This window comes from Centruroides vittatus, unplaced genomic scaffold (genome assembly GCF_030686945.1).
Source record: "Centruroides vittatus isolate TY-2023 unplaced genomic scaffold, ASM3068694v2 contig_1208, whole genome shotgun sequence".
In the NCBI taxonomy this organism is placed as follows: domain Eukaryota; kingdom Metazoa; phylum Arthropoda; class Arachnida; order Scorpiones; family Buthidae; genus Centruroides; species Centruroides vittatus.
The window spans coordinates 100-288,457 of record NW_027120772.1 but is presented as its reverse complement, the minus strand read 5'-3'; the positions used below and the strand labels follow the sequence as shown (position 1 = coordinate 288,457).

Here is a 288,358-nt window from a genome sequence, read left to right as displayed (position 1 = left end):
TCTTCAAATCAAATAAACTAGCAAATTGGGCTCTGGTTATGGGATTTTCTTTCACCCGAGATATCCTATCTTGTTTCGCCTTTTCCTTTGATTCTTCTTCCTCTTGAAAGTATGTGCCTACTTTACTTCCTCGTTTTAGCTTTAGGGGCTGCGTGCTTACATTCACTATCCTTATGGGAATAGTTTCGTATTTGGGGTCCTTCACTAACACGTTAGCGACTATCAGATCCTTCCTTTCAAGTGGACATGGCTCAACTACACCTATCTGTCTATTAACGTGCTTGCCACATACTCTTCCTTCTATAACGACTTCTGACCGAGGGGGAATGATGGAGTCATTCTTTGCCACCACCACCCTCTGGTCATTTCCCTTTTGATTTCTCTTTTCTACGTCTCTTCGCTCTAATTTTTTTTGTTTTCTTTTCGATTTTTTTCTTTTACTCACTTTGCTACCCTCTCTAAAATCGTTTGTTCGGGTTAAATCCCTCAAATCTCCTTGACATAGACTATACCCGTTCTTTTGTCTTTCTACCTTTGCAAACTCGCTGTCATTCCTACTCATGTTACGTGGGTTATTAACATTATTATGAAGGTTCGCTAATCCCCAGAATGTAACTTCGTTACCGGTAGGGAAAATAAGCTTCGCGTTTTTTATCGAAATCGTAAGGTCGTATTTCTCAATCACGTCTCTACCTAGGATCCCGTCATTAGGTTCTGTTATTTTGGGGTCCACTACATAACAATCGTGTCTAAAGTTCAATTGCCCGATTCTAAACGCTAAATCGAATTTTCCGAGCGTCTCTATTGTGTGTCCTGTGACACTAAGTAACTCTACCTCTCCGGTTTCAGCTTTCTTTAACTCGCGTAAGTTCGAAAAGAAATCTTTTGATATCAAAGAAACTGCCGCGCCTGTGTCTATCGTTAATTTCGTTCTTTTATTCTCGATTTCACAAAGTAAAGTGCAAGGGGGTAAATCTTCGTTTATTAGTTTAGATTCTCCAACACCCGATAAACGAGTAGCTTCGCGCGGACAATCTACTATTTGCTCTAAATCTCGACGCTGTTCTTTCGCTTTCACCGAAGTTATTCTACTTCCGTCTCGATTAAACCTTACACTATCCTTGTTTAACTCTTGTGATACATTATTTGTTTGACTACGGCTTTCCTCGGGACTAGGCAATGCTAAATATTTAGGAAAGGTCGCGTTATCTGAGGCCCGCTGGGCATTAGGGTCGTTTACGAACCAGCCTTGCGCGTAACGCGTCGGGTTAAAAGGCAAATATTCAGAGTTCTGATCATTCCTAGGTCCTATCTGTCTATACTGTTCTCGATAGACGGGCATTTGTTCCCGATATCGCGACGAAAAGGGATTAGTTGTAACAGGAACCTGCCATTCTGGAGCGTTAGGGTTTCCTCTCCACTCCCCTCGATTGGGTAAAGAGAAGGTATTTCCTCCATACCAATCGGGTAGTGAGGGCGACGCATAAATTCTACTGTCTAACCAATTTGGAGTAAACCGCCGATAATTTGTTGGTCTCCATTCGAAATTCGACCTAAAAGGAAATGAATTATATCCCGAGTATCGTCTAGAAGGGATCTGGACAGAATAACTCAATGACGATCGGTTATTTGTAGGAAAACGCGGTTGTTGTAAGCGCTGCGGCTGCGCGAAACAGGCTGGGGTTTCCTACTTCCTGTCTCTCTCGTAACGGGGGTGGTGGCATTGGTCTATTTTGATTGGATTCTCCTGCTCGCGTACTAGTTGTTTGCGCTGTCGAAGACCGATTGTCTAATCTCTTCCCTAACGTTTCTATCTGTTTAGCGATTTGACTTATTTTCGCTTCTAATGCATCTTCCTTATGGGGTTTTGTCTCGTCCGCTTTCGTTGGGGAATTCTCTGCCGACTTCGCTACATTTCCTATATAATTCCGCTGTTTGTTAGTCAATTGCTCAATTGTTTCCTCTCTTATCGCTACTTTTAAAGCTTCCGAAAATGTAGCTGGGTCATGGGTCATTACGTTACGTTTCATTTTTTCATTTAAGCCGTGCAAAAATTGAATGCGGAGCTTCTCGTCCAATTCCTGTTGCTGACACCGCTTGATAATGGCATTCTCTTGCTCGTTTGTCCCGGTTCGATCTACAGTTATCGCGCTAACTAACGTTTGTAACCTAACGGCGAATTCTTGAACTCTTTCGTCTTTGCGTTGCGTACACGCGTAAAATTTCTGTACCATAATAGAATATGGTTTTCGGTCAAATCTACTTATCATTAAGCGTTTAAAGCTTGCGTACTCCGTTACTTCCTTCATTTGGAGGTCGCGCCACGCAAAATCTCTCGCTATCCCTGTCAGTTTACACTTAGCAATGCTTAAACATTGTCTAGGGGTCCAACCTGCTAGTCCTGCGACTGCAAATGAATGCCAAGAGGACACAAGGTGCAGCCACTGTACAAAGGCTCACAAACATACAGAGTGCCAGAATAAAAACAGCACACCCTGTTGCATAAATTGTTGCAAATACAACAGAAACCAACCTCCAAATCGTAAAATCCCAACAAATCACAATGCATTTCATAAAAGTTGTAAAATATTACAGAGATTTAAAGCAAGGAAAGTACAGTTAACAAACTATGGGGAGTAATTTAAATAATAATAGTACTCAGTCAAATACAAATACACAGGGTAAAATTAAAGTGATACAAATTAACACTCAACATAGCAAGGCTGCCACCTCTGAAGCACTGTTCGTCGCAAACAAGTATCAAGCGGATATATTAGCTCTTCAAGAGCCATATTGCTACGACAAGAGAATAGCAATGTACGGGAAACTACAGGTGATAAACAACATTGATCCAAGCGAAAACCCAAAATCTGGCTTTGTTATTCTAAATAAAAATCTCAATGCTCAAAAATTGAGTAATCACACTAATAGGAATTTTACCACCATCATGATAAATCACCAAAATATATCGATAATTATGATTTCATTCTACTGTTCCCCATCTGAAGAAATCTCAGATTCACTAGAAGAACTCAACAAAACTGTACAACATCTGAAAAACTTTCCAATATTGATAACAGGGGATTTTAATGCCAAGTCCTCGATTTGGCACAGTCCAAAAGAAGATCCAAGAGGAACTAAATTGGTAGAACTAATGAATAGCCTCAACATGGTGTCATTAAACACAAGTACACTCCCAACCTTTACGTCAACTACAGGAGAGAGTTGGATAGATGTATGTCTAGCCAATAGCCATCTTAATAGTTTCAACATTCAGTGCAACACACTGGATGATCACACGGCAAGTGATCATAACTATATAGACATTAATATTATGGTAACTGGGATACAAAAGAGCTATACAATTAAACAAAACACCAATTGGGATAAATACAAAAATCACATTAAGAGAAACTGGAACTGTGAGAACATAGTCAACATACGAAATACTGCGGAACTAGACAACAAAGTGGAAGAATTACATAAAATCATATATTCAGCTTACCATCATGCCACAACGGTTAGGACAGTAAAACATACTACTCCATGGTGGACGGCAGATCTTACGGCACAGCGGAGAACACTCAGGAAAACGAGAAATAAATTTAGAAGAGAAGTTAACACAAACAGGAAAGAAACCCTTAGGCAGGAGTACCTGAAACAATTCAGGGAATATAAAACAAATATTAACAAGACAAGAACTGAGTCCTGGAGGAGGTTTTGCACAAGCCTAGGAAAAGATCAAATATGGTCAATTCCATACTATATTGCAAGGAAAAAGACAAAACAAGCTAGGATTCCGGATAACTTACTACCAAAATTAACAACAATGAAAACTCAATACAAAAAACGTACGAAATCATTACTAGTGAACTCTTCCCAGAAGATGATCCATTATTAGACGAAAGTACACACCAAGAAATTAGACAAAATAACAACACTGAGAACCTCTCTGCAGACGACACCCTTTCACCGGACAAGAAATTTACAAAGAATTTAAAAATCTTAAACTGAACAAGGCACCCGGTCCTGATTGTATTACACCAATTATGGCAAAAATGGCATACGAGGCTATACCAGTCACATTTACAATCATTTTTAATAAATGTTTGGAATTCGGATTGGAATTCCCCACCATTTGGAAGAGAGCCAATATCAAATTCATCCCAAAGACTGCAAATCCAACTAAACCATCGGACTATAGACCTATATCCTTATTATCAGTTATAGGAAAAATACTGGATGGCTTAATGGTGAATAGATTACAATACCATTGCGAGAGTAACAATTACATAGATAAAAATCAGTTTGGATTCCGCAAAGGGAAAAATACAATAAGTGCTCTAGACTCACTGGTCACATACATCAAAACAGCTAAGAAAAAAGGGGAGCATACTCTATTAATTACTATTGACTTCAAAGGGGCGTTCGACCACGCATGGTAGCCCGCCATCCTGGAAGCAATTAAACATACAAAATGTCCTAAAAATATTTTTAAGATGATCGAGAACTATTTAAAGAAAAGAGAAATTTTCATAATCAATAATGGTAAAACTTATCTTAACAAGGAAATAAAAAGGGGCTGCCCCCAGGGGTCCAGATCTGGTCCCTTCCTATGGAATCTCATATATAACAGTCTACTGAAAATTGAAGGTACAATACCAAAGGAGTTTAACTGTAAACTCCAGGGTTATGCAGATGACACGCTATTAGCAATTACACATAGTAACCAAAAAGTTCTTCAGAACAGGGCGAACGAAATTCTTGAGAAAATCTCGCAGTGGAGTAAAATGATGAAACTGAAAATTAACTACGGGAAATGTCAGTGCATAGTATTCCCAAAATCCACTCCGCTTAAGAAAGCACTAATAATTAAAATGGATGATCAACGAATCAGGAACAGCACAGAGATTAAATATTTAGGTATCGTACTAGACAACAAGATGACTTGGAAGAACCATGTATATTACATATACGATAAGACTGTCAATACTATACACTCTCTAGCATCGATTGCAAGGAACAAATGGGGCTACGATAGTAAGGCATGCAGGTTACTCTACACGGCGGTAATTGAACCAATGATCACCTATGGATGTGAGATCTGGGGGGAAGCGGTTACAAAAACACGCATTAAAAGAAAACTTCTTTCAGCACAAAGGAAGTCTGCAATTTCGATTACAAAATCTTACAGGACAGCCCCTACTGACTCCACCCTTGTCATTGCAAACCTCCCACCAATTGACCTCATCATCATAGAAAAGGTCTGGCAATTTCTACAACTAAAACTATCATCGGGACGCATCAATAGGGAAACATACAATAGAGAAACAGAAAAATAGGGGTCAAAGAAGAAGCAAAAAATACAGCTGACCACATACAGAAGTACAAACTGGATAAGGAACCGCAGGACTACGCATACCATCCTAGCTTCACGATCGACGAACACATCAATTTGAACGAAAGCGCTATAGCAAACGGATTATGTATCTTTACAGACGGATCAAAGTCAGGAGCGGGAGTGGGAAGTTCCATAGTCGTGAAAAACAAAGACAAAAACATCTACCAGGCTAGATATAAACTTCAGAACCACTGCACAGCAAATCAAGCAGAATCATATGCAATCTACAGGGCTCTCAATTGGATAAATGAAAACAGACAACACCACAAATTCAATCGGGTAACGATCTACAGCGATAGCAGAGTGGCATTGCGTCAGATTAAAAACATGAACATCAAGCTGATTGCGGTTAGAAAAAGCATTAACATACTTAAACACCTAAGAAGTAAAATTAGAATTAATCTAAATTGGATAAAAGGGCACGCGGGTACTCAAGGTAACGAGAGGGCAAATCTTTTGGCTCGCTCGGCTCCGAATTGGACAAATGACTACAATTATAGTTACACTCCCATAACTTGGTTAAAAAAGAATATCAAGGAATTCATCTGGCAAAGGTGGCAGAAGAGATGGGATGAGGGCACAACTGGAAGAATAACACACGAATACATTCCAGACGTCAAGCAACGTAATAAATTCGAACATTTAATACCCAACTTCAACATAACCCAACTGTTGACAAGACATGGGAACTTTCGGAATTACCTCAGGAGGTTTATCAAAAAGACAGATGGTATGTGCCAATGCCCTCTGCAAGAAGCAGACACGCCACAACATATCATTTATCTCTGTCCAAACTTTACGAACCAACGGAAAATTCTAAGAAAAAAGGTAAATGATAAAAATGAACTTTGGCCATGCGAACTTAAGAAGTTCATTAATAACAAGAAAATATATGCAGCCTTTAAAGAGTTCGCAAAAACTATTAACATTATAAACTGAATTCTCCTACTTAGTAGTAATAACAATATAGTCAGTCGTTATACGTTGAGCTTACAAAATTTGGTATTAACTACGTTAATAGCCTTTCGTTGTACATATGTAATAGTCACGCCTTGTTAACTCCACGCGCTTAAATTTGTATTTCAACAATTTTTATGTTCCTCGTTCTATTGTTATGTAGTATTACCTAGCACTGTAAATACGATGTAAACGCCATGGGACTCCATGGACCACAACTATCTTTCATTCTTTCCTATCCCACTATCCCTTCACCTTCAACTTAACTCTTCAAACTTTCCCCCTTTTTTCCTCTTCTTATTTCTGGGCTATACCTATGATTGAGGCCCATTAATAAAATTCTGGACGTTAAAATTCTGGACTTCCCCTAACGTATCGAAAAAATCTGTTACGCGCCCCGCGTCTCCCGAGTAGGTAGGTACCATCCCACTAAAGGCTGAAAGGGCGCTAATCGAGCCGCCTCCTAAGTCGCGAGTTGGCGCTGGAGAGCCTGTCTCTGTTTCCGTGGTTCCTTCTCACTACTTCTCTCGGCTGCCTCAACAATTATTGTGGGACTGAAATTGTTTGCAATTATTGCAAAAACAATCAGAAAAATCCCGCTTCCCGACACCAGTGTGAGGTTTGCCGACCGACTGCGTTAGTCAGAATATCGCGCGGTCACGATCAACGTATGGGAGTGAAAGAAACTCTCAGAGACAGACTTTCATTCGTAACCCGTTTATATAATAAAAGGTGCTTACAACTACGATACACTTTTATCAGCGGCGGCGTTCGAGTCTTCTGGGCCCCTTCTCGAAATCGAATGTCCACAAGAAAAGTTTTCCGATGTTTTCGCAGGAATATGATAACCCCGGGGCGCACTGTTCAGTTTCTCGAGGGAAAGTTCCGGAAGCAGGGACGATTCGGATTACAGGTGACAAATCCAGGGGAGCGGGTGACCTCCCAATAGAGATGTAATCCAACCGCCGAAGATCACGGAAACACCCAGTCGTAAGATCGCGAGACAAAACTCCAAGAGCCAAGAACCGAGAGCGTCACATCCTTTATTTTTACGGTTTTTATAACTTTCTTTTGAGTCCCAGATCGGACATTCCGATAGGTCGATGCCGACTTGCCTCCGCTCTCCAATTGGTCCCCCCCTTCGTTACGAATTGTAACGAGATCGGAACCCAGGTCGTTGGATGACAATTCGATTCCTACCGGAGATGTTCGATCTAAGTACTCAAATTCATCTATTGTTTCAACCCGAGAAGTGCGACTTTCTCGGAAATTTCTACAGACGTGTAATATTCATTTTTCGTTTTCACTATTTTTTTCTTGTTTGATGGTTTCTTTTTACAACATTAATTTATAATAATAATTCTTATTATTATTTTCTTCTACACAAAAATTAGAAAAAATTTTCTTATTTGCACAAATAGTAGGCCCACTTCCGAAACTTCACATAAATATAAATAAAAATTGTCTCTAGAAATAGGGTAATTACTTTTTATTATAAATAAAATTACGATTTATGAAGTTTCCTCGAATTTAAGCTCGAATATTAAGTTTATTTTTAAATTTAGTAGTGATTATAAAGGATCATATATTCTTTGAACAATTATTTGAAAACAACGCATAGTCCTTGAAATTGTCGTGACCAATGAAATGGCAATTTACTTAATAAAATGTTCAGAAAATAAACTATTCTAGGCATTTATCAGCCATGTTTTGGTTGACACTAGTGGCGGGTAGTCCCGACCCGACGACGGCTCCAGGACTCTCACCTTTGCTTAACCAAGGTATTTATCAACTCGCGAATCGTTTGTAAACTCTCTCTCTCCGCGTATCTAAAAATACGTCCGTATTAGCTATGCGTCTTGCTGTAATTTTGTTATACGCCCTTATTAAAATTATCCTTGTTACTTAGCCGGTGTCTCGAGTGATCACTTCCTCGGTTCTCCTACCTCCACCTCCACCGCTCGCGTGACGCAAGAACTCTGCGTGGCGATTTCCGAGTCTCGATCGACTCGGCGGTGTCACATCCCGACCAGGGGTCAAAGAGACTCCGACTAGTCTACTTTTTCTTTCTTATTTGGTTAATAAAATATTTGTTTCGTAAGAAACAAAATAACTATATACGCGATTTACCGCAATTCGGGATTCATCCTATCATCCAAAATTTCTATTTGTCAGTTAACGATACAAATGTCGGTAAGTTGATTTTACTTTCCTGGATTTAACTTAAAAATTATGTTTTAAAAATAAATATTTATTCGAAAACTTTTAAAGCTTTTTTCGAGAATACAAATTGAATTATTCTCTACTTCACAACAGGGTGCATAGGTAGACACTGTTGTGAAGTAAAAAATAATTAACAGAAGACACAGTAAGTCACAAATTTAATTATTAACAATTTACTAAGTATATTTCAATATAAAGGGCGCGCCCAAAAACCAGTTAATTATTATTTAAAAAACAATAATCTCTAAAAAATTGTAAAATTTCTTAAAAATAAACGAGTTTCAAAAATTAACTCTTTTTTATCCGATTTCGAAAGAGCTAAGAACTGAGATGGACACCGTGAAAATTAATAAATATTCCTTACTTTATTATTCATTATCCATACGTTATTATTCAAATTATCCAAATGCATTTCACAAATTCTTTTGCCTCTTCAGTGGATATTACACCTTTACAACAGTGTTACATTTATATTCTATCAAGTTTTCCCAGCATGCATCTACAGATAACCCGGTATTCAGATTGATGACATTTGCATAATTTTTGATACAGTAATGTTCCGCGATGCGTCTTGTTACAATATTTTCAATTTTATACAATATTTTGATATTATTTCTATTTATGATACAATTATTATTTTTACAATGTTGATACCATGGAGATTCACTTCGTTTTAGACGAATTGCCGCCTCATGCTCTTTAACACGTTGTTCAAGCTGTCTTCCGGTTTCGCCAACATAGATCTTACTTTCTGGACATGTACATATTAGTTTGTAGACGACTCCTGCTATTTTCAAAGGGTCATGTGAATGTCCTACTATTCCTCTGTTCACCACATAAATACTTTTGCTTAATCTATTTTTCTGTTCACCCACTAAGTTGACAGAACAATTATTAAAGTTATTTTTATATTTTTCATAAAACTTTTTAATATATGGTATTTTAATGTATAGATTATTACTTTTTTCTTCCTTTACATTATATCTACTTATTGTATAACAATTATACCACTTACGTATTACTTGTTGAGGGTAATCGTTAAGCAAATATTTTTTAAACAGATTTTCAGTTTCGAGTTCTATATGCTTCTGCAATGTCGTTCTGTTAAAAATTTTTCTTAGTTCCATTATAAAAACGTTTCTCTTTATACCTGAAGGACAGTATGATTTATAGTTGATTACTTTATTATTATTACAGATCTTTGTATACTTACGAAATAGTAGTGTTTTTTCGTTTCGTGTGATTGTAACATCTAAATAGTTAATTTCGTTATTTTTCTCTTCTTCGTAGGTGAATCTAATATCATTGTTTAAACTGTTTGCATAAGTTTCGATGTTTTGGGCTGTGGTAATATTGGAATCATACAGGATACAATAACCGATCCCATTGCTTGATATTTGTTTAACAAGTTTAATAACAGAATGATGGGAATAGAGGAGCTGAAGCTGAAGATGGAAAGATTGAAGATCGACAGAAATTACTTTAAATGTTTTTTACGTGAACAGCATACGCCAGCAACATTACAACTACCAAAGTCTATCAAAACCAGCGTTCGATATGGCGACATAGTCAAGATAGAAAGATCAATCATAAAGTCTGTCATAAAGAAAAAAGGTAAACAGATGTATTTATTATCTAAAAAAATTAAATTAATGAAGAAAACTGATAACAGTAAAAATGACAATAACAAAAATAGTGATAATAAGAATACTAATGATCAGTATAAAGTAAAAAAGAGTATTAAACTAACACAAAAATTTGATTACCCCTCAACAGCAGATAAGGAAGAATGGCTAAATAAATTAATTATAAATTTGACAAACGTTGATGTTCCGAATGATTACTTACGACTATTGTCGTATGGAGATAATATGAACTTCCCCATTTTTTCAAAGTCAATTGAAGTTGTAGCAGAAATTGAGAGTGCTATTCGGCGAATCTCGGGAAAATCAAAAGAAAAAGAACAGTTGAGAATACACTTAAGTAAAGATCTTCAAAAGTTCAAAGGTAAAGGTGCGTATAACCAATATATAGTAGACAAAAAAGCAATTAATATAACTAATAAGATGAATAGATTAACGAAATACTTTAAACATAAACAATTATCTATCATAAAAGCAGATAAATCTCATGCACTCATAATTATTACGAATTCAGATCTACAATCGAAGAAAAAAGAAATAGTATCTACTGATGAATATGAACAACTGCATAATAATCCAACCGAAGATATCAAAAAAGGATTAATGAAATTGATGAAGAAATATAAAAAAGAATTTGCAAATCAAGAATATAAAAAGATAATAGATTTTAACAAGATACGTATACCGCAACTTAATATCAGACTTAAAACCCATAAAATAGGAAATGTTTATAGACCTCTTGTGGATTTTAAATATTCTATATTGTATAATTTAGAACATTATATAAAAAATTATTTACAATGTATACCAGATTCTAGCTACAGTATAAAAAATACAGACCAACTAATTTCGCATTTGTTATATGGTCAAAATAAGGAATCCTTTAGACTTATGAGTCTGGATGTAAAATCAATGTACCCATCAATTAAGTGGAACTTTATTTTAGAATGTTTAAGTAATTATAGTTTACCTAATTACATTTTAGAATTTATACAATTTGCTTTTAAAAACAACTATTTTTCGGTTTCTACAGACTTTTATCGACAAAAAGATGGGATAGCAATGGGGTCCGTTATAGGCCCGAAGATTGCAGATATATGCATGACATCATTAGATCAAAAGATTTTCCAGTTCCAAGGTATTTCCTTCTACGCCAGGTATGTAGACGACATATTAATCCTGTATGATTCCAATATTACCACAGCCCAAAACATCGAAACTTATGCGAACAGTTTAAACAATGATATTAGATTCACCTACGAAGAAGAGAAAAATAATGAAATTAACTATTTAGATGTTACAATCACACGAAACGAAAAAACACTACTGTTTCGTAAGTATACAAAGATCTGTAATAATAATAAAGTAATCAACTATAAATCATACTGTCCTTTAGGTATAAAGAGAAACGTTTTTATAATGGAACTAAGAAAAATTCTCAACAGAACGACATTGCAGAAGCATATAGAACTTGAAACTGAAAATCTGTTTAAAAAATATCTGCTTAACGATTACCCTCAACAAGTAATACGTAAGTGGTATAATTGTTATACAATAAGTAGATATAATGTAAAGGAAGAAAAAAGTAAAAATCTATACATTAAAATACCATATATTAAAAAGTTTTATGAAAAATATAAAAATAACTTTAATAATTGTTCTGTCAACTTAGTGGGCGAACAGAAAAATAGATTAAGCAAAAGTATTTATGTGGTGAACAGAGGAATAGTAGGACATTCACATGACCCTTTGAAAATAGCAGGAGTCGTCTACAAACTAATATGTACATGTCCAGAAAGTAAGATCTATGTTGGCGAAACCGGAAGACAGCTTGAACAACGTGTTAAAGAGCATGAGGCGGCAATTCGTCTAAAACGAAGTGAATCTCCATGGTATCAACATTGTAAAAATAATAATTGTATCATAAATAGAAATAATATCAAAATATTGTATAAAATTGAAAATATTGTAACAAGACGCATCGCGGAACATTACTGTATCAAAAATTATGCAAATGTCATCAATCTGAATACCGGGTTATCTGTAGATGCATGCTGGGAAAATTTGATAGAATATAAATGTAACACTGTTGTAAAGGTGTAATATCCACTGAAGAGGCAAAAGAATTTGTGAAATGCATTTGGATAATTTGAATAATAACGTATGGATAATGAATAATAAAGTAAGGAATATTTATTAATTTTCACGGTGTCCATCTCAGTTCTTAGCTCTTTCGAAATCGGATAAAAAAGAGTTAATTTTTGAAACTCGTTTATTTTTAAGAAATTTTACAATTTTTTAGAGATTATTGTTTTTTAAATATACAATAACCGATCCCATTGCTCGATATTTGTTTAACCAGTTAATTATTTTTAAAGAAAATTAGTTTTATTGCAATTTATGAGTGAAAACTTTTTTTAAAAAAGACCATCGAAAATAAGGTTATCTATGGTAAATTAAACGTATGGAAAATGTGCATTTCGACCATTTTCATGATCGTCGAGAGAAGGAAGGTAGGGCTTTTTCCCTGGGAATAAAGGAAACTTAAGTGTTCGTAGCGTTTCCAGCACTTATAAAATGAACGTTATGTTAACTAATAGAAAATGAAATCTTTGAGACGGCTTTTTATTAATAAAGAAACATTTTAAGTATTTTATTTCTTAAAGGAAAACAAAAAACAAAATGGCAAAAAGAGGTCTGCACTGCTAAGGGACCCCATACCAGCTCTGACCGTTTCACTATCTTATAATAATCATAAATATTTTTGGACAAGTATATTTTACACTTTGTTATATACTTTAATAAAATGTAAATTTGTCCGTAAACCAGTTAACCACATATATATAGATTCAAATTGAAAAAATATGTGATTTTGTGGGTTAATTTTTAAAACGAAATTTTAAAACCGTAGAAAATTTGTAGAAAACGAATAAGTTGGATTTTCCGAGTCGTGTTGATAGAATAATTAAATACTATCGTAACACGTAGAACCTGTTTGTTTCCATCCGCTGCCGCTTCGAGAATTTTTAAGGCCATCTGCTGGAGATGGCGTGTATAATCGAAGAGATTACAATCAACCTTACGAGGCTTTCCTTAGAATTATTGAATTGATTTTTTATAACGACTCGGCAAAATCGCTTCCATTTCTTGCTTCGTCCACTTAAATTTTACTGAAATTTTTCGCTTGTTTTGAAAATTGTGATATCATCAGAACTTTTTCTGCACTCTTGGAACTTAGTGCCTATGCGTGAATGCGGTGAGAGGTGAAGCCGGACCTATTTGGGATAGACTACCAGAAAAAATCTTCCTGCCGATCCTTCAGCGCGGTATAGTAAGGTTTTAAACGCCTCAATTATCCAAGCAGCTGGATGGCATAGATTTATCTATCGAGCAATCGTCAGAAAGATTAAATAGTACTATCGTAACTGTAAGCAATGGTTTTCGTTATCGCGACAACAGAAAACTAAGTCCGGCAATTCTAGCAGCAATTCCATTATTTCAAATTACGCTGATGGCATTTATCAGTCCATTTATGCAACCACGAATGTAATAGAAGCTCTGTTGAAATCGAAATCTGATGGACGTACAGTTGGCATAATATCGTAAGAAAAAAAATCATTTAAGTCATCTGTTGCAATTCTACAACATGCCTAAAAATTGAGAAGAATGCAGACAAATTTATACTGTATTAAAGGGGCCGTCCATAAATTACGTAAAGGCGATTTTGGTCTTCTACATCTCCACCTACCCCTGTGTAAGAAACCGTAATATTGTCTTTGATACCCCCTCTCCTTCCCTATCTTACGTAATATTCAGGCGTGATTTTATGGAAAGATTTTTATAAAACCCTAAAAATCTTAGGTCCAAAATATATAATTATTAATTAGTTAATTAATAGGTACTATTATTTATAACAGACTATGTGAACAAATTTAAAAATATAAAAATTTAATGAATTAGTACGAACAATTTATTTTAAGAAGTTTATTTTTTAATTATTAACAATCGTTTTATCATTAGTCAACATTATAATATTCATTTTTATAATAACTTTAATTTTCACAAAAAGACACAAAAAACTTTGACAGATCGACTAGCTCACACATGGCCAACATACGGCCGGCGATTCATTTTTCAATACAGTATTACCTACTTAAACTTGCAATAATTGGTCGAATGGATTCGCGATGCTTCTTTATTTAAAAAAATTCTAATAGTGCCAGAATAAAATATTAATATTTATCACAAAATAATGTATGTTAGACAGTATTCAAGATATACAGGTGATATTCAATTTAACTTAGTAATTCGTATGCTAATATATTTAAACATTTATTTATTTAAATGAATCGTTTTTGCATTTAACATTTTTAATTTTAATATTTCGTTCGGCCCGAAAAAATAGTTTTTCTTCCAATTCGGCTCGGGGGGCAAAAACTGTTGGCCTCGTCTGGACTAGCTAGTGCGCGTGTAAACGGAAACCTCATACAAACTAAAACCACATTCCGTTGCCATATTAATTACATCTTGGCTAAGGCCAAGAAAATGAACTACATGATGCTAAAATGTGCTAGGTTCACCCGGGGACTAAATCATAAAGCTCATAAAACTCTATATAATGGGGCAATATAACCAATGCTACTTTACGCGGCCTCTAGCTGGGCTCGAGTAACTAGTAAAAATTCAGTAGCGAGTAAATTACTCTCTCTTCAAAGACAGATTGTCATCAGAATTTCAAAGTGCTGCGGAACTGTTTCTACTAATGCCTCTCTGATACTAGTAGAGCTCCTTCCTTTGCCACTATGTATTGAAGAAAAGGTTGTAAACTGCTACACCAGAACTACAAACATCAAGGCTCAATAATGGTCTCTACTCCTATCTACGGCTGTTCATATGCTACCACATTGCAGTTACCTTACTATCTCTGATCATCACCCTGTAAACAAGGTTATCCCCAGTGTACATTTGGTGTCATCTGCTTCCTCCATGGATAACCATGCAGACATTAATATCTACGCAGATGGGTCTAAAAGTCCTTTTCGTGTCGGTTCGTGTCTGTATCTTCCTCCAAACTGAATATTTTGCCAAAAATATGTTAGAAGGTACAGATACCTTTCACATACCTCCAAGCTAAAGAAGATGCTGACTACCAAGCTGTTCAGTGGGTCACTTCACTACCAAACAAAACTCTGTTTTTCAACCCAATTGTACTATTAAGTAGCACACGGAAAAATAATTCTCCTATCCTCTCTGACTTCTGGAGGCTAAAAAAAATTCAAGTCACTAATCCATTTACTCAAAACGGACGTGGACTGGTATAAAAAAGCAAAAGGACAAACAGGTTAACGTCGAAGGAGAAAAAGATAGCTTTTTATTATTTTACACCATATTTAACGTTAAATGCATTTCGCCTTTAATATAATGAATAACTACTTTTTTTCTCTCAACGTTAACCTGTTTGTCCTTTTGCTTTTTTATACCAGTCCACGTCCGTTTTGAGTAAAGTGACTTGGAACTTTTTAGCCTCCAGAAGTCAGAGAGGATAGGAGAATTATTTTTCCGTGTGCTACTTAATAGTACAATTGGTAAAGACTGATTATCTGACTCCGTTGGTTTTTTTATAAATATTTTATTAATCTGTCTTTCAACCTTTACAGTGATACTGTCTGTCCTAAAAGCTCTATTTTAAAATCACATATATCCAGCACCATATTAAAAATCTTGTAAATAAGATAATTTTTAGATTTGTTCCTGGCCATACTGGCATACTTGAAAATGAAAAAGCTGACTTTGAGGCTAAGTCAGCTGCAAAGGACACTGACTTGGACTACACTCACATCCTTCTCCCAGGTAGCAAGCCTTAAAAATTATATTCGTGACAATGCTGTGCAAAAGTGGAATCGACAATGGTTGAGCATTAAAACTGGTAGAATAACAAGACTTTATTTTTCTAGTGTCGAATGCAGGTTCTCATCACCACTTAGAGATTTAACGTTTGCTACTGCTCAGCTACTTACTGAGCACGATCATTTTAGAAGCTACCTGGCGATGTATAACCGGCAGTAGCGTAGCGTAGTGGGGGCGGCAGGGGCGGCCCTCTCCGGGCGGCACTTTAAGGGAGCGGCAAAATTTCACGATAAATAATAATAATACCTAAATAAGGGGGCGGCTGACACCCAGGCTACGCCACTGATTCAAATAGTTACAAAAAACTACATACAATATCGGAATATCAAATCACAAGTCAATGGCACAAACGAAATACAAATAATATTACGGTAAAGATGTAGTTATTCAATCGGTGTAACTTCTTAAGTGTTTGGCGCTTGCGCTTCTTTGTAATGCTCTTAGCAACGAAACTATCAGTTTTAAGTTACAGTAATTGATCGAAACATGTTTGTGGATAAACGACTGCGGAGTCGTCGAAAACCCGGCGACTCCCTCTCCTTTTCGCTTTCCCAACTTGCCGGTATATAAAAAATGGAAAAGCCAAGTTCTAAATAAATTTGAATCGGGTCACATTTGACCCTGCGAGTCTACACATTCGCAGAGCCGTCGAATAAAGGGGAAAACTCCAGCGTTGGCATCTAATTTGTTTCATTTCTTTATTCTAATCCGAAATATTAAACTAAATCTCAGAACCAGTCGTGTTTAAGAAACGAAATTTGGCGCGGTAGCGTGTGTATAAAGGGGCATTAATGCTATTAAATTTTGCTTCTTAAATAAAGGTAAACGGGCTGGAGACAGAAGGGGTCGTGTGGTCGATCGAACTTAATGAATATTTTACTCGTTATTAGCATTCACAATCCTATAATATAATCGAGATGGGTCGATAATAATAATAATGAGCTCAAAGCTCAAACGGTTAGGAGTCGAAAGTTGAAATACCGTACACGGTTAGGTTACGTCGTAAGAATGTACACTAAGAAAGGATTTTTCGAAATCTCTCCTTTACTAAGGAGAGGGTTAAAGATTACCCCGAAGAACTCGGCTTCTACCGTACTATTTTAGATGCGGTATTTTGCGTTTTTGTGGAAAATCGAATATATTTTTAGATTCTCTAATTAGTCTGGGAAAAGGGGAGAACCTAATTCTCGCACCCGGTGAAAACGGGAAAGATCGGCTATAATCCAATAATCTTAATCTTCGTTAGCGTTACTTTTTGTCTCGCAACATCCGGCTCGTCCGCTAGTTTTTTTTTTATTATTATAAAACTCGTCTCTACCCTCAAATTAAGCTCGAGTTCTAATAAAAGTACAGACAGAATTTAAAAATAATTTTTAATACGACCTGGAAAAATAAATGAAATCGACCCCTCTTCGAGTGTGGACGTTAAAACGGCGATACCGCACTAGCCAGACATTAGGCGAGATACGGCATTGCCACCAACCGGGTTTCGGTACAGCGTTTATTTTCCGCTCTTAAAGTTATTTAATACGATTTAAGAGCTTTCGTGAGTGCTGACTTAATAGAAGCCATTCTTTTTGTAAGGGTAATTCAGTTTATAACAGAGGTGAAAAACAATAAATGAATCAACCTTTTTCTTTACCAGTCTAAATATTGTATTCCTTGTTCTTGACTTACTTGGATGTACCTGTACACTTATATCGGCCTATTCTATTACCCAACGTACTCGAATATTATGTACAATATTTTTATTAAACTAATTTGTTTGTGTACGAGTGTATTTTCTATTTTTATTCGTACACGCTGGCCAAATACCATTGTCGTCATAAAACCAGTCGATAAATGTCAATTTATATATTTGGTACATCTGTCACATTTTAATGTTTTATTTATTTTTTAAAATCGTTTTATTTTGTATTTTGTATTTTTTTTTTTTTTTTGAAAAGTTACCAGAATCGTTGTCATTATTACTTTCCCAACTGTTATACAGTATAGGGCCTATACTATAGGCCCGTAAGAAAGGAAAAGACCGACGATCGGTGATAAAATGACTTGGCCAGATTTTTAGTCTTTTGGACTGGTGAGGTCTCGAAACGTAGAGAAGTGCAAAAACATTCGGTGTTTTCTGTACGCACGGATGTTAGAACGTGTATCAAACGATTTAGTTAAACTACAGTATTTTCGAGCTTAATAACTCCTGTGTTGAACATTCGACTCCGACTGAAAATCGTGCCCCCACACGCGGTCTAACATCCGTACATACAGAAAAAACCCGAATCTTTTGCATATTTCGACATTTCCGGGTGTCTGGAGTCCAAAAATGTAAAAATTTGGGAGGGGTCGTTTTTTGACCGATGGCTACACTTTTCCACAGTTATATATGACAGCCGGAAAAGTAAAAATTATCGAATACACATTTATATATTGACTATACCATTACTTACAGGCATATTTTAGCTTTGGAATAAAAAGTTTCTACGTTCTATCTTTATTACGACTATATTTACTGAGGCTTATATTCTGAGGCCACGCGATGACGTCAGAATTTTCGGGACTATTTTGTTAACAAGTCTGCCGCTGGTCGGAGTCAAAGCGGAGTCGTGTAAAAATCTACCGACTCCACGGCTCTGCTGTCGAGTTATGTACGCTGCATTCTGAATTTATATAAACGGAATTGTCTTTTAGTAATTCAGTTTATGTAAGTGTATATATATATATCAGTTAAATGACAAACAATGCCTCGCTGATTGCTGTGCCTCAGAAATTTTATTTCGAGTTGTGCCTAAAGTAACTTTTCGACAGCAATATAATTAAATATGACAATATTCAGTACTCGGGTCGAGGATAGAAAAGGCCACCTCGGTCAAAACTCTTTATCCACTTATTTGAATGTTTTTAGACAAATCAGTGGTTATTTCCTTAAGACGTTGCAGTTTTTTTAATAATATTATGACTTATATTATGATAAAAGTAATCTGCCGTGTAAGTTAAAATAGGTATATCATCATTAATGCTAACATAATCGTTTTCGTCGATAATTGCTGTCGTTTTTTCCGAAAAAGCTTTAGCGGATCCTTCGATGGTCACACCATCCTCCGAAAGTTGATCTTTTACGTGGGGATTAACAGAAATATTACCATACTTATTTGATTTAATTAATTTTGGAATAATACTTTGTAATTGTAACATTCATTCCTTTTCATAAAGTTTTCTAATACATATGTTATGTACCGAGCCCGATAACTGCCTGTATTTGCCAAATGTGCATTCTAGATTGTCAGTCTGCACCTTACCAGGTAGAAAATAATTCAATTTCAATTCCACAATACAGTATAGAGCCATTTCGATTAAGCCATAAGTGCTGTGACGTTTCTTTTGTCAACGTGCCAGTATTCGGACCGAGAGATCTCCGTTTTTCTAACCAATCGAGCACTTAAGTCATCGTTTCCAACTGTAAATGGTTCGTGATACTTATCTAATTTATGCTGAGCTTTATAAATTGTCTTTATACTAACAATAGACCACCGAGTGTAGATGATTTTAAGAAAAGCAGAGGTTCCTAGACAAAAAAGTAAATCGTTTTCGTGTTCAATAGTTAATAAGGTTAATAAGCTCTCGGCAATCTTAGCATCTTACATTTGTAATGCTAGTTTGACATTTTGTCGTTCTAGCGTTGTTGAATATAAAACTTTAAGGGGTGAACCATATCCACATTTCACCAATTTAACCGACTCTATTTTATGCAAATTCTCTAGCGTGGCAAAACAAGCAGTTTAAATTGGCAATAAGTTGTCAAAATTAAGATAATACAAACACCGATCTGTATTTCTTTGATTTCTAATGGATTTTAAAGTATGCACGGGATCAATAATAAAGAAGAGAAAACGGCCGTCCTCAGCACATTGTTATTAACGATACTACTTTTAGGTGGCCTCGCAAACATGGACATAGCTTTTTTATTGATTGCGTTATTGTCAGAGATAACTGCAACTATTCCGAAACCAATAGTTTCTAATTGATAATAATTTTCTTCGGAACATAATGTAACTCATCTGCACTGATGGTTTTAACGGGCAAAATATCTGCTACATCTCGTACGAAGGTAACAAGCTACGAATCGTTAAAACACGAGCACTCGTAGCAGCTTGCTCCTTGTCGAAAGCCGTACCACGAAAGTCACCACCTTTATAACCAAAACATGGCACTGGCTCGGGTGGAAAACCTAAATTTAATATAGAAAAGTAAACTAATCGCTTACTCGCATCGATAACAGAATTTTCAAACTCGCGACATAATTTAATAAGAGTTTAAATAAAATTAAACTCGGTAGATACTGCTGTAAAATTCAATAAAGAAACACAAAGTGAACACAAGAATTCCAGCGAAACTCAAAGTACTTACCGTGGAATGTTCGCTAGGTCGAAAGCCGTCTTTTTGCTTCAAACTATGCAGTTCGAAGCGAAACGACGGCTTTCCATTTCTGTTATAGACCAGGATCTTTTGGAAAGCCGAACACGGAATCTTTTGGACCATGTTTGTAGTTATCCCCACAAGTTGCAACACAACCTTGTCCGGCATGACACAGCCAAATAAGGTTTTATACTTCTTAAATTAAAAACGGACTTCCGAACCTTTCCTAGACTTTCGTGCAACTATTCTCCTACGGGAGAAAGATCCTAGAAACCTTTAAGATGGCTGCTATCTTCGAACTCTCCAACACCTGGTTTCGCTGAGCGTAGGCAAGAAGGACGACTACCAGTGACTGTAAAACGCGGGTTGTCTTACCTCGTTTTTTCCGGGTTTTGTTGTTTATTAATGCATAGATTACGTTTTATCAGAAAATGGTAAAGATATATCACGGCTTTTGAAAGTTTATCAGTATCATTTTTTATTAAGCAATGAAGTTACGGTTTTCTCCTTGTAAAAGTTACAATGTTCTCTTTATTTCAACGGAGGGAAAAGAAAAATCACGAGGTTTTCGGTGGGTGTATCTGGTGGTACACGAAATGCCACGAAACAGAGAGGGAAAAATTTTCAAATTTCCTAACACATTCGGTGTCAGGAAATGATGTCTGTCGCGTCTTCTTGTATCTAGCGATAAAAATCGGCATACGAGATACCTCGGTGTACTTATAAATTCTAATTTGTTTAAATAAAATAATTTTACCGAGGTCTTGCAAACATTGCAAATTACAAAAAATAACGAAACAAAGAGTGTAAAATTCCTTTGACACGCGTCGATGCCAGTGACGTAACTATTTTTCAAAAAATTGGTCATTTTTAATATGTACACAGGTACGTGTATATGCGAAGAAGAACGAAGAAGAAAAGCGGAATTAAAAGAGACCTTCTGAACTTTAGACTTGTGTTGCGCATCGAGGAGCCAATCGGTTCCCTAAACTTAATTATTGCAAATCGTCCTATCACCGAGGGAATACGAGCATACATTCGTAACTCCGTAACAACAGTGTAAAAGCCAAGTGCCATATAAAAGACTCTTCCACGGTGTCGTTTTTAACAACGTGGTCGCATACATTTACCGGCAAATAAAAGCTTTGCAGCCATAATCTGTAGGAATCTGTGGAGATACGTAAAAATGTGATTTGCTAATTATATTTGTAAACTTAAACTGTGCTCTAGATTAACTGTAGTGTGATATGTTTGGAAAAGAATGTTCTTTTAGATTAAAAATGACTCGATACGAATCTGTTGACGTTCACAGCTAAAGTTTATCTACGCCAATTGACAGAACATCCGGAAACGTGTCTGGGGTAATAGGAGCGTGCTCTTATCGCCTCCGCTCGCGTCACTCTTCAGCATTGAAAATGAATGTTTATAGGCTACTGCCAAGAATTATTTTCAAGAACAGCAGGAAAATGAGCTAAATGAGTGGGCGAATACTTTTCCAACTCAAACACTTTACAAATTATAAGTACTGTATATAATAACTACTCGTTAGACTAATCTTGCGATATAGGCCAGGGATGTGCAACCGCGGCCCACTTAATATTTTTATGCGGCCGGCTGCACCCTTAATTATTTTAGGTACATTTTCGTTTATTTCGGTACAGTGTGTCGCAAAACTTATTCTCGTTTCACTGGATACACTTTGATGTCGTAATGACGTAATTCGTTAAATTTTGATAAAAACTGTTTTATCTAGAGCAGCGATCTCCAAACTTTTTTCATCGCGTACCCCTAAGACGAAAACAATTATAAGTTGTATCCCCTATCATATAACATATATGTGTATATAGTCAAAACTCAAATTATTTGTTATTTATTTATTTTAAACAATATACATACGTTTAAATTAAATTACAAATTTACATTTTGAATTAGAATTACAGTATTTTGACTGTATAGGACAAGGGGTGGCCAACTTTTGTGCACATAAGATCTACTTTTTATCGTAAAAATGTGTCGCGATCGACTTGTTGTCATAGGATAATCTAAGTGAGGAGGGGGAAGTGTGAAATACATACTATGTTTATACACTGTTTCAGTACCAAGTGCACTCATTGCTTATGAGTCGAGTCATAACAGCATGCATACAGTTGCGTTCGGTTACAAATATAATATATTAAGTCAAGACATCGCTAGCGATCGACCGGTCGATCGCGAATCGACTTGTTGGCCACCCCTGGTATAGGACATATACGGTATTTTGAAGGGAAATTTGGCGCACCCACTTTGGAGACCATTGATCTAGAGCAGTGGTTCTTAACCTTTTTATACTCGCGGCCCACCAAATATTTCACGATTTTTTGTCACCCCCATTTTTCTAATAATAATTTATATTTGTTAAATTATCTATAATAAATTGATTTTTTATTATTGCTTATTCTTTTTCATATCGCGTGTTTTAGGCATCCATTATTATAATCGGGATACCTCTCGTCGTAGATACACGAATACTTTCGGATGTTTTCGATAAATCTTTCCAGATCTTCTAGAGTAGCCACGAGAGAACGTACACAAAAGCTCGTTTTCCGCCATTTTCGCACCGTGTCACGATGACCTAGATTTAACTGACTTCCGATTGGTGGATGGTACCGGTTTACGGTCGTATTCACTTCGAAAGTCGAACACTGCTCGACTCGCTTTTACGTTGGTTTTACGACCTGCTCGGGCGTAAAATATCATGGTCACGTGATTAAAAGCTTTTACGGCGAGGGGTTTTACGGCCCTTTTACGGCTAGTGGAGTCGCGGCCTAACTGTCGATAGTGCTGGAGTTTTTATATGATTTATGTCTTTAATATACGGTTAAGTTTCGCGAAATTTAGTTGTGTGATTATGAAAAATTGCTGTAATTAATATAGCTCATAAAAATAAAATTTGTAATATATCAGAAATCTTTATTATTTTTATTATTTGAATTATTTTCCATGATATTCGTACATTGAACATAAACGTACTCGGCAAAAATAAATAATCCGGCAACTAACAAGGTGTTAGTTACTGGATATTTATACATAAGTACTTTTATCGTTATAATAAATTGAATACAGCCAGCACAATACTGAAATTACAGGAAAATATTGAAAGTAATTTAAATTTCCTTTTTAAAATAATCGACAGAAATTTAACTATTGCAATTGTACAATTCACTTGTTTTCCGTAATGTTACACATGAATTTCTACAGTAATGGCACGCATTATAGAAAATTATCCTCCCGTAGCTATTTCTCTTCAGCGATATCCGGTTTTAAAGGAATTTATTATAGAATATACCTGTGTACAGAACATATTTATGCACTTTTAGCTTTGTCAGTAACCCTTATTCCACGAATATAGCAAAATTTTCACGGAATTTGAGAAAAAAATGGTAAAATGTAACCGAGATTCATCTCGTTGTATAAATACAAATGTATAACCTAAAAATTGAAAACAAATTCAGAAAATTACATTACGCATTGCTAAAATTAAAGAAAACCTTTTGCAAGATTATCAATTTGCTTTCTCGTATGGTACAAGATATTTTATATACGAATTATAAAAATGGCGTACAAATAAAACCAAATAAGTAAAATACATAAAGAACGTGCATGCCAACGTATCCGGTGAAGAATCGCATCGATATCCATTAATAATTAACCAATATCCGTAAGACGAAAGCAGCACCCCGAACATCATTTGTAATATTTGTATAGAAGTGATAAAAATAGCAACGTTGATGGAAATATTTATGTTCATGGATTTAAGAGTAAAATACGTGTACATAAGAGAATGAACACTGGCATTGATGTAAAAAAACAGCACGCCTACACTCTGTTGTTTGTATATAATATACCACATAATAACTAAGGTAGTAGCGTGATGATACCAATGCAAAAACATTAACCTACGTTTTCTCAATACAATGAGCAAAGTATCGCCGAGTTCCCAAACTTTGGAGAACAAAAATAAAATGATCCAAAATAGTATTTGAGGACTGTTTAAGGAAAACGATAAATCACAAGCCACTTGGTAGAAAGAATAATTCGATACTCGGTAATAAAGAATTGGAAATAATCTTATCGTTGTACAGGCAGAATATGTGGCTAATAGAGAATTCCAAACGACGGCGATTCTTCTGAGGTTAAAGGGTTTTCTGGCTTTCATGTACATACGGAGGAAGAAGACGGTCACCAAGTAGGTCAGAGCTATGTGCACGGAGTAATACCAGTAACGACCTAAGAACCTTCCGAGAAATTCGTTTTCGAAGAGTAATTCGAACTGGTAAGGCAGTGGTTTGTCGCCGGATCTCATTTCCTATCGAATACGTCTGAAAAATACGCACGCTTCGTTTAATTTTTATATCATTTGCATTCAAAGATTTATTTCTATTACCTTTTTTCCACGTGTATTAAAACAATTCTTATTTCGTCAAACATAAAATATAACAGCAACGGCCACAAACACGCGGTTAAGTGTCGTAGGACGACTCGTGCGTGCAACGCGCATTGTCGTTAAATAACGAATTATTCTTGAATTATTAATTTCATTTGTCGTATGATATTTAACTAACGTGAGATAATTACCGCGCTAAAAGCTTTCTTCGATGAGGCGTAGTTTTTGTAGAAGAATTCAAATAGGCGTTCCCAACGGGGTCAGTGCAACTTTCGAAGCCACTGGGGTCGATCGCTCGGGAAATTCATTAACTGATTTAATAGTTTATTCGATGTACAACGCAAAATCTTGGAAAATAGCGTACAAATTGTAAAGGTTCGGTCGAAAAGAACGGGAGGTTGGCAACTCGAATTAAAATAATAAACGAAATGCTTGTGCATATTTACATTTTATATACAAAATATCGTATAAATATTAAAAATATGAAGAAAGCCGAACGTTTTAGACTTGTAATGATAACATTTTATAAATAAAATCAATTATTTTACATTATACAAATTATACCGTATATGCCACGTACAGTGATGCGATGGAACTCACCTTTTGTGCTTTCAAACTGTAAGGAGAATTACAAGATGACTAAGAATTGCTTATATTCAATTTCAATATATAAATATGTAATTTGGAAAATTGTCCGAAAATCCAGTTGTAGAATACACGACACGAGCAATTTTAATACTTAAAAAATCAGAAACCTGATTTGCTGTTTAAGTAATATTATCAAATACCAAAGAAATTGTTTCGACATAAGGAAAACTTCAAACACTTTTTACTGATAATTCTTATACAGAAAATTATCCGTACTTACCTTGAATTTAATCTTCCATCGATGCAAAATTAAAAAAATATATTAAATTCGACTTTATTGTAAAGTTTTCTCTACGCGCAAATAATAACGAATATAAAATAAATTTAAAATAATAAGGAGCCGAGTAAAATGAATGAAAACACGCGAAAATAATTTCTATATCGTGCGTAATTTTTCTAAAGAATCAATTATCACTGGTCAATTATTTGATTTCGATAACACGAGACAGAGTGAATTCTACGTGTTCCAAGGCGCACGAACGTCATTTTCTTTAAGACGCTTCGTTTTACCGAGTGGTTTAGTTCCAGTCCACTGTTCGTGTAGTATATCGTATATATAGTGATTCGGGGTAAGATGGCTAATTTTTGTTATTTTCAAACGGTGACGTCAGATACTGTCACGTGTTTGTACCATGGGCCGTTGGGCCAATATTGGGTGCGGAAAGCTGTAGTTGGCTACCGTTACCACATTTTCTATATCCGAGAACAATAAAAGCCAGATAAGAACCAAGCTTTTGTTGCGAAATGTTTTTAGAGTCATTTTAAAACTAAAAGTTAAAATACAATTTATTAAAAATTGCGAAAAACAATTAATGTGTCGTGTAGTTAAGGTTCTAACGTTTCTATTGTCAGATAGAACACGTGACTCCACTAGGCATCTTACCCCGACAAATGGGAAAGATGCCACATCTTTCTTGGGATAACGTGCCTATTTTGAATCAATTTTTCTTTTTTTGTTTTATTACAGGATATGCATAGAAATTATATAAGGACTTCTCGGAAAGGTTTTTGGACTGAAAAAGCTTTCGGCTAGCTATACAGCGCGTTAGAACGGACGGGAACTTAACAATACTCATACTGCGCTGTTACACTTACTATAAAGAAATTTGCACTACATATGCAATTAATTAAATTTGGTTAAGATATTCGAAAATTAATTTTATGCAATTATATTTGTTATCTCACCCGGATACTCGGGGTGAGATGCCTAAAATGCCAGACAGTGAAAATGTCGTCGTTGCAAACACAATACATAATTATTTCTGATATTTGAAAAACATACTCAAGAATATGAAATTTTCGGTAGAGGCCCCAAAACCCAAATTATCGCAATAATTTCCTTCACAAGCAAAATGTTAGGCATCTTCCCCCGATCCACTCTATTTGAATCAGATTGGTCCCTTCGGTATGAAAACTAACTACTGGGAATAATAAATTTTCAATATACTAAAAAATGAAAGATAATTTGTAAACAGTCTTAATGAGATGGATCTGATTTAGGGTCATTTAGATGAACAGATCGGAGGTATTTCTGGTCGAGACCTGCAGTAAGGATCGCTGCGATGACAGCCGTAGTAACTACGTTGCAACAACGGTTCTTTCTTTTCTACCGTCTTTCGTCTTTATCGACGTTTCACTTGATGTAAATTTCTTGTTTTAATATGCTGATTGATAAAATATACATGTATTGTTACACGAGATAGAAATGGAATGTATCAGTGATCGTTTCATTGACTTTACGGCTTGACCCCTTCCCCTCTTCGGACGTCCATCCTCTTAAAACCTTCGTTACTTTATAAACGATAGAAACATCTGGTGATTTCTTATAACCGTGAACGAATCAAAAAAGGGCGAGACGAAAGTAACAAGAACATTTATTAACTCACATACATCCAACTTGGATCTTACACAAAAGGACGCCTCCTATCGTGAACAATTGACAAAACGAAAGTGTACATTTATCATACAATAGACAATAGACAAAAGACTTAGCTTGTAAATAATTTACCTTTTGTATATATATAACTGACAAGGTCAAGTTTCAAATTATGAAGCTCGATCCCGAGCGGTCCCTTGACGGTCGGACACAAAAATGAACGGATAGCGCCTAACTAAAGCGCGGTTTAAAATGACGAATATGATTAACCTTAACAAAACATAAGTAGAAACTGTAATATATGTTAATAAATTAAATTTAATGTATACGCGCGGTAGGTGGCGGGAAAAGGAGACCGCCATGTTTGGAGCTGCGGGGAGCCAGTGCGTTCAGTTGTCCGTGTTACCCGATCGGTATTACCGTATTACCGAATCTTTTATAATACAGAAATTTTGAAATACAACAAAATGCATAAACTGTTTAAAATTTAATGAAACAAACGGACGTCCACCCTTTCCCCTCCCCATTGTCCAAATTTGTCTTTGTGGTGAAACCAATCTGCCTATTTATTTCATAAAACAAAGACCTTCCCTTCTTAATGATTATTGCTCGAGTTACAGGAATTCAGATTAAAATAAAGAAAAAAAAAGATCGAGTTTAAATGATTTTTTTAATACACCGGTTTGTCCTATCATATTTGTAAAGTGTTAAAGTGAAGCGGGTGTGACGAAGAAACAACCAAGAAACTGTACGTCACGAGGCGTTACAGCAGTGTTTCTCAACCTCTAACGAATCGTCGCCCCCTTCGATAAAATCGTTACGTAGTATCGCCCCCTTCACTTCGAAAAAACTTTTGTCAATCGGCTAATCAGGACCCCCGAATATTATAATTCCTGCCACGTGACAGAAAAGGGTTAAAAGTGGAAGGAAGAAAAATTATAGGAATGCAATTTGTTTAATAATGTACGATATAATGAATAAAATATCTAATTATTCTTAATATAATGTTTTACTATATCGCCCCCAGAAAATTGTTTTTCGCCCTCAAAATATAAATTGTTACTAATCGCCCCCCAACATGGAAAAATCGCCCACCTTGGGGTGATATCGCCCCCGTTGAGAAACACTGCGTTACAGCGTGAGTCAAGGTCTATATAAGAAGGTCGGGACACGTGTACTGGAGCCGCCATTTTGGGACTTTTCGAGTCGCATGTTTAAAACAAAGTTGTACAAGCAGTCAGTTTTATACGACATTAATTTAACTAAAATTGCTTAAATTAGTTTAATTAATGTTGTATAAAACTGACTTCTTCTTCTTCTTCAATTTAATATGGAGATTATAGCCTTTGCGGCTCTTTCTCCGACCGACGTTGCCAGTTGCTAAGCGAAACGACTAGTGAGGCTAACGTAGCGCTCCAGCGCCGCCACGTGTTGACTAGGAGTGATGGAAGCCGGCGGCCAGTAGATAGGTGTCAGCGTGCGCACCAGAGACACGTTTAGGGTCATCGTGTTGCCTAGGTCCTTGCAGGCTATAGTGTATTTGGGGCAATGTAGCAAGTAATGAAGTGTAGTTTCCACTGCGCCACAATGGGGGCACCCCAGAGAGTCGTGTAGGTGCCGTGAGTAAATGAGAGCGTATAACGGGGCCGTCTCGGTCCAGAGCCGGGCCAAGAGCGTCTCCGCGTGGCGAGACGACGCGCGACTGTACCTCCAGCGGGCGAACGGGTGTAGGTGATCCCGGCCTTTGTTGCTGACTGCTCGTACAAGTTTGTTTTAAACATGCGACTCGAAAAGTCCCAAAATGGCGGCTCCAGTACGCGTGTCCTGACCTTATTATGTTCTTGTTCTTGTACGTGGGTTTATGTTGGAAAGTGTGACTGTTGTTGGCTTTTCTTCCGATGCGCCGCCTGGTGGCTAGGTGAAGCGGCCGGTCTTATATATGTACCGCTCAAGGGCTGAGATGTGGTGGCGCGGGTCTAAGCCCGCGTGAGGCCAGTAAAGTTGGCTGAGGTGACGAGTCTGGTGTAGATCCAAAGAGAGGGCTTGGCCCAACTCCCGACGGGCCTCATTGTACGCCGGACAAACCAGCCAAAAGTGATCGGGGGATTCCTCCTGCCCACAGTGCTGGCAGTCCGGTGAGCGGCTAAGGCGACGAGAAAAAAGGAAAGATTGAAGAGGTGCCGTATTTGTACGTAGCCTCGCCAAAAGCGATTCCGCACGGCGCGAGGAGGCCAGATAGTAGGGCCAAGGGGAGAACGGCCGGAGGTGCTCCCTCCCCTTGTGCCGGAGAGCTGCCGACCAATTGTCGGTGAGGGCGAGCACGGTCTTGTCCCTGTTGAGCCGTCGTAGGTCTCTCGGGGTCAGGGAGCGGCGCCAGGAGCCAGTAAGATCGGCGTGACTGGCTGCCCTATCGGCCGCTTCGTTAATCTGAATGCCCGAATGTCCTGGGATCCAAACGAGGTCCAGGGGGGCAGGGAATCTGCTGACCATAGATGCAATGTCTGAGATAATGGCCGTTGAAGAGAAAGAGACGTTTGCGATTGCCTGCAGAACAGAGCGGCTGTCTGAAAAAATTACAGTCGGACGATTATATTGGGAGGCGATCGTCAGCACTCGCTGAATCCCGATAGCTTCTGCCGTAAAAACGCTGCAGGCGTCATGGAGGCGCCAAGTCTCCCGGATACCATCGTTCGGAATGACGATGCCGATCTGAGTCCTGAGAGTGGTTTTCGAAGCATCGGTACCGATGCAGTACCTGTCGTACCATAGTTTAGCGTGGAGCTCAGAGTAAAGGCTTATCAAGCCCTCGGCGTGGTCCGCACCCATTGCGGACCACTCATTGAGGTGGATCTTGGGCCGGACCTGATCTGCACACGGGGGGTGGAAATACTGGCGGTAAAGGCTGGCGACCGGGAGACTCTCATTATCGAAGTGGGTGAAAACCCGGGCAACATAAGGAGACTGAAAACAGCGCCAATGGTGAGAGGCCAGACTGGGAGCCGCCTGGAAAAGGTGAAACAGAGGGCTAGATGGACCCCGAGATAAGTGGGTTACCGCATGCGCTATTGCTCTATGACGAAGGCGAAGCTGAAGCGGGATATACCCGGTTTCCGTGTAGAGGGAGATCAGGGGGGTCGATTTGGGGACCCCCAGCGCGGTACGAAGGGCCTCGTGTAATGGGCGCTCCATACGGCTAATGCTGGAGGGCGGAGCTCCCTCCAGGAGCGGAGCGCCAAATTCCGCCATTGGGCGAAGCACCGAGTAGACAAGGCGCAAGAGGTCGGAGGTCCGAGCTCCATTCCGGCGGGAAGCAAAGTATTTTAAATAGGAGCAGGACCGCGTAAGTTTGGTCCGGAGGAATTGGGCATGGTTGTCCCACGTGAAAGTTTGAGAGAGTTGGAGGCCCAAGACCCGGACTACCCTTTGTTGGGGGATGGATCCCGAACTGAGGGTGAAAGATAAAGGTGAGCGATTGGTTTTGGCCGAAAAGTCGATTGACGCGCTCTTGGTAGCAGAAAAGGACATGCTCCACCCCGACGCCCAATGTTCCAAGTGGTCTAGAGCTTGTTGGGCGCGGGCGTGGGCCTTGGTAGGGCTCGAGCTAGCTGAGAGAAGAAAGATGTCATCGGCATATACTATCACCGAAACATCCGGTGGAATAGCCCTCCAGAGATCGGCCATATATAAGGTAAACAGGAGGGGGGCCAGTACACTCCCCTGAGGGATACCTTGCCGGAACGGGTGGGGATGGGAGAGGATTCCACGCCAGCGAACCTGGAATTGGCGGTCTAGCAGAAACGATCTAAGCCAAGAAAGAAACCTGCCCCCAATGCCATAAGACCGGATCTTGGCCAGGAGGCCCTGCTGGTTGACCGAGTCGTAGGCCCCCTCCAAGTCGAGAGCCAACATAAAGACCCACTTCCGTTGGGCCCGAGCCACTGCGACCTGATGGTGAAGGAGGAGCAAAGCTTCCTCGGCGCCCCGATAGGGCAGGAACCCAAAGTGGTGTGGGTGGAAGAAGGTGGAATTAGCCGCAGAAATATGGAAACGGTGCAGAACCATTCGTTCGAATAGTTTGGCCATGTGGGAAGTGAGAGAAATTGGCCGGTAGGAGGCGCAATTAGTCGCCGGGCGACCCGGTTTGCGAATAGGAATTATATGGGCTAACTTCCACTCCTGGGGGCATGTCCCCGCCAACCATGCTCTGTTCAAGGCTGCCAGGAGGGCTGCAAGGCCCGACGGAGGGAGTGCACGAATGGCCTGGGCCTGGATGCGGTCCGGGCCCGGAGTGGTTGGGCGAAGGCCCCGAAGGGCCCGAAGCAACTCCGCTGGACGGAACGGGCCGTCCTCTAGGGTTAGCTGATCGTTGTGGTTCGCTGTGATTGGGGCGAACGCGCCCGAAGGGCGGTTCCGACCAAAGTAGGCGGCCAGCGCCTCGGCTTGCTGGGCTGGCGAAGTGATATCTTCCGTCGTACGCAGAATGAGGTGAGACGTTGGCGCGTCCGCGGGCGTGCGGAGGCGGCGAAAAATCCTATAGATCGTGGACGGAGAAGGAGGGGAGGAGCAGAGTCGGCCCCACCACTCCCGACGCGCTTGTCGGGATTGCCGGCGGAGAAGGGCGCTGAGTCGTTTGTAGCGAGTCCAAAGGGCCAAGGAGGCAGATTGGCGGGCTTTACGAAAGGCCCTTCGTTTCTTAGCCCGAAGGAGGCTACAAGCCGGAGTCCACCAAGGTGGGGACCCAGGGGGAGGAGGGGCGCGCCACACTGAACAGTCCTCTACCGCCTCCCGAAGCAGGCCGGCGAACTGGGAGTACGAAGGGGGGCGGTGGGCCAGTGAAGAGATGGAGTTCTCGAACCAGGTGGGGAAGCCGGACCAGTCAGTACTACAGCGAAAACGTACCCGAGGCCCCTGCCGGGGTGCTAGAGCGGTAATGGAAAGGGAGACTGGGGCATGATCGCTTGATAGAGTGTCTGAGAGGACGTCCCAAGTAGTCGAGCCGAGCAAGTCAGGAGAGCAAAATGATAAGTCGAGGGCTGAGGCGCTAGAGGCACTGAATCGGGTTGGAACCCTCGCGTTCAGGCAACTAAGGTCTGCTGTGGAAAACCAATCGAAGAGTGCGCGTCCCGCCGTGTCGGGGTGGGTGCAGCCATCATCCCAGTAAGGATGATGCGCGTTCCAATCGCCGCAGATGATCCGAGGGCGAAAACCGTCCCGAAGCAAAGCGTCAAGATCCATGTCCGGCTGAACACCTTGAGGGGCGTAGACGTTCACGAGGGAAAAAGGGCCCCTCGGGAGAAAGATCCTGAGCTCCTGGGTCTCCAGGCCCGCGATTCCCGGGGCGGCCGGAAGGAGGCGCGCGGGAATGGCCGTAGCCACCGCCGCTAAAAGACCGCCGCCGCGGGAATTGGGACGGTCACACCGGAAAATGGTGAACCCAGGGAGGGAGAAGGAGGCTGACGGGACAAGCCACGTCTCCTGGATTAAAAGGACGTCTACCCCGCGGAGCCATGGTTCCGCCAAAAGAAGGTCCTTTTTTAGCGCGTAGGCCTTGGGCGTTCCAGTGAACAATGCGAAGGGCCGAATTGAATTGGGCCGGACTAGGCATTATGTGCCGATTTCGCTGACTGACGGTGACGAAGTTTTACCTTTTCCGCCGGGTTGGCAGAGCCAAAGTCTTCCAACGATACTGTCCGGGTTGGGCCAGGCGGGAAGGAAAGGTCCATGTCCGATGCTGGCCCGTCTGAGTCGGAAGTAGCCTTTGGGGCCGCCTTCCTCTGTTTATTTCCTTTTTTCTTTCTAGGCGGGCCAGAGAGCGTAGGGCGTTCCTCCCGCTGCGGCGGACGTTTTTGAGCCTGGGAGGTAGGTAATTGTTGGGGTTGCGACGAGACGTTTTCGGGGAGAAGGAGTTCCGATTCCCTAGTGGGAGGGGTAGACCGAAATTCGATCTAAGTCGGAGTTCTGCCCGTAGCGAGTCAATAGCCGCTTCCAGCCGGGCGATTCGCCGGGTCAAGGATTGGTGGTCCGGGCCCCGTGCTGAGTCGGCCTGATGGGTAGACTCTACCCTACCGCTGGGACCACTCTTGGCCTCCGGAACCTGGAGAGGTTTAGGCTTTGCCGCCACCTGGGCATAGGATGATTGCTCCGCAGGCCGGAGACGCTTAGCCTCCGCATGCGAACAGCGGTGGATAACACTCAATTTGAGTAGCCGCGCTTCCGAGAGGTATGCCGGGCAGTTGGGCGAGTCCGCTCGGTGAGGGCCCCCGCAGCGAACGCACTTCTCCGCCGGGCGCGAGCACCCCGTGGGGTCGTGGTCCTCCCCGCAGTTTAGGCAACGACGGCGCCCACGGCAAGAAGCCGGAGCGTGGCCGAAAGTAAGGCAGCGCCCACAGAATCTGGGCTTAGGATAGAAACGCTCGCAGCGAAACCGTTGATAGTACAGTTTCACCGACTCGATCGGGTCCGCACTGGCAATGGAGAAGTAAACCGTCGTACTAGGGGTCACCTCTGCCCGGTCGATGACTTTCCGCGTGAAGCGGCGCACCTCGACAACAGGCAACATGGCCTCCGTGAGCATTTCGTAAATCTCGGACGCGGTTAGCGAGACATCCACTCCTCTCAAGAGATACGCCGTTTGGGAGCATTCCGGGGCCAACCTGCCCCACACCGACAAATCCCCAAGAGACGTCAGGGCGAGAGCCGTTTGGGCGGTGGAGAAGTCCCTTGTTTTCAACAGAAGAAGCCCACTTCTGGAATAACGAACGTCCTCGATGAGCTCCGGGCGTGGGAATCGCGTCCGGAGTGCGGCGTGTAGCTCGGCCGGACGTAAACGACGAAGGGGGCCCTGGCCCTCCAGGAAGATCGTGAACAAGAAGTCCGATGGGAGGGACGGCCGAATAGAGCGGAGTTTATCCGCCTCCGCAAAAGGAGCCAAATACCGCAGTCCCGAGGGATCGGGGCCCCCCGGGCCCGACTCCGGGGACCGGAGGCGAATGCGCGGGGGCGAGGACGCCTCCGAAGCCATGGAGCAGTCCACACCGGATAGGCCCGTGAATCGCGCTCCTACCTGGGAGAAAGCTGGGAAATACTTTAATTCCGGAAATCCTTTTCCGATGCTGAAGTAGCCACTCGGGGCACCAGCCACCAGGAAGTAATCTCTGCCTGGGAATGAGCAAAAACCGAACAGTCGAAAGGCCACCAAAAAACTTTACACTCCCAAAAAACAAAATATGAGAGAAACCAAAAAGCACAAGTCTAGCACTCGAATCTTCTGACAATTCGAATGTCGCGCCAAAACCTGTACGCCATCTTGGATCTGATTATCTGACCTTATTATACAGACCTTGGCGTGAGTGGCTGCGACTGTGCGACATCTGGTGGTGGAACTTGGAAGTTCCTCGAGATGGCTGCGGTCTACAATCCCCGTATCAGATGAGTGTCTGATCAGTTGTTTTTTTTTTTTGTCGCAAGATTATATTTAACGATTCTGTCCGAGTATCTTCAGAAAGTATATGTAAAAGAACAAACACGTGGAGTGTCGAAATCTGTGAAAGAATCCTGTAAAGAAAATGAACGGATAAAGAAAGAACATAGGTATACGTTATATGCTTATCCTCTTGTTGAATTACACTCACCACGTGCGTATCGTACACAATACACATTTCTTACGTATAAAGATTTTAATTTAAAAAATATTTAAATATATAAAACATATACAATGATAATTTCTCATTCTTCCTATTTCACCAAAATAACAATAAAAAGGAGGTTGATGACTGCATGAAAATTTACATACTAAATTATCATTTAACAGATTTGTTTTTTCCCAACTTTTGGTGCTGGAGTTTATTTGCTTAACTGTTGTGTTTTGTAACACTGGCGCCAAAATAATATCAAACTTTTTTAAGAAAAATGTTATTAGATTTGTGAAGCCCGAGCGATACTCGAGCTCATGTGTTAAAAATATCATTAAAATGTCAAATCAAGGGATCGAGTTTTGACTCTAACGCTCGTAGAAATTGGAAGAAAACTTAAATAAAATCGGGAAATATTAAAATTATTAATCGAGAGACAAATGTTTTTTAACCTTAAGAGGAGATGCAGCGCTGATATTATGTATCAGACTTATAAGAATTCGAAACAATTAAATACGAGCAAGAGTTTCGAGGTGCGATTAATTTCCCTCGACCGGATTAAAACACAGTGTCGAATTTAAACCTTTAGTAGCTCGAAACGGTCGGTCGTCTGCCTAGATACAGGAAACCGACCAATCGGGAGCTGAAGATCCAGGGAAGAGAAATCTTATAAAAACCTGGATCTCAAGGGCAAAGCAGACTTTTCCTCTGCCTCCCCTTGCGAAGACTTCTCCAAGAATTCTAGACTTCTTCCAGCTTCGAACCGAAGATTAACATCTGGACTTTCTGCTGGATCCCTGCTGTTATCAACCTGTTCCGGACATCGGGCTACTTTCATTTCGTCCAGGGACTTCCGACCATCCTAGAAACTCCAACCGACCGCCCCGGGGCCAACGCTTCACCGTCCAGCAGTGCCATCGGAACAAGACACACTAGACTGTAAGATATAGTGTAAATAAACGTGTTGGTTTGTCACTGTAGCTATTTGCCTCGCTTGCCTTCACCCCACATACGGTAAGTCCTGACATTTGGATATCTCGAACTGGCAATCTGACAGATTGAAGAACAGGAGGGGTAGTGTGTTAGAATTTTTAAGAGTAAAAGGAAACAAATACTTTTTACGCAAATATCCTTATGAATAAAAATTCAAATATAAAAAGCATATACGAAGACAAGTGATCATTCAAACAAAGATTTTTTATGCCATATGTATGATCCCCATGAATAGTATCGAGTTGAGCCTTAATATAAGACGTTTCTAACTCAGTTGGCTTAGTTAAACTTGTGTGGGTGCGCCGGGAGGTGGACGGAGTCGCACCTCCTTTTTCTCGGCTAACGGGTCAGTGAGACCCGCCCACGTCAAGATGGCGACTCGGTTTTGTTACGCGTCACGCGTTACGAGAGTGAGAATGCGGAAGAGGATGGGTCCGACGGTAGAGCGGCGGCGATACTCGAATAAAGGACATTAACAACGTATAATAACAACAACAACAATTTATTAAGATTATTCCTACACCCCTAGTACCATAAAAAAGAATACATATATTATGGACTTAAAGAAAATATACACTAGGACGAGTCAACATAACGTACGCCAAACTATGGTCGAAAAGTTAAATCATAAATATATACTTAATAACTACCCCAAGCACTTATTAAATATCTGGCAAACACAATATTACAAACACAGGTTTAATATAAAAAACAAGAAGGAAACCAACCATAAACCGTTCCCTTATATATCTAAACATATTTATGAAAAATGCTCTAAATCCCTAAAAAATGACAATATTGTTTTAGCCCCTTTGTTAACAAACAAAATATCGCAACAAATCTGTAATGTTAAAAAACCAAATAATAATAATATATGGAAAAAAACAGGAGTCGTTTATAAAATCAGCTGCAATTGTCAACACCCACAATATTACATAGGTGAAACTGGACGTAAATTGGAATCAAGGATCAATGAACATATGGCTGCCATCAGGTTGAAACATAACACCTCCCCTTGGTTTAACCACATAATAAACAATAGTTGCCAAATAGAAAAAAATAACACCAAAATTTTACATTCCGAGAAAAATATATATAAACGTAAGTTTAAAGAACACATAGAAATAAAAAAACATAGCAATAATAGTAACTTAGTAAATCTGTCAAATGGAATGCAAATCGACCAACAGTGGTATTATGTAATAGATGGCGCAACAGACTAATAGTTTTATGTGTGGCACCCTACTGCAAAAACGTTCTAGTATTGTAAAAAGCGCAATGCTTTTCGAACAACCTTAAGTGTATATTTATAGGACCAAAATTTGCTGTAAAATGTTTGAAATACATCCGAAAAAATAGTAAGTACGTATTTAATTTTAGAAAACTCTATATTAGTTACACAGATTTTTGTAAAAGATTTCATATAAGAAAACTTTATAATTATAGTACTACTGTAAATACACGGGAAAATAGGAATTAAAAAACGAATATGAAAACAGATACCAGTAAGCAATGTATTGTTAATAAAGAGTATACAAAAAAGGTATAAAAAATGTATTCAGTTAAAATGTTTTTAAAAAATTTTTGTAAATCTTATTATGTACAGTACGTACTCGCGTCACCCATGTTAATAAATAACCTTTGATTTCCTGTAGCACTGATGAGGAACCAGGACTCATAAAACTGGTCCGAAATGCATTTGATGAAGAACCAATAAAAAGTTTTAAGCCTGTTCAGCTGTAAGTTAGTCTACCGAATGTTTTCGGATTAAAGAGACAACCACCTATTAAAGCTACAGTTACAATAAGGGCGAGCTACTGTCGCCTAAGTTCGGATAAGCGGAGGGAGAGTTTACACGACTTTGGGGAAGTCATACCTCGTGGTCCGAGTCGGTCTTTCCACCAGTTCAAAGTCTCCTCAGCAAGGTATTCCTTCGTTCGACGTCGGGTTCCCTCGGGACTCGGGACGCGCACACACTGTCTAATCGACACTACGTAACCGACCTGGAGTCGATCGGACGGACACTATGTAACCGACCCCCTTTTCCTCTCGTCGCCCTTTTATCGTCTCGGTCATGTTTCTCGTTTTCACCAACCAGCATTATTCGAATGTTGTTCCTCATGATTCATGTTTTCTCCGTGGGAACCAAACAATAAAATATTTTATTTTATTTTTTTTCGAAGTTAAGACAATGAAGAAAATATACACATTTATAGAAAGGCTCCATAGAAAGGCTGACGTTGATATTGTTTTAACTATGTGAATTTTCTACTTACTGTTTGTCTTTTCGTGAAGTTTTACTTCGTGTGTTTTTAGCTGTTACTTCTGTGGTTGGTGAAAATGGATAAAACATAGACTTGAAAATGTGTATATTTTATTCATTGCCTTAACTTAGAAATAGAAGATATCCAGAGTTATGTAACAAAAATATTCTATTATTAGCGTTTGGTTCCGGCGGGTTCGAATTTTCACACTCGAAACTGATTTTCTTTTACGTCTGGTTGACTTAAACCGCACCTGTTGAGTAACATTTTTGTTTCGGGTATCTGCACAAAGTCTTTGCCACCATCACTGCTGTTAATTAAACTTAGTATACTATCTATACCTCTCTCAACTTTTATAGCAATATCTTCATCTAAATTTACACCTGTTAAATAATATTTTACTAAATCCCATTTTCTAAGCAGCCTCTCCTTTGTATGTTTTTGCATCCGAATTGCTGCGGTGGATGTAGCAGCAGTAAATGTAAATAATTCACTCTCCTGCTGGCTAACAGGATCATCAGGCACCTGATACAGCACGAATATGTTTGCAAATCGTATAGTTTATATGATAATTAGGGCAATTGCAACTGTAACTATGGATACATATATTACACTTTACACACCCGAGATGGCACTTTTCTGCCGGACAGTTGTCATCTGTTTCTTTGCAAACACTGTATTTTACACTTGCCTCTTGTGATGGAACATGCCACATTGCACAGTTGACCCGAACTTTTGGTAAACTTTCTATCGCATAAATCACAAACGTCTAACAACGGTTCCGCCGGTGGAAATATGTAATTAGAAACTGTAATTATGGAAACTAAAACGAAGCGTAATCGCATTCCCCACCAGAGCTCGCACAGTCGCAGCCACTCGCGCTGTAAGGGGCCGTCCATAAATTGCGTAAGGGCGATTTCGGCCATTCTAGACCCCCACCCACCCCTGTGTAAGAAACCGTAATATTTTCTTTGATCCCCTCCCCTTCCCTATCTTACGTAATATTTAGGCATGATTTTATAGAAAGATTTTAACCAAAAAAATTTTTTTATGAAACCCTAAAAACTTTAGGTACAAAATATATAATCACTAGCAGATAGGCCCGGCGTTGCTCGGGCAAAAGTAACGATAGAGAAGATTAAGATTATTACGTTATAGTCACAGAAGAAAAAGAGTAATTTCATCGCCAAACTAAATATTTCTAAAGAAAGGTCGAATTTGAAAATCGAATATGTTCAAACGTATTACTGTTTTTCGTTTTTTTCCTCCAGCGCCCGTAAATCTTGCACGTTGCTTTCTCTCGTTTTCCATTGTTACTTAACACTTCCATTGTTGATGGAAGTGTTAAGCCTTAATCCTGTCCCTCTCCGCGTGGGGAGGAATTTCGAAAAATCCCTTCTTAGTGTGCGTTTTCGTGACGTACCATAACTATGTACCAAATTTCAACTTTCAACTCTTAACCGTTCGGGCTCTGCGCTGATTATTATTATTATTATCATCATTATCATCATCATCATCATCATCATCATCAACTCGTCTCGATTATATATATAGATTAATTAGTTAATTAATACGTACTATTATTTATAAAAGACTGTGTTAACAAATTTAAAAATATAAAAATTTAATGAATTCGAATAAACAATTTATTTTAAGAACTTTATTTTTTAATTATTAACAATCTTTTTATTTTCTTCTGTGACTGCACTTACAAGGGAACTGTCGGAGTGTCATCTAATAGATTTTAATAAAATTTAGTTAATAATTACGTTAAAAGTATACAAACTCTATGACAAATTTCTAGTATTCACTAAACGTGTTAGTCAGAGTTATTAGCAATCAAATGTCGTACTATTTTATAGTACATAAACACAAATATGCAAATTTTTAGAAGCGAAAGGGTCGCGGAGGAAGACGGCGATATTACATTTAGAATAAATTCTGGAATTTTCGAAAATGGGAGAAGAATTAATAAAATTTAGTTTAATTACGTTAAAAGTATACAAACTCTATATTAAATTTGTAATGTTTACTAAAAGTGTTAACACAAATATGCAAATTTTTAGTAGTGAAGAGGTCGCGGAGGAAGACAGCGCTATTACATTTATGAATGAATTCTAGTTTTCGAAAATGGGAGAATTAAATGTAAATATTCAAAACATTATAGCAGAATTTAAACGTTTATATGATAATGTTTGGCCTACAGAAAATATTTGTAGGCCTAATATTTCAGACGTTGATAAACAGGTAGCCAAACTGCTTTTTAATGCATTTAGCGATATTTTAAGTAGTTATGTAAGTAGAGATGACGAAGAGTTTTGTCAGATGGAAAATAATAATTTGATTATAGATGGGCCTATTTCAGATAATAAAATAACACGTCTGCTTCTAGAGAAAGAAATTGATAACGCAGACACTGACTGCGAATCAGGATATTCAGATGATGAAAAATTCGATAAGAATATAATATCAACAAAACGAAAAGAAGAAATTCTTAACTTGCATAAGAAACACCCAAAATGGAAATTACACACATTACAGCGGAAAGGAGCTAAAGAATTAAAACGTTTTAGTGATTTATATAAATGGGAAAAACAATTTAAATCTCGAAAGCATAGAATTGAAACGTTAAAAATCATTAAAGAACATACTAAACAAATGTTTGACGAAGCTCGAGGCAGCTATAAAATTGTTAATGGAAATCAATTAAAAATGTGGGCATTACAGAAATTTCTTCAACTGAATAGTTCAATTAAGTTTACCGCTAGTGATTCTTGGGTTGAAAAATTTAAAAAAGAATATAGATTAGTATCTCGAAAGATTACAAAACTTGTAAATAAAACAGAAATAGTGAACGAAAAGGATATATTAGTAAAAGCTGCGCAATTTCAAACAACAGTAAAAAATTTATTGCCGTCTTATTCACGTAACTTCATATTCAATACGGATCAGTGTGGTTTTTCATACGAAATGATTTCACCAAGAACACTTTCATATAAAGGAGAAAAAAACACTATTGGATTTGCACATTCTCCAAGTAATAAAGTAACGCATTCCTACACTGTTCAATATTTAATTAATGCTAACGGACAAGTTGTAGGTAATGTATTTATTTGCTTACAAGAGGGTCATGAAACCTTTGGACGTAGAGTTCAAGCGTCGCTGTTCAATGCCCCAAACATAACTGTTACAGCTAGCTCATCTGGCATATTATCTACAGCAATTATTACAAACTATGTAAAAGACGTATTATCTCCAAATATAACAGAAAACTCTATTAATAATAGACACGTGGAGTGGACAAACAAATATTAATATTTATAATACAGTATTTCAAACAACTACAAATCAAAATTCATGCGAAATATTAATTATTCCACGAAAGTGTTGTCTATATGCCAACCTTTAGATGTCGGATTTCATAGACAATTAAAACTTTTAGCTAAAGAAATTTTAAATGCTATACAATTATTCTGTAATGATTCTTCGACGAAATTGTTTTGGACAACTAGAAATGGCATTATAAAATTACATTCGATTCTTCATCATCAATTATCTGCGCCAATATTTAATAATTTGATTAAACATGCATGGTTCGCTTCTGGACTCGTAAATGAAAAGTGTCAATTCTTAAATGTAAAACAAGTTTGTTTTTCTTTTTTAAACACCGACAGTTTAAATTGTGTCGAGAGTAATTGCGAAAATCTTCGATTTGTTAAATGTGCACGATGCCAACAGATTCTTTGTTTATTTTGCTTTGTTGAAAAATATCATGTAAATAGTTGTCCATCTAATAATTTGTGAATATAATAACTTTTAAATATATCTATTAAAATGTATTTATTTATTACGTTTCGATTGTTTTCTTTATATTTATTCTATCAATACTTTTATATTAAATTTCATTGTTAAACTAGTATATATATCTAATCTTTTATAATATTTATTTGAGTTATTTCTTCTTCTACTCTGTAAATGTAATACAGTAATACCTCTGTTTTCGTAGTGTTTAATACTAAAAAAATTAAGAAATTAATATAAAATGAGTATAAAAAACTAATACAATGGTCTCCGAAACAGAATCACCATCTAATTGTTTTTGATTGATCGAAATTAATAATAACTGTTCGGCCTCTTCAATTGTTTGCGGTCTCTGTTTCATTAGCACATTAACGCCTTTCGCTACATTAGCCTCCTTTTTGCTTCCTTTTTCGCCACAACGAAACTTATCGTGGATGATGACTTCCCGAAAAGTACAGTACATGCGACCGATTTCAGCAATTTTAATGCCCGTCACGTATTTTTTAATGATTTCCTTCAACTCGATCGTGTTCCTGGCTTTGTTCGAAGGGCTACTGGCTCTGAAAACTTTCTTTGGTCCCACGATGGAACTAAAAAGAATGGAAGCAATGGAATTGTTTGGCTAGACGCGCGGAGTAATGCTCGTACAGCAAAAAACACCGCCACGAGGACTTGTGAGCAGAAAAATGCGTGGGTCGCTCTTTGTTTTCGCAAAATTAGCAACGAGATCATGTGGCACGCCGACGAAATCCGAGGCAAATTTTTTGCAAAAAATCGACGAAAACCAACGAAAATCGAGGTATTACTGTATCTTCCTGCGCGACCCTTTCACTACTAAAAATTTTCATATTTGTGTTAAACTACTATAAAATAGTACGACATTTGATTGCTATTAATCCTGATTAACACTTTTAGTAAACATTACAAATTTAATATAGAGTTTGTATACTTTTAACGTAATTAAACTAAATTTTATTAATTCTTCTCCCATTTTCGAAAATTCCAGAATTTATTCTAAATATAATATCGCCGTCTTCCTCCGCGACCCTTTCACTTCTAAAAATTTGCATATTTGTGTTTAAGTACTATAAAATAGTACGACATTTGATTGCTAATAACTCTGATTAACACTTTTAGTGAATACTAGAAATTTGTCATAGAGTTTGTATACTTTCAACGTAATTATTAACTAAATTTTATTAAAATCTATTAGATGACACTCCGACAGTTCCCTTGTTAGTTACTATTCCAGTATCGGCACAAAAACCTTTCAAAATAGCCGAAAAAGTTAGAAATTTGAATTAAAGAGCTGCATTGTAAAGGTTTTTGTGTCGATACTTGAATCTTTCTATTATCGTCATCATTAATCAACTTCATAATATTCATTTTTATATTAATTTTAATTTTCACAAAAGGACGCAGAAACTTTGCACGTGCACTAGCTAGTCGATCCGTCGAACAGAAACGTCATACAAAATAAAACAAGAGCGAATAGAGAAAACCACATTCCGTTGCCATATTGATTACCTCGTAGCTAAGGCCAAGAAAATAAACTACTGTACATGCTGCTAAAATGTACTAGGCGCACCTGGGGACTAAATCATAAAACTTGTAAAACTCTATATAATGGGGCAATACTACCGATGCCATTTTACGTGGCCTCTAGCTGGGATCGTGTAACTAGTAAAAATTCAGTAGCGAGTAAATTACTCTCTCTTCAAAGACAGTTTGCCATCAGAATTTCAAAGTGCTGCAGAACTGTTTGTACTAATGCCCCTCTGATACTAGCCTCCTTCCTTTCTGACGATACTCCTTCCTTTGCCACTATGTATTATAGAAAAGGTTCTAAACTACTACATCAGAACTACAAACATCAAAGGCTCGACAACGGGCTCTACTCCTATATCTACGGCTGTTCAAATGCTACCAAATTGCAATTACCCTACTATCTCTGCTCATCACCCTGTAAACAAGGTTATCCCCAGGGTACGTTTGGTGTCATCCGCTTCCTCCACGGATAACCATGCAGACATTAATATCTGCACAGATGGGTCTTCGTGTCGGCTCAAGTATCTGTATCTTCCTCCGAACTGACATATTTTGCCCAAAATATGTCAGTTCGGAGGAAGATACAGATACTTTCATCTATAGAAGGTACAGATACCTCCATCTATCAAGCCGAAGAAGATGCTATCTACCAAGCTGTTCAGTGGGCCACTTAACTACCAAACAAAACTCTGTCTATCAACCAGTGGCGTGCCGTGACATTTGATGACAGGAAAGCCGTGTTTCTGTAAGAAGCCGACTTCCAGGGGCAATTGGTTAATTGCGCGTCAGTGATGGTCTAGGGTCCATTCGTATTCATTTGTTCGATAAGCCAGTAAAAACTGTAGACTTCTCTAAATGTATTTTTAATATCACAATTACATCCCGAATCGCTGGTCACGATATAAGGGCTAAAATTAAAAATAAATTATAAAAACTTACTCGGTGAAGTAAATGTGCGGTGGATATACATACCCGGTACAATATATTGTTCGATTGTATTAATATACTTTTAAAGAAAATTATAATTAAATGCAGCTTTGTAAAGAAACGTACATAAAATTAACATAAAATATTCTTTACTTTTTAAATTTTAAAACAATCCACTTAGTCAAATAGCTCGATACGAGTGGCTAATGATGGAATCGGAGACGATCCGGGTAGGTGTGCGGTGCGTGCGTGCCAAATCCCGAGGGTGCCGATACCGGTCGATGTCAAATGCCTCTTTTGTCGCATCAGTCGTATACCTGAAAGGACGCGACGGGGCTGTTGTAGATTTTAAACGTTTCTCACCACAGCTGTAAAAATCTAAATATGTTAAACTTAATACTAAGTAGATTGTCCGTCATTTGTTTTCTAACTAATTCGTTTTAGGACCAGTGTCTACGGAAATTTCCAAAATTTACAACTTTTCGGTCACTCTCACTGAACTGGAAAAATTTCTGTCTTTATTACGTCTTGTCTAATATTACAAAGAAATCTGCCTTCGCTGTACGTGGCTAGAGATTGGTTGGGTTAAGCTTTTGTTTAAGTAAAATTCCGGCTCTTTCGGCGGGGTTTTATTTATGGATATATAAATCGTAAATTTTAAGAAAATAAATTCTACAGCTTTTTTTTTTGTATCTTGTACGTCTCATTCATTAAATTTGGTTGTAAACGATGCTGCCAAAGTAACAGTTCATTTTTTAACATTGTACAAGAATTATACACGTTTTTTTCTGCACCCCCTTACAGATGGGACACACTAAATCGTAATATCACCGGTTTAACATTGAAATCCGTAAGTAATATAAGATGGGAGAGCGGAATAAACGCAGAATAAATATATCAAATGGATTTTTTTAAACTCCTGTCAACTATACAGAACTATCATAAAAACATACCAGTAAATTCCTATCGGTGGGTTAAGTTATAAATCTAGTCTACTTGTGATTCGCATAATCGGGCGAGGGTGGCCAAATATCTAGCAGGCGGCTAACAGCCCACAACCAGTCCGGGATACGAACGTCGGAAGCGTTGTATGTGTGTAGCTTCTACCAGCTAAACCGTGTGAGGTTGGTGCTCTGTAAAGCGCTTGCGCCAATGCCTATAATCTGGCTGCTTGGAAGCTGACCCGGTTTCGACATTCCTTCCGCCACTGATATTCGAATATACAATAGCAATCTTATCGTTTTTTTCACACGTAGTATAGAAATTTGTAATAAGATACACAATGCGGTTATAATAAAATATTAATTTTAATTAATTCAAAGTACGTTAAAATATGAAAATTTATATTTTAGAAAATATAAGGCAAGGTCATTGGAAGCGGTGGAAGCGGCGCTTCCACCGCTTCCAATGACGGCACGCCACCGAGTTGATAGATTTACAGTGATTCTCAGTCTGTCCTAAAAGCTCTGTTAAATCCCAATTGCAATAACAATAAAATCAAATATATCCAGCACCATATTAAAAATCTTGTTAATAAGATAACTTTTATATTCGTTTCTGGCCATACTTGCATACTAGGAAATGAAAAAGGCGACTTTGAGGCTGTCAGCTGCAAAGGAAACTGACTGGGACTATACTCACATCCCTCTTTCACGTAGCAGCCTTAAAAATTATATTTGTGACAACGTTATGGAAAAGTGGAATCAACAATGGTCGAGTAGTAAAACTGGTAGAATAACGAGACTATTTTCCTAGTGTCGAATGCGGGTTCTCGTCACCACTTAGAGATTTAACGTTTGCTACTGCTCAATTACTTACCGAGCGTGGTAATTTTAGAAGCTACCCGGCATTGCATAACCGGGCAGAAACTGCCTCTCGCTTTTGCTCTACAGAAAACCTAGACACCGACGACCGTACGATCTATCATTGTCCAATTTACGATCGAGATAGACTTATTCCGAAATTAGAAGTCTTTACACTCGGTTTCGGGTGGCCACGTCCACTCGACACGCTCGTTCGGAAGCCACTGTTTGATGCTTTTTACAATTATGATCAAAAAATATGGAAGAAAAGACTATTTATAATTTTTAATATCTAGTTTTACATTTTAGTTTTCACTAAAAGCCGAATACTAATTTTATGTTTACTTTGTATCGTGTATTTTGGTTTATGTATTCTTAGTGTTATACACCCGTAAGAGTGGTGCACTTATTCTAATAAAAAAAAAGCGAGAAACCACCACACGGCCTTTCTACCATGGTAGAGCGTGAGTCTGCTACCATTATTATTCTAACACGTTGTACTAACGTCCACGTGATGGCGTTAGTACGACGAGCGTTCTTAATAGAAACTTAAATGATTGTGAGGCTCTGGATAGGTCCGAACCTCACTGAAATTCGCGTTAAAATCATTTATTTTTAGGAAAAAATTCTTTTTTTTTTAGAGGAAAAAAAATAGAAGTTAGAAATAGTTTTTCTTAAAGAAAACGACGCGAACTTTTAAACAATATAACAATGGGGAAACGTAGATCGTCTATCTCCGAGTGGGAATCGAATTAAACTACGATTTTGACCTCTCCCGCGCCCCCGAAAGGTTTCAAATTGTCACCAGGTGACGAGAAGAGACCAATCGGAAAGCGGAATCGGAGGAAAACAGATAAAACCTGAGAATTCAAGGACGCGAGGGCTTCTTCTCCCGAAAGTTCCAAGTGACGGATCTATTGTTGTGTGTGTGTCTAGTGCCCATCTTCGTCTCCGTCTCCCGACCTCGGATCGACATCTTTCCATCAACGGAAGTCGACCGCATCGTCCTGGAGTCGCGGAGTCGTCGAGGGAACTGGCCATTCGCGACCTAGGGACACTCCTTCAAAATGAGACTATATTCGAAAGGAGAGGAAGACCCAGAGACTGCTGCCGACCTAGAACTTCCAAGATCGCGGAAATCTTGTAAGCTTCTTTCGTGTCAAATAAACGGTTTCTTGTAACCGTAGAGTCTGTCTCAGTGCCGATCGCCCACATACGACCCTTCGGGACCGCTCGACCCTCTTGACATAGTCAGCCCCCAGTCGGAAACATCACATGATAACGGTCCAGGCACCGCCATCGATCTAACTCTTACCACTACCGATATCGCACCCCAAGTGAAATGGGATCCTTATTTGCAAAATTATGGTAGCAAGCACTGTATGATAACTATTGATCTTCCTCTCATTCGCCCTCACCACCCTAATCAATCTCGTAACAACAATAACCCAAACTTCCACGCCCCCAATCCCGCCAAGACCAAGAGCTGTCAACAGACTGACAGGAATGGTAACACGAATGACGTAAATGCCATGAATACCTTTATCACCTGGGCAGCACATAACGAATGGACCTACGATGACCTCGTTCAACAATATGATAACTTGTTCGCCATGCGGAAGAATCGCAGAGTGAGCAGTCGACCACCTAAACCCCCGTGGTGGAACTCCGATTGCCAACGAGCACTTGCCTCCAAGCGTAAGGCTTATCATCGATATCAAAGACACATCAATCGTGACAATTGGATCCAAGCAAAAAAAGCAACAGCGGAATTACAACGCTGCATCATCACCCAGAAGCGTGCTTTTTGGGAATGCATGGCGTCCTCTCCCCATTACAAGAATAACATATGGAGCATTCTCCGCCGCCTTCGCAACAATAACAACTCCCCAACAAGCCACTTCATCCTACGGCATGACAACTGCACACTAATAACTCCGAAAGATCACAAACAGCCAAATTCCTCAACTTCTTCATCCCTGAACTACGAGATCAGCAGCCAATCATCAGTCGTCCTAAAAATACAACATATCAGCAAGATCCCTACAACCTCCCCTTCACTAACAGAGAACTGGATATATCAATTAAAAAAGGACGCAACACGACTCCCGGGGCCGATGGCATCATGACAAACATGCTAAAGGGTTTTGATTACCAGGCCAGAAGTCACCTTTTGGCGGTCTACAACACCATATGGTCGACGGGCAACATACCTCCGAAAATGAAAAACACCATAATCCTCCCCATCCACAAACATGGTAAAGATCCGACTATGATCGAGAACTATAGGCCAATAGCGCTCACTTCCACGATCATGAAAACAATGGAACGGATGATACTAAACAGATGGCAGCGCATAGCCACTCACAATAATTGGTTTAATTATAAGCACTTTGGAGGCCTACCCGGCAAAGGCACTCGGGACTTACTTACGCACCTCATGTTACAAATATATACCATCCGGAATAAAGGCTATTACATCAACATTACTACTCTCGATATTTGTAGTGCTTATGATAAAGTCAATCACTCTCTAATTATACGGAAGACACTAGAAAAAGGTCTAAAAGGCAACTCAATTCTCTGGCTTCAAGACTTCTTGTCCAACAGGCAGACACAAATCAAATGGAGAGGCTACCTCTCCCATAGTAGTACCCAATGCTTAGGAATTCCTCAGGGTAGTGTGATATCCCCCTTCCTGTTTGCCATCTTCATGAATGACATCTTTCATCTTGAAAATAAAAACACTAAAATCTATGTATACGCAGACGATGTTACAGCTGTCACGCATGGTACTGACCCGACTCATTTACACTATAACACGGTCCAATTTCTCAACAATTTTGGCAGATGGGCTCAGAAAAACTCTGTACAGTGCCAGCCACGGAAGTGCGCAATTATGCGCATACCCATCAATATACGTGGCAACCAAGTTTTCATTCTCAATAATCAACCAATCCCAGAGGTCTCCAAAATTAAACTTCTTGGTGTCTACATTACTGCACGTTTAACCTGGAACGCCCACATACAATACATTCGGGACAAGAGCAGAAAGTTACTAAACATCTTTAAAATTTATTGCAACAAAAAACACGGTGGCCAACCAAAGGATCTTTTGTGCATCGCCAACAGCACCATCGGCAGCCTTCTCATGTACGTCATCCCCAGCATCGCAACCATAACAAAAACCCAAATGGCAATCCTAGAATCCTTACAGATACAATTTATTAAACTCAGTTACGGTCTCCCTATGACCGCAAACAACATCCTTACCCGCAGAGCGACCAACACCACTACCATAGAATGCCGCTACAGAAAGTATCTTATAAAACATTATAGTTCCTATCTCCAAAAGGCACCGAGGGACAACTTTTCCCGGAAAATTATACATCTGATCCACAGCAACGAAGGCGCCACCCTTGTGAAAAGTCTCCCATTACCCATTACATCCGGAACTGGACTAACATGCATAACATCCCTATCAATAAGCACCCGGCTCAAAACTCTACACTCCCGGATGCCACCGTTTTCGACATACATATCGGCGATCTTCCATTCCAGGACTCCTCCCTGCCAAACCCTGTTATCCGATCCACTTTCCACGAGTGGGCAATGGCACAAGACCTCTCTACTTTCCTAGCCACCGACGGTTCCAAAACCGACACGAATGTCACGTCAGCGTTCACCGACTACTCCAATAGCATCAAAGCCCACTACACCCTGCACCCCGAGGCCACCATCTTCACGGCGGAGGGTTTCGCTATCCTATGTGCGTTGCAACACGCTACTGAGAATAACAGCAACATTACTGTGTGCACGGACTCCCAAGCTATCCTTACCGCTATCAACGCTTATCAGGATAAGTCTTCATCCATCATTTACACCATCATAAATCACATCAACAGTCGCAATAAAGATAATCTACGGACACGTCTCGTATGGACCCCAGCACACAAAGGAATAACTATAAATGAACAAGCGGACAAACTTGCTAAGAGCCTTCCTAATGACACCAAGAAAACCCGTTATATCACACCGGAGGATTACATCAGCATCATAAACACCGATATCAAAAAGCAAATGGACACTGATTGGCATAATTTTCCTAGCCACTCAGACTATCACTGGTTCACCATCGGCCGCCACATCCCGGTCATGGATTACACGGACCGATACACAACCATCCTAATACATCGGGCCAGAACCAATTCTCTTATCACTAATTCCTTTCTTCACAAACGTAACCTGATGAATACTGATCGTTGCAGATTCTGCCCGACAGAACAAGACACTACGAGACATCGGTTGGATAAATGTTACCATTTTGACCCCGTCCGAAAAAAATTCTTAACAACAATAATATCAGACGTTACAATATCTTCAAGATAAGCGATTGTCTAAATTTTACACCCATTGAGATTTGTATACAAAGCATGATCACTTTTTTCACCGTTTATAAGCAGACTTATAAATACCGAGGAAAATAATACTGTAGTATCGCCATCTTTCACCACCACGGGGCGCAATAGTCCGAGTAACTGACGCCCAACGTCAACCTTAAGACCTAATAGAAACCGCCGAATCGAAGCCAAATTGAAAACTTCACCACTCAACGAGATCAAAAAATAAAAATAAGAATATTACGTAAGACGAGATCTATTACCCCCCTACCCCCGAGTAAAAAATCGTAAGAAAGCCTTGGCCCCCCACCCACCCCAAAATACCTTACGTAATTTATGGACGGCCCCTAACGCCTCGTCGGTACAGTACGTCACACACAAGCGAAATACGAAATTGACCCGAGATACTGGTATATCATTATCAATTTTCCGAATTTATTTAAAGAAAAGAAAAGGATTTTTCGTATCTTAATGTTAATCTAAGAAGCTAATATAATAACTTATAACAAAAGTTAATGAATAATTACCTAAAGAAACGAACTAATCGCGGGTTTAATAAATGACGTCACAGCGTGTCGAGGCTTAACGTTTCCAACGGTCCCGTGGTAGAGAGGTAAGTTTCGATTTAATTTGAATCATCCGCGATTGTTTTGTGTACAAACTAACCGAAATATTTGATTATCATTTCAAGAATGAACCGGACGACTTGTCTATTATAAGTTGTCTGCGGGGCGTTAGTGCCAGCTCGATGTACGCGTTACTACACTTACCTGCCGGTAGTGACCGGAGGCCTACATATAAAAACAAGGGCAGTTGCCGAATTACGAAAGAAATGAAACGAAGGCAGAACTTTTAGAAGGAGACACAAGCTCAAAGTAATAAGTATAAAGTGAGGTATTACGGTTACGGTATTGGCTTTCGTTTTACGTCTTGTAATGGAATAATCAATTTGTAATGTCGCTGTACTTTTGAAACGTTAGGTGCCGGTACGTAATATTAAAGACAAAACAATGCTAAAAATCATTGTCATTAATGTTCGACGATAATTAAAATCTTTTTAAGCCTAACATAATTATAAGAACACCATATTTTTGGCAAAATTCGTATCATTTAATATTTAGTTGGCCTTTCGTTTGAATAACATCAAACATTCTATCGGGCGTAGTTTGAATCGATTTTGCAATTGTTTTACTTCAATATTTTCTCCGGCGTCCTTAGTTGGTCATTTTAACCGGTTTACTCGATAATAATGCTTGTTTTGACCATAAACTATTTTTATTACGCTGTATAAATTTCACGTTGGACTAAGATCTGGACTGGTAGAAAGCCGGTCTAACACTTTTTTAATGTTTTCGTTAATAAACCGGGTCTTAGTGTTTTGGTGCATCGAATGCGGCATTGTTTCGTCGAAATATCTAATTACTTCCGCCAAATAAAGGTCCAAATGCAACTAAGTTCTTTTTTAACATATCCTGGTATTTTGAAGAATCGATTTTTTCGTCAACGACAATATCGGTTTTCCCGTCGAATCCAAAAGCATCCCAAACCGTTACACCGCCACCTCCCGACTGCTTTCTCTTTTCGCATCGTGCCAAGAATATCCACAACCGTCCGGTCCATCTAAATTCTACTTTTTTTCGTCGGAAAACAACTTTATCCCACTCCTCGGTCCGGCCGGTGACAGATTTAGCCTGTCCGAGTCTTTGTCGATAGTCAACGGGTATCGCTTTCATTTTTCAGTATTTTATGTTGTTATTATCACAAACACGTCACCGCCTGGTCCGATGGGACACAGATTACGGTGAATTAGCAGCTACCTGTCTAGTAGATAGCTGCTAATTGCTGTTGTGTAAGGAAGAAAACCTTTCGTTTATCTCCGTCCACTCGTCTCCAGTTTCCGTACTTTTTCTTGTTTTGTTTATACATTGGCCACTGCAGTTTTAGAACGATTAATGAATTATTGTAGCTTTTTCTCCGAAACTTCCCGGCTACCCGTAATTCACATATATTTCGAATTTCAACCTCTGAAAGTTTACTATTTTTGGCATTGCGTTATTAGCGTTTAAAACATAAATTGTTAAGATTTCAAAAGTTTAAAATGATTGGCTGCGATGTAATAAGCTTCCATTCAATTCTCTTCTCGTTTGTACTATTTAATAATACACGGAAAATTAATTTCCCAATCTTTTCTGACGTACGGAGGCCGAGAACTCACAAAACTCTAATCTATTTACTTTAAAACTGAACTAGAGCTAGGACTAAAAAATAAAGACGGACGGGTTGACTTTGAGGGAGAAGTTTTTTCTTATTTAGTTTACGTTACCCCAAATGCATTTCGCCGTTGTCGGCCTCCTCGGAGGGATTTTCACAAAAGGATCTCGGTACAAATTAGTCGTTAGTGGTAGGAACATCGCGTTTACAGTTGTTATTTCCGATCGAGCTATCCCGGCATTCCGCTGGTATTACACCGGTATTCAAATTCATTACACTAGTTTGCATAATGTTCTTTAAATTTTAGTTTAACTACATTTTTCTCCCGATGTAATATTTTTATATTATTAATATCGACATAACAATGTAAGAACACTGGAGAAGTATTAACCTTAAGACGTATCGAAGCCAGGTGTTCCGACAGTTTTACTTGTAGTTTCCTTTTCGTTTCACCAGCGTAAAAATTCGGCGTTCGACATGTACACTGAATTATAATACCAACACACCCGAATTTAATTTTCCGACTTTTTTCTCTTTATTCCAAACGTTTTCGGCCTATTTTGATAGGCCATCGTCAGGCTATCTATTTTGATAGCCTATCAAAATAGGCCGAAAACGTTTGGAATAAAGAGAAAAAGTCGGAAAATTAAATTCGGGTGTGTTGGTATTATAATTAACTAATATTGCTGGGAAGGAGATAGATATGTACTGTACATTGAAGTCGATAAACCACTCCTTCTTCTTCCAATAATTCTTTTTTCACATAAGATCTTGTCAAAGTCCGGATAACCTATTTTTTTGAATCCGAGCTAATTTAGTTAAATTATTACAGAAAGATTTTTGATATTTTTCAAAAAGACCTTTAATGTATGGGAAAAAATGTAGTTAAACGAAAATTTAAAGAACATTATGCAAACTAGTGTAATGAATTTGAATACCAGCGGAATGCCGGGATAGCTCGATCGGAAATAACAACTGTAAACGCGATGTTCCTACCACTAACGACTAATTTGTACCGAGATCCTTTTGTGAAAATCCCTCCGAGGAGGCCGACAACGGCGAAATGCATTTGGGGTAACGTAAACTAAATAAGAAAAAACTTCTCCCTCAAAGTCAACCCGTCCGTCTTTATTTTTTAGTCCTAGCTCTAGTTCAGTTTTAAAGTAAATAGATTAGAGTTTTGTGAGTTCTCGGCCTCCGTACGTCAGAAAAGATTGGGAAATTAATTTTCCGTGTATTATTAAATAGTACAAACGAGAAAAGACTGATTATCTGACTCCATCGGTTTTAAGATAAGAGTTTTTTACGAAATAATTTTTATTAATACTCTAAACTATTCAAAATTAACTGCCATTCGAGCGTATCGACTGATTTTTCTTTCCAGTTTTTATCTTTACTTCCCATTCTTTTTTCTTATTGGATCGTCCGAAAATTATAAAATCTTTCGTCATCGGCAATGGGGCGAACGACAATTAACCGGCATTTCAAAAATGCCTAAATAACTAAAAAAGCAATTATTAAGCGCCGTATACGCGGCACGATAGACGATACTAGCGAAAAGTGGTAAATCTCGGCACGTGGCAATGGCATATAATTACATTAAATAGTCGTTTAAAAAGTTACGATTAATTATGCGAAGATAAAGGTGCATCCCCATTAACGATTTTTAAACGCTGTGTATTTTTTCATGTAATGAATGCTCAAAAATGATCCCCTCAGTACCTTCCTTCAAAGTACTGAAGATTGCACTGAAAATGTTAAAAATTCCAGGAAAAAAAAACTTTTTACAAAAGAAACACAGCAAAATGCATGGGGTGCACCTGCACCCCGCGCGCCTAACGGCGGAAGTTTTTTTAGCGCGACCATTGGAGGGGGTGGACCCGAGTTAGTGTACTGAAAAAACGATCATTGCTTGATATCGAATCAGTCATAATACAAATGACGAATAAGACCATAGAAGGCGTGTAAATAAGATTTTTAAGGCCAATAAACGGAAAAAAGTGTCCCATAGACTTAGCATTGAAAGTTTGAAAAATGGCGTTTTTGGAAATATTTATTGCTAAATGGTCCTGAAAACAAGTTTATTTGTCTGAATAATGCCAGAAAATTTCTCGTAACCAAATTAGAAGTAAAAAAAACGATTAAAACAAGCGATTTTATAGCGACTGTTTACATAAGTCAAAGTGGTAGTCTGCGGGGGCGTGGCATTTCGCGGGAATTTTACCGACAATTGTTTTTACTGGTGGATGTAATAACAGACAAAGAAAGTGACCAATTACAGTGTAAAAGAAGTTAACTATCGATGTTATCTGGCAATAATTCGCCTTTTTATCTCTAGTCGCTGTAGAGTTTCAGGGGGTGTACTTTTGAAAATACTGAAATATTTTTGGCCCGGGGTTTGTGACAAAGCATTTAATGTTTGGAACAGTTAAAAAACACATACGGGAATACGATTCAACGATTAGATAGCAACAGACTTGTTTACAGTTTGAAAAATAGACTTTTGAAGTTGACGATTTTTTTCCTGAAAAATTCGCGAAACGTAATACTTTTTCGTTTTCGTTATAAATAAATAAAACAGATATATTTTAAGTAGTATTGTTGATTAATACATCAGAAACACAATCCCACTAACGTCAAAAACGAAAAAATCGCGAAAAAAAATTTGATTTTTTCAGTAACACCTTAGTCACGCGGGGTGCACGTACACCCCGCGCGCCCCTCCGTGTAACACTTCCCTGGCAATGGCATATAATTACATTAAATAGTCGTTTAAAAAGTTACGATTAATTATGGAAGATAAATGTTATTTATATTAAAGATTTTAAATAAAAATTACAACTTTGAATTTATTTGTTTCTTTTTGAACATCAAACGGAAACAAATGAATTTAGTATGGAAGAGATATTCGTTATTATAGCGTAAATATAAATTCGATAATTATGAAAATCTTACATCGAGTTGGAACGTAGCCGCGTAAAACAAATGGCTGTTTGACTTTTATGCCGGGAAATATAAATATTTGATTTTTTCTTTCTGCGTTGTTTACTCGGACCTCGTTTATTCCTAGGACTCGCGCTGGTGTAGTTTCTGGCAAAGGAGCTAATCGAAAAGAAGACGTCTGTGACGTAAATTCCGGCAATTCGTTCTAAGGCAGGATCGAGAAAAGGCGATTTTAGGAACTCTCGTCGCTGCCAATTGCGAGCAAATGTTTCGAGATAAATTCGCAATAGACGACAGCGGTTTCCAACAAAATATCGTCTCGAACAGCGTCGGAGAATTCATTGGGAAGAAATGAAATATCTATTTTTAAAATCAGCCGAAAACAATAAGCGTGGAAATTCGAGATGGTCGACGGAAGAAACCTGTCATATTTGCAAAAGGAGATTCAAGATTAGCAGCCAGTCCCGCTTGGAAATAACTCCGTATCTGTGTGTAAAATGCAGAATCGCGTTTTGTGAAAAATGCCAACCCGCCAATCGTCGGCGACGCGACCGATACCGTGTTTGTAATTTATGTCGTAAACAATTTACGAATAAAAGAGAGTTGAAAATGCATTATCTAGTCCATATAGGAGAACAGACTTTCGTCTGTTTCATCTGCGACAAAAAGTATTTGTCTTACGAGAAATTTCAAAATCATCAGAAAATTCATCCGCCCGCGCGGCCATTTTATTGTAACCTGTGTGAACTAGGATTCGAATGTCGGGATGACGTAACTTCTCACAAAGGAAATAGGCATTTCGAGGAATGTACATCGAATTAGTTAACCGTTGCACTTTTATAATTTTATCATTTTCCAGAGAAATTCAAATTTGTAATTTAAACGTTGCTACGTTCGAGCATCGTCGTCTTTCGTATTTTTGTTTCGCAGTTCCTCTCGATTACGGTGAAAAGTCTATATTATTTAACTCTGGATTTTTTCTTTGATTTTTTAAAGTAAAGATATAAAACGTTGTATGTCTTTGTTCGCCGTGTGACAATTTTTATTTGTATTATTAATTTAATTTCGTATATAATATATTTAATGCTTAATACAAAATAACCATTCGACAATATCCGGTTTCGTTTGTTTGTTTACGGCAACGCCAGACTCGGGCCATCTGCCGAGGGGATTACTCCCGCCAATGCTGCGAAATTATTGGTATCGCGGTATAGATTAAACCAAGATAAATTTTTCTCCGATACCAGTTCATTTTCATCTTCCGATGGACTTGTCGAATTTTCGTTGTCACGTGATTCCGAATCGACATTCGAGAGCAATGACGATTAACGATATCCTTCGTTTTGTCATTCTGCGATAACATTTTAAAAATGCGCTAACCGCCCGGAATAACCGGCTATAACCGACGACGTCGGTCGCCCCTACCGCGGTGTTACCGGATAGAATTTCCAAACGCACCCTAGGTGTTACGAATGCGAAGAAAACCCGGAAATCCTTACGTACCCGGCGCGTTGGCCAGGCGTAAACCCACGACCGACTACCGGTCTTCGGTGGTTCTACCCACTCGGCCATTGACGGACTCGGACGACGTGCGAATAAAATAGTTTCAAAGTATTAATTACGAATCTTGATTTTAAATACGAATGTAAAAAGAATAATAATTTAATTATTTTCGGTGTTTTAGGTAGTATATCCAGGCAACGGCATACCCGGGAACCACGTAAAAAGGCCGTTTTAGTGTCCGCAGAGCGGAAAGATGGAGGGGGAAAAACAACTATTACTACGATACGGTAATTTTGGTATTTGAATTTAGATCCCTCTAGATCGGGGGTCACCAAACTTTTTTCACGGCGGGCCACATAACTGGGAGAATGAAGAACCATTCTGTTATAACCACTGGTCGAGTAACTATTTTGTTCGAAACAGTATACCGAATACACAAAAAATAAAGACAACCGACATATTTATTTAGCAATACGCAAACGCGATGGCTGGTGTTAAAAACTTTACCGCAGCCACCTAGCCTATAGAAAAAGCGCTCCGAGCCGATATCCAAAGTCACAAAAAGTCGCCGATTTTCTTAAAAATTATATTATTGTCGGATGCAAAAATCATATTGGACGATTTCGCCACTTTACTTACACCGATTTGAATTTTTTCTACAAAGCGAGTTCGTCTGCAATCTACGACATTTCCGTATAAATAATTACATTTTAGCTCGTTTGTGGCGCGGCGCGGCGCGGCGGCGGGCCGTAGTTTGGTGACCGACGTTCTAGGACGACGCCTTAACGCAGTGATTCTTAATTTTTCTGCCTTAAAATGCACACCGCGAAGGACCGCGGATCACCGTTTGAGAAACGTGGCCTTAAAGTACAGTCGCTTCGCTTTAATCGAGAAGATTTCCTGTATCATATTTCTCATATTAAAACCGATTGTAACCTCCGGTTACGCACGCTGTCTCCAGCAGTTGGCATTAAAACTTCAACGCCTTTTCCAGAAATCTCGAAAACGAAAGTAAATGGAATCAAACAGTTTTTTGTAATAGAATCCTATTTAATTCTATTAACATACCGTTCAGAATTTCCAACAAAACAAAGAATTATTTTAAACTAGCAGGTAGGCCCGGCGTTGCTCGGGCAAAAGTAACGATAGCGAAGATTAAGATTATTACGTTATAGTCAACCTTACCCGTTTTCCCAGAATGCAAGAATTGGGTCCTCCCTGTTTCCAGGTTAATTACAGAATTTGTAGATAGGTCTAAAAATATGTTCGATTTCCCGCAAAAACGAAAAAACTGCATCTGCGTCTCGCACGTCGCTTTCTCTTAACACTTCCATCGTTGATGGAAGTGTTAAGACTTAATCCTGTCCCTCTCTCCCGTGGGGAGGAATTTCGAAAAATGCCTTTTAGCGTGCGTTCTCGTGACGTATCCTAACTGTGTACCAAATTTCAAATTTCAACACCTGACCGTTTGGGCTGTGCACCGATTATTATTATTATCAACTCGTCTCGATTATATATATAGATTAATGGCTTTGGTTGAATCGGATGTTTAGATTTTAAATTAATAGACAATTTGGCATAAGAGGTAGACGTTAGGCGCTACATACATTCTTTACATACATTCTTTATTTAGGTACAAAAGTACATTTCTCGGCCCCGCGTATGCATTACCGAGAGGTTTGTAAAATATTAAATAGAATAACAATGGGTACATTGAGTAAATATATATATACATTAATACAATTAAGTAAGTACAGAATAAGTAGGATAAGTACATAAGTATATGTAAGAACAATATAGTATTTGTAATAAAATTCATAGTGTTTAAATGAATAAATTAAACAAGCAAAAAAAAAGAGCAGCTGAATTGCCACGAGTGGCAATTCAGCTGCTTTTGGCTCTTGGAAGCAGCATAACGTATGTGTGAAGGTTTCAAATAGCTGTATAACTTAGCCCAGGTAATTATAGTTGCTGAAAACTGTAGGAACATCCGTGGCAGTCATAGTTTTATTCAGCAATTAAAATGTCAAAATGTTTGCCTGTAGGAAAAAAGCAGAGATCCAAAGTGGAGAATGCCTGATGAGTGGTCTACGGGTGATCCAGTATGTCTATAGTTTAAGACACTTTGCCTTTGACAAGGCGCAACTCTCAGACGATGTAGAGTTCACGCACTAAGGGACGACCTAAACGCAGCACCTCTCAATGCACAACTGAAGCATACATAAACACATTGGTTTCCACGAAAAACTGAAATTTCGTACTACAGTTAGAAACACGTCGAATACATCAAGGCACGTTGATTACTTGAAACACGCTGAACACTAAGATATCGAGGCACACAGAGAAAACCCATTGCACAGATTTAGGAGCTTGCCGAAACATATTCGAAGCACACTCGACCCATTGAAAACACCACAATGATATGTTGAGACACACTCAAGCACATTGAACTGATGTAAACATTGAAACACACTAAGCCCTAAGCCTATTAGGCACACTAATGCACACGAAGCACATTAAAACACTTACGAACATACTGAAGACACGTTGGAGGACGTTGAGGCACTTAAGTGGTAAATTAAGAAAACTAAAACTCTAGGCACCACTGTAAAAAAAAAAAAAAGGTCGGTTTGTTCCCTGACGAGACCGTCGAAGATTACAGTAGATCACCACACCTATAAGTTCAATATCAAAGGAGCACTTCTCCATCGAAACGGTTTATTAATAACGTAGATTGTTCGTTAAGCATCATTTAAAAGTACATTTCTAGCCGGTGAGTATTACACTTCTTAGAGTGTGCTTTATCAGTACACAGATTGCCGTTCTTAGTGTATGCTCTGTTAGTACACAGATTAATAAAATAGGCTGCGGTACAAGCTGGTAATTAGAACTCGCCAGTACAAATGTATTCTGTCAGTACATATAATTAATACGTAGGGCAATCACTAAGATAGTTAATGTTCAGTTGATTGGGAGAAAGCACCTGGTCATCGCTCCACTCAAACACTTTTATTAGAGAAAAATTGAGCATAGAATATCCGTAACGAATGTAGTATGTAAATGGAATCGAATATAAGCAATGATACACCAAGTTATTTTATACTAAGGATATACTAATTATATATGAGTTGATTTGCAATTTTAACAGTTTGTTTGGCAAGTTTTATAAAAGCATTGTAAACATTTTTGTTTATCCAAATATCTGATAAGTTGCGTGGCCATCTCACACCAAGCTCCTCCATCAGTACCCTTAGTTCTTGTCTTTCTCTCTCAGTCATTACACAGTCATAGAAGTAGTGTTTCGAGCCATCTATGGATATGGCAAGTAGGGCATTCATTCGATGTCCTATTAGTGAATCTGGCCAGATAGCTGGCGAACTTCCCATGGCCAGTAAAGACGCTAGGCGCTATCTCTTCGTAAATTTAATAATAATAATAATATAGAATTACCGGAAGAAAAGAATCGGCCCGAAGCGGGACGCAATCCGCGCAGACACGTTACCAGTTGCGCTAGCCGGACCTTCGGCCCGATCTCCCCTTCCGGCATATATAAGCTATAACCATCGATTACATTCGGCTTTGGTCGGTGGATAGCTTACGTGTATCGGGTGTAGTAAAGATGTTTGATTATTTATTTATATCACACACGTACGTGTATGATATAAAAATGTTTAATTAAAACAATTGCTTTAAAAAATTAAGAAAGTAAATTTTGTGGCGGATGCGCCGCCATTATTACGGTCCGGAATAGAAATCATTTCGTTTCAAACAACTATAAAAACAGGGAAGTATTTAGTAAATACCTAACCACTGTGGTAATATATGCGCGACACAATCTCTTAAATCAAAAATTGTAGATTATATTTTCTGAAAGAGAAAGAGATAATGTCGGAACTTCCGGTTTGCTGGAGCGCCAATTTAGACTCCAACGATTGGCGGAATATAGATCACGCGCCATAGACGAAACGTCGGTGGCGATAGGCCGTGTTTGACATTTTCTTTACGCGTTCTCGCGTATATCGCGTACGGATACCGACGAGAATACAGTTTTCAAAAGACTTAGGCCGCCTGGCCGCGGAACTGCCGCACCGAGTTTAATCGGTAAACTCGAACGCTTTGAAAGTTAGAAGCGGAAGTCGAAATGACTCAAAAAGTGATCGATTCGCTTTCGCTAATCAGTCACGTCCGGATTCCATTTTCTTCGATATTTATTTGTCGTGGCTAGTGCCATTCGTCGACGATTTTACAATTAAGTAAACGTTGTTCTTACATTCGCGGCCGTCGGGTATTTTTCCTCGGACGCCTGGTGATTCCTACCCCTGTAATTAATATAAAGGGTAAAGGGCCCGTACGAGCTCCCGAGGGACTGGTAATTACGGTAAAGGTATATGGACAGAAAACGAGTAAACTGATATAAAATAAAACGGTTTCTTAATTACGGAAATTATTAATATAATCGCCGTTAGAAAGGTTTGTAATTAGATTAGAAACCTTTCTAACGGCGATTATATTAATAATTTCCGTAATTAAGAAACCGTTTTATTTTATATCAGTTTACTCGTTTTCTGTCCATTTGTTGTCTTCGGAAAACAAAAATTAGTTATCGCGAAATAAACAAACGGCCGATCGCTTACGTATTTGCTTCTCGTGTCGCGTTCTCTTCTCCGTCGTCCGTCCGTCTGTCTTTCCTCGATCTCGAGAACGGAGTTGGATAGAGGAACGTCGAGACCAGATGCGGGAAGATGGCGATGGTGTGGTGCCGGTCTCGGACGGGAAAAGCGCGACACTGCCGATTTGAGACGGAGAGCATTTATCTTAAATAAATGTGATTAAAAATTGCCGCCCGGCATTCAATAAATAATTGCTCGTTTCTTTTACATCGGCGAATAATGTAATTAATCATTTCATTTATTTGACTTCCTTTAGAACGAATTATTGGTTAAAAAGTAAACTTATTTTGTAGCATCTTCGAGAAACATTGGGTTACGCAGAAACGAGATAATATTTCGACTTATCCCTATTTACGAGATTCTTTCCAATAAATAATATATTAAGAAAACGCTTTAATATTATTTTATTCTTTAAAATTCTCACATCTTGGCAAATTTTTCGAAAATCGATGGAAACGTTGTCACCAATAACGAGCGGAACTGCGCGTAAGTCGGAAAGTGTTCTTATCTACCGTCGAAGTGTAAAGCGACCGCGTGACCACCAATCGTGATTTTCCGCAAAAACGTACAACTCGGCATGGCCGATGTCCTGGCCAAGACGAAATTTTGAACTTGGTCCGTGGACGCCATTAAAGCTGTGTCGATCGAGTCACGATTGCTATAATTAATTGATCCCTACAATTCTTTTTAATTTTAGATTTAGATCGGTTTTAAATCCTTTCTAATCACGGTTTGAGAGTTCTACACCGCCGAGTTCGGTTTCGGTTTTCTTAGAACGTCGCGTTACCGAATGATATCGCGAATAATTAAATTCGTGTTCGTGACAATATTTTAATCGTTTTTTGAACGAATCCGTGGCAAAATGGGGGAGAGATCGCTGGAATAAGGTAGAGTGGATCGGTTTTTATGGTTTCGCGGCTTGCCAACAAATAGTCACGCGCTTGAATTGTTTGTGTGCCGGAAAAAGCGGAAGTGACCGATCTTTGACGCGTGTTGTAATTTCTCGAAACGAAAAAAAGAAACGACTCACTCTTTTTCGCGCAAGTGATTTCTAAGGAAAAGTAAAACTGTAAACGTACTTAAAATTGCTGTAATTAAAAATCTTGTTAATATACGATGTAGCTACGGTTCCAAAGTTTCCGTTGTCGGCAACGCCGTGTCGGTTCACGTGACTCCGCTCGACGTCTTACCTCGATTGTCACGGTAACGTGCCTAATTTGCACGTAATAAAAAACTCCATTGTTATAAAACAGCGCTTAATCCGTTGTTGTTCCGGGCCAAAACGTACTTTCGGGATCCCTTCCAGAATTTGATATTCGTATCCGAAGTACACAAACGAATAAACTGCGTCTGACATTGCCATGCGAAGGAATCTTCCCCCGATTCCCTATATAGGCCTCTTCCACGCAATATTGCAGTTTGAATCTTATTCAGATTCGTGTAATTTATCACGAATCGAGCCGTCGTTCTGTAGAATGTCGAAATATATCTTGTTTAGGATCGTGTAACGTTAACCGCCTTAAGCAAATCGAGTTACGGATCTAAAATTAAGAAAATTATCAAAATATTTAGGGTTCGGGTGCGAAGTTCATAATTCAAAAATTGTCGATATTGCTTACTTTTTATCGCAGTAAAACAATTCGTACGACTATTAGAAAACAAAAGTGTGAGAAGTAGTCACGTGTTGTACAATAATCGTGTGAATTGCCTTGTTTAGTCACACGTGTTACTGTGTAATGACCAGTATGAATCAGCCTAAACAAACAAGCGCCGTACAGTAGAAGAGTATAAATTAGTAACGTCGGCACGCATTTAGACATTAGAAACAAGAAAGCGAGAAGAGATTTTCGTAAATCGATTTCGAGAGGAGCGTGGTAAGCAATTTACTTGTATTAATATATTGTATTTAATGTACCATTAAGGAAATAGGTCAATTGCCGAATTCCGTCGATCTTAGGCTATAATATTTTTCGAGGACGGTAAAATATGAATAATTCGTTACTGGTCTTTTAATCTTTTGCTTAAATATCATTTTCAAAATGTTTGTATAGAACATATGGTAAGGTATATCCGGACGAGAAATCCTTAGACCCGGAAAAAAACTTGCGGTCAATGCTATTTTACTAATAAAATACCTTCTTTAAGACTGCTTTTTATTAATAAAGAAACGTCTACATATTTCATTTGTTAAAAGAAATGTGAAAAAAGGGCCCGCTCTACCCCTCCGTCCCGTACGAACGGTGGGTGGCCCCGGGTATATTTTTCGTAAGCTGAAATTATTTTATAGAATCTACGAACATAATAATAGAATTTTTCTTAAAATTCGTGGAGTAACTGATAAAAAAAATAAAATTTATGGGGCAAAAAACGGATCCGTATTACTTTTCCGGCTGTTATAATATGTAGTAGGGAAAGTACGGTAGTCGGTCAAATTTTAACCCTTCGGTCTTTCGCATTTCTCGACTTTCGACTGTCCGGGAACCCAAAAATATATAAGAACACCTAATAGAATTCCGTGTATGTTTACGTGTCGGTGTCTATTTTGAGTTATATCTTAGGGCTAGACGAGCAAAAAATTTCCAAACTCGGCAAGCTTATTTCTATATATAGGGAATCGACGCTATTAAATGTTGGGGGTTGAAGGTCGGGGAATGGGGAGCTCGACCGTCAGACTAAATGACAGTTTTGCTCGTTATTAGCATTTACAATTTCTTTAAAATTTCACTCCTGTCCAAAATTGAGGCTTGCCATTTTGTAATAATTAATAACATAAGAATTACGTGTAATAAAATTTCTCAGCAGACGGCACTGTACATAAAATTCGTCGACTTTTTTCTTTTGGCCGTACGATAACACGGCTCGTCCTTAATATTTCTTTTTAATACTTATTAAAGTAATACGTCCGGTAAATTCTGCTTAAAATTTTTGGCATTTTTTACTTTTACATTACGGTAGTTTTAATGTAATGTCGGAAAAGTTTTAAAAGTGTTTCCCAAAATACAACTTTGTTTATTAGAAAACAGCGAGGAATTGTATAATTATTATTGCTTTACTTATTATATATTTTGTCGACGTGGAAATTATACCGGTTTTAAGCTTTAACGCAAGAATTGAGGAAAAAGTTCTTAAAGAAAACAGACTTTCTTTAAGCTACCCGTACGCGTACGTCGATTCGCATCTGCGTGTCGGGCTATCGTGCCCCTCGTCGGCGGGTTTACGATGGTGATAGCGTTTAACCGTAAAATAGCAGGTAGATAATTAAAAATTAAACCTAATAATGGTTACAATAAATTTATAAAACTTACGATATACGAGCATCCGATTCCCGACAATAATTGGTTTTTGTATTGAATTCTAACTTGTATTAAAAATAGGAATATCGAGCAATTTAAATTCAATACAAAAACCAATTATTAGGTTTAATTTTTAATTATCTACCTGCTATTTTACGGTTAAACGCTATCACCATCGTAAACCCGCCGACGAGGGGCACGATAGCCCGACACACAGATGCGAATCGACGTACGTGTACGGGTAGCTTAAAGAAAGTCTGTTTTCTTTAAGAACTTTTTCCTCAATTCTTGCGTTAAAGCTCAAAACCGGTATAATTTCCACGTCGACAAAATATATAATAAGCAAGGAATTGTATTTAGTGAGTTTAAAACGTCATTTCGAGTTTTAATGAGAAATTTACTAACATAAGAAATACAGTCAAACCTGTTTTTATGCGGTCAATAGGGACCGCATAAAAAAGTCTCGCATAGAAAATAACTCAAAACCGTACGAAATAGAATTTATTGACAACAGATGTCAGCACTTGACTGCATCGTCTCGTCTATCGTCTGTTTTACATATTTTTGTCCAGGTGGTGTTTTGTTGACTTAAAAAATAAATTATTTCATTTTTAGCATATTCGTGCAATAATATTACTATAATAAGTTCATTTATGCTATAATAAGTTTATTTAGCTATAATAAGTCAACGTGAGACATGACGAATCGCACGAAACTAGTCGCCAACTATACCGCACAAAAAAAATCGCATAAAAATCGCACAAAAAAGACCGCACAAAAACAGGTTTGACTGTAATTTTTTCATAGATAAGTTAGTAAACTTACTTATAATCTATAAACTACAGTACACTACGGGAGATACTACTATAGTTTATATCTATTTGCTGCTAAGTACAGTAGAAGAGTAGATATAAACTACAGTAATATACTATCAAACGTGAAAACATACTTTTCATAAGCATTCGTTATTCGTTATTAAAAAAAGAACTTTAGATTTGATCTAATAGAATGATTCGAGTTTTACATCATCAGAACCGAAATTGTTTTTTAGTTATCCGGCAAACTTTTAACATTCATTTCAGACGACTCCTACCCGCTTTGATTTTTTAAATGTATTTTTACAGATGAATGTATTTGCGTTAATTTTTCTTTCCGTCGTAGTCACTAGTCAATCGAAAGTTTTTAATCCTCGACTCGATCAGCATTGGGAAACTTTTAAGGTATGAATGTATTATATTTAAATGACAATTAAAAAATGAAATAATAATCGTGTACTGTACTTGGTTCGATCTACTTAACAGAAAAGGTTTAACAAATACTACCGAGGAAACGAAGAAATTGCCAGGAGATTTATCTGGGAAGAAAATGTCGATTACATTATCAAGCATAACCTAAATCACTACTTGGGACTGCATTCTTATACGCTTGGACTGAACGAATATAGCGATAGGGTATGACGATATTTATTCTCTCTTAACGTCCTCCGTAGGTTATCCGGACGACGTCCACTGACCAGTTTCTCTATTAATCTTTTATTACGTATATATAATTCAAATTAAAAGCTCGTGTTTTTAATCGGCCGAATAGTCAAAAATTAAATACGGTATAAGTAGTTGGTAATTAATTTATAGAAGGAAATATTATTTTATCGAGCGTTTAAATTGTTATTAACTGTTTCGATTTTGATTATTATTTAAATAATAATGGAAAATATTTTGTTCTCGCTACGTACAGTACTTTCCCATAAAGCATCACTAGGCCTTACGTTTATTTTTCAATTTTTATAATCTACGTAAGCGACTAAAATGTACGTTAAGTTTGGCAAGTCCGTATACCCTTATCGCAAACCTTTACCGTGTCCTTGGCAATGTCTATATTCTTATAAACCTTTAATGCTTAGAGGGGAGAGGATGAACGCGTAACTTGCCACGCGCGTGGACCCTTGGCAGCGGCGTCCGCAGACTACGGAAGGTAGACAAAGGGAGAGCGCGAGCCGTAAGCTATAAATTATATATTGTATTTATACACCCACACACACACACGTATACAGGTATCCCTCGATTAACGCAGTTAGTTAAGCGGCCGGATGGCCGAGCGGTCAAGGTTAGCAGCCTGCCGCCCTGGGGGACCCGGGATCGAATCCGGACTGGTCGAAAAATCCCCAGGAATTTTTCGGGGGGTGGTCCGTCCGGATATGTCGGTCCCCGTCCCTCACCACCCGGCCGCCCCATTGTGGGCCTGGCCGAACCCATAATGGGCTTGCTATAAGAGGCCCTCTTAGTGCCCACTGGGCGGAAAGAGTTACAAAAAAAAAAAAAAAAACGCAGTTAGTTAATCCCTCGATGCTATCGAGTATATCGAGATGGCGTTAATCAAATACCGCGGTACCTCGGTACTCGACCGAAAAGTCACCGTCCGCTAGAACAAATTTTCGGTTAATAACGAATGTTTTCTTTTTTTGTCATCGGTAAAAAGTTTTCTGGGATTAAAATGAGAAACTAATTTACGAATAAAAGGAAACCTTAGAGCTGCATTGGGGATTAACAAAAGGGCAACCCGACGATTAAGAGAGCGAGTGCCCTCTTAGTCGCCCCGGTGACGGGCGCTCTGACCCTTAGAGTTAAAATGGTAGACGAGAGTTCTTTTTCTCCCGAGGAATGCTCTTACAAAATGCCACAGAGGACTTACAGGCGCATAAATTTGTGACGAAGCACGTGAGCCCTTGGAAACTAGCCCAGTGAGTTTACTGTTAAAGGGGTTTAAACGAGACGTGGGCATGCACGGGAAATTTTCCAGCGGGAGCTCGGAAACAAATAATTACATAAATAAATTTTTAATTTTGGGTTTTTTCACAAGTAGATTATAGAATACGGTATTACATCGAAGCCTTCCGTAGCTTTCGAGGGTGTCTCGATCGCTTCTACGATTATAATTTGTGGAATTCTTAAGCGCTCCCTTTGCCCCCCTCTGCGGACGCCCACGTACTGGGGCATGCGGACTTCCCGGACGTACTGTGGTTAATCTAATCTTTGAGACGTGGAATATTTTTCTTGTAAAGTCACGCGAAGAATTCGTAAGAAGAATGAACGGAGTGAAAAAAAACTCTAGCAAAAATGTCAGACCCGCTTATAATTACCTGAATTTGTCGAATGTAATTCTACCGGACGAGGTCGATTGGAGAGAAGAAGGACTCGTTACCGAAGTTAAAAATCAAGTAAGAAAGGCGAGATTATTCATTAATTTTATTAAAATTTATTAAATATTTTATAAAATTCCATTTACGTCAGAAACAATGCGGTTCCTGCTGGGCTTTCTCGACCACGGGCGCTTTGGAAGGACAACATAAAAAGAAGACCGGCCAACTGGTTTCTCTAAGTGAACAGAATCTGATAGACTGTACTTTAAACGAAGGTGAGAAATTTTATTATTTATATTTAAATAGTAGAAAGCTTTGACAATCATTTTCTTCTGTATGAACTGTCAGGCAATTACGGATGCTCTGGTGGTTTCTACGATTACGCATTCGAGTATGTGAAAAATAATGGAGGCATTGACACCGAACGTTCTTATCCATACGAAGCAAAAGTAAGATTTAATATAATTTGAGAAATTAATTAAAGCCTATTTAAAACTTGCCTTTCGTTATTTAATGTAGGAAGATAAATGCAGATTTAAACGCCAAAATATTGGTGCCACTTGTATGGGTTTTGTCAGTCTTCCGCACGGCGATGAAGAAATTTTGAAACAAGCGGTGGCAACCATTGGTCCAATCTCGGTCGAAATCGATGGCAGTACATGGAGTTTCCAATTATACAAGTACTTAAATATATATTTATCGTATTCTCTATCTTATGATTATTTATATACACTCGTTGACAAAAAACTCACGCACCAAAGAGACGTTGGTATCGAATAAACATTTTATTGTAATCGTAAATTTGTCCTCGTTACGTTTACATTAATATTATTGCAAAGGGACAATAATTCTGCCAACAACGGTACCATTTTTAGCAACCTTTAGTATCTTGTAGGACTTCTTTATGCCTGCGGTAATACGGCCGGGCACGGAGGCATATAGGCATCGTATGCTATTCTGACACAGATTTTCCCATAGATGTTGCAACTGCCGCTCCGTATTCCTCACATTCGTAGATGGTCGAAGCTGGCGGATCTGTCTTCGAAGCTCTCGCCGGTGGACCTCTTTCCACACTAACACAGTTGTCGTCAGTTTCCAAACAGAACACGGACTTTTTCAATTTTGCACGTACTGCAACTGCGCCTCTAGCATACGTCTGTTAGTCGCCTGCCAATGGTACGGCAAGAGATCGGGTTCGGTAGTCAGGCTTCCATTTGTCTATGGATGGTACACAAAGACGCCTTTGCAGTTATTCGGGTTTGTTTTACCATTTGAGTATCTCCTGGGCGTCCAGACCACGTTCGTCACGTACGAGTTCTCTCAAGTATCCACCATTTTCGATACAGTCTCAGTCAGATCAGAACGGTCCAGATGGCAGACAATTCGGTGAAACTGCCCGCTTCCCTCGGCCCGATGACGAGGCCTTTCTCAGTCAGCCGTTCGTAATATCTTTGTGACATAGAGACGTGTCTAACGTTCGGAGACCTCCAAACAGGTACACTAAATTTGAAGGCAGCGAGCCTCTTTATAGAATACTGCAATAGCAATTCTGAAACACCTCGGTTGCGTTACCGGCGTGCAATCGTACTACAGTTGTAATCATTTACGTACGTGTCCGACACATCTGTATGCCAACTTTTGCAGTAATCGGACAAATTCTAACCGAATACCTAACGTTTTTGTCAACGAGTGTCAGTTATATTTAATTTCTTACGGAGAAGTTCCCTACAAGCTTTATTTTAGATGCCCCCGTCCAAACTGGACAATGGGAATGATGATTTATTATTTATTAGGGTAAATATATTAATATTAATATTAATAAAGACGTTTCTGTTTGTTATTATAAATAGGGAAGGAATCTATGACGATGACAATTGCAGCGACGAACACATAGATCACGCAGTTTTAGTAGTCGGATACGGAACCGAAAACGGCAAGGATTATTGGTTGGTTAAAAACAGGTCTGTGACTTTGTGTTAATAATTAGTTTTAGAAACAATAGCAATATACCTGTTTTTATTATAACTTTTTTAAATTTCAGTTGGGGAACCAGTTGGGGTATGCAAGGTTATATTAAAATGGCCAGAAATAAAAACCAATGCGGTATCGCCACTCATCCTAGTTATCCACTAGTATAAAGATGTAAATTTTCATCTTGGACTTTAGTTCTGTTTACTATGGCAATTTCCAATTCATGGATTACTTTATCTAGTTCATTAGTAAATCATTTTTTAAAAATATCATTGAATTGTTCTTTATATATATATAACTTGGTTCAAATATCTCAAATTCTATCATAATATATGTAACTCTTAGGGATTTATTTAAAAATAAACACGACAAAAATATTAAGTTTCAATATTACATTATTACTTCAATTTATATTTGCAAGAAAATAGTGAAAACGAAGATCGTTTGAATTCTTGACGAAAATAGGAGTAACTCGGCCAACTGCGCGATACTACAAATGACCTATTTTGCCCGTCATTTCAAAGATCGATTTGAAATTAATAGTAAACTTATTCCAAATCGAAATAAAGGGGAACTGGTGAGATACGGTGTAAGTAAATATTAAAACAGAATAAAACAAATTCGACAATTACCGATGGCAAGCAGTTCCTTTTCTGCAACGAATAAAAGAAAGGCCGGCGATAAGATCTTCGATAAAACGAAAAATTAAAATCCCACAGGCATCGGCGAGCCCGAATAAACTCGATCGATCCTCTTACTTTCCGCCACGACGATGAACCATTTTCAACGTCGCCAACGTACGACGTGACACAAAGGCATTTGCAATCGGCGCGAATAGAACTGTTTCTAGACGCGGTCGCAGTCGCCTGCGCGGCTGGAAACCGCACAGCGTGACTACGGCTAGTGTTACGAGCGTGAATAAACTCGGAAAACTTCACGCGGCCAGTCAGTCGGCCGGGCGCCAACCCACGTCCGACCACCAGTTCGGTGGTTTTATTCATTCGGACACCGGTGGACTGTGTATTTATATATATACAATAATCATTTTGCAAAACTGTTTGAGGTTAATTTTTAGATCCCTCTTAACGAAACGCTGCTAGAGTCGTTCTGTCTAGGATTTACAGTTTTTTTAAACATCTTATACCGCTATACTTACAGTTGAAAGTATTAATTCAAAAGAGAAGATCTGCAGAATATTCTTTGCATTAGTCTCGCGGTATCAATTTCAAATGGAAAACGCGATGGAAAGTTCCCCGATAATTTAGTGTAAATTAAATTAGTTTTGTTAGCTTTATATTTTCGTCGCAGTTAACCCCGGGGCTTCCGGCAAGCTGTCGCATGCCGGTATAAAAGTGAATAACTTTTTTTCTAAATTTAAATTACCGTATTTTACTCGCGTACAGGACGAGGTTTTTATATCATAGCTTCAAATTCCCGGGTCGTCCGGAGAAACTCGTAAATCTATTCGACAAAAAAGGTTCCCCGTCGACTTTTCCTTAAACTTTAAAATGCCAGTAATTTTTGCGGGACAAGGTGTGCATTTACTTGGTGATTAAACGAAATAAAATTAAATTGCATCAACAAATCCAATTTTCTTTATTTTGATCTTTTAAAGCCACACCTCGTCCTATATTCGAGTAAACGCGGTATATTTTGTCGAGTAAGTTATTCGATTAAATTCCTATTACTGAATAAAATATTTATTAGGCATACTTTTTCAAAAATTACGCGGTGTTTTGAATATTAAATTTACGATTCGTAAAACTTTCTTGAAATTGAGTTTATTTTTCAAAAAGTAGTCTCGATAAAATATAACAAAAAAGAAACAGTTCGGAATAAATACTAAATGTACAAATACAATTCGAATTCATTCGAAAGAAATGTCTCGACTCGCGCATTTACACTCAAATTACACAATATTTAGAAATACAGAATAAAAATAAATCACTTCCATTTATAAAAAACAAACTAGAAATAAATAAGTGAAGTTCTAATCCAACAGTTGCAAACACGAAAATATTTAACAGCGTGCCATAAAACATTTTTAAAAGTATTAATGAAAAAATGCACGTTAGCCATTAAGAATTAATGACGATATAATTGACACTTAAGCGTGTCGAAATTCTCTCTAGAATTAATATTTATATCAAACTTTATTGCTCGAATCAATTAAGGGATACCGGAAACATCAGATTTTGTAAAGAAAGATTATTAGTCAACAAATCCGAATCGAATGTTTTAGGATCTACTAAATATCAAACGGAATAATATTCAAATTGTTCTATAGTTTTATCGGACCATACTGTATAGTTTATTAATAAACAACGCGAATAGTTTACATAAAACTTGCCGAAGAATTAACCTAATATTAAAATATTCCCTAACTGTTTAGAGTGGGTTTATGGTCAATCAATCGATTCAGAAATTGCATTAATCGGACTGTCTTCTCAAATAATAATTTAACATTTTAATTTACATATAAATCCAGCAAAGTTTTAGTTACATCACAAATACACAATATTTTCATCAATTGTCAAAATGCGCGGGTAATTTTTTCATACACTGAGATTCAATTCTAACATTCAAATTTTATTTGGCATCAAACATTTTACTGAGCATTTAATACTGTTTTGCTTTAGCGTACATTTGCAAATCATATAGTAAAACTAACAAATGCCGTATAAAATACTAAACTAAACATTTTCGTAATGAATTCTAATTCGACAATATTTCATACAAACCAAAGAAATTAAAAATGATTTTTAAATTTAACACTAAAAGTACACAAAAATATGCGCGTGCAAATTTCCACGACTGGTAAAAATGTCGTACGGTGTAAAGCTAGGTTGGCCTTGGCATACAAACCGCCACCGAGTAGATACGGTACAGTGGTACGATGCGAACATATTTTGTTTCATTCGTTTGTAATGGTTCCTTCGACAGTGTAAACAAAGCTTTATACCGTAGTTCGGCATATAAAAACAACACAATTTTTTTAATAAGAAATTCTGAAGGAAACGTCTTTAGCGCGGGATAAAGCAAAATATTTCTATTACAATTTATTTTCGTCCAAGCAAACAATTCACACTCGATGGAAATTATAATACATTATTTACATACTATACTCACTCGAATACACGCAAGAAGCACTCGCATTTAGAAGAGTAAACGACAATGTCTGATAAATTCAAATATCACAGTTTACTGTTTAATATACCAGTTTAATTATGAAAGTGAATTTCTAATATGAAAAATTTTCTAAATATGATTAAAATATTCAAACGATACACGAAAATATACGAGCTTATCAACCTAGTCCAACGTTGGCCTAACTTGCCCCAAATGTTTATAAACAATATATTCGGGACAATTATTCTTATATCAGTCTTGACTTTTATAACATACTTTAACGTACATCGTTGGCAAGAGAATTTTATGCATTTTATTCGTCGAACAGCGTAATGCACGAATCAAAGTATTCGAGTAAATATAGTGAAAATTAATGAGAAAATAATATAATTAAACAAATTCAACAATAATTCAAAATAGTCAAAATCATATTAAAATAGTGTACAGTAATACCTAATACATCAAAAGACCGTGTTCGTTTACTTAAAATATTGATTAGGATATAAGATCTACATTTCACAGATTTTAATAATTACATAATTATAGTTATATATACAGGGATGTATAAAGATTGTCCGCACTTTTAATTATTAATAGTTTTGGAATGACACGTGGTAAAATTAATCTGTAAAAATAGTTTATAATCCCAAGGCGTCTGCTTTTTTCTCGTTACTTCAAAAATTGATTATTATTGTTATTTTAAAACTTGAAAAATGACTGTTTTCTTTCAAGAATTGTTATTGACCCGTGACTTCTCTAGGAGAAAAAGTCGATTCTGTAAAGAAAGCAGTCATTCCCAAGTTTTAAAAAAATACATAAATAAGGAGTAAGAGTAATAATAATAAAGTTTTGAAATATTCGGGAAACAACCTACACGTGTCGGGTTATAATGCTTTTTTACGGATTAATTCTATCGTGTTTAGTTCCAAAACTCTTAATATAAAAAAGTGCACGCGGACTCTTTATGGACACAGTGTTTTAAATATATAACTTGAAAAAATTGTGCAGTTTTATTATTTTATATAGAATTCACAATAATAATCAGTCTAATTATAGCGAGAATAGTATAAGAATATAGAAAAATAAAAACTAGACAAATGATTTTATCAATCATTCTATAGCTAAGTAGTCTGAAGTTTGTTCACATTTCACTTTTTACAGCCATAGTTTTAACAACTATTAGAAGGCTTTATTGAAAAATATAATCTTTGTCAGAAAAATACAATGTATGGATTAACAGAAGTTAGCCTATGCCAAACACTATAATGGACGTCAATTATTTCAACTAGTAACTAGTCTCGTGATTTCGAAAACAACAAGAACGAGTAACGTAAAAACAGTGATGTAATAAGTGTAATTACTAATATCACATAAATGTGGTCGTTTAAAAAAAGCTGTAAGTGCACTAAACATCAAAAGACCGTGTTCGTTTACTTAAATTCGACTGCTTATTTAACAAACGGGTTTATCGCAGTTCAGAATATATTTAACGGTATAAAAATTAACTTTTCTTCTAAATATTTTTCTATACATTTTCAATATAAGGATAAGAATCGAACTAATTAAATGAATGTAAAGTATTCACGCAGAATATAACCTGTTTTCCTCAGATTTGTTCCTCTTGCTTTAAACATAAAATTTTATAATCAATAAATATCAGATTTATTTTAAATTTTCATGTACAGTTAAAAATAAATTCTTCAATAAATTGCTTTGTTAATATTGTTTCTGACGAGTTACTATATTTCCTAACTATAAGACACTACGCTTTTCTGCTGTAATTTCCTCTGAAATATCGAAACATTTGGTGTCCTCTTGCGAGCAATGTTCAAACAAACAACATTATTCTATAAATTTTATGGGTTTCTTGTTTTTAAGGTCGCATTACAATATATCTATATATAATATTTTTTGAGAAAAACATGATTAGAAGAGCACACATTCTTCGAAATTTAGTATTTGTGGTCATAAATTGTAATTCATCCAATGATTTTAACCTAATTTGATAAATAATTATTTATCTGATAAGCATTGCTTTAAAAATGCTTTGTTATAATTTTAAGTTTTATAAGCAGAAAATTTTTTGCAATAAACAAACTATAAAAATAACTTCACAAATTCTTCACACACGTAAACTTAATAATAATTACTGTAATTAGTTTGCATTAATTAAGTTCAAAATGGCTACTTAAATACGTCATATCAATCTATAGGAACTTTTGTCTTTATAATGGAATAATTATATTTGAGGGTTGCCCACGCACTTATCCGATTAACTAAATTAAAGGAATTTTTTATGATCAAAGTCTAATTATTCAACTACAGTTCGTTCAAAAATAAATGTTTATTAAATGTTACTTTTATATTAAACACATGATGTGACAAAAAGTGCATTACCTCATCTTTATTTTGTTAAAAACCTACAGCACTTAAGTGTAAATAAAAATTCTCACTTATCATAGGAAATTCCCTTAATTGCGTTGTATACTTTAGTAATTTTAATTGTGATTTTTATTAAATAGAAGATTATATTTATCTTAGAAGGAGAAAGAAATTAATTGAAGTAATTAAGCTTTTTAAAATTAGAAAATGATTATAGCAGATTTTTCTAATGTTAAATTGAAATCAAGACTTTTCAATTTATACTTAAAACCTATTCTAATATTTCCAAATTAATTTTCAATATTTACGTATAATTATATATTTTAAACATTTCTTCGTGTTTTTAGTCATTTTAAGAACATTTAAAAATAAAAGTTCTATCTCAAATTTTAATATTTTAACGGCTAAAAAAACTAATATTTTCTTCGGCTAATACCGTATTTTAAAATACTACGGTCTCGTTTTCTTTAAATACATTTCCATTCCTTGTATTCGAGTGTTTGAGCTTTTTTCAAATTATGAAAATTAAAAATATATAACTTTCTATTAAAATAGCATTAATAGTAGTTTACTGACATTAATCCATCATATGTGATACTTTAATATATTAATTCGACTGTCTTATAAACATTAAATTATTATTTCAAACAGGTATTTTTTAGGATATTTATTCTTTTAAAAACTAAATATTTTGAATTTTTTTAAACTCGGCTACATAAATTCTATTTCGTTTAGAAAAAAGAACCTCACTCATTTGGACTAACGGGGTTCCACCGTTAGTTCGGCCTGGTCCGAATTAGCCAAGGTTTTATTGTATTACCAAATTATCTTATACGAAATTATTAATATATTATTAATATACAGTAAACACTTCAATTTATGATCTTAGTTTTTCAATTATTAATAAATCACTTAAAGCTAAACAAACACAAAATCGAGTTGGTTTAAAATAACGAGCGATAATTTTAAAGGACGGATGGCTCGAATATCCCGTTTTTAAATTCCAAATAATTAGAGAATTATTATTTTACGTATGTGGAATCTAATGCAAACCGTTCCGACGTATAATAAAAATATACGCTACTAAAATAAACCGATGCATTTTTAACGAATCCAAATCCGGCAAGTTCCGTAATTTAATTAAAATACAAAGTAAACTCGGCATTGGAACTTCTTTTCAAACTTAATGAAGTTTGAATTTTTTAATGATCGGTTTAGAAAAATAAAGGAAAACGCTTGTCTACTTTTAATACTGAGCTTATTAATGAGCAACGAGATATTTTGATTTAAAAATGTAATAATCATTTAATGACTAGATACTAAACAATATGATGAGTCAATGGAAAATAAAAGTTTTAAACAAGTTTAACAATTATAAAATGACACAAATCTGACTTTCTATAGATTTTTCGTCCGATTTTGTTACTTGGTTTCCACGTTTATGAACGATAATGGCAGAATTTCCGTAACAGCTATACGCGTACGATTTCCTACTCTCGCCGTAACTGAGAAAGCTTAAGGGTCTTGGCTTGTTAAATCGTTCACGAAACAGAACCAAGGCAGTATCTTCGTATCGTTGCTTAATTTCGTACAAACTTTCGGCAATTGCTGGAGAACCTCTTGGTTTGTTCATGTCTATATAATAAAAGATATTAAAATTAATTTAAATAAAAATTTCATTCAATCCTATTATATAAAACAATTAGAATATTTATTACAGAAATTATTGAAGCCAGTAAGAAAAAGAATTACGTAAGTCAGTCCACATTCTGGGATCTAAGTTTATGGCTGTTCTTTGCTAATGTAGTGATTCGTAACCGACCAGCTAGAATATACTACGTAGTGGCCGTGACCGCTCTTGCCGGCAACGACGGGTACTATCGACTCGGGGCCGTGCGGTAGATTTTCGAAATGCCACCCCTTAAATGCTGCCTCCTTACGGTGCTGCCCGATGCAGCCACCTCTCTGTATCGTAGCATGGTACGGCCCTGTATCGACCACACATTTTACTTTGTCAAAACATTGAAGTCTATACCACGTGTTGGGCAGAATTGTCACTTAGAATCTATTTTTCTCATCTAAATTTAGATTGTTTTGTTTTCCCTTATATTTGAAATTTAGGCAATTAGATAAGTGATAAAAATCTAGATTGTTTCATCTTGAATTTTGCTATTGTATCTAAATATGATCCAGGTCTTGTAGGACTTTATTCTCAGACATGTAATTAGTTTATTAGTTTAGTGTACTCGGGTCAGTGTGCTGATCCATACCATACTCAGTATGGTTGTTGATTTTTTCAGACAGTGTTCATTCTTTTGCAGAGTGTAAGTAGTATTCTCATGTTTTTATCACAGTTATAGTTTGTTTATGAAAATTTTGGTTTCAACTTGTAAAAATATTTACAATGAAAAACTACAGTTTGACCTATGTCATGTTATGAACCACATTGTTGAAGTTAAAATCCTTTAAGAGTTAATAAAGAGCTAATAGTTGTGGGAAATGGAAGTGTTGCATTTTCTCCATCAAAAATAGACAAAGAAAACATGCCAGTAAGTGCAAGAGACTGATATATAGAAACTGTGCTATTAGGATGTGTACAAATTATGCACTATATGCATCACTCTGGATAACAAAAGTATATTAACATAAACTAACGTTTTGTTTGGTACGTTGTAAATAACAACCTTAGATACTGAAGACACGAGCCTGAAGAAAGATTGAAAAATTACCAATCTGAAATGCATTGTTAAATAGGCAAAATAAAGTGAACGGTTTTAATCTCGGTCTCTGTTAATTGCAGATGATTAATAAAGACGTGATAAATACCACTAGTCTTACTATTGGAAAAAGAAACCTTTACTTATAAGTTTTTATATTTTTAATTAGTATTGAATGAGTTTTGTAAAAAAATTGTAAATGTTAATAATGAATAATATCTTCATTAAGACAAAATAACACATCAAAAGCACACCGCAATAAATAAGACTTACGTCCACAACAAACTAAAAGCGGTGAGTTATACAGCTTTCGCTAACATTTTCGAACCGACGGTTCTTCGGGTGAATAAATGGACAAAAGAAATGAAATTCGATGGAACGGTTCATTTTTGAAAGAGTTTTGAAAAGGAATTTGGAGAAAACCCGTGCAAGCGTCGTCGTCGTTTGGGCATGTGCCTTCGTCAGAAGTATAAAATTCTGTCTCGTCATCCGTCATATATAAGAATTTGCCATGCTACTGATAAAGACAACTCATCCTTACTGTTAATACACTTCTATCTTGAGGAAACCGTGTTTTGTATTTTCGTTTCTTTTCTTTTCTTTCGAAGACACAATGTAGTGACGTAAACTTAAACACTGGGCGAATTTTTCATCCTTTTTATTCGGTTGGAACGCTTTTTTATTACATAACGCGTTTCGGGCCGATGCCCCTCTTCAGCCAACTAAACATTAAAAAGTGAGAGATGACTATATACAAATATTTAAAATAAATATCGTGACAGTATACATAATTAGTTTTTTAGAGGTTGTTACCTTCTAAATCCTGGTAAGAGCTTGTATACCGTTAAAAGCTGGTCCGTACCTCATTCGGTAGTTTAGACGGATGTAATAGTCCAAGGGTACGAATCTTGATAAAAATTCCATAAAAAGGGAAGGTTTAGTATCAGTCTGTAGAGGTATACGGGGTTATTCTTTCACAAATCATATTCGTGAAACCATACCTGAGATTCGTCTTCCGGTGTGTTGTCTAACACTGAGCTCGTACTCCTCCACCTCAACTGCGGAGCACGATCTATTTTTAATTTGCATATGTCTGGTCGAGCATTAGCAGGGGAATGTTCCTTTTTTTTTTAATAGGTTTCTTTTCCGATAAAATTATTCGGGGGGTTTAGCGGTGATTTTTTTAGAACATAGCACGTGGCCATTGCTATTTTTTCCCGCTTTTAGTATTTTTAATATTTGTCGCTATGCAAATGACGTAACAGATCGTAAAACAGTTTTTTATTTTATAGTATATTTTATAGTAATTTAATCCAGTTTTCATTGATTTTTATGCTTAGATTAGTATTTATGCAGGTCTTATTTTTATTTTTAATGATTTCTACACTTTCTTTGAATTTTCTGTTGTATGTCTTCTTTTCTCTATGTAAAATGCTTGTTTTAGTATCATCGATTTTACAGTTATTTAACACACAATGGTCATGGAATACTGAGTTTAGTCTGTTGTACTTTAAATCGGCTATATGTTCTTTCACTCTTATTTTGAGTTTTCGTTTTGTTTCTCCTATATAGAAGTTGGTATTTTTGCAAGTGCATGGTATCTTGTAAACTATGTTTTTCATATCTTCTTTTTTTATCGTCTGTTTCTTTTTTCTTTGTTTCGCTTTAAGTCTAGATAACAGGTTTACGTATTTTGGGGCAAGTTTTATATTATTTTTCCTCATATCTATGTCGATTTCTTCATAAAGGTTCCTAATGTATGGGAAGCTGGTATATTTTGGTTTCGATTCGGTTTTTTTATCTTTTATTTTTGTTTGGTTATTAGTAATTTTATTTTCCCATTTATGAATCAGTCTGGTTGGGTACCCGTCTAGGGCAAACTTTTTCTTCAATTCGATGATGTGTTTGGGTTTATTAGTTTCTTTACTAGTTCTATTCTGTATTTTTCGGTATTCCATGTTAAAGATGTTTTGTTTTATATACAATGGTATATTTGAAGTATATTTTATTGTGGTGTTGATTGAACATGGTTTTTTAAAAGGTTCAAAATCTAATTCGTTTTCGTTTCTTGTTATCATGACGTCTAAGTATCGTATACTATTATCGGCCACATTTTCTTCCTCTATTTTAAATTGGATATCCTTATCTATATTGTTTATTATATGTTTTATCATGTTAGGCTTTACTTCTGCATCATTATATATAATTAGGACATCATCTACGTATCTTTTATAATATTTTATACCTGTTATATTATTAATTTCTTTGTCAACGTCGATCATTATTATTTCAGCTAGTTTCGGGCCTATGACGGACCCCATACTAATACCATTATTCTGTGTGTAGTATTCTTCATCTATCTCGAAATAATTACTCATATATGCAAATTCTATTAATTCTATGATATGTGATTCTACTTCTAATTTTTTAAGTTTATCTTCGATTAATTCCCATTTTATCGACGGGTACATATCAATCACATCCAGACTAGCCATTTTTGATGTTTTTTTCTATTTTAACGTTTTTTAGACTGTCCAAAAGTTCCTCTGTATTTTTGATAGAGTGCTTCGAATTTTGATATTTCTTAAGTTTTTGTTTAAGGAATTTTTCCAGATTATATAAGGTAGCGAATTTAAAATCGACTATGGGTCTTACTTTTTCTCCCATTTTGTGGGTTTTAAGTTTCACATTCAGTTTAGGTGTTCTATCATTATCTTGATTAAGGATGAACTCTCGTTCTGCTCTTGTAATTTTGTTAAGTTTTTGCAGTTTTATAACTCTCTTTTTTAGTTCTTCATATAGGGTTTCTTTCGGATTGATTGGTAGTTTTCGGAACTTTTTGCCTTCCACTATTTCTAGCTGTTTTGACTTAACCCATTTTTGGGTTACTATAATAATTTGTTTACTTTTATCGGCTCTAATGAGGTCTAGCTGATTATCACTTAAGAATTTTTGCAATGTTTCTATCTCGTCTTTGTATTTATAGTAATTTTTATCTGTTATAGTTGTTTTATTATGTTTTTTTACAGTATATTTTTTTAATTTTATTACTTAAGGTCGTTTTCAGAATTCTTGATTCTGTATCTTCGAGTTCATTGCACATACGATCCAAATTAGGTATTATATCCAATACTTCCCAAGTGTTAGGGCCGTTAAAGTCTAGTCCTTTTCTTATTGTTTCTAGAATATGTTCGGGGATCGTGATTTGTGTTTTATTTAATACCAAGGATGTTTTCCATTCTATTATTTCTTCCATAGTTGGGTGGCCAAATCGTTTAGCTAGCTTTTTTTTGTTTATTTGTCTGATATCTATTTATATTATCTCTTGGTAAGTTGTTAGTGGTTTCTTCTTTATTTTTTGGATCTGCTCTTCTTTCCTTTTTATTGTATTTTTGTAAATCTCGTTTTAGTCTTCTAATTTTAATGTGTTTAAATTTTATCGCTGATCTTAGTATTTTGAGGTTGATGTATTTTTTGTCTCTTGTTGGGATATTTTCTGTGATGGACCGTGGAAGAGAGAGTGTTCTTAAAGGTGTATTCTCTTTAAGGTAGGTTTTGAGGTAACGTAGGTCTGTCAATATCTTATCTATCTCACCTTTTATCCTTTGTTGGTATTTGTTGTCTTGGTATTGGGCCATGTTCTTCTCTTAGGTGATGATATTTGCCGTTTCAATAATAATATTTTAGTTCTATCTTGAGGAAACCGTGTTTTGTATTTTCGTTTCTTTTCTTTTCTTTCGAAGACACAATGTAGTGACGTAAACTTAAACACTGGGCGAATTTTTCATCCTTTTTATTCGGTTGGAACGCTTTTTTATTACATAACGCGTTTCGGGCCGATGCCCCTCTTCAGCCAACTAAACATTAAAAAGTGAGAGATGACTATATACAAATATTTAAAATAAATATCGTGACAGTATACATAATTAGTTTTTTAGAGGTTGTTACCTTCTAAATCCTGGTAAGAGCTTGTATACCGTTAAAAGCTGGTCCGTACCTCATTCGGTAGTTTAGACGGATGTAATAGTCCAAGGGTACGAATCTTGATAAAAATTCCATAAAAAGGGAGGTTTAGTATCAGTCTGTAGAGGTATACGGGGTTATTCTTTCACAAATCATATTCGTGAAACCATACCAGCGTTCCAACCGAATAAAAAGGATGAAAAATTCGCCCAGTGTTTAAGTTTACGTCACTACATTGTGTCTTCGAAAGAAAAGAAAAGAAATGTTAATACACTTATTACCCTGGGCTGTTTTGTGTATATAAATCGCTTCCATCCAGCACAAATGGTGTGGATGATCTTGGCCTCCTTAAATAATGGCTGTATACCTGGATCTGTGGCGTAACGTGCCAAAGCGGATTGTAAATTTCTTATGGAGGATGTCTGCTTTATGCTCTTTAAGCCTCACTCCCAAAGATCGTTTTGTGGAGCCAACATATATTAAATCTTCATCACACCTATGATCTCTAATAGGAATGGTATATACCCCACATAGCATGTCTTGTTGGGGAGTATCTTTCGCATTACAGAGTAGCTGAAAAACACTAGGACATCTTCTAAATGCGATGGTGACTTGTCTCTTCTTCGTGATTTTGGCATAGTTTCTCTAAATTTGGATTATAGGTGATAGGAATCCTGTCCTTATGTACCGTATTTTCTTGATCCTGCGCATCAGGTTGCGCTGCTCGTTGGGAATGACGTATTTTCTTGGATAACGTAGTTATCAGATTACCATAACCATGGCATTTGGCAATACAAGTTACCGTGTTAATCTCGGTTTCGAGAGCGTGCGATGTCGACGAGTGGATGTAAGCTTTTTTGACAGAGGTGTTAAATGCTGCTATTTTATAATGCATTGGGTCACAGGACCCTACCAGAATGTACAATTGCTCTGAAAGAGGTTTTCTGTATACTTCCACGATAATCGTCGTTCCTTTAACCACGATATTGACGTTAAGAAAATGAACTTGGGTGTCGCTCGCCTGTTCCGGGCCCAGAGTTAAGCTGTAACAGTTGTTATTAAACAAGTCAATAAATGCCGACACGTCAGGCTTACACATCCACAAGATGAGTATATCGTCCATGTACTGTACAGTACCTCTTATACAAAAGTATATTGTGGAGGTGGTCAGGAAGGACTTTATCCTCTAGGAGTCTAATCACCAGTTCGCATAAATCGCCTGAGACCGGGCTCCCCATTGGTACACCTCTTCTTTGTTTATAAACTGTGCCTTTGAAATGAAAGAAAGAGTTATAGCACAATATATGCACCAACTCTAAAATTTGATGGTGGTGGTTAGCATCATCCACTATTTTGAACAATAGATCTCTTATGGCACAAAATGCTAATGGCAGAACAACCGACGGGTACAAGGATTTAAAATCGAGTACAGTGAGGTACTGCGGGGAGAGGGGAGGTGATAACCTGCTTGAGGAGTGCTATGAGGTCTGCACTGCTGGATGTAGTCAACTGGTACTCTTCCAAGTGCAGAGCAATTAAAGGGCGCATGAGTGAGTCAAATTTGTGTGTTGAAATGGAATTCAGGTTTCCTCCGAATTCCATTTCAAAACTCTTTCAAAAATGAACTATTCCATCGAATTTTATTTCTTTTGTCCATTTTTCACCTGAAGAAGAACCATTGGTTCGAAAACATTAATGAAAGCTGTATAGTTGAGTTATGCACTGTTTTTGGTTTGTTGTGGACGTAAGTCTTATCTTCATTAAGTCCGATCTCTCTCGATATATAACACAAGAAACCTCTATCTTCCACCCTTTAACCTTTAACCACTAAAATTTAATAGCATCTATGCTACTTATACACAAGCTATTATGCCAAATTTTGTTTCTTATAGACACCAACACACACATACACAGAATATTTTTCCATTATTTTTTTGGGGGGGAAAACTTTTTTGGGTTCAGGTGGTCTCAAAACATAGCAATTTGCAAAACACTCTGAGGGTCAAATTTGAAACTATTCCCCAATGCTTTCCCTTATTATGTATACATAATAGCCAGGAAAGTAAAATTAAGAATGTTTAGAAATGCATTTAACTTATTGCTACAGAATATTTTGTCTTGTTTAGAAACATTAAGGGTTAAAGAAAGAAATGTATTGTTATTTACTTTTAAAATGAAAAAAAAAACTAAGCAGGGTCATTTTGACTCACACAATCTCAGTTAAGAGTTTAAACTCTTCCTTTCCTTTGCATACTTTTACACAAGTTAGAATATTCTATTCATTGCCTTTACAAAACACAAATGGCCCACCCCCTTGACTAAAAGAAAGGTTAATGTTACCTTAGGTTCCGAGATGGCGGCGGTGGGAATTTTTCCCTATCTTGTCGACTGCGGCGGGAAAAAATTTTTTCCCTAGAGTCGTGACGTCGACGCCGTTGAGAATTTTTCCCCGTTCGGTTTCAACCCTGAGATCGACGTTGCCGAGTATCCTGTAACCTCGAAACGGCGACGGTCGTGTGTAAATTTGCGACGGTAGAGGGAGCCTTTTCGTGACGTCGTGCGAGAGTAATATCGGCGGGAAATTCGTAGTTGTGTTACGAACGAATATGCAAATGCTCGATCTGTGACGTGATTTCTGTTCATTTCAATGCAATTTTATGCAAATCGACTAGTTTCCAGTTGGAATCGTTTACTGCAGTGTTGCGACGAATTGCGTATTGGAATATTTGCTGTTTATTTTTCTGGTTACGATATTTCATTTTTTTTCCTCACCACCTCCCCGCGTTTAGTTTATTGCCAATTATTCGATAATGAGTAGTTTTGCCGATTTGAGTTTCAACGACGAATTTCGGTCGAGTTGCACCACACGTGATTTCTACAAGTTAATGGAAGACGACTTTTTGGAGCTAGGTTTGCCTCCCCGTATCGATAACGCATTGAGATTTCCGAAATTTGCAGTAAAATTAGGCATACAGCCGACCGAGTCCGTTTGCATTCCGTGCGATTCTAAATGCAAATTATGTCATCGGAGTAATAGAGAAAGCTGTTTCTTGCGAAGTAGTAAGTGCGGAACGAAGACTTCTGCCTTTGAAGGAACATTTAAAAGTAAATTTGGTCACATTTCTTGGGGTTGCATTCTGTCGTTTATATGGCCAAGTAGTAATAAATCGAACGGAGGGAAACGCCAATCGACCAATAAAAGAGCAACCGAATCGAAAAGAACAGGGAAGAAAAGAGCCGCACCAAGAGAAAAGGAAAGTATCCAAGCTGGCAAAACCGAAAAAAGAATGGATCGGAAAGGAAAAAAAAGTAGGAAGAAGTAGGCAACCACCATCGAAAAGTGAGTAAATTTATTTATTTATTATTATTATTTTTTTTTTTTTTGGTTATTTCGGTTAACATCCGCGGAGTCTGCAGAGAAATTCAAGATGGCGGCTGGAAACGCGGCCATCTTGAATCGAGGGAAAAATTTTTTCCCCGTCGCAGTCTCCAACGTAGGGAAAAATTTCCCCCGTCGCCATCTCGGAACCTAAGGTAACATTAACCAAAAGAAAAATGGCAGACATGTATTCAATTTTCTTTAAACACTGTAGCTACAGCCACTATGTAGTATATTCTAGCTCGTTGTTCAGAAGACAAAAATTAGGTTTATTTGTTTACGGCAATGCAACACATAGGCAATCTGTCTAGGGGGTAGGCCTCCCGAGAGGCTTTTTATGGGAAACTGGCCCCTATTTAGGTGTTACTAATGTAAAGAAAACCCAGAAAACTTCACATGGCCAGCCCACTGCCCACTACAACAAACTATCAGTGTTCAGTGGTATTATCCACTCAGCCATTGGTGGGCTATTATGCATCTCAAAATTTTCCCCAGAAAGGTTTTGAATTATTCCACAAACTTCTTAGAATTTTAAGAAGAAAAAAATTGCACATTAAAATCTTGCACAACCTTATGTGATAAAATAAAGTCTTCATTGATAGTCAAAAAACAAATCATAAAATGTGTTTGATCCTAAAAAAAATTCTTTCAAATAAACTCACGTAAAACAATTTGTGAATGCTTTGGATAAAAACAGACTGTTTCAAGTGCAATTAAAGTTTCCTAAGCTTTCAAAAGCAAATTTGAAAGAAAATACATACATTGGTCTGATTAAAAAAAAACAAAATAAATAAGTAAGCTACTAGCAGAAAGTTTTCAAGTCAATGGCAGTAAAAAAAATAAGCAGAAATGAACATTCAGAAATGCATCTAATTTTCTTGAAGAAACAGGATCCTGGTTTAAAAATTATTATATACCGCAAAAGGTGTACAATAATTTGTATAATAAGGTGTATAATAATTACGTATAATTATTATACCACTATAAAATTCAAGAATTTAGCATGAAGACTAGCCAAAATCATCATTTCTTGCATTCCATTTACAATACTTTCTTGATAACTTAAGCGCAATGAGTTAAGAGCAAAATGAAAGATTTTATCAAAATACAAAAGAAATGAAACAAGGATACAAAGGATACTGAAATGTAAATATGATGACTAACCATTGTTCACCTATTAAAGAAAGAATAGATACCTAAAGTGAAAATGTACAGAATAATCTTTCAAACACTGGAGGGCAATATTTATCAAGAAAGATCGGCAAAGTTAACATTAAAATTTAAATGTAGTTATCTTGTATTTTTAATGTTTTTCTTATTTTTGTTGAACCTTCTGACATCCAGAAGTGAACATTTGCTAGTTTATTTTTTTTTAAAACTTTAATTATAAAAAAATTTGACAATAGGGAAAATGGAAATAAAGAAAACATTTCTAAAATTTTCTGTAAAGTAAAATTCTGAAAAATTCCATGATTGGTTTGTAAATACAGTATTTGTTATTGATAAAATTATAATTATGCTATAATCTAATTCTTACTCCTTGCTTTTCCCAATCATAATTTTATAATTCAATAATACCCCAAGTTACGTAATATGTGACTTATCTGAATTTGCAGTAATGTAAAATGTAAATCTCATGTTGCCAAATGGAGCAGAATTCCATTAAATTAACAAATTTGTTTAACATATAGCAGCATAGCTATGATGCTAGTCTAAATAGCAGAATTTTTCTAAAGGCATTGTGTGTGCAAACTCACATACATATTAATTTTAAAAAGTATTAGCAACTCAGTGGCTACTTTTAAGTTAGTGACATTTGCATTGCAGCATTTTGCAACACCACCTTGGATAAAGACTTCTATTCTTTGTTAAAATAAAACTTCTCTAGAAACTGGGCTATACTATATTGTACATTCACTACCTTCATATTCTTTGTTAACATGTGGAATCGCTATTATCAAGTGTCACCAGTGAAAAATAACTTAATTGAACCTAGGAATAAGTTATAGATGTAAAAATTAGATTACATATACAGTGACCTTTCAGTTATACATAGGGTTGCCATAACTGCTAAGCATTGATACAGGACATTTATTTAAGTGCTAAATAAATAAAACACAAAAAAGTGGGTGTAATGGTTATTTTTTACTCTGATGATAAACTTTATTGATTTTTTTTAAGCAATCTACTAAAATGAACATACAGAATAATAAAAACGATGCAAAGCTAATCCTTTTTATCCCAGTCATATTTTAAAGTTAATTTTCATTTCTTAATTATATCATTTTCTTCTTTCATATAATTATAAAATTGGGCACAAGTCATTTTAAAATTATAATGACAAATCAAAATTGCTTCAATTGTCTCCACTGACAACTTGTTTCTTTCGTCCGACCACTGAGTTGACATTAGGGAAAATATTCTTTCCACATAGCTTTATTAGACATGACTTCTGATCAATATGCTTTGTATCTGCAAAAAACTTCAGCCATTTCTCTTCCATACTCAATTTCATAGTTGCTTTGCAGTTTTGGTTGGTATTATTTTTAGAAAGGTTGCAGCCAAAGTTTTCATCTCTAAGGGTGCATTTACTTTTGAGCTAATAGTGCTACTTCTGAACACCAGAAGTGACGTCATTAGCATGTGTATTCGTGGTTACATGTCCAGTTCGAAAGTAAACGCGAATGCTAACAAGAAATATCGAGATTTCCTGCAAATAATATTGTCAAAGCTGCTATTTTAAATGTTGCGGTACAGATAGAGCTACTTGATTCTGAATCAGACGAGGATGATCTTATTGTGGATATAATTGTAGAAAAAATGAAAGAAAAAAGAAAAGTAAGGTCAAATAAAAAAGATAGAAACTTTTATTGGAGAGACTGTATCTTTTTATAGTCCAACCGATTTTAAACAGCAATTAGACTTACAAGAGAATCTTTTGAAAGTCTCCTTTATACGAACTTTAGTTTTGGATTATTAATAATGCTGTTCATTTCTTTATGATTTATTTAATGCTCTGAACATAATATTTCTGAAAATTCCAAACGCATATAAGGTAAACTTCACTTTTAATCATAAACAATGAGTAAAACTTAATTTTTTTCACATCTGTTTATGAAAAAGTCGTCTAAAGCTATTGAACCTTACACAATAAAAAAAGATCGTTGTAAACATTTTATACAACAAATAATTGAAATTTACCAATAAAAATACTTTCTGCCATTTATTTTTCCAAAAATAATTCCATTTTCATTACTTTGTACAGAAAGTAATTTTTTCGTGGGAGCAGGCATATTGAATTAGCGCAAACCTCCACAAGGAACTAGCTAGCACTCCGAGCTTACCAATTTCGCTAAACATGACGTCACATAGCTATAAAGTATACGCCAACGAGCGTGGCGCTTGGACGAAAGTATACAGGCCGAGCGTGCCGACAGTAAAATTAGCTCAGAAGTAAACGCGCCCTAAAATGTGAACGTCGCTTACAAGATAGCAGTGCTTGACGTTCATGTTTTAGAGATGAAACCTTTGGCCACAACCTTGCTTTTCTCTAAATAATCTTTTAGATACACAAACTAATTGAATAGAATCTCAGTGTTGCAAATATCAAAGTTTCTTACTTGTAAATATGTAATAGTATGTTCTATTTCTTCCCATTCAGGAACTTGGTTGAGAGTCATCCAGTCAAATGCATTGAATTTTTGAAATGATTGTGACCATTTCTCGATATATTCCACAGCAGTATTAAAGAAATCAATAGCTTGTTTTTCAAAAGTTTCCACTTTGGTGCTGCTTCCAGAATCAAGCTTTAAGCAATTCAACATTTGTTTTGTCACAATTCCAATAAAATTGGATTTTTTTCTTTCAATCATATTTTGTTTTGTCTCTTGTAATACAGACTTTACTTCCAGCACTGTGATGTTTGATTTTTCTATTTTTTTAAATCTGACAAGGGGAGAGCACAACCTGGGAAATTCACTTCGGGATGAGACTTGGTATATAGGTAGTACTCCTTTAGGATGTTCAATCCTCAAAACAAGAAAGTGCAATGGCCAGCCAATTTTAAGAAAAAGGCCTTTAAAAATTCAAATTCAGCTTATGTACTAATAAGTTTTGCTAGGTCGGCAGCTGCCGAGCAGCTCGGTCGACATCGTTCTTGGCTACCGCCAAGTCGTTCGGGGTTCAAATCTCGGTCTCAATTAGTATTTTTTTTTTTTTCTTTCTAAAAATTTTTTAAAATAAGTATTTTGAATATATATAAATATTAAAATTTTATTATAATAAATAATTTCATTTAAAAAAATGTTTAACACATATTACATGTCATTTTAATTATAATAATACAAAATAATAAATAATAATAGTTATAAATAATTAGTTATGAAACAACAGTTTTCATTTATTATTCTAATGTATCAAATTTTTCAAAAGTTACTACTCTTATTAATTCTCACCACTTAAAAATAAAAAGTATAAAACATGTCTTTTATATTCATCCTTTACTTCTATTTTAACAAAAATAAACAACTAAAATGTTTCCAATTCCAACAGTATTATATAAATGAGATCCAATTTAACACTTCAGTGTGAAAAGTATCACATTAGACTGACATTTTCAACAGCAAAACAAGATTTTTCTCAAGGTCATAAAAATGTGCATGGACTTATGGACTGACCTGATATTTGGAGTGTCAGTTTACTTTTTGATTTGGAAGAGATCATAGTGTTCCTTAATACATCACACCATAATACAAATAGTTTCAATATTTTACAGTAAAATGTCTGTGAATGAAGATACTATCAGTTTACCAATAGTTGTTGATGATGATGATTATTAATACACTTATTAATTATTTTGTATTATTATAATTAAAATGACATGTAATATGTGTTAAACATTTTTTTAAATGAAATTATTTATTATAATAAAATTTTAATATTTATATATATTCAAAATACTTATTTAAAAAAATTTTTAGAAAGAAAAAAAAAAAATACTAATCGAGACCGAGATTTGAACCCCGAACGACTTGGTGGTAGCCAAGAACGATGTCGACCGAGCTGCTCGGCAGCTGCCGACCTAGTGAAACTTCTTAGTACATAAGCTGAGCTCAAATTTTTAAAGGCCTTTTTCTTAAAATTGGCTGGCCATTGCATTTTCTTGTTTTGAGGATTGAACATCCTAAAGGAGTACTACCTATATACCAAGTCTCATCCCAAAGTGAATTTCCCAGGTCATGAATTTCCCCTTGTGACTTTCAAACATATTGAGCTGCGAATGCAAGAAGAAAAAATAAGCTTCACTCATTGGATCATCAAAATAAATCTTTAATAGCTTTTGGTGGTCTTATTTGTTAGTGAATTCTGTATTTAAAGATTTTTTTGCTAACTTCAGCACCGGAGTAAAATCCACACTTACATGCTGGTAACAGGTTTAAGGAACATGTATAAGATATATAGCGAATGACAAACATTTTCAAATTATCTCGCAAGTTCTTCCTCAGGTCAAGTAGCTTAAGAATGCTTCTAAATGGAGCGTATGAAGTTCAACAGGATGAAATGTCATTTCGACAAAGTCAGTCTCGCCTGACGTGCGGTTGTGTGCTGATGGAGGTAGCTACGGGTCGGCATCTAATAGGGACTGCCAGGCCAGCGACTGACTCGGCTCCTCCTTTCGGTTGACACACGTTGCTACCTGGCCGGCTTTATAGATAGCTATGATTTTTAGCCACTTAAGATGGTCCTGGTGGGGTGTGTTGACAATGACTACAGCTTTATCAAACTGCGCCTTGACATCCGGATTGGACGTATATGTAGTAACTACGGCTCACTACTGTCCTTGCTACATGTGCGTCTGATCCAAATGTCAAGGTGCAGTTTGATAAAGCTGCAGTCATTGTCAACACACTCCACCAGGACTGTCTAGAGGCAAGTGGCTAGAAATCATAGCTATCTATAAAGCCGGCCAGGTAGCAACGTGTGTCAACCAAAAGGAGGAGCTGAGTCTGTCACTGGCCTAGCAGTCCAGTCCCTATTAGATGCCGACCCGTAGCTACCTCCACGCGTCAGGTGAGACTGACTTCGTCGAAATGACATTCCATCCCATTGAATTCCGTACGCTCCATTCAGAAGCATTCCTAAGCTACTTGACCTGAGGAAGAACTGCGATATACAGCAAATGACAAACATTTTTGAACTATTTTATACACGTTATGTGCCGGTAATAAGTTTAAGGAAGGGTAAAAAAATCTTTTAATAGCTGCCACAGTTTTAATATTCTTTCAACTGCAGGTAAAAGTGATAAACACCTGGTCCCAATGTAGGATAATAAGTTTTTGTGGGCAACATCTACCTACATATTCACAAAACTCTAAGTTTTTTAGTCCTCACAGTGTAAATGCTACAATACTTTAATATCTTGACAACTATTGATTCAACATCGACCGTCAAAATATCAGCGGCTACTGATAGTGTGTTGTGCAAAACATGTACTGGATATCCTATGCCTTCAATATATCTTTCCAATTCAGAATTCAGTCTAAAAAACACATTATTTCTTCCAGCTTGGTTTAGGCCTCTGAAGTTAGTATTTGTATTATCTCCACAAAAAGCAATATGCTTATTAATGGGAATATTTAGATTTCTGAGAGATATTTTGCAATACTCTGCAATTGTTTCAGAACATTCATTACATAAAAAAGCTAATTTTAATAATTTGGATTGCTGTCAGTCATTTTCATTGAAGAATTGGATTATTAAGGGAAACAGCTTTTCAGCATTATGGTTACTGGCATCTGTAGCTATTCCAAAAAACAATGCCTCATTTAAATCTTTAACGCATTGTTGCACACTGTAAGGGGCGAGTATATTTTTCACGATTGCCGTGGCCTGTTCTGGCAGTAGTTTGTTTAGTGACTACTTTTGAGTCAGCATGCATCAATGCATTCAGTTTGTACAAGTTAAATGATTATGTACTACTAATCTAATGAGTTAAATGATTGGTGGTGACTTACTACTTTGTACCCCATAGTCAGCTCATCAGTCACAATTAAAATTTCTTCTTTTGAATCTTTCTTTATCATAAATATCCTTAGAAGTTGAAGCAGTCTTAATATTTGATTTACAAAGGTTTGTAGCAACATGTTGTTGGATGTCTGATTTTCCACCATGGTTAATGGCAATATGAGAATTACAAATTGATCACAGTGCTTCAAATTCAGTTCAACCTTTCTTTATAAATGACCAATTTTTGGTATATTCCTCTTTAAAATGACACTTCCTCTTTGGCATCTTTTATTACAGGTATAAAAATGGTTTTATCTAAAAAAGACTCAATGTGCAAGAGCAAGCAATTATTTATTTTATTACGCATTATTACGTGAAAAAAATTAGCATTCACCAAGCTCTAACAGTTGAGACAGACCGAGAGATCCGGAGTGCCGCCACACGCCAGCTGCTTCATGCAGAGTTTAGGATGATGATGAGACAAATAGTAATATGAGACCAAGTAGTGAAATACAGTGACAGTCTCGTATATATGGGACGTATGGCAATTCTGCTTATACACCTCATTTAAGCAACTCTCAGTTATGAGATGTTTTTCACTGGTCCTGGCTGAAGCCTATGGGAGATAATGTCTAAAATCTCTCATTTGAACGACACACTCAGTTCTACACCCATGCAAATGTTTCAGACTAATATATTTTTCCTCTACTGTCGTGATTGTCAATCACAAGAACAGAGTGGGGTCTTTTTCCATAGATCAAACAGTTGCCCAGGAAGATAAAGTAGAAAGGATTATCATACTGGACATATTTGTTTTTAGAAAGAGAATGGCTATATGTTTAGATAAAACAAATGGTAATGTTATAAAAATAACCTGAAGAACTCAGCTTCTACTATACTATTTTAAATGTGTTTTTTGCATTTTTGACTGCATTTTAGTAGGGTATGCCATGAAATGCACATTAATAAGAGATTTTTGGAAATTCAACTCTCCAAGGGAAAAGGAAAAGAAAGTTAGTTTTTTAGTCAGTATTTCAATAAAAATTGAACTATCACATGGGCAAAGAATAAATTATGTATAAATATCATCCATTTCATTACTGATTCTATATTTTCACTGATGGCTTTTTCATTAAGTGTAAATCAGCATTTCTCAAAGTGGGCAATAACACCCCCTTGTGGGCAGTGAGTAAATCTAGGGAGGCGCTGGAGGCAGGGTACTAAACAGTGACCAAAGGCAAAAGTTGGGGTCACTGACAGCTGTTTCCTTTCCTCTGTTAAACAGATAAGAGGAAACATTGCGTTTAATGGTTCCAGATGTTGAGAACAATGTACGGTAGGGGCACAAAGTGAGAGATTCATAGAAAAGTTTTCCTAAGAATATTTCCAATCCTTTCTCACACAAGAGAAAATGAGTTAGAGGGCATTGGGTATAACTTTATGGAACAAAGGGGGTGGTGAATCGAAAAAGTTTGAGAATCACTGGTGTAAATAATAAAGAAGGAAAGTAAATAGTGGCACATGTACATAGTGTGCCAAATAAGTAATGAGACAACTAGCATTACATCCAAACTAAGAACTTTATTTCATTTTTGCAGTTACATGGATTCAAAATAATCCCCTTGCACCTCCACACAATGTTTACATCGATCATACAAGTTATTGAAAGAATGCTGGAAGTCCTGATTGTGTACCTCCTTCAGTCTGTTGGTCACAGTATGTTTGATGTCCTCAATGTCACTGAAACATTCCCCTTTTAAAGCACATTTAATTTTTGGAAATAGAAAAAAGTCTGCAGGTGCCAAATCAGGTAAATAGGGTGGGTGTTCGAGCACACAGATCTGTTTTGATGCTAAAAATTGTTTCACGGGTAGTGCACAGCGAGCCGGTGCATTGTCATGCAGAAAAACCCAACTGTTGCTTTGGAACAGATGCATTCTGACACGACGCATGCGAGCAAAGAGACATTGTATGACTCCTAAGTAGTACTGTCTGGTCACTGTCAGTACTGATGTACACTGTGTTGTCCTTATATATTGTCGGCCTATATTATTGTCTTATAAAAATAAATTGTTTTCTTTTGATTTCTTTAATGTTGTTGTTGTAAATTATCATCTCCTTTAATGTACGCGTGGTTTTATTTGTAATTGATAATTGTTAAATATATACATATATATATATTTTTTTATTTATTTTTGTTTACTTTTGGGCAGTTTTTGCATGGCCACACTGTGTTGGTGGCGGGGTTGATATATATGGTGTGCGGGACTGGCAACGGATTCATTCTGGTTCCGGATGTTCGGCTGGTAGGAGTGTGTCGTCCTTTGGGAGCTGTATATGTAACCGGTGAATTTTTCTTTGTTCGTTGTGGTGGAGATTGGTGATCTTGAAATCTGTTTCCATCGATAAAAGAAATAGTGAAACACGGGATAGAATTTGTATACGTGAGATAGTTGCCCGCTTTGCAATATCACTGAGTGGACATTTTTTCGTTTGTTGGATTTTTTTTTTTTCAATTATTCTTCGCCAAAGAACTCTTTGTGAACCACCACGTGCAGTGTATCCTAGTGTATATTGGATAATGTGTATATATGTATATATAATTTTGTACATAAAGATTAGTTTTAAGTGACTATCTTGCTTCTTTCTCCTTGTGGTAATCCGAATCACTCACTACCTGCGATTTTCAACACCACGGATCTTCGCAGATCCCCACAACACACAATAACACGACTTGACAGTACTAAGCAGTACTGATAAAGTCGTATTGTTCATCTTCTAAGGATTCTCTTCAGTTCTTAAATGCTGAAAACCAGTGGAACACTTGCGCATGACTAAGACAATCATCCCCATAAACAAGTAGCATGTCTTTGTAAAGTTCAAACTTTACATAATGCAGTCATGGAAGAATTTATAGAAGTGTGAGTGTATTGAATTTCATGGAAGAGTGTATTGTCCAGAAATGCCATGCCTATGCTGTTCTCCAGATGGCATCATCAGAGACAGTGACAGACATTATTGCTTATTGGAAATAAAACAGCCATCAAAACTTAGGAATGCTTTTATAATTAATGAAGATAGACAAATAAAAGTAAAGCCTTCATACAGCATTAATCTATGCCTTTCTTCTATTTTTTCATTTGGAAAAAATTAAACTACTACCCTTGATATTACTGTAAGAGGTATTACATCCTAGTACACTACAAATATGTTGTTTCCTTATTCCAGAGGAAAAATTTATCAAATTTGTCATGATAGCTCAGTCGATAGTTCTGTTGTTTGTAACTACAAAGCTCACTATTTTACCACAAGAGGTCTCCATCGGTAGCATGAGACACATAGGCAGGGAGCCTATATGTCTCATGGAGATTTTAACAAAGAAAAATACAGTACTGTACTTCAGCCCCAAAGACCCACTTTTGCAGCAAAACTTAGATATGCACATTAATTTTTCTATGACATAGGTAACAACATTGCCAGATTTAACTTTGTATTTTGAACTAGCTGACCTGGCCACGCATTGTTGTGGCTCAAAATGTATCTATTATAAATGTATAACACTTCCCCCATGGGGGGAATTTCAAAAAATCCCTTCTTAGTGTACATTCTCTTGATGTACCCTATTAAAACGCAATCAAAAACGCAAAAAACCGCATCTAAAATAGTATAAATAGAAGCCAAGTTCTTCACGGTAAGCCTTAATCCTGTCCATCTCCCCCAGTGGGGGAATTTCGACATGTATATTATATAAAAACACGTGCGTATTCGAATGCAACGTTGTGTCAAAAATTCAAAGGAATCGGTAGGAACAAACGAACGTTATATTTTATTTCTATAGATAGATAGAAAATGATCTGCTTTAGTCCATTCTCACAGAAAAGCAAACTTAGGTCGTCAGAGTTAGCGCCATCTGTTGGACATAAAAGCCTTAATCCATATATAAAGATATTTTTGGAAGGGGGGAAATGGTAGTCTTCACATATGCCACAAACCTTCACGGGAGTGTATTAAACAACTTCCCAAAGTTTCATGGCAATCGGATAAATGGTGTAGTAATGCATGAAGGACAAACAGACAGCCATACGTTTGTTTTTATATACAGTAGAGCGTCGATAAGTGGAACCAATTGGGGACTGGGGTCCTTCCAGTTAATGATTTGTTCCAGTTTCTGACTTTGTACGAAAAAATACATTAATCCGTCCTATGTTCAAATTTTTCTCCGTCGCATGTCGCTTCGTGTTGAATTTTCGTCGATTTTAAGCCTAACGAAAATTTTTATAATAATCATCGAGGCTATCGTATCGTTAAAAATTATTTCTGCATTTTGTACAAACAAAATAAATATATTAAAGAATATAAAAAACATGAAAATTATACTTTAGAAGTAAATTTAGTATCAAAAACATTCGATTCGGCACAACACAGTCCGACTGAAAATCGTTCCACTTTCCGGCCATTCCACTTATCGACGCTCTACTGTATATAGATTTTAAAAAAATAATGCTTTTAACTGTGGTAATCAATACTGGAAAGGATAGTTATATTTTTAACATTTTAATTCAAGTTGGTCAATCTCTCTTTTGTATAACTCTCACACTACTATGACTTTATCATTGGTTCCTTTAGAGTCAATAACTGAGAAGTCACTATTTTGTTTTTGAACAAACGTTTTATGGAATGTAGAGTTTCCAGGACTCTTCTATACTGGTGGTTGCTCAGTAAATACACTATATGTTCAGTCATAATATATATATATATATATATATATATATATATATATATAACATATTTTAAATTTTGTATATATTTTTGTATATTTTTATGTAATTTACTTTGTTAATCTCGTCCCTTTTGGAATGAGGTTAACAACACCAATAAAGAATAAAGGAGAGTTCGAGTGAGGACCTGAAAGTGAACGGACATGTTTTTATGGTCTCCAATTTTCTTTTGTCTTGCTAACCCTACACTCGACCCCACGACTATGACTGCAAAATAATACGACAATTTATAAGAGTCGACAGGATTACCTTATCCAGCAATGAGTAAATCTAGAGACAAATCCATCCCAGAAACAGGTAGTTCTACCTCTCCTCCTAAACTAAATCTTATTCCGTTTAACCCACGTGGAAAGCAAAGTCTAACTTCGTGGATGAGACTGTTTGAGAAGCAAGCAGCGAGACAAAGGATTGACAAACAAGAGCTCCACTTTTACATACCAGAGTATTTACAGCATGAAGCTTTCGACTATTTTTGTGAAAATTTAGTAGAGGAAACGGATTGGAACAAAATTAAACAAAAATTACTCGAGTACTTTCCACAGGAAGAAGAGATTACTTCACCGATTTTGTAAATCGACAACACCAGCGAGATGAAGACGTCTTAACTTACTATAGGGACAAAACCTCCTTGGCGGAAAAAGCTAAGTTAAACATGCAACAGACCATTACAGGTCTCAATGCCGGCATAAATGCAGGAATTAGAAAATATATGATAGCCGCACCGCCAGCCACCGCTGTCGAATGGCTTCAGAAGGCTACTAAATTAATAAAAATTCAAGAAGAAGCAGATCATCCGCCGAAGACCCAGAAAGAAAATCATCCGGCAACTAAACCGAATCAAGAAAATTACACAGGATCCCAACACTTTGCCAAAAACCAGATACTGTCATGGCTGCACACAAAGAAAATGACGCCATCTTGGATTCCACCACGGGGTCAACCCCAGTACAGAAATTTGGTACATCACATGAGCATACTGCCATCCCCTTGCCGTTTTTGCTATCAGCAGGGATTACCAGCACAGCAGTGGAGAAGAGACTGTCCCCAAAGATATTCAGCTCCTACTCACAGAGACGTCCACAAGGTATCTGAAGCAAATGAGGCAGAACCAACTTCACCATCTGACTACTACTAACTGTTTCAATGGAGAACAAGACGATGCCTGCGCTCATTGATACAGGAAGTTCCATCAGCCTTATATCCCAAAAACTATTAGATACTTTATCCAAATACTTTCAATACCAATCGGATGTGAAGATTATCACTACAGCTGCAGGATCTACCACAAGCATGGCTAATGTATCAATCCCTCTTAAGATTGGAAACCTGACAAAAAACAACATTACATGTAGTATCCAGGTATTTCCCTTATTTAATTTTATCTTATCCAGACATTAGAAAATTTAGTCTTGTCATAGATTCTAGTCTTAATCAGATCTCCCAAAATCAGACTATCCTAGCATTAGATCCTAATACTTTTGAAGTACGTTCAAATCACTCTAGTTCCACAAATAGTTACTATAGTAGAGACATTAATCATTTTTGTAATAGAATAAGTAAAAATAGTAATAGCTTATATAAGATAGATCAGAAGGAGACCCCTCAGGCTCCTAACCTTGTCTTCCCACCTCCTTTGGCTCAGAATGCAGCAGGAACTTGTAGGGGTAGGAATAGTTCTACTTCCTTAAAGGAATCTCTGCTAAATATTTTTAACATTAGGGATGTTGTTAACCCTAATCTGAAGGATGAACAGAAGCAGAAGCTAAAGAGCATTATTTTAGGATTTCGGAAAGTTTTTTCTGCTGAGAAGTTTTCAGTGCCAGCCCTAAAAATAGCTTCCCCTAGAATATTACTTAAGGACGAAAGACCCATAACTTTAAAACCTTACAGAGCATCTTACCGTGATAGGGAAGAGATTGATAGACAGGTGGAACTATTGCTAAAGTCGGGATTGATTGAACCATCGTCGTCCCCTTACGCTGCCCCAGTCACATTAGCCAAGAAAAGAGATGAGGGAAAAACTAGATTATGTATGGACTATAGGAAGTTAAACGAGAGGATTAAAGTTAACAACGAACCTATTCCCAGAATAGATGAGCTACTGGATAGACTTATAGGTGCGAAAATATTTTCTACGGTAGATATTCTGTCAGCCTATTGGCAGGTTCCTCTCCATTCTGAAGACAAAGAACTAACTGCCTTTGTAACGAATTCTGGTCATTTCCAGTGGAATCGTTTACCATTTGGCCTAAAGACTTCACCCCAGATTTTTCAGCTAGTTCTAAAAAATATCCTAAATAAATATAGATTTCCTTTTCTCATCAACTATTTTGATGACTTGTTAATTTTTAGTCAGAACGTGGACGAACACCTAAAACACTTAACACAAGTATTTGAATTATGTTCAAGGGAGGGTCTCTACTTAAATCTTAAAAAATGTCAGTTTGTTAGATCTGAAATTAATTATCTTGGGTTCAACATCAAACCAGAAAGTTACTCCCCCTCATTACCAAATATAGAAACAATACAAAAGTTAAAATGTCCAACTAATATCAAACAATTACAGGGCTTTTTAGGGTCCATAAACCATTACCATCGATTTATTCCAAATTATGCAAATTTAAGAGCTCCTCTAAATAAGCTTCTAAAGAAAAATCAAAACTGGGTTTGGACGACTAAATGTCAAGAATCTTTTGAGAAATTAAAACGAGCACTTATCTCCAGACCCATCTTAAACATGTATAACCCTTTGCTTCCTACACATCTTTATACAGATGCTAGCGGAGATGGTATAGGGAGTATCTTGAAACAGGAACACCCTGTTAAAGGATTACTTCCTATTGCCTATTTCTCCAGGTCCTTACGTGAATATGAAAAAAGCTACACCATTAGTGAGAGAGAATGCCTTGCAATTGTAGCATCTATTGAAAAGTTTCACTTTTATCTTCATGATATCTATTTCACCATACACACTGATCATCAGGCTTTACAGTGGCTGAAAGGTATAAAAAACCCATCTGAAAGGTTATTTAGATGGTCTTTGAAACTAAGCATGTATCAGTATGACATTAAACATCAGAAGGGAAGCCAGAATGTAGAAGCTGATTATTTATCCAGAGCCCCCGTGAGCCATTTTGTTACCACTGAGGAAGTCCTTTCCAACCAGGATACCTCATTACTCACCTCACCCAAATTCTTCCGAGATCGTGAAGATGTAATCTGTATCAGAAAGAAGGGATTTACAAAGAAAGTCATACCTCCATCGCTTCAATACAAGGTGCTATCCAGGGCACATGCACACTATGGTCACCCAGGTATAACACAGATGCTGAAACTAATTAGTCCACGTTACTATTGGCCGAATGTCATCAACGATGTTGTAGAGTTTGTTAAACATTGTGATGCTTGTCAGAAAGCAAAGACATACAACCATAAAAGGTTTGGCTTGTTAGGTGATTTACCTTCATCAAAAGCTCCATTTGACATGTTATCTATGGACACTGTCTCTGGAATGCAAAGATACGGATCTACTAAAGGCTACCTTCATGTTGCCATCGATCACTTTTCTAGGTTTGCTTGGTGTTTTCCATCCAAATCTACTTCTATAAACGCCTACATAGATTGTCTAGGCAAAATATTACAGACAGGCAGCCCGAAACGTCTACTAACAGATAGAGCACCTTCATTTACCTCCTCTAGATTCAGAAGATATTTAGAAAAGAATGGAATCAAACAACATCTAACAAGTACTCAGCGACCTCAGCACAACGGGATAGTTGAGAGACTAAACGCCACACTTGTCTCTAGACTAAGAATAAAATATTCAGAAAATCCAAAACGATCCTGGACTCAAATGTTACGTGACGTTGTGAAAGAATACAATCAAACGCCTCATACTATAACAGGATTCCCTCCAATGTTTTTAATGTATAGAGAAATCACCAATTCACCTGACAACTTGAATTATCCTTCTCTCAGCGAAGCACGTAAGATTGCCACCGAAAGAACTGAAATAGCTCATGAAAGAAACAGAGAAAATATAATAGTCAACACCAAACTCCAAAAGTAGGAGACCAAATACTACTACAAACCTTTTTCCATCCCGACCAAGGAAAACTTGCTCCAAAGTATCATGGACCTTTCACCATATTAAAGATAGTATCTCCTTGTAACGTAGAAATAGACAGACCTGTCCAATCATTAAATAAATTAACTGATATTGTAAATGTAGATAAAATTATACCGTATTATAATCCAACCAACTTTAGAGTTCAAGCCGATAAATTGTATAACACCCAGCCCAACCTCCCTGAGGCTCCATGATGTCGCCTTTTCAGGAGGGGGGCATTTAACATAGTTTAAATTTTGTATATATTTTTGTATATTTTTCTGTAATTTACTTTGTTAATCTCGTCCCTTTTGGAATGAGGTTAACAACACCAATAAAGAATAAAGGAGAGTTCGAGTGAGGACCTGAAAGTGAACGGACGTGTTTTTATAGTCTCCAATTTTCTTTCGTCTTGCTAACCCTACACTCTACCCTACGACTACGACTGCAAAATAATACGACATGTATACAGGGTGGGCCAGCGAAAACGAAACGACAGAGTGTTCGTGTTAGTCCAAGCAAAGCGCTCGGACAGGTCGATTTTACTGTCGAGGGGACATCTTTTGCAATAAAGTTTTTGCGATTCTGAATATTAACTAAACAAACATTTTTTTCGAAATAAATGTTTGTTTAGTTAATACAAAATAAATGAGTTTTTAAAATTTTTTGTTGTCTGTTGTATTCAGAATCGCAAAAACTTTATTGCAAAAGATGTCCCCTCGAGAGTAAAATCGACCTGTCCGAGCGCTTTGCTTGGACGAACACAAACACTCTGCCGTTTCGTTTTCGCTGGCCCACCCTGCATATATATATATACACACCGTATATGGCATATATATATTACGACCAAACATATAATAACTAATCTTCTTATATGCCAAGATATATGGTGCGTATATATACAGGGTGGGCCAGCAAAAACGAAACGGCAGAGTGTTCGTGTTCGTCCAAGCAAAGCGCTCGGACAGGTCGATTTTACTCTCGAGGGGACATCTTTTGCAATAAAGTTTTTGTGATTCTGAATATTAACTAAACAAACAGTTTTTTTCGAAATAAATGTTTGTTTAGTTAATACAAAATAAATGAGTTTTTAAAATTTTTTGTTGTCTGTTGTATTCAGAATCGCAAAAACTTTATTGCAAAAGATGTCCCCTCGAGCAAAAGATCGACCTGTCCGAGCACTTTGCTTGGACGAACACGAACACTCTGCAGTTTCGTTTTCGCTGGCCCACCCTGTATATATATATACATACCTTACATCTTGGCAGATAAGACAATAGTCAAATCATAAAAAAAGGCCCCCAAATCTGGGGTTGTCTTATAGGACGAATAGAAAAAAAATTAGATAGTTTTAATTTATATAAATTTCGATTATAAAAAAAAAATGAACAAACTGTAATAATTTACTAGTAGAGAGTAGGGTATGTGCACAAAATAGAATAGCCTGTAGGATGTTTTTGTAAATAGTCAAGGTCATTACCCGAATGCCCGAATTAGGGCAAATGTTTGCAAAAATCGCCAGATGCGAGAAAATAAAATTTGTTCATTCGAAAAATTATAAATAGGACATAATACGCTATACAGTATTATTATTCAGATAATGATTGCCGATCTAAACTAAATTCATAGACTGCCGATAGTTTGGGGGTCATCTTATAGGACAGATATATGCTAAAACTATAAAACTTCGATGAAAATTTATACCTTGTCTTATCCGAAGGTCGTCTTATCTGCTGAGATATACAATGTGTGTATGTGTATATATATATATACATATATATACACACATCGTATATCTTGGCAGATGCAGATATATACAGGCAGTCCTCTACTTACGAACATTTGACTTACGAACTTTTGTAGTTACGAACAAAGCCGACAGATGGCGAGTTCACATGAGCATGAGAGGTAGGTGAGAGGCTCTTAGTTGAGTTTGGACTGTAGTCATGTGTCAATCGTGTGTGGTGTCATTTGTTTATACTATTAAAGTGCAGTTGGTTATTTTTTGTGTACAGTCAAGTTTATTTTTGAAGTTTTATGTTAAAAACATTTACAGTACATACATATGTACTGTACATTTGTAGTTGTTTTAAATGAGTAATTTTAATAAATAATGTACATGCGATTGATTTGAATTTATACTTCCCTTTAACAATCTTAATTCAACATTATTCAAGTAGCCTAAACATTACATAATTGTAAAAACAACGTTGTATTTGAGTTTTTGCACCAAACATCGTCTTTTTGAGTTACGAACTTTTCGACTTGCGAACGGATTAAGTTCGTAAGTAGAGGACTTATTATATATAATTATATATATATATATGGTGTTTATTTCTAAAAGTGTAATATATATTACACTTTAGAAATATAGCATTGCTGGTTTGTGTTTTGTGTTATTTTTTTCAACAGCTGCCTGCTCTGGATATACAGAATAAACAGTGAGGAATTATGGTAAAAATTTTTGTTCTAGCAATTTCATGTGTGTATATGCTGCTACAGGCTAACCAATGTAATAGTGGTACTTTCAAGTATTGGTTTGAAATTTCTAATCAATACAATTTTATCTGCTTTTTCCCTGTTTTTGTTTATTTTATTTAATGACATTTTATGATTATTTTCTTTGAATAAATACTGTTCCTAGTCAGGTTAATCAAAATTTTAATATGATTTATCATAATTTCTATTATTAGTAGTCTTGTAAGTTTTGTGGTGCAAATTCTAGTTTATTATAATTACATAGTATATTATAATTAAGGTTATTTTTGTTGAGGCTATTTTATAAGTCAAGTTTTGTATTGTGTTTAATTGTAAGACTAAATGACAGAAGTACAAGTCTCTTAAATTAATTAAATCAGGCTACGAGGAGTGTTTTTGTTACCGCTAAAGCTCGAAAGCCGTTAACGTGTACTTTACCTAGCTAATTTCCGGATTAACTAGGGTGATCCGTTAACTTGCGGAATCAAGAGTTTTCCGCATTTTACCTAGGTAATCTGCACATTAACGGCTTCCGTATCGTTAAAGTACAAAAGTTTGTTTCTCTCATTTCTTTTCCCTACTACTTCCCAAAGAAGACAGAGCAAAAACCGATGCACCCTCAATTTTAGCTGTGGTTATTAGTAAAACAGAAGACGGCTTTTATAAACTCTGTACTAAAACGGGTATTTTAAACCAATTGTACGCAAAATCCGAATTCGGCATTTGTAAAGAGATTTTTAACGAACGACGACGTCCCTGCCGTAGAAATATCTTTACGTCAAACAGCAATAAAACAATACCTCGGTACCGGGCAGATTTCAAAAAATGTGACTGCAAATCTAAATGTACCACAAATAGGTGTGCTTGTCGGAAAAACCAATTGCTATGTAACTCAAAGTGTCACCAATCTTTCGATTGCACTAATAAGTAAGCACAATTTTATGTTTTGCAAATTCATTTCCCTAATTGTAATATTATTTTAAACAGTTTGATTTTTTGTATTACAGTTTTTTAATTAATTGATGATTGATTCTATCAACTAATTTGTTGATTGTTTGATTGTTTTAACTTGATTCTTTAAATATCAAAAATTAAATAAACAACATTGCTGCTGTTCCAGCAAAGATCTTATTTTCACTTTACCGAGTGCCTGGTAGGTAATGTGCAGACTACCTAGATCATCTGCACATTACCTAGGTAATTTGAGAAATGGAAGAATTTTTGAAACTTTAACGGATTACCCTAGTTAATCTGGAGATTAGCTAGGTAACATACACATTAACGACTTTCAAGCTTTAGCGGTAGCATATATATATACAGGTAGGCCTCCTACAACGTGGTACCTTTACAACGCATTTTTGCTCCAACGCCGTTGGAAAAACGTGGAAATTTTCTGACAACGCGGTTTAGAGTATTTAGAAACGAATTATCTTTCACATAACAGAAAAATCGCAACGGATCACATAAATGCAGTGGAACTTGATGAAACAAGCTCAGATTTTGAAATAAGGCCAGTCAAACATTCTCGAACAACTATAATAAGTGACGACGAGGACTGAATTTGTGAGCATAACATTACGTTTCTTTTTGATTTTGACTTTAAATCATAATCTTTTTAGTTTTTATATGATGTTGAATTTTATTTAAGCTTTTTATGTACATAAATTTAAAAAATGATGAAAATGTTACACCATAAAAGGCAGTTTCTCTCTTTTTAGAACCGAATCCCAGTTTTTGTATTAAGTTGGTGTCTCCTATAATGCGATTTCCCACAATGCGATATTTTCAAGAAACGTATCTACTGCATTGTAGGAGGCCTACCTGTGTGTGTATATATATATATATATATGTTATGGACAAAGTAATTAATCAGGCATTATGAATAATGACCAAAAAGGGCAGGCAGTGTAATAAATATTGATTAATTTATCAAATTGACTGGTCATTATGAATACTGCTGTCACCTAGTTAGGCAAAGTAATAAGAAGTTGAGGAATGATCATCCAACATACACTAGCACTCGTCGGCACTCAGTTGCACGTGCGTATCGTGTTTAGTACCGAATTTAAAATTTGATTAAAAAAACCTCCACTTATTTCATTTAGAAATATTTATTTTTTGTGAATAATTTCAAAGTATTTTAAAAAGAACACGTAATCTTTTAAAACTAAGTACTATTAACTATATTAATTAAATGGCAAAATTTTACCTACGTGCACCATCTCGGCGGTGGTCGCGACCGTTTGTGCTCTCGACGAATTTCTCCCGGAGGGGAGCCGCCGGCAGGACGCCGATTGTTTAACGTTACTAGATATCGATACATACTAGTTATCGATACGTGTGTTCAAGAACTACCGCGAATAAAAAACTTGTGACGTTAAACAATCGGCGACCTGCCGGCAGCTCCCCTCCGGGAGGAATCCTTCCAGAGCACAAACAGTCGCGACTGCCGCCAAATTCGGTACTAAACGCAATACGCACGCGCAACCGAGTGCCGACTGGCTAGCATACGTCGTACGATCACTCCTCAACTTATCATCACCACTTTGCCCGACTAGGCGACGGCAGTATTCGTAACGACCGGTCAATTTGATAAATTATCGAAATTTATTACAATGCCCAATTTTGTCGGTCATTATTCATAATGCCCGTATTAATCACTTCGTCCATAACATATACACTCTTCAGAGCCCGATTTAATTAACAAAATTCAAATGCTAAATTACCAAGCTATTTTTTAGGCTAAGTTAGTTTAAAAATAGCCTGATAATTCAGCAGATCATCAACATTTAATCTCTTAGATAAATCTATAACTATCATTAGCACAAATTTTAAAAAAAGTTTTTCTTTCTTTCTAGTTTTTTCTTTCGTTTTATTTTGTCCGAGTTTAACGTGGAGATAGTCGAGGAAATTACCAGTTTTGGGAACGACCGTTTTGTATTCTTTAACAATTACAGTAATTTTTTTTTTTTACAGTCGTATTTCGACAACCAAACGACCCAAACGAACGTATTTATAACAACCGATTAAGACGGTTAAAAACGTCAGTTTAGGACAAACTCGTCTTTATTTCGTTCTTTCTCCGTAATTCGACCTTTTGCCGACGACGGTCGCTTAACGTCACAAACAAAAATTGGACATAAAATATTTCGATTCCAGGATACGATTTGATAATCAATAAACAGAATATAAATTCTGAAATTTTATATTAATCTTATTAAAAATAAGAGTTCAATAGGTAATTTAACCCTGCAAAAATAATAATACAGTATAAGCAAAATCAAATTCAAAAATAGTTTTGGAAGAATACAAATACGAACCGACGTCGATTTCCGTAAACGCTAGTCGAGCGACAATAAAGAAATATTAGTTAACAAACGCAACGAACAAATTTTTATATATTTAACTCGTTTCGTCACTACTTACGCATAACTTAAGAAGAATAAAAAGCGAAGTTTGCGATCGTTAAAGACTTTCGATAGCAAAACGATCCGATTTATTATTATATTATTAAAGAACGGAGTCGTTTTTCGTCACTCTCGATAATGCTACAAAAATAAAAACAAATTATATTGGTTTTTACTTATCTTTTAGAAAATCATCTCCATTAAATATTTATTCTTTCAACATATGTATTTAGTACGTTGCAATGACAATAATGATAATTTTTATACGATAACTGCCTAGAAAGCAAATTAACAAATAAGACACACGACCTCGTTAAGCAGAAAGCAGCTTAAAAAGGCTGAAAATGTCTCAGTTAATATAATTATTCATAAATGACAAGAGATGGCAATTAACACGCGATTCTACCGTCGTAGATGGCGAGTAAGTCATTTGCAATAGTCTAATATTTAAGCTTCTCACAACGCTTTTGTTATGCACTTCTCCTCATTAATCATTTCAGATAATTACTTTTAAAAGTATTTTGATATTTGTTTCAGGAATTGTAAATGAATATTCACTTTAACAAACTTAATAAGTTTAAATACCGTATTAATAAAGAGAAATTTCTTAATATTTACCAAATATTTGAGCTTTTGAATTTCACTTAAATTAAGCCAATCGTCGGTTATTCTGGATAAATACAAATACATTTTGGTTCTTTCATCTTATAACTTCTATAAGAAACGAATTCCCTTTCAAAAGCTCGGTTAAAATAAAATCTCTCATCCGACAAAGCCCGAGCATGCCACTCCATTTAAAGCGATAATGGCACCACGTCACGTCCAGCGCGGCAAAAAATATAAAAAGTAATAATTAAATAGGCACGTTCTAATCTTCCATATAAAATTTATTGATCTTTGCATTTTTAAAATACGTTTCTTATCTCTTCTAAATTTTAACAGACTTTTCAAAAATTATTTCCGCCTCGAGGGTCTTTATTCTAACAAGCCCATTGCGAGTTCGACCGGGCTGACGACAGGACCCGCTGTACCCGGATGAATTACCCCGGAAAATTCCTGCAGTTTCTGATTCGTCTACGTTCCATACCGGGGTTCCCACAGCCATAACCTTAGCCGCTCGGCCATCCGACAGTTCATTTCAACAGATGGCTCGTAATTTACTCTACTTAGTTTTAACCAAGCAAATTAAATAAAATTGTTTATTTTAAAAAGTAACAAATTCGAAAATTTCAGTCAACATTATGTATTATCTAATTACAGTAGAGAGTCGTTAATCGGAACGCCGGTAATCGGAACGATTTTCAGTCGGACTGTGTCGTGCCGAATCGAAGGTTTTGATACTAGATTTACTTCTAAAGTATAATTTTCATGTTTTTATATTCTTCAATATATTTATTTTGTTTGTACAAAATAAAGAAATAATTTTTAACGATACAATAGCCTCGATTATTATTATAAAAATTTTCGTTAGGCTTAAAATCGACGAAAATTCAACGCGAAGCGACACGCAACGGAGAAAAATTTGAACATCGGACAGGTTAATGTATTTTTTCGTACATAATGGGTAATCGGAACAAATGACTAATCGGAACAACCCCAGTCCCCAATTGATTCCGATTAGCGACTCTCTACTGTAATTAATTCGAACAAAACACCTGAGATATAAAAAATTATGACGATTTATATGAGATTCAAATGTTTTTTCCTACGAGTTACCTGTGCTGTTGTTTTCTACAAATCGAGCTCAATTTGTAAAAATCTTCTGGATACCGCTTCAAAGCGCTAAGCATATCTTTATCAAAGATGGCCGGATGACCGAGCGGTTAAGGTGACAGCCAACCGCTTTGGGGGACCCGGGATCTAACCCGAATGGGGTCGAAAAATCCCCAGGAATTTTTCGGGGGGTAGTCCGTCCGGATATTTCGGGCCCCGTCCCTCGCCACCCGGTTCCCCCGCTGTGGGTCTGGCCGAACCCATAATGGGCTGGCTAAAAGAGGCTCTCTTAGTGCTCACAGGGTGAAAAGAGTTTTTTTTTTTTTTTAAGTAGTAGTAATTAGTCAGTGTGGGCTACACTGATCATCTCTATCCCCACCTTAAAAATAATACCTTCCTCTCAAATTTCGCACAAAGACGACGTTAATCGATGTAATCTAAGATAATTTATGGCGAGTTTCTTAAATTTAATGTTTATTTTTGCGTTTTTTAATCAAATAACGATAAAATACACGTAAAGAAGCATTTTCGGAATTCCGAGAGTATTTTACGTCGTTAGAAAAAAGACAAAATAAAGAGATTAAACGTATAATCGTAGTTCTTGATGTAATGCTCACGGTTTTGAAATAAAAACCCGTTTGTTTTTTTAATGCGCCTTCTAGAGAGAAATGTATCACCTGGCTTAAACCAGCGTGTCAGCATTCCCCGGAATAAACATCGGGTTTTTACCATACGGAAGTATCTGATTTCCTAGTCTTCCCCGGATAGACCGTCATGCCGGTCATTCCGCGAAATAATATCTGTATGTATATGTGTGAGTCTATTTCGTTTAACATCTCAGGATTGGTAGTTTATATATGAGGCACTCGTGCCATTAAATTTTGGTGGTTAAAGATCAAGAGGGTGGAGAGATAAAGGGGATCGCGTATCATATCTCGAGTAGACTCGGAATTTATAAAGATTTCACCTCGTTATTAACTTTTTTTTTTATTTATAAAACTCGTCTCTATCCTTAACGTTAAGCGGTTTGCCATTTTATTAACAATAATACGAAGTTTCTTACGATAAAATCTTATAATAGACGGCGGCGCACACAATTTACTTATTAGTGATAGTACGATTAATAATATAAAAGTTATTTTTAAATTAAATCTCTTAACAGCCGGGAAAGTTACGCAACTCGTCGATGAAATTTTTTTACTCGAAGCGGAGTCACTGCCGCGACTCTCGATAACTTACTTTAAAGTTTAAATATTAAAAATAATTATATAAAGCTTTTAGAAATTTATTAATAGTATTTTGTAAATTTTTTGTGTATACTTTCGTATCAATAGATATTATATCGAAATCGTTATAAAAATAAAAAAAAAACTATTTCTAAACAATAATTATTACGGAAGAACCTCCGTTTTATATGCAATGTCATACACTCGTAGCTGTATTTCGGTATTATTTAAATATATACTATTTTAAATACACAAATTCAGAATTATGATATTACATTTTGTTAAAACATACGATTATTTCTACGCATCTACAGTTTCGATAAAATTACTTTTAATAAAATATACCATATAGTTTATTTATTTATTTTCATAATGTTTACACGCTGTCGATTACGCATAAATTTCGGTCCAAAATGGCCGCTTTTCCTTCTCGTCCAATCACTCGGCACGCGTACCGAAGAGAATCGTAATGTTAATACTTTCGATGTCTGGAGTTTTATGTCATTTAACTAAAACTATTTAAGAACGAAAATATATCTAAATAAAGTCGACGGAAATAAAATGACTAATAATATTTTGCAATTCAAGAAACGCGCGTCTAAAATTTAATACCGTGGCGAATGATTATTAAATTTAAAAATATCGAAGAAAGTCTCGACAGTTATAAGTATTTGAAATGCGTAACTTTTAATTACGCACCCGAATTTCCAATAACGGTCCCCGTAAAGGGCGCTCATTTTTTCGGAAAAAATAACCCGTAAACAACGACCATTTTTGTGTTTACGGGTTCGATCGCATTACCTGTAAAAATATTTGAAATAATTCGGTTTTAGTTGGCAGAAAGTCATAAAGGTCTAGCAATTTCATTTTATTTGGCGACTTTCTACTTAATCTCGTAAGAACGATCTCCGATATAATACGGAACACGTTAATTTCTCAATAAAACACAAATTTTTCTCGCCATTTTAAAGCGATCGACGATTGGATGCGAGAAAAAAATTAGAAAGAATAAGTAAAAAGCGAAGCGAAATAAACCGGTAATTAGCGTCAAATAAATCATCGACGGCGCCCAAACAAACGAATAGTTTCGAAACTAAGCAGAGAAAATATATAAAGAAGCGATAAAAATAGATTACGGAAGAATTTTTGTTGCCCGAAAATTATTTATCGCCGTTTAAACCGGGCCGTACTCTTTCGACGTTTTCTCGAGTATTACTTTTATTTTTCGAACGAACGTTATTAATTTATTCTCGCAGCGGTTTGGCTAAATAAATTAGCTTTTCGTTAACAGTAGTCTAGCGTCTGTCTAAATGTTATTCGTAGAATCGCAAACTAACAAGCAATTCTTGCAAAGCGACATTTTAATCGGAACGAAAGTGTTTTACTTTCTTGGCCGTGACGTATACGTTACGGTCAAAACCCGTTTTTAGTCAGAACGCGTTTTAACTCAAATTCATTTTTGACTAGCAGTAAATTCTAGTTTTAACTAGACAAAACGGGTTTTAACAAAGACATCCAGTATCAACTAGTTTCGACCAGTTAAAACGCGTTCTAACTGAAAACGTGTTTTGACCGTAACGTATATAACAAAACGAACAATCGTAATCGTGTCGATCTCCCGCAGGCAAAAAATGTCGGTGTCTATTTCGTATATCGCAGTGGCGTGCCGTGACATTTGATGACAGGGTAGCTGTGTTTCTGTAAGAAGCCGACTTCCAGGGGCAATCAGTTAATTGCGCGTCAGTGATGGTCTAGGGCAGTGGTTTTTAACCTTTTTATACTCGCCGCCCACCAAATATTTCATAATTTTTTTGTGACCCCCATTTTTTAATAATAATTTATATTTGATAATTTATCTATAATAAATTGATTTTTTTATTATTGCTTTATTTTTTATATAATAAATGTAAATCATAACTTTATTATTTCATTATCTATTTAAATAACATTCAAACTTCACAATTAAACACGAAAACTCATTAATTTTTAACAGAAAATAAAATAAGAAACATGTCGATAAATCGATCCAATGTCGATGCTAAAACTAAACTAAAACTAAAACGCCCACTTGTGGTAAGGATTTTGCATATCTTTTGCAAAAATATTTAAATTTTCAAAGCCTACTATTTTTCCTAATTATTTTTAAAATTCCAAGCATTAATAGTTTCTTAAAATTGCTTTGGAATAAAAGAAGTAAATACTGCGGTGTAAGTAGCATATTTACATTTATTTCTTCTGTACTAACAAAGTTGTATGTAGGAAGAAATACAAAATAAATAAATAAAAACTAAATAGGAAAACTTTATCTTTCTTATTTCACTTTTCAATACGATATTCGGATTATACATCAATTTTCTTTTTATTATATTCCGAAGGAAATTTTGCATAATTTGGCGGCCCCCGGCAAACTTCTTACGGACCCCCAGGGGCCGCGGCCCCCTGTTAAGAATCACTGGTCTAGGGTCCATTCGTATTCATTTGTTCGATAAGCCAGTAAAAACTGTAGACTTCTCTAAATGTATTTTTAATATCACAATTACATTCCGAATCGCTAGCCACGATATAAGGGCTAAAATTAAAAATAAATTATAAAAACTTACTCGGTGAAATAAAATGTGCGGTGGATATACATACCTGGTACAATGTATTGTTCGATTGTATTAATATACTTTTAAAGAAAATTATAATTAAAATATAGCTTTGTAAAGAAACGTACATAAAAATAACATAAAATAGTCTTTACTTTTTAAATCTTAAAACAATCCACTTAGTCAAATATCTCGATACGAGTAGCTAATGGATGGAACTAGTGACGGTCCGGGTAGGTGTGTAGTGAGTGTGTGCGTGCCAAATCCCGAGGGTGCCGATACCGGTCGATGTCAAATGCCTCTTTTGTCGCGTCACTAGTATATCTCAAAGGACGCCACGGGGCTGTTGTAAATTTTAAACGTTTCTCACCGTAGCTGTAAAAATCTAACTATGTTAAACTTAATAGTCATTCGTTTTCTAACTAATTCGTTTTAATACCGGGTGTACACGGAAATCAGTTTCCCACTGTACCGAGCGAGTGATTGGTTCTGTTAAGCTTTTGTTGAAGTAAAATTCTGGCTCTTTCAACAGGGTTTTATTTATGTCCCCATTCCCTAATCTCTTAATTATTTAGTCACTTCTTAAGTAGAAATAAGTCGAAACCAGTTACTTTGTACCCGAATATCTGTAGTCTTGGGAAAACAGTGGAAAGACAAATTTTTATGACAACGGATATATAAATCGTAAATTTAAGGAAAATAAATTCTAGAGCTTTTTTTTTGTACCATTGTATGTACTGTACGTCTCATTCATTAAATTTGGTTGTAAATGATGCTGCCAAAGTAACAGTTAATTTTTAACACTGTACTAGAATTGTACACGTTTTTTCTGCATCCCCTTACAGATGGGACGTACTAAATCGTAATATCACCGGTTTAACATCGAAATCCGTAAGTAATATAAGATGGGAGAGCGGAATAAACGCAGAATAAATATATCAAATATTTTAATGGATTTTTTTTAAACTCCCGTCAACTATACAGAACTATCATAAAAACGTGCCAGTAAATTCCTATCGGTTGGGTTAAGTTATAAATCTAGTCTAGGGTGGGCAACCCTTTTTATAACACGGGCCAGAATAAATTTTACGTTTTTTTTCCGCGCCGTAGTAGTTAATTGACGCCTTCTTGTGACTCGTAATTTTTTTAGTCTGCAAATACGAAATAAATAAATAAAAAGTTAATTACTACATTTATTTCTCTTATCGTTTTCGAAAATTACAAAGAATTGGAAAAATAACTATTAATTAGTTATTTTTCCAATTTAATAATCTTTTAAAGATCTCGCGGGCCGGATAGAAACTTTTCGCCAGCCGTAGCTGGCCCGCGGGTTGCCCGCCGTTGATCTAGTCTGCTCGTGATTCGCATAATCGGGCGAGGGTGGCCGAATATCTAGCGGGCGGCTAACGGCCCACAACCGCTCCGGGATATAAAGTCGCGTACTCTTTACGCGTGTGTCGCTTCTACCAGCTAAACCGTGACGTTTGTGCTACGTAAAGCGCATGCGCCAATGCCTATAATCTGGCTGCTTGGAAGTTGACGGGCAGGCGGATAACAGCCCACAACCGCTCCGGGATATAAAGCTGTACTCTTTACGAGTGTGTCGCTTCTACCAGCTAAACCGGGTGAGGTTGGTGCACTGTAAACCGCATGCGCTAATGCCTATATAATCTGGCCGATTGGAGACCGACCCGGTTTCGACATTCCTTCCGCCACCGAATTATTCGAATATACAATAGCAATCTTATCGTTTTTTTTTTCACATGTAGTATAGAAATTTGTAAAAGATACATAATGCAGTTATAATAAAATATTAATTTTAATTAATTCAAAGTACGTTAAAATATGAAAATTTATATTTTATAAAATTCAAGGGAAGGTCGTTGGAAGGTGGAATCGGCGCTTCCATCGCTTCCAATGACGGCACGCCACTGGTATATCGTCTCGGGCGGGATAGATTAAGGAAAGAAACTCGTACGTAAGGGACGTTAATGCCGCGGTTAACGGTCGAGAGCGGGTCGTGCGTCGCGTCTCCGGTGGAGTCGGACTTAATGAAAATTCTACTCGTTATTGGTTATTGGTTATTTATACCGTTAATATTTTTAAAAGCGCGCGTTTATCACGAAAACGAAGCCGTTTCGGGCCTTTTTATAAATTCTATCGAAAAATGTTCGATCCCGACGACGGCTACGCGTCGGACGAGTAAAAAATAATTGCCGGAATAGGTTTTTTATCTAGCACTTTTTATAATAATTAATAATATAAATGTTATTTTTTAATAACATCTCGTAACAGACGAGGCCACGCGCAGTTTTAACTTTGCGCTTCTTAAGCATAAAATTCCAGTAACCGGGGTTAGTGGATTGTTACGCTTAGGAAACACTTAACGAGATAAACGATAAACAGTTTTCGAATTTTTTGCATTATTTACGGCGGCGAGATTAAAAATAGGGAAAGAAATCCCGAGCACCAAATTATGCCACGGGCTAATCACCGCGGACTCGGCTACCACGCCGGCGAGACGGCGAGACGTTTTTTCTTAGATTTAAGAAGCGATTCCAATTTTTTAAGGCTCAAGTAAAATAAAGAAATTTTCGTATCTTATTTGAAACGAAATAGAATTTATTTCAAAACGAAAAGAAGCCGAATGTAATGTTTGTAACGGCGTATAAAATCGAATCGACTACTCTTAACCGTTAGAAAATGGCTGTGGAAAAAGCCACCGGGTTGCTAGACTAAAAATCTAGCACTTCCGTTGTCCGCTATTCCGAAGAAGGCGCGAGTTTACGGACGACTCGGAGATCTTAACTCCTTTCTACGCTCGGATCTCTCTCGCTTCTCGCTCTTGCCCTTCTTACTCCTAGATCCGCTCATCCTATCGACCTTCTTTCTCGTCTTCTTTTAGACTTAACGTACCGCGTTTTCCGGGTCTCGGGCCTAGTGTCCGTCCTCTTCGGTTTCCGGTCGACGGGACTCGTCTTCGTTACTTTCGTACCATCCCGACTCGGCTTTCTTTTTTCGTTAACCGAAGACACCTTCTTCGAAACGAATAGAAGCGGAAGAACGGAATTCGATGTTCCGACGATATTTGAAAACAAGGCTCGAAATTTAATTCGAAACATAATTTTCTTCGAGTTACGGTTTGAATATTAAACGATCGTACATTTTTAGAATTAAAAAATATTTAACTTCTTATTAAAGAACTTCGTTTTACACCGAAATAAATATTTTATAATAATTTTTTAAAACATTTCTATTTAAAGAGGTGGATTTATTAAAATATTTTGTAGAAATTAATGTAGGACGAATAATATTTCTTTTTAATTTACGTTCTTCTCGTGTTTTCGTACATTACTTAACTAGACGATTAAACGATGTTACGTAGCCCGAGTACAATTACACCGGCATTTGAATGAATGTGCGATGCTCGAATAGAACGTACGAGTATTGTAAATGCTTAAGCAAATATAAATTTTACAGTTAAACGGCGCGGCAAAATTAAAACGTAACCGACTGTAAAAACTTTTCACCGTATCGCGCAATCTTACGAATTTATTCTTTACGGTTCGATATTTCGTTCGTTCTGTTTTACGCAGTAATATTTTGATACAGAGCTTATTATTTAAAAATTCCAGCGACCAGTCGCTCGACTTTCCCGGACACGTTTGGTGGTGCATCTGTTATCGTATTTTAATTTTTTTTACTTATATACACAAAAATGATATCGTATTTATTTTTAAAAAATTTTTTAGGCTTTTAACTATTATAAAATGGCAAAAAGCTTAATTTTAAAGGTAGGGACGAGTTTTATAAAGTCCAACCCTACTAGAATTACGCAGACAAAATTTCAAAAAATTTCGACAAAAAGCGCGGGAGTTACTTAGCTTCGGAGTGGATAAACAAAATCGTTTGTTTACCCACACACTAACATCTATACGTACGAAAAGAAACAACCCGAATTTTTTGCATTTCTTCACGTTTGAAGATCTCGAGTCCAAAATGTAAAATTCTTCGGGGTCGTTTTTTGACCGATTGCCATACTTTTTCTCTGTTACGCGTAACAACCGGGAGAGTAAAAAATCATTTTTCATTTAGTCGCCGAGCGTAGCAAAAAATTCACTTCCACCGAATAAGTGTCAGATGCGAGTCTTCGCGAGACGAAGAAAACGGCACGTACAGTACGACATATTGCCGCTTTGCGTAAAATATGACTTCCGGACAAAAGCGCACTCGGGACTTAATCGTGGGAAGAGTCGAGTTAAACGGATAAAAAAATGAATGCAAATTCGAAAAAATTCCCATCTTACGTGACCGCTAATTCGTAAGTCATATTGAAGTAGAAGACACGACGCGATATAAATTAAAAAATAAATTTTAATAATTAGGAAAAGATTTTCTAATGTTTTTTTTATTTTCTTTGGAGGGTGCCGAGGTCCCTAGCCCTCTCTCGGTGCGCCACCGCTTCCAGATACGAAGCGTATTACCTGTAAAAATCTCTAAGTACGACCGGGGTCGTCGAGAGCTTGTATGGGGATTGGGGATGGAACGGGCCCCTTTCGTCTTTTTTGCTTTTTTTCTTTCGACAAATAAAATACATAGAATGGTTCTTTATTGATGAAAAGGAGTTTTAAAGGTTTTATTTTCTGCTTGTAAAAATAACATTAATTTTAAGGACCACTATGGGGGCCTCGGTTTTCTCCGAACCGGGAGAAAAATCCCCGGATCCGGTCCCGATAGAAATATATTTTATACCGCGCTTTCGGTTTGCCACCCGCTCATTTTCTATAGGAGAATATACGTGATTTTAATCCGAGTTATCGGACATTCCTACTTCTATCGGATTGAATAAGTTTTAATTCGGTAAAATCATTATTGATTAAAATATAGAAAATTGAACTTGTATTTTAAACGCTGGTAAGTTTCTAACGGTTCATCCTCTCTACGTAACGACTCTCTAGATTAGGGGTTTCAAACTTTTTCTCTTAAGTGTACCAGTTGTCGAAAACAGAAAACCTGGCGTAGCGTTAACTGCGCGACATTCGCCCGTTCGATAAAATAATAACGACAGTGGCTCTAATGTTTCGGCAAACGCGCGAGTAAAACGTTTCGGCCGAAACGACTTTCTCCCTAGCCAATTTTAGTGGGAAACGTGTTTCTGTTTTATCGACGTTAAGGTCCGTATTCTTGGTGAAAGAGTGCTCGCAGAGACACGATTAAATCTGGTTCGAGACGAAGGCAGCTCCTGGATTTAGCCTGCGTCTTAACCACGGTGGGAAAATGCTTTCTCACACAAGCACGATGATACAAATGGATGAAGAGGTGTAATTGCTTTGTTTGAAACCGAAGGATACTTTTTTTAGCTTCGCTTCAAAATCGTATTAGTGATTTTTGTTGGAAAAGTTCGTGCATATCGCGATCCGATGCCAGGTCGATCGGCGCGTCTTGCTTCCGGAAGAAAGTTTGAATTGCACCACATTGTCCATCGCAAATGGCAGCATAACCCAGAGATTCTCGGTGTCACTCCCCTTACGCAAGAACGAGAAATAGGCGAAAACCTCAGCCCGCAATCTCTGCAAATGTTCCACAAAAACAGCTCGTATTTCCTGTCTATAATTGGCAGTAATTGAGTTCAGTTTAAGAAATTCGGACAAAATACGAAATGCCGAAACTTTTTCTTCCGTCGTAAAAATGTCACGTTCGTATCCTCGCAGAGACAGATCGAGTTCGTTTAGTTTCCCGATTATGTCCGCGAGGTATGCGAGGCGAGAAACCCAAGATACGTTTCGAACTTTTCTGCGAGAGGTGTTTTGTCTGGGAGGAAAAAATACGCTTCATCCGGAAGTTCAAAAAGTCTTGTCCAGACATTTCTCTGGACAATCAATTTCGTCAGTTAAAGTTGTCTTCTGGAAAATGTCGGATTAGGACATAATCCGATTTAATTAGAATAAATGTTAAAAAAGCTGATTGAAAAACACAGACGATAAATCCAAGTCGTACGATGCCGGACGATTTCTCCTTGCTTGCCACTTTGGGCACGCCACGGGTTGGCGTGCAAGCGTTTCCGGAAAACGAGACGGTAATTTAAAAGTACAAAAATAGCGTGGCATAATTGACGAACGAACAAAACGGAACTATATGTTTCGAAGCTTTTCACTTAGTCTCTTATAATCGGGAAATATCTTCGTCTTCAATTGGTCGAGTGTACATTTTTTGAGGAATATTTCCAATAAACCGTCACGGCTCGCGTCAACCAGCCGTTGCGACAATGACTACATTTTAAAAAGTTGCGGTGTTTACGTAAGCGATGCCGCAAACCCCGAGGTCTACGGACCACCAAACGAGAAGGACCGATCCGTCGTATCGAGATAAGATATACACGTAACAAGAATAAGCCGAAACAGTAATATTAATTTTAATGCGGCGTATAAAAAAGTACAGAAATCAATATATTACTATATTTTATACGAGAATTGTTGCGTAACAAAGAGAATTAAACCGGTTGTATTGTTTTCGGATAAAAATACAAAGTTTCGTAATTTTGTCCGTGTCGTAAGGTTCGATTTCGAGAAGTCGAACGATAGCGATAATTCAAAGTATAAACGAAAACGTGAAAATAAAGAAATTACTTACAGTTAGTTAGGTTACACGTAATTCCGCGCATCGCTGTTTTGCGCAGCAAAAATGACCAAACCGATAAATCGATATTGCCAGTTATTTCCTCCTAAAATCACTTTATCTTCAAATTTTATGCGTAGTACTTTAGTAATGTACCGTACTTATTTGAGATATTGCGACGTTAAATTTAAAACTCGATATTCTAACAAAAAACATTTCGTCCATTCAGTCAATCATAGATTTGAAATGGTCGGTTTTATCGAGTTAAACGTTAAAGATAAAAATAATACACGGTAGCCTATATAATATTTGTAACACAGACCTACTGTACGTAAGGCCGGATGGCCGAGCGGTCAAGGTTAGCAACCTGCCGCCCTGGGGGACCCGGGATCGAATCCGGACGGGTCGAAAAATCCCCAGGAATTTTTCGGGGGGTGGTCCGTCAGGATATGTCGGTCCCCGTCCCTCACCACCCGGCCGCCCCATTGTGGGCCTGGCCGAACCCATAATGGGCTTGCTATAAGAGGCCCTCTTAGTGCCCACTGGGCGGAAAGAGTTACAAAAAAAAAAAAAAAAAAAAAGACCTACTGTACGTAGTGTACGGTATTTTAAACTCTCTCCGAATATTCTATAACATTTCATACATATTACCGATACTCGATTTTCATATTTTAATTCTTCGTAACTGGAATTGCTATAAAATAACAACCGTAATTACGATACGCTGTAATAATGCGTGTATTTGGCGTAAAAAATAAACTACGGCAATTCGGCCAGATTACATTATAAACCGTTTATTTTGCAGGCTAATAAGTGAGCTCGATAGTTAATTTTACCAAACAAAAATATTAGCGGCAAATAATAATTTAAATCCAGAGAATTTATTTCATAAGTATTATATAACTTATTGTTTAGATAAATTTTTAATTCAAATTGTTGCCACACACCACAATTGTTTTTTAACAAGTTGTTCTCCTCTTTAACTTGTTATAACGTATATTATTTATTGTAAGCCTAGATAAAGTTTTTATGATAAAATGCATAAATAAACGAAAACAGAATTGTAACGAACATCGATACTAATTATAATTAAGTGTTGAATATTGGCGCAAAGTTACCGTATAATTAAATATGGTATTAGAAGACTCTTACGCGGGAGGCTATTATAAATTTTTACAAACAATATTTATTTGGCTATTTGTTACAGTTTACTCGACATTTACATTACGTAATCGATTTATCGATTTCTAATGATGTGTGAAGCGTAGGCGTAAACATATTAATATTCGTTAAACGGTGCTGGGAAACTGTGGCCCACGAGATTTCTCGTAAAAGGTCTGCCAGCGAGATAAACAATAATGGACGTTTTTGATATCCGATTAAATGACAATTGAAAATGGAGGCGAGCCAAAAGCCAGAATTTCTGTCGACTTATCCGTTTTCCGTCTTTATCTCGGATTCTAGTTTTGACGCTGGAATTAGGTCACGTAAATTAGAATTGGTCGATAAAAATCTTTTATGTCCGTATTGTAAGAAATATTTATCGTCCACGAGATTTGTTTTCTCGACGGAAATCGAATAAAAAACGAAAAAGATCGAGCAATGTGTATTTCTTTCGCACTTTTTAAGCTTAAACAATCAATTTATTTAATCCCGCACGCGGGATTCTACGTTTAAGACCGGATTAGTTTTTAATTTATATTACGTAACAGAAAGGAGCCCGGTTGTATTTGTATTTGGGAAATTCGATTTTATTCCACTGCAGCAGCCGAGATTCATTTATTTAAGTCACTTTCGGTAACCTAGATCGGTTTCGAATTTTTTCGTTGCCAGCATTGGATGGTCGGAACACGTGACTTGTGATGTCAGTCCCGTGTTGGTCAAGAAAATATGAAAATGGCGGACACTCTTTGGCGAGAGTGTGCAAATTGGCTAATACGATGTCAAGTATTACCTTCCGATCACCGCGTTACTTGGCAAAATGCTCAGGTGATCGATCTAGCCAATACTTTAAGAGACGGTGTCCTTTTATGTCAATTATTAAATAAATTAGTACCTGGATGTATTGATCTCAAAGAAATCAGCCTTCGTCCACAAATGTCTCAGGTGGGAATCTTTTTCGTACATTATTAATTACGTAAAGTCCGAGCTGCTTTACTGCCCAATCCGTAGAATAGAAATCGAGTAATGAACGTGAAAAGTCTCTGCTACGGACCTATTACGGCCTTTCGGGCCATTGTTTACTTTTCGAATACTGCCTCGTTGGTTTCGTCGTATTTTCCTATATTTAATTAACATTTGTCATCAACAGTGCAATTACAGGCCTTGTATTTTAAGTTGATTATAACCTTGTAAAGTATTAATGCACAAATTTAATTATATAAGTTTATTAACTAGATAAAAAAAAACATCAATCGTCAATTTTACCAAGGAAATAATACAATGTTTTCATTTCGGAAACTGCTAGTCTGTTCCTAGTTTTTCTTCGTCGTCGTCTTTGTAAACGTTTTAAAATGAGTGGAACGAACATTATTAATCGAATAACACGAAAATCTTAGCTATTTCCTACAGATGTAGCAAATATGTAACGTTCGACCTAAGTAAATTACGTTCTGTCGGGTCTTATGGCCAAACTTATTTACTTTATTTTTAGTTTTGGATCGTTCGAACCCGTGACGAGACATTAAAAACAAAATAATTTGCTTATTTATATTATATAATTAATAATACACGTATTTCTTTTTGTTAAAAATATTCGATTATTTTTTCTTTTCTGTGTATTTAGAATTTGAACCCACGAACGATTTGCTTATTGCGTATTAAAATGGATGAGGGAAGAAGCGAAAGGCTTTTGTTGTTAATTTCGATGGCGTTTAGTAATTGGGTTTGTTGCCCGTTCTCGGTTACCGGTCGTCGGGTCGCGTTTGGGGTCGACGCGACGGTAAAATGTCCGTTCTTAAAATTGCGTGGTCGGACGCGTTCGGTTTTCTTTTCGAAAATACCGACCCGGTCGTACGTTTGTATTTGTTGGCGATTTGTAGTTTGGCGTCGGCGTTTGGAAAAACGTCGAGAATGCGAGCGACGCGATATTTTTGATGATGTTTAAAATATTTCGCAATTCCAAAAATTATAAAAAGTGTATTCTAAGTAAAACCGAACGTATTCTGACGGAAAATTATCTTCTGTCGACGTGTTCTTTAATAATGTTTACTTTTTATTATTCGTAAAATTCTTATCGAAATATTGCGTAGCTGTTGCCGAATCATTTATAATTGTGATATTTATGCTTAAAACTATTCTATTTATATTTTAATTTATATATCTGTTGTTATATATTTTATGCCCTCTAAATTGTGCGTACGTGTATATAAACGACTATACGTGAATCGCAAACGTATTTTATTATTATTTTTTGTTAACGCGGTGTCGTGTGCGACGGAGAACCGACCGACGTTTTCGGCCTCCGCCGAGGCCTTCTCGTATACGACGCCGCGAAAGGCTTTTAGACCGTGTGTCTGTTGTGTTACGCACTACGGTGTTATTAGAAGTCGTTATTGTGTTGTTAACATTTATTTAAAGATATCGTTATTAAATAGTTTTTGTTTCAAAACAATCGATATTTAAAGTTGATTACAAATTTCTTAATAATTTATTTATGTGAAATTAATAACGTGTAACGAAATACATCTAGTTGATGCCCTATATAGTAATTTATCGTTAGATGCCTTTTTGAACTTATATAAAAAAAAGTGTCGTCGACATTTTTAACCGTCGGTGTTAGAGCGGGCCCGGCCGCGTGCGGCTCGTTGCGTTAAATCGTGTGGCCCGCTAAGCGATATTATATATCTATTAAAACTTCTGTTTCCGTTATGCGTCTACCAAAACAATTAAATAAATGAAAATTTGCATGCGTCGTCGTTATAATGCGCAAGTGCGAGTACGAACTCTCGGTATAACGATAAAATCTTATTTGTTTTGTATTTGTTTTAATTTTTTAAAAGCGTGTTTGCCTAAATTGTGGCTCGCCGTAATGTTACGCGTGATCAAAGTGGTCCGCAAAACAATTTGGGTTGGCCGGGCCTGTGTTAGAGTATAAATTTAGCATTATTTCTTCATTATACTTAAGAATACCTGTTGCATGTATTCCACCAATATAAATTTATAACATGTTTTAATTAACTATACTTTTCTTTTATATTTAGAATGTTTTTGAAAATATTTATTGTGAGTTGTTTTTGTAAATACGGTCGAGTCTGCGCGAATCGTCGTAGGTATAACTCGACGCCGTCGGTTAAGTAGACGGTTTTCTGTGGTTCTTCTCGACTTACGTGGGCATCGACGTTAAAAAACCGGAGTTTTTTAACATTAATGGTTCCGGTTTACTCCACGGCGTTTAACTTGTCGCCGCCGGATAAATCGACGTATTTTTGCCATTCCGCACTCGTTTAGACGTCCGACGAGTCGACTCCCCTCCTGAAAAAAATTGTGTTTGCACTGCACGATGCGGTGCGAACACGATTTTTTTCGGGAGGGGAGTCGACTTACTAATTAATATATACATATTAATAAAAAGGCTTTAACATTTTATGCATTTTCATATATAAAATAATAACAGATAAACAAAAAGAAAATATATGTTAGTTTCAAAGACTGAAATCGCTTGTTGAGTGAAAAAAATGACCACAATGCATTGTGGCTAATTCAAAATGACCACAAAGTGAAATTTGCGTCGTGGCTTTCGTGATATTTGACCACGATGCGTTGTGGTGATTAAGAAAAGCCATAATGCATTCTGAACATTAGCCGATGCAACCGCGATAGAGGATCGTAAGACGCGCAGTGGTTTGTAACTTTAAAATATAAATTCTAGCCTCGAAACATTTTTATTTACAATTTTTAATGCCAAACAACATTAGTTGTATAAGTTTTCCTAGAAATTTAATTTTCATACTTAAAAAAGTTTCAAAATAGTAAAATATATGGAGGAAAATACACATTTGTTTCTTTTGTTTTGCTAAAAAGTGCTAAAGGTCTAACTACTTGTAGGTGCTTGATATACTATACACGATGAAATAAAAATCAACTGCTAAAGTTAAAAACCAATGTGCCACAGATTTATTATGGTTAAAAGCCACCACACGTTCTGGATGTTAACTAATAATGAGGTGATGATAAGAAAATAAAACTTTCTTTTTCATTATGATTTATTTACCTTCAATCATCTTATATAAGTAGGTAACAAAATTATTCATCACATACAGAATTGTAACTTTGTTACTTCTCAACATTTAATCATTCGGGAAAATCTGTTGAGATGCTCAAGATGTCAACATTTTCTAACAACTAATTTACTAAAAATAATTACTTTGTCGGGAACTTTTATTAATAAATTCGTAGTTTTTACGAGAATCGAGAATGTTGCGGAGTTATTTTCGCCGATTGTTTTCGAACGGATTAGCGACGAAAACCGAGGTATCACCGTACTGTGTACACCCACGTATCTAGCATCGAGCTGCATTATTTCTATAGCTTCTGTTGTCCTATCCTAAAACCCTCCGTTATAGGGAAAAAACAGAATTGTTTTAGGCTAAAACTTTTTCCAGCAAAACTTGTGGCACAATGAGTAATAAGACCACAGAACACAGGGTAGTTTTATCCTAGATTAACTCTAAATATAAGAGTATCCAAAACATTACTCTGAGAGGTTGAAATTACTCTAGAAAAGGGTAATTACCCTAGAAACGGCAGCACTTGTCGGGAATGAACACAATACAAACTCCGCAAGTGTTTGCAATGTGCCTGTTGACAAGTTACAAACCTATCCTTCGTATCGTGGTTGCTTCAGTTAACATTCGGAATGTGTTATGGCTTTTCTTAATCACCACAATGCATCATGGTCAAATATCACGAAAGACACAACGCAAATTTTGCTTTGTGGCCATTTTGAATTAGCCACAACACGTTGTGATTGTTTTTTTCGCTCAACGAGCGATTTCGGTCTTTGAGTCTAACACATATGATCTATATCAATGTCACAGCAGAATCCGATTTTGCATTTTCTGACGTCATGCATTATTTGTAGCACATGTTTCACATTTCTGTTAGAAATGAGAAACATGTGCTACAAAACAAAAAGCTAACAACGCTTACACTGAAGGAAAAATACAAACTTGTGTCTGAATTTGAATGTCAGAAAACTTCGCAAGCCAAATTTGCTGAAAAAAAAACCTTCCAAGAACAACATTGGTGGGGAAGATAAAAGAGGAAATTAAGAAACTTTTTCTTGGATTTTCGTCGCGGCTATCTCGAAAATGCCAGAGAAAGTTGCCGTACAAAGACGTCGAAGATGCTCTGGTACGTTGGCTAAAGCAAATTCGTTCGTCGAATCTTCCTGTTTCGGGGCAGATACTGCAACAAAAGGCAATGGAAATTGCTGGGGTACTTGGAGTGGAAACCAACTTTAGTGCCAGTGATGGATGGTCAAAGAGGTACATTGCATTAATATATTATTTTCCTAATTGTAGTTTTTTGGTTTTTTTTCAACTTTGCTGTAGTCGTCATATCGGATAACTCGACACATTTCCACTTTGCCTTGGGGTGTCGACTTATGCGAACTCGACTGTACTATTATAATTTCACAAGTTTTGTTAGCTTTCACTTCATGCAAAAATATATAATCAAATCATTGAATTCTTTATTTAATTTTTTTATACTTTCAATAGAAAATAGCATCTGTTTGTAAATTGAATAATGAACAATTTACTTTTATTTTAAATGTGTTGAATATTTTATGATGTTAATGCTTAATAAACTGCAAAAACTGACTTGTTTACTATGGCTTGCTGATTACTGTTATAAGATTTCATATTGGTATTTTACTTAGGTTGTTAAGAAAATACGAAATATCGGTCTTATTGTAAAATTTTACATCCGTATTGTTTATATCAAATATTTTTGAATTTATATATTATAATGCTAGTATTAAGGATAAATTTTTAAATTAATTATAGAACAGTGGTTTCCAACCAGTGTTCTGTGAAGTCACTGGTTGGAAACCATTATGCATCTAAACGTGCAAATGTAGAACATTAGCTATTATGGAATCAAGAAGCTATTATAGAAAAAGTAATTTGTAGAGACAAAACTTGTGTTCTGTGCATGATTTTAACATAAATCTGAAGAGTTCTGATTACAAAATTGATTTCCTATGACTTCCTTTTAATTGTCAATTTGTTTTAAAATTTTTTTTCACAGTTCCTGGGTCTGTCTAACATTAAAACATAGAAGGAAATAGTTAACCTTTTTTTCCTTATCATAGTATAAAGACATTGATTTTTTTACCAGGTGATTAGAAACAGCTTAGGTATTTTTAAGCATGCAGTTGTAAATTAAAAAGTGCCAGAGTGCCAGTTATCACCAGGTTTGAATTGTCACTCTCTATGGAAGTGCCACTGTATATGGGTTTTGTAGGAGTAAAGTACAACTTTGTGGCACAATTTGACCTATACATTTGTGAATCAGTGCAAAAAACTGTGCAAGACAATTTTCTCATTTTTGGCAAGATACATAGTTTAATGTCCAACTTAGATGTTCACAAAGTATGAGATCTGTTCAAAAGTTTCTGAACTTTTTGAATAGTGTGCCTCCAGTTGGTTATTTTTTAATCTGCTTGGAGGCGTTGTGTCTGTGGAAACCTCCCACGTAACCTACTTCAATTCGTTTGTTGATATCTTGTTTTGGTGATTAGTTATGGCCGTTTATGTGAAGGGGTGTTTGTGGGGTTCGGCGTCATGCATCAGATTTGTGGAAATGAGCTCTTTGAAGGAGCAGCGATGCTCTGTGAAATTTTAGGGGTTACGAAACGCCTAAGAGACAGAATCAGGTGAAAATGGCCCGAACTTTGGAGGAGTGGCAAGTGGTTTTTCACCACGACAATGCACCGGCTCGTTCGTCCCTCAGAACTCACCAAAAACAAGACTGCCGTGATTCCCCATCCACCCTACTTGCCTGACCTGGCCCCATGCAACTTTTTCCTGTTCCTCAAACTAAAAAACTGTCTCAAAGGAAAAAGATTTGTCACCATTCCAGAGATAGAGAAAAATTTGCCGGAGGAGCTTATGAGCATTCCAGAAGAAGCATTCCAGGACTGTTTCAAAAAGTGGAAACACCATTGGGATAAGTGTATATGTTGGGGAGGAGACTACTTTGAAAGGGACCCGACCAATAAATTGTAAGTGAAGTATTTTTTTGTAATAAATAAAGTTTGGAAACTTTTTGAACAGACCTCGTATAAGGGCTTTGCCCTGCTTAAAAAAGTACCAGGGCATTGGCATGACTGCAGCTCTGGGTATTTTGTATAGGAATGCAAAGTAGGCTTGTGTTACTAGTATCAAAAGTTTCCATAATTTTGAAAGAATATATTGCAATTGTCATACTCTGAGTAATTAAATATTAATATTTTAATGGTGATAATTGCTACAAAATAAACAAACAGGAAAAGATAACTTACATGAGTTGCTTGTGTGGTGGGAAATTCTCACCTAAATAAAAACATTGAAAAAACATTCAAGCATTTCAAAAAATAAAGCATACCACAGAATCTCTTTCTAATTAACATTTTCTAGTTTACATTTTTGTTTGGTTTTTAATACCAAATACTTCATGGAATTATCTTCAAAACAATGTCTTTTTATGTAGGAAAACTTTGTTTAGGCTTTTTCCACAAATCATTTCATTAGAGTTACATTCCAAATACAGTATGTCAGAATTGTGCATAGAGATATAAACTTAATGTTTCTAGCATGGCATGCATGTTATATATATCACTGTATACAAAACAAGTATTTGTTAACAGTGATATTAATGATACTGTTTGGTGATCAGAAAGCACTGTTTCAAACATTTGACATCCTAACATAGTAGTTTGGTACTTGACACAAAAGATTCACTTCAATCCTTGTGACTCTTAAGACAGGACTGCTCTTCTCTGATACTGGTAAAGAAACGAGTGACACATTTTCAAGTGGCTATTTTGAGGTAATTGATGAGCCATGACATAGAAAGCCCATTTCAGCAATGACAGATGAAAATGTTGATCCTTAAAGATCATCATTTTGCTTTGAAATACAAAGAATCTCATTCAATTTTCAAATGGCTTAATAACCTGAAGCAGGTTCTAAAAGTAGTTGGAAATGTTTGTTTCTTCAATTAAAATGTGTTGGAATACATACATAGAATGTCAACCAAATGATTAGTCCTGCAATGTAGATGGGTTGAATTTCTTAAATATTTGTCAGATAAACATACTTCTTTTAAAACCATTTTAAAAATTGTTGAATTTTGCTTATGCTTTCCTGGATCTAAAGACTCTACTGAACAAGTATTTTCATTAGTGAACAATACTTGGACCAGTGAGAAAATCCAATTAAAAATTGAAACATTGAAAACAAGTATTTATACCAAATGTAACTTTGATATGAATTGTATACAGCTTTATGAATTTTTAAAACATAAATTTGATTTATTAAAAAAAGTTCATTCTTGTGTAAAGTATCAAAATTAAAATAATATGATTGTTTAAAATACTATGTATATGCTTATATTTTATAATGTTATAAAGCTTTTTAGTTTTAGTGAAACAAATAAAGGTAACCTGCTTTTTTTATATTATAAAACAATTTCTGATTTATCCTTTATTTTTTTTAAAAGATACGGTCACCATATGTACCATGTGGATAATTTTGATAGTTAAAATAACTATGTAACTAATACTACTCAGACACCTTATACCTCTGAGAAATTATTAATTTAAGTTAATAATTTCTCAGAGGTATAAGGTGTCTGAGTAGTAATATTTTAAAACTCTGAGCATTTATTCAAGTATGTAACTAATATTTTACATTCAAAGTCCCGTTTGGACTTTGAAATATTATATTTTCCTTCAAAATCTAAAACAACAATTAGAAATTATCATAAGCATGACAAATCTGTATTTTGGATGAATAAAAATGGGTACAAAAAGTGTCTTAAAATTGAGAAAACATGATATATATTCTTTCAGAAGTTGTTGTTGTTTATATCTGTATTGCAAATGATAGTATATAATATTTGACATAAACATTCTTACTCCATTGACATGATGAGACTCCATACAAATATAGTTTGGCCTAAACAAGTGCAAAACACTATCATAGAAGAAAGATTCCTGAAAAAGGATGAATTTTTATTTAGAAATGGAAATATTAAATTCATGAAAGAGGGAAAGGTCTACAAATATTTAGGATTTGAATTGGCCAAGTTTGTACACTCTACACAAATAAACCAAATCAGAGACTAACAAAGTAATATAACAGATTAATCTCAATACTAACAACAAAATTCAGTGCAAAACACTCAGTAGTCCCAATATTCACACATTCATTTAGAGCATTGATTTTCAACTGGTGTGTCGTGAGCAGATCATGCCATGAAAATTTCTGAAGGTTATTAAATACCATATGTACTCGCATATAGGACAAGGTGTGATTTTTAAAGATCAAAATAAAGAAAGTTAGATTTATTAATATAATTCTAATTTTATTTCGTTTAATAAAAGAAACCCTTCTAACCTTTTTTAACCGGTGAGGTTCTATTTTTAGAATCGCTTCGTTCTATTTACAGATTAGCAATCTGTAAATAGAACGAAGCGATTCTAAAAATAGAACCTCACCGGTTAAAAAAGGTTAGAAGGGTTTCTTTTATTATTACAAGTTCCGGTGAATAGAGAGATTATATATTTCGTTTAATCGCAAATAAAATATCAAATGCACGTAAATTCACACATTGTCCGCAAAAATTACTGGCATTTTAAATTTCAAGGAAAAATCTTGTAAAATCGACAATGTAATTGGTTCGCGTAAAGCCGGACGATGGGGAACCTTTTTTGCCAATTCTTAACAGTCTAATTCACTCTTCGTCGATTACACTTACGGGTTTATTCGAATTCTGATTTCCGAATAATTATCGGTTTTCACGCGGGAATGGATTAAAACTTATATCGGGCTCCCGTGTGATTTTGGAATTTCAATCCGGAATTCAATTCAAAAGCTTTGTTTTTCCTATTGCTATTCATCTTTACTCCTGACAATATACAAAAATGATTGAAATGACCCATATAAAATACTTTTGTTTTTAAACACCGGAAGGTGAGAATCTGGTAAAAAATGCGAATACGCAGTTCGCAAAAATTATTGCAAGAACGCAAAGAATCCTTTGCTCGCACGTATAGGACGACCTAGGTTTTCGAAGCAGTGAAAAATGATTAAAAAGCTCGTCTTATATGCGAGTAAATACGGTAAATTATTTTTGAAACAAGTCCAAAGAACAATAAGTATACATATCAATGTTAAAACCTCTAAATTTATTATGAGTTTTTCATTGTTATAATAAATAAGCATATAATACTCGTAATGTAGTAAAAAATATATATTTGTAATCAAAATTATATATACATAACACTGGGTTATTTCATTTAAAATCAAATTTTCTTTAAAGCAAAAATGTATCTGTAATTGTTCCTATTTAGTTCAGATTATTTTAACTTAGAAATAGCAGGACATTGGCAGGTTTCTAAAGGCAATTATCATGCCACTTTTAAATGCAAATCAAGACTTAATGTTAATTGCTTCTCTTATGTAAATGAAAAGTTTTAATTTAAATAACTACTGTTGTAACTTGTTGTTATTTTAAGGAATAACAATACTGTTTTATTTAATTCACAAAAAATATAGACAAAAAGAATTAGGTTAAATAATAAGTAATATGGTGATAGAATACACTACACTGAACACCAGGATGTGTAAAATACTGCACTTTTAGAACCTATAACCGGTGTGATATAAAAACAAAGGAAGCTTATCACCACAAACGTTTTCGAACTGCTGGGAGTTTATGAAAGTTTTAAACTTTAAATTACGTGATTTTTTTTCTGCATAAATTTGTGCCATGGAAATTTATTTGTTTGTGTGTGCCACGAGATAAAAAAGGTTGAAAACCACTTATTTTTTAAAATTATATTTTGGACACACAGAACTAGATTGATTTCAAAGAAAAATACAAACTATAACATCTTAAATCTTATAGAAAGTATGACTTTTCCTTATAATGGAGGAGGGCAAGGCCTCACAGCTATAATAAATCTTTTCAATAAACAAATAGAGACACTGAGAGTATTTCTACAAAAAGCAAGAAACGTTAGTGAGGTCGAGGCCGAAGTTTTAAATGCAAAAACGTGTACGTCGGACGTTCGGTGTCGCTTTCCCGTAAGCCTAGAAGTTTGACAATGGCGTTTGGAATGTCGAGCAGGATTCCACTGACTTTCCAAACACCATTGTCAAACTTCTAGGCTTACGGGAAAGTGGCGCCAAACATCCAACTCTCACGTTTTTTGCGTTTAAAATTTCGGCCTTAACTTTGCTATTATAACTCAAAGCTTTGATTCTGGATGACCAAAACAATATGTCATTAAAGCTATGCAAAACTGATCTTGACATAACACAACACATAAAAGACAGAAAGTTTGTGCATCAGTATTTTCTGTCATGCTTATAGGTTTATAAAGTGTTAAATGTTTTAGATGGTGTTTGTGTGCAAGCTTGTTATACTTATAGTATTACATTTTGAAAACAAGTCTATTGCAAAACAACAGCCATAACATTACGAGCAATGAAATGAAACAAAACTGTTGACTAACAAGTAAAAAATATTGCAATAATCAAATATAAATGCCATCCAAGCTATGAAAATCTTTGATCCAGAAGGATTAGCAAATTATTTAGTATATAAATCATCAGTTGTTTATAATTTGGCTACACAGTCATGAGATCATAGATTTTTGTATCCCATTTGGTATGGTCATTTTAGACCAGGGGTGTCAAACTCAAACAACTTAAGTGCCAATTTTTTGTCTGGAGTATGGCAACAGGCCAGATAGCTTTTGTAGCCAAAAATTTTCTAAAAAGTAGCCCAAAAGTAGCCGACTCGAAAAACTCTTTTTTAATAACCCGAGATTTGACGATAAATTAAAAAAACACCGTTTGTACTTTTCCAGCGATAACTTTAATAACAGAACAAACATTTTTGGCAAATTTACAGGCCTGAAGCAGGTCTGTAAACTGATCCAAAAATAAGGATTGCAAAACAAAAAGTACAAGGATAAATTGTAATTTACTAATATTTCAAAAACACTCATTTTATATGCAAAATAATGCAAATTATTTAATAAATGATCTTGCGAAAGGGAATTTTAATTTGAAATGCAAAAGATGAAATAGAGAAAACATAATGTAAACAAAAAATTAAACATAAAAATAAATCAAATAAAATAAATAACTCTAAGTAATATGAATAAATAAAAATAAAAACAATAATAATACTAATAATTATTGAGTTCAACAATTTTGTTTATTAAGTGTTATTTAAGTACAAAATATCACATTTCTTTGGTATCGAGACGATAAAATATAAACAAATAGCATTATGGAATTTACGTCGCGTGCCCGTTCTAGACCATTTCCATTGCCTCGACAAAAGTCGTATTTCTTAAATTTTCTTTATGATCTAGTATATACTCTTTTAATTAACAGTCATAGACTGAAAATTATGAATATGTATCAGCTCAAGAACTATTTCAAAAGCTAGAATTTTTTTATTCAATAACATGCAACAAACAAACCTTAAACACTGAATTCATTTGTGACAAGAAAAGACACAAACTAGATCCTGAACATTTTTGAATTCTTGTTTTCTTAAATAAAAATCTGTAGTAGATGAGAATGAGAACAATTATTTGTTAATCTAATGTAGTTGAGATAAGAGTACTTACAAAAGCTGCTTTAAAGTTCAGTCAAAATTAAAATTTAAAGCTTCATTTCTTAAAATTTAGTAATGTTTTTTACCTTTTGTTTCACTTTTACTTATTTTAATATATTAATAAATTAATAGCAAATAAATTATTTAAGGTAATTAAGTTTACTAAGTATTTGAGGTATTCCAGAACTAATTTATATTTGTATTCAAGAAAAAGTGATATTTACACATCTTTACTTTTAACATATACAGACTATTAATATTAACATAACCAAATAGCAAATAATATATGAAAAGCTTGCATACAAACAGACATCTATCATATTATAAATACACATCATAAATAGTCTTAGAAAACAACACATATAAAATATGCTATGATTGAGCCATAATCATAGACAGCACAATTCATTGATTTAAAATCAAAATAAAATCAAAAATGTCACGAACATAGCTGTTCCAAATTACCTAACATACAAATTTACAGTGAGAATATTAGTAGTTTATTTATTTACTTAAAAATTACTAGGCATTAATATCAATTGAGTAGGATACAATCTACCAATAACACACAATAAAAAGTATATAAACAGTATTTACGTGTTGAAATGGAGTCAAATGATTTTAATTTAATTTCATTTTTTTTTATTAAACTACATATATTTTCTGTTACATTATATTGTATTTAAAGAAATGATCTGTGATAATCTCATTATCTTCAGTATTAATTGCTATTTCTTTAGCAATATTAGGATAATCACTGGAGAAATTCACCTAGGAAAATTTCTTAAGATTTGTTAGATTTTTATATTTAATTTTCTTGAACTTTCACCTTTACTATTTGGGTGCTTTCACTTAGAGCTAGTATCAATTTTTAAGCTGGTAAGACAATGTTTATAGAAACTCCAAAGAGTTGGTAAACCAGTGTACACATAGATGCATGAAACTTTTGTTAGGGATATGCTGTTGCTGCAAATTTTACAACAATCAGCATTTTAATAAATACTTCCTTTTCCATTTAGTTGACCAACAGTAAAAAGATGAAAGATAAATGAAATTTTAAAAAGAATTTATTCAAAATTCTGAAAAATATTTAATATTTCTGTGACACACTTGAGACACCCAACCCCTGTGCTGTGATTCACAAGTATGTTGTGGCACACAGGTTGGGAAACACTGATATAAGCTATGGATAAATTTTTATCAGACGTTATAGAAAAAATCAATTTCAGCAGTTCATTTGTAATGCACAGTATGCTTTTATAGTATTTTTTTTTAATATTTGAATCTTTTTCTTCAACATTTCTGTGTTTTATGCTGTTTTATTTCATATAAATCTTTTCAATTTCTGTTTTCTTCTCAAATACTTCAGATTGTTTTTTACATTGTTAACAATCATTCGTGTATATATTTAGTTATAGTTGTATTACCGAAATGGAAAATTACACAGAATGGAACTGATAATCTTTTAATGTTTTAATGTATATTTCAGAAAATTAATCTAATAATGTGAAAAAAATATATGTAACTTATCTCACACATAGGGTAGATGTACCAGTTTTGGCCAGTATACCAGTTCTGGCCAGAAAACAAATTTAACTTAAAAATATAATCACCACATATTCAAATCTGTCCAACAAAACAAACTTTTATTGTTAACTATTCACACAGTTAACAATAAAAGTTTGTTTCATTTGTGATTATATTTTTAAGTTAAATTTGTGTTTTGGCCAGAACTGGTACTACACTGGCCAAAACTGGTACATCTACCCTACAGAATTGGTTGTTTTAATTACAGTACTTTTTGCAGTAAGTTCTTCCTATTTTGAAGGGCATGAAATAGAAACATAGATGGATTAAATATTATTTAGTTTTTATGCTATTCACGAATACTTTTAGTGTAATTTTACGTCGAATGCGATGTAAAATTTCTTGTGATCCTACAGAATATAAGGACTCCTCTTCTTGTTTATTTCATTTGGAGAGCAATATATTTATGTTCAGATTTGACTAAATTAGCATCTGAACTAAGTTAAATTTTTTGATACTGTAAAATTTTAACTGAAATTAATTTAAATAATGTCTTAAACCCATTTGCTGGAAAAGTTTTGATTTTATAAGTTATCAGTTCCAGCTTTTATTTTGGATTTTAATTTAAATAAAGTATAATTGAACTCCATAATATGATTAACTCACATTACCTTACTGCTTGAACTGGAATTTGTAAAAAACAAAACCATCAAACTAAGTGCTTTTGGACCTTCTTGCCCTTCCTTGTAGTGACTATTACTCAAAAAATGATCTTTTCAAACTTCCATTTGAACACATCTTCCTATTTTAGAATGTTAGAACTAGAAAGAAAAGGCATTGCATCTAAATGAAATGTCTTTTCATTATAGATTTATCTTTTATTATATAACTTAATATATGACTTCATGTGCATGTAACACCTTGCCTTCAAATTTCACTGTAACAGCTAATAATAAAAGATTTTATATTTTAAAATAGTTTGGAAACACAATTAAATCTTTTTAATTCAAATACTGAAGGAAATCCAAAAAGTGTGAATTATTCAGTTTTGAAAATTAAACCAATTTTCTGCTAGTTTCTAGTGTTTGTCAATATTCTATATTCTTTGGCAAAATCACATTTTCTTGCTACTTTCTTTTAAATTTTTTAATTTAACTTTTTAAGGTAAAGATGAGCTTATGTATATTTTATGTTCAGATATAGATTTTATGTTCAGTTAAATACCATTAAATACTTTTATCTGAACATATTTTATGTTCAGATAAAACACTAGTTGTATCCATAAAAATATTTCTTGTAAAAAATTGTTGTTAACATAAATAGATGGTGAAAATAAAGCAGCAAATAAATTTATTTACATAAATAGAACAGAACAGAATATTTTTATTAAGTTCACCATTCCATAGGAGAGTATAACACTACATACACTTATAACACAATATAGCATAAAACAAGTATAAAATACAAAAAGTACATACAAGCAAAAAGTTAGTATATAAATATAATATTACTTATTAACATTTGCTCTTTGTATTTAGCCAAAGTAGAATTAAGAAGGGAATATTAATTAATTTTAATTCTTTTTACAAAATCAGAAAAACACCTGTAGTATGGCTTTTGAATTAGGATAAAAAGTGGACTTGGCCACTCAAGCCCAAGAGACTATAATTTCATTCTTAACATCTATCTATGACTAACATAACAAGGACATTCATATACGAGATGAATTACAGTTTCCTGTTTACCTGAATCACAAGAGCAAAAGAAAGCTTCTGCCAAGTTAAATGCTGCCAGATAAGCTTTAAAATTGCCATGACCTGACAGTGATTGTGCTAATTTAAAACTGTATTAAGTGATGGGAGAACTCAGTGAAAGAGAAACATCCAGAACAAAAAGCTTAGTTGTGAGACCTTTTTGCATTCTTTCCAGTTCTCATTCAAAGCTGAGTAAAGTATGCTGTCACCATTTGCTTCAGGTACTGCCTAGAAACAGGTAGGCTAGTTACCTTCATGTTGTTGTCAGCTGCAGCTTTCTTTGCTTCCAGATCAGCTGCTTCATTTCCTTGTATACCAGTATGTGCTGGTATATACTGAAGTTTTATTCTATCTGCATGAAGAGATAATAGAGCTTGAATTCCTTTAATCTCTGTTCATTTGTAATTTTGCTGTTAAGAACTGCAATAAGAACTGATTTGGAGTCACTATATTTGTTTACTTGCTTTTCCTTATCCTGTAGTTTGCATGCCCAGTCTACTGCTTGATATATTGCCTCTCGTTCAGCCTGGAAGATTGAGGTGTGAGATGGAAATTTGTAATTTAGGATAAAGGTTGGGTGAGCAATTAAATACTGTTATAGCAAGAAAATATACAAACACTGGCCCCAACACCTCTACTGAATTGAATCCATCTGTGAATATATAAATCTCTCCCTCCTTGTCAAAAAGAATACTCTTTTCTTAACCAACAATTGGCTGCTTCATTTCAGCAAGATGTAGAATATTCTCCATCATGAACTTCTGTGTATTCAATCAATCAATCTTTATTTGATATAATGAGTGTTAAAGGGGGTTTTAAAAAAATTTGTTATTTTCAGTTTTATACATGAACAAAGAAATTGTATAATTTATACAGAGTTAGCATGGCAAAACTATTACCGAATAAAATTTGATATAAAAATCAGATGATGGTGTTGCAACTCGAACATCCAAAAGAATGTTGCAAGATTCAAGATGATGTTTTCTCATATCCATTGTTGTTGTTCCACAAAAAGAACATTCGGAGTCACACGAGACATTAATTGTTTTACCATTTAGGTTTATCGAAAACCTATTTAATCTAAATTGTGCAGCAAATGACTTTATTTTAGAACTCAAATTAGACAGTAAATAAGGTGCTGGACTCCACATTCCATTAAGAAAAATTTCCCTGTTCCAACCTCTTTCACTCAAATAACGAACATCTTTTAGCCAATATAAGTTTCTTAGTTGAAAACAAACTTCACCCGTGACTACCGGTATCCACGATGGTAGACATGGTTTTATTTCCTGCATTGATATTTTGCGACGTTACGTTAGTAGGCTCAGGTCTATTATATCAATCTTATGTTTTGCATCGTCATCGCACGCTGGAGATGTTCGATTTTTTGAACTTCAAAAGAGTTCTATTCTCATGACATTCCATTAACGAACCTGAAGAAGATCTCGATGGAGATTCGAAAACGTTAGTTTTTTCTGTTAATTTTCGTCGTTTGTACCGGAAATTTAAAGGTTGAAGTTGCTCAAGTTTCTTAGTTGTTGATCACAATCTAAAAAGAACAAACTTTCACTTAAATACATATAACTAGAGGATAATCCAATATTTTTTAGTAATCCTTTAGCAATAGCAGGCCATGGCTTCAAAAAGGAATTACCATTTATTTTTGAAAGTCTTGTATATGTCAATTTTCGGTAGGTCAATAAGTTTCCTCCAAAATCTAAACAATTTTATCGACAATCCAATAGCGAGGGGAGGTTTTTCCAATTCCATTCTCACTGTAGGTCCTGAGACAGATCTATTAATATGGAACACCTGCTTAAAATAGAATAATTGTATTGGTTCAAATTTGTCTACTAAAAGACCACCCCAAACTGGAAAAGCATAAAACATACTTGGTCCAATCAAATAATCTAAAATAATTATTTAATGAAGATGCTTTAATTTTAATAAGTAACTTGATGAGATTGGAGATTGTAGATCTTGCAACAAGTAAACCTTTATTTAAATGATAGGAGAATGTGCCATGTGAAGAAAAATAAATACCTAGATATTTAAAATTTGACACAATTTCCAGTTTATGATTTTCTAAACTGAAATTATCTGTTTTTTTAAGTTTTCCACCTCTACGAAAAATCATAAGCTTTGTCTTTTCCGAATTAATTGTCAATCGATTATCTTCACAAGATCTCCAAGTAAGATTAAGTCTTTCTCTAAGCAAAGAAGCAGAATTAGCCAAGAGAAGGATATCATCAGCATAAAGAAGACAGCTAATTTTGACATGAGAAGACAATGCTATCATAGAACTTTGACCTCTCAGAAGGTTAAGCAGATCGTTCAAAAACAAAATAAAAAGGATAGGACTGACTCAGTGGTTCTCCTTGAGGTAGCCCTCTATTGGACTTAACATAATCAATACAAAATGAAAAAGTTTCTATAAGATATCTAATATGAGAAAACAGACTCTTAAGTAAGTTGACAAACAATGCAGAAAGACCAATGCTCCTAAGCTTACTTCTCTATATTAAACATATGTAAATCAGTTGCCCAAAGATGTTCATGTACTGGTAACATGGATCCACACACCTAACATAATATTCCAGAATCTTTTTTGAATAGAGGCCATGGCATTAAATAACCCAAAGACTGCCTCAGTAGAGACTGTTTTACAGCAGCTTGTTATTCTTAAATCAGACTGCCTCTGTACCCTTATAAATTTATGAGTTGTACTTTTAACAAAACTCACATGCCCCCAATTGGAAGCTGCATAAGAAACTACAGGCTTTATTGTACCAGTGAAAATGGTGAAGCAAGAATTGGTATTTAGGCCTCAATTGCATTGTGCACACATGAGCAACTGATGACAAACCTGCTTTGCCTTACCAAGAATGCAGTCAATGTGAGAATTAAAAATTAAGTTTGGAATCAAGTATTACATTTTAAGGTTACCAGACCAGTTAATAAGTGAGCTGGACAATTTAAGACAAGGATATTCTACTTTGTAGTGTTTAGTAAATAACACTGTAGTAGATTTTTCAGTATTAAATTTGAGTTTATTATTGTAGCCCCATTATGATGCTTTAGATAAGGTAGAATTGAAGATTTCCTCTATCTCTATGACATTTACTCTGCTATGCACGTACAATATCATCTGCATAGGCTACAACCTTAAGATTTGGTTGTGATAATTTAATTAAGAAAGAATTCATCACCAGATTCCATAAAAAGAGGGATAAGACTCCTTTAAAGGTGATAATTTTCATATTAAGTCTAATTTCCAGTAATTTAAAGTTGGTTTCTTCATTATTAGTATTCAGTCTCACTTTCCTATTTTGGAAATGACCTAATGAGCAATTATTTATTGTGACATTGTCACAATGCTGGGCTGCAATTTTTAATCATATTTTTAATATATTTCATCTAAAATATATGCTATCCACCTCAAATTATTAGTAGTGGCTTGCCCCTGTGCATCATACTTTTCCTTTAACAATAGATGACTGGCACGACTGTATTAACTACTTTCAGGGGAAAGTTTTGAATTGAAATAACATAACTTCTGGTTTGTATCAGAAGTTCTTATATAGTTAATTGGAGCCTCCTACCCTTAAGGTTTCCATACCTAGTCTCAGATTTTATCTAACTCCATTCCCAACATTAAGGAAAAACAGACAGACGAATGATAGTGGGAATTTATAGGTCTACAATTTTTTCAAATTGCAGCCCAATGATTTTAATTAAATAAAATGGACAATTCAGTTGTAACAAAGAATTTATTATGTTTGGGTGCCATGTGTTATCAAAGGCTCCTTGGATGGCTAGAAACTGCTCCAGTATTTTTTTTTTTTGCTTGAAACCACTGTTAATATAGCTGACAAGACTGAAAATAGTATTATCTGTGCTTTCACCTGCTTTAAATCCATACTGCTGTTCTAAAAACCATGAACTATTATTTGCCTTCCAGTTAAGCTTGATAATTATTAATTACTCAAAAATTTTACCGAACACTGGAAGTAAACTGGTAAACCTGTAGGCTTTAGGACTATACAGGGTGTTTCAAAACTATATGTCAGAAATGTAAATGCAGGTAGAGGGGACCTAAATAAGCAGATTTCGTATAGGAATGTTGGTGCACAAATGCAGTGTGAAAGTGCTAGCATGTAAGGCAATATTAACAACAGGTAAGTGAAAAGACAAGTAAAGACAAAGGAAAGCAATAATTTACTTATTGAGCAGTTTACAATAGCTACTCAAAAGAGCAACCACCATCAGCGATACAAGATTCACAGCAGCGGCACATGGATTGGTGTACATTAGTAAAAACGTCGGGCATGTCACGCACATTTCCCAACGCACGTCCAATAGCTCTCGAGCTTGTCATAGGACTATCCTCTACTGTGGGTAATACTGCTTCTTCCACTGCAGGCAATCTGTGATATCTTCCAGTGCCCATATCACGCCTGGAACCATAAACTGATCCACTCGTGCACAACTCCGAATGAAGATGTTTGAAGGTTCGGCAATCTGGTGGCAGATTCCTACCTGGAAATCACTCCATGTATATCCTTTGAGCAGCTGCTCTATTTCCTTGCGCAGCCCCATGCATGAAATGCATGTCGGCAAGCTCCGCATTGGTGTAACGATGCACGTTGCTCAAAATCCATGTGGAGAATGACGATTCAAGCCAGCAAAGCGCTTTCATCTGCCGAACTCAACAACACCCTCTTATGGCATTTCCATACCCACATTTCTATATATGAAATCTGCCTTTACATTTCTGACATATAGTTTTGAAACACCCTGTATTGATCTGTACAGTTTTGGTTTTTACCAGGCAAATTTTTGCCTGATAAAAAGCAGTCTGGAATGTAGGAAATTTCAATACACTGATTGTAAAGATTTAACAGAATAGGTTTGACGTATAACAATTTTTATCGTAATAGCAAATATACCATCCACACCTGGATACTTTTCCCCTTTTAGGGAGAAGACTGCCTGTTCTAATTCAAATTCTGTAAAGGCAACAAAATCTTCACAAATCAAGTTTAATGCACTATTACTACTTCCTCCCATTTCAGTATGACAAGAATTGTCTATTTCTAATTTAGATATAGGCAAGCATGTATTAACTATTGCTTCTAGTGTTTCTTTAACAGACATGGTTGGATTACTATTGGTGATTATTGAATTTAAATAGTTATTAGCAGCAGTTCTACCAAGAATTTATATACACTTTTCCATGAATTAATGTTAGCACCTGTAGTGCAATATTTTTTCCAAGAATTTATTTCAGATTTTTGTAATTCATTCATATAAATTCTCCTTTGATACCTGTATTCTGTTTCACAAACAGTGTGCAAATTAGGGTCTTTAACTCTTTGAAATTTACTCCATAATGAATTTACTTGCTTCCTTAACACTGTCAACTCCTTTGTCCACCAAGGAATTGCTTTTTGCTTGGAATTCTTTTTGGAATGAACTCATCAGCTGCTTTAATATTACTAAGGATTTAGCATGCATTATCAATCTCTATTTGACTGACTGATATCTATTATCCACCTTTTTCTCAGCAACTGCAACTAATTATATCAACACACCTGAATTTTTTGCTGAGCATAAATTATTTTATTTCTCAAACGTTTTCAACCTACTTATTATAGGCCATCTTAAGGCTTACAATTACCATTCCAAAATGGAACACAACGTTTTTTGAATAGGTTTCATTTTAAATTTAAAAAGATTTACAATAATTGTGTATATTAAATAAATGAAAAATAAATAAATAACAGTAAAAATAAAATAAAACAGCATAAATAAATAAACACAGTAAACAAGGATAAGTATAACTACTACTAGCTTAAAGCTAGTAGTAGTTATACTTATAGATGTTGGGTGCTCTTTTATATACCATTGTGTTTTTATAAGTGTTCAATTCATTCATCACTCCTCCTATATGCTTATTGTATGTGAAAGATACTAAAGTAGATACAATTAATAAATTCACATACAATAAGCATATAGGAGTGATGAATGAATTGAGCACTTATAAAAACACAAGAATGGTATATAAAAGAGCACCCAACATCTATAGCTTACTAAGGAACAATAAAGACAGTATAAAAACACAAGAGAAAGCTGGAGTTTACAAAATACCATTTGAAAATCAACAATTAGGAGTAGCAAAGGATTATGTGGGTGTAACCAGAAGAAACTTGGCAATATGTCTGCGAGAACACAAATAAAACGTTAATAAAGGGCACAACAACACCATATTAGCAATCATGGCACAGACAGAAAGAGCGAATGTAAAATGGGATGAGGCAAAAATCATTAAAATGGTCCACTCGTCATCCATTGCATTAGAAATGGAAATATATAAAAGTAAAACGAAAAACCGTTGCCTAAGTGCCAAGGATGCTAATGTGCTTCCAACAGCATGGAAGTACATGATAGAAAAAAGCACGGGGATTAAAAACCCTTAAAGCTAGTAATAGTTATACTTATCCTTGTTTACTGTGTTTATTTATTTATGCTGTTTTATTTTATTTTTACTGTTGTTTATTTATTTTTCATTTATTTAATATACACAATTATTGTAAATCTTTTTAAATTTAAAATGAAACCTATTCAAAAAACATGTTCCATTTTGGAATGGTAATTGTAAGCCTTAAGATGGCCTATAATAAGTAGGTTGAAAGCGTTTGAGAAATAAAATAATTTATGCTCAGTAAAAAATTCAGGTGTGTTGATATAATTAGATATTTATTATGTTTATTGTGTTCTTAATTTTTTCTTGAAATTTGCACCAATTGGCCTTTTTAAAATTAAATGAACTGTTAATAGTTGAACAGTTCTTCTTGCTAGATCTAATTTAAAATAAATAGCTCTGTGATCTGAACATCTCTCATAATCTAGTAATTGCCATTCTTTGATAGTATTAGATTAGGCCAGGCCAAACCAAATTGTTTCGTGGGTCACTTTGATCACGAGTAATATTACAGTGGGCCACAATTTAGGCAAACATGCTTTTAAAAAAGTAAAACAGATACAAAATGAATAAGATTTTATTGTTTTACCAAGAGTTTGTACTTGCACTTGCGCATTATAACAATGACACGTGTAAATTTTCATTTATTTAATTGTTTTGGTATACACATAACGGGAAACAAAAGTTTTAATAGATATATAATATCACTTAGCGGGCCACACAATTTAACGTGACTGGCTGCGGGTTGGCCATGCCTGTATTAGATATTGATTTACTAGATAGAGTTAAATCAAATCCAACTTTTTTCCAATGTATACTTATAAGTTGGTTCAGATCTTTCGTTATGAATAATAAGGTCTAATTCTTTAATAAAGTGTTCCATATGTTTTCGTCTTTCATATTCCTTCACATATTCTACCATCTTGAAAAATCGTACAATGATCAATTCTTATACCACTTTCTCTAGGCTGAAGAGTAGACATTAGATTATTTTTAATCACAGTAGATTTGGGATTGCCATTTCAACATTCATTTGGTTACAATACCAGTACTTCATTTTCCTGACAAGACATGATTTGTAATTGCTTTTGTGTCATGTTCTTTCCTAAATTCTTTTGTTGTGTCTAAATACGAAGGTTTAGACTGGTTTTCTTTCTCTTTTTTGATGGCAGCTAGCAATGTGTCCAATTACTATAATAATAATAATAATAATAATAATAATAATAATAACTCTCCCGTGGTCACCACCTGGTCGTGGTGGGAGAGCCCAGTAATTTTACTGATCCATAGGGCAATGCAGGCTGGAGCATAAGCTCCTGGTAGGGACACCCATGCCAGTAAGGTCTATGGGGAGAAATGAAGCTAAGAGTGACCACACCCACATTCTGTGGAGATATTCATCATGGTAATAACTAGATCAAAGTGTGATACCGGCTCGGACGTCGCCCGGGTTAACAAGGTCCGCGTTCGTGGGTTAGGCAGAGGCTTACGTTCGAAAAATAGGCCACAGTCTCCCTTGGTTACCGGTGGCGAAAGCAGCACCGGCCCAAGCATGGCTACTGCAATGCCCTCAACAGATGTGAGGAACCAACCCAGCCTTGGTGTTTCTGTGGCAATGCATCCACAGACCACAAAGGCTGGAAAACCACGCCAACGGATGAAATGGACAGTAGAAATGAACGAGTTTATCATCCGTACTTATTACACCATCACAAAACTCGAAACAAACATGACAGCATACAGACAACAACTACACCATAGATTCACACAACAGTATCCTCATCTCACTGTCACCGAACAAAGGGTTGTTGATCAAAAAAGAACAATTATACACAACAACCTTATTCCACAAACAACACTTGAACTTATCAAACAACAGGTTGCTGATCAAATACATCAACAGACAGAAACATCTAACATTAATGAAGATCATGTAACCTGTCAGGATAATCCAGCAACAAGCATTGATAATAACACACACACAACAATTACCACTAATGATACTACAGACACTTCCTCGTCCATCACTGATAACATAGACATGGATTTAGTTAATACGCTCTCACTTATATTTCAGGAAACACTCACTAAATATACAGGCACAGATCCCACACAAAGACCACGAATACCAAAAATCAACACGTCGAAGGAAGTAGGAAAAACACTAAATTATGTAAACACTCACTTACTACCACACTACATTCATTCAATTTCTACACTCGCAGACATTCATACATTAGTTTATGCTGGGGCAGTCACAGTAGTGACACACCATGGACTGAAAATACAATCACAGACAAATACACAGAAAACACAATTCTATCACAAGCCTGCCTGGCAGAAAAGAATAGAAACACAAATAAATGACATTAGACAGCAATTAGGCAGGCTAACACAATACACTAAAAACAACATAACACCCAAATTAAGGAAACAGCTCAAAAACATTTTTAAGAAAATAAAAACGCATACAAAACATGAACATCACAACACACACATTACAGAATACATTGATACACTAAAACAAAAACTTGCTGCCAAAGCACGTAGACTCAAACGATACAAAACATGTACACTACGAAAACAACAAAATAAATTATTTACAAACAATGAAAAACTCTTTTACAGACAAATTAATAACAAAGCAAACACTGATACACAGCACAGTGGCACACCAACAGAAGAAGAACTCACAACATATTGGTCTTCTCTTTGGTCCAGTGCTGTCACGCACAATGCTGAAGCAGGCTGGATTGAGGAGGAGAACAAAAACTTACACAACATACCAACTATGCCCTGTGTTGAAATAAGCATACATGATTTCCAATACACTGTTAACAGAACACACAACTGGAAGACACCTGGTGTAGACAACATTCACAATTTCTGGTACAAAAAGTTTACATCACTGCACCAGGAGCTAGCTAAACACCTAACACACATCATCATCAATCCACAAGACATGCCAAATTTTCTTACTCAGGGCATCACCTACATGAAACCTAAAAACAACAATACCACAGACCCCACACAATACAGACCAATTACATGTCTCCCAACACTCTACAAATTATTGACATCCTGTATCGCAAACAAAATATACAAACATGTTGAAGAACACGACATTCTAACAGAACAACAAAAAGGTTGCCGTAGAAATCACAAGGGATGCAAAGAACAGTTACTCATAGATTCAGTCATTCTACGGCAAGCACACAAACAACACAGAAACATACACATGGCATATATAGACTACAGAAAAGCATTCGATAGTGTTCCACACAGTTGGCTGCTACATATTCTACACATGTACAAAATACATCCATCACTCATTACATTCTTCCAAAACACTATGCAGCACTGGAGAACAACACTACATCTCAGGGTTAGTAACACTTCCATACAAACAAACCAAATCTTTATTAGGCGAGGAATTTTTCAAGGAGATTCCTTGAGTCCTCTCTGGTTCTGCCTAGCCTTGAATCCATTATCCAACATGTTAAACAACACACAATATGGCTACAATATCAGGCATGAAAAAACAACACAGTATACACTGTCACATCTCATGTACATGGATGACATAAAACTTTATGCATCCACACAAAAACAACTTCATCAACTCCTACAAATCACACATTCATACACCAAGGACATACAAATGGAATTTGGCCTAGATAAATGCAAAACAGTTCACATAGAAAAAGGAATCCTGAAGAAAGAAGATTTTGCACTTGGAAATGGAGACATTATTGAATCCATGGAAGAGGGCGAGTTCTACAAGTATTTAGGATTCCAACAGGCCAAACTAACAGAACATACACAAATAAAGCAAAGATTAATTAAAGAATACCAAAGTAGGTTAAATGCTATTCTCAGAACACAATTAAATGCAAAACACACAGTTAAAGCAATAAACACATATGTCATTCCAGTACTCACATATTCTTTTGGAGTTATACATTGGACTCACACTGATCTTGAGCAACTCCAAAGGAAAACAAGAACAACACTTACTAAGCATAAACAACATCATCCTAAATCCGCCACAGAAAGATTAACCCTTCCACATAAAGATGGCGGACGTGGCCTGATCGACATAGTTAACCTTCACTACAAACAAATACAGTCACTGCGAGAGTTTTTCTACAAAAAACAAGAAACATCACAATTACATAAAGCAGTAACTCTAGCAGACTCGAATAACACACCATTAAACTTACACTCACATCATATGGACACAACACAACATATAAAAAGCATAGACACCATTAAGCAATCGTGGGCTCGAAAGGCACTCCATGGCAGGCATCCTTACGATCTGGCCCAGGATTTTGTTGACAAAACTGCGTCAAACAGCTGGTTAGCTCGGGGATGCCTCTTTGGGGAGACGGAAGGATTCATGATTGCCATACAGGATCAGGTCATAAATACTAAAAACTACAGAAAACACATACTCAAAGATGCAACACTCACAAATGACACATGCAGAAAATGTCACATCATGCCAGAAACTATACAACACATCACCTCTGGTTGCAAGCTCTTGGCACAGACAGATTATTTACACAGACATAATCAAGTAGCAAATATAATACACCAAGAGCTTGCAAAGAAACACAAATTAGTAGACATCCACGAACCATACTACAAATACATTCCACAGACAGTATTGGAAAACAACACGCACAAAATGTACTACGACAGAGCCATAATCACAGATAAAACAATTTACCACAACAGACCAGACATCACACTCATTGACAAACACAATAAAATCACATACATTATAGACATATCCATTCCAAACACTCACAATATACAAAACGCATGCACTGAAAAAATTAGCAAGTACACAGAACTCGCCCAGGAAATAAGGCATCTGTGGAGGATGGATAGGGTGCTTATTGTACCTGTTGTTCTCTCCTCTACAGGTGTCATATCACACACACTACACAAAAGCCTGGGCACATTAGAATTGAATAGAAACACATACATCACACTACAGAAGGCCACTATATTGAATACATGTCATATTGTGAGAAAATTCCTGAATACAGACACACACACTGATACACTTTAATTTCTGTTTTGGTTACTATGCCTTGACTTTGGTCCGGCATAGTACACAGCCACTGGTGTTAACCGAGTATATCTCACTTAACCCAACATAATAATAACAAACAAACCAAATTTTTATTAGGCGAGGAATTTTTCAAGGAGATTCCTTGAGTCCTCTCTGGTTCTGCCTAGCCTTGAATCCATTATCCAACATGTTAAACAACACGCAATATGGTTACAATATCAGGCATGAAAAAACAACACAGTATACACTGTCACATCTCATGTACATGGATGACATAAAACTTTATGCATCCACACAAAAACAACTTCATCAACTCCTACAAATCACACATTCATACACCAAGGACATACAAATGAAATTTGGCCTAGATAAATGCAAAACACTTCACATAGAAAAAGGAATCCTGAAGAAAGAAGATTTTGCACTTGGAAATGGAGACATTATTGAATCCATGGAAGAGGGTGAGCTCTACAAGTATTTAGGATTCCAACAGGCCAAACTAACAGAACATGCACAAATAAAGCAAAGATTGATTAAAGAATACCAAAGTAGGTTAAATGCTATTCTCAGAACACAGTTAAATGCAAAACACACAGTTAAAGCAATAAACACATATGTCATCCCAGTACTCACATATTCTTTTGGAGTTATACATTGGACTCACACAGATCTCGAGCAACTCCAAAGGAAAACAAGAACTACACTTACTAAGCATAAACAACATCATCCTAAATCTGCCACAGAAAGATTAACCCTTCCACGTAAAGATGGCGGACGTGGCCTGATTGACATAGTTAACCTTCACTACAAACAAGTACAGTCACTGCGAGAGTTTTTCTACAAAAAACAAGAAACATCACAATTACATAAAGCAGTAACTCTAGCAGACTCAAATAACACACCATTAAACTTACACTCACATCATATGGACACAACGCAACATATAAAAAGCATAGACACCATTAAGCAATCGTGGGCTCGAAAGGCACTCCATGGCAGGCATCCTTACGATCTGGCCCAGGATTTTGTTGACAAAACTGCGTCAAACAGCTGGTTAGCTCGGGGATGCCTCTTTGGGGAGACGGAAGGATTCATGATTGCCATACAGGATCAGGTCATACATACTAAAAACTACAGAAAACACATACTCAAAGATGCAACACTCACAAATGACACATGCAGAAAATGTCACATCATGTCAGAAACTATACAACACATCACCTCTGGTTGCAAGCTCTTGGCACAGACAGATTATTTACACAGACATAACCAAGTAGCAAATATAATACACCAAGAGCTTGCAAAGAAACACAAATTAGCAGACATCCACGAACCATACTACAAATACATTCCACAGACAGTATTGGAAAACAACACGCACAAAATGTACTACGACAGAGCCATAATCACAGATAAAACAATTTACCACAACAGACCAGACATCACACTCATTGACAAACACAATAAAATCACATACATTATAGACATATCCATTCCAAACACTCACAATATACAAAACGCATGCACTGAAAAAATTAGCAAGTACACAGAACTCGCCCAGGAAATAAGGCATCTGTGGAGGATGGATAGGGTGCTTATTGTACCTGTTGTTCTCTCCTCTACAGGTGTCATACCACACACACTACACAAAAGCCTGGGCACATTAGAATTGAATAGAAACACATACATCACACTACAGAAGGCCACTATATTGAATACATGTCATATTGTGAGCAAATTCCTGAATACAGACACACACACTGATACACTTCTTTAATTTCTGTTTTGGTTACTATGCCTTGACTTTGGTCCGGCATAGTACTTAGCCACCGGTGTTAACCGAGTATATCTCACTTAACCCAACATAATAATAATAATAACGGAGAAGCTTGGGAACAACGCTGCTAAAAATATCAAAATAAAAGTAAAGAAAATGTAGAAGAATTTTGGACATCAGTGCTATCTAATCCTAAACAATACAATACGGAGGCTAAATGGGTTAAAGAAATAGAAAAAGCTTCAAGTGAAATTAATGAAGTAGAAGTAGAAGAGATTACAGAAGATCAAGTAAAATTTGCTGTACGAAAATTAATGAACTGGAAATCGCCGGGAATAGACAAAATTCAAAATTACTACATTAAGTATTTGACTAGCGTTCACAAATACTTTGCCGTATTATTTACAAATATAATCTCAGGAAAAGAGATGTTAGAAGATTGGTTCACTACAGGTAAAGTCATACTAATACCCAAAAATGAAAACTCCGAAGATCCAGAAAACTGGAGACCTATAGCGTGCCTGCCAAGTATGTACAAATTACTTACCGCCATACTAGCTGATGTACTTTATGGCTGCTGCCATGAAAATGGCATAATAGCAGAGGAACAAAGAGGGTGTCGCCGTAGAACCAGGGGTTGTAAAGATCACTTAATGGTCAATAAAGCAATATTGGAGGATGCACACCAATCTCAAAAAAATCTGAGTATGGCGTGGATAGACTACCAAAAAGCCTACGATAGTGTATCGCACGAATGGCTCCTTAAAATTCTTGATATCTATAAATGCCCATCTGTTGTTAAAAGATTCCTCCAAATGACTATGCCTACATGGAGAGTGATCATGACTGCACGTGGCTCCCAAGATTCAATCACTACTCAACCGATCTACATAAGACGAGGGATATTCCAGGGTGATTCTCTCTCTCCACTGTTGTTCTGCTTGGCTATAAACCCGCTTTCATTCATACTAAATAAGTATGAAAGGAAAGGCTATAAACTGAAAGATAGTATCTGGGTTAATCATCTTTTATATATGGATGACCTTAAGGTTTATGCAAATAGTAGAAATAACCTAAAAGTATTATTGGAAAGCGTCGAGATTTTTACAAGTGATATAGGGATGGCGTTTGGACTGAATAAATGCAAAGTAATACATATAACTGCAGGACGCAGAAGCAGTGCAGTAGGAGAAGGACATATACTACTGAATGGAGAAACTTTCGACCAACTTGCAATAGGTGATAGATACAAATATTTAGGAGTGCACGAATCAGGAAAAATAGAACATAGTATTATTAGGGAACAGATAACAAAAGAATATTTTAGAAGGATTAAAAAACTTTTAAAGACACACCTTAACTCACGTTATCTAATAAAGGGTATAAATACGTATGCTATCCCGGTCTTACTTTACTCATTCGGTATAATCAACTATAAAAATAGTGACCTAAAGAAAATAGATGTTAAAACACGAAAGCTACTAGCAGTAAAAAAAGCACATCAGCAAAAACCAGAAGTAGAAAGGTTATATTTGCCAGTAAATCAGGGAGGAAGAGGACTATTGAATATAGAATACATGTATAAAGCGCAAATAGTTAAATACAACCAATACCTAAAAGAGGAAAGAGATCATCTGATTAAAGTAATAGTAAAGCATGATATAGGCAGGAATAAATACTCAATAATAAAAGAAGCCCAAGAGATAGAAGATGAATTACATCTACCACGAGGAAATACACATACAGATGAAGAAATTAAAAAATCAATAATAAAACGGCATAATGATGTATGGAGAAGCAAACAATTACATGGTCAATTTCCAAAAAGGATATTGGATCAGGGCAATATAGACAGAGAGCTTGCATTTGAATGGATTAAAAAGCAACAAATAGCCCCAAGAGTTGAATCATTAATATTTGCTATTCAGGACCAAGCTGTAATGACACGACAATATCAACGTGACATATTAAAGGAGCCACTGGATGGAAAATGTCGCCTTTGTACAACCAAAGACGAGACCACGCAGCACATTATATCAGGATGCGAAAAATTGGCGGGGACCTGTTATGTAAAACGTCATAATAATCTTGTCCAGTACGTCTACTGGTGCCTGGCCCGAAAACATAAAATAGAAGTTCCTAACCAATGGTGGAAGGAAACATTAATCCAGCCACAAGTTAAAGAAAATTGTACGGCCAAGATCTTATGGGAAATGCCTGTACAAACTGATGTCACTGTATCTCACAATAGACCGGATTTAATTTATGTTGATAAAAATCGCAATAAAACATTCTTAATAGATATAACTGTACCATCAGATTACAACATTGGTGCTAAAGAAATTGAAAAATTAAGTAAATATCATCTTTTGAAATCTGAAGTTAGCCGTCTATGGAATACACAGACAACTGTCATCCCAATAGTAATAGGAGCAACAGGAATAGTAGCAGAAAACCATAAAGAAATACATAGATCAATTAGAATCCAACATTGACATCAGCATTCTTCAGAAACAGGCAGCCATACACACATCCCTCATACTCAGTAGAGTGCTTGATAATACTATCTTTGTGGTCAACACACCAGATCCAGTCAAGAATAATATGCAGCAATCTCAAGACATACAGCAATCTTCAGACACGCAGCAATTATCAGATAGACATCATTCATCAGTTAATCCAGAGTTACCCAATACGACTGTTGAGACTAGTACACAATGCTCATCTGGAAACCTTTTAAGAAGAGGAAAAGGGGGGAGAAGAGGAACTACTTACACTTAAAGTGCATCTAATACAATAAAAGGATGGAAACAGATACCTTCTTTTCTGTGGGTTACGGGACGAGGTATTTTTTACTCCGATGTAAATCGTGCAGAAATAAAAATAATAATAATAATAATAAGAGCAGAGTCCAAACAGTTAGGAGTTGAAAGTTGGAATTTGGTACACAGTTAGGGTATGTCATAAGATTCACACTAAAGATAAATTTTTGGAAATTTCTCCCATGAGGGAGAGGGAGAGGGTTATGGATTACCCTGAAGAACTCTGCTTCTACTGTACTATTTTAAATGCAGTTTTTTGCATTTTTGCAGGAAATCAAACATATTTTTAGACCCATCTAAAAATTCTCTTAATTAGTCTCAGGAGAGGAGGGACCTAATTCTTGCACCTGATGGAAATGGGTAAGATTGGCTATATAACTATAAAGGTTATCTTATGTAAGAGTTTATCACACCGAATGACCAATCTAACACATTTTAAAAAATTCTTTATTTCTCTACTGTACACAACTGAAAGAATTTTTAAAATGTGTTCGATTAGACACTGTGTGTGATAAACTCTTACATAAGATAATCTTTGTAAATATAAATCAAATACTATAATATAGTCTCTTGATAATTAGCACTGAGTTCGGCGTTAATACAGTTTTTCTGATCTCGCAAGCAATAAGAAAAACTGTGTTAACGCCAAACTCGGTGCTAATTATCAAGAGACTATGTAACTTTGGTGTGAGTTTTTCATTTATCTATTTCTATAAATAATGGAAACTGCAAAAAACTATAATATAATATAATAGAAGGATTAGAAGTATGAAATAATCTATTTATTTGTTTTCTGAAATAATCATTTTTCACGAAATAATCGAATAATCTTAATTTTTGTCGTCGTTATTTTTTGCCCGAGCAATGCCGGGCTCATATGCTGGTATATAGATAAGATAGACAGAAGATAGATATATTGCTAAATAACTCATTTGTCTAAATGTGAATGCCACTAAAACTAAAACACATGTCCAACAGTTTTGCCCATGTCCTACAGTAAAACCTGTAAGACATGAAATATCTCTTAGATGAAAAATTGCATTTATTTTGGCATTATCATCAAATGTTTCCTACAAAATATTCTGTCTGAAACAGTATCTGTGAGAATATGAATGGAAAGCTACATTTTATGCATCTTTTATTAATTCACATTAGTTAGAACCTGCCAAAAAACAGCAACTTAAACAAGTATGAAATTGAAAAGTCTGACCTAAAATATTAGGAGTGAAATCAGATCTTTCAGTATTTATTAAAATGGATTTTAGAGAATAGTTTAGTTAAATAACAACATAAGTGATACTGATTTCATAAATTGTTTAAAAGACATAAAATATATGATTGAGGCCTAATTATAATACACACAAGAATTACAAGTAATATAATTGACAATAACTTACTATTGAACAACGAAGTTAAATATGGTAAACTTAAATAAGTAATCTTGACTATGCACATTAAGTAATACACCAAATTTAGATTTAAACATCTTTTAGTTCCAGCTTGTGCAGAAGTATGTACCAAGTTATAACTAGAGTGAATGTTTTTGTGAGTCTTCTCCTATTGGCTTTACTCCAATATAAAATTTTTAGTGTCTAAAAAGAACACACTTCTCTATTTGATTTTATGTTTGATAAGGATTTCAGTCTTCATTTATGCTATATTTCACACATTTGTATTTTTAGCCCAAGTCCATTTCAGTTTTAAATCAGCAGAAAAATTATGTTTTTTTGGTGTATTGACATGTTAAAAAATATATATATATATATATATATATATATATATATACACACACACACACACATAGGAAATACCGTATTTTACGGACTATAAGACGCACCTTAATTTTTAAGCAATTTTTTTAAAAAAATACCTATAAGACGCTACGGACTATAAGACGCACCTGAATTTTGGAGGCAATTTTTCGAAGTAAAAAGTGCGTCTTATAGTCCGTAAAATACGATATATATTACTAAAAATGTTGACTACCACATCATTAATTATGACTAAGATAATTGCAAAGAGAGTTTGAAAGTATTGAATTCAATGAAGTAAATCACCAAGATGGCATCTAAAAGTCTATTTTCAGTTGAAAAAAAACCACAGTGAACCACTTAGAACATTTATGCTTTTTTTTGTTGATTCAAAATGTATGTGTGTATGTGTATATATATACATATATACACACACACACACATATACTTTTCACCTTAAGCAGGTTTTCTGTCTTAGGTAGGCTGGAACAAAAGAATGCTCAGTTTCAAGATGTAAACATATTTGTTATTTTTTTTAAATGAAGTTTTAATCTACATGTAGTATTTCTTTACATTCATTGAAATAAACTCAAAATAAAAGAAAAAGGGTAAAGAAAAATAAGATATATATATCTTATTTTTCAACAAATATGTTTACATCTTGAAACTGAGCATTCTTTTATTCCAGCCTACCTAAGACAGAAAACCTGCTTAAGGTGAAAAGTTTATAAAGGCACATGCAATTACAGTATAGAGTCATTTATCCGAACACCGGTTATCCGAACGTTTTCCAGTCGGACTGTGTCGTGTCGAATCGAACTTTTTTGATACTAGATTTACTTCTAAAGTATAATTTTTGTTTTTATATTTTTCAATATATTTATTTCATTTGTATAAAATAAAGAAATAATTTTTAACGATACAATAGCCTCGATTATTATTATAAAAATTTTCGGTTAGGCTTAAAATCGACGAAAATTCAACACGAAGCGACACGCAATGGAGAAAAATTTCATCGTCGGACAGGTTAATATATTTTTTCGTACATAATCAGTTATCCGAACAACCCCAGTCCCCAGTTGATTCGGATAAACAACTCTCTACTGTATAGGTTTTACAAATTTTACTGTAGGATTTCATATTACAAGGACAATCCAGAAAGTAACTTACATTTTAGAATAAAATAAACCCCAAGTGAAATGAAACATTTTTTAAAAATGAATAACGAACCTACTGGAACTGGTATAATAAAGAGAAAACAACACCTTTCTTAAATTCCAGCAAAAGTTTAACTATATAAAAACGTTTTCAACTGATTTCATTAGTCTTCTTCAGTTACTCGAACAAAAAAACAAAAAGAACGAACCAAATTCAAATTTACAAAATCACGAGAATGGAAAGAATTCTCGTGATTGCGCAGACTATGCAAAAACGATGTACCGATAAACGGTAAAAAATGCAAATTCTTGACAAAAAAATGCAGATTCTTGACAAACTATATATAATATCACAATCTTACGTTATCCAATGAATATTACATTATCCAATGAAAATCCTCTACCGAGAAGACCAAGAGATCCTAGAAGAAGTCAACAATAGAGTTATCACATTGACTACGAGCATAGAAAGAAATTTAAAACGGCGATATATAAAGAAACTTAAATGGTTATTCAAATGCCATTACATTAAACCACGTACGAAATTAAAAAGCTCCATTACCGCATGGGATGACATCACACCACCACAGTGTCTTATTAGAGCACTAGAATATGGTCCTATGTATGCTCCCAACCCAAAAATAAGTCCGGATACCATCATACCTAATATTGAGCTACTTATCTCTAATTTGGGTCACACTAACCAGGATTACGTACGTTGGCAAACAAGGTTTTTGGCTGAAAGAGAGAAACGGGCTAGGACGGGCTCCGGACAGTTTCAGAATTATATCAAGCAAACGAGAGAATGGCTGCGGAGGAATGAAGTGATTCTTATAAAAGCCGATAAGACTAAGGATATTGTACTTGTTAAACGGGATACATATGCTCAGAAATTGCAGGAGTATATTACTAACACAGAATGAGTTATTGCTCCGGACAAGCTGTTAGAAAAATTACACAATAGAGTTAAGAGGTTTGCCAAGTCTCCGTTAGCACGCCTTTTGCGTTTGGACAATATCATTATGAAGGCACCAAGACCACCAAAGATCTTTGCATTTGACAAGACGCACAAACCAGGCTATCAGATAAGACCCGTCGTGGAAAAATGTAATGCACCCACGTTCGCACTAGAAAAGCAGCTTGTCAGATTTATTCGGGATAAGATCCAGGATTACCCTTATTGCATCAAAGACTCCTTGCAACTCGTACATAGAATGAATGAAATTATGCTTAAGGACAGGGAACACATGACGGTTATGGACTTTAAGGCCTTGTATCCCTCGATAAAACTCCCTCCGTGCTTCTGCGCCTTAAGGGACTTCTTGTTTAACAACATCGTGAATTCATTCAAATACAAAAGGCAAATTTTGGAATTAGCTGATCTCATCTGTCATTCTTCTTTCTTTGAATTTCAAGGGAAAACATACATGCAAGGAAGGGGAGTCCCGATGGGTAGTCCCATATCAGCGATGCTCTGTGAATTGGTCCTACGAAACCTAGAATGCAATATATTACCTTCATTCCAAGAAGACATAGTTTTCTATACCAGATATGTTGATGACATATTCATCATATGGCATAATGATCGCAATACCCGTCGCTTTCTTGATGCAATCAACAGCAACCCCTACGGACTCACATTGGAGTTGGACCAAGAGAGTGACTTTAGGGTTAACTTCTTGGACTTGACGATCACATGTAGGGATGGGGAGATACAGACGGATATCTTCAGGAAACCGGTATATCAACCTAGCATCATACCCAGAAACTCCGTGGATCCTGAACAGTTTAAGTTAGCGGCTTTACGAGCATGGATACAACGAGCTTACACACATTGCTCAAGTATTTGCGACACGTACAAGGAGTTGGAGTACGTAAGAAGCGTAGCAACACAGTTTGGTTATCAGAGAAGGGTAGTGAACCGTCTAATTACGGATATACAGAGACGTAAACATCAACAACACAGAACTGAACAGAAAAAAACAGTGGTCATGGACTATATTCCGTTTATTAAAAGTATTGTTAAGAAGGTATCCAAAGAAAGGAACTTACGCATAATATATAGGCGCAACCCGACAGTATACCGTCTGTTAAGGAATGATAAGAGGAAAGAGAAACCAAATGAGCTAACAGGAGTGTACTCAATTCCAATCAGGGACCAACGTTTTAAATCCGATCCAGTGTACATTGGGGCCACCTTGCGTGGTTTACAGCAAAGAATAAAAGAGCATAAGCAATCAGTTAAGAGGACAGTTGACAGCACAGTCCTAGCAGCATTTGCTAAGCAACAGGAGATCACGGTACACTGGGATAGTGCTTCCATCATAAAAGCCACTAGATCTAAACAGGCCGTTAGACATTTGGAGAAATTAGAAATATATAGGGCACAATTAACATCCCATTGCATCAACCACAGGGACGCAGATGGGCTATCGTCTGCTTGGAAATCATTCATTGGATAACGTAAGATTGTGATATTATATATAGTTTGTCAAGAATCTGCATTTTTTTGTCAAGAATTTGCATTTTTTACCGTTTATCGGTACATCGTTTTTGCATAGTCTGCGCAATCACGAGAATTCTTTCCATTCTCGTGATTTTGTAAATTTGAATTTGGTTCGTTCTTTTTGTTTTTTTGTTCGAGTAACTGAAGAAGACTGATGAAATCAGTTGAAAACGTTTTTATATAGTTAAACTTTTGCTGGAATTTAAGAAAGGTGTTGTTTTCTCTTTATGAAACATTTTTTATTATATACATTTGAAAGCCACATTCTTAAACTATTTTTCAACATAGTGACCATTCAAATTGAGGCACTTATCATAACAGTGCACCAGCTTATTAATTCTATTGTCATAGAATTTTGCCACCTGAGACTTTAACCACTCATTTATGCCTGTCCTCAGTTCCACGTTGTCATCGAAGTGCTGCGTAGTGAGCTACAACTTTGTGCATGGAAACAAATGGTAGTTGCTTGATGCAAGATTTGGACTGTATGGTGGATGATCAACGATCTCCCATCCAAAACCATCCAAGAGCTGTTGAGTATGATTGGCTGCGCGCAGGTGGGCATTTACATGAAAAAACAAAATCTTGGAACTTAATTTTCCTCGATGCTTGTTTCAAATCACTCTTCTTAAACTTTTTTAATGTTTCACAATATCTCTCAGAGTTTATCGTTGAACAACGTTTGAGGAAATCCACCAGAAATGTTTTGGGACAGGAAATTCCTTCTTGTTTCAAAAAACGATCACCATGATCTTTCTTACTGACAATGTTTGCAAACATTTCCTTGGTTTTGTGGGAGAACTTGTGTTCCCCACTCCATAGACTGGTTTTTTGTCTCACAATTCACATGTTTTATCCAAGTCGCATCTTCAGTTATGACACGATCGAGAAAAGAGTCACCATCTCTGTGTAGGCTTCCAGAAATGTCAACAATGCTGCCATGCACTGTTTTTTTGTGGTCATCTGACAAGATTTTCAGTATCCATCTGGCACAAAACTTAGGATAGACTAGCTTGTGCATTATAACTTCATGTAACAAACTCCGTGAAATTTGTAAAATTCAAACAATGTTTGTTAATTGTGAAATGGCGGTTTCACAAATCTTTCCATTGATTTTTGTCACCAGTTCATCAGTCAAAATCCTCGGTCAGCCACTTTGCTTTTCGTTGTGAATATTAGTGTGACCATTTTTAAACATAATGTACCGTGCCCTTGCTTCGTCTTCACTCGTTGCATTGTTTCTGTACACCTCACAAAGTTGCTGATAAATTTCAATTGGTTTGTTGTTTTTGCCAACTAAAACTTAATCACTGATCACACTTCACAACTAGTAGGATTTTCAGTTACAGCAGACATTTTAAAAATTTACAGTAGACAAAGCAAAACAACACAAACCACATGCTAACACAGCTGAATGCGTAATGAGTAAGGTTGTACCGATTAATCGGTAAGTAATCAGTAATTGGCCATTTCATTGATTAATCAATTTGAATAATCGGCCAATTTTGCATTTTAATATTTTTGTCGGAATGTCACGTATGAGGCTAGTAATAAAAAATAATAAATTTCTGTTATATATTTATTATATATCACACGACAAACTGAATATTAAAAAAAATTTAACCTATTCAAAGCTATATCTTTTATTTAAAGCTTAAACTTTAAATATAAAAACCAATAAAAATTTAATATTCAAACTTTAAAACCCTTAAATTGTGATGCAAAAACATGAAAATTTCATCATTTTCAGGGCATAGCCTATTTCTTGCCAGCTCATAAACCTCCAGTGCCGAAAATTCTTTCACTTTCGATGAAAGATGCCGGGGCACTTAGATATTTCATAGATATTTTGATAAAATTAGGAAAAAGTTCTTTTGAACTTCACAAAAATGGGTCACTATGTGTTTGTATAAGAGGTAAATGTAAATATGTTTTTAATTCTTGATCGAAACGTTTGTTCGTTAGTTTCATTTTTCTTCATTTTTAAAAATATGCTCTTATTTATTTTTTTCATTTACCAGAAGCTAATTCATCAAATAAATTAGAAAAACTTAGAGATTCTCCTCCATCTTGATCATCTCCAGAAATGGAAGCTTCAGGATTCAATTCTTCTTGAGATTTTGAATTATCAACATCATCTAACTTGTAAGCTATCGATTGCCCATATTTTTATTTCCTCTACCATATTTTTTTGTTTTTTTTTTTGAAATTTTATTTTGAATCTTGAATCTAATAAAGATGACAAGCATAAAGACTTCTATATATGCTGAAAATCTTTTTTTTTATTGAATTATCTAGTCCTATTGTGGTATTAATGTCACTAAAGGAACTACTGCCCTTTACTTTTGATAATAAGAATAATTTCAGTCTGTATTGTGTGAATTATTGAAGATGAGGTGGTTTCTCGGTTGCTGGCTTCCACAGTAATTTCTTCAAATGGTTTTAAAAGTAGAACAATTTTTCGACAAGAGACCACTAATATGTGCTCAACGTGGAAATTTTATTATCTATATCATACGTGACAAGGACTTTTTGCTGTTCCAAGTTTTTTGGCAACATGTAGTATGTAGAATTCCAGCGAGTAGAAACATCTTGAATTAATTTGTGTTTCTGCAAACCTAATTTGTCTTGCAAATCTTCCAATTTGTTTATAGCTACAGCAGAACGATTAAAATGTGTGACAATATTTCTATTAACTGTGATTATAGTTTTCACATCTTATTGAGAAAATTTGTATTAGTTTAGTGTCAGCTGCAGTGTATGTGTAAAGCATGATAATGCCTCTAAGTTGCAATTCCCGATTCCAGCTACCATATTTGCTCCAGAATCTCTCAGTACTAAGAATATCTTTTCACTTTTTAACTTATACTGTTCAAGAATAATGTTTATCTGTTCACTGATTCGTGTAGCTTGTGTGTGAACCTTTAAAGATAATAATTCCCAAAACAGCTCTTTCTTGCTGAAAATCATCCTTCAACCAGTGGGGCTGTTACATTTAAAAACAGAGAATTATTTGTAGTTGCTGTCCAAATATCAGTGGTGAAAGAAATATATTTTGCGTCATCAATAGCTTTCTAAATTTTTGACTGAACTTTTTGAAATATATCAAGGGTGATATTTTCAGAAACATGTTTTTTGTTGGGAATATTGTAATTAGGAACGATTTTTTTTAGTAATCTTTGAAATTCTAAATCAGACACAACAGAGTATGACTGTATTTCTACACTTATCATTTCTCCAATCAAGTAATGAACCTCTTTGGATCGTTGATCGTTTATATCCCACAATTTTTTCTTCTCCATTAATTGAGTTAAAGTAGCTCGTCTTTGGATACGACTTTCCGTTGTTATTGAAAAACATCCACTTTCTTTCGTTTCGGAACTTTCTCTTTTCATCTTTTAAGTTTATTTTAAAAAGTTTTCACGATGACATTTTTTTCAGATGATTTATTATGTTTTCAGTGGTAAAAGTTTTAGCATTTTTTCCACCTCTCGATATAGAAGCCTGGCACAAATTGAACTCGGGAATCTTCTCGTTTTTATCTTTCCTAAAAAATTTCCAAGCAATACTGGAAGCCGTGAGGGGTTTGGATTTGGCTATTAATTAAAATTAAAAACTTTTCCAAAGTAATAATTTATCATTTTAATTTAATACATAAATCTGAAAAAGCTTCATATTGAAAATTATTTTTATCATATGAAATTTTATATTTTTATTAAGAATATATAATTTTGTGCGATAATAATCGTAATATAATTACCTATTAATACAATAAATTATTAACACTAATCGGCCGATAATGCGTGACCGATTAATCGGTAATTGGCCATTTTGCTTATCGGTGCATCCTTAGTAATGAGTGAAGGGACATTCCGATGCCAAAATGGTAACTAGCCCAATCTCACACCCCTAGTGACAGGTTACTTTCTGGATTAACCACATACTGTATTTACTCGCATATAAGACGATCTCGCATATAGGACAAGGTGTGACTTTAACGATCAAAATAAGGAAAATTAGATTTATTAATACAATTCTAATTTTATTTCATTTAATCACAAGTAAAATATCAGATGCACATAAATGCACACATTGTCCAGCAAAAATTACCGGCATTTTAAATTTCAAGGAAAAATCTTGTAAAATTGACAACGTAATTGGTTCACGTAAAGCCGGACAGTCGGGAACCTTTTTGCCAATTCTTAACAGTCGAATTCACTTTTCGTCGATTACACTTACGAGTTTCTTCGAATTCCGATTTCCAAATAATCGCCCGTTTTTGCGTGGGGACGAATTAAAATTTATATCGGGCTCCCGTGTAATTTTGGAATTCAATTCAAAAAGTTTTATTTTCCTATTGCTATTCATCTTTACTCCTGACAATACACAAGAACGATTCAAATGACCCAGATAAAATTACTTTTGTTTTTAAACACCAGAAAGTGAGAATCTGGTAAAAAAAATGCAAATACACATTCACAAAAATCATTGCAAAAACGAAAAGAATCCTTGCTGGCGCATATAGGATGACCTAGGTTTTCGAAGCAGTGAAAAATGAATAAAAACTTTATCTTGTCTGCGAGTAAATACAGTATTTTTGGCCCATAAATAACAAGCATTGTATAGATCAGTTGATTACATGCTACTTTCTCTTTTTGAGTTTTATTTTCATAATTTGAGATATACTAACTTTGAATTATCCAAATTTATACAAAAATTTTAAATTAACTGTATTTTTATAACACGAATTTAAATACGGATTTAAAGGAAAATAGTTGTGTAGTTGAATTAGTCAATAATTCAGATTAATCAGATTAAGCTGTAGTAATGCTTTAAAGCTTTTTGTATATCAGAAGATAAAATGATTTATCAGTCTATATGCAGTATATAGCATATATTTAATTATATTAATTGCTTTATTGCTAAGTTCTTAAATGATCACTATAAAAGTAATAGTGAAATAAATAAAGATTAAATAATTTAATAAAATGTTAGATGATATTTTCCACTATTTATTATTTCATTTTAAATATAAAAAAAAGAGTCTTGTAAAATGAATTATTATTATAAAATGTATTTTCAGTTTGACTAAAGTTGAATTAACAGAATGTCTCACTTTGATTAAATTTAATCAGTAATAGCATGATTCACTTCCTGCTGTTAAGTTTTCATCACCTTCTGTTTGTTTTATTTTTAATAGAGTGCATGTTATAGTCCTAAACATAAAATTAATTCTGATTATTTTTTTATTATAAAAATGCTCTAGAAATGTCTGATGATAAAACATGTTTTGTACAAGTTAATCTGATTTCAACAATTTAAAATTATTTTTTAAAGATTTTTTCATAAAAAAGAAAAGTATGTATGCTTTTAAAGAGTGTATCAATTCAGCAAAGGTTATTTGCTGCAAACATATTCAATCGTGTTAATTGATTATCATTAGAGAAAAGTAAATGCTATTCCAATAAACAGGTCAGCTTATTTTAGGTATAAAACGTTTTCAAGTCTGACTCATCTTCATTTTTATTAGTTTAGCACTTTAACATTATCATAACGTGTTGATGATCTTTGTTAGGTTACACATGGCAAAAATACAATAATCATCAATAGAATATAAATAGCAAATTTGAAATAAATACAAGAACAACAGTTTCCTAAGAAACATTTTTAGGAAACTGTAAGTTTACATATAAATAATGAAGAAAAATTTAACATATTATGTTCTAAAAATGTTGTTTAAAAACTTGTCCTTATATTTATTTCAAAATTTGTAAAATGTGGTTCTACCATTTATGCTCTATCGTAATATTCTTGCTGTGTGTAGCCTAATGAAGATCATTTAACATGATTGAAAATGCTTGTAGTAAATACTTTTTGTTGGGTTGATACAGTGTGGGTTCATCTGATTAATTTACTATCCAGTTTGCTCAATAAACTTTTTAATTTCAACTATATAAATAAATGCAGTTTGGATTTAAGTATAACAGAATCTTTGATTATTTTAAAAATAATAATTTGATATTCATGTATAATTTGGAAAATAATACATTATGATATTTTATTTGAATAATCTTGATAACTTGTTTAAAATTTTCAAATTATATGTTTTGGAAATTATACAAGCCATATTTATATTAATATATGACTCAACATAGAAAACATTAGTGCAGGTTTTTGAATACAATTTATGAATAATTGTTAAAATATTCATAAATTGTATCAGATACAAAATAAACCACAATTAAATTTTATATATTTTTCACGAAGTTTATCGTGCTGTATTAAACAATTTAAAAGCAATTGTATCTGATATTTTATGAAGCAGATGTTCATTTCATCTAGTAAAAAAAAAGTACTTTAGAATTTCAATGTTTTGATGGTAAAAATTTTGGAAGAATTTTAAACATTAGATGAATTCTGTTAACTAGATCCAGTTACTTTTACCAAATATCAGCAATAGAAAAGTCAACTATAGGATGATGATTTTAAATCTTAAATTATTGGAAACTAATTAAATTTACAGGCACAAAATACAGCATTAATTAAATTTACTATAAGATAAAAAATATAAAACTTAAAAAGTGATATACTTTTTATTTAAAGCTTATTTAGGTATAAATCAAGTAAAAGAATTAATCTATCCAATTCTTTTATTTGATTAAATGTATCAATTTAACTCTGAGAAATGATTTAATGAATTTTTATCTAAGATGATGGACCAGGAAAACTCTAACAAAGTGCTTAGAATGTGATCGTATAAACTCCAATAAAGTTTTTCTATTATTTCGTGATAATTGATAAAAAAATTTTAAAACTTTGAATAAATTTATATTATCTTTTGAGTTAAACACAGTAGAGACCCAATTATCTAAGGTAATATGGACTGTGTTAGCATACCTCAGATAAACAAATATTCAGATGACATAGAATGCTTGGTAAATTATTAATTAAACTGAATTTGGATGCATTAACATGTGTGATATATTGTATTTTTAAGTTAGACCTATCTGTTGAACAATTCAATTTTACAATAAAACATTTTAAATTTTATTTACAACTAAATTTATTAAAAGAAATGTAAAATTATGATTACTGTTTAGATTTAAGATTTCTATAATCTTCCTTAAAATTTGTATTATTTTGTGAAGTCACTAGGTAAACTGTGAGAACTTAGGTAAAATCCAAGGTAAACTGTGGAAACTTGTAAACAAAGACAATGAAATTTACAGATATTGTCTGAGTCACATGGAGGTTGAGTGGGACTAGAGTAAGTTTTAAAAAAAAATTACTCTAGTCCCACTCAACCTCCATGTGACTCAGACAATATCTGTAAATTTCATTGTCTTTGTTTACAAGTTTCCACAGTTTACCTTGGATAATATAGAATCTCAGTTCAATTGGTCTTATTTAATCATGACACTACTGCAATAAATAATAGATTTAAAAACCTGACTACATTTAGTTTTTTTATATAAATAATAGTTTTATTACTAAAACTAAATATAATTATTTTGAAAAATGGAAGTATTTTTAACTGTCTTATATACATATATATATATATATATATACTTTTTTAACAGTTCCTTTGTTTAAAAAATATCCGAACGTTTCTTCAGACGTGTCAAAATATGTTTGATATAAAAGCCACAGATCTTTTTGAACCATATATGTTGTTTGATTATACAGATTTTGGAAGGGTAAGTTGTAATTATTTCAACTATTAAAATTGTTGGAATTCAAATGGATATTAATATATCTTCAAACTTGTTTTTTTAGGTGCTGCATACATTATCTGTCCTATCTAAATCTAATAAAGTTGAAGCTATTGGAATAAGGTAAATAAAATTTACAGATATTTAAAATGTTATTTTATAATTGTATTTAGTAAAAAATCAATTTATGCAATTAACACGTTGACTGCCACGTGACTTTTTAGGATTCTGTTGTAAAACGCCAACTTAATTTAATTATATTATATTATTAAAAACTCTAATCAGAGTATATAGTAATAATCAAATAGCATATAGAATGTGTTTTTCTTAAAATAAAGGTATTACGAATTATCTCGTAGTTGGCTTATGTAACAGAAAGCTCTTCGCTAAAGCCAAACTACGAGTTAATTCGTGCACAGACACGATTCGTCCTGTCACTTCGCTACAGCCAATCGGAGATGTGCGTCTAAATTCATTAGTAATAAATCGGATATAGAGGCGAGCACATCACATTTACGTCTTTTTTGAGAGTGTTATTTTTTATTTATTTTTATAATCAAATTATAAATATCCCAAAATGGATAAGAAAAGACCACTGACTAAAAAACAACTTGATTACTACACTAATCTAAGTGATTCAGAATCTGACAAAATTTTTGGTGAGGATGGGGGAGTTTATTTGGCAGCGAAATGGTCCTGTTACTGTATGTAAATGGAAAGACAAACGAGAAGTCCTTACCATTTCAAACATGCACGTTGTTGAAATGGTAGAGGTGTTCAATCGCAATGGAAAATGTTCGATGAAACCGAATATAATTCGAGATTATAATCATGGAATGTCTGGCATTGACGATCAGATCAAATGCTATCGTACTACACAGCTCTAAGAAAGACTATTAGATGGCCCAAAAAGGTTGCATTACATATTATAGAAATATATATACATAATGCGCACAAACTCTTTCAAAAAGCAACTTCTTCTAAAATAAAACTTATAAAGTTTAGAGAAGCATTCGTCAAAGCGTTGATTGGAGAAGAGATTCAACCAGTTTCAAAAAAAATTAAATTGCAGAAGCTCCACTATTTACAGAGTATCCCATCTACTCAGAAAAAACAACATCTGACAAAGCCATGTCGAATTTGTACCAAAGCTAAAAAACGCCGAGAAACGCGTTATTTCTGTCCAATCTGTCTTGAGAAGCCAGCCCTTTGCGTAGAAGATTGTTTTAAAAATTATCACAAACAATAAAAATATCGTTTTGCTTTTGATTTTGAATAAACATTTTATAATATTTTCTGTTCGTTTAAATTTATATTTCTGTTTTATAAATTATCACAAACAATAAAAATATTGTTTTGCTTTCGATTTTGAATAAACTTTTTATGATTATATTTTCTGTTCATTTATTAATAAATGTTCTGTTCATGTAAGCCAAACTTGATTTTTTGTTCTTGCCCCTGAAGCTATCTATTCATATTTACACTGATATACTACGAATTACATCGTAGCTGCACAAATATGGCAAGGAAACAAACTACGATATAACTCGTAGGTGGCGTCCTAGGCAGAAACGGTAACTACGAGTCATCTCGTAGATGGCAGTCAACGTGTTAAGAGACTAATCAAATTTTATGATTGAAATTATATTAATAGGCTACTTATCTAACAAATAGCTTGTAGTTATTGTATTGCAACATTTTGAATTGTTGTTTAAGTTTTTGAAATAAATTAAGATTTCTTATAATTCACATTCAACCTTTAAAAACCAGTAATAATAATTGGGAACAAACGTTTTCGACCGTTAACTCGGTCTTCATCAGGTTCTAACTATTGAGATTCAAAACTGTTTCAGAACGTATTCAAATTTTCGAATAGAACCGTTGCGCGTTCGTGTTACGTGTTGTTGACAATGCGCAATACGTGTGTCGAAAAAACCACAACGTAATTACATTCCATATATAAACGAAGGGATAGGGATGTACACTAAATGGAGCTATGGGGAACATCCCCTTCGTAACAAAACTTCCAAACTTGAGAAATGTTACACGCATCTTTAGAATTAATGCAGGTTGTGCGCAGTCCAGCCTTATATATTTCCAGAGTTTCCAGGGATCGCAGATGGTTCAATCGGTGGGATATTTTAATCAATTCCGCATTTTGCAGATCAGCACTTATGCCCGGGGTCGAGGCATAAGCAGAGAGGGTAGTGGTGCCTCTGTTGCGGTCAATATCATACTTATGCTCGCGTAGACGCTTGTCGAGCGACCGCTTCGTTGAACCGATGTATACCAGCTCTCTTTGGAATCTGCCATCCCATAATGGTACAGAGTATACCCCCGGTATACTCTGCTTATGCCTCGACCCCGGGCATAAGTGCTGATCTGCAAAACGCGGAATTGATTAAAATATCCCACCGATTGGACCATCTGCGATCCCTGGAAACTCTGGAAATATATAAGGCTGGACTGCGCACAACCTGCATCAATTCTAAAGATGCGTGTAACATTTCTCAAGCTTGGAAGTTTTGTTACGAAGGGGATGTTCCCCATAGCTCCATTTAGTGTACATCCCTATCCCTTCGTTTATATATGGAATGTAATTACGTTGTGGTTTTTTCGACGGTCGAAAACATGTGTTCCCAATTATTATTACTGGTTTTTAAAAGGTTGAATGTGAATTATTTGCTTACACCAGTACAGAAGTCGAACCTTTAAGATTTCTTAACTGAGATTAATTGGCTGTAGTTTAAAATAACTATATTGACTTATACTATTTTTAAATTAATATTTTTATCCTAAAATTCAATAAATAATATTATTAAATTAGGAAATCAAACGCAAATTTGATCTGGAAATTATGATTGGATGTAACTTTTTTTTTAAAGAATTTGCAGGGCTTAAAGTGACTCTCTTTTTTAGCTTTTTTAGCTTTTTTTCATAGCTCCTCTCTTTTTTAGCTTTTTCTGAGAAAACTGCACTTTTTTAGCTTTTTTCACTTCCCATGTGAAATTTTTTTTTCGTAAATGCACTCAGGAGCGAAATAGCAACCAGCACTTCCTTGTATGCCTTATGGACCATGCGCGACATGTTAAGGCACTGTTGTATACACATGTAGTGTACTGCATTTATATAGACTAACAAAACGAGGAGCTTCCCAAAGCTTGATACTCTGCACATGCTGTAGGAATTTGCACGTGGGTTCTCCTTGCTTGTATCCTTGTGAAATACCGATCTCCGCAGCGCTTCGATATAATCACGCTGCATTAAGTCAAGTACACTTCTAGTTTGAGTTAAGAGTGATTTTTATACAGCATTATTTTTAGCATTTGTATTTATTTAAGCGCAGTGGACAAAAGAAAGAAATAGATTTTATTTAATACTAACAGTAGAAACTCATGTTTTAGCAACGGAAAATCGTATAGAACCCAATACTTTCTGAAGTAAGTTGCTAAGCAAACTTCTTCCCAACCGCCTGCTATTCTTTAGCTTAAACGATGACATTTACTCGTTTTTGACTACCATAGAAAAACCGAAAAAATAATTGTTGAGCGATAATAAATTTGATTTCTACTGTTATTATTAAATAAAACGTTGTAGGACACTCGTTTCAAAGCTTGTATCTTTCTAGCACTCTGTAAAATTAAAGATCGAGCGAATCTCGTGCCAGGAAATACAAGATTTTAAACTAATATCCTAAATATTAATAACTTCTGTAGAGACAATCTTTAGACAAAGACAAAAGTTTGGTTTTAAGTGGGTGCTTATATATTTGGCATGCACCATGGTTTTCTGCATTCTAACGGTGTCCTTCATTTTCCATTTCGACAAACTATAAAACTCTTCATGCACGTGCGCATTCGAACAGCTGCGGTCAATCCGGCACCAAATTAAAAAATTAATTTGTAAATATTTAGCGTCGAAAAACCGCTATTTTCACTTTAATCTAGCTTTTCGATATGCTTCTAGTCGAACTCAGTCAAAAAATTAATTTAATTATAATTTATTGAAGATTTTAATATTTTAATATTAGAAAGTAATTAGCATAAATTACATGGTGTCATGTCTCATCTTCGCTCCCGTTCAAGTTTATTGTCCTATACACGCGCCAATGTTTGTTTTTACTTCTGCTGGGGTTTTATTTCAACCTCGACCATTTGGTTACGCAAAGTGGGGAGACGGGCATCATGTGATCGCGTACCTGACTTTTTACAAGTTTCCTTACCTCGAAAGAAACTTATATTTTTTCTCGATTTTAATTATTATTAATTAACTTTTTTGATGGATTCTTATATCTTTGTATTATCTAAAGTTGCAGATATAGATGCGTAAAACTTTATTTAAAAAATTGTTTTTCTTATATTTTAAAATTCAAAAATAAATTAAATATCGGAAATGCTAAACTATAAGTACAGTGTGTTTTATGTTATCATTGCGAACAGATACAGCCAATTATTTTATAAACGTATTTATTATTTCAATTTTTATAAATTATTTAATTTGATGCAACGTAATCAATTAATTACTGTGGCGCGTTAACATGGGCGTAGCCAGGAAAGGGCATGGGTGGGCACCCCCCCAGTTAATCTGGTGCCCCCCCCAGAAAATTACAGCTTCTACTAGGCCCCCCATAACAACACGTTTATTAATATGGAGGCGAGACTCGATTCAATTACTTTTTCATTTCAGACGTTAATTACAGTGTTATTTTAATGTAATTTTATACATAATGTATGTTTATTATAATTAATAAATCTATATAGGAATAATATCTGTGTCTAATAAAACAAAGCGATTATAAAAATGAAAAGTGTGTGTTCCATCTCGATCTTTTGTAAGCGAAATTTTATGATTTTAATTTTTAAAAAATGAGATTTTTATTTATAATTTCTGTAATTTGATCTATAAGAGCAAAAAACTAAACTTATCAAATATCAACTCTCTGTAAATAATTTCATCATTTACTTATTAAAGTCGGATTTGTTAAATTTCATGGGATTGTATTATTTTTCAACTTGAGGATAGTAGAAAGCTTTGTATATTTTCTCCCATGAACGTAATAGACTCTGCCGGTTCCCCACTGTGAAGGACAACAAACTGCTAAATGTTTAATTACATTGTTTTCATAAACTCTCTTCTCTGTCAGTTGTGGGTCAAATGACTAACAAATTGTTTTATTGTATTCAGGGGAATAGATTTGGAGACTAGTATTACCAGTAATGAATGCTGTAATTTTATTTTTAATCATTTAAAAAATATTGATAAAATTACCAAATAAATGATTGGGTCACAATTACTAGTCGTATTGCTATATAACAGACGTGGGCAAACGAGACTCCAAGAGTCGCATGCGGCTCTTTTTGAATTTTATGTGGCTCTTGCCGAAAGTGTTAATTTCTGCTTTTTATTATTATTTTTACAGTTTTATTTTCACAATTTTGTGAAAAATATGTTTATTAAAAAAATTCAATACTTGTTCTATATTATATAATAAAATCCAGGTACAGAACTGCAGTACAGAATTAAAAAGTACAGAACTGCGGCTCCCACTTTTGCTTGCCCACCCCTGCTATATAATGAACATGCAACCCACTGATTCTGCCAGAAGTTGTTTTTTTCTTCTTTAATTACATTTTTTTTATGAAGAAATCAAAAAATGTACCTTGAAATAAATGGCATTTGAAATTTGACATGTTAACCTAGTATATCTCACATAACCCAAAATAATCAGTATTTCATTTGATTTAAATAATTAAATAATTTGAAAGAAGCATATAAATTTTGAAAATTATCAAAATTAAAAACAATAAAGAAAAAATATTTAATTAGTATTAAATTATTTAAAATTAAATAAAATTTTATGGTTATTTTCAGATTATTACATAGATATAATTTAATTTGATCAGATAAATCAGTTAAAGTTAATTTAATTTTTAAATTATATATTTTAATTTTTATTATAATAAATTACAAAAGGTTTTTAAACATATTTTAATAATAATATAATAATAACAATAATATAAATTATGTACTGAAACATTTGTTTACAAATGAAGAAAAATAAAGAAATAGCAAAAAACTATCTCAGTTGGAGGTTATTCACTTTACCCCCACTCTTTAAAGCTCAGATGTTTTCTGTTCAACAATTGAGTTGTTCAGTTAAATAATTTAAAACAATTTTTTTGTTTTAAATAATAATTTAGTTTGTGAAATTATTTTTTAAGTAAAAGCAGCAAAGATTCTCATGTTATGTTTAAGTGGGCAGTTACTAATGGATCTTTTGCAAGTAGTTCATATGAAAAAAGTGAAAAAAAGGAAATCAGTGATGCAAAGTTTTTATGGTTAGGAAATTAAATTACTTTTATAATGTCTAACAAATTTGGATCAGAAAAAAGCACTCAATGATTTTCATGTTTAATTTTTTTTAAAATCATTTTTAGGGGTTTTCCATCATATGCAAAAACCCATGACTATTACAATGATGACATATATAGGAATCTTGAAGATCTTGCAAAGTAAGATTTGTTTAATTTTTTTTCTATTATAAGAAACTAATGAAATGTTTGTATAAAGTAATCTAACACATTTTATGTAAGTTATGTTATGTTTAAAGTATTTATCTTTTCATTCATTAATAATTTATATTCATTAATAGTTCAGTAACAAGAAGTGCACATGGGGGATTAAAATTTGCTCACTTGGAAAGAATTAAAACAATTAAATGAAATTTAAATTAAACAATATATTGTTTATAGTTTATATTTTGTATTCTTTAATCTTAGTTTTATTAATTTTACATATTTGTTGTTATTACATATTACAGTAGAGTCCCAGAAACTTGACTCTTGATAACTCAACATTCAGTAACTCATGTTGTTCAAAAACAAAGTACATATTTAATTTTTACATCTATAACTTAAACCTAGGATCAAATAAGTTATTGCTCTTTGTCGGTGATATTTGATAATAGTATTAATTTCACGTGTTAACAAAATATAACCTTTTTTTCTAAAGTGCCGCTGCAAAATGCCGTGACATGAATGTCACTAACTCAAAAGTAGTCACTGAATAGTCAATTTTTTTAAAATTAAAATTTAACTACTAATAAATAGTCACTAATGATACATAGTTAATACGTTTATGAATTTGCACGTATAATATCTACAAAAATTTTGCTATTTAGATTAGCATCATAGGTTTTCTCATTTTACTGTTAACACTGTTAACAAATAATGACTTTTATAAGTCATCATTTTTGGTAACTTGCTGATTTTTCAGTCAACATTAGGTCAAGTTTGCAGATCTCTACTGTACTTTGATATTTTAATGGGATTCATTTTATGTTTGTTGTATTGGAACAGCTATTATTGTTCTAGCAACATCTCCTGTAAAAAATATAATAAATAATGTTTATTTTTCATTGTTTCCATTGTTCCTATTTATTTCTTAGTCTACCATATTGTGTTAATCTAGGCTACATCAATATTGTAAAACTTAATAAAAAATATTATGATAATGTGGTGTTTTTTAAAAGACCATTCTTTTAAAAATCCTGTGCATGAGTCTGTTAATAATAATTTAAATATAAATTATAAAGAATAATAGTTTGGTATAGGAATCTTTCAGAGATCAAACTGTCTGAAAAAAATGAAAAATGCACACACTCTTGTACCTATTCAATATTACAATACTGATACAGGATAGAAAGAGTTTAAAAATTTACAGCATTGTTTTTCTTGTATGAATAAAATTAAAATTAAAATAATACTTATGAAAAAATTGATATTTATTACGAACATTTTATGCTGGAAACTTAGCTCAAAAACTATATATCAGAAATACCAATAAACTGATAATTAATTATACTTATATTTTTATTTTTCAAATACAGTTGTGACAGATTGTAAAATACAGATTGTAAATTACCTGGAAGTAGAACAATCTAGCCCCTTGGAGGTGCCCTTCTTGGACGTAAATAGAGTGGAGGAGTCTGATATCCACACCTTGGTATATCATAAACCGGGATCTGTGTCATCATACATACCAGTGGGGTTGTGTGATTTGTTTTCTTACAGAATTGCAGCATACAAGGCCTTAATCAGAAGAGCTTTACACATTCTTCCAATCCCCAGGCTCTCGATGCCGAACTAGCATTTATAGAACGCGTAGCCACGGCACATGGTTGTCGCAACGTTACGCATGGGCCGATAGAATGTTATCAGCAAATGCACTTGGGACACACCCTTGTAGTTGACATGCCAAGCAATAACCAATCCGATGACGTAGAATGGGTCCCCATTACCTTTAACTTGTATTTAAGATCCTTATGCGCCGAAATTGCCGGGAAATGCCGGGTGTGTCTCGCTTACAGGAGGTGCGTGACTATTTTTGACATGCTATGTAATGGGAAAGACCCTCCCAACCCGAACAGACTCCCTGGCATATATAGTGTCCCCATAAGGAACAACAGATATGCTAGAGACCCGGGACTGTATTCTAGTTGTCGCCTCTCATCTCTGAGAGAAAGTGTCTTTGTCACAAGCCTGTCACTGATTGGCTAATCATTTGTTTACATCTTGAGAGATCATTGTCTCTCTCCAAACACCATTCTGGACACTTTTCTCTCTCGAAGATTCTCATCTCTCGGAGACAAGTGGATAGTTGTCTTTCATCTTTTGCCTCAATTTCGTTATATCCGATAAGGACAGCTGGATGTTACTTGCGCTGTACAATCGTACTAGAGAACATTCTCTATCTCGGAAAAAGAATATTTTGAGAGAGAAAATGCTTCTGATTTTTTTTTCAGCGCCTACTCTGGGAAACCAGTGATTCCATTTTTTAATTATCCTATATCAATTATTGAACTATTGAATATGATGTTAATCTTATCCGTCTCTCTAAGTACTTTTCAAAATATTACTAACTAATTTCTCCTTAACTGAGTATGCACGCTTTTCTAACTTAGGTTATTAAAATTTTTATTTGTTGAGACAATTTGGCATTACGATCTGTAAAAATGTCATAAAAAAAAAAAAAAAAAAAAAAAAAAAAACATAACTTTGTCAAAATTATGTGCTTTACTTGAACACATGCTTTCCTAACCACATGGTCTATAATTATATGTATTCTGCATTTTCAAAAGTTTTAAAGTTTCATTGGTTAAAATTCTATACCGTGTTGCGTGCGCAGATAACCCGAACATGTATAATCAATGTAGTAGAATTGTGATGTCATCAACAAAGACAAGATCGTTAAAAGTGACCAGAATTGCCACGTTTTGATGTCATTTGACTCCGAAAGAAGAGACAAGAGATAATTGACCAGAATACAGCCCATGGTGTACATACGCTCAACTAAGTGCTCTGTGGAGATCAGATTACAAGATCATATGGCCAATATATGTCATGTGAGAACCACCATGGTCTTCTCTACTTACATAACAGATTTTGAGAATATAACCTTTTAAACTTTATAACTGTATTTGTTATAACAAAATTAAGTAATCTAGAATAAAAATAAAATTGTGACCTTAATTATTTACAAGTAAACTCAAATACTAAAAGACATATATAAAAAACATGCATATATATTTTATTATAGACAATAATGTGCAAGTATTCTTAGCTATATGAAGCATCAACTGATAAGATTTGGAGTTTTGCTTGAAATTTGAATTGAGATTAATGTGTTAATTTGGAAGAAAATGAATGATTTTTAAGACTAACTTTAAGATTTAAGAATAATTTTTATAGACATTATTGAAATGAAAGATTTTTGTTTAATGTGTTCTCCAGTATATCTATTTCTTGATATGTTGTGATCGTATCAAATCTGGCATAATTATCAGTTTTATACAATTTTTTCTTAAAAACATTGAAATTTAAATAGAGTACACGTTTATTTTTTAAGTTTGAATTATACAGAATGTAAATTTGCTGAGGCTGAAGTTTGTAAAAATTTTGAAAATGTTCATATGATTAACTAAAGGATGTCCAAAAAATTACTGTGTAATGAGAAATTTGTAATGGCATTAAAGTTATATGTACAGCATTGCATACAGGACTCAGTTGGTATGCAATACTTACAGTCAACTGCTCAGCTGGTACTGAATGCACAACTTACAGGTTTCATATACAAAGTCATGTATAGAACTTTTATGTCATTACAAATTTCTCACTGCACATTAACTTTTCATACACCATATACTAGATAAAACACAAAGGTCTATGATGAAAATCTGTGGTAAATGATCATAAATTACTGTTTTAAATTGTTAATATTTACACCTTTTTTCTTAATTAATTGAAATGAATAAATAAAATATTCAAAGATTTATATACAGTATTTATATTATTCAATGGCTGTATAGATGTAGATTTCTATGTGTATTTTATAAAGAAAAATAATTTAGACTGAGAAATTACATATTTCTTCCGTTATCTATTATCAACAGAAGAAAAAACGGTTAATGTTACCTTAGGATCCAAAATGGCGGCCAGGGAAATTTTTCCCTACTTCGGAGACTGCGACGGGGAAAAAATTTTTCCATTACAAAGTTATATTTCATATTGATAAATTTATATTTATAATTTGTTCTATTTCAATATGACTAATTTAAAATAAATTTTTAGCTAGATATTTATATTAATTAAATTCATGAACATTAAATAATTTCATATCTGAGATTTCCAAAAAATTTTTATATCTGGTGATTTTAGAATTAGCTGTTGTTTTTCAGTCATAATGAAGATCCAATGGTACCATTAGAATTTCCTCTCAGTCCACGAAAGACAAAGGAAGAAGATATTTATGAGGATCTATGCTATGTTACACTTAGGATTCATGAGGTAGTTAGATCCAGTTTAAAACAGATATGAAATTGATGCACTATTTTTATAGGATAAAAGTGCAATGTTAAAGGATATTTTCTTGATAATACAATAATTTAGAATTATTGAATTAAAAATTAAAGTTACATATTAAAATGTATGTTCAATGAAAATGTTTCCTCATATTCACCTGAATTTCATCATTTGGTATTTCCCCAGTGTTGTGCATGGTCCCTTTATGCTGCATGGTGCATGAAATTGCTTAATGTTTTGACAGTTTAATCAAATATTTAACCACAGTTAATCTACTTGTAAATGAAAAATTTTACTAGACACACAATCTAATAAGTGTTTATTTTTGTGATGTAATATATTGAGAAGAAGAGATTTAAAAATTCATTAGTTAAACATTAAAACATAAATTGTGAAATTTTAAATTTTACAATCTGTGATAAATATGAAATTCTGATAATTGTCAATGACATAGATGAGCCAGTTATCCAGTTATGAAATAGTCAAAATATTAACATGTATTTCATCTCTTACAGCAAACAATATATAATAAGAAAATAAATTTAAAATATAGTAAATATTAACTATTTCTTTATATGAAATACTGATAATGAAACAAAACTAAACAAATACATAACTGAATCAGTCTTTTATGAAGTTATTGATTTTCTGGCTTTTTCTAGTTGGTATACAAATGAATATTTAATTTAGCTATAAAATAATTGGAGAAATTTGCTTCTGGCAACAGTGGCCACGACATTGATATTAGCAAATCGGCAACAATATATGCTCTAAAAAGACGAAATTAATTGTATTATAAATTATTCGCATTGTGTACGTTAAGCCAGCTGTAATAGTTTAAGCCACACAATGTGGATAAAATGAACTTAAATGCTGATTTGTTTGGTGTTTGACATTTTTTACTCTCTCCAAAGTCCACTCTTATATTCTTAATATAGCAAAAGTAACTAAAAGAATATTTATTTTATAAGAAAAGAAGCATATGAGAAATTGTTATAAGGAAGGAATATATCTATTATAGACATTTAGAAAGAGGAGATTGATAATTCACATCAAACTAAGTATAATAAAGCCATTTATATATCAATTACTCAAGGAATATGGGAAATGTGAAATGAGTTGTTTAAATTTCTTAGTGTAAACAAATATTTAATCTTGCTTAAATATCAATCCCGTTTAAAATTTATACTGTGAATAAGGTATTAAGGTCATTGAAGTTTGTATTTAGTCAAAGATGCATACTGATTATCTTAATTGTATCAGTAGGAAAAAACTTTGCTTATTCATAATATGCATTATTGCAAATATTTATCTTTTGGAGACATTTGGGTTGTAATCAATCATTGATCTCTCATTTATTTAATTGTATCTGCAATTATTTTTCATAATGAAATGTATATGTTTCTTTTTCTCTTTTTCATTCCTTACACATAACTATGATTTGTAAACACTAATAACTTGAATTTAGTCAGATATAAAATAATTGTCAAATTTTGTTCCTAAAAAATAGTTAGGAATGCATTATGTAAGTTTTATTTAATTTATTTTTAGCTCTGTAATTGTTATTTTCTGTTTTAAATGAAAAAAATTGATTCAGTTACTATCAAACTCTAATTGATTCATTTTTCTAACAATTTACTATTATTTACATAATAAATGATGACTTGAGAATAAAATCATTTAAAAAGTCTACATAATTTGAAAGAATTTCATCAATTTATTTTTTATTCTTTCCTTCACAACTGGATTCACAATTTATTTTTATTTCTAAAAGTATATTTATGTAATGTATATAAAAAAGTATATGGCACCCCTGGCACCTTCCTGATTATGCTACTGAGCACTGTTATTTGCATATGATTGTTCATTTTGCAAAACATCAGTGAGAATCAAGTTTGCTGTGTGAAAATAAATTGTTTTTCACATTTTGCTTTTGATTTTTCTAGTGAATGGCTGTCTGAGCTACACTTAGATCTTCACAGTGAATAAGAGCTGACCAATTGACTCTCATATTTGTATCACTGGATATTATTAAAATTATTTTTCTGTTTAATTTTTTTGAGTTTATTTTAATGTTTATTATTATATTATTATAATTTTATAAATAAAACAGAAATGAAGTGATATGATAAAAAAATTTTGTTGTTCAATAGGCATTTATATCTTGGACACATGAAGTTTAGGAAGTTCCCTCAGTACTCAGTTTGTTTGTTTTGTGTTTTATAATTATATCTACTGTAAGTTGTAATAGAAAAACAACGTTTTAATGTTTGAGATTGTATTTTATAAATTGCCTACTAGTAAATGGCATGCTTTCAACATTGCTCTGGTGATGTGGGGTTTATAGTGGGCCAGGATATGTTAAGGTTTTATTTCCATTCTAGCAATTTTCTATGGGGCAGTGTATATTCTACTGTTTTGGGTTATACACTGCCATTGGTTAAAAGCACAAAAGTACAGTAATATTGTATTATTTTTTAGTGTTATTATATCTGTTACAACTTCCAAAACAGTAAGGCTTTTCACTCAGAATTAGAATATATCAAAGAATGTAAGGAACTGAGTCCGAACGTTATTTTTATTTTATTATTATTTCCGTTTTATTATCTTTTGTTTGGGGTTTATGTTTATTTAGGACGAAGGTTCCCCACCACTCTCTTGTTAGTAATGAAAAATGAAGATAAAACAACTCACGGAGAAATAAGCACCGTAGGAAAAATCTTGCGCACTTGCGCTGCCCGGCGGAAGTAACAGTCCGCAGAAAAAAAAAATGGAGGGGGAGTCCCCACAATCACTAGTAGAGAAATACTTGATAAACCGTCTTAAACATCCCAGAAAATTATGATAAATATTTTGTAAATGGTTTATAAGCTTTGTCGGAATCTTAAAGCTGCCAGAAAAGAAAATTAATGTTAGCAACTAAGTATGTAAATAAGGGAGTGACCCAGCTCAAGTGTGACGTCACCTCACAGTATAAAATCCGTACGTTAACCGAAGAAGGAGAGGTGATTTCCAAACCGAGGTGAATTCAAATCGAGGCGACGTTGAGAGCGAGGTTAATTCGAAAGCGAAGTATTTTCTGATAGAAGTCCAGATTGATAATTGGACGATCCAAGGTGTTAAAGAGGAGTTCGATTGACGATTTGACGATATCGAAAGTATTGAGGAAATAGTTTTCTTCGTATAGTGAGGTGACGGATAGACGTTTAATTAGTAAGAGATTTTGTTCATAGTTTCTAAGTATTTGATTTGTCGAAATTCAAAGGGAAATTACTATTAAGTTAAGCTAAGTAGCTGAGTTTATTGTCGAGTTGACTTGTTGATTTTTGTTAATAAATTTGGTTTGGATTATTGATATTTGTACGTAGTACATTCTAGTTGCTAATTAAATATATTTGAACTTTTGATCTGACTTGATATTTATCGTTATTATTACTAATTTTTCGGTGCACGCTTAAAAGCCCAGGCCTGGCAAACTAATCTCGAATCCGCGTAAAGTACCCATTAGGTTAACGGAAGTTTCACCGACCGTAATTATAGTCGGTTTCCTAAGATACTAAAATTAAGTACTTTGCAAGAATAGTAATCACAATTTTAATTATTTTATCATTTATATAAATTTTGGATATTGTTTTATAATTTTTAATTAGATTTTTTGTAATATCTCTAAAGGATAAAAAGTTTAAAATTGTTATTGAATTTTCAAATCTAGTTATTATTTTTCCATGTATTAAAAAAATTAAGAACAGCCTTCTGCATTTTGGCTATGAGGTCAATGGTTAATGGCAGTTTTTTAGGTGCACGGTTAATGTTTTTGGAATTAGAGCCTCCGCTGATACAATTATTGGTATTATTAGTACTTCCTTTTGCTTTCAAAGTTGTTGAACTTCGTTTCTCAATGATTGATATTTGAGAACTTTTGCTTGTTTTACTTTTTGTAATCTTTCAGTATTAGGTATTGACACTTGAAATAGGTTTTCCTTGAAATTTTATTGACAAGAACAATGTCAGGTTTATTATAATCACTTGATTTGTCTGTTATTAGTTGTTTATTCCAGTATAATATTGCTGAGTTATTTTCAGTCACTGGAAGTGGGTTGAATTTGTAGTAAGGTGCCATATTACTAAAAAGTTTGGATTTTTTGGCAAGTTGTTGTTAAATTATTTTAGTAATTTGATTATGTCTCATAGTGTATTCTGTTGGCATAAGTGCTTGTAATCCAAAAATAATATGTTGAATTGTTTCATTGGCCAACTTTCATGCCAAACATTTGCCATCAATGTTTTCTTTCAATATCATTTTTCAGTAATATTTTATTATTATTGATTGATCTTGAATGGCACACAAAGCCTTCAGTTTCAGCATGGATGCTTGATTTGCACAGCCATAATGTAGAGTTTTTAATATCAATTTTTATATTATGTAATAAATGGGGAAATTGACCATATAGCAGCATTTCAAGCCATTTATTATGTCTTCTTCTTTTTATTGTTATTATTATTATTATTATTATTATTGGGCTGCAATTTGAAAAAATCATAGACCTATAAATTCCTCCTGTCATCTGCCTATCTATGCCGGACCAGAGTCAAGGCATAGTAACCAAAACAGAAATTAAAGAAGTGTATCAGTGTGTGTGTCTGTATTCAGGAATTTTCTCACAATATGACATGTATTCAATATAGTGGCCTTCTGTAGAGTGATATATGTGTTTCTATTCAATTCTAATGTGCCTAGGCTTTTGTGTAGTGTGTGTGGTATGACACCTGTAGAGGAGAGAACAACAGGTACAATAAGCACCCTATCCATCCTCCACAGATGCCTTATTTCCTGGGCGAGTTCTGTGTACTTGCTAATTTTTTCAGTGCATGCGTTTTGTATATTGTGAGTGTTTGGAATGGATATGTCTATAATGTATGTGATTTTATTGTGTTTGTCAATGAGTGTGATGTCTGGTCTGTTGTGGTAAATTGTTTTATCAGTGATTATGGCTCTGTCGTAGTACATTTTGTGCGTGTTGTTTTCCAATACTGTCTGTGGAATGTATTTGTAGTATGGTTCATGGATGTCTACTAATTTGTGTTTCTTTGCAAGCTCTTGGTGTATTATATTTGCTACTTGATTATGTCTGTGTAAATAATCTGTCTGTGCCAAGAGCTTGCAACCAGAGGTGATGTGTTGTATAGTTTCTGGCATGATGTGACATTTTCTGCATGTGTCATTTGTGAGTGTTGCATCTTTGAGTATGTGTTTTCTGTAGTTTTTAGTATTTATGACCTGATCCTGTATGGCAATCATGAATCCTTCCGTCTCCCCAAAGAGGCATCCCTGAGCTAACCAGCTGTTTGACGCAGTTTTGTCAACAAAATCCTGGGCCAGATCGTAAGGATGCCTGCCATGGAGTGCCTTTCGAGCCCACGATTGCTTAATGGTGTCTATGCCTTTTATATGTTGTGTTGTGTCCATATGATGTGAGTGTAAGTTTAATGGTGTGTTATTCGAGTCTGCTAGAGTTACTGCTTTATGTAATTGTGATGTTTCTTGTTTTTTGTAGAAAAACTCTCGCAGTGACTGTATTTGTTTGTAGTGAAGGTTAACTATGTCAATCAGGCCACGTCCGCCATCTTTACGTGGAAGGGTTAATCTTTCTGTGGCAGATTTAGGATGATGTTGTTTATGCTTAGTAAGTGTTGTTCTTGTTTTCCTTTGGAGTTGCTCAAGATCAGTGTGAGTCCAATGTATAACTCCAAAAGAATATGTGAGTACTGGGATGACATATGTGTTTATTGCTTTAACTGTGTGTTTTGCATTTAATTGTGTTCTGAGAATAGCATTTAACCTACTTTGGTATTCTTTAATTAATCTTTGCTTTATTTGTGTATGTTCTGTTAGTTTGGCCTGTTGGAATCCTAAATACTTGTAGAACTCGCCCTCTTTCATGGATTCAATAACGTCTCCATTTCCAAGTGCAAAATCTTCTTTCTTCAGGATTCCTTTTTCTATGTGAAGTGTTTTGCATTTATCTAGGCCAAATTCCATTTGTATGTCCTTGGTGTATGAATGTGTGATTTGTAGGAGTTGATGAAGTTGTTTTTGTGTGGATGCATAAAGTTTTATGTCATCCATGTACATGAGATGTGACAGTGTATACTGTGTTGTTTTTTCGTGTCTGATATTGTAACCATATTGCGTGTTGTTTAACATGTTGGATAATGGATTCAGGGCTAGGCAGAACCAGAGAGGACTCAAGGAATCTCCTTGAAATATTCCTCGCCTAATAAAAATTTGGTTTGTTTGTATGGAAGTGTTACTAACCCTGAGATGTAGTGTTGTTCTCCAGTGCTGCATAGTGTTTTGAAAGAATGCAATGAGTGATGGATGTATTTTGTACATGTGTAGGATATGTAGCAGCCAACTGTGTGGAACACTGTCGAATGCTTTTCTGTAGTCTATATATGCCATGTGTATGTTTCTGTGTTGTCTGTGTGCTTGCCGTAGAATGACTGAATCTATGAGTAACTGTTCTTTGCATCCCCTGTGGTTTCTACGGCAACCTTTTTGTTGTTCTGTTAGAATGTCGTGTTCTTCAACATGTTTGTATATTTTGTTCGCAATACAGGATGTCAATAATTTGTAGAGTGTTGGAAGACATGTAATTGGTCTGTATTGTGTGGGGTCTGTGGTATTGTTGTTTTTAGGTTTCATGTAGGTGATGCCCTGAGTAAGAAAATTTGGCATGTCTTGTGGATTGATGATGATGTGTGTTAGATGTTTAGCTAGTTCCTGGTGCAGTGATGTAAACTTTTTGTACCAGAAATTGTGAATGTTGTCTACACCAGGTGTCTTCCAGTTGTGTGTTCTGTTAACAGTGTATTGGAAATCATGTATGTTTATTTCAACACAGGGCATAGTTGGTATGTTGTGCAAGTTTCTGTTCTCCTCCTCGATCCAGCCTGCATCAGCATTGTGCGTGACAGCACTGGACCAAAGAGAAGACCAATATGTTGTAAGTTCTTCTTCTGTTGGTGTGCCACTGTGCTGTGTATCAGTGTTTGCTTTTTTATTAATTTGTCTGTAAAAAAGTTTTTCATTGTTTGTAAATAATTTATTTTGTTGTTTTCGTAGTGTACATGTTTTGTATCGTTTGAGTCTACGTGCTTTGGCAGCAAGTTTTTGTTTTAGTGTATCAATGTATTCTGTGATTCGTGTGTTGTGATGTTCATGTTTTGTGTGTGTTTTTATTTTCTTGAAAATGTTTTTGAGCTGTTTCCTTAATTTGGGTGTTATGTTGTTTTTAGTGTATTGTGTTAGCCTGCCTAATTGCTGTCTAATGTCATTTATTTGTGTTTCTATTCTTCTCTGCCAGGCAGGCTTGTGATAGAATTGTGTTTTCTGTGTATTTGTCTGTGATTGTACTTTCAGTCCATGGTGTGTCACTACTGTGACTGCCCCAGCATAAACTAATGTATGAATGTCTGCAAGTGTAGAAATTGAATGAATGTAGTGTGGTAGTAAGTGAGTGTTTACATAATTTAGTGTTTTTCCTACTTTCTTCGACGTGTTGATTTTTGGTATTCGTGGTCGTTGTGTGGGATCTGTACCTGTATATTTAGTGAGTGTTTCCTGAAATATAAGTGAGAGCGTATTAACTAAATCCAAGTCTATGTTATCAGTGATGGATGAGGAAGTGTTTGTAGTATCATTAGTGGTAATTGTTGTATGTGTGTTATTATCAATGCTTGTTGCTGGATTATCCTGACAGGTTACATGATCTTCATTAATGTTAGATGTTTCTGTCTGTTGATGTATTTGATCAGCAACCTGTTGTTTGATAAGTTCAAGTGTTGTTTGTGGAATAAGGTTGTTGTGTATAATTGTTCTTTTTTGATCAACAACCCTTTGTTCGGTGACAGTGAGATGAGGATACTGTTGCGTGAATCTATGGTGTAGTTGTTGTCTGTATGCTGTTATGTTTGTTTCGAGTTTTGTGATGGTGTAATAAGTACGGATGATAAACTCGTTCATTTCTACTGTCCATTTCATCCGTTGGCGTGGTTTTCCAGCCTTTGTGGTCTGTGGATGCATTGCCACAGAAACACCAAGGCTGGGTTGGTTCCTCACATCTGTTGAGGGCATTGCAGTAGCCATGCTTGGGCCGGTGCTGCTTTCGCCACCGGTAACCAAGGGAGACTGTGACCTATTTTTCGAACGTGAGCCTCTGCCTAACCCACGAACGCGGACCTTGTTAACCCGGGCGACGTCCGAGCCGGTATCACACTTTGATCTAGTTATTACCATGATGAATATCTCCACAGAATGTGGGTGTGGTCACTCTTAGCTTCATTTCTCCCCATAGACCTTACTGGCATGGGTGTCCCTACCAGGAGCTTATGCTCCAGCCTGCATTGCCCTATGGATCAGTAAAATTACTGGGCTCTCCCACCACGACCAGGTGGTGACCACGGGAGAGTTATTGTTATTATTATTATTATTATTATTATTGGGCTGCAATTTGAAAAAATCATAGACCTATAAATTCCTCCTGTCATCTGCCTATCTGTCCTTCCTTAATTTCAAGAATGGTGTTAAATAGATGAAAGTTGAGTGCAGATATGGAAAGCTTAGGGGCAGGAGGCCCTGATTAACTATATATGAACTTCTGGTTTGGACCAGAAGTGACTTTAATTGAATTCAAAAATTTTATCCCGAGCAGAGTTACATGACCACAATGACTCCATTGTTATGAGGAAAAGTATGATGTACAGAGGCAAAACACTACTACACTTAATGAAAAACTCAGCATTGTGATGATGTCACAGTAAATAATAGCTCATTTTTATTAAATATGATGTAATGTGTAACCTCTACAAGATATTTTTTATTGGTTGTATAATAAAATTATGAGAAATAACATGTTTTTATGTTTTAGATTTTAAATTGATTTATTCTAGCATTTCCTTATAATTTTTCTGATAACCATGAGTGTTAAGCATTAGGAAGGATATGTTACAAAGTATTGAATAGAATATATATGCTATAAAATAATTTTATAGTTTTTGCTAATATGCCAAGTGCATTATAAATTTGCTATAAAATTTTTCTTGTTTAATCACACACAAATGTGTATATGATTAAATTAAATAAGAACATTATCTTATATATTTTATGATATAATATGAATGCTTTGTTTATGATTTAGAATTATCTTATTCATTTTATTTTCAAATTGAGTTGTTTTAAATAATATATTGATTATTATAATTTATAATTATGCTTTTGGTTAATATCATATTGTATATAAAATGCATGGAAGGAATGTACATTTAAATGATACAACTATAACATAAATTAGCAAATGATGCAAATTATATTGCCAATCAATTTTACTATGTATTATTATCAATATATGAAAGTATTTTCAATAAATATTATAATATTGAGGTTTTTTCATAAATATTGACGTTTATATGAAGACATTGGTAGATGAAAGAAAATTTGCTTTTTTTTTTTCCATGTGAACCTACCCAATTGCCAATGATTTATTTTTATTAACATTATTGCTCTTTGTTCATTTTAATTTGAATTACTTCAATGTTAAATTTAGTATTGTAAACTAAGTTTTTGTTTTCGTTCTTCAAAAAATTGCTTTGCATGTTAAGCATGTTGCTATTTGTGTGAACTGTCTTGCATGTTTGTCTTATGTTTGTCTCTCAGTGAAGGGGATTATGGTGAATTTGGTGAATATGATGAATACTACTCATCAGTAAGTCAAGATGATGAAGATATTTACGAAGACCTTTGTTCCATACAGAAAAGAGGACTTATGCAGGTATATTTGTAATATTTATGAATGTAACATTTATTTTATTTATATTTTTGATAATTGACAATTTTCAAAACTTTAATTAGAAATATCGTAGAAGACTAACTTTATTTTTGCTAATAGATTCTTCTAAGGTTGATTATATTATATTTGCTATATTATAAAATTATAAAACCAACACACCTTAACACTGAGAAACTTCAATTTAATCAGAAAAACAAACATTTTCGACCCATTCGGTGGGTCGTCGTCAGGTTAACGACATTCGAATATCATTTCGAACAACAAATAGAATATTATAAAAACCATTTTGCTAAATACTTTTTAGAAAATAGCCAAAATAAAATGATGAGAATTATTGTCAAATTGTAATTAAATATTATATTCTATGCTTTAGTAGTTTTTCAAACTATAATATATTAATAACAACAATAATTGAATTTTATTATACAATAAATCTATAAGTTCTTAAAGCTCAATAATAATTCTCATCAGTTTAAAATAAAATATTTTAATCTAGAATAAGAAATTATTTCTGCCAGATGGTGAATTTACAAAAGTTTTGAAAGTAATTTATAATAAAATTGAGAAATTAATTGAGTGAAATTAGAACAAATTCTTTAAATTATTTTATACATTAATTAGTAAAAAAAATTGAATTTACAATAGAATTTATAGTAGAGAAAATACTTTTCAAAAAAAATTGTAGCAGTTATCTGTTATTGGCTAGTTTATATTGGTTATTTGATGATATTGTTTATTATTATAAATTTCTGTTTATAAATGTATATATATACAGGATCTTCCAAAATGAATGCTACCATTTTAAATTACTGTAATTATGTTAATTATTATCTTGGAAGTATGCAATGTAGTTGATAGAGTAACTGTCTGAGTTTCATCTCCAATATGCATTCAAACATCTTACTGCCTACTATCTCTAGGAAACACCATAAGTGAAAATGGTGATTTTCTACAGAGAGGTTTTGTGTTCTGCAGTTTGCAAAGTTACAATCACTTATCATTGAACTATATGAGTAATCTGCAGGAGCTATAGAATTATAGCTGTTGTGGGAGGGGTGACAATGGATTTGCTGTAGTAAGGATTGGAATAATTTGAGTATCAGTTGGATGTGTTCTGTGACTAGAGGTGCAACACACTGAGAACTGTAATGGGCAAATGTGAAATTTGGACAGTTTTTATTCTACTTTAAACAAAATTTACATTTGACTTTATGGATGCAATTTGGAATTAACATACAAAAAATGGAAAAATTGAGCAGTCTCTTTAAAGTCTATTTTGATAAAATTCATTTGCAGATAAAATGAACATAAATAGTAATAATAATACAGTAAGATGCTATAACAAATATTATATCTGATACAGAAGAAATCTACACTATGTTATGATGATCATACAAGGTATTGTAAAATCACGATATTCTAATATTTGTTGCAGTTGGTGTTTTATAAATGAAATGTTATTTTGATTTTAGAAAATTTGAATACAATAGATTAAACATTACTTTACAGAAAATAACTTTTTTAGATATGGCATTATCGACCTTAGAAAAATTATTTCCACGAATTACTAATGCCATGTTTTGTTACAAAATAATATATATCTGATTCTGTTTTTATACGGTAAATATGTTTCTAAAAAATTCATGTGAAAAACGATACTGTCTGTATAGAAATATTGAAGATTAGTTTCAGGTCTTCAAAATCAGTAAAAATAATATAATAAATCAATTAATATAACAGGATGTGTTTAAACAAAATATTTCAGTGTTAGTTAATAAATCAGAAGGTGGAAAACTGTAACTTATCGGCAAAATTTCATAAATTTATATTATTTGCAAAAATTTAATTTTTAATTAATTTTTTATCTGGCTTTTTCAATTAAACACCAAAATAACACTATTTTTTAATGCCAAATAACCAATAAATTGAAAACTACTTAAAAGGATCAACCTACCTACTTTTCTAGCAGTGGAGGAAATGTCAGATGAAGGTTTTGACTACATTCACTAGTCTGTTTCAGGTCCAACTAGAACTTCTTAATGAAAAAATAAGCGACACCACTTACTAAAAATAAATGAAACTGTCTATTGGCATTATCAGAACAAGATTTAATTACTGAGAACAAAATACAAGCACTTATAGTAGTAGTAGTATATAACCATCATTCTCAGGTACTATGGCAGTTAGAACACAATAATTCAAAAAGAACATATTTTCAATTTGCTCTGTGCGCACAAGCATGGAATGCAAAAGTTTTTTTAAATTACAAAATTATACATCACTACAAAAGAAATACAATATACAATGATAATGGTTTACAAAATTAATCAATTTAATATATACAGAACTAATTGACAGAAATACAAAAACTTTTTTTAGATGAACTACAAACACTGGAGCCTCTTTTTTCCCAGTATATTCCTTTCAAATAGTTATGCAATCTAGGTTTGCAGTAAGTTGAATAGCACAACTCAAAGGTCAGGAATATCAAGTGTGAGAGAATTGCACAGAAACATTGCTGAAATAAACAATGACACCCAAATGAATAAGGTTCATTTAGCTCCACAGCATTTTACCCAAGGATACCTGTGACCAAAGGGGATCGAAAACATGATAGAACATAACCCCGATCCCCTGAATCAGAATGAAAAACTGATTTTCACTACATACACTCAAATAAGTTGTAAAAAAATAGCTACTTATAGAAATGTGATTAAAATATTTAATTTATGAATATTAATGTTGTCTTATTTTTGAAAATAATAATTTTTATATATTACTGTGTTAATTAGATTCCAGTTGTGGCTGCTGTGCCAATGGAAAAACGAGATTATTGTATTAAAGAATTAGTAGAAACAGAAAAGAATTATATTGAAGCTTTGAATATGATTATTAGAGTAAGTATATTGTGTTTGTTCTGGCCAAAATCTGATTAATGAGTCTAATTAAATTATTTATGTTAATATTAATTATGTTAGTAGTTGTGATGAATTTTTTGGAAAATTTCCAGTATCTCACAATACATCATTCAGCTTCATTCCTACTTTCTTGTTTAGATTATTTATTTATTTACTAAATAAATAAATAAATCTAGACAAAGAAAATAGAAATTGAAAAATGTCTATAGAATTATTGATTAATTTATTAAAATCTTTATGTAGGCCTCTGCTATTTTTAAAAATATTTTATTATTGCTTAAATTCATAATTATTTATCAAATCTTCCGGTCTGAATACCGGTTTATTTAATAAGTACTCACTTTTTGAACCTTTGTATTCGGTACTTTTTACTCTCCACAAAACAATCATAATTATTTGTAATGTAAAAAATAACTTAATAATTTTTATCATTGTTACAGTAAAAACCCGTTTTTAGTTAAAATGCATTTTAACTAGTTGAAACTAGTTTTTACTGGATGTCATTGTTAACACCAGTTTTGTCTAGTTAAAACTAGAATTTACTGCTGTACATGTTTTGATTTTAGATAAAACTAGTTTTAACTTTTAACATTAGTTAAAACTAATTTTAGCTACATAAATATGTTTGGGGGTAATAAATAAAGTGATGATTGGGATTAAAACATTTGTATTATTTAATACGATATTTATTGAAAATATTGGTGACACATCTGCGTTATTAACATTAATTAACCCTTTGTCCCCGAAGGCACCGATCGATCGGTACCCTGGCTTTTTAAGCAAAACTTCGAGGGTACCGATTCGTCGTTACTTTGGTAAATATCGATTTTTGTAAAATTTATTAACGACGGATATAATCTCGTTCGATACGAAGCGAATACAGTATAATAATTCATTATATTAGTAGATAGCGGTATAAAATTTTGATTTCAAACAAACGTTTGATATAATGCGCGATAATTTCGCAACGAATAAACATACACGCGTAAGTGTTATATCGAATTGTACAAAACAATATTCTACGTCTGGCTTGGTGCCAGCAAACAACTATGTAACTAGACAATGTTAATTTTTACAAAATGTTACAAATTATCAAGTTTACGTGTCAGTTTTGATATACATTATTTTTTTTCTTATAAATTATTCTAATAAAATGCATTGAAAAATATCCTATTTAAAACTAAAGATATTAATAAATGTAAGTGATTATTTTCATATAGATATAATGATAATTTGATTTTTGGTAAACTTTTAAAATAATATCGCCCAACTGACCTATATTGCCTTAGGAGGGATGGCAAAATAAACGTAAACGAGATGTCGGGGGAAAAGGGTTAAAGCGATACGAAATTCATCATACACTATAGCAGTGGTTCTCAAAGCGGGTGCCGCAAGTACGCCACAAGGGTACCGTGAAATTTTTAAATAATTAAATTAAAATTACTTAAAATAATAGAATTAAGGTATTAAATTAAATAAATAATTAAAACAATTATAAAAAATGAATATTGGTTTTTTTCTACTAATCTTGTTACATCGCCAATTGTCTCAGTGACTCTGTAATTGGCAATACGTAAATACTAGCAAAAAAACGAACTAGTTACTAGTTGTCTGTTCTGTTCCTGCAGCGAGTAGAAGTGCAATATAAATGTGTTAAATGCAGTATGTAGTTGTTTTTATTATTATTATATGTTCAGACAATAACGAAAAAGCATCGTATAAAAATATTTTTCTTCTTTACAACAAGAAAAAATATTAACTTGTAATTAAATTTTATAATAAAATATTGAAGTTAATTATGTCGTTCAATATCATGAATAATTTTTATCATTAAAAAAAGAAAATGTGAAGATTCTATTGATCAAGAAGTGGTTACTGGTAGCAAAGCTAAGGAATCAGTTAGCACTAGTAAATCATCAAAAATTGAGAGCTCATTTTATCACAAGATACCTTTATAATAATAACTTTTGTTTTGAATGTTTTTGTGTTGTTTGGAAATACACTTACTTACTTTAAAAAACTTTTATTTTCTTCAAAGACTTTTCATCCTTCATATCTACTAATCGTAAAAAAAACAAATAAATAAATAAAATAATAATAATAATAGGGGTGCCGTGAATTTTGTTTAATAATTTCAGTGTGCCACCAGACGAAAAAGTTTAAGAAACAGTGCACTATAGGAACGTGTTAGCCGAATGACCTTGGTCGAAACAGTTTTTACTAAGCCATTTTGTTAAAACCCATTTTGTCTAGTTAAAACTAGTTTTAACTCAAATTCATTTTTGACTAGCAGTAAATTCTAGTTATAACAATGACATCCAGTAAAAACTAGTTTCAACTAGCTAAAATGCATTTTAACTAAAAACAGGTTTTTACTGTAACATCATTATAAAAAATGTATTCATTATTTATCATTTGTCATAAAAAATCATTATTTTATGTCAATATATACTTATATGTAATATGTTGAATTCTGTTTTTATTTTTTAATATTCTATAAAAATCTTGTCAGTTTTACTTTTCATAGTTTTATGTATATAAAAAAAGTTATTCTACTTAATATAAAATAATATAATGCAAAATAGTAGTATATATTAATGAAATAATTTGATATCTAATATTTTAGCATTTCATGCATCCACTTAAAAGTGTTATTAAACCCGAAGATCGTAAAGTTATATTTATGCATATAAAGGTAATTGAAAAAGATATTACAATTTTTTTTAAATTAAAACTATTTACAATAAGTTTTAAATTATGCTTATTATAAAGCAAATAAAATTATTTATTGCCTAAATAAATTTAGATTTTTCAATTTATGCTCACTATACAATATTTTAATGTTATAATTTTATTTTATATTCTATTATCTATGTTAAAAAGAAGTTTGAGAGGAACTTACATCTTATTTTAGATTTTGTTATTTTAATATCATATGTTATTTAAATTGCTGTAATTTATTATCTATGATGGCATATCACCCATATCAGCATATACAGTCAAACCTGTTTTTATGCGCTCTTTTTATGTGCGATTTTTATTTGTGCGATTTTTTTAATGCGAATTTTTAATTTGTGCGGTATAGTTGGCGACTAGTCTCGTGCGATTCGTCATGTCTCACGTTGACTTATTATAGCTAAATAAACTTATTATAGCATAAATGCACTTATTATAGTAATATTATTGCATGAATATGCGAAAAATGAAATAATTTACTTTTTAAGTCAACAAAACACCACCTGGACAAAAATATGTAAAACAGACGATAGACCAGACGATGCAGTCAAGTGCTGACATCTGTTGTCAATAAATTCTATTTCGTACGGTTTTGAGTTATTTTCTATGTGAGACTTTTTTGTGCGGTCCCTGTTGACCGCATAAAAAAAATATTTTTTAATTGTGTTGCGAAAACTATTTTTTACAGCCATTCGTGAAGTTTCGTGAGATTTTTTTTAATGCGTTTTTTTTAATGCGGTCCCTATCCCCCGCATAAAAACAGGTTTGACTGTACTCAAAAAAATTGTTAGAGAAACAAAAAACTTTGCGTATACCTTGTACTTGTAAATGGCCAAAGCTGACATCCCATCTAGTTCTTAAAATTCTCAATGGGTGACAAATCTGGAGATTGGACAAGCCAGGGAAATGGGACAATATGACAGAAACATTCTGAGAGAACCTATAGTCTATTTATCGTAACTTGGCACCAACTGTAAACAAAGATTTTGTCGTATTAATCTGCCGGAGATTTTCGTTGGTCAAATCACAGTCGGAAGTGGCTAGACACGTGTTGACCAGTTAAACCCCTTTTTCTGCACTTGTTAAAGTAGGTCGGAGTGGTTCTAACAATTTAAAAATTACCGAGATAATACTTAGAAAAACTTATTATAGCCTACTTTAACATTTTTACGTAGCCATTTAAATTATTTCCATCGTTTAAATATAGTTTGTCAAAAATTATTATTAAATAACTTACACAAAACATATTTATAATTGTGTAATTGAACATACTTCAGAATTTTTATCTACACAACTGTTTTATTAAATAGATATAAAACAAAACAAAACAAATTCTCTAGCAATCCTTGAAAATCATACTCAAACCTCTACAGGAAAATGTTACTGTAATGTATGAATTTATCTATGTGATATTTATATAATTAAAAATTTTTAAAAATAGTTACAGTGTAAACTTATCTTATTGATCATCTGTATCAGAAGACAGTTGCTCAAAGTAATCATTTATATCGCTTTCGTCACTACTTGCGTTCGACCAAATAATCAGTTTTTCTACAACAGTTTCCGAAATCTCATCAAGTTCCCACGTTCGTTCTTCTTTTTATATATGTTCGATACGTTTTCTCCATCCATCTTCGGTTATTTGTTCGATAGCTTTATTCGTTAGAATTTGCATGTCTGACAGTCTGAACGTCGTGTTGTGACGTGCAATGTAACCTTTCATATCTGTCCAAATCAATTCAATAGGATTTAAATTACAATAATACGGAGGTAAACGTAACACATCAACACCTATTTCTTTGGCCATTTCGTCAATAATATATTTATCGTATTTACGTTGTACTTCTTTAACAATATCCGAAAGTTCTATTTTCGACATTTTGTCGTTACGACCCCATTTTTTTCAACCAAGAAATTATGTCAGCTTTTTTCCAACTAGAATTAGGAACTTTCTCAGTTTTAGCCGAGTGATATGGAGCATTGTCCATGACAACAATAGCATTACTTTGTAATTTCTATAATATTTTTTCAAACCATTTTTTGAAATTATTGCTATCCATTTCTTCGTGGTAATCTTTTGTTGACTTTGATTCAAATTCATATAGACCACCATTAAGAAAACCTGTATTGCTGCCTATATGAACAAGAACTATTCGTTTTTCCTTTTCAGAAGGATTTTTTAATCCAGTAGATCGTCCAGACATAAAAGCTTTGCAATATGACGTAATTGAACAATCCTTCCATACTTCATTCTTGGTATGGCCTGCATTAATCTACGTTTTGCCCAAATAGTAAATCTTACGGCCTAAAGAATGCATTTCTCTTATCTTTCGTAGATATTGTCTTCGCCATAAAATGATATCGTGTTTCAATTAATCTACTATTTCTATTACTGTTTGTATATTTAAAATTAAGTAATTTTAACAAATTATATATCGTGGATCGAGTAAAGTCTGGTAAATCTGGATCATCATTAACAGCCCGTAATACCTTATCTACTGTAGGTAAGTCATTTAAAAAATAAAAATTGTGTACTTTACCTCTAATGGCACATTTTATGAATTCATCATATTTGTCAACAAGTTGAGTACGCTTATGGGTTTTCGGAGGAGTTATTACTTTACCATTAGTAAAATATTCTTTGCGAATTCTGTAAATGCTCCATTCTGATATCCCTGTTGTCTTTGCTACCATTTTCACTATATCCTTCACACGGACTTCTGGATTCGTTTCAGTTAGAGAATTAAACAAATTTAATACGATTCGTTTATCCGAGCTCCTCGGTGATTTTCCTTGTCGACGTTTAATGGTATTTACATTCGAGTTTTCCATTTTTGTAATTCGACAACACACAGTTTGAAATAATGATAGTTATTGTAATGAATGGAAAAGGAAACCAAGACATTATAGTGCGCATGACCGGAAAAAGTTTATTTTTAGTGATTCGGAATGCGCAAATATTCATTAAAATAACAATTTAACAAATATGAAATAATTACATTTATAATCATTGCTAAGTGACTAGTATTTCATTAATGATTTTATAAACAACGAAGAACTATATTCTGCGGACGAATGAGATGCAACGCGGTTTCTAATTGATGGACGTGGGTTTAAGCCAATAAACAAAGGGAGGTGTGTCTTAGTTTGTTTACAGTAGGTGCCAAGTTAGGATAAATAGACTATAGTCATGTATGGTTGAGCATTACCTTGACTTTCATGATAGGGTTTCCAGCCATAAGAGCACATAAAAGTACAGGATTTTCTATACATAGTGCTATGCCATGCCATGAATGTTCTTTGCATCAACATTATGCATAATTGACTGATATGAGATGGTTCCTCAGACCAGCACAGCAGAAGTGTGCTGTTTTGGGGTATTGCTTAACAGTAAAGGTGGAATTGAAACCCACTGTGGTCCTACACACTTTAATGTGATGGTCATCCATTTCCAAACTGAACTGGGATAAATGTGCTGTCAGTTCATAAGCAGTCCATGCTTACCTGTCATGGTACCACGTAAAACAAAGCCAAAGATTAAAAAATTTTTCTATCAAATTATGATTAATGTTGAAGTTAAAATTGATGACGAAATCCGCCAAAAAATAATCACCATTTATTCACATTTACTGTTCTGGAATACAGCTTTTTATGGCTGAGCTTACTTTGCAGGTTACTTTGTCACAAAATCTTTAAAAGGCATGTAAATATGTTCAATTAAAAAATGTTTGTTTTTAAAATTCTTATGATAGCTTTACAAAATTGTTGTACAAATTCTGTGAATTCTGTCTTTAGTAGGAATAAAAAGCTGTTGACTCTGAGGGAAAGAGAGAAATTTATTTGTGAAATTTGAATTGTATTGAATTTGTGGAGTTATTAATTAATTTAATTAAATACATTTTAATTCAAAAATTTTTAGTGTAATGTTTAATGTTTGATGATCCATATTACTTTGAAACTATATTGATGTATTTCATTATTTATATATGATAAAAATTTTAAATTTATAAATTAAATTGTAAATTATTTTTACATTATATTGAATTTTATATAAATTATGCTTTTAAATAGAGTACTATAATTGATTAATAAGCAAATTCTGTATGAATATAAGAAGTAATTTGACAAATCAAACCTTATGTACATCTAGGATTGAATAGGAATTGAAAAAATATCATTGATTTAATATTTACTCATACAATCATTAAATGATTAATTATTTCATTTTAGGATTTAGCGAGAATTCATACAGAATTTCATAGTGAATTGTATAAAGCATGTACTTCAAGTCAGTACAAAATTAGTGAATGCTTTCTTCATTGGAAAGAAAAGTTCATAATTTATGGGGACTATTGTTCAAATCTTCCTCATTCCCAAGAACTCATAGACGAATTATGTAATAAATATGAAATTGTAAACCAGACAGTTTTGGTAAGTATGATTTTTATAGTAAAACTGATTATTATATTATTAATTGTAATAAAATTATAAATTTTCTTGTATATATGTTACTGTAAATGCTCGAACTATGGTAATCCTAAGATCTTCCAGTAAAACCTAAGATTTACCAACTCTTTGCGATAAAAGTTTGAAATGATCATCGTTAATTTCGAACTTTTACCAGCATTCATTCGGTACATCTTAGGTTTTACTTCAGAGGCGTGGTAAATGTTGAAAAAATAGTCTCCACTAACCGCACCGCACCGCACCGCACCTTCACTCGCCGCATTCCATCGTTTGACACATTAGAATGCGCACATTAATTCTAATCCTGTTTTAGATTTCACTGTCTAAAAGTTATTTATGAATGAAGACGAGTGTGAAACGGAGATTTTATGAAATAATGGACAATCTCGTGGCAAGCAAGAAAGATGATAACTTGTATCTCAATAGGGACAAATACACAAAGTGTTTGGAGAAAGTAAAAGCTGCAAAGAACATGAAAAAGAAACTAGCTGTTCATTACAGGCGTATAAAGTGTTATGACATTTTGACTATAGGCGGCGAAGAAAAACTAATTGTGCCTATGAAGGAGGAGAATGGAGAAATAAGGTATTACATTTGTTACGAGGACTTATTCAACATTTTCGAAGAAACGCATGTTGCTGTTGGCCACGGTGGAAGAACAGGGTTGCTTAAGGAATGTAACCGCAAGTATAAAAATGTAACAGTTGAGCTACTATGACATATTTGAAGCTATGTCAACCTTGCCAAAAGAAACGGAAGACTTTGAAAAAGGGCATTGTCGTCAGACCTATACTTCACAGTGAAATGAACTTGCGCTATTATGTTGATCTAATAGATCTACAAACTACCCCAGATGGAAATTATAAATTCATTTTAGTTTACCAAGACCACCTTACCAAATTTGTGATCCTTTGTTCGCTTCAAACTAAACGCGCCGTAAAAGTTGCATACCATCTTTTGGATATTTTCACCGCTTTTGGAGCGCCGAGCATCCTTCATTCCTTTAATGGTCGAAAATTCTCTAACCATGTTATTGAGAGTTTATGCTTCGTGTGGCTGGATGTAAAAATCGTACATGGAAAGACAAGACATAGCCAAAGTCAAGGATCAGTGGAGCTTGCTAATCAGGACATAGAAAATATGTTGAGCATGTGGATGGAAACCAATCAGTTGTCAAAGTGGTCAGAAGGTTTAAGATTCATCCAGGTGATGAAAAATAGAGTATATCACGAGGGAATCAAATGTTCCCCCTACGAAGCAATGTTTGGTTGTCCAATGAAAATGGGCCTTGCAACTTCAGCAATCCCTAGTGATATGATTAAAGTTATAAGATCTGAAGAAGATGTAGAGAAGTTGTTGCATTCGCATGGAAATACGGAACAAAATAATGACGTCAAAAATGCAATTGAACAGGACAAGGAAGAAAGCATCGTTTAAAATGAGTCAGAAGGGGGGATATAGACAATAGCACTGTCAACGATAAAACACAAGAAAATGAAATGATAATTACTGAGAAGATGAAGTCAAAACAAATAACCGATGATTCCAATGTAATAAGTCAGAGAAATACTGATTCAGAGACAGAAATCACGATTGAGTCTCGGGAAGTTCTTGTAACTATAGAGTCAATACCAAAAAAGATAGAATCTGTAGTGACTATAAGAAACAATGCAAAATTGAGTTTGGAGAAACAAACTAAAAAAATGAAAGCTATGTCTGTTGATAAATATCCAAATGTGATAATTGGCCAAAATGTAAGACTGAAAGTGCCTGAAATTGACAAAGCTAAAACCGAACCGAAAAGTGTTATTGCAGTTGTAGTAAATGTAAAGGACAACGAGTTTTACCAACTAGGTACCAAAATTGGAGTACTAAAGCAGCTTTATACACAAAATCAATTTACCTCATGCCCTGAAGACTTTATCAAGATAGAAGTTGTTAAAGATAAAGAAGTGAGTCTTCGAGAAGTTGTTGGAAAATTGTCTTTGACAAGAGGACAAGGTTTCAAGAAATGCAACTGCCTAAAAAAATGCGTAACGAAGAAGTGTGCTTGCAAGTCATCAGGATTACTTTGTAATTCTAAATGCCATGATAGCTCTCCATGTTGTAACAAGTAAAATTCTTTTTTTACTTTTACAGTATTAAATGACAATGAATACCAAATGATTAGAAAAAATACTGTGAGTACTGATTAGCTTAGCCAACGTAGGCTATTATATTATTTTTGACAAGATAATTTTAATTTTTGTTATGTTAAAAAAGTATTTTTAAACTGTTTCACTAGTTATTAGCGAGGTTGTGGCCCGAAGTTTTTAACCCAAAAACGTGTACGTCAGACGTTCGTTGCCGCTTTCCCGTAAGCCTAGAATTTTGGCAATGGTGTTTGGAATGTCGAGCACGATTCCATTGACTTTCCAAATGCCATTGTCAAAATTCTAGGCTTACGGGAAAGCGGCAACAAATGTCCGACACGTTTTCGTGTCGAAAACTTTGGCCCCAACTTCGCTATTAATAAATAGGACTTAGTAAGTTGACTGTTTATAATAATTGAAATAAATGATTATTAAAATACTCATAGTTTTATTTCCAAAACCAACATTTACTAACCGTCTTTAGTAAAACATAGCATGTACCAAATTCTAACAATAAAAGCCCGGAAAATCATCTCACTTTATAAAAATCCTTACATTTACCAACTCATGTTGGTAAATCCAAAGATTTACAAGTAAAACCTAGGATTTACCAATATATGGGCTTTTACAGTAACATATATTTTGTTTTAGTTTTGTTTTATTTTAGAAAAATCAGTTTTTATGGGCAAACCTTTATAATAAGCTATTTATTTTTAAATTATTAAGTTTATTCATATTTATTTATTTATAAAGTGATAATTTTATCTGATGCTAACTGTATAATAACTTGAGCAATTTATAACAATGTAATTTCTATTATTTATTCTTTGAAATCCCTTAAGGTTAATTCAGTTAGTTAATTAGTGCAATTAATTTCAATTAAAATTTTATTAAATTTATTAAAAACTAACAACAGTTGAATTAATTAAAACTGATATAGAGTGACCATAATGAAAATTTAGCTATTTTTTTTATAGAAAAAATTATTAGAATATTTTCAAAATTCATAATTTTAGAGAAAGTAAAGGAAAGGAAATTAGAGAAAAGAAATTAATTGCGAGTTTCTTTAAAGTTATAAACTGTATACAGCAAAATCATTAGTAAAGTTACAGAAATCATTAATGATATTTCATAATGTATATTATAATGCACGATATAAATCATTTATAATGTAAATTTATTTTAACGAAAAAAAATTTTATTCAGATTTACTTTTATAATTTGTGAATATTCATAGTAAAATATTCCAATTGTAGAATATCATTATGGTCATCTCATATAGATTACAAAAATTATGCAAGTTAATTGATATAGATTTTGACAAAAATAAGACACTTAGTATTATGAGATGAATATAAGATTTCAATTCAATTAATTTCAGTTTTGTCTAGTTCAAAATTCTCATTTATTGTTAACTTAGCTAATATTGTAAGTCTTTTTTGTGACTGAATGTGTTTTTTTTTATATTCTAACATTCTTTTCTGTAAAGATATCTGAATTATCTCATTATTAAATAAAGTATTATTATATATACATGTGTGTGTGATTTGTCGTTAAAATTTTACCAATTTACGTCTTTTATATGTAACTTGCAAAGAGAAAGTAAAAACAAATACAGTAGAGCGTCGATAAGTGGAACCAATTGGGGACTGGGGTCCTTCCAGTTAATGATTTCTTCCAGTTTCCGACTTTGTACGAAAAAATACATTAACCTGTCCGATGTTCAAATTTTTCTCCGTTGCGTATCGCTTCCTGTTGAATTTTTCTCCGTTGCGTGTCGCTTCGTGTTGAATTTTCGTCGATTTTAAGCCTAACGAAAATTTTTATAATAATCATCGAGGCTATCGTATCGTTAAAAATTATTTCTGCATTTTGTACAAACAAAATAAATATATTAAAGAATATAAAAAACATGAAAATTATACTTTAGAAGTAAATTTAGTATCAAAAACATTCGATTCGGCACGACACAGTCCGACTGAAAATCGTTCCACTTTCCGGCCATTTCACTTACCGACGTTCCACTTATCGACGCTCTACTGTATTAGCATTCTAAATCGAAATTTGTTAGCTATTTTTAATAAGTTACGTGTTAATTGCTGTGGAAAGGGACTATAGAAGTAGATTAAAAATGAGCCCATTTAGAAACAATAGTTTGAGTATCCAGATAGTATATAAAAACATATTGAAATGTTTTTATAATTTCTCTAAATACAATAAGTCAGATATCATGTTTAAATAAAATGAATGAATATTATAATTATATTAACAAGCTACAACTTTATATTTAGCGGTGTCAGTTAGAGGCCAACGATGGAAAATTTAAACTTCGTGATCTTCTCTCCGTGCCTATGCAGAGGGTGCTTAAATATCATCTCTTGCTCAAGGTAAGCATAATATAAAATTGCTTTGCAAAGATGGAATTTAATTACTTACTTAAATAACTGATATTATATAATATTATTGTTTACATATATTTATTTATATAAGCAAGAAACAAGAAAATTAACATCCAGGCGTTAAGTGTTAACGAATATCGCTGTAATCACTAGCGCTTTCGACGAAACTATTTTCGTCTTCCTCGGGTGGATAAAAACGGATAAAATCCTTTTTCGAATCAAAAAATTTTCGAAATGCAAAAACCGCTTTAGAACTTTGGAACACACTCGCCGATGGAACAGAGCGAGAAGAAATTTAAATGTATGCGCGTGGTGACGTAGCGCATGCGCTATAAATTACTGAGATGTGGAGCTAGAGGTGTTGTTTTAATCTGTTATATAAGTTAACCCACATAACAGGCAAATCAAGCGTGGGCGTGTTGCACAGATTTAGTGCAGCGGTAAGTAAGGCCTCCCAAATAAAAAAGACGGTGGATAAATTTTATCCACCTGAGGAAGACGAAAATAGTTTCGTCGAAAGCGCTAGTGATTATAGCGATATTCGTTAACACCTAATGCCTGGATGTTAATTTTCTCGTTTCTTGCTTATGAAAGAGATCGGCGTGCACCATCGTTACGATTTACTTTTAAGATTTATTTATAATTATGTAATTCTAATTTTTAATAATTGTTTAATTAAGTATGTTAATATTGGCTCAAGATCTTTTGGTCTAATACAGTACATCCTGTACTTTTGTATAAGTTTGTTTTGAGTGTTTTTTTTATTGTATAAGATTATTTCAGTAATTTAGTTGTTGTTATTAATTTTTATGTGACATTATTCAATAATTTAATAATGAAATTTTCTTTTATTACAGGAATTATTGCGAAATACACCAAAAGTCCACGATGACTACTTAGGACTAGAAAAAGCGCTAGATGCAATGCTGGTATAATTTTAATTTTGTTTTATAAGTATACATTAAATATAAAAAGTATATATTAAACTACTTACATTGATACTTAAGAGAGAGATTTGGGAGTTGATGAATTAACATGGCTCTGAGTGTAAATTTATAAGTTCAGTGGTGACATTTCAGAAGAATTCAGCAGAAAATAAGGTTTGTTTGGTTCAAAGTATTTGGACTCAATACTCACTCTTAAACCCGACAAGTTTAAGTCCAAAGTTTGTATATTTTAACAGCATTAAATAGAAATTGTCAATTGTTAAAGTATTTTATTAGTAAAGAGGTAGGAAAATTAAACCTAATTAGTAAAGATAACCTGTTAGTTTTATTTTATTTACATTATTGACATTACAGCACAAGAAACATTTGTTGTTGATTTGAGATGTTTTGCAGTCTAGTAACTTGAAAATTGTCCAAATCATAAAAAGAAATTGCATGCTGATTTAGAAAATAATCAATATAAAGATTTAAAAGAAAAGCAGCTAGACGTAAAAAATGCCAAAAACTCAAAATTTGGGATTTTTTAAGGCAATTCGAGTCAGAAGCTTTGATAGCTTGAATGGCTGAGGCAGTTAAGATATCACTCTGCTTTTTGGGGACTTGGGATCAAATCTGGAGTGAGTAATTTCATGGGAATTTTTAATGTGTGGTCTGTTCCAGAAACTTGAGTCCCATTCCTCATCACCCAGTTTCCCCATTATTGGTCTGGCAAAACTTACAGGTTGGTATGGAGAGATGGTTCTCTTAGTATCAACACAGCAGAAAGAGTTAAAAAAAAACTAAAGTTTAAATGAAATATTACATGTATATTTGCTAAACTTCTAAATATTTAGTTATTTATTTCTGTTTAAGACACCTTGTTTCTTATAATAGTGGTTCTTTCTGTGCATATTTGAAACATAAAAAGTTTGTCACAAACAACAATAATTTTGTAATTATAATTAAAAGAAATGTTTGCTTAACAGGATATGAATTTTAATTAGTTAATTGTATTTGCCAAATTTATGAAATTTTCAATTTTTTAATATATTGTAGATATCCTAGTTCAATGAATAGAAACTAATGTACTGTACTTGATACAGATTTAGATTAGAAATGTAGACTTAACTAAGAGAATCTCAAATACCAAGTTTTGCCAAACCCTAACAGAGACAGATTATTGTTTGGATCTGAAATAACTTTTATTCACTTTCCTCTAGTAATTTGAACTTGTTAACAAGATATCTTTGTCCTCTGTTTATGTCAGGAAGTGATTTGGTGGTTGAAAAAGATTTGGTTTTGCTGTGATAACAGTTACAGACTGGTTTTATTCTCTCTTTTCTTGTCAGGAAGTTCTTTTTACCTTCTCACAATATAACTCAGATTTTTCAAACATTTTACCCACAGGCATCACAGGCAACCTTTTGATGGGCAGTCAACTTGTCTCTCTTTCTGATTGAATTTTCAAACTGACATCAAAAGTTTATAGGGGCTAATTTTCTTCTCAGAGAAATTTTCTCTTACTATCTCTTGATCACCAGTTGTTTTGTCAGCAGTTAGCCATTTGACAATAGAAATATGATTTTGCAGTTGACGTAGTTAACTCTACGAGTCATAACCTTATGTTTAAATTACGAACTTTTGCTATCTCAACAGCTTTCTTTCTATATTTTTTTGTTCAACACTTTATATATTTACACGTAATCTTAGATGTTTACGTAAGATTCACAATAAGTTTGTTTGATGAAAATTCTTCCATGTTGGGACAGGACCAAGTTCTCATATTTTATATATAAATATAAAATATTAAATACTAATAAATATTTATGAAACTTTAGATTTTCTTACATTAATATAGTGATCACTTTAATTAAAAATTCAAAAGTTTTATTCAATCCTGTAAAGTTTTTATAATAATCAACTTATGATACAGTTCATTTATTACTTAGTTTTAACATATCTTAAATGATATCTAAACATATAAACATATATACACTTGTATATAACATTTAACATATACAGTCAAACCTGTTTTTATGCGGTCTTTTTTTGTGCGATTTTTTTTTATTTGTGCGGTATAGTTGGTGACTAGTCTCGTGCGTTTTGTCACGTCTCACGTTGACTTATTATAGCTAAATAAACTTATTATAGCATAAATGAACTTATTATAGTAATATTATTGCACGAATATGCAAAAAATGAAATAATTTATTTTTTAAGTCAACAAAACACCACCTGGACAAAAATATGTAAAACAGACGATAGACGAGACGATGCAGTCAAGTGTTGACATCCGTTGTCAATAAATTTTACGTGTTTTAATTACGTTAATTAAACCTTCAAAGTGCTTTCACATTCCTGGACCATTAAGATAAGATTCGTTTCAAAGCGTAAATTTAAGGTAAATGTACTGTATTATTTTTTCTATTTAGATATAAAATTTTAGGATTTTTATTTTATGTTTAGACATAATCTCTGAAAATGAATAAGGGCAAAAACAAAGCGTAGAGGAAGGTAAATTTTCTTAGAAACTAAGACTACGATTTTAAAATGAGTTATTTTCTACGTGAGACTTTTTTATGCGGTGAATAGGGACCGCATAAAAAAAAATATTTTTTTAATTGTCTTGCGAAAACTATTTTTTATAGCCACTCATGAAGTTTTGTGCAATTTTTTTTTTTTTTTTTTATGTGGTCCCTATCCACCGCATAAAAACAGGTTTGACTGTACTTCTTTTCTACAATAAGCTGAATAGAAAGAATGTAGAATAAGTTTTAGCTCATTTTTATAAAAGCTCTCTAGGTTTGAAGATAGTATAAAATCAATTATTGATGACATTTTGCATATATTGAGCTTTTTTAATGTGTTATCAAAGTTAGTAAATCTTTATTAATTTATATATTTTGGCTTTAATATACATTATTTTGAAATTTAGAATGATTAATATTTAGTTGCATTGTAACAAATATTGTAATAATTTTTATTTTTGTTTATTTCAATAATAATTTATTGTCCAAATACAGCCTCTTCAACCTTCAAATTTCCGGTACACAATGACAAAAGTTAACAAACAAACATTTTCGATTCTCCACCAAGATCTTTGTCAGGTTCATTGACGCTTGCAAAATGGAATGCGATGAATATAGAACACTTTTGAAATTCAAAAAATTGAATATCTCCAGCGTGTAGTAATGATCAAAGATATAAAATAGATTTAGTAGACAGGAGTCTATCATAATAATGATGCGGTCTATCTATTCAGGAATAATACATAACTACCAATGTGGATGCACCTCAGAGGTATAGCGCTACGCATACGATAATACGTTACTGTTCTTGAAATTAATACATTTCCCCGATTTGGTTGTCTTGTAAATCTCAAGGGTCTTCGAGGCCCTGATGTGGTCCGTTTTGAATGACTTTTTAATGAGGCTGGTGTTATCGAAGTCTGCTCTTACATCGGGGTCCGTGGCGTACGTCGACAGGTCGGTGGTGTGTCTTTTTTTTGTCAACGTCATACTTATGCTCAGAAATTCTTTTTTGAACGGACCTCTTGATGGATCCAATATATACCAGGTCTCTTTGGAACCTTATTCGCTCCACTTATATATTCTATATTTATCGCATTCCATTTTGCAAGCATCAATGAACCTGACGAAGATCTCTGTGGAGAATCGAAAACGTTTGTTCGTTAACTTTCGTCATTGTGTACCGGAAATTTGAAGGTTGAAGAGGCTGTATTTGATCTTATATGTACTGGTAGTCACTAGTGAAGATTGTTTTCTAATTTATTGTCCAATGTTGAATACTTTCGATACAAGAGAGCATTGTTGAATAATTATTTAAGAGTTAAATTTGGTTGAATTTTAGAAATTATTATAGAATATCTGTCTGCCTGCTTTGCAACTGAATATAATAAACATCTGTTCGTGTTAAATGCTTGTCACCTGAATTTTTAAATCATAATCAATAAAACCATAAAAATATACTTACAATAATAAATACATTTTTATAGATATTAAAAAGTGGTTATACCAAGTGATAAAATGAAACAAGAATCACAAGAAGTAATGACATGAAGAGTTTGGTGACATTCCGAATCTGACTTAACAAAGCCACGAGTTGACAGTGCTTATTCGTATTCCTCTACACATTACGAGAAAAATGTAAATTTTAAATTTCTAAAATGTTTTTGCTACAGACTTGAGGGATAACATTTGAAACTCTGAATAAATAAATGAATAAAAATACTTAACATTATAATGCAAAATTTTTACAGTTATATGAACAGAATCATAAGATGATTCATTAAAAGTATTGTGAACTTCTTAATTGTGCCTGAATGTCTAAAAAAAGTCTTTCCTTGGATACATTTTTGTAAGGCAACTTTTTATCACACTGACCCAATGGAAATCTACTTATTAAAATGTTTGTAAACTTAAACCTTAGTAGGTACAGAGAATTTGGAATAATTTTGCTCCATTATCTTAATTCTAGGTGTTTTTTTCTTCATATAACTTTCCAGTATGAAAATTCCTTTTTGTAGCATAAGACATTTCCAGTTAACACAAAACTTATTTAAATTAATAATAATGAGCTAACACTACACTTGAAAGTTGGCAACATACAATGAATTGGTTAGATGACACCGGCATATGGGTTGCCAAGTCTGACTCTCAGCATCATCATACTTCTCACACTATTTCTTGTGAGTCCCTTTTTTGTTTGTTCAAACCCCTGTGTATATAATAAACTATCATATTTACTCACATATAAGATGAGCTTTTTATTCATTTATTACAGCTTCAAATTCCTAGATCATCCTATACTTGCGAGTGAAAGATTCTTTGCATTTTTGCAAATAATTTTTGTGAACTGCATATTCACATTTTTTACCGGATGCTTACCCTCTTGTATTTAAAAACGTAAGTATTTTATCTGGGTCGTTGGAATCGTTCTTGTATATTGTCAGGAGTAAAGGTGAATAGCAATAGGAAAAGCAAATCTTTTGAATTGATATTCCAGATGTGAATTACAATACACAAGCGAGTATTGTTATTTCTTAAAATAGCAACAAGTTACAACAGTAGTTATTTAAATTAAAACTTTTCATTTACATAAGAGAAGCAATTAACATTAAGTCTTGATTTGCATTTAAAAGTGGCATGATAATTGCCTTTAGAAACCTGCCAATGTCCTGCTATTTCTAAGTTAAAATAATCTGAACTAAATAGGAACAATTACAGATACATTTTTGCTTTAAAGAAAATTTGATTTTAAATGAAATAACCCAGTGTTATGTATATATAATTTTGATTACGAATATATATTTTTTACTACATTACGAGTATTATATGCTTATTTATTATAACAATGAAAAACTCATAATAAATTTAGAGGTTTTAACATTGATATGTATACTTATTGTTCTTTGGACTTGTTTCAAAAATAATTTACCGTATTTACTCGCATATAAGACGAGCTTTTTAATCATTTTTCACTGCTTCGAAAACCTAGGTCGTCCTATACGTGCGAGCAAAGGATTCTTTGCGTTCTTGCAATAATTTTTGCGAACTGCGTATTCGCATTTTTTACCAGATTCTCACCTTCCGGTGTTTAAAAACAAAAGTATTTTATATGGGTCATTTCAATCATTTTTGTATATTGTCAGGAGTAAAGATGAATAGCAATAGGAAAAACAAAGCTTTTGAATTGAATTCCGGATTGAAATTCCAAAATCACACGGGAGCCCGATATAAGTTTTAATCCATTCCCGCGTGAAAACCGATAATTATTCGGAAATCAGAATTCGGAGAAACCCGTAAACGTAATCAACGATGAGTGAATTAGACCAGTGATTCTTAACAGGGGGGCCGCGGCCCCCTGGGAGTCCATAAGAAGTTTGCCGGGGGCCACCAATAAAGATAAGAATACAATAAGAAGAAATTTGATGACTGAATATCGTATAGAAAAGTGGAATAAGAAAGATAAAGTTTTCCTATTTAGTTTTATTTATTTATTTATTTATTTCTTCCTACATACAACTTTGTTAGTACAGAAGAAATAAATGCAAATATGCTACTTACACCGCAGTATTTACTTTTGTTCCAAAGCAGTTCTAAGAAAGTACAGTCAAACCTATTTTTATGCGGTGGATAGGGACCGCATAAAAAAAATCGCACGAAACTTTGCGAGTGGCTATAAAAAATAGTTTTCGCAACACAATTTAAAAAATTTTTTTTTATGCGGTCAATAGGGACTGCATAAAAAAGTCTCACATAGAAAATAACTCAAAACCGCACGAAATAGAATTTATTGACAACAGATGTCAGCACTTGACTGCATCGTCTCGTCTATCGTCTGTTTTACATATTTTTGTCCAGGTGGTGTTTTGTTGACTTAAAAAATAAATTATTTCATTTTTTGCATATTCATGCAATAATATTACTATAATAAGTTCATTTATGCTATAATAAGTTTATTTAGCTATAATAAGTCAACGTGAGACATGACAAAACGCACGAGACTAGTAGTCAACTATACCGCACAAATAAAAAATTGCACAAAAAAAATCGCATAAAAACAATTGCACAAATAAAAAATCACACAAAAAAAGACCGCATAAAAACAGGTTCGACTGTATTAATGCTTGGAATTTTAAAAATAATTAGGAAAAATAGTAGGCTTTGAAAATTTAAATATTTTTGCCAAAGATATGCAAAATCTTTACCACAAGTTGTGGCTGTTTTAGTTTAGTTTAGTTTTAGCATCGACTTTGGATCGATTTATCGACGTTTCTTATTTTATTTTTTGTTAAAAATCAATGAGTTTTCGTGTTTAATTGTGAAGTTCGAATGTTATTTAAATAGATAATGAAATAATAAAGTTATGATTTACATCTATTATATTAAAAAATAAAACAATAATAAAAAATCAATTTATTATAGATAATTTAACAAATATAAATTATTATTAGAAAAATGGGGGTCGCAAAAAGTTATGAAATATTTGGTGGGGTAAAAAGGTTAAGAACCACTGAATTAGACAGTTTAGAATTGGCAAAAAAGGTTTCCCATTGTCCAGCTTTACGTGAACCAATTACATTGTCGATTTTACAAGACTTTTCCTTGAAATTTAAAATGCCAGTAATTTTTGTGGGACATTGTGTGCATTTACGTGCATTTGATATTTTATTTGTGATTAAACAAAATAAAATTTGAATTGTATTAATAAATCTAAGTTTCTTTATTTGGATCTTTAAAAATCACACCTTGTCCTATATGCGAGGTTGTCTTACATGCAAGTAAATATGGTATATAACTGTGAATATAAAATAAGAACTTCTAATTCTAGAAATGTTTTCCTCAATGTAATATTTTGATAATTATTTTCAGGATCTTGCACAGTATATTAATGAGGTGAAAAGGGATAATGAAACCCTTCAAATTATAAGTGATATACAAGCCAGTATCACAGATCTTAATATGGTAAGTAATATGAATTTTAAAATATCAAGTTTATATAAATTTTAATTTTTGTGTTGTAGATAAATAAATGTATAACTATTAAATCATTAAATATCAAGAAGTAAAGATTTCTTGAGAGAGATATAAGAGATGTTTCTTCCACTCTTGTATCTTCAGTACAAGAGATGAAGGAAATTATTAGGACTGTGCTAAGTTAAAATTTTGATATATCAATGATCAAAAAGTTTTCATAAATACTAAATAATTTGGTAGGCATAAGGTGTCGTCTCTTGTTAAATTTAATAAATAATTTAGAATATTCTAAATTATTTATTTAGTAACTAAGGGTGGTTATATCTAAATTAAATATGTCTAGAAGGGAAGATTGGACGGAGATCTATGTAGTGTAACTGGCAATGCACTTTAGGGTTCAAGTTCTGCTCCAGGCTGATTCCTTTCTTCCAGAATATTCCAAATTATTAAATATTACTTTAATTATAATTATTAAATTTAATAAGAAATAGCACCTATTGTCTACCTGTAGTACCACATTATTTAGAATTTAATTAAAAATAATAGCAGTAAAGTAACTTGATTTAATTCAGCAATAGTCTGGCATATTACTAAAATATCAGGCATTGGGATGTTTATATTTGGTAAATACCAAAAATTATCAATAGTACTGTGCTAATAACTGACATATCAAACAAAAACTAATAAATATTTACAGTACCAGGTTTGGTATATTGGTATTCTAAAATCTAAAATATTGACATTGATAGTGTAAATGTATATTGGCTATTGGCACAGCCCTAGAAATTATCCTGTGTAATGTTAAATATGCCAACTACGATCGTATGGATATTTTCTATCATTTGCATAATTGTATAATGTGCAAGATTTGCAAGCTTTTTAAAAGTTTAAGTTCAGTCACAAACTTTAAAAGAAGCTCATGACTGATAAGTCTTTACAAATTACAAAACTTAGCACCATAGTTGATTGGAAAAAAAAATTAGAAATTTACGTAAATTTTAAAATTTAAATAATAATAATCTAATCTGCGAAAGTGGATTATATTGCTAGTAAAGTTAGAATGGTCATCAACCTTGCAGCTATTGTGTGTAGACTTGGATTATGTTCTAAATATCTTATTGAATAAGTGGATTTTACAGCATTGAATTTACAATTCTGTTTTTTAAAATAGAATTGGAAATTTTCAGTTATAACAAACAAAATTTCTAGATAATACTGTTTATTTACTAATTGTTAATCAAGCTAAAAGTGAATGTTTTTTGTAAGAATTATCTGTTTTTATGAAGTTGAATTTTATGTAATGTATCTACAGTGACCAAACTACGGCTCTTCTAGACCCTTATTGCAGATCTTGTATATTGTATCCCTACTCTATATGTATATATAAAGTAGGGATACAATATAACTGGTAATGCATCAGAAGTACATGAGATCTATACATGTATGTCTCTTATCATGACAAGGCTTGGCCACCCTGTAGTATACTGTTATCTCATAATTTAAATAATAATTTATTATTTGTTATATTATTGTTAGAATTATATATATATTTAAAATAATCATAAATAATAATTATAGTTTATAAATTGATATATTTGTTATTTAATGTTATTAAATGCTGTTTATTTTATTATAGCCACTAAATACAGAATTAAAAGATTATGGAAGGTTGTTAAAAGATGGAGAATTGAAAATCAGATCACATAATGATAACAGATTAAAAAATAGGTTAGTTATTTCATATATTATTTAATTTATCATCACTAAATGGTGAGAGACTTTCATTACTTCTTTCTCCTTAATTGGTGGATTGTCCAATGCACAATTGTTAAATTAATGTCTAAATGCTGTTTGTTGAAATACACTTTTACACTCAAGTCAGCTTTTGAAACTGATTAATAAATATATTGTAGCAACCACATCATGCTTTTATTCTAGTTTTACCACTGAGCAGTGCTTCATATGAGAGCATTTAATGCAGAGAATTGGATGAAGTGCTCTCAATTAAGCTGTTTGAAAGAGGATAATTAATATGATGGCAATCACCTTAAATAGCCCATCAGTTTTTTTAGTTTCCAAATGTGGCAAAGCTATTGAACTATTTGAATGTATGACAGACAGAAAAATGAAATATTTTTTATCTTGTAACATTCTCATTAATTACACTTTAAATTAAGATTTGTATTACTGTAAGTAAGCAATCTGAATCAAACCCAATCAAAAATGTATTTAATTGTATGAAATCAATGCTGTCAAGAAATAAATTTTTTAAAATTTGACTCTTAATGTACTTGACTTATATTCTTATGGTCCACAAGTCAAAATGGATTAGAATAGATCTGCTGCCAGTTGCTTGCTTGTTTACTGTCTTTTACACTAGGAAATAATTTATGACCCGACCATGTCAAACTTAGTTTAAATCTGAAATAAATTGAAACTTCTAGATTAAAAATCAGCTTATTTAAATGGTAAATTTTATTAAGCCTATAATTTGAACATTTTATGAAAATTAAAAATCAAACTTTTAAAGTACACTAAAAACTAAAAGATATGGTTAAAAATATATATCACTAACTTTTAAACTTTAGCAGATGCAAATGTTTTGACCTTTTCAAAAAGACATCATCAAGTAAAAACGATTTGTCTTTGGTATATTACAATGATCTTCTGTATTTGAAATGCTGAACTTTTAAAAATTTCAAGCAATGTTTTGTTTTTTGAAAGATTACCTGATGATGACCTTGGAAAGATCAAAATCAAAAATATTTGCTTTAACAGATATCTGCTGAAGTTTAAAGTTAGCAATATATATTTTTGAACTCTTAACAAGAATTTCTCTCTCAAATGTGATATACTGTAGAAATGGTTAATTGAACATTTTATTTACATCTTGTCATCTATTCAACCTGAATCTATAGTCTTTTGTAATGTCAAAATCATTCCAAAAGATTTGATTCTTGTTTTTTAGTTTTGCTAATTTTGAAGTTTCAAGGGGAAACAGATGTATGTGTGTTACATCAATCTGTTTCCTCTTGGTCTAATGTGTGTTGCTGACATGAGTGAATTAACTTTGGGTACTGTACCTTCTGTATTCTGTAGCAGGGTGTTAAGTGACTTTCCTTCCCACCCTGTAGAATATGCAAATGCTATGATAAAATTTTTATACTTTTTTAGTCATGTAAAATATTTTATTTATTGTTTACATTTAATAATAATAATTGAAAGATACTATAAAACTAGATGAGATTACAATAAAATCACCAAATATTGACTATGCAACATTCCATAACCTGAAATTGGCTGTTTGCATAAACAATAAATTTGTTCGTTTTAACTGGATTACAGGTGATAGTTGGTGCTTTTATAATTATAATTCATAAGTGATATAAAAATGTTAAATGAATTTTTTTACAGGTATATATTTGTATTCGACAAAGTGATGTTAATGTGCAAGTCTACACGAGTAAGTAATTCTATAATTATAACTTCATTTTATATCCTCTGTTTTGTTGAAATTATATTGAATATGAGAACTTACACTAATTTTTGTAATACATGAAAATAATTAAATTATTTAAAAAAATTATCACTAGGGGTTCTCAATACATGTTCAGTGGAACACAGGTATTGTGCAAACTTGGCCCAAGCATTACATGAAAAAAAGCTTTTAAAGTTTTATTGCAAATTTATTCCAATGTACTACAACATATCACTTTATTCATACAGAATTCCATGTTTACTAGCTTATTCGATACAGTAACGTTTACTGCTTTATTGTTTTGTGTGTATAGTAAACACAGAATTGAGTATCAATTTTTGAATACATTTATGCTAATGCTCCACAATGAATGGTGTTCTGCAGCCTCAGGAAGACTGGTTCTGGTTTATGCAATCATATTTAAACATATACAATACCACATTATTATGAAAGGATAGCTTGATTTCAACATAAAAGAAAAAGTTAATGAAAATTTTAAAATTAATATTATACATAACAAAATAAATGAGACTTTCAAAATTGTTTTTCTTGAGTTATATAACCAAAAATGGAAGATCAATTTTACAGACATAAATAGAAATGCTATAAAATATATAAAATGATTACAATGTAATTAAAGAAATATAAAATGAGACAATGAGAGAATAACTGCTCTCATTGCTTCATCTTCACTAATTGGATTAAGTGAATCATAATTTTGCAAAGTCTGTTTATTTTGGAACTTGTGGGAATTAAATTTAAATAATTTAAAACAATTATTATCTGATTATAACTAAACTTAAACATTACACTATATTGATTGTGTAAAGTTTAAATGTAAAAAGGACTTTGTGGATATGCCTTTTTCAGAAGCTCTTAAGTAAAATTGAATAAGTAGAATAAGTAAATGTCCCTTCGATCCGAAAAAAGAAATCCTTCCGGTAGACTGTCTCGCAGCTCTTCGGGTTATAAAACTCCTTTATTGTTTTTTTACAGATGCATTTCGGGCAAGTTTAATTTTCTGGCCCCTCCTCAGTGCATGAAAACACATTTCACAATACTCCAAGATTTCCACAGATTTCTTCACACTTTTTTTTTTTTAAAAAAACATTGTAAATGGAACTTAGAAGTTCCGTATAAGTGTGAAGAAATCTATGGAAATCTTGGAGTATTGTGAAATGTGTTTTTATGCCAGAAAATTAAACTTGCTTGAAATGCATCTGTAAAAAAACAATAAAGGAGTTTTATAACCCGAAGAGCTGCGAGACAGTCTACCAGAAGGATTTCTTTTTTCGGATTGAAGAGACATTTACTTATTCAACTAATAATACAGCTACCATTGGAAAATTCAACAAGAAAATTCTGAAGTAAAATTGTTAATGTAAGATAAAATGAAGGAATATGTAAATGTTAATTTAATGTTTTGCAAAGTAAATGTCATGATTTTTTTCTAGATTTGAATTAGAAATAAAATTTCTAATTAATTAAATTATATTAAATTAAATTATTAATTAAAAATCTTAATACTGAAAATTATAAAATTTTCTGTCTTTTATGAGAATATTTTTATTTTAATGATTATGATATATGTTATAATAAGTTATTGTTTTAATTCTAATTATTTTACTTTATTTTTATCAAAAAGTATAAAAGCTTCAAAAATTTTTCATTTAAAAATATATATACTCTATTTTGGATGCCAGCATGCTAGCATAACCTTCAGTTTGTCTAAAATGATGTATAATTATATATTGATATTTTGAACAGTTTTTACGGTAATTTGAACAGTAATTGAAGTTTTTAGGAACACAAATCAATTTTCTATTTACATTTTAAAAATGAAAGATTATTACTGGCAAACCAATTCCTACTTACCAGGCACTATTCTTAATTTCTTATTATTATCCCTAACTCATTTACATAAAGCATGAAGCTGAAGAAAGAATAAGAGGGAAAAAAGTTGCTTTTATATATTACTTTTACTTTATTTTTATTTTTTTGTCCTGTGAACATTAAATAGCTTTCTTCCTTGCCCATTGTGGGACTAACTGGATTGTGAGGTAATAGAGTCCAATATAATAATGAAAATTTCTGAATTGATGTCTTTACTATCTCAGCCATCTGGTTGTCTATTACATAAACAAATACATTATTCTCTTTCAGAGATAGAGAATAATGTACTTGTAATTTTACCGGATAATGTTACTGATAATGTTACTTGTAATTTCAAAGGATTTTGCTTTTATGTAGATAAAAATAATGAATAAAACAAATTCATAAATTAAAGAAACAGACAAAAAAATATACTTTAAGTAATGTCGTTTACTAAATGTTGTATAGTAAATTATTGCTTCTATTATAATAAAATTAAACAAAGTTTTCATCATTATATTGGATGTAACTATAGTATAGAAAAATAGATTATAATTTAACATTCTTGAAACCGTGTAGGTATTTTTTTGTTAGTTCAAACGTGATATAGTGCAATCGCTCGACCACTTGGCATTTTTCGTCATTAACTTATATTCGGTTGAGCGTGCGTCCTTATTTGATGAAATTTGCCGTTCTTGTTTGACATTCTTGAAACCTTGATTATAATTATACACATTATTAAATATTATATATCTGTGACGGCCAAACTGCAGCTCTTCCAGATCCTTACTGCAACTCATTACTGCAGCTCTTCTAGATCCTTACTGTATTCCTGTACTGCACTGTAATTATTATAATTAAATATACGGGAATACATATCCATTGTATAAAATACCACTTTTAATAGAGAATGTACTCTTGTATTTCTGATAGGCAATATATGTATAATCCCTGTTATAAACTATATATTGTTCATAAACAAATGTACATATTAGTAAGAAATTATACAGAAATGCTATTTTTACACAAAAATTTTTTGAATATTTTGAAAAAGGTTGAATATGAAAAAGGTTTTTGAACCCGGTTCTTCCTCAGGTAACATTGAATTCCTGATAGAATGCAGATCAAATAAAATTTGAAACTCGAACAAGTGCCTCTCGATTACGTCATCCTGGGCATGCACTCTCCAGTGATTGACATTATTTATAGATTATTGTCCATAAGTGCCTGCAATGCTACTGATAGTTATTCTTCCTTGTGATTGATGCAATTATTATTATTATTGCTGAGGCTAGCAATGTAGATGCACACAGCCTCTAACCATCTGAGGTAGTGTGTGTGTTGTGTGGTGCAGATAACTCTCGCCCGATTAAAATCCGGCTATTATAGTAACGAACTATTTTTTTTTTTTTTTTTTTTTTTTTTTTTGTCGTTGTGGGAGAACACATCGGTAACAGGTTTGAAGGTTTTGTTTATTTACTGCATTCCAGTGTTGAGTTAATGACGGTTTTTGAATATTTATTAAATGAAATAATATAATTAAAAATAAACAATTTCAATAGTATAACTTACTTTGATAGCTATTTGCAGCATAAGTAAATTGACAAGAAGTGCTTGATGCTTACCAGTAGTTTGTTTAATGATGCACAATTTTTAGTGTCTGTTTTATTTTTCTTGTATTCATTGCATCAGTGTTGAGAGTAAACACTAAAAACGATAGATACAGATGTTTCCACAGATTTAACATAAAGTTCTTCTGTAGATTTTTTTGTCCTTGAATGGAGATTATTATTACCAAAATTGAAAACAAAGTCTGCCCAAAAGGGGACTGTGTATAGTCTGGAACCCAAGAAATAAATGGTGGTCCCTTTTGGGCAGACTTTGTCTTCAATTTTGGTAAAGTTCTTCCTTTAATTTGTTACAATCTTAATTTATTTTATGTCTGTTTTAAAAAATAACATAATTTTTTTTAAATAGACATATAATAAACTAATAATCTTGAATTTTTTTGAGAATTTTGCAATATTAATCTATATATGACACATAATACTACTAGAAACATTAGCTTAGACTAGGATGATAATTTGACAAACTTTAGTGAATATATTCTGAAAAAACATGACAAAACCTATTTAACAAGACATTAGAAGTAGAAAACTTAGAAAAATTATTTTCAAGTAAACTTAGTTAATTTTTTTCATTGTTTTGCATAGTAAAGCAGAAATCATAAATAAGAATTTTTAATGATATTGATGAATAGTTATGATTATTTATTTTATTTATTTATTTAAGCATTCTGGTACAAAGACCCTGATGCGGGGATAGAACAAAACAAAGTATACATAATCTTATAAAATAACAAAACATATTTCACAGATATATTCATCAATTGTAATAACATTAATAATTTAAAATGATAATTGCAAAATTTATAAACTAAATCCAAATCAGAAAATAAAACTTAAAGAACTACTTGGGAGAACTATCCGAAAGAAATTAACAACCAACAGAGCTAAAACTTACCTAGAAAAAGAAAAAAACAGCAATTCAAACCAATTGTTCAAAAGAAAATCGGATAGTCTCCCAAGCAGTCCAAGCAGCCACAGATTAAATAGTAGGCAGACCACGCCCCAAAACGTAATTTACATAAATAAGCACAGCTTTCGCTTTAAGCCTAAAAAAAACAATGAAAAAGAAATCGAAAATCAAATATACAATAAACATTATGAAATAATCAATTTAACCCTCTTTATGAAAATAAATACCTTAAAGAATAAATCAAAATCAGAAATAACTTTTTTAAACTGATTAAATGAAAAATTGGGAACCCCAAAAGTCTCCTCACGTAATTTTGACAAAAGAGAACAAACAGCAATAATATGAAATGCATCCAATGGTAAGTCCGCCACACCACATATGCAAATGTCCCTTCTGTAATTACATAAAAAACTTAATGAATTACATCTTATTTGCATTAATACGGCCATAACATTAGAAGAAAAATTACTATTATAAATAGAACAATCAAAAAAAGGTTTATTCAAACTCTTATACCATTCACAATAAGAACTTAATAATATGCCATGATTCAACTTCAAAATATAATTATCAAAATTATTTAACTTTAGTAAATAAACACTATTAAAATCTTGTAACAGATTATCAAAATCGATTCCGTTCCTTGAACAACTAGCCCACCAATACTTCGACAAAGGCAACTGAACATGTTTCACAACATAACGCAAACAAATCTTACTAAGGCGTTCTTCATTTAAACTCAACGTTCTAAAAATCCAATTAACAGATTTGTTCAGGATCAAACAAGACAAAGGAATCAATGAACATTCCATAGACACTAGATAACTAGGAGTACACCTTGGAAGCCCGTACATTCTCTTAACAAAAGTAGTTAATACCGTATCCAAACTCTGCGCCTGAAACCCCCACACCTCCGAAGCATAAAGGAGAGATGAGCCCACCACTGCATTAAATAACCTTAACCGATCCTTCAAATTACACAACTTAGCAGACTGACACATATGAATAACTTTGTCCATTTTTATCTCAGCATTAACTTGACAAGACCTCACATGAGTATTAAAATAACCATTACTTTTAAAAATTACACCTAAATACTTATATTGAGATACAACCGAAATTGGAACACCTCGAAACCACCATTTGTCAGCCTTAGAAGCCTTACCACCATTTCGAAAGACCACAATTTTTGATTTAGCAAGATTCAATTGTAAACTATTATCGCTTAAATAATTATCCAGAAGGTCAATCGACCTCTGTAATGACCTCGGAGAATCCGCCACAATTACCACATCATCCGCATACGCTAATACTTTAACAGACACACCACCGACAACTATACCATCTCCGCCGGAATCATCAATACAATTTAATAAATCATTTAAAAATAAACTAAAAAGAATAGGGCTTAAGATACAACCCTGTTTAACACCCTTATCAGAAAAGAAAGGCTGAGAACAAAAATTCCTCCATTTAATCCTAACATTCGAACCACTATATAACTCTGCCAATAAAGATACAAACTTAAAGCTTAATCCAAACTTTAATAATTTCCTCCATAATAAATCCCTATCAACAGAATCAAATGCTGATGCTAAATCTATAAAAAAAGCATAAACCTTACGCCGTTTCCTACTTAGTGTCTTAGAGATAACAGTATACAGAATAAAAATATTATCAACAGTAGAGTAACCTGCACGGAAACCAGCCTGACTCTCTGACAGAATATCTCTCATATTCAACCAACTTATTAACCTGTAATACAAAACTCTACAAAAAATCTTAGAAACGCAGCACAACAACGAAATACCTCTGTAATTAGTAAGCACCGACCTTGAGCCACCCTTAGGCACCGGAACCAATAAAGAACTCTTCCATTCATCTGGAATAACACCAGTTCTCAGAACCTTATTAAAATTATCTAATAAACAGAGAAAAGCACTATCAATTTTCCAAAATTCAGTAGGAATACCATCTATTCCAGGAGCACCACCAACAGTCGACTTACTTAAAACGACTCTAAGTTCCTCCTCCGAGATGTAAGAATCCAATATTTCGTTTGACCAAGTCACACAATCATTAAAAACCACTAAATCAACATCATATGGACTTTCAGAGCCATAAAGGGAGAAAAAATAACTAAACCAATCAAATAAACTAATATTAACCTTAGCATAATTTCCCCTTGCTTTACATAAATTCCAAAATAATCTATTATTTTTATAAAAATTTTTAACATTTTGTAACCTTTTACAAAATTCTTTCTTCTTTGCTAAACATAATTTTTTTACCAAACTTCGGTATAACACAAAAACTCTCCTCTGAGCCGGCAAACCATTTTTCTTGAACTCTAACCAAGCTCTATTTCTGGCTCTAACCATTAATCGACAATCCAAGTCAAACCAATCATTAATTCCAACCATAGTCTTTTTCCTTTGAGTCAATCCTTTCACTTTGGCAAAATCCAATATCACCTTACTTAGCTCCAACAAAGATAAATTGGGAGTCTGCTCCAAGCAACGCCACAAATCAGCGGACAACGACTCCAGCTGACCACTGTCCCAGAAAATCCTCTGGTAACAAGTACCAGAACCGCCCAAAGAATCTATGGCACGATCTTCCAAATAAAGTACTATCGGGCAGTGATCGGACCAAAAACAACTCTCTACTCTAAAACATTTAATACAGTTCCACACAGAAGGAGTAACTATTCCCAAATCAATTACTGAGGACCCTCGGTTGGAAACAAAAGTAAACTCTCCCGCTTCATCACCAGAAGCACGACCATTTAAAATTATTAGATCATTATCTGCACAATACTCAAGAATTTTCAGTCCTCTCACATTCATATTTACATCTTTGGAGGCTCTACTTCTCTTATTAACAGCAATACCACTACTATCACATATATTTGTCGAAATCACATTATCGTTACCAGTCCGTGCATTAAAATCACCCAACCAAATCCAATTCGATTCGTCGACCTCAAACCTGGACAGTACATCAAAAATTTCTTGCCACCTTTGTTCCTGCATATAAACAAAACCAATATTAAACTCTCCTAATGGTAGCAGAATATTAATCAATACAATATAACTATCCCTATAAATAATATTAAATTTCAAAGATGATTTAATGCAAAGCAACCAACCAGCCATAGGTCTACCCCTACTGTGAGCCCTCAAAGCATCACCAACAATACAATGATATTCTCTTAATTCCTCCCAATAGCATCTGCTCCCACCCTTAATAAACCAAGTTTCCGATAAAAAGACCACATCATACTTCAATAAATAACTCCAAAAAGACCGCGGTTTATTACCAATCCCAGCACAATTCCACGCCATAATAGAAAACACAGAAGACATTACTGGTTGCTATGAGATCGGCACCACCTTAGCTGATACTTCATCGACTTTATACCGAACTCCATCTACCAGTAACTTATCATAACTTAACCGAACACTTCTTGCTCCTTCTCCCTTTTTTTCTTCCCAAATACCCTTAGGTTGTATCTAATATCCCGCAAACGTTTAGAAAAATCATCATACACAGAAACATTAAGATTCCGATTCTCAAATACAGTCTTTTTAAACCTCAATTTATCACTAAAAGACCCAAATTGGCAAATCACTGGTCTGGGTTTATCTCCAACTCTCTTCCCAACCCGATACGCGTTTACAATATGCAGCGAGGATAAATTTAATGTATTAACCGCAAAAGAATTAACAGTGTCAAATATTTCCAAAGAAGTCTCCTCTTTCCTCTCTTCCAATCCGTGGATAACAACATTGTTCATCCTTCTCTGATTATCCATAACATCCAGTTCTCTCTCAAAAAAAGAAAATTTCATGAAAATTTTATTCATATCCAACGAATGCCCAACACCAGTTACCTCCCCTCCAACCTTTGACTCAACCTCCCCCAACCTCATCTCGAAGTCAATCAACGCCTCATCTACATTCTGAAGCCACTCTGTCAGATGATCCAGTCTTCTGATAAATTCATCAACCTTACCGTTCAGCGAAACATGCAATCGCAATAAAAGCCTAACTCCCTCTGCCACATCAAAATTTGAGTCCTGTAATAAGTTCGCAATATCCTCTTCACCAGAAGAAGTCTCACCCCTAAACCTAGCTGTTGATCTTTCAGGAACGGTTGGAGAAAAGGTCTTCCTCTTCCGAGCCTGGGACATAATTATAAACTAGACTTACCTAAAAAAAGAAAAAAACAGCAATTCAAACCAATTGTTCAAAAGAAAATCGGATAGTCTCCCCGAATAGTTATAATTATTAATGAGTAATGAAATTTTTGATAAATTTTTTTTGACTGATTTTTTTTTGTTTAATAGATTTGTGACTTCATTTGATGTGACGAACATGAATGTGTATTTTATATAACTATTAAAGTTACTGAATTAATTATAATTCAATTACAGAAAATGGTTTTTTATTTCACAATGTATTATTTTCACAATACTGTTTATATTATAGAATTATTACTTATATTAATAAACACACCTGATAGATAGATAGATAGGAGAATTATTTGTCAAATAGTTTTACTATTTCTGCCAACTAATAAATAAATTGAATTTATTGCATGAAATATTCTTTAAAGCTTATCAAATTTGAATTACTGCATAAGAGTCATATAGATGTCAAGCATTATACCAATAACAAAATCAACAATAATGAATTCAATATAATAATAAAGCATAAATTAAGTCATGATAGAATTATCAGTAGATCCACAGTCAAAACATGGTATCATTATTGAAGAAAATAATTTTACTGTAGAAGATAGTATGAACTTATTATTCAGAAAAACAAATTTATTTTAAAATATTTAGATATAGTAACTAAAGCAATGATGAGCAATCTTTTCTTTATGCAGGTTGCAAGGGAACTTCACAGACTTCCAGTAGGCCACCATTTTTGTATTACAGAGCTGTAGGCTTTAAGCCTGCTGAGTACAACACACTAGAGTATGTTAGTACTCAGCAAGCTGTATAACTATTAATTCACTAGGTACTATATATGGTAACAACATGCAAACTAGTAATATGTGGTTTATTCTAATCTTTTTACTGGTTGAATTCAGTTTGAAAGTTCCTGTCATGAATATCAGCTTGTTAAGATTGCATATTGGCATGAGGTAGAAAATGGGGAAATAAAATTACTGTGTCAAAGCCTGAGACTCACAATTTGCTCATGACTGATCTAACGTATATAGAAAAAGTTGCAATAGAAAAAAATTTTATTTAATTAGATTGGAATTTAAGAATACAAAATAATTTTGAAGAATGTTGATAATTAGGAAATTGATTATCAAAAATCCAAACATTACTGTTGATAATATTTATTCTTTAAAAATTTATTTACAATTCATGTAGATTTTTGTAAAAATATAAAACAAAAACCTTAAATTTCCAGCAATAAAAAACATTTAATAATAACGTTTTCGACTGTTTTAAACAGCCATCATCAGTTAAAACGAACTTAAAAAACAAAAGAATGCAGAAAAAAGAACTCAAGCAATACAAATATTTAAAATTCAAAATAATTCCAAAGCAAAAATGCCGTCGTATATTAGAAACTAACAAACAGCGCATGCGCTAAATATCGTAGTAAAAATAAAAAATAAAAGTAAAAACAAAATAACAAAAAATACTGCCGCAAAAATATTTCTATTACAAGAAAGAACGTTATGCATTTTGGTAAAACGACTTCCATGCCGTGGATAGACCGTCTGCGTCCCTATGGTTAATGCAACCCGTGTTAACGTGGGCTTTGTAAATTTCAAGCTTTTCTAGATGTTTCAGCATTTGTTTGTTGGTCGTGGCCCTAATAATAGACGCTTTGTCCCAACGAACGTCGACATCCCGATGCTTAGCGAAAGCTGCTAGCACAGTAGTATCCAAGCTCTTATTGATGGAGTATTTATGCTCCTTAAGCCTCTGCTTTAAATGTCTCATAGTTGCACCAACGTATACCAGATCTGTATTAAACCGACGATCCTTTAAAGGTATAGAATATACACCTGTCTTAAAACTCTGGTTCTCTTTTTTCTCGTCGTTTCTCAACAATCGATATATTGTAGGATTACGTCGATACAACAAGCTTATGTTGTTATTTCCGGCTACTTTCTTAATCATCGTGTGCAAGAAAGGAAAATAATTGAGAATCACTTTTCTTCCTTTGATTCATAGGCGGAAGCTGCCGATTTTTTGTCTTCCAAAATTTGTCGATAAGCCTATCAATCTTCTTACTCCGATATCCGTGTTGTAATGCTGCAGTGCGAATGTAACTTAATTCCTTATAGGTGTCAATAACACTGGTGCAATGTGTGTGAGCACGCTTGATCCAGGCATGAAAAGCTGCATATTTAAAATTCATCGGATCAAAAGAATTTTTTGGTATAATAATGGGCTGATAGCTGGGTTTTCTATAAATATCCGTCCATATTTGACCCTCCTTGCACGTGATTGAATGATCAAGGAAATTTACATTAGAAGCACTTTCTTGGTCAAGCCCTAAAGTCAAGCCATATGGGTTTTTGTTGATTTCTTGAAGGAAATGCGAAGCGCTAGTATCATTTTTCCAAAGGATGAAAACATCATCCACATATCTTGTATATAAAACGATTTGATGTTGAAAGATGGGTATGACCTTGTTTTCCAACCGACGTAATACAAGCTCACATAAAATAGAGGACATAGGGCTCCCCATAGGCACCCCTCTTTCTTGCAAATATGTTTCATCTTCAAATTCGAAAAACGATGTGTAACATATTAAATTTGCAAGCTCCAAAATGCTGGTATGGTATTTAGCTGCATTATCTATATTAGCAAAAAGAAAGTCTCTCAGTTCACAAAAACAGGGCGGCAGCCTTATAGATGGAAACAAGGACTTAAATCCATTACTGTCATATATTCCGTATCCTTGAGTGTAATGTTGTTGAGCTTTTCCACTAGTTGTACTGCGGTTTGTATAGCATAGGGGTATTCTTGAATCTTTGGTTGGATAAACTTGACAAGCTGCTTCTCAATGGCAAATGTAGGGAATCCGCACTTCTCTATTACCGGGCGTATTTGGCAACCAGGCTTGTGCGTTTTACCAAAGGCGAAAATTCTAGGCTTTTTGGAGCCTGTAAAACTGAGTTATGCATACGTAAAATACGAGCCAACGGGGTTAAAGAGAATTTCTTGACTCTCTGTTGCAGCGATTCCATGTATTTGTCGGGAGCATGTTGACATTCGGTGGTTCTGATGTATTCATGTAATTTACGGTTATATGAGTCACGGTTAGTAAGGACAACACCTTTAGACTTATCCGCTTTAATAAGTACTACATCATTCATTTATAGCCATTGCCTTGACATTTCAATGCAGTTGTGGAATCGTCTTGCTTCTAAGTTAGATTTTCTTTCATTTGCAGAGCTAAACCTTGTTTTCCATCTGATGTAATCTTGCCCGGTAGCATTCATATCATTAATAATTAATTCAATATTTGGAATAATGTTCTCAGGCCTTGGTACAGTAGTAGGAGCAAAGAATGGGCCATATTTTAGAGCTTCAAAAAGACACTTCGGAGGAGTAATGTTATCCCAAGGTGTTATAAATGTGTTATTTATCAAGCGAGGTTTGATGTTCTGCTCACGTAATAACCATTTAAGTTTTTTGATATACCAAGGCCTGAGAACATTATTCCAAATATTGAATTAATTATTAATGATATGAATGCTACCGGGCAAGATTACATCAGATGGAAAACAAGGTTTAGCTCCGCAAATGAAAGAAAATCTAACTTAGAAGCAAGACGATTCCACAACTGCATTGAAATGTCAAGGCAATGGCTATAAATGAATGATGTAGTACTTATTAAAGCGGATAAGTCTAAAGGTGTTGTCCTTACTAACCGTGACTCATATAACCGTAAATTACATGAATACATCAGAACCACCGAATGTCAACATGCTCCCGACAAATACATGGAATCGCTGCAACAGAGAGTCAAGAAATTCTCTTTAACCCCGTTGGCTCGTATTTTACGTATGCATAACTCAGTTTTACAGGCTCCAAAAAGCCTAGAATTTTCGCCTTTGGTAAAACGCACAAGCCTGGTTGCCAAATACGCCCGGTAATAGAGAAGTGCGGATTCCCTACATTTGCCATTGAGAAGCAGCTTGTCAAGTTTATCCAACCAAAGATTCAAGAATACCCCTATGCTATACAAACCGCAGTACAACTAGTGGAAAAGCTCAACAACATTACACTCAAGGATACGGAATATATGACAGTAATGGATTTAAGTCCTTGTTTCCATCTATAAGGCTGCCGCCCTGTTTTTGTGAACTGAGAGACTTTCTTTTTGCTAATATAGATAATGCAGCTAAATACCATACCAGCATTTTGGAGCTTGCAAATTTAATATGTTACACATCGTTTTTCGAATTTGAAGATGAAACATATTTGCAAGAAAGAGGGGTGCCTATGGGGAGCCCTATGTCCTCTATTTTATGTGAGCTTGTATTACGTCGGTTGGAAAACAAGGTCATACCCATCTTTCAACATCAAATCGTTTTATATACAAGATATGTGGATGATGTTTTCATCCTTTGGAAAAATGATACTAGCGCTTCGCATTTCCTTCAAGAAATCAACAAAAACCCATATGGCTTGACTTTAGGGCTTGACCAAGAAAGTGCTTCTAATGTAAATTTCCTTGATCATTCAATCACGTGCAAGGAGGGTCAAATATGGACGGATATTTATAGAAAACCCAGCTATCAGCCCATTATTATACCAAAAAATTCTTTTGATCCGATGAATTTTAAATATGCAGCTTTTCATGCCTGGATCAAGCGTGCTCACACACATTGCACCAGTGTTATTGACACCTATAAGGAATTAAGTTACATTCGCACTGCAGCATTACAACACGGATATCGGAGTAAGAAGATTGATAGGCTTATCGACAAATTTTGGAAGACAAAAAATCGGCAGCTTCCGCCTATGAATCAAAGGAAGAAAAGTGATTCTCAATTATTTTCCTTTCTTGCACACGATGATTAAGAAAGTAGCCGGAAATAACAACATAAGCTTGTTGTATCGACGTAATCCTACAATATATCGATTGTTGAGAAACGACGAGAAAAAAGAGAACCAGAGTTTTAAGACAGGTGTATATTCTATACCTTTAAAGGATCGTCGGTTTAATACAGATCTGGTATACGTTGGTGCAACTATGAGACATTTAAAGCAGAGGCTTAAGGAGCATAAATACTCCATCAATAAGAGCTTGGATACTACTGTGCTAGCAGCTTTCGCTAAGCATCGGGATGTCGACGTTCGTTGGGACAAAGCGTCTATTATTAGGGCCACGACCAACAAACAAATGCTGAAACATCTAGAAAAGCTTGAAATTTACAAAGCCCACGTTAACACGGGTTGCATTAACCATAGGGACGCAGACGGTCTATCCACGGCATGGAAGTCGTTTTACCAAAATGCATAACGTTCTTTCTTGTAATAGAAATATTTTTGCGGCAGTATTTTTTGTTATTTTGTTTTTACTTTTATTTTTTATTTTTACTACGATATTTAGCGCATGCGCTGTTTGTTAGTTTCTAATATACGACGGCATTTTTGCTTTGGAATTATTTTGAATTTTAAATATTTGTATTGCTTGAGTTCTTTTTTCTGCATTCTTTTGTTTTTTAAGTTCGTTTTAACTGATGATGGCTGTTTAAAACAGTCGAAAACGTTATTATTAAATGTTTTTTATTGCTGGAAATTTAAGGTTTTTGTTTTTTAAAAGTTTATTTTCCAGTAGCTAGTTTACTTATTAAAAATATAAATTTGGATTATATTTTATAATAAATTTATTGTACCAAATGAACTGCCAGATTATTTATTTATTGGGCTAATAATTCTATAAAACAATTTGGCAAGCTGCAGGTGTCCAGGCCACCAACTCTTGTAAAATATAATAATTATAAATTACAATATTGTTTAACCCTTTACTAACACTGGAAGTATATTACACTTACAATCAAAAATCAAACCTGTTACCAGTGTTTATCCTATAGAAAATTCTATAGGATAAATGCCGGTAACAGGTTCGATATTTGATTGTAAGTGTAATTATAAATTAATTAATATATCTCAAAAACTGGGTTATTGTAAATATACCACTCATCATCATCACCAGTTTATGATACAAAAAAGAAAAATTCTTATGAATGTTTTCATCTATGTGAAATAGACGTCTTCTGGTATCTACAATATCGAACAAACGGCTAGTAAAATCGAATGCTTTTTCAAACGTTCAAATTGATTACATAATTCAGATACGTCGCGTTAAAATTTATGTTATGTTCGGGATATAATTTCAAAATATGTAAAATATTTAAACCGTATCCAAATAAATAATCAATTAATTTCACATAAATTATTATGATGCAAATAGCACTCGTCGTAGACTGCATAACTTATCAATACAACATACTCGGAACACCTTGTAAATTTGCAGCCGTGTTTATTAAATACTAACATTTTCGGTCGTATTTAACGAATTTCTTCGGGAAAAATTGCAAAAAATGTAGAGATGTACAGATGGTGCACATAATTCTCTCTAGAATATCTTTTAGAAACGTTTCAAATGCTTGTTTGTTACTGCAAATGTTTTAAGTGTTCGATTTTTTCCTGTTTTTCCCGACGAAGGTCGTTAAATACGACCGAAAACGTTAGTATTTAATAAACACGGCTGCAAATTTACAAGGTGTTCCGAGTATGTTGTATTGATAAGTTATGCAGTCTACGACGAGTGCTATTTGCATCATAATAATTTATGTGAAATTAATTGATTATTTATTTGGATACGGTTTAAATATTTTACATATTTTGAAATTATATCCCGAACATAACATAAATTTTAACGCGACGTATCTGAATTATGTAATCAATTTGAACGTTTGAAAAAACATTCGATTTTACTAGCCGTTTGTTCGATATTGTAGATACCAGAAGATTTTCTCTTTTGTATCATGAACTGGTGATGGTTTGGTGAGTGATAATTAAATTAATATTCAATTTTAAAAATATCTAAATAATTTATTATATATGAATTAAATTACTAAAAATTAGAGTTTTTTTTTCAAAAAGCTAACTTTGAACATGTCTCATTGTGTTTGGATTTTCAATATTGACAGTAATTATATATTAAATAATTCATTTGCTAGCAAAAAGTTTTAGTTAATATTCTATTGTTGTTATTTTTTCATTTACTTTTAATATCTTATAAGTAGAAAATAATTTTCTATGTTAATTTTATGCTTTAAAAGTTTCTATATTGACTTACAAATCATATTTTTCTATTTTGCATGCCTGATGTAGATGGTGGACAAACTGCTTGGGGTAATGTAATATAAAATCAAATATATTTCTAAAATTGCACAATGCATGTATTATAATATTGCAATCTTCTAGTAAATTAATTGCACTAATTTTAATTTTAATTGCGCCATTTATTAGTGAACAAAATAATGTCGATAAGTGAAAAAGTTCTCGAAAAATTTTAAGTTTATTATTTAATTTAATTAAATTTTGTATGTTAAGAGCTTAATTATTTAGTTAAACTGTAGATAACTGCTGTTTAAATAAATTTGTTTTTGTTTAAAAAAATAAGTAAAATAATTGATTTCTATTAAAAACACCTAACAATGCATAATTACGTCACAAATTTATTATTATTCATCAAAACATGAGAATTTTTATCCATGGAATTTCCTGTTTCAGAAATTTTACTATTAGATTGATAAAAAGTAAATTTTAAAAGATTGAAATCTGATACTAATTCATTTTTATTAACCCACTATTGCTTGAGGGTGAGTGCTCTGCTTATTTTTTTTTAAACACTTGTAACTTGGGTTTCTTGGAAGTTTTGTGGCCAATCTCTCATCTACCTTCTACCTGAGAATGTCCTCCAACAAGATACTAGAATCAGAAATAATTGTCATTGCTAATCAAAATCAAAACACAACACCTTATGTTGCTGAGAAATTTAATAAAAAGCACAACAAACGTTTTCAGCCAACTCAATTGGCCGTCGTCGGGTTAAACAAATTCGAATATAACCAAATGGAAGAAAATTTAAATTAAAATAAATTAACGTACAAAATAATAACAACATAAAATAAAATAAAAGTAGCAAAATATAAATATATAAATATGTATAGGATAAATAAAATTAAATAACAATATATTATAAACATAATATAATAATATCGTATATGAAATACGAAAAATACAAGACATGCAAGAGTAAAAATCAAGGCGTAAACTACGAGTTCTCCGTAGCAACATAAGGTGTTGTGTTTTGATTTACATTTTGCTGGGTTGGTTTACTTGAACATTAATATGTCAATGCTAATGCTTTTAGTGCCACCTTTGTTTCAGTTGTATTGGACAAGTTAGCATGGATGGTGCTCACCTGCAAGTAATACTCTCTATTTTTTCACATTCAAAGTGGTACAATTCTGATTGCAAATTGATATTGTATATATGTACTATCATAAAACATGATGAAATGTTTCTGAAAAGGCTTGATGAGGAGTCTGAAGAAAAAAATGTAGGTTTCTTCCTCACAGACAATCCGAGGGAGGATCTCCGTACGAAAATCCTGCAAGTGTTCAGAAAGAAACCAGATCCTCCACAGGCAACATCAGTATCCAGAGAAAAGTGTGCATAATTGCCCAAAAAAGAAGAATAGGAAAACAGCATCCAAGAGTGTAACATGTAGCCTACTGCACCAATCTGCAGATATCACACAATAATAATCTATATAAATATATAAATACTGCATTTTTAAAGTTAATTTAATTAAATTTAAATAAAAATAAGTATCAAATTATGGCTTTCCAAAAGTTAAAGTATGAGATGCTGTTATAGCATTCATTATTAGACTATGATTTTTTTAGTTCAATTTTTGTAGCATATTCAGCTGATTTTAAAATAATTTGGCTATTTGTTTTTTTTTACCTGGGATTGTGATTTTTTTTTATATGTCTTTTGTTAGATAAATCACACAGAGTAAGTTCATTTCATAATTCCATTCATACCAGTTGTCGTCATCCTATTATATAAATATATTCTCAAAACTCCAGTTTAGTTCATTTCAAAAGCTTTATGCTTAATCAAGAAACCAGTTGTACTGGGTTTCTTAATTCTCAATGATTTCCATCTCTCAATGTGTAATGTTATATTAGTGAATATTGCTTTATAGTCTTTAGATTTTAACATATCAATTTCATTGTAAAAATAACTTTATTTTTGTTAATTTAATGAACTTTATTAAATTGTTTTTAGGTTTTATGTTATCATATTTTAACTATTGTAAATACATCTTCTATTTTATTAATTTGATGATAAATGACCTTATTAAACTAGTTTAGTGTTTAATCTATTTCTTTATATTTAAGAAGAGTCAGGAGGAGGAAAAAATGAATTGGGAGACAAGAGTACGGGTCATTGCAAAGCAAAAAACTTTATATGAATATGGGTATTATTCTCATTAGTTTATGAGATACAGTTGTTTGAAAGTTGCTCACATATAATGATAATAATGAATGATACATGTTACATTCATAATAAATGTTCAGAATCAAATGCTAAACCTTGATATACTTTACAACTGGTGTTGTTTCTCTGAGTTACACAGCTATGACTGTGTATCCACTGACAACGTTTGAGTCTTACCATCATATCTCCCAGAAGCAGATGTTGGACATACTGATGGTGATAGGGATGCAAGCCAAAGCAATATGAAGTTCAACTGATTTTATTGTAAAGTTTATTGAGCTTTAAGGTTTGATTTCTGAGTATTTGTTGTGAATGTAATTTGTATTATTCATTATTATTGCTGTGTGTGAACAATTTTTAAACTCTGAAATTACTAAGAATAATATCTGTGTTCATATAAAGTTTTTTGCTTACAGTGACCCATATTATTTTCTTCCAACTTACTTCCTTCTTGTTTTGACTCAGCCCATGTATCCCAAATTAAACTTGGCATTTCTCAGCTGGCTACAGCCAAAAACTATTAATCTGAAAGTCATGAAAGTTTGGGAATCTCAATGAGAAGATAGGAATTTTTTCTAGAGGCTAAAATATTAGTTTTAAAACTCACTACTAGAGAGCACTTTTCAAGCTGAAATAAGATGATTGTAAGATCTCTAGACTTGAAACCATGCAATATTTGACTCTGGGGCTATCTCAAAGACTTTGTCTACCATGATCCCATCACATCTGTCAGACCTTAAAGACAGCATAGCATGCCATATGCATAGCATTCCAAGGCACACACTGCATGCGACCATCGAACATGCCAAATTTTAATTATTATGCCCTTGTGTCCTTTTTTAACTTACCGTATATCTTGGCGGATAAGATGACCTTCAGATAAGACAATGTATAAATTTTCGTCGAAGTTTTATAGTTTTAGCATATATCTGTCCTATAAGACGACCCCCAAACTATCGACGGTCTATGAATTTAGTTTAGATTGGCAATCATTATCTGAATAATAATACTGTATACAGTGTATAGCATATATGGAATTATGTCCTATTTGTAATTTTTCAAATAAACAAATTTTATTTTCTCGCATCTGGCGATTTTTGCAAACATTTGCCCTTATTCGGCATTCGGGTAATGACCTTGACTATTTACAAAAACATCCTATGGGCTATTCTATTTTGTGCACATACCCTACTCTCTTCTAGTAAATAATTACAGTTTGTCTCTCTTTTTATAATGGTTTTAATTTATATAAATTTCAATCTAATTTTTTTGCATCTGTCCTATAAGACGACCCCGGATTTTTGGGGCCATTTATTATGGTTCAACTATTGTCTTATCTGTCGAGATATACGGTAATTTAAAATTTATTTTGTATACTAGTACTTTCTATATATTAACAGGACTTATTATACTGGAAAATATGGATGCAGATATTTAGTCTTACAGATCAAACATAATGTTCTTTATTTAGTTCACCCGAACACATACACTTTAAACTTGTGTTTCGGACTCGTTCGTCTCTCCTCGGCAGGCCTTTAAACGACACTTTCTACAATTAACAATAAAAAAAAAAAAAAAACATTTCTTGGTAAAATTAGTTAAAAACACAAAACATTTCCCGACAATAAATTAAAAATTCTTACAAATTCTGTATTTTTGAACTTCTTTACATTTCCAATTAAACTTACGATCCACAGCAACCATACAATTGGACACATTCCTAATTTTTATACATTAAAATCAGTTTAAAACGATAAATTTAATTATTATCTAAAATATTATTATTTCAATTGACTTACTTCTTTTTGTTTATTCTTTTCTACTTAATTTGTAATCAAATGAATACACTATTCCTTTCTCTTCTGTTATATAACAAAATATGATATAATAGAAGAGAAAGGAATAGTGTATTTATTTGATTGTAATTGTAATCCAAAGAAAACATATATAGGAGAAACTAAAAGAAAATTAAAAATAAGATTAAGTGAACATATCAGAGCAATCAGAGGAAACTATGCAAATTCAGGAGTAGCTGACCATTGTAATACAGAAGGTTGTGCAATTGATCTAAATACGTAGGAAAAAGGAAAAAATCAATTATAAAAGACAACTGTATGAGCATTTAAGTATAATTAGGCAAACTAATAAAATGAATAACAACAATGGTAGAGAGATCCACCAATCATGGATAAGCATTAAAGTGTATGTGTTCGGGTGAACTAAATAAAGAACATTATTTTTGATCTGTAAGACTAAATATCTGCATCCATATTTTCCAGTATAATAAGTCCTGTTAATATATAGAAAGTACTAGTATACAAAATAAATTTTAAATTAAATTGAACATTCTGTTTTACGCTTTCAGTTGGTAGCAGACAACGGTAGCCATAATGTTTTGAACATGTTTTGTTCACATTAGACAGACAACTTGTATAGCTTATTGTTATGTTCTGTATAAAGCTATAATATGCCCTCTAATGGTGATTTTTGGAACTATTGTTTTTTTTTTGCTTTTAAAAAAGTTCCTATCGTCATCTTATGGCATTCCTATCTTTCGTGGCTTTCTAATGTATAGTTTTTGCTGTAGTCAGCTGGAAAATGTCAAGTTTAATTTGGCAGATAAAGAATATCAAACAAAAAATTAGTACATATAAACTGGAACTATACTAACAAAATTCACACCTAAACGCTAATTCCAGCAGTGGTCAAACTAAAAGAAGCCGAAAACGTTTGAACATTAAAGTTTGTTCACAGCTGGAATTAGCGTTTAGGTGTGAATTTTGAAAGAATATCAATTTATCTGGTTAAATATTTTTGGATTCTGAAGATAGAGCCTAACCTTGAAAGTACTTAAAAATTAGCAAATTTTTATTAAGTAAATATTAATTTCTACATAATCTTTTATGAAATCTCTGCTAATTTCTATTGTCATTTTAGACATCATTAAGTCAGTAGAATCAAAATTGTATTGATGAATTTATATTAAGTATAATACCGTTTTTTAGTATAACTTTCTTTATTGTTAGGATTTTTCAATAGATGTGTATAATTAATTCAAATTCTGTATCATTTATATTATGATTTTAATTTTTCTTTTGTAAATTGCAATTTTATCTCTTTAAAACTTATGTTTATGATGCATTCAGTAGTGACTTGCATAAACTATATAATAATATATGTATACAGTAAGCATATGCATTTATATATTTTCCCCAGTAATAATGTAATTTCTAAATCTAAGGAAGATTTGATAATATTTTAACATTTGTATTTTTAAAAAATTCAAATTTTGAGACTATATTATAAATGCTTCTTTTTTTATAATAATATAAATGAATTGTTTAAAAATCATTTTAAAATTGTTTTTTATATTAATATAGGGTGAACAGTACAGCTACAAAGAAGCTTTAGTGCTTAATGATTACAAAATAGAAGATGTTACAAATACAAAATCAGCAAGTAAAGATAAGGTAATTAAAATGTTTTATTTTATAAATTTCTAGAATGCAAATCAAATATATAATTGTTATGTATGATGTATAGAAATAAATATATATTTCCACAGTCCATCTTTTAAAATATATCAGTAATTTGGTTACTTTTGTAATTTAGTAGGGATGATGAGAAAATTATTTAATTTCTTATTGATTATGCTAATATTTAATACAGGATGTCCCATTAAAAGTACTGTATGTAAATTGCACACCATTAGGATTTCGTATGGTCAGCAAGTTTGAAAATGTTGTTGATTGTCAGTGATTTGGCTGTATTTTTTCGAATATGATATCCATTTATGTCATCTCACACGATGCTGACCATCGAGGTTGTATGATTTGACACCCTGCAACTTTTTCTATGGGGGTTTGTCAAATCTGACATATATACCAACATTCAATGAACAATTCCTGACCTCAGAGATGGAGAACAACATGTTTTTGGTGGAATTGGGTCAGAATTATTTGGCAGTATTATAAGCAGTTTGTGAAAAGAGTGCATGTCTGCAGCCATGGGAACATTTGGCGGACACTGTCTTCCACACAAAAAAATGACTTAACACTGAAAGGGGCCGAAATAAACTTATCCACTCACAGCTGTTAAATAAACAATGTGTTTTATTCCACGATGAAATTTAATAATTCTATTAGGACACCCCGCATAATAAGGCTACATTGGTCTCATTGATTGATTAAGCAAGGCTATTTGATTTGACCAACTCACTCACTGACATGAAATGTTTGAGTAGAAGCAAACTTTTCATAGATAAACAAAAGAGTACACTCAAAAGAAAGAAATCAAAAACTCCAAAATCTCAAAAAAGTGAAATATTTTAGGCCTGATGACTTTTGATGTCTCAAAGAACTTACAATATTCATGCAGTTGACTTATTTAAACATTATCTTTCTGTTTTTAAAGACTTTTTTTTACTAATTTGCTTTGCATTATTTTAAGTTTCAGCATTTTCTTTTGATTATTCTTTATTCAATTTTTAAATTATTTATAATATAATAATAATTTATTTCTAATAGACAAGGATGGTTCTACTTCTGTTTGGAATTTTAATAAGGGTGATAGAATTGTGTATATTACATAATACAGTTTTTTTATAGGTATTTTTCCTCTATACATTGACACTTTTTTCATCATTTTAGCAATGATGGTATACCTGCAGAATAGAAGCATTTTCACCTGGTGTTCGACATGACTTCACATGATGGAGTTTAGGAAATTTGAGATCACTTGGTATACAGCCTGGATATGCCACTTTTCAATTTTCACCTGTTTATCCCTTTAAATGAAGTCTTGGAAAACAAGAGTCAATGCACAAAGAACTCTCTGAAGTCATATATTGGGTTGTTCGGAAAGTAATTTTGTTTTTTTATTACTAGAGGAATTAGATGTATTTTTACCAGCCAATTTTAATTTAAACCATATTTTCATTATATACTTCAACAGCTGACATTTTAAGAATTATTTGTAAAAAATTTTGTTTGATTCTGTACAATTGTTTTTTTTTTTTTTCGATGACCCATCAAATATTGAAAATCGAAAGCATCATTTTTGGCATATTTTGCTTTTTTATAACTAAAAAATCAAAATGCCGTTCAAACAAGAAAAAAATTGCGGTACATGTTTGGAGAAGATTGGTTGAGAGAAAGACAGTGCGAAAACTGGTTTACAAAATTGCGTTCTGGCAATTTTAATATCGAAGATACACCACATTCCGGGTGGCCATTCGAAGCCAACGAAAACAAAATAAAGGTATCGATCGAAGCGATCTGCCGTATAACAACACGCGAAATCACTAAGAGATTAAATCTGTTAAATTGAACCATTTATTATTACTTAAAATGAATTGGTTTCGTTTCAGAGCTCGATATATGGGTTCCCCGTGTTATTAACGAGAGATGCTCTCTATGGTGGGATTTTAAAGAAATTTGTTTTTGAGCTTTTACCAGACAATTTAACAATCGATTCGAAAGTGTACTGCCATCGAGTAAACAAATTGAGTAATATCATCAAACAGAAAAGGCCAGAATTGATCGACGAACAAAGTGTAGCGTTTTACCACGATAATGCCAAATTTCACACAAGTTTGGTAACTGGTCAGAAACTGTTCTAGCTTAGATGGGATGTGTTACCGCACCGACCGTATTTGCCGGATCGGGCACGCTCGGATTATTACTCGTTCCGGTCTATACAAATTTTTTTTAACTGTAAGACATTTACTTGAAATGACAATGTCAAAAATCACTTGGATCAGTTTTTTGTAAACAACGATCAAAACTTTTGTGAATGTGAAATCATGCTACTACCAGAAACAATGACAACAGGTATTTGACCAGAATGGTCAATATATAATTCAATAAAATATTTATTAATTATAAGAATATTGCATTTATTTTTCTATGGAAAAAATGAAATTACTTTCCGAACAACCCAATATAATAAACATCTTAAAGCCCTATGAGTATATTTAGAAACATTAAATGATTAATATAAAGAAGCCAGAGAGTTTGTCGTGGAGTGGCTCCAACACCAGTCAAAATACTTTTATTCTGCAAGGACATTATTATTGCCAAAACAATGGGAGGATGTGCAAATGTGTAGAGGAGAGTACCTAGAGAGAAATCACGAATTGGGACTATGTAACATATATAGTTTCATTACCAAGTACTGAAATCCTTGATAGAAGTTGAACTGTCCTTGTATATTTTTTGTTTTTTCTGTTTTTAAACTTGTATTGCCGTCTATCCTCATTTGTGATTTTTAAAATAATCACTTTTACATTTTTTTTATGTTTTTAAAATAATGTATTTTAAAATAATTTTATGTTTTATATTTTTAATTGTTTCATTCCAATGAAATTTTTAAGTTAATTTATATATTTTTTTAATTATATGATATCATACAATTATAATTTTAGTAATAATGAATTTATTTTTTAGTGGAGTCACTATTGGTATTTAGTTCATCGACAGAATAAAACAGCTTACACTATGTATGCTAAAATTGAAGAAATGAAGCATAAATGGATTGAAGCAATACAGAAAGCTCTGTATGTTTATAAATATTTATTCTATATATTTTTTACATGATTTTATTTTTTAAATATTGTAAACTTAATTTATAAGAACATATTTAAATTTGTTGTTTAATTATAAATATATTGCATTTTTAACTTGCAGAATAAGTATTAATGTAAATTAACCACCAAGATGTGCTTTATTGGAGCTTTAAAATAAGCATAATAAAATAAAATAAAATTACCTTAATAGTGCTTTTCTTGCAAAAAAAATATTTTATTTTGGTTCAATTTTATTAGCTATAATAAAGCACATCTCAATTGATTTTTGTTGAGGAGTATGTATTTATGTATGCATTTTTTCAATTAATATATTTGTTTGCTTAATAACTTGGTTCAGTTAAAAAGAATATTGAATTGTCAAAAACTAACAAACTGATTTCATATTTACAAATATAAAAACTATAAACTTGATTCTTAGATTAAAACCAAACATTTACCAGATTACATGAGGCTATATTAATGCTACTAATTACTAATTTAATATGATGTAATTTGGTCTAGAAGTAGGTGTTAGGTGCCATCTCTTGATAAATTTTAAAATTATATTTAAATTAATATTTAATAATTAATTTAGAAGGTCTAGAAGAAAAGAATTGGCTGAAAGTGGGACTCAAACCTGCAACTCTCACTTGTGTAGACATGTTACCAGTTATGCTACCCAAACCTCTATCCGATCTTTTCTTCCAGAACTATTAATTTAGATGTAACTGTACTGATTACTGATAGCACCCACTCTGGGTGACTTCAGCACTCACAGCCTGTTACTCCCATTATGGCATTATGGCACTTAGGTTAAAGTCAGACCAGTGAGAAAATGCACAGACCCTATTTTTTTTCAATTCACAGACATGGAAACTTATGGTGATGAAGTCGGTGGTCAGACGAGCGCTACATTTTATGGAGCACGTTAGTAGTCGGCTTTATTTTGGATGCATATATGTCGACACGGATCTTGTAGATTGTGATGCGCTGTTTTTTTTTATTATTATTATCATATACAGAAGTATTTAAAAACAAAAAAGACATAGGGAATATTGGGTGTGCCCTTCTGAACATATCAGGTCTTTCTTTTTCTTATTTCTGTTTTTATAAAGTTTAAATGAAGTTTCTCTCAATTCTGGCTCCTCACTAATTTGTATGATTATTTTACTTATATCAATGTCCATTTTTTTAAAATATGCAAGTACTGTACTCTCTTTGGCAGGAACAACATTAACACAGTATTTCCTTGAAACAATGTTACCACGTCTGTTGTCTATTATGCTCATCTGACAATTGTAGGCTTCAAGTGTATCTCTAAGCAAGAAATGGTTGTGTAGCATCACGAGATTATCACAGATGATCCAGCAGCCTGTTCGTGTCATGCAATGTGATTTTTTGCATCTGCATCTGTCTGATCGCTCCTGTATGTTTTTGCAATCCTGTGACATTTGTCAAAAATGACAAATGTGAAATCATGCTCATCTGGCATTAGCCTTAGCTGGTACTCCAGCATGATGTATATATACAAATATAATATACATCTATAAACCTAATTCTTAGATTAAAGCCAAACTATTTTCAGAATAATTAATAAATTTATCAATATAAAAACATATAATTATTAAATTTATTAAAAAATGGCACCTCTACCTCTAGGCCAAATTACTTTGTGTTTAATTAGTAATTAGTAGCATTAATATAGTCCCTTGTAATCTGTGATCACTTGGCTTTGATTTTTTATTGAAGAATGCAGTAGCCATATTATAGCCTGATAATTTGGTCCAATAATTTGTAATGTGTTTGGAAATTTTGAAAAGTCTTTTAATTATATATTATAATTTGTATTATTATCCATACTAAAATGTCTGCTTTAGGAAGCCAAATCTTTAATTGAATAAGAAATTTCATCCTGATCCAAACAATTTCAGCTTACGGTTCATACAAAACGAATATGAAAAGTATAAATACTAACGTTATTTGAAGTAAGCATTTTAGTATCAGTAGTAATATGGTGCCAGAAATACATGAAATAGTTATTTGTATTATCTGTCAGTTTTATCTTATTTTGTTTATTTTTTGAAATATTAATGCTTTGGTTGAATTGAATATATGATACAGTATTATTATTTGCACAATTCGATAATTACAAAATATTCACTAACAGTAAATTATTTTACTTTCAGTGACTTGGTATAATGTGTTTTTTTGATTGCAATGTATCTTTGAATCTATACTCACCCAATTTTTGAGACATCAAAATCCAAAAAAAGTTAGGGTGTGAATGTAATATGCATCCTGTATGACCAAACCTGCAGCCATGGGAAGTTAATATTCAAACAGCAATAAACACTTTTTTGAAAAATGTTTTATTATTGTGCTCACACTGTTTTATGGTATTCACATTTCCAAATAAGTTCATTTATGACTCCATTATCAAGTACTGAGGATCTGCTGACTAACAACACAAAACCAGTCAAAATTACCTACAATAAATGTTTCAACATAGAGATTTTGTGTTGGTATACACCATTATGAAATTTTCCAAATACTTAGTATCACATTGAAATATCTATACACGTATCTTTAGCATGGCAGATTACTCTTCTACTTAAACTTAATTTTATAGAAGACTCATCTGCTGTACATCATTTACTTGGCTTGCTATAGTTTAAAAGATCACCTTATTTTTTCAAAACAAAATTAAAAACATAGTAGAGGAGGGACGTGTACCATGCATATACTGATGCATGATACAGGTGAATTGTCATGCAGATTGAACGAGGCTGCATTAAGTTGAATTTTTACCCAGTTCTAATGAGCAATCCAGTTTTTCAGACTGGAAATGTAAAAAAGGAGTACATTAGAATCAAGAAAACACAGTATTTCTACTTACCGTTGTTATTAAAATAATTATCTTTATTTACTGTCAACATTTGTAATATAGCTGACTTATGGATATTATGGGAGATCAGAATATACTCTATTTATAATTTATTTTGCATACTAGTACTTTCTATATATTAACAGGACTTATTATACTGGAAAATATGGATGCAGATATTTAGTCTTACAGATCAAAAATAATGTTCTTTATTTAGTTCACCTGTTCACAGGTGAACTAAATGAAGTTCTTAATAAAGAACTTCATTTAGTTTTTTTTCTAAATAAAGAACATTATTTTTGATCTGTAAGACTAAATATCTGCATCCATATTTTCCAGTATAATAAGTCCTGTTAATATATAGAAAGTACTAGTATGCAAAATAAATTATAGAGTTAAAAAGGACACAAAGGCATAATAATTAATTAGAATATACTCTACTTTCCCATTAATCTTTTTATATGAATGTATACCTAAACATTGGATATTTATATATTATTATTAATTAATAGAAGAAAATATAAATAGTTTAAAAAATGCTTTTGTTAAATTTGGAATTTAATGTTTTGTAACAAACTTTTATTAAGAATTTATTATATTGAAAATATGTAGTTAATAATTATTACTATTATTTTAAAGAAATCTATATTGTTATTGTTTTGGTTATTTACATGACATTTTAGAATTCATTACAAAGAAATTTCATTTGTATAATGAAAAAGAATGTCTTAACTACTGATATTCATTTTTTAATATCTTTATCCAGTTTCAACTGTTATAATTTTTACTTTCAGAAACCTAAAATTTTGATGTAACATAATTTCTTGCAAGAACCTGCAGGTTATCTTTATTTTAAAGTAACTTTGAAACAGTTTCAGGCCTTTTTTAGCAACTTTTGTGGGTTATTTGCAGGAAATTGTGGTATTTATAATTGTCGGAATGTAGTGACGACTAATACTTGACTTCGTGCATTCCTTGTCAACAAAATAACTCTTAAATGAGTTGTCTGATCTTGATGAAATTTTCTAGGACGACTCGTCATCACTCGAGGACAAACCGATTAAAATTTCAACTTTCAAAAATGATTCGTTTTTGTAGAACTGGAGATAGGGGTTTTTCTTCAGTATGGATCATTTTTGAGAGTTGAAATTTTAATCAGTTCATCCTTGAGTGATGATGAGTTGTCATAGAAAATTTCATCAAGATTGGACAACTCATTCTAGAGTTATAATGTTGACAAGGAATGCATGAAGCCAAGTGTTAGTCGCTTCCTGCACACACGTGTAGAAGCGTCATCTAGTGGTCAGAAAATATGACAAGCATTAAAACGGTAATTTAGAAAGGTAAATGTTATCGCTAACTAGATACACAACAAATATAAAGAATCTTTATAGAATAATAAGTTAAAAAAGTTTTCTTTTTTTAACTTATTATTCTATAACATGGAGCAGCAGTGATTAATATTGATGGCTTTACGGTCCATTCTCTCCTTCGTCTTCCTATCGTTAGTACAAAATTTCGATCTCTAAATGAAGAAGCTGCACAGAAATTCCAGATTGAGATGAAGTCGCTCAAATTCATCATCATTGATGATAGTGTTACCACCCGTCCGGTTTGCACCCGGACAGTCCAGGAATTGACTCACTGTCCAGGTGAACTATTAATTTTATCCGGGAATTTCGTAGAAATTGTGAAATTACGATGAAACAAAGTTCTTGCAAATATTGTTATAAATTTACATCATTTGAACAACAAAAAACGTGTGAGGTCTTTCGTCACTGAAACTTCTGCCAGTGACTTGACTTCTGTTTTTGACATGTGTCAGGAACTTCTGTTCGAACAAACCTGACCTGCCGTCCGGGTCAGCAATTTTGTAAAGGTGGCAACACTAATCGATGAAATGTCAATGATTGGTGCAAGAATGCTTTACATGATCGAGAGTAGATTGAGGGAGATAAGCCCCGAGAAAGATGAGCCGTTTGGTGGATTCTTTATCTATTTGTTTGGTGATTTTCGTCAGCTTCCTCCTGTTAAGGATACTCCTCTCTACTTGAGTGTTTTTTACAATGTAATTAATGTCCGAACAAGGGACCTTGTTGGGACATTACATTACATTTGCATTTGATTCTTTTGAGAAGTTCATTGAACTTAGTAATTCTCATAGACAAAATAGCACAGATAGTTCCTTCACACATGTCTTACAACATCTAGCTTCGGGTGATTTCTCTGATACAGGTATGAACGTTCTGACGACAAGAAATCGAGTCTGTTTATCCAGAGATGAACTTGATCAGTTCCAAACAGCAGTAGAGCTATATCCAACAAACGAGCAAGTTAAACAAAGCAACGAAGACTACTCGCAGTCAACTGGATGCCCTCTTGCTTATATAGCATCCGAAAACACTCCAAATATTGCCCCGCCTTCGTCCAAAGATGACTCAGCTCTTGGTCTCTCCAAGTATTTGTATCTATCAGTTAATGCCAGAATCATGCCGAGAGTCAACTTATGGGTGCAAGGAGGTCTCGTCAATGGTTCACTAGGAAGTATATGCTACATTGTGTATGCTCCTAATGCTCGCCCTCCAGCTCTTCCTCTGTTTATTTTAGTGGAATTCGATAGCTATCAGGGACCTTTCATCTGTGGTAATCTGTTTCCAATAATCCCCATAACACGCTCTTTGAACGATGGCAGTATATTGCGATCTCGTAGATAGTTTTCCCTTACCTTTGCATACTCGATGACTATACATAAATCACAGGGATTAACTCTTCCAAAAATCAAAATAGATATAGGGAAAAAAGAGACAGCTATCGGTCTTACCTATGTTACATTGAGTTGAGTGAAAAAATAACTGACTCAGTATTTTTAAAGACTTACAATAAAGATCGATCTGTAAGTCCAAGACCCGTAGTGAAAGACAGAATTTCATGAAACGTTGGCATAGCAATTAATGGCTTATTCTGACCTTATATTTGTACCTTTAAATGATCCAATAAAAATCAAATATATTGTTGAGAACGAATGATTCTTTGTTTCTTTTTTCCCTCATAATCTAGAAAATAAAGGTGCGAGCAGCTTCGTTTCGACTACACGCTGATGCAGCGTTACTTAACTAGTTGTAAGATATAAATAAAATTGCACTTTATTGTATTTTACAGAGACAATGTTTCTCCGGAAGCTCTTCGTCATACGGATCATCAGTTTGTTTTACATTCATTTGATAAACCTGTTACCTGTGCCGAATGTGAAAAATTATTAAGGTTTGATAATTTTTTTTAGAAATCTATAAATGTATTTAGAATTTAATATCTTATTTATAAATTTATTACTTTTTATTAGTGGAAAATGGTAAGAAAGAGCTAATGATGTAAGATGTACATTGCAAAATTTTGTATGTCTAGAAGTGCTTCTTGCGTTATGCTATTTTAATGGTATTAATTATTAATTCTTCTTAATTAGCTCACAAAACAAACAATTCTGATGTAAAACACAAAGTTGAGTTGCTTCTTTTTATTAAAATCATCATTCAATTATACGAGTGCTAAGGTGGCTTTTTTTTTTCGCTAGACTTATTATACCATCAATAAAAAGGACAAGTTTTAGTAAAACTTTTTATTTTTTTGAGTATAAATTTTGGACCGTTTTAGCTGATCTTAGCATGACCGACATTGATAAAAAGGTTGCAAACATTAAGGGCATAATAGACCTACAACGCTATGTGGATGACTGTTTCATTGTTTACAATAGTAACATTATAAACACTAACCAGATTTTAGAACTTGTTAATGAAATAGACCCTAATATAAAATTTGACTTAGAACCCGAAATTAACTGCCAGTTACCTTTCCTAGATATCCTTGTCACTAGATTTAATAACTCATCATAGACTGCGTGACTTATCAAGACAAAAACTCATAACACCTTATATATAAGCAGCCGTGTTTATTAGAAACTAACTAACGTTTTTGGTCTTATTTAATGACCTTCAGGATATAACATCAAAAAATTGAACAGAAGAACATTTAGCAGTAACGAACAAGCGTTTGGAACATTTTTAAATGAACATCTAAATAGAATAGTGTGCACCATCTCTACATCGATGAGTATTAATAACACAATACATGAGAATAATGTAAAAATAGATAACAAACAGTGAAAAATAATAATATATGCCTCGTGGGGATATTAAAAATAAAATACGAACAGAAGAATACAATGCGTGCCGAACATCTCATATAGCCGGGGGAAGGGTAGGAGCTGTGCGGAGACTATAACCGGCGGGTTCAGTCCTTGCGTAAGCTTCTGCATATCCGCCTTTCTGGCATTTACGTGCTGCCTGAGAGCCAGGCCGTAGATATTTTACTAGCCTCTCGGAAGTTTATGGATTGTCCTTTCTGGCTAGCTTTGTAGATATGCCATGCCTCTGTATAACGTAGGTGCTTTATGTTATGAACTGTTTGTATTAGTCTTGCTTGGGCCCATTCGGCTTGGACTTCCTGGGGATTGCTAGGACATAAGTCGCCAGCGCTGTGCAAGGCTGTTCGTTTCTTATGTTTCTCTAATGTTCCGCCAGCCTTTCCTTGAGTGATCTTCTGGTGGCACCGATGTAAAATAATTTATTCTGCCTCCATGCGTCTGTAATCGAGATTTTGTAAACTCCCGGGAGGGAGTTAGTGTCCGGGGTGTCTTTATCAGCTCTTAACAGCTGGTATATAGTGGGACTCTGTTTGTATATTATTCTTTTGTTTATAGCGGTTCCTATACGTCTATATATGCCGCTCAGTGCCGCTCTGTAGTCCATCAACGTAAACTCCTCTGTGTTTAAGAGGTTTCTCCTCTTAGTGTGTGTCGTGGTGAGGCTAGTGAGGGCTTTGTGACTGATCCTGTGCTTCTTAGCTAGCTTAATGATGTAATTCATCTCTTCGTTTTCATCTTGGGTGCTACTACAGTGTGTGCGCGCTTGAGTGGCGAGCGCTCTGAATGCTGCGAGTTTATACGCCGGCGGGTCGTGCGAGTTCCATGGGATGAATATCGGGTTGTAAGTAGGCTTTCTGTACACCTTAGTGTGGAAAGCTCCTTGGCTATCCAGCTGTATAGATAAATCTAGGAAATGTATAAATTTATCGTTTTCTTGTTCGAGTTCGATCTCGAGGCCGAATTTGTTTTCGTTGATATCCGTTATGAATTGGAGTATGTTGGGTTTTACTTTCCAGAAAACAACCACGTCATCGACGTACCTAGCGTAAGTTAGGATTTGTGAAGCATATTTAGGCAGGAGTGCATTCTCCATTGATTAATTTATCAAATTGACCAGTCGTCATGAATACTGCTATCACCTAGTCGGGCAAAGTGATAATAATACATTGAAGTTAAATATATTCACACCTTTGACGTGTCCAGCATAACGTTTAATTCTATAAAAATATTTTTGATCCCTTTAAGAGATCTTCTTCAGTTACTGTTTACAAAGAAACAAACAAAAATTCTAATTTTTGTTCGTTTCTTTGTAAACAGTAACTGAAGAAGATCTCTTAAAGGGATCAAAAATATTTTTATAGAATTAAACGTTATGCTGGACACGTCAAAGGTGTGAATATATTTAATTTTGTTACATAGGTCCAGTAAGTACAGTCAAACCTGTTTTTATGTGGTCTTTTTTTTGTGTGAATTTTTATGCGATTTTTTTTGTGCGGTATAGTTGGCGACTAGTCTCGTGCGATTTGTCATGTCTCACGTTGACTTATTATAGCTAAATAAACTTATTATAGCATAAATGAACTTATTATAGTAATATTATTGCACGAATATGCAAAAAATGAAATAATTTATTTTTTAAGTCAACAAAACACCACCTGGACAAAAATATGTAAAACAGACGATAGACGAGACGATGCAGTCAAGTGCTGACATCTGTTGTCAATAAATTCTATTTTGTACGGTTTTGAGTTATTTTCTATGTGAGACTTTTTTTATGCGGTCCCTATTGACCGCATAAAAAATATTTTTTTAATTGTGTTGCAAAAACTATTTTTTATGGCCACTCGTGAAGTTTCGTGCAATTTTTTTTTTTTTAATGCGTTTTTTTTATGCGGTCCCTATCCACCGCATAAAAACAGGTTTGACTGTATTTCTTATTATATAAATACGTTGAAGAGTGATTATCCAACATACGCTAGTTAATTGGCACTCTGAGTTGCCGATTGTATCGCATTGAGTGCGTATCGTGTTTACTACTGAATTTTAAATTGTGCAACATTAATTAATTTGATTAAAAAAAACTTCGCTTATTTCATTTAGAAATATTTATTTTTTGTGAATTATTTCAAAGTATTTTAAAAAGAACATGTAATCTTTTAAAACTAAGTACTATTAACTATACTAATTAAATGGTAAAATTTTACCTATGTGCACCATCATGGTGGTGGTGGCAACTGTTTCTGCTCCCGGCAGATTTCTCCCAGAAGGGAGCTGCCAGCAGGCTGCCAATTGTTTAATGTCACTAGATATTGATACATACTAGTTATTGATACGTGTGTTTAAGAACTACTGTGCCTAAATAACTAGTGACGTTAAACAATTGGCGGCCTGCCGGCAGCTCTCCTCCGAGAGGAATCCGTCGAGAGCACAAACAGTCGCAACTACCGCCAAATTTGGTACTAAACGCAATACACACACGCAACTCGGATATGAGCGCTAATTGACTAGCGTATTTTGGATGATCACTCCTCAACATATTATTATCACTTTGCCCGACTAGAATTCAATTCAATTCAATTCAATTATTTATTTTAAGGTGCAAACGCACATACCCTGGCCCCGCTTTATAGCATTACCAGGGATAAGTCTCTCAAAGTTTATAATTAGAATTACAGAATGAGTATATGTACTGTACAATTGAAATATTGGATTATGCCTGACTAGAAGATAGCAGTATTCATAATGACAGTCAATTTGATAATTATTAAACTTTATTACAATGCCCAATTTTGTTGATCGTTTAAATTAGTGGCCAAAAGTATTCATAATGACAGTCAATTTGATAATTATTAAACTTTATTACAATGCCCAATTTTGTTGATCGTTTAAATTAGTGGCCAAAAGTATTCATAATGACAGTCAATTTGATAATTATTAAACTTTATTACAATGCCCAATTTTGTTGATCGTTTAAATAGTGGCCAAAAGTATTCATAATGACAGTCAATTTGATAATTATTAAACTTTATTACAATGCCCAATTTTGTTGATCGTTTAAATAGTGGCCAAAAGTATTCATAATGACAGTCAATTTGATAATTATTAAAATTTATTACAATGCCCAATTTTGTTGGTCATTTAAGTAGTGCCAAAAGTAGAGCTACCCTTGACTTCATCTGAACTGGTGAAACTGGTTGTAAATGCCCGTATTAATCACTTTGTCCATAACATATACATAAAGTTCCCTTCCTAGTGTTTTAACTTTATATACTGAAATTTGAATAGTGCACAAATGTATAGTATATGGTGTCTAAAATTTACTGCGCAATGGAAAAGGTTTAGGTAAAGTTTTAATAGAAGTGAAGTTTTACATACATATGATATTGCAGTTTCTCATATATCAAATGCCAGAAATGTTCTGCAGATGTCCCAGAATTCAATGCAGGGGAATGAGGTCCAGGGACTGCAATCAGCAAAGATGTCTTTCAAAAACTTTTATTCTAAAACCAGAACATCTGTGAGCAAGCAGTAACGACATCTACTGCAAAGTGGAAACACAAGATGTACAGTACAAGTTACAAGTCTCGTATGCAATATTATTTGTATAACTTTAATGCTATTTCTCACAAATTTCTCACTGCACAGTAACTTTTTGGACATCCTGTAAGTACAGTACATGATACAGATTGCATTAGTGATGATGAGTGAAAGAAATTAATCGTTTCTATCTAATAGATTTTCTTTGTAAGTTAATTCAAAATCTCAATGTCTGTTAATTAATCAGTAAATTACAGAACAGAATTATAATATAGATTGCACAAATTTTATATGTATAAAGTGCAGCTTAAATCAATTTATTGAAACTAACAAACATATAAAGTTGAGAGATTTTGTTGATATATATGTTAGATAGATAATCAAAATGTTGGTTTGTGTATTAAATTAATTACATTATATTGTACTGTAAGTTATTTATTCATGAATAATTAATGAAACAAACAATTGATGAGTTTTTAAAATTATTTTTTGAAGCATTTTAACTTTGGATGATTTTACATATTATACCATTCTTAATTTGTAAAATTGCAAAAATGCTATTATTTGAAAATTAAAATTTCTTGTAGTTAAATTAATTTAATTTAATTTAATTTAATTAATAATGAGTTATATAACAATGGAAAACAAACAATAAAAAAGTTGATGATGCTATTCTTAATATTTAATATCATTTTAAAGTATTAAATATTAAGAACAGCATCTTCAATTTTTTTATTGTTCATTTTCTGTTGCTATGAAACTCACTTATATGTTACAAATAACGTTTCCTGTAAGTTGCACGGGTGTGCAAATACACATACAACTGCACAGCTTGGAGCAGAAACCATGTATGTGAATTTTGTTTTCATGCAGCGTACTCCATGACTAACTGTCAGTCCCTGAAACGCCTTTGCTAAGAGATAGAATGTCCTGGTGTAACAAGTGATCAATTTCCACAGCTGCGCAATCGATCAACTGATAGTCAATCATTTTGGTCGGGACTGTACATACAGAAACCTGTTTGTAATGCAAGTTGTAATGTTATTTTGTTAAATATTTTTATTTGTTGAATACAAAAGGTAAAGTTATTTCTAACTTATGATAACCAACCCCAAGAAAAATAATACAAAAGAAACCCTATTAAATTACAAAAAGGTATACATCTAAGAAGACAAGTTAAAAGCTGCAATAATGAAATTCACCATAATGCAAAAAGCATAAACATAAAAAGTATAATGATAAAATACAATAAAATAGACACTTGTATGAGGTGCAGTGATATAAAATATATTTTTTAAAAATGTATAAAATAAACAATCTTCAATTTGTAAAATATTAAAATATTTTACAAATTGAACCAGATAAATGACCTTTATGAGGCAGACAACCTATAAACAGGAGAACAAAGACAGGATGTATTATAAGTAGTACATTCAGTAATGTTCCAGCCATTATACCAATCGGGTGCAAAACAGTTGATGGATTTAGTGATGGTAAAGTTAAAATACCAAGCACCTTTTTTTTCATTTTCAAAAATTTCCTGCTCAGAGCAATGTTTGTTTCATGCAACTGTAAAAAATTAGAGGTACTGTTGATTACAAATATTTTTTATTGAACATAAAATAAATGTTAATTATATTTTTATTAAAACAAAATGATGGCATTAGATTTTTTGGATTAACAGTGATTTATTTTTTCAGGGGAATTTTTTATCAGGGATATCACTGTTCAGGTATATTTTTAATTTCTTTTTTACTTAAATGAATGAAAATTTTTTAAGGTAAATAAAATTGTTTTATGTAACTTGAAAACTATTATTTTTGTGTCGTACAAATACTAAAATATTTATATTCAACATATTTTTAATGTAAAAAGTACTTGTTTTATGGATTTGAAATTTCTTATAATAGAAATCCAAATAATTACATGGCATTAATTACTATAGAAATTTTATTTATAATTTATTTGCATGATTTTTCTTTTTATTTCTGTTCTAAATTGATTTACTATATCTTGAATGTTATAACACAATTTTTATTGCTGCCATTAATTTACATAAACCTAATTAAACTTGAGATCATGTTGTATTGAATTTTACAAAAGCATTAATGTATTCATAATTTAGAAAAATTTAAATTAGTTTTTGTATACTGAATGTACCAGTATTATACATAATTTAAGATGAGAGATCTTCAAAAGAAAATTATAAACAAATATGTTAGGATGATCAAATAAATTTAGTATGACTACACAACTACACCTTAAGTTGCTGAGAAGAAATTTATTTAAACGTAACTACCGTATTTTACGGACTATAAGACACACCTTAATTTTTAAGCAATTTTTTTTTTAAAAATACCTATAAGATGCTACGGACTATACGGACAAAATTCAGGTGCAGATGCACCTGAATTTTGGAGGCAATATTTCGAAGAAAAAAGTGCGTCTTATAGTCCGTAAAATACGGAACGTTTTCGACCTATTCGATAGGCCATCCTCAGGTTAATTGAGAAAAAATAACTGTGTTCTAAAAATAGAATATATAAATTCAAATACAAAATTAATGGAAGAATTATAACAAAATGTGTGTGTGTATATACAGTCAAACCTGTTTTTGTGCGGTCTTTTTCTGTGCGATTTTTATTTGTGCGATTTGTTTTGTGCGGTATATGAAAATTTCAATGAAATTGGAACATAATTGACTCCTGTAAAATTTTTAAAAACTCTATTGATTGTTTTCTATGACATCAGCAGGTTTTTTCATTTTTTATTCAGAAAAATTTTTTTCTCATACGTTTATTTCGGTCCCCTCTTATTTTAATAGCATAAAAACCATAAATATTATGTTATATTTGAACAGATGCTGTAAGTTAGCTCCCCTCCAGCTTTAGACTGCGGGTGTGAAATTTCACGCCTTGTTAAATGAAATAACACTTCCTGCAGCTATATTTATCAAATAAAATCATTATTTAAGGATTATTTTTAACTTTTTAATGTTAGATTCGTATTTAAGTGGAAATAATTAATTAATATAAAAATTAAAATTCTTAGAGGATTTTTTCCCCATTAGGTGTTGCAGAAAAAGGCCCGAGGAGTTAAAAAAGCAATTCCTAGTTATTTCGTACGGTTTCGAGTTATTTTCTACGTGAAACTTTTTTTTTGCGGTCCCTATTCACCGCAAAAAAAAAAATTTTTTTAATTGTGTTGCAAAAACTATTTTTTATAGCCACTCGTGAAGTTTCGCGCGATTTTTTTTATGCATTTTCTTTTATGCGGTCCCTATCCCCCGCACAAAAACAGGTTTGACTGTATATAAAATAAAATAACAATCAGATATATTATATATCATTATATAATTTTAGACTGCAAAAAGTTCAAAATGATTTTGAAAAGAGCTTCGAACCCCTATAAGATATTAAGGAATGACAAGAACAGCATTAATAAAGAAGGAAAAGTGGGAATGTACAGGATTCCTTATGAAAACATGGAATTAGGAATCAAGAAAAACTATATTGGTGTTACTACAAGAAATTTGGGAATTAGGCTGAAAGAGCACAAATATGTCAATAAGGGATCCAATGCCACAGTATTATCTCAGATGGCACAGGCTGAAGGCTCCATAGTAAAATGGGTGGAAGCAGATATTGTTAAGTTCGTGCACGTCTCGACTTTAGCGACGAGCACAGAAAGGACTGAAATATATAAGGGCGTGCTACAAGATACATGCATTAATGCAAGGGACGTAGAAGGGCTACAGTCTGCGTGGAACTTAGTTAAAAAGTATTTTAAGAACTCCTAACTTACGCCTTAATTTTTTACATTTTTGGTATTTTGTATATGATATTATTACATGATATATAATATTTAGGGATTGCAATTGCTGGATCCTTCATCCAGCAATCCAGCTGGATCCAGCGCATTCTTCGGCCTGCTGGATCCGCAAATATTCAATTAACTTTCTAAATAATTGCGCAAAAGTCTATGTCATCGCGTTGCCGCTTTGCTAACTACTAGACTGCTACTAAATACTTACTCAATACTTGACTAACACTAATAATTAAATTACTTATAAATAAACTATACCTTAATCAATCCAACAAAATTTAATAAAATAATAACGTATTCAATCGCTTTTAACGATCTTCCTCAGTTACAAAAAAATACAACATTAACTATAGAACATAAAATGTGTTTGGAATAAATATAAAAAGAATAGTGCTTAATTACATCCCATTTTTTTTAAACAAGATACATAGATGTACTGCCAGGTTTGATAAATTTCGTATTGTATACCGACGTAATCCCACTGTTTTCAAACTTTTAAGAAACGATAAAAAGAAAGTGGATCGGAATTCGACAATGGGTATATATTCGGTGCCTTTACACAACCAACGTTTCAATTCCAAGCTTGTTTATGTGGGTGCAACGATGCGCAGTTTAAAACAAAGGCTCGAGAGCACAAATATACAATCAGTAAGAACCTTGACAACACTGCGCTGGCATCATACAAAAGACAGAAGGATGTTAATGTCCAATGGGATCGAGCGGCAATTATAAAAACGACGACGAATAAGCAAACGGTCAAACATTTTGAGAGATTGGAAATCTGCAAGGCGCACATGACAACTGGTTGTATAAACCATAGAGATGCGGACTCATTGTCTACCATGTGGAGATCCTTTTACATTAATTAATGTTATTAACGGACAATGCTGGTTTCATTGGATCTTATATACAGGGTGTTTTTTTTTTTTAAACTGACGGTACTCAGAGACATCTGTAGAGCAATCTAACAGCCGGACTGTCGCCAAATTTGGGAGAGTGACTAAGGACGACATGGGAAAGAGATTCCGCAAAGAAAAAAGTAGTACCCAAATTTTCCGGTAGGGGTGGATTTGGCGCTGTTGTAGCAAAACAGCTAAGAATCTGCATAAAATCCAGCTGCAATTAACAAACACACGAATGAATAATCAGACAGAGGTTTCAGTGTAATAACGAAAGTTTAATTAATCAGCAAGTAACTTTCTCCCTTCTTCAATGTGATCACCGTCCTGCTGGACAACTCATTGCATGCTGAACACCGTGTTCTCTATGGCCGAACGTAACATGTCCGCAGGAATGTTCATCACAGTTCGAGAAATGTTGTCCTTCAAAGTCATCAAGTTTGGGACACTACCAAGATAGACTTTGGACTTTAAGTAACCCCACAGGAAAAAGTAACATGGGGTTAGATCCGGAGAGCGAGGTGACCATGCAAGTGGAAAAAAGCGACTGGTGATCCTTTCTTCAGTGAAGTGCTGGTAGCTTTTTCGCTACAACAGCGCCAAATCCTCCTCTACCGGCGAATTTAGGTACTACTGTTTTTCTTCGCGGAATCTTCCGCGAAGAAAATAGTAGTACCTAAATTCTATCTCTTTTCCATGTCATTCTTAGTCACTCTCCCAAATTTGGCGACAGTCCGGCTGTTAGATTGCTCTACAGATGTTTCTGAGTACCGTCAGTTTAAAAAAAACACCCTGTATATATTTTTTTCTGCTATTTATTTTATTTATTTATCTATATTTTGTCCGTTTGGGCATTTTCCGTTAATTTTTATATTTATTCCGAACACATTTTATGTTCTATAATTTAATGTTCTATTTTTTTGTAACCGAGGAAGATCGTTAAAATGATTGCAAACGTTATTATTTTATTAAATTTTGCTGGATTGATAAAGGTGTAGTTTATTTAACTTATTCTACTTCCAGTACATAGTTTTATATACTTATAAATAACTACAGACTAATATGTAGAGCCTATATATGAAAACTGGTAAGACTGATAGCCACTTAACCACTTAGCCACTGATTATCTGTCCTTACATTATTATAATATATTAATATAAATTAACAGTAGAATTACCTTTGCTATTATTTAACTTAAAGATTACATTATAATTATAATCTAACTAAACATTTAAAGTTAATTATCTCTATCTCAAGTGTTAAACCGAACCAAAGTTAAGTTTACTACCTAAATGTGTAAGAAGTTTTACTGATTTATAGTGACCAGTCTAAATAATAAAAGCTTTTTAAGTATTTTTTAAAAATGTTTTATTTCATTAAAAAAAACATAAATTGCAGGATAGATAGATAGACAGATAACACTTTATTGCACCAAAAATACATCCACGCTGGATCCGTGCTGGATCCAGCTGGAATGATTTCAATCCAGCAAAAATTCAGCTGGATTCAAAACACTGCTGGATTGCACTCCCTAATAATATTATATCTGATTGTTATTTTATATTTATATATGGATATATATATATATATATTTTGTTATAATTTTTCCATCACTACTAAATCTTACTGGAGTTAATATACTAAATAAATAAATGCCACCTTTAACTATAGTTTGGTACTCAATTATTATCCATTTATAAACAAAATGCATAAGAAAATTGGTAACATTAATAAGCTACGTATCGTCTATAGATGGAATCCTACGGTTACAAATTATTAAGAAATGATAAGAAGAAAGAAGAACGGAACTCTTTGGCAGGAATTTACTCTATACCGTTAAAGGACTATCGTTTTGGATCAGATCTGGTTTATGTAGGAGCGACTAGGCAGAATTTAGAGCAAAGGCTAAAAGAACACAAATACTCCGTTAGTAGAAACACGGACACTACGGTTTAGCATCTTTCGCCAAACAACAAGAAATTAACGTATTGCGGGATCGGGCTTCCGTTATCAGAGCCACCACCAAAAAACATACGATCGGGCACCTTGAGAAACTAGAAATATATAAAGTGCAATTGAGAACAGGATGCATTAATCACAGAGATGCAGATATGTTGTCAACTGCATGGAAATCGTTTTACAGTAACATACATTAATAACATATAGTTATCCGATGTTATTCTTTTGCGGCCATGTTTTTTATTATTATGTATTTGTTATTATATATATTTATTTCTTATGTTATGGTATGTTTACTATATATTATTTAATTTACTTACGGTTAATCTTGATGTGCTTCTTAATTGTATTTTACGCAAGCACAGTTCCTGTTTTTCATATTTAATTCTTTGCATTCTATTTTTAGTATTTTTTTGTTAACTGAAGAAGGCCATTAAAAACGTTTGAAAACGTTTTTATTTTTATTGATTAAACAATTTGCTGGATATTTAAAGGTGGCGTTTATTTATTCTTACATTGATTTCTGTATTTGAATTTATATATTCTATTTTTAGAACACCATTATTTTTTCTCAATTAATCTGAGGATGGCCTATCGAATAGGTCGAAAATGTTAGTTACGTTTAAATAAATTTCTCTCGGCAACTTAAGGTGCGGTTGTGTAGTGTATTATTTGCCGAGTGAGTTTCGTTAGTTGTTAAATTTAGTATGTTTAGATTATTTATATCAAGTATGTAATTTAGACATTGTAAGCTGAAGTTTTTGGTTTGAGATTTGTAATTTTGTTTTTAATTTTTAATAAGTCTTAACATTATTTATGATTAAAAATTAATTTTAAAAATGACTTTTATCATCTTGCAATTTTAAAACTAACTGCAAAATGTGTTTAGACAATCAACGAAATTAGTAATTAAATTTTTTTTAGCATGACAAAATGATAAAAAATTTTATTACTGTTTATAGTAGATTATAGTTTATAGTTTGTAATATTTAAAAATTTATATTTGTTAAGGAGCTGTATATTTTTATTATCTTATATATTTACTGTATAAATTTTGTTTTTCATTCTTTTAATTAGATTTTTTTTACAGTTTGTGGCATAGGTGTACATAAAAGTTGTATAGAAACCGTCAGGTCTTGCGGTGCTCCTAGTCTACCTCCTCGTCCATTACTACTGCCAGGCGGATCTCTCACATCTACTTCCAGTTTATCTAGTGAAGATAGCCATCCATTAACAAATGGCCATAGATCTAGTAAGAAGCTTTTTTTTTAGTATTTCAATATATTGATTAAAAAATTTTGTAATCTGTTGTTGATTTAAAAACCAAAATTGCTCATATAAACTTATATCATGAGGATTTGTTTATATATTTTCACAGTCAGGTTTAAGTAGTGGCATATGCAAATCTTAACTACTTTTATGATGATCTGTGAAAAGTCAATGTCTTATTGATCTGGGATGGAGAGTGACATTGCTCATATGCATATATGTATCATATATTTTATTAGGATCTAGATAAATTTTTACAAGTATTGTGAGGATTCAGATGCTGTTTTTACGTAAGTTTTTAACTAAACGAGATGCTTTAGAAACTTTTTCCTTTTTCAGTCTGGTTCCCACAGAATAAGAACAGGAAAATATTAAATATTAACATAACTGTCAACAAGTTATTTCCCCTTTGCATTGACTTGTGAAAAATAATGAAAATATGCTATAATGGTCTACTGTCAATTGTGAGAAAGTTGATAATTGACTTAGTCTAGGGAGGAAATCTATAAACAATCACTGACAAACAATTGTGTCATCGCTACCAAACAAACAGTCACATGATCAGATTCCCACACTAAAGACAGATATAATGAGAGCACATCTGACGATCGGTGCAGACATCTTTAGAAGCCGACATACTTACCACGGCCATACTTAGAAGCCATAACTTACAGTTTGGCCCGCCATATTGAAGGAGGGTTCAGAAACAACATGGACTACTTTCATCTCACCCTATACTAAGTGAAACATAGCAGACTTGCACTGGATACCGATTTAACTTTGATTCAACTTGAAGACAGCTCATCAGAGACATTTGACTAAGGTATAATTATGTACACTCTCTCTCTTGGTCGGTGGAGACTTATCTAGGTAGTCCCCCATTATTGCTTGGGACCAAACGCAGACTTAGATAGACAGATGTTACTTATGCCTGTCTGCTTTTTGGTGTATCTGTTTATTGTATGCTTTTAGTTAACTCATTAAATTGTTATTTCATTGTTAACTTGATTCCACGTGGACTTATTTCGGCACATTAAGACACCCTATCGACTCACTCGTTGCGCCTCCCCACTCGATTTATAGCACTCCTACCCATCCAGTGACAACACGAGCAGATCTCACCGATCCGTTGCCATTAAAAGGGATTTCGAGTTTGACTCTCTACCCCCCCGGCTTCTCACAGTTAGGGATTGCAATCCAGCAGTGTTTTGAATCCAGCTGAATTTTTGCTGGATTGAAATCATTCCAGCTGGATCCAGCACGGATCCAGCGTGGATGTATTTTTGGTGCAATAAAGTGTTATCTGTCTATCTATCTATCCTGCAATTTATGTTTTTTTTAATGAAATAAAACATTTTTAAAAAATACTTAAAAAGCTTTTATTATTTAGACTGGTCACTATAAATCAGTAAAACTTCTTACACATTTAGGTAGTAAACTTAACTTTGGTTCGGTTTAACACTTGAGATAGAGATAATTAACTTTAAATGTTTAGTTAGATTATAATTATAATGTAATCTTTAAGTTAAATAATAGCAAAGGTAATTCTACTGTTTAATTTATATTAATATATTATAATAATGTAAGGACAGATAATCAGTGGCTAAGTGGTTAAGTGGCTATCAGTCTTACCAGTTTTCATATATAGGCTCTACATATTAGTCTGTAGTTATTTATAAGTATATAAAACTATGTACTGGAAGTAGAATAAGTTAAATAAACTACACCTTTATCAATCCAGCAAAATTTAATAAAATAATAACGTTTGCAATCATTTTAACGATCTTCCTCGGTTACAAAAAAATAGAACATTAAATTATAGAACATAAAATGTGTTCGGAATAAATATAAAAATTAACGGAAAATGCCCAAACGGACAAAATATAGATAAATAAATAAAATAAATAGCAGAAAAAAATATATACAGGGTGTTTTTTTTAAACTGACGGTACTCAGAAACATCTGTAGAGCAATCTAACAGCCGGACTGTCGCCAAATTTGGGAGAGTGACTAAGAATGACATGGAAAAGAGATAGAATTTAGGTACTACTATTTTTCTTCGCGGAAGATTCCGCGAAGAAAAACAGTAGTACCTAAATTCGCCGGTAGAGGAGGATTTGGCGCTGTTGTAGCGAAAAAGCTACCAGCACTTCACTGAAGAAAGGATCACCAGTCGCTTTTTCCACTTGCATGGTCACCTCGCTCTCCGGATCTAACCCCATGTTACTTTTTCCTGTGGGGTTACTTAAAGTCCAAAGTCTATCTTGGTAGTGTCCCAAACTTGATGACTTTGAAGGACAACATTTCTCGAACTGTGATGAACATTCCTGCGGACATGTTACGTTCGGCCATAGAGAACACGGTGTTCAGCATGCAATGAGTTGTCCAGCAGGACGGTGATCACATTGAAGAAGGGAGAAAGTTACTTGCTGATTAATTAAACTTTCGTTATTACACTGAAACCTCTGTCTGATTATTCATTCGTGTGTTTGTTAATTGCAGCTGGATTTTATGCAGATTCTTAGCTGTTTTGCTACAACAGCGCCAAATCCACCCCTACCGGAAAATTTGGGTACTACTTTTTTCTTTGCGGAATCTCTTTCCCATGTCGTCCTTAGTCACTCTCCCAAATTTGGCGACAGTCCGGCTGTTAGATTGCTCTACAGATGTCTCTGAGTACCGTCAGTTAAAAAATAAAAAAACACCCTGTATATAAGATCCAATGAAACCAGCATTGTCCGTTAATAACATTAATTAATGTAAAAGGATCTCCACATGGTAGACAATGAGTCCGCATCTCTATGGTTTATACAACCAGTTGTCATGTGCGCCTTGCAGATTTCCAATCTCTCAAGATGTTTGACCGTTTGCTTATTCGTCGTCGTTTTTATAATTGCCGCTCGATCCCATTGGACATTAACATCCTTCTGTCTTTTGTATGATGCCAGCGCAGTGTTGTCAAGGTTCTTACTGATTGTATATTTGTGCTCTCGAGCCTTTGTTTTAAACTGCGCATCGTTGCACCCACATAAACAAGCTTTGGAATTGAAACGTTGGTTGTGTAAAGGCACCGAATATATACCCATTGTCGAATTCCGATCCACTTTCTTTTTATCGTTTCTTAAAAGTTTGAAAACAGTGGGATTACGTCGGTATACAATACGAAATTTATCAAACCTGGCAGTACATCTATGTATCTTGTTTAAAAAAAATGGGATGTAATTAAGCACTATTCTTTTTATATTTATTCCAAACACATTTTATGTTCTATAGTTAATGTTGTATTTTTTTGTAACTGAGGAAGATCGTTAAAAGCGATTGAATACGTTATTATTTTATTAAATTTTGTTGGATTGATTAAGGTATAGTTTATTTATAAGTAATTTAATTATTAGTGTTAGTCAAGTATTGAGTAAGTATTTAGTAGCAGTCTAGTAGTTAGCAAAGCGGCAACGCCGACAATGTAGACTTGCGCCATTATTTAGAAAGTTAATTGAGTATTTGCGGATTTGCAGCGCTGGATCCAGCAGGCCGAAAAATGCGCTGGATCCAGCTGGATTGCTGGATGAGGGATCCAGCAATTGCAATCTCTACTCACAGTATCATGGGTTACAAATAATTAGATTAACTAATTCCAGATTAACATCATATAATAGCCCATGATATAATTATCTGTGGTGTCTGATGGTACACTTATGTATACAAACATTATCTCTTACCCAATTCAATAGTTATAGGTTCATTGTTAATGAAGCAATAATTATCTACAATTTATTCAATTATTTGACTACTAAAAATTTTGATCCAACCCTAATCTCTCAGAATTGCTCCCTTTTACTTTCTGAGCTCTGTTACATATAACAGGGAAAGCATGGTGATCAGTCAAAAATGATCCCTCCAAGATTTTTACATTTTTGGATTCGGGACCTTGAAATGTTGAGAAATAAAAAAATAGGTATTTTTTTAATGTGTATAAATTGTGTGTGTGTGGGGAGGCATAATTTTGTTAATTTTCTTTGAAGTATTAAATTTCAAAGAAAGTGCTTTCTGTCAAGAATTTCTGAAATTTTGCAAGGAGGTTTGTGTATTAGGAAGATTGGTGCTAATATTAAATTTTGGTGGTTAAAGATCAATGGAGTGGGGAGATAGAGGAAGTTGTGTGTATCTCCCGGTGGGGTTGGATTTAATGAAGATTTTACTCATTATTAAAAATATAAAGTAAAATTCAGCAATGGGATCGGTAATATCTATAAAATCAATTATATAAGTATAATTCTAAAAGTTAGAAAAAATTTAGAAAAATTATTCGAGTATAACTCAATCAACACTGATTTCGGGGACAAATTATGACAAGACAGTTAACAAATCAAAACATATTTATTTATATTTTTTCTAATATATCCATATGCATTTGCCAGTTATGCATCCACTGAAGAGATCTAACTAGTGAAATGCATACGGATATATTAGAAAAAATATAAATAAATATGTTTTGATTTGTTGACTGTCTTGTCATAATTTGTCCTCAAAATCAGTGTTGATTGAGTTATACTCGAATAATTTTTCTAAAATTTTTTTAACTTTTAGAATTATACATAAATACAGTAGACCCCCCCTATAACACGGAACTTATCTACCGTGTTATAGGGGGGTCTACTGTAATTGATTTTAAAGATTTTACTCATTATTAGGTTTTACAAAAAATTGTAAATGTTATCTCTACCCTCAAAATTAAGCTTTTTGCCATTTTATAATAATTAAAAATATAAAAAGATTTTTAAAAATAAAATATCATAACAAATGGCATCACATGCAGTTTTGAATGTTGCCAGGAAAGTTAAGCAACTTATTGCTGAATTTTTTTATACTTGTTTTCTCAGCTGATACGGGGAAGGTTCAAATCCAGGGATGGAAACCCACTGCCTCGGGCCACATGTGGCCCACAGTAATGTTTTTTGCGGCCTGCATCACATAAAATGTGAATAAATATATCAATTTTCCAACTTTAGGAAGTATGCAGCAAAAATTTAAACATTATTTTCTACAACTTATGTATGTGAATAGTTTTTCTGCAATAAATTTAGTAAGAATTAAAATAAGTAACTGGCTAACAGACACATAGAATGTAATTTAAAACTAGCAGTGATTCTCAATCTTCCTTACACACCGGTGATTCAATCAAAAAATACACTTACGTAAAACCAGATAACCGGAGTGGTTAGTATTCGGGTCGCAAACGTTTTCGTAGCCTCTTCTAGGCTCTTCTTCAGGCTTAGTAGTAATAAATTCGAATATATTCCTTTTTGAAAGAACCGAGTTTCGAATTCCGTCACGTGAAAACGTTCCAACATATTTTTTAAACGAAACGATCGCCGTTCTGTGTAGCGCGCATGCGCTTCGAAGCGGCGATGATGTTAATGTTTAAAAATTATCTTCCAGCAGGAACTGCCACGCTGCTGAAAGGGCCAACTCGTCTTTAAAATTGATGCACGTGGTGTTACATCCTGCTCTGTATATTTCCATAGCTTCCAATAATTTGAGATGTTCCGGGTGGTTAGTGGTGAGGATAATGCGAGCTGCGGTAAAGTCCGCCGTGACTTCTTGATCGGTGGCATATGTTGAGAGAGCTGTTGTGAGCCTTTTGTGTGCTATGTCCGCCTTATGTTCTTTAATCCTTATCCCCATTGTACGTTTGGTGGAGCCAATGTAGACCATATCTCTGTCAAATCTGTGGTCTCTGAGGGGGATGGTGTATATTCCCGGTAGTCTGATTGGGTTCGGAGGATCTTTTCCGTTACGGAGTATTTGGAAAATGGTCTGGCATCTTCTGTAGGCTATACGGACTTGACGTTTTTTGGATATCGTAGCATATATCGATTTTAATCGTGGGTTAAAAGTGATAGGGATCCTTTCAGTATTGTTTTCTTGAATATTTAAGCGCCTTTCTGTCTGATTGTTACACTGTTTCTGGCTCTTTCTGTACTTTCTACATAGTCCCCTTATCAGGTTGGTGTATCCGTGTTCTACCGCTATTTCGTTTATACGTTTGATCTCCTGATTTAGTGCCTGGTGAGAGGAGGAGTGCGTAAAGGCCCTCCTAACCAATGCTCTAAAGGCCGCTATTTTATACTGAAATGGGTCACAGGATCCTATCGGAATATACATGGAGGCAGTATCAGTTTTGCGATACACCGAAGTGTGTATGTTTGGCCCTTCCAAAGCGATATCTATATCCAAGAAATGGATTTTAGAGTTACTATGCTGCTCCACCTCAATTACCAGACCGTACGGATTTTTGTTCATCGCTTTAATAAATTGATCTATATTCGGTTCCGTCTTCCACAGGATGATGACGTCATCAATGTATCGTTTATAGAGCAGTATGTCGGGTAGGAAGGTAAGAAGAGTGATGTTTTCCAAACGTCTGACCACCATTTCGCACAGATCCCCCGACACCGGGCTCCCCATAGGAACACCCTTATTTTGCATGTAAATAATCCCATTGAATTGAAAAACCGAGCTATAACAAATCAAGTGTGCCAGCTCCAGAATCTCTCGGTGTAGTGATGTATCGTTGACATTAGAGAACAGGAAGTCTCTTAGTGCGCAGAAGCACGGAGGTAGCTCAATGGAGGGATATAATGATCTGAAGTCCAATACTGTAGCGTAGACTGGGGAGGAGAGAGTTTTAAGCTGTTGTATCAGTTCAATGGAGTTGGATATGGTAAACTCATAATCCTCTAGGTGCGTGGTGAGCAAGTTGTGTATGGCTTTCTCTAATATTCGAGTTGGGGCCCTTGCCTTGTCTACTACCGGTCTTAGCTTCTGCTCCTGTTTGTGTGTCTTAGCAAAGGTGAACAATTTAGGAGCGTCGGGGGCATCCACGATAATATTCTTTAAATTTAGCTTGCTGGCGAGCTTCGAGTTGGCTAACCGTTTCACCCTGGATTGTAGCTTATCAATATAATCCTCTTGGACCTCTGTACATTGGGTCTCTCTGATGTATTCATTCAAGTGCCTCTCATAGGTATCACGTTTCATCAATACTAATCTTTTGTCTTTGTCTGCTCTGACCAATGTGATACGATTGTGACGTAACCATCTAGACGTTTCTCCGTAATTTATCGCGGAGGGAATAAACTTCGGCTGATTCTTTGGTCTGTCTTAACTTAAATGTTGCCATCCATCTATAATATTCCCTTTGTTTCTCCGGAAGTCCTTTTAAGATGATCTCCATATCCGGAATGTAAGATCTTGTAGCCGTTTTTTCCGAAGGCCGTTTTTGTACATTTACATCTGTGCCAGAAGCTAAATTAAGTATACCTATGCTAATTTATAATTATATATGAATAAAGAATTGTGATTTACCGACATTTCTTTCCCCCCTCTTTTCTCTTGTATGCGGCCAGCATTAGTTCAAAAGTTTTGAAATGTGGCCCTTAAACCTAGTTTTTACTTTTTCTTTTTTTGGGAAGAGACAGACCGTGGAAAAGTTAACATCTGGAAGGAGCCTCCTTCTCCTAGGTACCTGTTTAGCCAGATAGAGGGTGAATGTCAAATTTTATTAATTTACATTTTAATGAACAAAATTTTTATTAAATGTTTTATATTTAAATAAATATTTGGATACTTAAAATATAATTAAGATCAGTATTATTTCATTTATTTATTGTGCAGAATGGTTTCAAAATTTTATTTCTTATTCTTTGTTTGAAGGTGATATTGATGGTCATTTTGAACTCATTTCTTTGACTAGCAAAACTGCATTCCACATCGACTACTGATTAACAACACAATAAAAATTTATTAACCTCTTCGATGTTGAATATTTTCTTCGTCGCATGTCGCTCCAGGTTGAATTTTTTTCGATGTTAAGCCTAACGCAATCACACATTATAGAAAAATAATAATTGTGGCTATCGTATTATTCCAAATTACTTTATATTTTTCACACACAAAATAGACATATTAGGGAATGTAAAAAACAAAAAATTTTATTTCAGAAGTTAATTTTAGTGTGATATATCTCAAAACAAGGAACAACACATAGTGGAACATTACATTTTACACACTGATAACGTGATTCTGCACGCTTTTTGTTAGCCAAACATACTTTACATACTCTGGATGGATGTTTCTTTTTTTCTGTTGGTGGTATCAAACTGGGAAAATGCCGTTCGGATAAACGTAACACATTTTCATGTGACGGTCGACTGCGGTGGACTAGATGTCTGCTTGTGTGATACTTTTCTGATAACAGACATACGAAAATCAAGAAATGATATTTGATTTTTCGTATGTTGTCGATATAAAACACAAGCATTATACAGTGTAATATCCATCATATGAAAAAACATTTTTTTATACCATTTTACTGTTTTTCTCATGCACGGATAATTGCGTATTACTCTGTCACAGAGATCGATACCACCCATATTTTGATTATAAGCTAAAATACAATTTGGCTTCATTATTACTTTTTCAGATCTGTCATGTTTACCTGAATCAAAGAATTTGTTGTCACTCATCGTACTTAGAATTGTCACATCACTTTTGTCTTTCCAACAGAACACGGACAATTCATCTTTCTGACAGGTGATAAATTCTCCTTTCTTCAATTTACTGCCAGGAAAATTGCGTGGCATTCCTATCCGATTTTTGTTTACCGTTCCACATACATAGGTTTGTTTCTCCTGAAGCGTTTTTGCTAAAGTCGGTGAAGTGAAAAACCTATCTAAAAAAACCTTGTGATTTTTACCAAACAACGGTTCTAATAAGGTTAGCACACCCTTATCACCTTGCTCACCTTCAAAATTTCTGTATTCAGTTGCAGCTCCAGTGTAAACTATAAAGTCCCAAACATATCCTGTTTGTGACTCTCAAATTTCGAAGCTTTTCACTCCAGAACGAGCATGCTTGTTCAGTATATACTGTCTAAATCCCAATCTCCCTTTTTATAGCCTTTCATCTACAGATATTTTCCTCTGGGAGATATGCATTTTTGAACCTGTGGCGTAAATGATCAATAACACTGTAATTTATGCAGTCGATCATCACCATTTGAAGCTTGATTATTGTTCGTAAAATGAAGACAGGACAAAAAGAATTGAAAGCGGTTGCTCGACATTGCACAGGAAAAAAATGGTGTTGAAAAAAGATCTTCAATTGCAAAATACATATTTAGGCGTGGTTTTCTAATTATACTTGTGACCATTATAAGTCCTAGAAATTCTCTAATTTCTGGATTTGTTGTTGGTTTCCAGTTTTTTATCCGACTATTCTCTCGTAAATCGTCACAGTTTAGCAAACTATTACCATACCTGTTTGTTTCTGAAACGATCTTGTTGACAAGTTCGTCATTGAAAAATGTACTAAAACACTCGAACGGTGTAGCATCACTCCGTAAATTACATCATATCCCTGCCGGTCCCGTGAAACTGTTCACTTGAGGACTTCTGAAATTTGTTTGAATCCATCCATCATCACTACTAAATCGCGGATGTTTAGCAGTATTACTTCGAATACTACCGTGTGATCTGCCTCTATATCCACTCGTAGATGGTATTTCGGGATCAAAATCACCACTGTCATCACTTACATTTTGATCTGGTATGTAATTGTTGTTGCTGTCTGAACATTCAGATTCATCAGAACTTAAATTATACAAACATTCGATCACTTCTGACTTGTTTAGAATGCTATATCTGCTACTTGTTGCCATGTCAAAAAACAGAGTCGAACTGGTCTAATTTCCTTTGTGATTTCTAACAAAGAACTATTCCTAGAATTTGAATATCCTGCTGAGCAGAAACTAGATAATATAACGATTCTCTGATGCGAGTCACTTATTTCAAAACTCCATATAAGTAGCGACATCTGATGTTTAAAAACGTTCCGATTCAAATACGAATATTTCCAGGATCGACCCATTAGGTTAATAAGGTCAACACAAAAATTTTCGGAAACAATGCAGGACAGGTTAAAGCTAATTTTTGAATAAAAAATTGTGGATTAATGTTGTGTTTGAAGAATCTTCATAAAAATACCAGTAAATGATAATGACACAACTCAAATTCTTACTAATTGTATTACAATTTCTAAAATTTCCAATAATATTAAAGCTAAATGATTGCCAAATTATGTTGCACCATATCACCATTATTATTATTATTATTAATTAAATGCTAAGTAATTTGGCACTAAGTAATTTAATTATAATTATTAAATTTAGAAAGCGGTGGCATCTAATGTGACCTCTAGTGCCAAATTAATTAGCATTTAAATAATGATAGTACAGTAGAGCATCGATTATCCGACTCAATTGGGGACCGAAGTCGGTCGGATAACCGAAAAAACGGGTAACCGAAAAGTATGAAAAAATACATTATTAGTATAATATAATTAGTATATTAGTATATCGCTATTAACCTACTGTGCGTCGAATTATCATCGATGTTAAGCCTAACAATTTTTTTTAAAATAATAATTGTCACTATTGTATCGTTGAAAATTATTTCTTTATTTTGCACAAAATAAATACTGGCCTCCCTTTCACGGTCGAGCTAGTGTTACCAGCTAAAACACGCAAAAATTTAACAAAAGTAATATTACCGTAGCCAAGACATAGCTAAATATCGTAGCGCCACATCGCTAGTCGACATTTGAATTTGCCGACTAGAACGCGGTCGGTTAACCGACGCGACGGTCGATCGGGGGTCGGATAATCGACACTCTGCCGTAGTAGTATTATAGCCCGATATAATTTGGCAATCATTTAACTTTAATACATAACTATTGGATTTTGAATGTTTATACTTGTATTTCCAATAATATTTTATAAATTGATTTCACGATTGTAACAATTAGGGATTTTCTATTTCCAAATTAATTTTGAAGAATATAGTGTCATAATAATGACAATTTTAAATATTTTGTATATATTCTATGTTCTCTTCTAAGGCAAAAAATTGTTCCATAGTTTAAATGATTGATGAAGTTTGTGGGAAACGCCGGGAGGTAGGACGGTGTCGTACCTCCTTCTCGTCGGCGTCAGGTCGGTAAGACCCACCCCACTGTCAAGGATGGCTAATTTTGTACGATATCCCGACTTGTCGGGATCGGGTAATTAATTGTCAGGTCGAGTGGAGGAAGTGTGTGGGTTCGACGATAAGGTTAAGGCGATATTCGAATAAACGGACCCAGGATGAAAACACATGACGATTTATTTAGACGGACAAACAAAATACAAAAGATCTAACGCGTTCCGTTTCTAACCGCGAGAGCGAGAGAGAGTTCACAATTGTTGGGGGGTTCATACCTCTCGGATATCGACAATCGGAGAATGTTCTTCGGCTCGGGCGGCGGCTCTGGCGGTGGGCGGCAGGATCGGGCTCGTAGATGGAGGCTCCGGCGTCTTCGAATAGGCCTTCGTATGGGACTCGTATGGGACTCGGTTTCGCCGGGACGTTCGTCTTCTTCGGACGTTTAGCCACACCATTCTTAGATATCTCCCCCCTATTTATACTCCCGATCGCGTCCGCTAAGATCACCAATCGCGACGGAGGGCGATGATTCGGGCTCCGTGACGCAGAAGGCGATTCCGGAGAGGAGGGAAGCGAGTTTGACGGCGGAAGACTGTACATCCTTTGACTTGTGATTGTTATCTCCGATTTTGATTGTTATCTCCCGAGGGGATTTGAAACAATGAAATTTTAAAATCGGACCGGCTTAATTCGGTCCTCACAAAGTTTATTATTTGGACAAAAGTGTTCCAAAAATACAGGCAATTTCTCAGCTTTAGAATGTAATGTGTTCCTAAAAATATATACAAAAGTTGAACAATAGAGTTGCATGCAATAAAAGGAGATCTGTTTTCAAAGAACTAAAAAGAAAAATTATAAAATTAGGGAAGTTACAATGTTATAATAAAATCCTATTTAAAATGTTAAAACCCCAGACTAAACAGAAAACAGATGATATAAATTAATTTCCACAAATGATTTTGGTATTACCAAAACAAAATTGGCAGAAAGTACCACTTTGTGACTTTTTTGTAAACTGAAGTTTTACAAAACTCTAAATTTAATATTTGTAAAGGGTTTTAGGGGTATCAAAGTATTATCTTTGAAAGAATGAGTTGTCCAAAACTCAAGAATTATTTATAAATGTAAATTATAAATTTGATTTTTTTAGATAAAAATAACATCTAATAAATTTATTCTGTCCGTTTACTTTTAATTATAATAATTACTAATTTAAATGTTCCAACTCAAGCTAATAATTAGAATTAAATTTTTAAACTGCCTGTTAATAATTGCAAAAATTAACTATACAAACATTTTTCTCTCTAAGATATGGAATTATATATGATACTATATGTTCTTACATTATGAATAAAGTGCATTCATCTAAGAGTTAAAACTGTAAGCAAAACTGAAATGAAATTCATATGTTATCCATCAAGAACAGCTGTTATTGACTACTATCTCTTTAATAACAAGATACATATAAAGTTTCTCCCAATATAAAATGATGAAAAAAATTATATGATATCATTTTTTTCATCTTTTTATATTGGGAGAAACTAAATGTGAAAATAATATTTCCTAAAAACAAATATAATAATTACGCAGTAATTATTATTTTTCAAATATTTATCATCAGGCAGAATGTAAATTAATTTTTGATTAATTAATATTCCGCCCGACAAAGAGTATATGTTACAAACAAAAATTTGTTTTTACAAAGACAAAATAAATTCAAAATTTGTTGGTTGACACTAAAAAAATTTAAAACTCTGTATCTGAATCACAGTAACTGCTTATGTTTTATATTTAATTAAATTTGAAATGTTTTTAAAATTAAATTATAAATATTAAATTTTTTATAGTTAAAGTAACGGCTAAATGGCCGTACAGTGGAGGACCCGGATACATATCTTTTGAACCGGATGATGTTATATATGTTATCAGAAAAATAAGCCCTACCTGGTGGGAAGTGAGTATTAATAATTTTTAAAAATATATTTGATTTCAAATTTTTAAATGTTTTTCATAGAATTAAAATTTTTATTTAATCTCTCATTTGTTTTTTCACTCCTGATTTATTTATGACCATAAAGTTTTAAATAAAATATATTTTAAATTACTTTCCTGTTTGCATTATTTTTTTGTTTTTGTAATTTACATATTAATTATAGTAGTACCTCATGCTTCGAGTGACTAACTTCGAACACTTCGGAGTTCAAATAGTAAATTCAATAAAAGTTTGCCTCGGATTTTGAATGATGCTTCGGAGTTTGAACTGTGTGTGCACTGAAAAAATGTGCTGGAACCATAAATGCAAGTCGTCTCTTACTCTCGTGTTACACTCGTATGTTTTCGGCACTTTTTTTTTTGCTTAATTTTTAGTATGTTTACTTATTTTGTGTTTTTTGTGTTTATATATTTTGTGTTTTTCGTTGATTTTTAACAATTTCTTCTGATAATTTTTTCATTGGCATGTTTTGAATTTCCTACATTGTTTATCTGTTAGTTCAAAACTTCCTGAATGGAACTTGTTAAACCATATTTGCATATTCGAAGCTTAGGAGCATATTCCCCATACACATTATGAACCATTCTTACTTTTTTTACAGTGTTATATTCTTTCTGAAATTCATCAAAAGATGCCAAGCATGCCAGATGTGCTTGAAGACATTTTGACTTGATTTTTATAAAAACAAAATATGAAGTAAAAAGTTTAAAATAAGTTTCTAAACAAAGAATACAATCTCTCATTAGCAATAATGTGATAAATGTCATGACTGTTACAATTAAATCACATAACTATGTTAAGTAACAACAGCTGTAAAAATAGAAGAAAACTTTCTGTTGGACTCAATGTAAATTTACTTACTAACTATGGAATCTGAAAATGGCATGGAAACATCATAGTCTAAAACAGTGGTTCCCAAAGTGGGTACTACTGCCACCTGTGGGTAATGAGTAAATCTAAGGGAATGAAAAAAAAGCAAGTGGGTGGCAGGGGGGTACTGGAGGAACAGTACTGAATGGTAACCATAGACAAAGTGGTCACTGGCAACCTTTTCCTTTCCTCCATTAAAATGGGTAAGAAGAAACATTGTGTTTAATAGTTTCCAGATGTGGAGAACAATGTACGGTAAGGATACAAAGTATGAGGTTCATAGAAAAGTTTTTCTAAGAATATTTCCAAGCCTTTCTCACACAAGGGAAAAATGGGATGGGGGCATCGTGTATAAGTTTTCGGAACCAAGGAAGCAGTGGCTCAAAAAAGTTTGGGAATCGTCGGTCTAGAAGAAAGGTTGTAGTATCGACAATTGAAATGAAAAAAAGGAACATATCGCGAAATGTGAAAGCAGTACAGGTGTGGTAGATCTGGTGGCCGTGTTTAAGATGCCAAAGTCGATAGTGTGCGACCAGTTAATGCAATTTTCATTATTATACATTATTTACATATTTATTGTTTTCAGATTTTAATTAGAGCATGTAATTGTCTTATTTTTACATTAAATAATGTGTATTTGCAATTTTAAGTTTACTGAAATGGATATTGTTTAGGGTTGTGGAACGAATTGATTCACTTTCTATTATTTCTTATGGGAAAAATTACTTCAGACTGAACTATTTGGAGTTTGAACAACCTCTTGCAATGAATTAAGTTTGAAGTATGAGGTATCACTGTATTAATTTTAATTTTCGCCTATAAATGAGAATTAAATTTTACAAGTATATATATCATAAGTAATGCACATTTTAACATTATTTAAAGATATAATTGTTACAAAAATTTAATAATTTTCTACAGAAAACTGGTTTATACTTTTATATTAAACTAATAGATGAGGCCGGCATTACTTGGATAAAAAATAACAGCAGCAAAGATTAAAATTATTAGATTGTTTCATACTTCTAACCCTTCTATTATATAATATTATATTATTTCATTTATATAACTGCAAAGATTATGTAAGAGTTAAAATGGTTACTTGGTGTGACCAATCTAACACATTTTAAAAATCTTTAAATTGTGTACAGTAGGGAAATAAAGAATTTTTAAAATGTGTTTGATTGGTCACTCGGTGTGATAAACCCTTACGTAAGATAACTTTTGTAGTTGTATAAATCAAGTACTGTGATGTAACAAACATTAAAATGAAAACCATATAAAGAGTTTGATTATTTCAGTCTACTATTGTCACGTTTATCACAATACTCAGATGGTATGAAACAACACAAATTCGATGGTCACGTAGACAGGAATTGAAAATATATCTTAACTTTTTCAGATATCATAATATCTTCTAATTTTAACTCTAAGAAACTGTACCATTCACAGCTGAATATCAAACGGTAATCTGCCAAAATTTTGGAAAAAAGGACAAAATATTTAAACTCGGCACCAGTTCGTAAAAAAATATTTGACCATACCGACAGTGGTGCGGTTGATTATGGGTGACATTTAAATAGTAATCTAGAGTTATTGTATATACTTTGTTGTGTACAGTAACTCTAGATTCTGTTATCTAGAGTTAATGTACTAATTAAAAAATTTTGTGAGTCACTGTGACTCACAAAATTATGTGAGTCACACATAAATGTGAGTCAACGTAATCCACAAGTCACATCAGTCAGTTTCAAAAAACACATTTATTGTGTACTTTGTATAACATTATAAGCTGAAATATATTGCATATATTACAACCATTAAGAAATACAGCACTGGTAAATACCTATAAGATTCTGGGCAGCCAGATTTTTTTCATTGTCCCAGGCCTAAAAATGTTTCTTTCACATCCATTTCACACTAAATTTTGGAAAATTTTTGGCTAAATTCTTAAATTTGTGTGTTAATTTTTGTGATTTTTAGCAATTTTTTTCAGAAAAGTGAAAATTTGTCCACAATTGCTGTGTAAAAAAAATTTCTGTACAGTTTCATAGTTTATATCCTTTAATATTATCAAGTAATAGTTTTATTTTTCATTTAAAAATTTTATTATTACATTTATTCATATATTCATCCCAAGTTTGACTTTTAAAATATATTTCTTTAACCAGGGACGAGTGCAGAGGACAGGAGAGGAAGGGCTCTTTCCTGTTGATCACATAGATGAAACGGTAAGTTTTTAAAAGAAGTAAACAAAATGTTTTTATAGAAACATCTTTATTAATTTATAACAGTTGCACTGTAAAAATGAATTTTACATCAAATTCAATATAATATTAAGATTAAGTTCATGAAATACAAAGCAATTGTGAAAATAGAAAGATTATCTCTAACTTTTATGATTTCTTTTACACTTTTTAATAATAATAACAAATTGACTCTGCTTGTTGTAATCATATATATTGTTTTCAGTCATTTAATATCAGAATTAATAAGTTTGAAAAGTTAAAATACACAATAAACTTTACGTAATATAATAAGAAATTTGTTTCAGTTAACATTTTTCTTGAAAAAATATGCATTAATTATTGGTGCATATTGTCTTTACGTTTATTTTTAATTAATAATAAGTAAGGAAAAGCCTTATAAAGTTTAAATACCTTCTAAAACCGATAACCGGCGTGAAATATTTTCAAAATTGCGAACGTTTTCGCTGCCCCTCCTGGGCTCTTATAAAGTATTGTTTTAATCTACTAAATATTACATTTTCAGCCAGCTTATGGATTATGATGTCCTAAATTTGTTGATTTATTATTATTATATTGGGTTTTGTGAGTTATATTCAGTTGACACTGGTGGCTGTGTACTATGCCGGACTAAGGTCAAGGCATAGTAACCAAAACAAGACAAAAAATTAAATAAGTGTGTCTGTATTCAGGAATTTCCTAACAATATGACATTTATTCAATATTGTGTGGTATGACACCTGTAGAGGAGAGAACGACAGATACAATAAGCACTCTATCCATCCTCCACAGATGCCTTATTTTCCTGGGCAAGTTGTGTGTACTTGCTGACTTTTTCAGTGCATGTCTTTTGTACAGTACATTGTGAGTGCTTGGAATGGATATGTCTATAATGTGTGATTTTATTGTGTTTGTCAATGAGTGTGATGTCTGGTCTGTTGTGGTAAATTGTTTTATCTGTGATTATGGCTCTGTTGTAGTACATTTTGTGGGTGTTGTAGTGGCGTGGCAAACATAACTAGTGCTTGACACTTTATTGGTGCCCCTCTTCCCCCTCCAGAAACACATATAGTTTGTTTTGGAAACCATTTGGGCACCCCTCTGAGAGTGGCGTCCGGTGCATGATACACCCCCTTGCATCCCCCTCACTATGCCACTAGGGTGTCGTTTTCCAATACTGTCTGTGGGATGTATCTGTAGTATGGTTCGTGGGTGTCTAATAATTTGTGTTTATTTGCAAGCTCTTTGTGTATTATATTTGCTACTTGATTATATCTATGTGACTAATCTGTCTGTGCCAAGAGCTTTCAACCAAAGGTGATGTGTTGTATGGTTTCTGGCATGACGTGACATATTCTGCATGTGTCATTTGTGAGTGTTGTATCTTCGAGTATATGTTTTCTGTAGTTTTTTTGTATTTATGACCTGATCCTGTATGGCAATCACAAATCCTTCTGTCTCCCCAAAGAATCATCCCCGAGCTAACCAGTTGTTTGACGCAGTTTTGTCAACAAAATCCTGGGCTAGGTCGGTCACAGGGATCCATGCCATGGAGTGCCTTTTAAACCCACGATTGCTTAATGATGTCAATGCTTTTTATATGTTGTGAGTGTAAATTTAATAGTGTGTTATTTGAATCTGCTAGAGTTACTGCTTTATGTAACTGTGATGTTTTTTGATTTTTGTAGAAAAACTCTCACAGTGACTGTATTTGTTTGTAGTAAAGGGCAATTATGTTGATCAGGCCACATCCGCCATCTTTACGTGGAAGGGTTAATCTTTCTATGGCGGATTTAGGATGATGTTGTTTATGCTTAGTAAGTGTTGTTCTTGTTTTCCTTTGGAATTGTTCAAGATATGTCTGAGTCCAATATATAAATCCAAAAGAATATGTGAGTAGTGGGAAGACATATGCGTTTATTGCTTTAACTGTGTTCTGAGAATAGAATTTAACCTACTTTGGTATTCTTTAATTAATTGTTGCTTTATTTGTGTATGATTTGTTAGTTTGGCCTGTTGGAATCCTAAATACTTGTAGAACACGTCCTCTTCCGTGGATTCAACGTCTCCATTTCTGAGTGCGAAATCTTTCTTCAAGACTCCTGTTTCTACGTGAAGTGTTTTGCATTTGTCCAGGCCAAATTCCATTTGTATGTTCTTCGTGTACGAATGTGTGATTTGTGGGAGTTGATGAAGTTGTTTTTGTATAGATGGTTAAAGTTTTATGTCATCCATGTACATGAGATCTGACAGTGTAAATTATGTTGTTTTTCCATGTCTGATATTGTAACCATATTGCGTGTTGTTTAACGTGTTAGATAATGGTTTCAGGGCTAAGCAGAACCAGAGACAACTCAAGGAATCTCCTTGAAAAATTCCTCGCCTAATGAATATTTGATTTGTTTGTATGGAAGTATTATCTTGAGATGTAGTGTTGTTCTCCAGTGCTTCATAGTGTTTTTGGAGAAAACAATGAGTATATTTTGTATATGTATAGAATATGTAGCAGCCAACTGTGTGGAACATTGTCGAATGTTTTTCTGTAGTCTATATTTGCCATGTGTATGTTTTTGTGTTGTTTGTGTGCTTGCCATAGAATGACTGAATCTATGAGTAACTGTTCTTTCTGTGATTTCTACGGCAACTTTTTTGTTGTTCCGTAAGAATGTTGTGTTCTTCAACATGTTTGTATATTTTGTTTGCGAACCAGGATGTCAATAATTTGTAGTGTGTTGGAAGACATGTAATTGGTCTGTATTGTGTGGGGTCTGTGGTATTGTTGTTTTTAGGTTTAATGTAGGTGATGCCCTGAGTAAGAAATTTTGGCATGTCTTGTGGATTGATGATGATGTGTGTTAGATATTTATCTAGTTCCTGGTGCAGGGATGAAAACTTTTTGTACCAGAAATTGTGAATGTTGTCTACACGAGGTGTTTTCCAGTTGTGTGTTCTGTTAACAGCGTATTCGATGTCATGTGCATATATTTTAGCGCAAGGCATAGTTGGTATGTTGTGCAAGATTTTGTTCTTTCTTCTTGATCCAGCTTTCATCAGCAGTTGTGTGTGACATTACTGGACCAAAGAGAAGACCAATATGTTGTGAGTTCTTCTTCTGTTGGTGTGCCACTGTGCTGCATATCAGTGTTTGTTTTGTTACTAATTTGTCTGTAAAAAAATTCATTATTGTTTGTAAATAATTTCTTGTTTTTTTGTATTGTATTGTTCAAGTCTACGTGCTTTGGCTGCGTGTTTTTGTTTTAGTGTATCAATGTATTCTGTAATGTGTGTGTTGTAATGTTTATGTTTTGTATGTTTTGATTTTCTTGAAAATGTTTTTGAGTTTTTGGGTGTTATGTTGTTTTTAGTGTATTGTGTCAGCCTGCCTAATTGCTGTCTAATGTCAGTTTATTTGTGATTCTATTCTTCTCTGCCAGGCAGGCTTCTGATAGAACTGTGTTTTGTGTGTATCTGTCCAAGATTGTATTTTCAGTCCATGGTGTCTCACTACTGTGACTGCCCCAGCATACTGTAATGTATGAATGTCTGAGAGTGTAGAAATTGAATGAATGTAGTTTGGTAGTAAGTGAGTGTTTACTTAATTTAGTCTTATCCTACTACCTTTGACATTTTTGGTATTTGTGGTCTTTGTGTGGGATCTGTGCCTGTATATTTAGTGAGTGTTTCCTGAAATATAAGTGAGAGCGTATTAACTAAATCCATGTCTATGTTATCAGTGATGGATGAGGAAGTGTCTGTAGTATCATTAGTGGTAATTGTTGTATGTGTGTTATTATCAATGCTTGTTGCTGGATTATCCTGACAGGTTACATGATCTTCATTAATGTTAGATGTTTCTGTCTGTTGATGTATTTGATCAGCAACCTGTTGTTTGATAAGTTCAAGTGTTGTTTGTGGAATAAGGTTGTTGTGTATAATTGTTCTTTTTTGATCAACAACCCTTTGTTCGGTGACAGTGAGATGAGGATACTGTTGTGTAGTTGTGAATCTATGGTGTAGTAGTTGTCTGTATGCTGTCATGTTTGCTTCGAGTTTTGTGATGGTGTAGTAAGTACGGATGATAAACTCGTTCATTTCTACTGTCCATTTCATCCGTTGGCGTGGTTTTCCAATTTTTGTGGTCTGTGGATGCATCGCCACAGAAACACCAAGGCTGGGTTGGTTCTTCACATCTGTTGAGGGCATTGCAGTAGCCATGCTTGGGCCGGCACTGCTTTCGCCACCGATAACCAAGGGAGACCGTGGCATATTTTTCGAATGTGAGCCTCTGCCTAACCCACAAATGTAGACCTTGTTAACCCGGGAGACGTCCGAGCAGGTATCAAACTTAGATCTGCTTACTACCATGATAAATATCTCTACAGAATGTGGGTCTTAGCTTCATTTCCCTCCATAGACCTTACTGGCATGGATAAGCATCATATCTTATATACATGTTTTTAATAAAATTTATGTAAATAATTAACTACATATATATATTATATTTATTATACCCACGGTGGACAAACTGTGGCTCTTGAGCCACATGCGGCTCTTTTTAAGTATACTTGTGGCTCACTGCAAGATGCTTAAATTTATACCAAATTTGTTTTTATTTTAACTTTGCTTTTATTATTTTTTATGTATGATTCTTGGATAATATAAAATAAATAATATATTGTTTGAATTAAAAAAGTCAAAATATGGCAACGTTATACATTATTTATTAAAAGATAAATGTAATATTTATTAAATAACATAATACGTAAAAACATTAATAGAAAAAATAATTATAATGCTTATTTATCCAAATCAACATTAAAAATGAATAGATAATGAATAACAATTTCTATAACGTTAATAGTTTTGAAATTTATATTTCCTTATTGACAATTGAAACTAGGAAACGTTTTAGCATTTTTTGGTTTTTAAATTTAGATTATGCTACTTAATACAGCAATTATAATTTATTTATTATTTAAAAAAATTATATTGTATTATAAAACATAGTATAAAATGAAGTAATAGCTAAAGTGTTGTTTTTTTTATAAATATTTAAATGAATTGCATATATGAATCGGAAATGTTTATATTTGATTTAAAAAGTTTCCGTTAAAATAGCATGTAAAATTTAATAATATTATTTTTAATCTATGTTGCCTCATATTTATTTGTGAACTTCTATCCCAATTCTGATTCTGCAGTGGCGCTGAAATCGAGTTAATGCTCTGTCTCTATAGTTAGTATAGTTAGTTGTGTTAATATTACTCGAAAACGAACATTTTTGACAAAAAGGTAATATTTCTGCTGATTTATTAAGTAAACAAATGAACTTGTTTTTAAATTTTTATTTTAGAATACCTTTTAACATGGCCTGTGAAAATTAAAAAAAAAAAGTGAAAATACATCGATGAAAAAAGAAATTTTAATGACGACTGGGAGGAAAATTATGCATTTATTCAACATGATGATAAAGCTTTTTGCCTCGTATGTAAAGTAACTACAAATGATTTTAAAGTGGGAAATTTAAAGCGTCGCCACGATAAATTACGTTCGGATTTTTCGGCTCGATTTCCAGAAAAATCGGAACTTAGCTCTAAGAAGATTAAATCTTTAAAATTGTCATTAAACAGTCAAATTAATTTAATGACCAGATTTACGGAAGAAGCAAAATCATTAGGCTTAGTTAGTTTTATAATGTCACGGAATATCGTGCGTGATAAACGTCCATATATGGAAGATTTTCTTAAAGAAAAATATTCTTGATATCATTAAGATCTTAGATCCTAATAACACGAAACTTTTAAATTCGATTAAGAACATTCCTACCACACGGCATACAATTGAACGTCGTATTTCGGCAATAAACTTAGATTTATTGGAACGATTGCGTAACGACATAAATAATTGCGTTGCGTTTAGTTTAGCCCTGGACGAATCTACCGATGTAACTGATCTACCGCAGCTGGCAATTTTTATTTGATTCGTTTCGAATGACTGTATAGCGCGAGAAGAATTGTTAGACACGATTTCTCTTAAAAATACTACACGCAGTGTTGATATAAAAAAAAAAGCACTTGATGATGATCTTAAAACAGTCCCAAAAAATAAGTTAGTTAGTGTTGCTGCAGATGGAGCTGCAGGTTTAATTGGTCTTTTAAAAAAAGATGAAACCATTCTGGACTTTATCCCTATTCGTTGCATTTTACGTCGCAAACATTTAATTGCAAAACACTTAAATTTTGAGCATGTATTTACACCAGCATTAAAAAGTGTAAATTATATTCGCACAAATGCAAAAAACCATCGTCAATTTCAAAATTTTATTGAAGACTGTAATTTAACTGAACCAATAACAGATTTATCTTTGTATTGCGTAGTAAGGTGGTTGTCTACGTACGATGTTTTATATAAATTTGTTGCATTGATAGAACCCATATCTGAATTTTTGGATACAAAAAACAATCATACCCACAACTGAAAGATAGCGATTGGATTCGGGACCTAATGTTCTTTTATGATATTATGGAACATTTGAAAATTTAAATGTATCGTTGCAAGATAAAAAATAAAAAGTATTTTTAGTTTTAAAAATAAATTAAAATTATTTGAAAGGGATATTACTGATAAAATTTTTAATCATTTTCCACGTCTAAAAGCTCATGCTGAAACATTTAATGTTTCATTTAATGCAATTAATAATTACAAAAACAAATTAAAATCTGTGTTTGACAATTTTGAAGAGAGATTTGCTGATCTAGAAGAACTTAAACCATCTATTACATTTCTATTAAATCCATTCCAACGTGACGTAGTCAACAACGGCTTACCACTTATAAAACAAATACTTCCGGAAACAGCTATAGGAGAAATGGAATTGATTGAAATGCAAGAGGATGCGGGCCTACAAATGGTTTACAAATCTGAAAAATCAATTAACGAGTTTTGAAACACTGTACCCACACAAAAATATGGCCATTTAAAAAATGCAGCGTGTCGACTGTTATCATTATTTGGGTCAACGTATGAAGTTGAATCTTTATATTCTAATAGGAAATTTATTAAATCGAAATTTCGTTCGCAGCTTACCAATTCCCATTTAAATGAATTGCTCAGAAGTGCAGTTACAAATTACACATCAAATTATTTAAAATTAGTTTCCAATTTACAAATTCATCCTTCAACTAGTAAAGAGTAAATATTAAATGATTTCGTTTTGTATTTTTTTTTTGCGTTAGTCGATTTATTGTTATTATTTTTAATAGTGGTGCAATCTTTTAAAGCTTTATGATACAATGTGATTTTTTTATTGTCACGCAAGTTAATTAATAAATGTGATTTTTTCAAAATTGTGTTAGTACTGTTTATTTTACTATATAAAAACTGACCAAATTTGTTTTTAGCTGTGGAAAAATATGTATATATGTATATGCAAATTCTGTTTTCAGTATATGGTTCAAGTTCTAAAAAGTCTGGCCACCCCTGTATTATACCTCATTATGTATTATAACATTTAATAGAAGTTTTAATGCATAACCCTCACTACATGCATAATGTTACACAAATACACTGTATGCCTTATAACACTTCACTATACACTTGAAATTTTTTAAATAATAACTTTTTTTAGGATCCAAAACGTTCTTCTTATGAAGATCCATATCCTACATGGAAGAGTAATCCTGTGCCCCATCATATAAATCCGCACGAAGGCTACGTTAATTTAAATTTAGAAGAATATCCATGGTAGGTTTTAACATAAGTAAAACTACTACTATAACTATTCTACTATTCTAGAATTACTACTATAATTGTCTACAATAATTCAAAATATTTCACTAGAATATTTTGAATTATTGTAGACAGTTTGATTCAATATATTTTAATTTGATATATAAATATGAATTGAATAAAATGTATGTTTTAGAAAAATAAAAATGTAAATAGGGAAAAAGTTTTTGTTTTTAAATGAATATTTTTAATGAATTTGTTATAAAAAGGATGAAATTAATACAGGGTTTTTTAAAATGAATTATTATCTTAAATTGCTATAATTATTTAATCAAAGAAGACGCAATCTGTCCAAAATATTTTTGAAACCCGCTTTATTTCATATCACGTGTTACAGAACACCCTTTGACGACCAGACCTTTCCTTCGGGGCTATAATTATGTTAATTATCGTCGGAGAAGTATGCACTATACACCAGTCAATAGAGTAACTATCCGAGTTTCGTCTTCCATTTACATTCAAATGTTCTGTTGTCTACTTCCTCTAAGAAGCACCATAAACAAAAATGGAAATTCTACAACTAAGAAGACATTTTGTGTTCTGCAGTTCACAAGTCAGAATCATTCATCATTATGCAACATGAGTAGTCTGTAGGAGCTGTAGAGTTGTGGCTGCTGAGGAATGAGTGGTGACAGACATGCTGTAGCAAGTGTAGGAAGAATTTGAATGTTGGTCAGATGTATGCTATGTGACATGAGTTGCACACATTGAGAAGTTGTAATAGGCAAATGTGAAACCTGAACAGTTTTCCAATGTTTTAATGAACATTTTAACATTCTTAGATAATAATTAAGAGAATTAAAATAATTTAAAATGGTAGCATTCGTTTTGAAAGGTCGTGTATATATTCCGAATGATATATAGTGTATTCTAATTTGATGTATTTATGAAGTAAGTTTTGATTGAGGACTACTATGAAACTATGATTCTGCTGCTTTGACACTGTTGTAGCATAATGTATGCATACTATATTCCCATATATTCAATATGTAAATTGAGGTATTTGCCTCAATGCTATGGAAGATGGTGTATATCTTGTGCGTAGAATTCTGGGTCAAACACGAAACACTTCTGTCAAATTGGCTGCTTCATCATCCGATGAGAACTTCTTCTTGAAGGTGTGTTTCTTCAAAATTCCAAACAGATGATAATCACTAGATGCAAGATTTGATTGTTTAGTTGTAGTCTAGAACCTCCCAATAGGTAAACTATTATTGGTAGTGTGGGAAATATGGGAGAATGCCAAGATTGTGCATAGTGATGGCCATCTGATCAATGCATCAGACATGTGAAAAACATTTAGAGGTTATGGGAGAATGATTATTAATTAATGGAGTTTCCAAAAAATAAGTGTGCCAAAGTATGCATTGCAGTTTCCAGTGTTTGCCACATCTTGACAATGAAAATGGGAAAGTGCCTACCTTGCAAATTGGATGTCTTATGCTCTGAATGACTTGCAGAAATGGCAATAAATAGAAATTCCTTAAATTTATCCAGAACATTTTTGTTGGATTATTGCAGTTGATGAAACATGGGCCAAGTCCTACAAACTGCTGTTAATGTCTCAGAAAAAGTGCTTGCTTCTAAGAAATTTTTAATTTTTAGGAAAAGGTCACAGTCCTATCAGGTAAGTAAGATAGGTGTTCTGGTATTCTCCACTAGTCATTTTTTGCACAAGTGAGGATTGCTTAGCAATGTCCTCACTTTGCAATAAATGGCTGCACACATTGTCATGCAAGACAACCGGATGTGTTTTGGTAACTGTGGCTTTTTGAAACAAATTGCTAGATGAAGAAGATGATCAAGGAAGTGGCAATAGTACCTAGTGTTAACTGCCTGTCTCTGTGATACACAGTAAGACAAGAGGACTTATTGGAAGTCATATGCAATGATCATTTAACACTTTCACTTCTCCTGGTTCTCGCTGCAGTTTCTTTGACCAATTTATAACTTTTCCAATATTATAAATTAAATCTTATACGACGGAAACTTTATTTGTAAAAATTAATTTATAATTTAGTTTTATTACAAGTTTATATTCTATACATGTTTAAAAACTTAATTAATTTAGATACTGTATATAGTTAAATTATGTTCATATAGTCCTAGAATTTTGTTTCTGCATTTATTTTATTTTAATGTATTTTTTTTAATAACTTAATTACTAAATTTTTAGAATAGGAACTAAATTTTAAAATTTATTTTGCATAATTAAAGAATACATTTTCAAACAATTCAGAGTATATGATTTTTATCATTCATTAGTTATTTCATTTAACTATATATATATATAAATAAAGTTATTAAAATTTTCTAAATAATTTACTAAATAAATGTTCTCTAACAGGTTTTCGGGAACAATGGACCGTGATACTGCCACTGCTAAAATAGAAAAACTTCCAACTGGAACATTTTTGCTTAGAATAAGTCCTAAACAAAATGGAGCATATGTAATTAGTCTTAAGTAAGTATTGCATTCCTATTAGATTAATACATTATTTCAATTTACTTTTTTTATTAAGTGAAAAACAAGTTCGTTAACTTAATTTTTCTTAAAATTTTTCAAAATTATGTATATATAAAATTTAGAAAAAATTGTTGAAACCAAATAATTTTTGAGTAACATATTTAATCAGTCATTACATTTGTCTAAATACTAAATTCTGTATTTTTCTGATTTCAATTTAACTTAAATTATAGTCAATTTCATAGTTTATAGAGTTAGAAATTTTGTATAATGACAGTTACATATGTGAAGGTTCGAATATAAGAATAACGAGATTCGATTAAAAATTTTATTTTATTTGCCAACCGATTTTCGACAGTTAGGGTTAAATCAAACACAGAAACAAAAAAACGGAAAAACACCGACAAATTTTCTCGTAAAAATTAATCATAAACCATCGTTCCCACGGTAATACTTCCTTGTAGAAGATGAGTTAACTGTTGAAAAATAATTATATCATGTAATTCACCATTGGTCAAAAAGGACTTCCACCCTTGACGTACTTCACAAAATCTCGAACCCAAGATCCCGAAATAAAAGGAAAAACGAACGCAGAGAGGAAGAGAGAGAAAGAGTTTCGACAACTGATAAGTGTGTGTGCCGTGGATTATCATCTCCCGCCGTTGAAGCGTCCATTTCATCTATCTACAGTCCATTGACTCTTATTTTCAAGCGAACTCTCGTTCCTCGGACTTTGTGCAAATCTCAGGATCACAAATCTCCGGATCACTAAGGTATTTATCCTGCTCGCGATGTTTTGTAAACTCTCTCTCTCCGATCACTCGAGACGCGGTTTAATAATTCGATTCGATGATATAAATACTTCCAAATATGTTAATTGATGTATTCCCTTAATCTCAAAATAAACGGGTATTTTGTTTAATATTAGAAGAGTGTGCGTTTCTTCCTCCATTACCCTCATCATCGGCATCTTATGCTTCCGAAAAACGCGTATCTATCCGCGAGAAGTTTGATAGATTGGTGTCAGTTCCTGACGTAAACCGGATCTTACGATCCCAAATCCGTAACTAATCATTGACCGCTCGAGCCTTAATCATCCTTTCGACAACCGAGGTCGGACCTCAAGGTCTTGTGCCGTTAAGAGGTAGAGAAGATAGGAATCATCCTCCATCTCCTACCCTCGGTTAACCTCACACTGGTTGGTCAGAAGTGGGATCTGTTTCGATTCGTTCCGACATCTCACCCCCATACATCTTTTCCGGCGATTCTAAGAATCGAGAATGGAGACAACTGGAGACGGTAATCCAGGAGGAAGCGCATTCTCCGGAATGTCGGGAATGATTCCCCTAACTCCCACATTTTCAGGAGACACATCAGGGTTGCGTATAAGGGACTTCTTTGACTCGCTAGATGAAATAGCAAAACTGACAGGATGGACAAAAGCGCAATGTCTCGGAGTTGCGAAGCTAAAACTGACAGGCATAGCAAGAGATTTCGCGTGGAAAGACGAGCGAATGCGAGCGATCGACACGTATGATGAGTTCAAACAGCAGATGACGCGGAGATTTGAAAAGGAGCCATATGCACTTAGACTGCAAAAATTCTATGCATGTATACAAAAACGCGATGAGGATGTACAAACATACGCGGTTCGGCTGCAAAGCCTAGTTTCAGAAACGATACTCGAACAGACAGGGGCCGACGCGCGGGAAACGGAAATAATCAAGCGATGTCAGGCTAAAGAACGAGACGAGAGACTACTCGTCCAATTTGTAAACGGTCTTAATGACAAAATAAAACGTACCGTAATGTCTAAAAATCCTGAAACATTTCAAAATGCAGTCAAAGCGGCCATTTGGGAAGAGACGGTGCTCCAATTAACAGAAACCCCTCGAGGAATAATTAGAACGATTAATAATCCGGAACACACAAATAGCAATCTAACCGCAACGATAGCGCATTTACAAAAACAATTGAATGAACTAAAATACAAGGAGGAAAATCGGCGGCGGAGAGGAATACAATCGGCGAATAGAGGGAGACAACATTACTCATCCCCATCAGAAGGACGCGGTTATGTTCGACCCAATTTTTATGGTGGAGGTACACGAGGCGGAAGGCAACAAACCCGACGGGAAGACCACAATAGCTCAAGCGAACAAACAACCCAATTTCAGTCACGACAGACTCCATCTCAATCTCGACCCCTACCGCAAGGGAGAATTAACAAAATGAGCTGGCGAAGAAATGGCGGAAACTGCAGGAATGTTGGACAAGGTTCCTCATTCTCCTCCCGGACGAATTCACAAACTACAAACAGCAACGGTAGGCACAGAGAATGTAAACCTCGAGTAGGAGTAGGAATAGTGGCCAAAAACTTTGAACCTAGCTTATGTTGTTCTATCAATGACTACCCGGCTCGACTGGCCATAGATACAGGTTCCACGGTAACCCTTTTATCTCGATCCTTCGCTCAACGAGCGACTAAACACAAATTCGAACAGAGGGAAAGAAAGGTATTATTTCAAAGCGTCACAGGACACGGAATCAGAACATATGGAGCCATGGAATTCCGCTTCTTAATAGGACCCTTGCATTTTTCGTACTTATGTTACGTGGTAGAAGATCAAATACCTTATCCGTTCGATGGCCTGTTGGGACGAGACATAATCAAAGCTCAAGGCCTCACTATAGATTTGGCACGGAAAAAACTATTATTTCGAGGAGGAGAGGAAATCGATTTCCGGAAGGCAGGAGTAGAAAGGATAACGCCAAACCGGAAACGCGAAAAACGAAATCGCAGAGGTAAACCAATCCAAGTTGTTTCTACATCACCCACACAAAATGAGAAAACAACACCTCTCGTTTCAACGAACCCCATCAAGGAGGGACTAATCCGACAAGTATTATTATTGACAGATTGTAATATTCCTCCCAGATCAGAGATTTTTGTCACAGCAAGGATCTCCGGAATAAAACGGAAGGGTGAAATAGGAATTATAGAAACAGAAATAAACAATCGAGAAGATGTAGTGGGAGTCGATTCTGTAGTTAAAACGACAAGGGACGGTCAAGTCCCAGTTCGAATAGCGAACTTATCTACTCAACCAAAAAAATTATCAAAAGGGGACTGCATTGGAACTTTCCATGAGGCAGTAGAAGAAACAGAACCTCCGAACATCAACCCAATCACTAACGCCCAACCCTCTACCTCAATTCTAAACAAGCAAGAATTTGGACAGTTATTCGATTGGTCCAACATAGGAAAGAACAAAAAGAAACCTTTATTAGACTTATTATATAAATATAAACATGTATTTGCCGTCAACGACTATGATTTGGGATACTGCCCGATCGTGGAACACGAAATACGCACCGGAGACGCTACACCCATATATCAGCCACCTTATCGAATCCCTTATGCTCAACGGGAACAAATGAATAAAATCATCGACGGACTTTTAGACCAAGGTATCATTGAACATTCGAAATCACCTTGGTCTGCTCCCGCTCTCCTGGTGAAAAAACGTGATCAAACATGGCGTCTCGTTGTAGACTATAGGAAATTAAATAAAATAACAAAGACAGATCCTTATCCCTTACCACTCGTGCAAGAAGCACTTAGCCTAATCGGGCAAGCGAAATACTTTTCTACCATGGATACCCTGTCTGGTTTCTGGCAGTTGGGGTTACGAGACAAGGAAAAATCCGCATTCTCAACACCGGACGGTCATTACCAATGGAATCGTATGGCAATGGGACTTTCCGGAGCCCCCGCGTCTTGGCAACGGGCTGCCGATTTTATACTACACGGTCTGAAAGGAAAAATTTGTCTGGTCTATATGGATGACATACTGACCTTCAGTCCAGACTTCCAAACTCACTTGATTCGTCTAGAACAGATTTTCCAAAGACTCGCAGATGCAGGACTAAAACTAAAACCAAAAAAATGTCACTTCCTTCAGCGACAGATAAAATTCCTCGGACACGACGTCTCGGAGGAAGGGATCAGACCAGATCCAGATAAAATCAAATGCGTTTTACAGTTTCCCCGGCCAACAAATGTACACGACATTAAGTCTTTCCTAGGATTAACGGGATATTATAGACGACATATCGATTCATACGCTAAAATAGCAAAACCACTGACTGATCTACTGAAGAAGGATACCAAGTTTCAATGGGGAGAAGAACAGGAACGTAGTTTCGAAAGGCTAAAGGAAATAGTCACTTCAGCTCCGCTTTTAAAATCTCCTGATTTTGCGACTCCATTTATACTTTCGACAGATGCTTCGAACGAAGCGATAGGAGCAGTTTTATCTCAGGAGGATGAAAATGGAGAAAAACCTATAGCCTATATTAGTAGGATACTTCGAAAACCCGAAAAGAATTACAGCACAACTGAGAAAGAGTGCTTAGCTGTAGTTTGGGCTACAAAATACTTCAAACCATACCTATATGGGAGAAAGTTCACAATAATTACAGATCATCGACCATTGAGATGGTTAATTAGCAACAAGGACTCTTCAACAAACTCGCGAATAGCCCGATGGATCATTTTCTTACAAGAATTTAATTTCGATATTAAACATAAGGCAGGAAGTTGTCATAAAAACGCAGACGCGTTAAGCAGAATCCCTGTCCGACATATTTCTACAGTCAACGATGTTGACCCCATTTATTCAAAATCACAAATCGGGGAATTCCAAAGACGAGAGGAGAAATGGAAACTTATTATTCAACGTCTAGAAGACGGAGATGACGCAAAAGACATACAACGCTATTTCCTCGACGAAGAAGGAGTGTTATATCATGAATTTCCTTCCCCACAAGGAAGATTCGTAAATCAATTAGTCATCCCATCTATACTGATCCCTTACATTCTACGTATCCATCACGATACACCTATAGGAGGTCATTTAGGATCTCAGAAGATGCAACAAAAACTCCAGTCATTGTTTTACTGGCCTACTATGAAACAAGATATCAAAATTTATTGTCAAAGCTGTCAACGTTGCGCTATACAAAAAAGAAAGGACAAGCGACAAGAGGCGGAATTACAATTATTT

General features: G+C 34.0%; 4 protein-coding genes across 4 annotated transcripts; all 4 read left to right on the top strand.

Annotated features, from left to right (window-relative positions):
* The first annotated feature begins 10,002 nt into the window (after positions 1 to 10,002).
* On the top strand, positions 10,003 to 12,327 carry LOC136985301 (uncharacterized). Its single transcript, XM_067282554.1, has 3 exons — positions 10,003 to 11,557; positions 11,621 to 11,755; positions 11,897 to 12,327. Exons 1-3 carry the CDS (start codon positions 10,003 to 10,005, stop codon positions 12,325 to 12,327), a joined length of 2,121 nt encoding a protein of 706 aa, XP_067138655.1.
* Positions 12,328 to 49,919: 37,592 nt separating this feature from the next.
* Positions 49,920 to 50,843, top strand: LOC136985283 (uncharacterized). The gene has a single exon (XM_067282532.1). The coding sequence runs from the start codon at positions 49,920 to 49,922 to the stop codon at positions 50,841 to 50,843; it is 924 nt and encodes a 307-aa protein (XP_067138633.1).
* A 13,122-nt stretch (positions 50,844 to 63,965) lies between these two features.
* On the top strand, positions 63,966 to 70,839 carry LOC136985350 (cathepsin L-like). The gene is made up of 9 exons (XM_067282622.1): positions 63,966 to 64,055; positions 66,599 to 66,694; positions 66,776 to 66,925; positions 68,533 to 68,688; positions 68,762 to 68,885; positions 68,959 to 69,059; positions 69,130 to 69,290; positions 70,461 to 70,571; positions 70,652 to 70,839. Exons 2-9 carry the CDS (start codon positions 66,599 to 66,601, stop codon positions 70,746 to 70,748), a joined length of 996 nt encoding a protein of 331 aa, XP_067138723.1. The 5' UTR covers positions 63,966 to 64,055; the 3' UTR covers positions 70,749 to 70,839.
* Positions 70,840 to 121,926: 51,087 nt separating this feature from the next.
* Positions 121,927 to 284,061, top strand: LOC136985262 (guanine nucleotide exchange factor VAV2-like). Its single transcript, XM_067282513.1, has 24 exons — positions 121,927 to 122,175; positions 166,362 to 166,478; positions 166,558 to 166,616; positions 172,931 to 173,005; positions 187,068 to 187,182; positions 189,993 to 190,097; positions 192,745 to 192,813; positions 197,085 to 197,285; positions 201,745 to 201,840; positions 202,710 to 202,781; positions 210,173 to 210,265; positions 211,914 to 212,005; positions 213,692 to 213,740; positions 229,564 to 229,584; positions 235,128 to 235,217; positions 238,194 to 238,303; positions 244,356 to 244,457; positions 250,632 to 250,663; positions 256,705 to 256,866; positions 269,773 to 269,879; positions 272,960 to 273,019; positions 280,662 to 280,777; positions 283,170 to 283,286; positions 283,812 to 284,061. The coding sequence occupies exons 1-24, from the start codon at positions 121,960 to 121,962 to the stop codon at positions 284,059 to 284,061; spliced, it is 2,526 nt and encodes an 841-aa protein (XP_067138614.1). The 5' UTR covers positions 121,927 to 121,959.
* Positions 284,062 to 288,358: the final 4,297 nt, after the last annotated feature.

What these genes read in the sequence shown, in the direction of transcription:
- LOC136985301 (XM_067282554.1), top strand. Translation starts at nt 10,003, where the DNA reads ATGATGGGAATAGAGGAGCTGAAGCTGAAGATGGAAAGATTGAAGATC. An exon ending in CGAAAAAACACTACTGTTTC is followed by an intron (nt 11,558 to 11,620) that starts GTAAGTATACAA and finishes ACTGTCCTTTAG; the next exon opens with GTATAAAGAGAAACGTTTTT. An exon ending in TTACCCTCAACAAGTAATAC is followed by an intron (nt 11,756 to 11,896) that starts GTAAGTGGTATA and finishes CTGTCAACTTAG; the next exon opens with TGGGCGAACAGAAAAATAGA.
- LOC136985283 (XM_067282532.1), top strand. Translation starts at nt 49,920, where the DNA reads ATGCATAACATCCCTATCAATAAGCACCCGGCTCAAAACTCTACACTC.
- LOC136985350 (XM_067282622.1), top strand. Translation starts at nt 66,599, where the DNA reads ATGAATGTATTTGCGTTAATTTTTCTTTCCGTCGTAGTCACTAGTCAA. An exon ending in TGAACGAATATAGCGATAGG is followed by an intron (nt 66,926 to 68,532) that starts GTATGACGATAT and finishes TTTCTTGTAAAG; the next exon opens with TCACGCGAAGAATTCGTAAG. An exon ending in AGACTGTACTTTAAACGAAG is followed by an intron (nt 68,886 to 68,958) that starts GTGAGAAATTTT and finishes ATGAACTGTCAG; the next exon opens with GCAATTACGGATGCTCTGGT.
- LOC136985262 (XM_067282513.1), top strand. Translation starts at nt 121,960, where the DNA reads ATGAAAATGGCGGACACTCTTTGGCGAGAGTGTGCAAATTGGCTAATA. An exon ending in TAATGTGCAAGTCTACACGA is followed by an intron (nt 213,741 to 229,563) that starts GTAAGTAATTCT and finishes TGCCTGATGTAG; the next exon opens with ATGGTGGACAAACTGCTTGG. An exon ending in GCATATGTAATTAGTCTTAA is followed by an intron (nt 283,287 to 283,811) that starts GTAAGTATTGCA and finishes TTGGTCAAAAAG; the next exon opens with GACTTCCACCCTTGACGTAC.